The sequence below is a fragment of the Cololabis saira genome, chromosome 2 (genome assembly GCF_033807715.1).
Source record: "Cololabis saira isolate AMF1-May2022 chromosome 2, fColSai1.1, whole genome shotgun sequence".
Lineage (NCBI taxonomy): Eukaryota > Metazoa > Chordata > Actinopteri > Beloniformes > Belonidae > Cololabis > Cololabis saira.
Genome location: NC_084588.1, coordinates 767,729 through 975,504, shown reverse-complemented (window position 1 = coordinate 975,504; position 207,776 = coordinate 767,729). Strand labels below are relative to the sequence as shown.

The 207,776-nt window shown below is 43.5% G+C and overlaps 1 protein-coding gene across 7 annotated transcripts; it reads left to right on the top strand.

The window, feature by feature from the left end:
* The first annotated feature begins 57,468 nt into the window (after positions 1-57,468).
* Positions 57,469-206,070, top strand: celf1 (cugbp, Elav-like family member 1). Of its 7 annotated transcripts, none has more exons than XM_061735647.1 (16): positions 57,469-57,663; positions 67,091-67,278; positions 77,528-77,590; positions 104,608-104,690; positions 136,347-136,395; positions 138,122-138,256; positions 153,433-153,512; positions 165,018-165,179; positions 165,270-165,339; positions 165,580-165,702; positions 179,405-179,518; positions 187,727-187,912; positions 191,884-192,027; positions 196,032-196,161; positions 196,263-196,363; positions 203,783-206,070. In XM_061735647.1, the coding sequence occupies exons 1-14, from the start codon at positions 57,593-57,595 to the stop codon at positions 196,157-196,159; spliced, it is 1,596 nt and encodes a 531-aa protein (XP_061591631.1). In that variant the 5' UTR covers positions 57,469-57,592; the 3' UTR covers positions 196,160-196,161; positions 196,263-196,363; positions 203,783-206,070. The 7 variants fall into 7 exon arrangements, with proteins under 7 accessions (XP_061591631.1, XP_061591617.1, XP_061591622.1 ...); XM_061735633.1 differs by having other exon boundaries at positions 179,402-179,518; XM_061735638.1 differs by lacking the exon at positions 203,783-206,070 and adding an exon at positions 196,488-197,229 and having other exon boundaries at positions 179,402-179,518.
* The last annotated feature ends 1,706 nt before the right edge of the window (positions 206,071-207,776 follow it).

The window sequence follows — 207,776 nt, the reverse complement described above, 5'->3', positions numbered from 1 at the left end:
TTCAGTCTGTGGGCCATGTCTCTAGTTTTACCACTTCTAACCTCCTTCTCTATGAGGGATTCTGAGGGGGCGGGGCTATTATGAGGCTCTGTGGTGATTGGCTGCTTGAATGACGTGTAGCAGGGGAGGGAACAGGGTCGGCGTCATAGGGGGTCATCCGCGGGCCATGCCCCCCCAAATGAGTTACTGTGCCCCCCTCCACTCGCCCACAAGTAGGCCAAGCCTTTGTGCTAAACTTTGTATTTTATTGATTATTTATCTTATTGAACGTGAAATCATCCTTCGTAAATTACATTTAATTAAAACCCGTGCTTATTAATCACAAAACACAGGTTAAACATCATGACCAAATCCGCTCCGACCCGGTGTGTCAGTATCAGCGCAGAGACTGCAGCTTCGCCTGAATTATGGTTCCGTGTTAAATTGACGGCGTAGGGTCGCAGTACGGTGTGCGTCGTCGCGTACCCTACGCCGTCCGTTCTGCGTTGGTGTGACGCGGAACCATAAATCAGCCAATCAGGGAGCGAGAGGTTGGGGGAGCTGGGTTGATGTTTATCCGCGGACCAAACTTGTTAAGGAGCATCAAACTCACTCTTATCTACGCGGAAATAAAGCTAAAATATAAAGAAGGCTTCCCAAAGTGTGATCTATGGTGAAATAGGAAAATTAAGATGTGCAACTCTTCTAAAGGTGAGACATGCATTTAATTGACTTCATGGCGCCAGCCTTGGCGTTTATTATTACGCAAATGTGGAATGTTTGGGTCTGTCTAATTTCATCAAATTAAATTTGGAGATTCACCGTTCACATTTTTATGTGTATGCGTTGTATGAGAGAGAGATGGAGAGGGCGAGGGAGGGAAGGAGAGACGTGGCCTGTACGTCGTTGTTTTTTGTTTTTTTGCAGTTTGGGTGCACAATACACTTGTGTGTGTGTGTGTATTAAAAAGAGATTTTGCAGTATGTTGTGTAATTGAAACTGGTTTGCTGTGATCGTTGATCGGTTTGCCACTCCAGCGGTACTGTCCCCTTCCTCCATGCAATGTCGCAGAGGCGTGTCAACCAAGACATCCCTACGACATCCAGAGACTTGAGGTACTCAGGGCGAATCTCATCCACCCCCGGTGCCACTGAGGAGCTTATGAACTACCTCAGCGACCTCGGCTTGGGTGATGGATGAGCACGCCCCAGAGTCCCCACCCTCTGCTTCCTCAGTGGAAGGCATGTCAGTCGGGTTGAGGAGATCCTCGAAGTATTCCTTCCACCGTCCGACAATGTCCCCAGTCGAGGTCAACAGCTCCCCACCCACACCGTAAACGGTGCCGGCAGAGTACTGCTTCCCCCTTCTGAGGCGCCGAACGGTCCACCAGAATTTCCTTGAGGCCGACCGAAAGTCTTCCTCCATGGCCTCCCCGAACTCCTCCCAGACCCGGGTTTTTGCCTCCAGAACGGCCCGAGCCGCGGCCTGCTTGGTCTGCCGGTACCCATCTACTGCGTCAGGAGTCCCACAGGCTAACATAGCCCGGTAGGACTCCTTCTTCAGTCTGACGGCATCCTGTACTTCCGGTGTCCACCACCGGGTTCTAGGATTGCCGCCACGACAGGCACCGGAGACCTTGCGTCCACAACTTCGAACCTCTAGGATTGCCGCCACGACAGGCACCGGAGTAAGTAAGTAAGTAAGTAAACTTTATTTATACAGCGCCCTTCACAGACCATGGTCACAGAGCGCTTCACAATTAAAATAAAAACACAGTTAAGAGATACATACACATTTAAGATTAAAAGGCCAAGACAACACATTTACAATCATAACAGCCCCAAGACAAATAAAAAGGTCTTTAGTTGCCTTTTGAAGGAGTCAACAGACTCCATGGAACGCAGAGAGAGCGGAAGATCGTTCCAAAGCCTGGGAGCAACGGCCTGGAAGGATCGGTCTCCTCTGGTCCGGAAGCGAGTACGAGGAACCATCAGCAGATTCTGATCCACAGACCTCAGAGCCCGAGCTGGGGTGTAGGGCTGGATCAGATCGCTGATGTAAGGTGGAGCCTGACCATGCAAAGCTCTGAAAGTTAAAACCAGAATTTTAAAATTGATCCTAAAGGAAACTGGCAGCCAATGAAGAGCTTTGAGAATGGGGGTTATGTGTGACCTCCTATTAGAGCGGGTCAGAATTCTTGCTGCGGAATTTTGCACTATCTGCAGGCGAGACAGCTCCTTTTTGTTTAGACAAGAGAACAAACTGTTACAGTAGTCCAAACGCGAAGACACAAATGCTTGAATGACCAGCTCCAAATCATTTTTCGACAACATTTTCCTGAGTTTAGAAATATTCCTCAGATGAAAGAAGCAGTTCCTTGTCAGCTGTTTGCAGTGTTGCACTAATGACATGTCTTTGTCAAACACAACACCCAGGTTTCTTAGGCTCGGTTTAACAGACTGGCCCAAGTCACCCAAATACTGGTTAATCCCAGGAATGGAGTCATCAGGGGCAATAACCAGGGTTTCAGTTTTGTCCATGTTTAGCTGCAAGGTGTTCACACTTAGCCATTGATTAATCTCCACCAAGCAATGAACTAAGGAATTTAGCCTCTGAAGCTCAGTAGGCTTAAAAGAGCAGTACAGCTGAATATCATCCGCAAACAAGTGGTAGGAGACATCAGGAAATCTCTGGATGATTTTTCCCAAGGGGATCAAATACAACAAAAATAATAAAGAACCCAAAACAGAACCTTGGGGGACTCCACACAACAGATCTGCTGACCCAGACCTTATTTGGTTAGCTGTGACACTAAAGCTACGCCCAGAGAGGTATGACGAGAACCAATGAAGAACTGAACCTGACAGTCCTACTTCATCCCTCAGCCTTCTCAACAGGATTTGGTGGTCGACGGTGTCAAAGGCTGAGGAAAGATCTAAGACAACTAGAACAGTGCGTTTTCCCGAATCAGCAGACATCATAATGTCACTGGACACTTTCAGCAAGGCTGTCTCTGTAGAGTGATGTTTGCGGAAACCAGACTGAAATGTCTCATGGATGTTGTTTTGATCCAGGAATAATGACAGCTGCTCAAAGACCACCTTCTCTAGGATCTTGGACTAGATTGGTAGCTTAGAGATCGGCCTGAAATTACTGAGGACAGTCGGGTCTAAGCCTGTCTTTTTGAGTAAAGGCTCCACTATAGCATGCTTAAATGCATTGGGAAACACACCGGAGGACAGAGAGAAGTTAACCATTTTGGTAACCCAGGGGCCAATTACCTGAAACACTTTCACAAAAAGCCTACACGGAAGGACATCCGATGAGCAAGAGGAGAGTTTCATCTTGGTCACAAGTGCTGAGGTATCAGCAAGAGTCACAGACCTAAATGAGGACCACAAGCTGGAGACAGGCTCAACGACAGCAGGGGTTTCACACAAAAGGGGAGGGATTTTCTCCTTGATCAACTTAATTTTGTCAGTAAAAAATCTCAATAATGTATTGCTGTCCACTTCACAAAAAACTGGAGTAACTGGTGAAGCAGGACATACAAGAGAATTGATTGTGTTAAACAGCACTTTGGGATTTTTCTTATTAGCTGTTACCAGTTGACGAATAAAGTCTGGCATTTTCCACCACCTCATTGTATGAGGCCACAAGATCCCTGAGATGGAGTCTGTGCACCTCAAGGTTAGTGGATTTCCACAGATGTTCAGTCTTACGACAAAGTCTCCTTAGACTCATGGTGTCTTCATTTATCCAAGGGCACACTTTTTTCTGAACAGACCAGCTTGATTTAACAGGTGCCACCTGATCCAGAATTTTGACACAATGATTGGTATAACACTGAGTAAAATGTTCCACATCAAGGCAGTCCATAAACAAAAGAGGGTCAAACATAGCAGAGAAACTGTCTGCAGTATTAGCAGAGATAACACGCCTCTGAGACCTAGCTTCTATGGGCTTAGGCTCAGGGCTGAAGTGGAGATCAAACTGAACAAGACAATGATCACTGAGCTGGACGTCCTGTACAGACACATTTGAAATGTCTAATCCAAGGGTAAAAACTAAGTCTAAAATGTGGCTTTCTGGTGTGTGGGCTCAGAAACATGTTGCTCAAAATTAAAAGCTTCAGTCAATGATAAAAGTTCCTTTGCGGAGCAAGATGAGCCGTCATCAACATGAAGGTTAAAATCTCCAAGGATAAGAACAGATTCCAACTTTATTATGGAGGATAAAAATGTGAGGTTAATCAACTCTTTTGAATTAAGATTGTCATTATGAAAATAAAAAACTATCAGAATAGGAACAGAAGTCACCAGACAGGCCATTCCCTGAAGGAATTTAGGGGGGGGTTGTCTGCTTTGTTAACAGCTGACCAGTGTCTTTAGACACATCTGTGCAAAGCCTCACAGATTTCATGTTTGTCCAGAAGGAGCTCATTTATTGACCCTTCATGTTGTTTCAAGACGTTAAGCTGACTTAAAGGTTAGCTAGGTTTAGTTGGACCATCTGATAGCACGAGACCCCCATGAAGTTTGGCCTGGTGACTTCTGGTTTGTAAATAACCCAGTGTTTTTAAAAACCATCTGTTCAAACCTCCAACAAGAGGTCCTGTTTTAGTTGACCTCTTGACTCTTTGTGTTTTAAGGATGTCTGTTTGTTTCTTCATACTAAGCCTCTTCAACTGAAAAGTCAGGTGTGTGACCATCTGTTTTTGTCAATTGTCCATCCACTGTCTACCATTGGTTGTCTTAACATAGCCAACGCCTGTCAGTTTTTCAATAAATACCTCCTGCAAAGAAGGACCCAGCAAGCATTCCGTCGAGAGCCACAGAGAGAGAGCCGTGTTGCTCGACAGGGCTCCGACTTTGCTTCACTTCTGCGCAGAAGGCCTTAAAAATCATTTCTGACAGTTTCCGGTGTCTTTTTCTAAGTTATTAATATTTTGATGACTTTTTAACCTAACATTTTGGTGCCGAAACCCGGGAGTCTCTCGAGCTGTGACGATTGGGGTGGCGTAAGATTCAACAGGCGATCTAAATCTGTCGACAGCCGTTCCCGACTTCAGGGACGGGGCCAGGTTGATCTTGCGCTGTTCCAGAGTCCAGACGACGAGATTTCCCAGCCAGGGGAAGGCACTAGGAGACTAGGTGAGAGACCTCTTTTGAGTGAAATTTCTGTGTATACTAACAAGAGGTTAGCGAAAACGGTGTTTGGCGGTGGGTCGGGGACCTGAGACCATGAGGCATAGGGGCCTCTAAAAATACTGCCTAAAGAGCAGTGCGTAAGACCAACATCTAACTCGGTCGGGGACCGGCTTTTGAAGTCAGGGGACTTTAAAAGTACAGAATTACGAGAAGGGGTTTCTATTTGGAAATGATTTTTAATGGTTGTGTCTAATGTTTGTCTAATGTTTGTCTAATGTTTGTCTGATGTTTATGTCTGTTCAATGTTTGGGGTTTTCAAAATTGAGAGGAAAAATTTAAGTTGTTCACTAAATATCAGGCTAAAACCAAACTGTTAAAAAAAGGAAACTTGTGTCCTGAGAGAAACTTAAGAAAGAAAATAACTGACGAAAAATAGCAGAGGCGTGATTAAGCTGAAAACTTATGCTTAAAGAATCTCAAAAGATGCTTAATTGATGGGGAGACGTCCTCAAACTTAAGAAAATGGAGACAAATCTTGCAAAATAATAATATAGGGAACTTAAAAAGAAGTAAATGGACTAATTTAAGACTAGAAGAAAAGACAAGAAAATTGCGAACTTGTGAGGAGAGGATGGATTTTGGGAGAAGTGGGGGCTGCTGCAGGCTGCAGCATGAGGGAGTCTGTGTCTGTGTGTGACTCTCTGTGTCTCTGTGTGTGTGTATGTGAGAGACACTGTTAGTGTGTGTGTGTATTAATGACACGTTGTAAACAGCTGAAAGTTTCTGTCATTTTAAGAGAAAAAGAAATATGATTCTATTGACATAGTTGTGCGTTAAAATGAAAAATTGAATAAAGACAGAAAGGTGAGATACGTAAAAGTCCTCATTCAGATCGTGATCTGCTTGAGCAGATTTTATGGTGCTTGGAGATGCAGCCTGTTCCTCCAATAAGAGAGAGGAGGGGCTGTTTGGGTCTGCCTGTAGCACAAAATATTAGTTAGGGGTTGAATAGAAGAAACATGTTAGAATATGTTTGGATATTATAAGATAATATGTTAAGAGGTAAAAAGTTTAAATTCGTATGAGCTTCTCTGTCGAAGGTTTTGTTAAAATAATACAAACGGCTGAAGCTGTGTGTCTGTGTGTGTGTGAAAGCATGCTCCGGTTTACGAGCGGCTGTAAGGCTCTGTGTCTGAGGGAGAACTTTTTGTGTTTGTTGGGAAGAAGGGGGGTGTTCAGCTCTCCTCTTGGAAAAAACATAGAAAAATGGAGAAATATAGTTAGTTCTATCATTCTAAGCCCTGAATGAGGGCATAGAATCATAGAATGTTTAAATTGGGTTAATTCACCATTTAATTTGCAGATTACTTTTGTAATACTGTATTTGACTCGGATTGTATGCAGGAGTAACAAACCCGTTGTACAATCTTTTTAGAAAAGAAAAACTCTGAGTGCATACTAGCCTATTCACACTGAAAATGTGTACATTTGTGATCAGTGTTGCTATCATTTAGTTTGGGAGTTCATCTGAAATGCACCAATTGAGTTTGGTTAGTGTAGGTTGAGGAGAAGTAATTTACACATTTGCAGTGATACACAAACCCACATGCAGATGATCTGAAGTTGTGTTTAATGTTAGTGGGTTTTTGTCTATGTGTAGTTTACGCATGGGAATTTATCCCACAATTTTCTTAAGACTTCTATGAGTCTTCATAGAAAGCATGCATTTGCGTTGCAGCATGCAAACAGAAGATTAGGAATCTCCTGAAGACTATATGATTTATCTGGAGACAATTTTTCTGACAATTTTATGACAATTTTCTGGCATTTCTTTTGATTTGGGGAAAATATAGCTCAACAACAGTTGAGAAGGCATTATTTGATAGGATGCTTCCTTTCAGTCCGACGTTTTGTGACAATGACGTATTGTTTATATATATATATATATATATATAAGTTCACTGAAGACTACTGTTTACGTTGCAGGAGAGTTGCTGCACTGACAGTTTTTGTGTGGTGTTACTTTAATAAGACCATAACCCACTTGGGTTGAAATAAGAACATTTTTCAATGAGAAATTCTGTAGTCTAATCTACGGTGGGAGACAGAGTTTAAAAGGTTTTTGCCCCATCTAATCTAGTGATGGGAGGGGGGGATCTCTGAGGGACATAGATATCCGACCCTAGAGGATCATTAAGTCAGACCTGCCGACCTGCCAGGATGCAGAGGTCAAGAAGTGGGAGGGCCACTTATCTGGGGAGCCTGACTCTGGCAGCCTGACTCTTCCAGGGAGAAGTCAACAAGGAGGGGGTCTAATGACAACAAAACCCCCACCCCTGTCGGCATGCAAAATAATGCTGTGAAGCAGACCAGTGCTTCCAAGGAAGTTGTTCCCCCTGGTGGCTAAGTTGAGCCATAGGGAGTTTCTATGGCTCAACAGGAGGGAGTGGGAGTATGTAGGGGTACATATGATACATCATGAGGATTAAATACTAAATACCCTTTAAAATTTTTTTTTAGTAGGAGTTTTCCGACATGTTGCAGATACAACATGAAAGGACCTATCCATTTGAAGTTGTTCATATGGATTTCATTCTTGGAGTGAACTAATGGCCTGTTAAGTTAAGGCTCAAGAAAGCCATGGCCTGAATGACGGCCATTAGTCGAACTGTACATGAGAATCGTCTTCTTGTACGCTGCTGTTTTCTTCCTCTCCCCCTCTCCTAAAGCAGGAACTGCTGAAACTGGGTAACCGGATCCTGAGTTGAGTGGTGAAACGTCATCACTCCGTCAGGACGGGCCCTTTTTGCTGTCCAGATCAGGACACCGGCAGCAGTAAAGGCTGCTGGATGATCTACTGCGTTCACCAGTTGCAGTGAAAGCTAGCGGAGAAACGTGCCAGGCTCGAGTAGTGCGGGAAGTCGGGCGGTACTCGAACCTTTGCCCGCCGAAGAATTCAACTGATGCCTATCTCGCCAGCCACAGCCTGAAGATGACTAGCCAAACTGACTTGCGACAACAAACTAGGAGAGGAGTCCGAGGAATGGAAGAGACTTTTTCACTACTGAGTCATGCTGACATAATGACTGAGATTACGATTCCGATTCCGACTATTACTGTCTTTGTACTGTTCTGTGTTTTCATTACCTGTATGTTTACGATGACACTGGAGTGTTTTATTTTGGGTGCTGTGAAGTTTCAAAATGACAAGAGTAGGGAAATGTGAGGTTAATCAACTCTTTTGAATTAAGATTGTCATTATGAAAATAAAAAACTATCAGAATAGGAACAGAAGTCACCAGACAGGCCATTCCCTGAAGGAATTTAGGGGGGGGTTGTCTGCTTTGTTAACAGCTGACCAGTGTCTTTAGACACATCTGTGCAAAGCCTCACAGATTTCATGTTTGTCCAGAAGGAGCTCATTTATTGACCCTTCATGTTGTTTCAAGACGTTAAGCTGACTTAAAGGTTAGCTAGGTTTAGTTGGACCATCTGATAACACGAGACCCCCATGAAGTTTGGCCTGGTGACTTCTGGTTTGTAAATAACCCAGTGTTTTTAAAAACCATCTGTTCAAACCTCCAACAAGAGGTCCTGTTTTAGTTGACCTCTTGACTCTTTGTGTTTTAAGGATGTCTGTTTGTTTCTTCATACTAAGCCTCTTCAACTGAAAAGTCAGGTGTGTGACCATCTGTTTTTGTCAATTGTCCATCCACTGTCTACCATTGGTTGTCTTAACATAGCCAACGCCTGTCAGTTTTTCAATAAATACCTCCTGCAAAGAAGGACCCAGCAAGCATTCCGTCGAGAGCCACAGAGAGAGAGCCGTGTTGCTCGACAGGGCTCCGACTTTGCTTCACTTCTGCGCAGAAGGCCTTAAAAATCATTTCTGACAGTTTCCGGTGTCTTTTTCTAAGTTATTAATATTTTGATGGCTTTTTAACCTAACAAAAAAGTCACTAAAATCCTTCAGAAACACAGCAGCAGGTCCAGGGGGAGGGTAGATTGACACACAGCAGAATGGATTTGAAGATCCCACCATGACCATTTGGGACTCAAATGAAGTGAAATCCTGGGTCTGAGTCATTTTGCATGTGCAACTGTCCTTGTATATAACGGCCAGACCCCCCCCACGACGGCAGGGGCGGTGTTTCCCGACCACAGAGCAGCCAACTGGACAGAGTTCATTAAGATGAATAAACTCTTCCTCTCTCTGCCATGTCTCCGAAAGACACATTAAATCCAGCTTTTCTCTTGTGAAAAGATCGTTCAGAGAGAAGGAGTTATTTGCAATAGACCGGGCATTCAACAGGCCGATATGCAGGGTCGATGACGTCAGGGAGGCAGTGTCCGCGGAGCGCATCGGGATTGGTCGAAGGCACGTCCAGCGGTCACGTGGCCTCCAGCTGGACCTTGCGGGAGCCGGTGTAAACACGGAAGAGCGTGGAGGCGATGAGGACCATTGACCACTACTCCAGCGCTGTGTAGGCTCCAAGACTGTCATTGTGGTCCAAGCAGACGAAAGCATGAATGTGCTGTCGCACACATTGAGGAGAGGGACCCGGCGCAGACACCTTACACGTAGGGTTGCCACCTTTCAGAAATAGAAATAAGGAACGTCCCGATTTCAGCGATTTTCGCGAGCATTAAAAAAAAGGGACATTCCCAAAACGTCTAAAATGCATAGAAATGTATATATTTTATATAAAAAAACGAAATGCTATAATAGAATTGAACTTTCATGACTGTACAGACAGCCTGAACCTGCGCATGCTCATCGTAAATTAAACAAAGTCTGCCTGCATTGGGCAGTTAAACAGAACCGCACCTAAATTAAATGACAAAACGACAAAAGACAAGCAGCTCCTTGTCTTTCAGAACTGTGGTATATTGTATTGTATTGTATACTGTATATTATGACCAATAAATAAGAGCATAATATATGTCCCATATCACACCATATCAAGCTCAGCGGATGTTTCAGGTATGAAGAACTGTGCAACAGATGCCTGGCTCCTCTGTGACTTTATATTACGTTTGTGGAGGGTCCTGCAGCCCCCGATTATTGGCTTTGTTACCTAGTGGGGGCGGGGGGGTGGTGATCTCGTAGCCTTTGGGGTTGGGGGTCGGCTTGGGGGGTCTGGGGTGCGGGCCTCTGGTGGCCCCTGGGGGGCGGTGGGGGGGGCGGTGGGGCCCTGTCCCTGGCCGGTGGGGGCCTTGGGGGCCTATGGGGGGGGGGTGGCTGGGGGGAGCTCGGGCGGGGTGGTGGTGGCTTGGGCATCTCCGGTTTTCCTGGGAGGGGCTGGGCCGTGGGCGTGGGGGTCCCGCTCGGAGGGCCCGGCCCTGCCTGGGTGGGGGGTGGCTGTCTGCGCTGGGGGGGGCATTGCTGCCTTGGTCCTCCGTCGCTGGGCGGAGGCCGAGTGCCCCTGCGGATGTGGGGACTCCGTGACCCTTGGGGTGTCCGCCGGGGTGGCCCCGGGGGGGGGTGGGGCCGGGTCCGGAGATCGGGCCTCCCCTGACCGGGGGGTGCACGGGCGGTGGGCTGGCACCATTCCCAGGTGTCTATGTCTTATGTTGTCAGTATGAATGGGGGGATGTTGGACCGTTTCCCCCTCCGTCTGGGGGCTCCGGCGGCGCTGGGTACGCTCGTGGAGGTACGGTGGGGCCCTGGCCCGGCTCGGAGGGCCGGCCCCCGTCTACTGGATGGCCGGTGGGGGAGCGCGGGTGTCTTACCAGGGCCGGCTTTGCTGGTCCTGCTTCCTGGCTTCGGCCTCCGCTCCCCCTCCTTCCCCCCCTACACGATTCATACGCACATAGGCTAAGGGGGGGGGGGGGTCGGGTCGTGGGGGGCATTGTCCCGCGTGGCCCGGCACTCCCCGCCTCACGGTTTTAACAGCACTGTAGACACTGCACATTCAACATTTAATAAATACATTTGACAAGGACACGTAGTTCGGGAGGGGAGGGGTCGGTGTCAAATCGATACTTGGCCCTCCCCCTCCCTGTTTTTATGGCATTAATCACATGCACTCAACACCAGGGGCGGGAGGGGGTCCCACATCACCCGCGTTCCCTCGCCGGCCTGGGATAGGTGGGTCGGGATACCCGGGCCTGGCGGGGCTCGCCGTGCAGCCTGGGGTGCCTTCTGGCGGTGCTGGACCCCCCCGGGGAGGGGGAAACGGTGCGTGATTGTGTGTCTGTGTCGGTGAGAATGCGGTGTGGAAGGGTCCTGCCATGGAGGATTTGAGCCTCCATTGGCAGGACAACAAAACTTAATAATTTATCAATATTATATTATACAAAGATGGTTATTATTAGGGCCCGAGCACCTTCAGTGCGAAGGCCCTATTGTATCTGTAGGAATTTTTCTTTTTTCTTTTTTCTTTCTTTCTTCTGACGAAAGGAGGGCCTTTTTGCCCCCCTAAACGTGCCCAAAAAGTCACCAAATTTTGCACCCAAGCCAGGCCTGGCGAAAAATTTGATATTTAATGGTTTGCATTAATGGGCGTGGCAAAATGGCTCAACAGCGCCCCCTTGAAAACTTTGTGCCTCAAGCCCCACGATACGGTTTGACGTACATGCAAGAAAACCGGTACACACCTGTATCATGGGACAACTTAAAGAAAAGTCTCTTGGCGTCATGCCCGAAACCGAACAGGAAGTCGGCCATTTTGAATTAATCGTGTCACTTTGGCACAATTTATGCCATTCCTTCGGCAGTTAATTCAGCCCAAACCGTAACGTGCACCCAAGTGTGTTATACATCAAAATGTGCGTCTCTCTCCTGCGACCAGACGCATTACTTTTCTCTTTCAAAAGCGTTACCGTGGCGACGCTAGACGCCAAAAAGCGCGCCCACCCTTCATCTGGTTGGTTCAGACAGAAAAAACTTTGCACATCAAGTCCCATAATACGGTTTGACGTACATGAACGAAAATTGGTACACACCTGTATCATGTCGCAACTAAAAGAAAAGTCTCTTGGTGCCATGGCCGAAACCGAACAGGAAGTCGGCCATTTTGAACATTCTGAATTAATTGCGTAATTTTGGAGCAGTATATGCCATGCCTTCGAGAGTTAATTCAGCCCGAACCGTATCGTGAACCCAGATGTGTTATACATCAAAATGTGCGTCTCCATCCTGCGACTACACGCATTACTTTTCTCTTTCAAAAGTGTTACCGTGGCGACGCTAGACGCCAACAAGCGCACCCCCCCTTCATCTGATTGGTCCATATTTGATAGTTCCCCAAAAGGCACCAAATTTGGCATGCAAGCCAGGCCTGGCGATAAATTTGATATTTCATGGTTTGCATTAATGGGCGTGGCAAAATGGCTGAACAGCGCCCCCCGGAAAACTTTGTGCCTCAAGCCCCACAATACGGTTTGACGTACATGCACGAAAATTGCTACACACCTGTATCATGGCACAACTTAAAGAAAAGTCTCTTGGAGCCATGGCCGAAACCGAACAGGAAGTCGGCCATTTTGAATAAATCGTGTCATTTTTGCGAAATTTATGCCATTCCTTCGGCAGTTAATTCAGCCCGAACCGTAACGTGTCCCCAAGTGTGTTATACATCAAAATGTGCGTCTCCATCCTGCGACTACACGCATTACTTTTCTCTTTCAAAAGTGTTACCGTGGCGACGCTAGACGTGAAAAAGCGCACGTCCCCTTCATCTGATTGGTCCATATTTGATAGTTCTCCAAAACTCACCAAATTTTGCATGGAAGCCAGGCTTGGCGATAAATTTGATATTTCATGGTTTGCATTAATGGGCGTGGCCTAACGGCTCAACAGCGCCCCCTAGAATACTTTTCTCTGCTATAACTTTTGAATGGTTTGACATAGAGAGTCGTGGGTGGTGTCATGGGACTCTGTAATGAGTCCTTAAGCTTCGTTGGCCTTAATTAGCCCCGCCCCTTCTTCTGATTGGTTGTCCCGATTTTCTGCTATAACTTTGGAATGGTTTGACATAGAGAGTCGTGGGTGGTGTCATCAGATTCTTTATGGAGTCCTTGACCTTGCCCGGAATTAGCCCCGCCCCTTCTTCTGATTGGTTGTCCCTTTTTTCTGCTATAACTTTTTAATGGTTTGACATAGGAAGTCGTGGGTGGTGTCATGGGACTCTGTAATGAGTTCTTAAGCTTCGTTGGCCTTAATTAGCCCCGCCCCTTCTTCTGATTGGTTGTCCCGATTTTCTGCTATAACTCTGGAATGGTTTGACATAGAGAGTCGTGGGTGGTGTCATCAGATTCTGTATGGAGTCCTTGACCTTCATTGGCCTGAATTAGCCCCTTCCCTTCTTCTTATTGGTTGTCCCTTTTTTCTGCTATAACTTTTGAATTGTTTGACATAGGAAGTCGTTGGTGTTGTCATTTCTGATATGCTTATGGGGGGCGGTGGCCGTGAGTGCGAGGGCCCGTTCATCGCTGCTTGCAGCTTTAATTATTATTATTATTAGTATTATTATTATTAGTAGTATTATTTTTAGTATTATTATTATGTATAGCATATCTTATTATTAGTATAGGTATCGGATAGGTGAATGGATGAATGAATGGGATGCCTGGGTCTGGGGCCCTCCGTTGTCGGGCCTGTGCGGGTGTCGCCCTGTTGGGGGGTTCCCTCTCTCCGAGCCCGTCTCCGGTCCCCCCCGCTGCCTCCGCGGCGGGGCGTCCCTCTGGTCTTGGAGGGCCACTTTCGTGGGGGCGGGTGCACCTGCCCGCGTCGGCGGCCGGGGCGGCTCTGTCTCTCCGGGCAGGCTGGCCGCCTGCCGGGTGGGGGTCGTTGGCCTGAAGGGTGAGGGCCTCTTGGCCACGTGTCCGGCCCGGACCGGGTGGCCGGGGATTGCCTGGGTCACGGTCCGCCGCCGCGGGATCCCTGGCTGCTTCTTCCCGTGCCGTGGGGGCCCCGCCCACGGGCCCCCTCCCCCACTATAGATTTGGTTTATTACACACACACACACACACACACACACACACACACACACACACACACACACACACACACACACACACACACACACACACAGCCACTCAGTCACATACATATACACACACATACACAGCCACACAAACATATACACATCCGTGCTGGTTTCGTGTTTTGTTGCAGATTTCCAGTGCTTGACGTGTGTCTCCGTGTGTTCCTGCTTCCTGGATTGGCAGTGGATGTCCAATCCCCCCCCAAAAAAATCAAAAAAATCACTGGGTTTGTATGTATATATTTATGTATGTGTATGCATATGTATGCGTATATATATGTATATATATTAAATATAGTAATAATGCACATATATATACCTTTGGTTTCTACCTTCATGGTATCAATCATTAATATGTATGCAGACAAGGTAAAAAAACAAAAAAAAAAACAAAGTCTGCCTGCATTGGGCAGTCAAACAGAACCGCACCTAAATTAAATGACAAAACGACAAAAGACAAGCAGCTCCTTGTCTTTCACAACTGTGGTATATTGTATTGTATTGTATACTGTATATTATGACCAATAAATAAGAGCATAATATATCACACCATATCAAGCTCAGCGGATGTTTCAGGTATGAAGAACTGTGCAACAGATGCCTGGCTCCTCTGTGACTTTATATTACGTTTGTGGAGGGTCCTGCAGCATGCTGTCTTACACACCTCCGGGAGACCTCTGTTTCCTCTTTTAGGACGAGGTGGGGTGTCTGTTTCCTCTTTTAGGACGAGGTGGGGTGTTTGGAGCCTCTGGAGACATCTTGACTTGACTTTTTTTTTTTTTGTTTAAAGCCGCGCGTGTCGGTGCAGTGAGAGGTACAGGCTGATTTATGGTTCCGGGTTAGACCAACGCAGAGCCTACGGCGCTGTACGTTGCGCGTCGCTGCGTACCCTACGGCGTAGACTCTGCGTCGATTTAACGCGGAACCATAATTTAGGCTTAACTAAGCAACGGAGCGCAAAGCGAGCCGTCTGCAGGGCAGGCAGAGAACGCACCAACACATGTTGCTGTCTTTAATATATCCTGTCCTTTATTTTGTTCATTATTGTTAGTTCGTTGTTCATGTGTGTGCGAGTGTGTGTGCGTGTGTGACAGACGTGCATGGGATAATTGTAAAATACACGTTCCGTATTGGTTCAATACGGAACGCAACTTTTAATTCCCAATTACGTAACAATTCCGTATTTCAAGGGACGGGTGGCAAGCCTACTTACACGTTGTCCATGGCCGACGACGGCAGAACCCAGGCGTGCTGCAGCGCGTCGTCGCTTCACCTGGACACCAGAGCGCGAGCCTCTTCTCCTTGATTTCTTACGGACTGGGCCCGGAGCCCGACAAAGCAGCCAGAACTCAGGTGAGTCGGGGTTGATGAAAAAGGGAGGAGGAAACGCTTGTTTGTACCTTCCCCCGTGTATCAAACATGCCCTCCATAGACTCTTTTATACGAAACAGAGCGTCCCGATCATAGATCCGTAAAGCTGAGACACATCCATATGAAATACGGGCTGATATGATCACATATGTGGAGAAAATGACCATTAGAAAGCTATACAGCAGGAGACGAGCCGTGGCACTGCCAGTCACAGGCGCCATGACAGCTGACCTCTCGTCAGCTATGGCCAAAGAGGAGACCTTGCGACCACAACTTTGAGCCGCCGCGTCGACAATGGAGACTGAGAACATGGTCCACTCGGACTCAATGCCGCCCGCCTCCCCCGGGATCTGAGAGAAGTTCTCTCGGAGGTGAGAGTTGAAGATGTCCCTGACAGAGGGCTCAGCCAGACGTTCCCAACAGAGAGCAAAATAAGAATATTTGTCCTATTTCCAGTTAAAATGTCTCATTTTAGTAAAAAAAATCTTATTACACTTAAAACAAGACTCGTGTAATCTTCTCAAAACAAGATCTTTTTGCTTGTAATTAGAAGATAAATCTTGTTCCACTGGCAGATTTTTCTACTTATTTCAAGTGAGAATGTACTTGAAACAGATGAAAATGGTCAAATAGTGTTATTTTTTATGGTGTTATTTTTCTGGCGATGACTCTAAATGTTGAAATAGCAGTAAAACCACATTCATTGATGAAATGACATAAGGGATGGAAAGGAGGGATGGCAGTTTTACAGGGGGGGGTGATTTGGACCGTTTTTATTTCAGGGGGGATGATTTGGACCGTTTTTATTTCAGGGGGGGATGATTTGGACCGTTTATATTTCAGGGGGGGATGATTTGGACCGTTTATATTTCAGGGGGGGATGATTTGGACCGTTTTTATTTCAGGGGGGGATGATTTGGACCGTTTTTATTTCAGGGGGGGATGATTTGGACCGTTTTTATTTCAGGGGGGATGATTTGGACCGTTTTTATTTAAGGGGGGGATGATTTGGACCGTTTTTATTTCAGGGGGGGTGCCATCCCCCCTCATCCCCCCTCAACTCCGGTACTGCATACAAGTGGTTCTCAAACTTTTTACACCAGGTAGGCTACCACCATAATGACCAACACTAAAATACAGTTGCGTAGTAGGTCAAAGTATTCATCTAAAACAAGGCAGAGGTTTTATTCTGAAGAAGTACAGTATATTTAATATTGTCAGCCACTGTAACATTTTACACAGTTTGAACAGTAACACTACACTCAAATATAGGAAAATAAAAAACTGTGCTTAAATAATGATTCAATGAAAATGCATTGCACATAAAAGTTAAATAAACATTGTACTTAAATAAATGTAAAAAAAAAAAACAGCCCTAAAAGATTAAATCAAACTGTACTGTACTTAAGTGTGAAGTAAAAAATGTACTGTACTTGATAATAAAAAAAAAATGAAAACAGGCTATGCATAGCTGCAAGGAACAGTTTTTGCTGTGTCAACTTCACACACTGTTGTATGGCTGCTTTCTGAAACAGAGACACACACACACACACACACACACACACACACACACACACACACACACACACACACACACACACACACACACACACACACACACACACACACAGAGGAAGGACAATACGATTAAGAATAAAACAAACGAGGAAATACATAAAGAGTAACAGCTGTAATTAAACATACACAGACTACTGATGACAACTTACGTACATATCTATATTACAGTACAGTAACTTGCATTACAGTAACATTTGAATGTCTTTCAATTTAACTTTAAAAGAGGGATCTAAGGGATCTTAAAAAAGGCATTTCAAAATTCATGTAAAACCCAGTATTTTGCCATGTTGAAAATGTTTTTGTTTTTTGTTTTGCACGCCATGATCCAATGCATCTGTTGAAAAAAAAAAAAGTGATTTGCAAGTTTGCAGATGTCCCGATTATTTTGTTCAACAAGTTTCATATTGTGCATTTAGGGTTACTGAAACATTTATTCATTTTCTTGTAATTGTTTGTTGCTTTCTTAGCACCAGAACAAAACTATGCCTTAGGACGTATGTCAAAAGAAAAAAAACTACACAATTCATTTGGAAAAAGCTAAACTGAAAATATATAATCTTGAATGAATTGGGCAAAACAGTCTTGTGACATAATATATTTATTGGTACCCCTCCATAAAACAAGGTGTTGGAGCCAAAATACTTTGATTTATTGTTTTATTTATTTAGCTGAATATGAGTTGTCATACCCCCTTTTTGTTACGTCATGATTAGCCTGTCAATCAGCCAGGTGGGTGGTTGTCGTGGTAACCATTATAAGCCACCTGGGTGGTGATTGCACTCAGGTGCGACAGGGGGAAGACAAACAGTTTTTGACCGTGCAAGGCGTGCAACCGTGCAAGACGTGCAAGACAGAGAGTGGCGTTCTGTCATAAGTTTATGTTTAGTTTAAATCGTGGAATTACTTTTGCTTTGACTACTGTTGATTACGAAATAAATGGATTGGCATATCCGACCCGGATCCTAAGTCTGACCGTTTGCATCAATTTGAAGCACGCGTCCAAACAAAACCAACCCTGTTGCCCTGAGTATAGCCTATTGGTACAGGCTCTACATTGTCAAAAACTATACTAGTTTGGAACGGACTATTGTCAAAGAAACTTTAGTCTTCGTTTGGAACGGACTATAGTTGAAAGCAAAACCTGCATTGGAAGTGGATCTAAGTGTGCAGGACAACGCCACAGCCGCTGCTGAGACGCGGCGTTCGGAGGACAACAGCGCAGCGCAGCGCACCGCCCCGCCCCGGCTGCCGGCGGCACCGCGGAGGGACTACACGCTGCGCGGAGCAGAGCCTGGAGCAGAGCCTGGCTGGATCACCGCCTCTACCCGGCGGCACCGCGATTGGATTACGTGCTGCTCGGAGCGGAGCCTGGATCACCGCCTCTATACGGCGGCACCGCGGTTGGATTACGTGCTGCTCGGAGCGGAGCCTGGATCACCGCCTCTACCCGGCGGCAAGCGGGGGGATTACACGCTGTTCGGAGGAGTTGGAGGATCACCTCAGCATCCTGGTGCTTGATCGTGGCATTGGCAGCCTCTACCAGCTCAAAGTGGACCGGTCTGAAGAAATGCATACACATCAAGGTATGTAGCGCGCTACCAGCTCGTTATATGGCCATATAGTAAAACACTGTGTGCACACAAAGGGTACTTTGAAAAAAAAAAAAGGAAAAAAAAAAAGAGGTTCAAAAACGAGCGCTCTGGTAAAAATCCAATGCATTGGTGGTTTTATGGTTTCAAGGACTTGGATTTAATAAGCTGGTTTTAACTGTGATGAACAACTGTGGGTTTTACTTAAGAGCAAAGGTACTGTTTTACCTTTTACACTGTTGGTTGGTTTAGTGTATTGCAAGATGTACTCGGATAATGGTGTTCTGGGTCCAAATGAACCAAATGAGTCAGATAATGGTGTTCTGGTTCAAACTGAGCCAAACGTCTATGGAGAGCCCTCTGTGGCTGACGCGCACGTTATGCGCTCTAGTGGTAATGCAATGCAAATAATGGTTGAACCTTCAGAGGTTGAAAAACAGTCCGATGTGACCACAGCAGGTCGCAGTGCTCACAGTGAACATGAATCACAGATTGGATCATAGGTTGTCACAAAACGCAAGATAAAATTAACACCCAAGGCCTTAATGGAGAAAATTGACTCACTGCAAAAGGAGAGAAAATCAAAGTTCACCAAAGCATCCCACTTGCAGAAAACAATTGGAGACTTAATGCAAAGAGGAAGAGGATGCAAACAAGAAGTTTAAGAGGAATTCAGGAAATATCTCAACCTGTGCAAGGATGCAAGAGGTGCACAGAATGCTCTGTTGCCACTAATCCCTCCTGAGGAACAGAGCAAACATGATATATGCTTCCAAGCAGAAATGATAAACATCAATGAATTCATTGAGGAGGTGAATGAATGGACCAAAAGCAGCGAAACTGTGCAGCAAAGTGATGAGGATGAAATCCGTCCCAATGACAGCATTTCAAATGTTGAAAGCACAAAATCCACTCATCAAACTCACACCAAGTCTGCAACAAGCAGGTCCAGCACCTCATCAGCTCGCAGGCAGGCAGAGGCAGAGAGAGCTGCCCTAGCCATACGTGCTGCAGCACTACAAGAAAGGCATGCCATTGAGGAAGAGGAGGAAAGGCTGCACAGGGAAATGTCACAAATGTCACAAAAAAGAGAAACGTTAAGAAAGAAAAAGGAGAAAATGGAAATGGATGCACAACTGGCAGCTGCAAATGCCAAAATAGCAGTTCTACAATCTCCTAGTCCAACCCCTTCACGGACACACTCTGATGGAATGGACTCGTACTATAGGAAAGGAGCCAGACCAAAAGAACCTTCAGTCTCATTCAACCCCCTAGCCAGAGAGTATGTACCATCCGTACAACCATCTATCCAAACACCTACTCCAACTCAAATAGAACCACTGCAGCAGCAAGCCTGCATACAAACGCAACAGCCACCTCGACAAGAACAACCACCACCATCCAATAATACATCTGACCAACAATACTTGCCCTGGAATGCAGCACCGGCCAATAAACCCACTACTTACCTGAACCATGATGTGACAAAGCCTCAAATTTTTTCTCAACCCAATGAAACATCAACTGTATGTGACCTTTTGCAAAAGCAAAATGAAATCACAGCCATGCTAATGGAACAGCAAACTTCTCATTTACTGCCACCAAGGGAGATTCCATGTTTTGATGGGGATCCATTACAGTTCAAAACCTTTGTCAGGGCCTTCATACACTGCGTGGAAAGAAACACAACCAACAAAGGTGATTGTCTGTACTATTTAGAAAGGTACACCAAGGGCCAGCCCAATGAACTTGTACGCAGCTGTCAACTCATGCCACCAGACAGAGGCTATGACATGGCCAGACTGCTCCTTGAGCAACACTTTGGAGATGCTTATAAGATCACAGCAGCATACCTGGATAAGGTGCTCCAGTGGCCAGTGTTGAAATCTGAAGATCCTAAATCCCTTCAAGCTTACTCACTTTTCCTTCGTCAGTGTTGTAATGCCATGGAAACAATACAATATATGAGAGAACTTGACATGCCCACCAACATGAAAACGGTGATTTCAAAACTTCCTTATAAGCTCAGAGATATCTGGAGAGTGTCTGCATGTGGCATAATGGAAAGATTCCACCGCCGACCCCAATTCACAGATATTGTGAGTTTCATTGAGCGCCAGGCCAAAATCCAGTCGGATCCAGTCTTTGGTGACATCCAAAATACCTCACAAAGCACAGTAAGGCCGGTCAAAGGAATGAAGTCACAAGGCAAGCCCATGTACTAGGGAGACAGTTTTGCCACTACTATTGAAACCTCTCAACCTGAAGTTAAAGACCAAACCGGATCTCCACAAAGTCCCAAGCAAAGTAATACATCTGCTCACACCACCACCGCTTGTGTATGCTGCTCAAAAAATCACACTCTGGATAAATGTCCACAGATGGAGAAGAAATCCCACAGGGACAAAGTGTCCTTTATAAAACAAAAAGGAATCTGTTTTGGCTGCCTTTGTGGTGGACACATGAGCAAATATTGTGACAAACGTTTGACTTGCAAAATGTGCAATAAAACACATCCCAGTCTTCTTCATATTGACTTTAAAGAGAGAGCAAGCAACACAAACCAGCCAAAGAAACCATCAGTGAGCAACACACAAGTCTCTTGTGGACAAACAGGGGCCGGTGACAGCAATGGCATTCTGTCCATCCTACCTGTACAAGTGAAGTCCAGCATGGGGGACAAAATAATTAAAACTTATTCATTCCTTGATCCCGGCAGCACAGACACATTTTGTTCTGAAACGCTAATGAAAAAATTGAATTTGAGTGGGAGGAAAGCAAAAATCAGCCTTCTCACCATGGGCCCAAAGGCATCTGTCTCCAGCTACATCCTGACAGACTTGGAAATCTCCAGAAACCAGAAACATGATTAATGAAGAGGAGCTGGCTAAGTGGCCATATTTGAATGGGGTTGTTCTCCCACGCATTCAAGCTGACGTTGAGCTATTGATTGGTACCAATGCCTCTAAACTACTTGAACCGTGGGAAGTTGTGAACAGTCGTGGCAGTGGGCCATACGCCATTAAGACCCTATTGGGGTGGGTCGTTAACGGTCCCCTTTCCAGCTACAGTGAGAAGCATGAAAGTGTTAGTGTCAACAGGACCTCCATAACACACCTGAAGGAGTTGCTACAGAATCAGTACAACCATGACTTTAATAATAAGTCATCAGAGGACACCAAAGAGGAGGCAGATGAGATGAATGACGGTGATGATGAAGAAGAGGATGGCGATCCTGTTCAGCCACCGGATAGTGTCTATGAGAGCAGTGACAGAGAAACCATCTCAAAGACTAAACCTGCCGCTGATAAGAAGCAGAGCAAAGTGAAGAAAACTGCCAAACAGGAGACGGAGCGGACGACAGGTTTAACAGTGAAGCTCAGAGGAGTCCCGTTCAGTGTTAAAGAGCAACAAATCAGAGAATTCATGACCCCGCTGAAGCCTATAGCAGTCAGGATTGGCAAGAATGAAAGTGGGAATAGAACAGGTTACGTCTATGTGGATTTACGCTCTGAAGAAGAAGTGGGAAAGAAGAAGAATAAAGATTACATAGGGGGTCGTTACACTGATGATGATGATGATCTTGACTTTGATCAAATAATGTCTTCCACAAAGAAAAACACGGTAAAGAGCTCCAAAGAGCTCGCATACCATGACTTCTTTGATCCAGTGGACAGCGGACCAGTTAAAGCAGATGAGCAGTCAGATGGAGAAGATCATGGCACGGATGTGAGCCAGGAAGAAGAAACTGATGATGAAGCCGGTGATCATGATGGTGAAGAGGATGATGATGACATGGACATTTTCTGAAGAAAAGCACCAACCACAGACAAGCCTGAAGTAAAGTCTTCATTTGAGAAGCGGCAAGAAAAGATGTGGCATAAAATGGAGGAGCTGGAGAAAGCAGCTCTCAGAAGATCGAGGAGCTGGAGAAAGCAGCTCTAACACAGAAGCCGTGGCAGCTGTCGGGAGAGGTGACGGCGCAGACCCGTCCTGGGAACAGCAGGCTTGAGGAAGATTTGGAGTTTGAGCAGACAGCAAGGATGGCTCCCGCCATCACTGAAGAAACTACACTACAACTTGAAGACATCAAACAGAGAATTAAAGACCAGAACCAGTAACTGGTCAGACCAGGAACCAAGCTCTGCTTGATTCAAGAAGCAGACACTTAAACCTCTACGAGAGGATTGTTTTGTTTTGAGTTTTCTTTATGAATATTGGCTCCATTGTGTAAATATTGAATTGAATTGTTCACGTCTTCCTGCAGTTCTCAGTTAGGGGCCGGTGTGTTGGAGCCAAAATACTTTGATTTATTGTTTTATTTATTTAGCTGAATATGAGTTGTCATACCCCCTTTTTGTTACGTCATGATTAGCCTGTCAATCAGCCAGGTGGGTGGTTGTCGTGGTAACCATTATAAGCCACCTGGGTGGTGATTGCACTCAGGTGCGACAGGGGGAAGACAAACAGTTTTTGACCGTGCAAGGCGTGCAACCGTGCAAGACGTGCAAGACAGAGAGTGGCGTTCTGTCATAAGTTTATGTTTAGTTTAAATCGTGGAATTACTTTTGCTTTGACTACTGCTGATTACGAAATAAATAGATTGGCATATCCGACCCGGATCCTAAGTCTGAGCGTTTGCATCAATTTGAAGCACGCGTCCAAACAAAACCAACCCTGTTGCCCTGAGTATAGCCTATTGGTACAGGCTCTACACAAGGAATACCTACAATGCTCACTGAAATCAAATACAGATTAGACGACACCTTTGAATTGTTGTTCAATAGAAACATAAAAAAACACAATGAATGGATAAATGAATAGGTCCCTCTCCAAAGGATTGTAACTAATTTGACCGTAGTGACATTGTAAGAGCTGGGAGTTCTTTTGTCTGCTGCACCATAAGGAAACCAGAGAACAAAATCAAATGTGAATACAAGCTTTATTATCTCCACGACATCGCTGTCGGTCTGTTCCTTTGGTCTTTTTGTTGTCAAAAACCTGTCCATTTTGACCTAGCTAGGAGCAGCAACCTGATAACCGGCAGGTCTAACATGCTGAACTTGAGCTGCTCCAGTTGTCTAAGAACCCCCGATGGAAGAGAGTAGGCGACGTCCTCACCACGTTAGTCGGCTTCCAACTGCACCAACTCTTAAAACATAGACGCCTCCAAAATAGCTCATTTGTGAGAATCTACAATTGTATAAAATTAGAAAATCACAAACCCATGTCAACTATTCTCCCTGAGAACACCAGCCAATTTTGGTGATAATGATTAATAAACATTATTATCGATGACAACAGCTTGCTGCTTTTTACCATAGAAACTTAACACACACACACTTAACTCTCACAGTGTTAGGCAGAATCCGCCTTTGAAAGGATACCGAACAAATGATAAATATATTTATTGAGAAAAGGGGGAATGTTTTTAAGACAATATTCTTTACAGGGTAGCTAAAATATATCTGCCTACACGGATCATTCTGGGCTGCTGGAGGGGGGACGGCACAGAAACCAAGGTGAAGGTGGACTTGGTAGAATACAGGGATCGATTTACTGGCGATCTTTGGGCAGTGAATTTCACATGGGACAATGACTAGATGTGTAACAGTGTGGTGTTTGTCTCCTGGTAACTGGACTGGTAAAATGACACGTCTTGGACTTCTTACGTACTTATTTTATGTTATTGTATTTATTTTTAAGCTTTATTCTCATAATAAGATTGTGTATCTTACTTTTGACTTATTTTTTAATGGTTTTTAGTTTGGTCTTGTAAAAAACTTTAAAAATTCAATAAAAGTTGAATCATAACAGAAAAGAGTCACGTGGAGCTCATTCTGTTGGAGTGAAAAGCATCAGTTGTACCTGCCAGATTAAAATAATGATAAAGAAAAAAGAAAAAAATGTGGGTTACTTGGTAGAATCAATATACAACGTTGTGCCGAATGGTTGAATGCATCTTCTTGATATGTCATGATAGTATGATGATGTTGATGGTACTCTAAAAGCACTTATTCTTTAGAGTAAAGATGCCTTATCCTTGTACAAAAAACTGTAGGATGTCACTGCTCTGTTCCTCTGCCTGCTGGCATGTTAAAGATGTGTCCATACACTGAACTAGAGCGCCTCCTGCTGGTTGATGAAGCTTTCAGCTCCTGCTGTCCCCAGATCTCTCCCCAAGTCCCTACAGACACCAATCATTGATCGTTGAGCAGAGTTGGGGCTCAACCCACCAATCATTGAGCGAGCTTCTTTGTCATCGGGCCAATCAGCGTAATGAAATGAAACATTTGATTTATAGAAAAACATTGTATAATTTAACTCTGAAATATAGCGAGTAGATTTCAAACAATCTCCCGTTGGTCCTGGACTATATTTGCAGAGCCAGCCCAAGATCATATAGTTTGAAACGTCTTTAAATATCCCAATAATTGAATCGGATTTTCTGCAGATAATCCAGAGGTGTTGTTGACACGTATAATTTGAATATCTAGGAATTAACTGGGTTTCTTTAGTAACTGCAATCAGAAGGGATCTGATTTTTATCACAAGACACAATAACAGAAAAAGAATGTAATAAATCTGAAAACACAAATATGGTTAGGTGAAATAGAAAAGAAACATTCCCCAGCTGAGACTGCAGATGGATGTTTGGATCTTCACCAGGCTGTTAGTTAGCAGTGGGTAGAGGTGATGCTTCAGGTGGAAACTAATGGGAGACAGTAAATGTAATTCCACTTCATGTATTTACAGAACTCTGTTAGCAGATGCTGCACATGAGAGTTGGTGACAGGCCAGAGGTGGAGGCTGACGGATGTTCTCTTCATGTTTGACCAGAGGTGGAGGCTGACGGATGTTCTCTTCATGTTTGACCAGAGGTGGAGGCTGACGGATGTTCTCTTCATGTTTGACCAGAGGTGGAGGCTGACGGATGTTCTCTTCATGTTTGACCAGAGGTGGAGGCTGACGGAGGTTCTCTTCATGTTTGACCAGAGGTGGAGGCTGACGGATGTTCTCTTCATGTTTGACCAGAGGTGGAGGCTGACGGAGGTTCTCTTCATGTTTGACCAGAGGTGGAGGCTGACGGATGTTCTCTTCATGTTTGACCAGAGGTGGAGGCTGACGGATGTTCTCTTCATGTTTGACCAGAGGTGGAGGCTGACGGATGTTCTCTTCATGTTTGACCAGAGGTGGAGGCTGACGGATTTTCTCTTCATGTTTGACCTGAGGTGGAGGCTGACGGATTTTCTCTTCATGTTTGACCAGAGGTGGAGGCTGACGGATGTTCTCTTCATGTTTGACCAGAGGTGGAGGCTGACGGATGTTCTCTTCATGTTTGACCAGAGGTGGAGGCTGACGGAGGTTCTCTTCATGTTTGACCAGAGGTGGAGGCTGACGGATGTTCTCTTCATGTTTGACCAGAGGTGGAGGCTGACGGATGTTCTCTTCATGTTTGACCAGAGGTGGAGGCTGACGGATGTTCTCTTCATGTTTGACCAGAGGTGGAGGCTGACGGATTTTCTCTTCATGTTTGACCTGAGGTGGAGGCTGACGGATTTTCTCTTCATGTTTGACCAGAGGTGGAGGCTGACGGATGTTCTCTTCATGTTTGACCAGAGGTGGAGGCTGACGGATGTTCTCTTCATGTTTGACTAGAGGTGGAGGCTGACGGATGTTCTCTTCATGTTTGACCAGAGGTGGAGGCTGACGGATGTTCTCTTCATGTTTGACCAGAGGTGGAGGCTGACGGATGTTCTCTTCATGTTTGACGCTAAGTGTGGGAGAGTATATTGAAAGAAGGTTCAAGGTGGAGCTTATTTCTGCAGGTGAGTGGACTATTAAATCCACAGGGTTGTGCAGACGGGGATGGGACACCGGTTTGTTGATGCACATGAGAGGTTTAAGTTTTAAAAGGGTCTTCGTAGATCTGCTGCTTCTCTTGTGTTGATGGACTGAGGGCCGTCTTTGTTCAGTGGAGGATTTCTGACGCCAATGAAAAGGGTTGGATTGCAGGTAGGCAAGGCAAGTTTATTTATATAGCACAATTCAACACAAGGTCATTCAAAGTGCTTTACATCAACATTAAAAGCGGCAAGACATAATTAGACAGTAAATAACAAATAAAATGAAATAAAATTATGAGAAAAGAAGGTAAAATAATAAAAAGCACAAGTTGCTGAAACTAAGGGCAGTAGAGTACTCACTCATCCACATATATTTTGGTGTCCTCCATTAAATCTCGATCTGTGCCCTTTTGACCTTGGTTCTGACTGACAGGAGCATTTGAGAGAGTGTCTGCTGTGAGCAGGGCTTTGCCAGGTGTGTGTGTAATGGAATCAAATCCGCTGGATTCTGGGAGGGAGTTGTGTTAGTGCCTGGTGACCTAGTAGGCTAACAAGTGGCTTATGGTCAGTTTCCAGGGAGAAATGTCTGCCGATGAGAAAATCTCTAAACCGCTCACACCCCCATGTCAATCCTAGTGCCTCCTTCTCCACCTGAGCATCCCTTTGTTCTGTCTCTGTCATCGACCGCGACGCGTATGCTACCGGTCTCCACAGATCTCTTTGTTTGGGTCATAGAGAGTGAGCACCGGAGGTGACGTACGATCCATTTTAGCTGGTCAAAGGCTTTTTGTTGCGCACAGCCCCAAACCCAGTGATTTTTCTTTGAGAGGAGGTCCCTCAGTGGCTTATCCTTCTCTGCTAGACCTGGAATGAATTTGATTTATTTTGATTTATTTATTTTGATTTATTTATTCAGCACAGTATAAAAAACAGAACAAGTAACAAATTACAAATTTAAAAAAGAAATTGGTAATGTGCTAGGCAAAAAGCCCAGGCTTATACAAGGCCTCTACCTATGTAAAATATAGCAAAAGATTGTACAAAGATTTAAAATATGCAGAATACATGATTGCAGTCTAAAAACAAAGACAAAGCAAATAAACAGCAGCATGAATAGAATACGTGGTATCTACATGATTAAAGCAGCACTATGTAACTTTTCCAGCTTAATCAAATATTTCATCATCATCATCATTGTGATGGTACATCAACTTCCAACAGGTTTAATGAACCTCTGTCATGGTCTGAGGGGTCTGTATCGCCTTCACTGCCACTATGTAACTTTGAGGAGCATGGTAGGAACCCTGCCACACTAAAAAACTACACATTTTTACGGCTTTGACTGCTTTACGGCATACGTCACTTCCCCCTCCTTCCTGATTCGTAGTGGAGACGAAAATGGGCGGGGCGCGGAGCGCAGCTCCGTAGAAGCTGGTAACCCGTTGCTGCAGCAGCTCCACACAACAGACGTGGGGAAAAGATCGCTAATGGTTTAACTTTTCACCGCTTTCCTGCTCGGAGGAAGAACCACGGAAACCAAGTATCTGAGATAACAGAGTAAAAGAGTGAAAGAGTCACTCACACAGACCGGGGTCGGATCATTCACACGGGTTTTATTCCCCACTTCTCCAGCTAAACGCAGTTGCTGGCCAGCCCTCTGCGGTGCGATTAACCCCAATCTTCAGATAAAACTAGTTTGTTGAGGAAAAAATATTAACTATATTTGTAGCTGCAGAGGAAAAAAATAATCTCACGAGGAAAACAAAAATATTGCTCACGCCTCGGAGCCTCTTCAGCATAATATAGCAGTCAAAAAAGAAAAAAGAGAAGTAAGAGTGATACAAAACATGTACTGTATGTTGTACTATTATACAAATTTATTGAAACACATGGCAAGTCAAACATTTACCAAAGCAGCTGCCAAACACTCCTAAACAAGGTAGCCTAAGACATGGGTTGTGCAGAACTTTAGTAGGGATTTCATATGGATCCAGACCGTTAATAATCATTATTTTCTCCATATACTGCTCCTTGGCTTCCTTGTTTAAGGTATCGCTGTAAATTCCAGTTCCTTTCCAGCAGTTTAACATCTTTTTTTTGCGTTCCATCTGTTCACTTGGTGAAACAGAAAAGTAGTTTTGAAAGTCCGTCCCGTCTAAATTCGCGATCAAAACAAATGCACGCGACGGGACAGGAGTTTTCCGGCAGTACGCGCTGGTGCTCATGGGAAATGTAGTGTTCTTTCTGGTAAAGCACTACCGCTTTGGTCCAAAGGAGCCGCCAAACTCAACAAAAGCTGAAAGTTACACTGTGCTGCTTTAAAGAAAAAATAACAAATCTAGAAATTCATTAGGTAATCTGATCAATTAAATGTGTCCTGAGCTTATGTTTAAAATGATTGAATGAAGTAGAGGTAGACAAGATTGCTCTATGTGTTCCATAACTGTATCTGATGGAGAACTGACACAAACCAGTACGGAACTTGGGGAGATTTAAATGATTAGCCTGTCTTGTATTAAAATGGTGCATCACTGTTGAACTGAAAAAATCTTTACATGGCAAAGAAAATGAAACTGGCAGGAACAATACAAGAAATAAAATTGCAGGTTTGATAGGTATTTAATGACAATTTTCATTCACGAAACTACGGAATTTGCCAATAATACCAATAGATTTAGATATTTTTTTACAGACATGGTTGATGTGGTTTTTCCAGCTTAAACTTTCATAGATAATTACACCAAGGAAGGTTGTTGATGTAACCTTATTCTCCTATAGACAGACCGCTGTTAGATTTACAATATATTTTATTTTTTGATGTAAATATAATAAATTATATTTTATTATATTCAGTGATAGTTTAAGTTTAAACATTTTGAAATGTTTTCTAAATCATGGTTAGCCTTTCCCATTAGAGATGAAAAATGATTATGTGAAATAAATAAGTTTGTATCATCGGCAAAAAGTACAGGAAACAAGGACGACAATGCTGCGACGACAAAATAACAGGGGCCCTAGTATAGACCCCTGGGGGACCCCGCATTTTAAGGCGGCCCTCTCTGATGATTTACCATCAATGACACATTAATAACAAATTGCTGACGGTTATGAATATAATTGAAAAGCCACACATGAGTGATTCCAGCAAATCCATAGTGTAATAATTTTTGAAGAAGAATATCAAAATTAACTGTGTCAAACGCTTTGAATAAATCAAGAAAGATTCCCGAAGCGTATTCATTATTATTGATTGCAGTGTGAATTTTATCAACCGATTGAGTATAGCCATTTCTGTAGAATTATTTTTCCTAAATCCATATTGGTGTTTATACAGTATATTACAGTCCTGCAAATGTTTCATCATTCTGTTATAGACCAATTTCTCCAGGATCTTTGAGAAACATGGGAGAACAGAAATGGGCCGGTAGTTACTAAATACACTATCGTCTCCAGATTTGTAAACAGGGACTACTTTGGCAATTTTGAGGTCATTGGGTACTATTCCAGTTTCTAGAGATTTGATGAAAATATGGGTCAAAGGCTTAGCAATTGAATGTCTAGTTTTCATAATGAAGTTAGATCTGACCTCATCATGACCAGCAACTGAGTCTTTCAGGCACATAATTATGTCCAAGATTTCCTTCTCTGTAGGAGGCTTGAAGCTCTGAATAGAAGGACGGGAACCCGTCAGAAACTCAGATGGAGACCCGGCTATAGGAGTTATCCTTTCTGAAAGAACTGTACCAATATTAACAAAATAATTGTTAAAAACATATACAATGTCAGCTGGGTCTGAGTAGACTCGATTTTCATCAACAAATTGAGATGGAAGACTGGCTGTAGACTTATTCATATTTAGAAGCTGGTTGATGACTCCCCAGGTAGTTTTCATGTTATTAGAAGCCTCATTGAATTTGTCGGGAAAAGTACTTTTTCTTGGCAGTTATAGCAAGATGATTATAATTGTTACGAAATGTCTTATAATTTGCTATATTAATTGGGAATGGATTACTGATGAATTTCTTAAGCCTTTTTCACATAGAACGCGGCAACACCGCCGGGGTGGCACAGACTCGGCGCAGAGTCGGCGCAGGTGGAGCAGAGTCGGGGCAGAGCAGGGCGCGCATACGCGCATGGGTCTCCAACTCCGGTCCTGGAGAGCACCTATTCAGCATGTTTTAGATGTTTCCCTGCTTCAGCACACCATGATACAAGGAGCTGTGTCAGCAACAGAACTGTCCAGACCTTGATGACAAGTTAATGACAACCATTGATTAGAATCAGGTGTGTTCATGCAGGGAGACACCTAAAACCTGCTGGATAGGTCTCTCCAGGACCGGAGTTGGAGAACCCTGGCGTACATATTTGTTGCAAGTTGCTCTGCGACCCAAAAATAGTTTCATAACCATATATTGATAAATGATTCAATTGATCCTGATATGAGGCATGGAAATGCTATATTTTATTTTAAATTAACATTTTATTGTTAAAAGAGCAAAAGAATATCACATTTCTACCACTTTTAAACACACCAGGTATGTCCAAATTCTGGGAGATTTCTCTCCACTTTTGTCCCTTTTTATTGAGGTCCCGATAGGCCTGCAGTCTCGTATCCCACAGGTCCTCACACAGACTCACAGGCAAGATCATTCTTTCTTCCATCTTGATCGTCTCTGATCTTCAACTTTTCTTTTCTCCCTCCACCACCTTCTCTCCTATTGGACACCGCCGAGATGCCATTACAGGGCGCACGGTGAAATTAAAACATTTTCCATTTGCGGCAGTAGCTTGGGGCGTCTTGCGCGGCAACCCGGCGGTGTGCGTCCACTTGCGCCCTTTGCCGACGCGCAAACTCAACAACAGGGCGCACGCCGCTGACCTCAGCGGCAGACCCTGTGCCCTTGTGCGGAGGCAGCACATACAGAATGAATGGGAAAGCCGGCGGTGGCTGCCGCTGTGCGCCCTCTATGTGAAAATGGCTTTATACAATCTATTCTTAGCTTTCAGAGACTTATGGAGATCTGGTGTAAACCAGGGTTTTCAATTCAATTCAATTCAATTTTATTTATATAGGGTCTAATACAACAGAGTTGTCTCTAGACGCTTTACAGAGACCCATACCCAGAACATGACCCCCGAGCAGTTATTACATAAACAATGGCAGGTAAAAACTCCCCTAGTGGGAGAAAAACCTTAAGCCAAACAGTGGCAAGGAAAAACTCCCCTTTAGGAGGGAAGAAACCTTGAGCAGGACCAGGCTCATCAGGGGGGACCCTCCTGCCGAGGGCCAGACTGGTGGGTCAGGGACGGCAACAGCACAGCAGGCAGGTGGAAGCAGCAACGGGATGACCGGGGGTGGGGACCGCAGGCCAGCACACAGCTCCCGAAGCTCCGGCCCAATCAGCAAGTCCCAGGTTGGGGTGCAGGGTCAGGAAAAGACTTGTGCTCCGTAATGCAAGCTACAAGCCACCCACGGCCACCTGCAGGACAAAAGAGAGAAAAGGGAGGAGAAGGGGGGGCCAGCAACGGGATGACCAGGGGTGGGGACCGCAGGCCAGCACGCAGCTCCTGAAGCTCCGGCCCAATCATCAAGTCCCAGGTTGGGGTGCAGGGTCGGGGAAAGGTTGAGAAGGGGCAGGGCCAGGGAGAGGAGTCTTGAGGGACGAACATTCTCCCCCGCCCAAAAGGGGCCGTTACCCTGCCCCCCTCACTCCCACACTGCAGGTTCCGGTGTCCGGCAAAGGATGCTGCAACATGGACAAAAGAGAGAAAAGGGAGGAGAAGGGGGGGCCAGCACAAGAAACCACAGGAGCGACTCTGACACACTAAAGTTTACACTACCTAGAGATTTACCAACACCAGCTAGAGGTTTACTAAACACTAACTATAGGCTTTACTAAACAGAAATGTTTTAAGTTTAGTTTTAAAGGTGGAGGTGGTGTCAGCCCCCTTAACCCAGATTGGAAGTTGGTTCCATAGTAGTGGCGCCTGATAGCAGAACGCCCGCCCTCCAAATCTACATTTAGATACTCTAGGAACTACGAGTAAACCTGCACTCTGAGAACGGAGAGCTCTGACAGGAACATAAGGCACTATCAGGTCTTGCAAATAATGCGGAGCTAAGCCGTTTTGGGCTTTATACGCAAGTAATAAAATTTTAAATTGGATTCTGAATTTTACGGGTAACCAATGGAGCGACGCTAACACTGGAGAGACGTGGTCTCTCCTGCTAATTCCTGTCAGTACTCGTGCTGCTGCATTTTGGATCAGCTGGAGCCTATTCAGAAAATTACTTGGACATCCTGCTAACAACACATTACAGTAATCTAGTCTAGAAGATACAAACGCATGAACTAGTTTTTCTGCATCACTCTGTGAGAGGATTTTCCTAATCTTTGCAATATTATGGAGATGGAAAAAGGCTATTTTACAAACCTGATTGACATATGGTTTAAACGACAAATCCTGATCGAAAATAACACCAAGATTTCTCACAGTTGCACTGGAAGCCATCGCAACACCATCTAATCCCTTCCTAAGATGCTCTGGACCAAGAATGATAACCTCTGTTTTATCTGAATTTAGAAGCAGGAAATTTCTGGACATCCAGTCCTTGATGTCCCTAAGACATGCCTGAAGTTTAACTAACGGTTCTGTTTCATCCGGCTTCATAGACAAATAGAGCTGCGTATCATCAGCATAACAATGAAATTGTATGCCGTGATTCTGGATTATACTTCCCAACGGCTGCATGTATAAACTGAACAAGATTGGCCCTAGCACTGAACCCTGCGGAACACCATAACAGACCCTTGACTGTTCTGAAGAAACCTCATGTACATGAACAAACTGGAACCTGTCAGATAGGTATGATTTAAACCAACATAGAGCTGTCCCTTTAATCCCAACAACATGCTCTAACCTGTGCAGTAAAATGCCATGATCTATAGTGTCAAAAGCAGCACTGAGGTCCAGTAGAACCAGTATGGACACTAATCCCTTATCTGAGGCCATAAGGAGGTCATTCGTGACTCGAACAAGTGCTGTCTCTGTGCTATGATGCATTCTGAACCCTGACTGAAAGACTTCAAACAGATCATTTCTATACAAATAGTCACATAACTGGCTTGAAACTGCCTTTTCCAGAATTTTAGACACAAATGGAAGGTTGGAAATTGGTCTATAATTAGCTAAGGTGTCTGGGTCAAGAGAAGGTTTTTTAAGTAAAGGTTTAATTACTGCGACTTTGAAAACCTGTGGTACATATCCTAAACTTAGGGATAAGTTAATTTGGTCCAGTATTGTCGTACCAATAAGAGAAAAAATATGTTTGAATAGTCGAGTCGGGATGGGGTCTAACATACATGTGGTTGACTTAGCTCTATTAACGAGTGAAGTCAGTTTTCTAAATGCATAGACCTTGTTTGCTTTTTTTGCTGACAAGAGGAAAGCACCTGTTGAATACAGAGTTGAAAGACTTGAAAAATGACTGATATGCTTGTTCAACATCATCATGGGTGTATACATCATCCCATAGGATGTCATCAACCTGCTTCTCAAACCGGTCAACATTTCTTTTGTTATACACTCTATACCAGGGGTGGGCAATCCTGGTCCTCGAGGGCCGGTGTCCTGCATGTTTTAGAGTTTTCTCTGCTTTAACACACCTGATTCTAATTAATCATCGTCATCAGCTTGTCATGAAGGTCTGCACAATTCTCTTAATGACACAGTCACTTTTATCACGGTGCAATGAAGCAGCGAAACATGTAAAACATGCAGGGACACTGGCCCTCGAGGACCAGGATTGGTGACCCCTGCTCTATACCTTAGAACTTTGTCTGCCTCCTGGTGGTTAACTGAGGTTTTTGTTGAGAAGTGAAACACAGGATAATGATCAGATATATCAGCATGAAAGACACCAGATTTCCACACATTATTAAGAGAGTTAGTAAATATGTTGTCAATAAGGGTCGCAGATGAGGAAGACACTCGAGTAGGTTTAGTGATGAAGGGGTACAAGGAATTTGCATACAGGGTATACAAAAGTTCTGCAGTAAGTGAAGAGAACTCACTGTTAAATAGATTTATATTGTAATCACCCAAGAGGAAACACACTTTATCTTCTCGGTTAATTTTGTCCAAGACACATGCAAAACTAGAATTTAAATGTTCGTGTATGCAGCCTATGACAACATGCTTACCATCAAAAATGTCATAAGAGGGTATTTCAAGAAACAGTGCTTCAACATCATGACTCTCAAGGTGGAGCGCAAGATCATCTCTATGTTTAAATTGATATTTATTGTGTAGGTATAACGATACACCTCCACCGGATTTAGCCATTCTACAATAGTGTAGAGCATTATAGTTTGGAATGTCAAAGACAGATGTCAACTCATCAGTCAACCAGGTTTCTGAAAATGCTAAGACTGAAAATTCATGATTTAATAATGACAAGAAACGTAAAAGTGCCTCATGATTTTTATGGAGACTACGGATGTTTAAATTAAAAGTAGAGAACTGTTTGGTTTGGGGCTTTGGAATATCAAGTATTAGACTATGAAATTGATCAATACTAAAGTATTCACAGGATAGTGACTCAGGAGCTAAAGAAGTTTGAATCAGGATCAAGAGAGTCCATAAATTTAAAGTCACTACGTAGGCTTAGATCAAAGGGAACAAAACAGTTTATATCAAGGTCAGAATTATAAGGAATGTTCGATGCCACGGTGACCAGTTAGGAAAAAAAGTTATGTTAAAAAAGAAAACAAAATTATACTGGGATACGCTGATTCAGACTGTTTTGTGTGGTTTGAAGACCAGCCGATCATAATTGATAACGGCATAGTTTCCCGCATCCCTGGTCCTTTTCATTGCAGGAAGGAGGTCTGCTCTCTTCTTTCTTAGCAGATCAGAGAAGTCCTCATTTACATAAAATGGAGTGTTCTTGAGATGGGCCCTCGCTTTAGTCATTATAAGATCTTTATCCTTATATCTAAGGAATTTCACAACAATTGGACGGGGTTGGTCAGGGTTCTGTTTCACAGGACCAATGCGATGGGCTCTTTCAATTTCAATGGACTTGGATTCAATTTTCAGTTCATTTTTAAGGAACCTTCTAATCTTCAGTTCGGTGTCTGACCAAGCCTTGTAGTTGTCCTGTTTCAGACCGTCAATAATGACATTGTTTCGATGACTCTGGTTTTCTAAATAGTCAATTTTTGAAATGACATCTTTATTCTCCGTGGAAAAATGCTGAGAGGGCAGAGACTGCAGTTGAGGTTCAATTGACACAACTTTCTTCCCCAGCTCTCTCAGGTCATCGATTTGTGTCTGGGAGAACTGAAGGCTGGTTTTAATCTCCTGTACCTCTTTCAAGAGGCCGTTGATTCTGGTGATAGTAGATTCCAGGATCATTTTGGTGAAGTTCATGAAGTTAGATTCCTGTCTGTTAAGCAATTCCACATAGAACACCTTTTGCTGTTCCATTACTCTTTCATGGACTCCATAGTGACAAAATCATCAACAGTGACGTTCTTCTTGAGGGGCATCCTTACCCACAATTAGGGGTATATGATTGTCTTCATGTCGAAGAGTGAAGTAACCCAAGATGATTAACCATGCCGAGGAAGCTGCATACCTCACCTGTGTTACATGGTTCTTTCATCATCTTGACCGCTTTTGTCTTTTCTGGGTCTGGCTGTAGTCCATCTGCTGACAGAATATGTTCTTGCTTCCTGGTTTAGCAACGGATGTATATATGTATATATATTTAGGGCCCGAGCACTGAAAGTGTGAGGACCCTATTGTATCTGTGATGTTTATTAGGGCCCGAGCACTGAAAGTGCGAGGACCCTATTGTATCTGTGATGTTTATTAGGGCCCGAGCACTGAAAGTGCGAGGACCCTATTGTATCTGTGATGTTTATTATTAGGGCCCGAGCACTTGCAGTGCGAAGGCCCTATTGTATTTGCAGGAATTCTTCTTCTTTTTCTTCTTCTTCTTCTTCTTCTTCTTCTGACAAAAGGAAGGCCTTTTTGCCCCCCTAAACGTGCCCAAAAAGTCACCAAATTTTGCACCCAAGCCAGGCCTGGCGAAAAATTTGATATTTAATGGTTTGCATTAATGGGCGTGGCAAAATGGCTCAACAGCGCCCCCTTGAAAACGTTGTGCCTCAAGCCCCACGATACGGTTTGACGTACATGCACGAAAATCGGTACACACCTGTATCATGGCCCAACTTAAAGAAAAGTCTCTTGCCGTCATGCCCGAAACCGAACAGGATGTCGGCCATTCTGAATTAATCGTGTCATTTTGGCGAAATTTATGCCATTCCTTCGAGAATCAATTCAGCCCGAACCGTATCGTGAAGCCAGATGTGTTATACATCAAAATGTGCGTCTCCATCCTGCGACACCACGCATTACTTTTCTCTTTCAAAAGCGTTACCGTGGCGACGCTAGACGCCAAAAAGCGCGCCAACCCTTCATCTGATTGGTTCAGACCGAAAAAACTTTGTGCCTCAAGCCCCATAATACGGTTTGACGTACATGAACGAAAATCGGTACACACCTGTATCATGTCGCAACTAAAAGAAAAGTCTCTTGGCGCCATGGCCGAAACCGAACAGGAAGTCGGCCATTTTGAACATTCTGAATTAATCGCGTAATTTCGGAGCAATATATGCCATTCCTTCGAGAGTCAATTCAGCCCGAACCGTATCGTGAACCCATATGTGTTATACATCAAAATGTGCGTCTCCATCCTGCGACTACACGCATTACTTTTCTCTTTCAAAAGTGTTACCGTGGCGACGCTAGACGCCAACAAGCGCACCCCCCCTTCATCTGATTGGTCCATATTTGATAGTTCCCCAAAAGGCACCAAATTTTGCACGCATACCAGGCCTGGCGAAAAATTTGATATTTAATGGTTTGCATTAATGGGCGTGGCAAAATGGCTCAACAGCGCCCCCTTGAAAACTTTGTGCCTCAAGCCCCACAATATGGTTAGACGTACATGCACGGAAATCGGTAAACACCTGTATCATGGCGCAACTTAAAGAAAAGTCTCTTGCCGTCATGCCCGAAACCGAACAGGATGTCGGCCATTTTGAATTAATCGTGTCATTTTGGCGAAATTTATGCCATTCCTTCGGCAGTTAATTCAGCCCGAACCGCAACGTGCCCCCAAGTGTGTTATACATCAAAATGTGCGTCTCCATCCTGCGACTACACGCATTACTTTTCTCTTTCAAAAGTGTTACCGTGGCGACGATAGATGCAAAAAAGTGCGCCCCCCTTCATCTGATTGGTCCATATTTGATAGTTCCCCAAAAGTCACCAAATTTTGCATGGAAGGCAGGCCTGGCGATAAATTTGATATTTCATGGTTTGTATTAATGGGTGTGGCCTAACGGCTCAACAGCGCCCCCTAGAATACTTTTCTCTGCCATAACTTTTGAAAGGTTTGACATAAAGAGTCCTGGGTGGTGTCATGGGACTCGATATTGAGTCCTTGACCATAATTGGTGAAAATTAGCCCCGCCCCTTCTTCTGATTGGTTGTCCCTATTTTCTGCTATAACTTTTGATTGTTTTGACATAGGAAGTCGTGGGTGGTGTCATGGGACTCTGTAATGAGTCCTTAAGCTTCGTTGGCCTTAATTAGCCCCGCCCCTTCTTCTGATTGGTTGTCCCGATTTTCTGCTATAACTTTGGAATGGTTTGACATAGAGAGTCGTGGGTGGTGTCATCAGATTCTGTATGGAGTCCTTGACCTTCATTGGCCTGAATTAGCCCCGCCCCTTCTTCCGATTGGTTGTCCCTTTTTTATAATAAAATCGCCACGAGCCGCCAGTCGCTCTCGCGCTGACTCCCGCTTCCTGATTCAAACGTCTGCCGGCCCCGCCCCCCGACCAATCAGTGGCGCGGAGGGTGATGACGACCCCGCCCCCTGACCAATCAGTGGCGCGGAGGGTGGTGACGGCCCCGCCCCCCGACCAATCAGTGGCGAGTAGGGTGATGACGGCCCTGCCCCCCGACCAATCAGTGGCGCGGAGGGTGGTGACGGCCCCGCCCCCCGACCAATCAGCTCCCTGTAATGTGGTGACATCAGAAATATTCCCGGCTCAGCCCGGTTACAACCTTGGCAGAATGGTTACAGAAAAAGTAATAATTAAAATAGTAGGGTTTTACTAATATTTATAACTTACAAATATTTAAAAAAATTAGAAAAAAACAGTTCGAGACTTACATCACTAAATATCGATATGTTGGTCTGTCCTAACCCAGTAGGTCAAATAGAAATAAGTAGCTGAGTCTTAGCTCAGCCAGAGCGTTCCTGTCTTTAGAGTCAGAGATCCAGAGTTTGATTCCCGCAGTATTCAAACATTTTTGTCAGCAATTTCTTTTTTTTTTTTTCTACATCAAAATGTGCGTCCCTGTCCTGCAACGACGCACATTACTTTTCTCATTTAAAAGCGTTACCGTGGCAACGCTAGACACCAAAAAGTGCGCCCACCCTTCATCTAATTGGTTCAGACGGAAAAAACTTTGTGCCTCAAGGCCCATAATACGGTTTGACGTACATGAACGAAAATCGGTACACACCTGTATCATGTCGCAACTAAAAGAAAAGTCTCTTGGCGCCATGGCCGAAACCGAACAGGAAGTTGGCCATTTTGAACATTCTGAATTAATCGCGTAATTTCGGAGCAATATATGCCATTCCTTCGAGAGTCAATTCAGCCCGAACCGTATCGTGAACCCAGATGTGTTATACATCAAAATGTGCGTCTCCATCTTGCGACTACGCGCATTACTTTTCTCTTTCAAAAGTGTTACCGTGGCGATGCTAGACGCCAAAAACCGTGCCCCCTTCATCTGATTGGTCCATATTTGATAGTTCTCCAAAAGTCACCAAATTTTGCATGCAAGCCAACCTGGCGATAAATTCGATATTTCATGGTTTGCATTAATGGGCGTGGCAAAATGGCTCAACAGCGCCCCCCGGAAAACTTTTCTCTGCCATAACTTTTGAATGGTTTGACATAAAGAGTCGTGGGTGGTGTCATGGGAATCGGTATTGAGTCCTTGACCATAATTGGTGAAAATTAGCCCCGCCCCTTCTTTTGATTGGTTGTCCCTATTTCCTGCTATAACTTTTGAATGGTTTGACATGGAGAGTCGTGGGTGGTCTCATCAGACTCTGTATGGAGTCCTTGACCTTCATTGGCCTGAATTAGCCCCGGCCCTTCTTCTGATTGGTTGTCCCTTTTTTCTGCTGTAACTTTTGAATGGTTTGACATAGGAAGTCGTTGGTGTTGTCATTTCTGATATGCTTATGGGGGGCGGTGGCCGTGAGTGCGAGGGCCCGTTCATCGCTGCTTGCAGCTTTAATTAGGGCCCGAGCACTTGCAGTGCGAAGGCCCTATTGTATCTGTAGGAATTCTTCTTCTTCTTCTTCTTCTTCTTATTGTTCTGACAAAAGGAAGGCCTTTTTGCCCCCCTAAACGTGCCCAAAAAGTCACCAAATTTTGCACGCAAGCCAGGCCTGGTGAAAAATTTGATATTTAATGGTTTGGATTAATGGGCGTGGCAAAATGGCTCAACAGCGCCCCCTTGAAAACTTTGTGCCTCAAGCCCCACAATGCGGTTTGTCGTACATGCACGAAAATCGGTACACACCTGTATCATGGCACAACTTAAAGAAAAGTCTCCGGGCGTCATGTCGAGAAACCGAACAGGAAGTCGGCCATTTTGAATTAATGGCGTCATTTTGGCGAAATTTATGCCTTCCTTCGGCAGTTAATACGGCCCAAACCGTAACGTGCACCCAGGTGTGTTATACATCAAAATGTGCGTCTCTAGCCTGCGACTACGCGCATTACTCTTCTCTTTCAAAAGCATTACCCAGGCGACGCTAGACGCCAAAAAGTGTGCCCACCCTTTATCTGATTGGTTCAGTCAGAAAAAACTTTGTGCCTCAAGCCCCACAATACGGTTTGACGTACATGAACGAAAATCGGTACACACCTGTATCATGTCGCAACTTAAAGAAAAGTCTCTTGGCACCATGGCCGAAGCCGAACAGGAAGTCGGCCATTTTGAACATTCTGAATTAATCGCGTAATTTTGGAGCAATATATGCCATTCCTTCGAGAATTAATACGGCCCGAACCGTATCGTGAACCCAGATGTGTTATACATCAAAATGTGCGTCTCGATCCTGTGACTATGCGCATTACTTTTCTCTTTCAAAAGTGTTACCGTGGCGACGCTAGACGCCAAAAGGCGCGGCCCCCCTTCATCTGATTGGTCCATATTTGATAGTTCCCCAAAAGTCACCACATTTTGCATGCAAGGCAGGCCTGGCGATAAATTTTATATTTCATGGTTTGTATTAATGGGCGTGGCAAAATGGCTCAACAGCACCCCCCGGAAAACTTTGTGCCTCAAGCCCCACAATACGGTTTGACGTACATGCACGAAAATCGGTACACACCTGTATCATGTCACAACTTAAAGAAAAGTCTCTTGGCACCATGGCCGAAACCGAACAGGAAGTCGGCCATTTTGAATTAATTGTGTAATTTTGGCGCAATTTCTGCCATTCCTTCTGCAATTAATACGGCCCGAACCGTATCGTGAACCCAGATGTGTTATACATCAAAATGTGCGTCTCCATCTTTACTTTACATTACTTTTTCTTTCAAAAGTGTTACCGTGTTGACGCTAGACGCCAAAAAGCGTGCCTCACCTTCATCTGATTGGTCCATATTTGATAGTTCTCCAAAAGTCACCAAATTTGGCATGCAAGCCAGGCCTGGCTATACATTTGATATTTCATGGTTTGCATTAATGGGCGTGGCCTAACGGCTCAACAGCGCCCCCTAGAATACTTTTCTCTGCCATAACTTTTGAATGGTTTGACATAGAGAGTTGTGGGTGGTGTCATGGGACTCGATATTGAGTCCTTGACCATAATTGGTGAAAATTAGGTCCGCCCCTTCTTCTGATTGGTTGTCCATATTTCTTGCCATAAATTTTGAATGTTTTGACATAGAGAGTTGTGGGTGATGTCACCTGAATTGGTATTGAGTCCTTGAGCTTCATTGGCCTGGATTAGCCCCGCCCCTTCTTCTGATTGGTTGTCCCGATTTTCTACTATAACTTTTGAATGGTTTGACATAGAGAGTCCTGGGTGGTGTCGTCAGATTATGTATGGATTCCTTGACCTTCATTGGCCTGAATTAGCCCCGCCCCTTCTTGTGATTGGTTGTCCCGATTTTCTGCTATAACTTTCTAATGGTTTGACATAGACAGTCGTGGGTGGTGTCATCAGATTCTGTATGGAGTCCTTGACCTTCATTGGCCTCAATTAGCCCCGCCCCTTCTTCTGATTGGTTGTCCCTTTTTTCTGCTATAACTTTTGAATGGTTTGACATAGGAAGTCGTGGGTGGTGTCATTTCTGATATGCTTATGGGGGGCGGTGGCCGTGAGTGCGAGGGCCCGTTCATCGCTGCTTGCAGCTTTAATAAATATAGTAACAATGCACATATATATGCCCTAGCTTTTATTATTTTTATTATATTATTATATTTATTATATTTATTAACCATTAATATGTGTGCAGACAAGGGAAAAAAAAAAAAAAGAATATGACCAAGAAACTTCACTTCACGCCTGTTTAGCTCACACTTCTCCAAGTTTAGTGTGACACCTGCGTTCTGGAGCTTTTGCTTAGCAACCAGATGCCTCTTCAGTCACGATAATGGAGAAGGCCGACCCATAGCTAGTAGCTCTTCATGCTAAAATAGGATCTGTGGCCTTTCAATAAATCAATCAATCAATCAATCAATCAATCAACTTTATTGTCACATCATATTACTCAGTAACATGGGTAAAAAACTTGTTTGTGCAGGCTCATCATCATTTGCAGTTAAAAGATAGACATGCAAACAAAGTGCATAGTGCATGAATAAAAGCATACAAACAGTATGTGGAATAAGAGGATAGAAAAACAGATAAATAGTCTTGGGCTTCTATATGTGATATAAAAAAATCTTCAGTTCAGTCTTTCACAAGAACTAAGTCTTGTTCAGTAATCTGTTTGCTGACAGATAAAAACTGTTCAGAAATCTGGTGGTGCTGCTTTTTATGCACCGGTACCGTTTGCCCGGCCGTGGGTGCGGCAGTGGCTGGAACAGGCTATGGCTGGGGTGATGGATGTCCCGGATAATGTTGTGGGCCTTAGCCACACAACGTCTCACGTGAAGTTCTTGGAGAGGTGGAAGCTCCCCTCCCACGATGCGCTGTGCTGTTCGCACCACCCTCTGCAGTGCTTTCTTTTCTGCGGCGGTGCAGTTTCCGAACCAGGCCGTGGTGCCGCTCATCAGGATCCTCTCGATGGTGCTTGTATAGAAAGCCCTGAGGATGCGGGGGCTCACTTTAAAATTCCTGAGACGCCTCAGGCAGTAGAGCCGTTGTTGGGCCTTTTTCACCACTTTTGTGGTGTGTGTAGCCCACTTCAGGTCCCTCGATATATAGATTCCGAGGAACTTGAAGTCTTTGACCTGCTCCACAGCTTTTCCACTTTTCCTAGCTCACAGAGAACTCCATGGGACCGTGGACAGGTCCGAGGTAGGAGCGACCCTGGGAGCAAGAGAGGAGGAAAACAGAAAAGAGAAAGAGGAAGAGAGAGGGGGGAGCTTGCTCTTTATAGCGGACCCAGGTTGCGACTGCGCCCCCCCCTGCGGTTTGTGGTCCATGCCCAATGAGAGGGCTATTCCTTATCACTGAAGGGCTGTAAATGCAAATCCTTCTCGGGCTTTGAGTCATTATGGAGGTTTCTTTCTTTCAACCATGTGGTCAGCTGTAAGAAAATCAAGGCTGGTCTCAGAGTTAGGCCTCAGAGCTGGGCCTTAAAGTTCAAATTAAGGCTTCCCATGTTCACATAGGACTGTGGCCCAACACTATTTTTTTGTGTAGAGAGGTCATAAGCAGGTGGAGAATATCCAGATTGACAATGACAAATAATTTGTCGATACAACAGTGAAGTCATAAATTGGTATTGTACAAAGTCTAGGATAAGGACATGTCTTCAAAGTTTTATTTCACTTAATTTTTTCTCAATACAAGATACTGGTTGGTGTTCACTTTTCTTTCTTCTCAGTACGATATTGGGGGAGGCTGATGATTCATGGATCCGATCAATTTAAAAGGACTCAAATATGCAAACATGGACTTTCAGTATCGTTATTGAATCCTCACATGACATCTACACTGATGGTTGATGCTGCAAATGCCGGCACAGGCCATCCAAGTGAGCACCAAGTTGAAAACAGTCCTCCTCTATGATAACCACCCACTCCACAATATATTTAAGGATCTTAAAAGCTCCTTCAGTGAGCGGTTAGTGATGCCTCGGTGTTCTACTGAACGACTCAGACGCTCCTTTGTTCCTGCAGCAGTCAGATATTTTAACCACATATAGCGGCTGTCTATTGTTGTTGTTGTTGTTGTTGTTTTTTTAATCTTCTGGAGGTGTATATTTTCTTATATTTATTTATTTATTTATTTATCCTTGCCTATATTCATATCAATTTAAATCACTTGCTTTGAGCAGCCTACTCTGTTGTATGAAGTATCCAATCATGTTGATAAGCTTTGTGCAATGGTATGGAAATGTTTGTATTGTTTGTTAAGTGGATGTTTGTGTTTTTATTGCGTGGCAAAGCAGTTTCCCCTTGGGGATCAATAAAGTTTTCTAATAATCTAATAATCTAACCTCGGCCTTCATGGCGCGGCTCCAACCTGGTAGCTGTGTTAGGAGGGGTAATACGGGGGCAGCCATGGAAGGGGTTGAATAATGAAGGGAGCTGTATTTATCATTACGTGCGTGCGTGCGTGCGTGCGTGCGTGCGTGTGTGTATGTTGTGAGTGATAAGTCTGTGAATTATGCCCCAGATCTACTCTTCATTCATGGTCCTTGATGTTATCAGATGGCTCGGAATAGTTCTGATACAGTTCCACAGGTGTCATGAGGGGAAGGGGACGGCTAGTGGGAGCAGAGCGTCTTGTTTTAGTTCCACCAGGGATATTGTGACTGGAGGGGCCTGCCAAGCCACTCTGTCAAGGTCAGATTGTAGAATAAACAATTGCATTTGGATCAGGCAGACCGCAGTCATTTTCCATCTGCCTTAAATCTCTGGTTCATCAATGGCGACTCCAATCAGACGAATTTGTGGTCAATTCCTGCCAAGCCGAGCTTCCAACTTCTCCCAGGTCTTTTCCATCCTGCCATTGAGTCCCAAAACTGCAGCTAGCTTGCGATTTTGCTCCCCCAACATTTGAGTCTGAGTGTTGGTCCCACAGCTGATCCCTTCATCCATGTCAGGCAGCTCTGAAAGGGCCAGAATAGCTCTGAACATTTTCCGAATTTGTTGATATGCCAGGTAACCGCCAGCTCCATAAAGCAGAAATCCGTCGAGAAAATTTGGTCAATTGCACTGAGAGACCAGCTAACCAATTCCATGATTTTAGAAGGTTTTGGAAGATACGAAAAGAGAGTCTCCAATAGAGTGACAAGACAGCACAAGACAGAGAGCAGCAGCAGGGCAAATAGGGAGGGAGCGGGAGAAGTAAAGCGCCCACCTTCACCGAGAGTAGGAAGTCAGGCAAAAGGCTTTTATGTCAGATTCGATGGGATAGGTCCTCTGCTTTGAATTTTTTCATGATTTTTTGGGGTTCTGCTTTGTATTTACTCACCATGTGATTTTATATATATGCATTTTGCTCACTTCCTCCTTTGATTGGCTGTGGATTGCTGTACAGTGGTGAGGATGCCGTGGAAAATGTTGCTGTGTTGACGGTTGTAAAGGAGAGCTCCTTCATTACTATAGTGATAAAGGTTTGTCGTATTAAAGTAGCATAAGGAGACACTGCAACTCAGCTCTTGTAGCACCTTAGGTATTTAGCACTTAAAAACAGGGATAGAGTTGCACAGACACATTTCTACAGGTTTTGATGAATGAATGTTTATCAAGTATTGTAATAATTACATGTGGTTTTATATTCCAGAGTTTGTATGGCAGGTTGAGTGAGCCAACAGCTGCCCGTAAGAAACAGAAATGTTAGTGTTTGTGATTAGTTAGGAGCGGATGGAAGTATTGGAGTGTGATTTACTCGCATGAACCATAGTTATTTAAGGTTCCAGGAGAGTCTGAGGGCGGGGAAACCTGGGGGAAGTTAATTAGTGGGTATGATAGAAGTTGTAAGAGCAGATTACAAGGTGCTGATTGGCTGCAGTGTAATGGCAAAACCTATTTAGTCCATGAACCTTTGATGGCTCGACAGGTGTGTTTCCGACTGGCAGGAGGAAACAGTTTTCGACCGCACGCACGCATGTACGCACGGATTGACATGCAATACCAGGCTGATGTTTGTATGTAACTGGAAAACTGAACTACGTGAGTGTAAAATAAATCAATATTGTGCATCGCAAAGAGAGTTGAAATGGACATTCATTCATCATGCACCTGGCATATTTAAAGTAAGCACGTCAAAAAGGTTCTTCCGTCGAAATACACCTCAGTGGCCTAAAGCGTTGGCTTAGCTTCTACAATTAAAGTCGAAAACTGTTTGAATAATCGACAAAGTGGAGTCTCAAGTTGGACTTTTGTCGCGTTTTGGTGGTGGACACCAGAGGATAGAGCCGTGCGGAGGTTCTGAGCGAGGAGCGGCTGATCAGCTGATTGTCATCTGCTCACCTGGCGACTGGAGACGCGGGTGAAGGATCTACGCTGCTGAGAACCTGCTGGAGGATCATCTACGCTGCTGAGACGCTGCTAAAAGATCTGCGCTGCTGGAGCGCCGTTGGAGGGATCTGCGCTGCTGAGAACCTGCTCGGGGATCTGCGCTGCTGGAGCGCCGTTGGAGGGATCTGCGCTGCTGAGAACCTGCTCGGGGATCTGCGCTGCTGGAGCGCCGCTGGGGGGATCTACGCTGCTGGAGCGCCGCTGGGGGGATCTACGCTGCTGGAGCGCCGCTGGGGGGGATCTACGCTGCTGAGAACCTGCTGGAGCATACGCTGCTGAGAACCTGCTGGAGCATCTAAGCTGCTGGAGGATCTATGCTGTTGAAACGCCGCTGGGGCATCTGCGCTGCTGGTGAAGGAGCGACGCTGAAGGAGCAACGCTGCTGAGACGCCGAGGAGCTTCGCGTGGACGCAGCTTCAAAGAGATCCTCAGTAATAGGTATGTGTTGCTACACTTACAAACATGGCCATCTAAAAAGAAAAGTGTGCACACATAAAAGCGTAATTCCAATGATTTGGTTGCCGAAGTAAAACATTTGACTGTTGGGGGAAATCAGTGACAGCTGTCGGACTTTTAAATGGAGGACAAAACGTTGAATGTTGGCACATTGTCGGGTGTCAGTGTGCCAGCTGCTGCTGGCAAATCCGACTCTGTGGCCGGCTGCAGTGACACACGGAGAAGCCAACGTGTGGTCAAACTCACTGTTAAAGGACTCGCTGAAAAGATCGATAGACTGCAAAAGGATAGAAAAGCCAAACTAAACAGAGCAAGCGCTTTAAGGGAAACGATACGAGCTTCAATGCAAAGTACTAATACATCTAAAGGTACAAAAATGTCTTGATGGGTTTATTGAACTGTGTGATGAAATAAGATGCATGCATGATTCTTTAATGATTTTGTTACCACATGAAGAAAAGGAAAGGCATGAAATCTGGTTCAAAGCTAAAATGATGCACAATGATGAATTTATTGACAATTTTGGTAAATGGATGAGTTATGATGAAAATCATGCGTCAGAAATTGAAAATGATGGTAATAATGATGTTGAACATGATGATATTGAACCCAATGACAGCGTTTCAAATGTGAGTAAACATTTAATCAAAAGTGTAACGAGTAGCAGGTCAAGTACTACTTCCTCTGTAAAAATAAGAGCAGCAGCAGAAAGAGCTGCAGTCATGGCCCGTATGGCAGCCTTAAAGGAAAAACATGCACTGGATGAACAGGAGCAACAAATAAGAAGGAAACGGGAACAGCTCGAGCTGGCAACTGAGCTTGCTGCGTCAGATGCTAAGTTGGCAACGTTAGAGGCTATGGATGGACAGGGGCTCCCTCAGGCACCAACAGACGGTATGAGCTCTTATTTTGAAAGAGAAAAGAAGAAACCGGCGCAAGACACACTCAACCCCATGGCAAAGGAATATGTGCCTGCAGCCTGTGAAGCACAGAAGCAAAAGGATTGGTCAATGCCACAAAATAAACATCAAGCAATGGACACGAAAATAAAACACAAAAACACACACAATTTAGCATCTGTGGAAATGTCAAGTGTTTTGCAGCCTGAACAAACAACTGCATGGGTGACACAGAATAGGAGGCAACACATAGATCGTGGTCAAAATGATCAGATTTCATTTGGTGATGTCGTCAGTATAATGTGCAAGCAAAATGAAATCACAGCTTCTTTAGTTAACCAACAACGCCTGCTTTCTCTGCCTCCACGAGACATTCCTGTGTTTGAGGGAGATCCATTTCAATATGGAGCTTTTATTAAAGCATTTGAACAAGGTGTGGAGGACAAAGCAAGTAAGGCTGACTGTTTGTACTACCTGGAACAGTTCACCAGAGGCCAGCCAAAGGAAATAGTGCGAAGTTGTCAACATATGGACCCTGAACGTGGCTTCATTGTAGCTAAAGCTCTCCTTCAAGAACATTTCGGCAACGAATATAAAATTGCCATAGCATACACTGAAAAGGCTTTAGCTTGGCCAACAATAAAGTCAGATGATGTTGAATCTTTGCAAACCTATGCTTTGTTCCTACGTGGATGCTGTAATGTGATGGAAGAGCTTCCTCATATGCAGGAACTGGACATGCCAAGCAATATGAAAACAGTTGTTTCCAAGTTGTCATATAAACTCCGTGAAAAATGGAGATCGATTGCTCATGACATTATGGAAAAATACAACCATAGGGCTCATTTTAGTGATGTTGTTGCATTTTTGGAGAAAAATGTGAGGATACTTTCTGATCCAATTTTTGGAAATATTGCGACACATGTGTCACAGAACGTATCTGTTGTAAAGCCCTGTAATAATTTCAAAATGCAAGCAAAGACGTTCAGAGGGAAAGGAAGTAGTTTTGCCAATACAGTGATATCTACTACATCTGAAAATACAAACGATGTTAAGAAACAGGAACTTTTGTATTGTCCCTGCTGTTCACGTTCCCACCTTTTGGAGAAATGCCAGCAGTTCCAATGTAAAAAACACAGGGAGAAAATCCGATTCGTAAAAGAAAAGGGAATATGTTTTGGATGCTTAAGAGTTGGACACATGAGCCGTGACTGCCACAAACGCTTGGTTTGTGAGGTTTGTGATCAACAGCATCCTACTGTACTTCATATAACAAAGGTCAATGCTGAGTCACAACAGGCAGGTGAGCCAGCAGGAGTGAATCCAGCTACTTCTTCCCATACATGTGGACGCACAGGGGTCGGAATTGATTGTTGTAGTCTCTCCATTGTCCCAGTGCAGGTCAAGTCCACAAAGGGAACTGAAATAATTCAGACGTACGCATTTCTTGATCCTGGTAGCACCGCTACATTTTGCTCTGAAAACCTCATGCAGCGATTAAACATCACAGGAAAAAGAACTTGCTTTCTCTTAAAAACGATGGGATAGGAAAAGGTTGTTCCCACTTGTGTTTTGTTTGGAATGGAGATTTCAGGTCTTGAAGGAAATAACTTTTATCCCTTGCCTGAAGTTCTCACGCAGAGGGAGATGCCAGTCACTCCAGACAACATTGTCACTGCTGCTGATCTGAAAAGGTGGCCTTATTTGTCCAAGGTTCACATTTCCCCTATAAAGGCCAATGTCGACCTATTGATAGGAACCAATGCGCCCTGGTTATTGGAACCATGGGAGGTGGTGAACAGTTGTGGATCCGGTCCATACGCTATAAGAACAGTGTTGGGCTGGGTCATCAATGGGCCTTTGAGTGGAATTGGCAGCACTAGTGAAAGGAAGCTCTCCCCCGTAATGGTAAATAACATTTCTGTCTCTAACTTGGAAGTCATGCTGAACAATCAGTATAATCATGACTTTAATGAACGGCCCTTAGAGGACAAAGGGATGTCTCAAGAAGATGTGAGGTTTATGGACATTATGGAATCCTCTGCAACTCTACAGGATGGGAGATATTGCATGAAGTTACCCTTTAAGAAACCAGATGTTCATTTGCCAAATAGCTTTAAGGTGGCAAAGCAAAGGATACTTGGACTGAAGAAAAGGTTTATGGGCAACCCAGGGTTTTATAATGAGTATTCAAGTTGTTTAAACAACGTCATTGAAAAGGGGCATGCAGAAAAGGTGCCTCCAGAGCAGTTGCAAGGCAGACCAGGAAAAGTATGGTACATACCCCACCACGGTGTTTATCATCCTAAAAAAGGCTCTCTTCGTGTGGTTTTTGATTGTGGAGCCACGTATCAAGGCACGTCATTGAACAGTGAACTTTTACAAGGGCCAAATCTTACCAGTTCACTGCTTGGAGTCCTCACTCGGTTTAGGCAGGAGCCGTTAGCAAGTATGGGTGACATCCAGGCTATGTTTTACCAGGTGAAGGTTGCAGAACAAGACAGGGATTTTCTGTGCTTTCTCTGGTGGCCGGATGGAGACCTCAGAAAAGAACTAGAAGAGTATAGAATGACAGTGCACCTGTTTGGGGCAGTCTCCTCTCCTAGCTGTGCTAGTTATACGCTCAGAAAAACTGCTGACGACAATAGCTCTGACTTTTCCACAGAAACGGTTCAAGCTGTTAAGAAAAACTTTTATGTGGATGACTGTTTGTTGAGTTTGAGCTCTGAGGAGGCAGCAGCACAACAAATCAAAGAGCTCAGTGCTCTTTGCAAGAGAGGTGGCTTTGTTTTGGAGAAATGGGTGAGCAACAGTCGTTCAGTGCTGCAGACCATCGCTGAAGATCAGTTGGCAAAGGGCGTTAAAGAGCTTGATCTGGACAGAGATAAACTCCCCATTGAGAGAGCTTTAGGTCTGCTCTGGTGCATCGAGTCAGACTCATTTAAGTTTAAGTAAAACAGCATTCTTTAACTCGGCGTGGAATGTTGTCTACAACCAGCTCTGTGTATGATCCTCTGGGATTTCTGTCACCAGTAACTCTGTCTGCTAAGATGCTTCAGCAAGAGCTCTGTAGGAGAAGTTGTGGGTGGGACGATGCTATACCACCAGACATCTTGTATCATTGGGAAGTGTGGCTACAGGAGGTTAAGCTACTGTCATCATTTAAGGCTGAACGGTGCTTAAAACCGAGAGGCTTTGGTGACCCCATATGCAGCCAACTGCATCATTTTGCAGATGCCAGCAAAGATGGCTATGGGACAGTTAGCTACATCAGGCTGAAGAACTCAAAAGATGAGGTTCATGTTACATTTCTTTTGGGTAAAGCTAGAGTCACCCCTCTAAAGGCTGTAACAATTCCACGATTGGAACTGACTGCTGCTGTCCTGGCAGCCAGAGTGGATGTTATGTTAAGGACAGAGCTGCAGATCCAGCTGAATGAGTCTGTGTTTTGGACCGATAGTACGTCAGTTTTGAAGTACATCAATAATGAAGACAAGTGGTTCCATACATTCGTGGCAAACAGGGTCTCAGCCATAAGAGAGGTCTCAAGCCCTTCTCAATGGAGGCACATTGGCTCCAAAGACAATCCAGCTGATGTTGCATCCAGGGGGATGAGGGCGGCAGATTTTCTAAAAGATCAAAGGTGGTTGGAGGGACCCAGATTTCTCTGGAAATCTGAGATAGATTGGCCAGCAAATCATCATGGTGCCAAGGTGGATTCTGAGGATCCTGAAGTTAAAAAGGATGCCTATGTGAACGCCACTGTTATTGATGCACTGAACGCCACTTACCACCTCATGAGCTACTTTTCAGATTGGAGAAAGAGTGTCAGTAGCTTGGTTTCTGAGACTGAAAAATCATCTGTTGGAGCTCAGTCATCAGAGAAAGGATTTCAATGCTGCTAAATCACAAACTGGTCAAACAGAAGGAGAAAGGGCCGCTGTTAAGCTGAAGAGTAGCATGTTGACACCAAAAGATTTGGCAGAAGCTGAATTGGCTATCATTCGCTACTGTCAGCATCAAAGATTTGCAAATGAGATTTCCTCTCTGTTATCTGAGAGAGGTACAGTAAGCAGACAAAGTTCCATCTACAAGCTTGATCCCATTTTATAAAATGGACTCTTAAGAGTTGGAGGGAGGTTAAGCAAAGGAGCAATGCCTTCGGAGGAAAAACATCCCCTCATCCTTTCCAAGGATCAGCATATCGCCATGCTTATTCTCAGAAAACATTCAACAATGTTTGGGACACAGTGGGCGAAACCACACATTATCTACACTCAGGAGGAAATATTGGATTACCAACGCCAATGCAGCTGTGAGGAAGATTATATCTCAGTGCAGTTATTGCAGACGCCTCAATGGCAGAGCCATGGAACAAAAGATGGCGGATCTTCCAAAGGAGAGAATTGTTCCAGACTTACCTCCATTCACAAATGTTGGAGTTGATTATTTCGGACCTGTGGAGATAAAAAGAGGCAGAACAACCTGCAAACGATATGGTGTGTTATTTACCTGTATGGCTAGTCGAGCAGTTCATCTGGATGTGGCAGTGTCACTGGAAACTGATGCCTGCATAAATGCAATACGACGCTTTATCAGCAGGAGAGGTCAAGTTGTCCATATTAGGTCAGATAATGGAACAAATTTTATTGGAGCTGAGAGAGAGCCGAGACAAGCTCTTAACGAATTAAATCATGAGCGCATTCAAGGAGCTTTGATGTCAGCTGGAGTTGAATGGAGCTTTAATCCTCCAGCCGGGTCTCATCATGGTGGAGTTTGGGAGCGTATGATACGCATAGTAAGGCGCGTTCTTAATTCTGTTTTACACCAGCAGACGCTTGATGATGATGGGCTCCACACTGTTATGTGTGAGGTAGAAGCCATTCTCAATGACCGTCCACTCACACAGCTATCTGACGATCCAACTGATTTGGAAGCGCTCACTCCCAACCATCTCCTTCTTTTGAAAGGAAAACCAGCTTTGTCACCTGGAGTTTTCAGATCCTCTGACATGTATGTGAAACGTCGCTGGAGACAAGTTCAGGTTATTTCAGACTTGTTTTGGAAACGATGGATTCGCGAATATCTGCCACTGTTGCAAGAAAGACAAAAGTGAAATCAAAGAAAACAGAGTTTGGCTGTTGGAGATGATGTTGTCGTCATGGATACCTCAGCGCCTCGTGGTTCCTGGCTTCTTGGAAAGGTGTTGGAGATTTTTCCTGATGCAAAGGGCATGGTGCGTTCTGTGAAACTACAGACTAAAAACAGTGTTATTGAGAGACCTGTGACTAAACTTTGTCTGGTACAAGAAGTGTAAATTGGGCCATTATTAATGCATTTTTCATGTATGTTAATACCTTGCTCTTATTATCGTCTGTATTAAATTGTCATGTCTGCCGGCCATGCCAATTAGGGGTCGGTGTGTAAGAGCAGATTACAAGGTGCTGATTGGCTGCAGTGTAATGGCAAAACCTATTTAGTCCATGAACCTTTGATGGCTCGACAGGTGTGTTTCCGACTGGCAGGAGGAAACAGTTTTCGACCGCACGCACGCATGTACGCACGGATTGACATGCAATACCAGGCTGATGTTTGTATGTAACTGGAAAACTGAACTACGTGAGTGTAAAATAAATCAATATTGTGCATCGCAAAGAGAGTTGAAATGGACATTCATTCATCATGCACCTGGCATATTTAAAGTAAGCGCGTCAAAAAGGTTCTTCCGTCGAAATACACCTCAGTGGCTTAAAGCGTTGGCTTGGCTTCTACAGAAGTTTTGATGAAAATGGTAAATAGGGATGGAAATTTGGGGGAATTAGGGTTGATAGGTTTAACTTGTATAACTGCTGTGTATTATTTTAATGGAATGTGGACATCCCTTATTAGGAGGGGACGGTTTGGGCAGATCATTATGTGGCAGGTATAAAGCCACCTGTGATTTAAGTATGGGTGTGATCTTGAGTGCTGCTATGACTAAAGCCGGGCATACACTGTGCGATTATCGGCTCGTTTTGAGCCGATTTTCCAGTCGTGCGACTTTTTTTTGATCAGGCCCGATTTTGACCCAATCGTTGCTCGTGCCTCGTGCAGTGTACGTGGGGTAACGACGAGAGATTAACACCTCACGACGAGCTCCCGATCACAAATCGTGAGGTCGCAAGAAAATCAAGCATGTTTGAAATCCTGGTCGCTCCTCGTGAAGGCATCACAGTTGAAGCCGTGCTGCGACCCGATTTACCTCATCCTTTCGCAGAGAGCATGCGCAATCTCTGATGCCACGTCAAAAACTATTATTTGCAGTTTAAGTGTTGCAAATTCACACTACAAATCATGTTTTAATAGCAAAAAAAGACCGCATTTCCACGTATGGTGCGGGTCGCCGCGTACCCTGCGCCGTAGGCTCTGCGTTGGTTTACCGCAGAACCATAAATCAGCCTTACGGCGTACCCTGCGCCGTAGGCTCTGCGTTGGTGTAACACGGAACCATAAATCAGCCTTACGGCGTACCCTGCGCCGTAGGCTCTGCATTGGTGTAACGCGGAACCATAAATCAGCCTTACGGCGTACCCTGCGCCGTAGGCTCTGCGTTGGTGTAACGCGGAACCATAAATCAGCCTTTAGGGTGTGCGCTGTCTGCTGCTCGGAACAACTCTTTTTTTCTCTTCTCATTTTGCTGGGACGCTGGGTTCCTCCGCCGAGACACAACTTTTGCGGTATGCGTTCTTTGTTGTGTCAAAAAATTATGCGCAGTGCACACACCCAATCAGAAACGGTACAGATATTTTGGGATTTTTTAAATATATATATATATATATATATATATATATAAAATTATAAAAAAATAAAGGATCCCATAACCTTTGATCAGGTGGGCAGGACGCACGTTTGGGTTGGAACACCCTACCCGTGCCCCAAAACCCGCCTCGAGTTCCAGTACACAGAGGTCCGACGGGAGGATTATGATCGTATAGTGTGAGCAGACCGGTCGCATCCGAGCATCAGCTCGTACAGTGTGAGACCATAAATCGTGGGCTCTGAACTTTTGAACTCCGCGATCTATTCGTGCAGTGTGAGATGGGGCAGTCTCATACGATTTAAAATATCGCACAGTGTATGCCCAGCTTAAGACGGCATGATTTTGGGTCCTACGTGTGTAGAATGAAGACTAGATTGATTCCTTCCTCATCCTGCCTAGTCATTCTTACTGCTCTCCAGCCATTCAATGGCCAGTGGCCGGTGACAATGGTATTGATGGTTAATTTGAAAGTTGTTTCTCCCGGCAGTTTTTGCACCCACACTCCAATTTGTTGTTTGGGAGGATATGTATTTTTGTTGTGTTTTATAACCATGCATTGCTGCCTTTTCAAGATTCTATAAGGTCTCAAATGGGGAAATATGTTGTGTCTGGTCTCTTTTTATTAAAATGAACAATTTCTTTTTAGGAACTGGGGTCTCCCTGGACTTTCTTGAGAAGTGAAATGTTGACCTTTGATCTGTGCTTCTCCGTACTCATCAGTTTCACTGCAGGTAAAACTGTCATGATGGATAACAGGTGTTGGGCAAGGTTTCTTTCATCTGCCTCCTTTAAAAGCTTGCAGTCTGCTTATATGACTTTTTCCACACCCATTGACAAGCGACAGACAGAGAACAACCCAGATTCACCAAACTGATATACATGTTTTGACATTACATGGCATTTCAATATATGAAAAATGTGAATAGATAGTAAACATTATAACCATGGTGGAATTAGTAACAAATGCTGTTGTGTGCTATAAAATTACCATTACAATGAAAAGAAAAACTGTTGAGCAGCATTACTGGGGGGTAGGTGGCTCAGTTGGTAGAGCGTTCACCCATGAACCTGAAGGTCAGTGGTTCGAGTCCTAGTTCCTCCTTTGTCCTTGGGCAAGACACTGAATCCCCAGTTGCTCCCGGTTGTCAGGCGAGCGCCGTTGTGTGGCAGCTCCGCAGACAACCGGTGTGTGGGTGAACGTCTACAGTGTAAATTGTTTGGGGCTGTATGAGTACAATTGGAAAGCACTATATAATGGTGCTTTTCCACTAGTACCTACTCAGCCCGACTCGACTCGCCCCTGTTTTGATCTTCTCCACTAGGGGTGGAGGCGGGTGGAGCCGTGCTGAGTAGATACTTTCCTGTAACTATTCTGCCGAGGATCTAAGCTGTTGAGTCGGCTGTATCTGACATCATCACACTACAGGCCACTGATTGGTCGGGGGGTTGGAGTCAGACGTCTGAGTCAGGAGGAGGAAATCAGAGAAAGAGACTCTGACGGATTCTTGTTCATTTTATTCAACAGGCAATGGCAGCAAAAGTCTGTTTCATGATCTGAGGTGCAGATGTTCATAAACCTGGTGCTGAGGAGAGAATTAAAAAGGGATCTAGACGGAGATGAGGAACGACCAGATCTACCAGGAGCTCTGTCTCTTCATAGCTGCTCACGGCTCCAGCTGACTTTTCAGTAGCACCGAGACAAACTAAAAATAATTAAAAAGCGTCGCCGCTTGAAGCTTCTCTAACTCTCATTTTTTAACTTGATATGGAACACAAGCCACAGACCCAGCAGCACATCTATCATCTCTTCCAGGTTCTACATCTTTAGTGTTGTTGTCTTCTCCATTTAGATACACAATCAAATACGTCACAGCAGCTTCACTCCAACCTCCTACTGCTGATCTGGGTGTTGAAAAGAAATGAGGGCAAGGCGAGTGGAGGTGAGTGGAGGCGAGTGGAGGCGAGTGGAGTCGCGCTGAGTAGGTACTATTATAAAAGCACCATAAGTGTAAGCCATTTATAAGTGTAAGCCATTTGCTGACACACAACACTTTCACAACTTCAGACACACGTGCTGTTCATTGTATTTTCATTTCTTTTTAAGTCCTGGCCTTGTATATTTCACTGACTGTGTTAATCTCTATATTTCACAGCAGTCAGCATGGTGTTGTTCTGCCTTTGAGTATCAGAAGTAAAACATACTTCCAAACTTGCAAGTTCTCTCAGGTTTTTTTGTTTGTTTCTATATCCCCTCTAATGACCTGTCCAGGTTATAAAGCTGGATGGATGGCTAAAATTCCAACATTTTCTCATCCTCATGTCCACTTTCTATTTATTTATTCATTAATTTGTTTATTTGTATGTGAGTTTGACAATGACATTCCAGAGCTAATGACATTTCCTAACTGTTGTTTTTACTCGCACAAATATCACAAAAACCAGTGCAGCATCATCAGACATCCGAGCAAACACAGGCCGGAACATAATTGTTAGTCCCTGGTGTGGTTCATCCAGGGATTAGCTACTCTGTTAGGGGTTAGTATCGCTCCCCCCTTTCATTCCCTCTGCCTAACAGACCTTATCAACATCAATCTGACACCATGTTTATCTGACACTGCAGCCAGATTTGCTGCTCTTGTAAAATGTACACAAAGACTGTAGTTCATCAGCATTTTGATTGTGGTGGTCCAAATGGACAATACTCACTCTGGTCCCAGCACACCTCTTTCTCAATCATTTCCATGCAGTGTTTAGTTCAAGTCCTAGAAGCTGAAACGCTAACCTGAGGCCATGCCACATTGTGTCTCTCATATGTGTGCTTCTTAAATATTAAACAAAAGTGTTTACTTAGTTATAGTTATATGTGTTCCAGTGGTTGAACTTTCCATATTGATTATTTATTGCAATGAACAGTTCTTTTTTTTTTTTTTGCTGCAGTCCCCAACCCCACCCACCCACTCCCAGCCCACCCTCACATCCCTTATTATACCAGTCACTAGGGACTTACCAGCAAACTAAAATCTGGACTTTACCATTGACATCCAGTTACTCACTGTTTCAGTTTAACTCCACTGTATTAAAAAAGACAAAAAATAAACAGATTTTGCCATAATGGCATCCTTTAAACTGGATTTTCTCCCAGAGATGATGGTGGACCATTGTTCTTTGAATTCTAGCCCAGTGTAAGTAATTATGCTTATCTATCTATCTATCTATCTATCTATCTATCTATCATTGCTGTGCTTGTGTTTTTGCTCATGAGAACAGAATTTTGAAGGAGAATTTATTGTATAAAAGAGTCATGTGGGTAAATGATACAATTAGGATCTAATGACTTTTTTGGATTAAATGACGTGTAGATGCATAAACATACCAGTAAAATACGTTGGTCTACACTTAATATGTTTTTTATTATTACATAATACCGCATGGGTGTTCAGGCTTTATTGCAGGGGTCCATTAATCTAGTCTGTAATTACCTCTTAATTGTCTCTTTTCTTTTGTAGTTTCACTTTTAATATTGAAATGCATTATGAACCACAATAAAACTTGATACACTAAATCCTGCAAGACCATTCAAAATTCACTTTTCATTCCTTTAAATGTGAAAAAATAGGTATTTTGTAGTTTCAGCAGTTCTTTAACCCAAAACTGAATCGAGCTCAGAAAAGATTGAATTTAAGCATAGAAAGAAAATCCATGATCCTTCATCAGGTTAGCAGGTAGGTGATGAAGTGCTGAGATACATTTCATAGTCAGAAATGGCTTTCTGTAAGTCCCTTTCACACATGGACTGGTTTCACTTATCCAGCAACAACAGAATCAGGGGCTGAACAACTTTAACTCAAACAACGTAATATTTCAAGCCTAGAGCAAGCTTCCCTTGTCATCACATTCAGATATTGCTCCTCTCAATAGAAACTCCAGCTTCCACAGATATATAAATATACTTTTCCTCTATCTCAAAACTGTTTCAATTCAATTCACTTTATTTATCCCCTAGGGGCAATTTAAAAGGCATGACAGCAGCTTCTGAACTCAGATTCACTGTTGTCTGTTGAAAGTCTTATGCTTCGTCTGTGTGGTTAATGAGCTTTTCATCTCTGCTTTCTCCTTTTTACTCTTGGAATACTGCATCAAAACCCTTCAGAATGCTACTGGGGTACTGGGGTGCCAGATACTGTATAACAATGATGCACCATTGTGGTCTGCTTGTTAGATTTAACAGCATCTCCTCCAGAGCGTTTCTGATTAACATACCTTAGCAGATCATTTGCCAACATGAACTGCCCTTAATCAATCATTTGTTACTTGCATCTTCATAATGGTGCTAGAAGGTCAAGAAGATGTGCAGAATTGACTTCACTGGTTAGACTGACCAACTCCAAACAAAACATCATACGTCAATCTCGAACATGCAAGTGAGTAAATACAAATAAGAATACAGAAATTAAAAAAGAATACAAGTTATGGTATTAAAAGGGGTATTAAGACATTTAAATAGGTTGGCTATAGACTTAATTCAGATTCAAAATACATTCAAAATAAAGAAGGAATGGCTACCAGGGCTTTACATCATTTTGGGTTGACCCACTAACACTGGAAATAACCTCATCAACCCAACGCTTAAACGATGGTGGGGCGGTTTTCTTCCTGCTAAACAATATCAAGTGTCTTGAAGTAGCGTGATGAAAGCAAGTGCATCAGCCTGATGAGGTGTCACTGAAATATCTGCAGGAACAACTCCAAACAAAGGCGTAATGGGACTCAGTCCAATGATCTTTTTATATATAAATTAAATTATTTTGAATATTCGCTCCCAGAATTAATTTAGTTGGGGACAAAACCAAAGCCTAAGACTCAGGTCTGCAGGGCCGTGAGAACACCTCACACAGGATGGATCAGCACCGGGGTCCAGTCTGACTATTTCACCTGGTGATGGATGCAACCTGAGCACCACCTTACATTGTAATAAACCATGTCTTATGCCGGTAGAGGATGAGTTCTTGTAATTCCTGTTTGCCAGGTGTTACTCTTGGAATAACACCTGGCAAACTGTGAAATTTTCAGCCCAATTCTTCTTCCCATTGAATTTTTAAAAGATTCAATAATGGATATGCAGCACTTTGGATCCTGATGTAAATAACACCAAGCCTTTATCAAGTGGATCTAGGTACCTGAAGGTGTGATTGTGGGATGTCAAAGGCCTTCTTTAGCTGTTTAAAGCGACACTACGTAACTTTTCCACCTTGATATCATATTTCCAGAGTCATTGTGATGGTACATCAACTTCCAACAGGTTTAATGACACCTCTGTCATGGTCTGGGGGGGTCTGTATCACCTTCACTGGCACTATGTAACTTTGAGGAGCATGGTAGGAACCCTGCCACACTAAAAAACTACAAATTTGCTTTGACTGCTTTACGGCATACGTCACTTCCCCCTCCTTCCCGATTTGTAGTCGAGATGAAAATGGGCGGGGCTTGGAGCGCAGCTCTGCAGGAGCTGGTAACCCGTTGCTGCGTTGTGGCTGCAGCAGCTCCACACAACAGACGTGGGGAAAAGGTCGCTAATGGTTTAACTTTTCAGCGCTTTCCTGCTCGGAGGCAGAAACACGGAGGCTGGCCAATTATCTGAGATAACAAATTAAAAGAGTAAAAGAGTCGTCGGCTTGGATCGCGGCTGTAACGAGTCCGACCAAACATAACGTTCCTCAGTAAACAAACAAACACGCACACAGACGGGCGTCAGATCAAAACACGGGTTTATTAAACCACAAACAAACACTCACAGACCGGGGTCGGATCATTCAAACGGGTTTTATTCCCCACTTCTCCAGCTAAACGCAGTTGCTGGCCAGCTCTCTGTGGTGCGATTAATTTTGTTGAGGAAAAAATATTAACTATTTGATTTGTAGCTGCAGAGGAAAAAAAATAATCTCACGAGGAAAAAAAAATATTGCTCACGCCTCGGAGCCTCTTCAAAGCAGTCAAAAAAAAAGAAAAGAAAAGTAAGAGTAATACAAAACATGTACTGTATGTTGTACTATTATACTAATTTATTGAAACACATGGCGAGTCAAACATTTACCAAAGCAGCTGCCAAACACTCCTAAACAAGGGAGCCTAAGACGTGGGTTGTGCAGAACTGCGGCAGTAAATCCTTCTAAAGAGTGGCGCTCCGACGAGGAGCTTCATTCTTTAGTAGGGATTTCATATGGATCCAGACCGTTAATAATCATTATTTTCTCCATATACCGCTATTCCTTGTTTAAGGTATTCCGGTAAATTCCAGTTCCTTTCCAGCAGTTTAACATCTTTTTTTTTTGCGTTCCGTCTGTTCACTTGGTGAAACAGAAAAACGTCCCGTCTTCTCTCAAAACAAATGCAGCGACGGGACAGGATCTTTCCGGCAGTACGCGCTGGTGCTCATGGGAAACGTAGTGTTCTTTCTGGTAAAGCACTACCGCTTTTGTCCAAAAGATGCCGCCAAACTCAGAAAAGCTGAAAGTTACGTTGTGCTGCTTTAAATGGGATAAATGTATTATCTTTGAAAAGATCCTTGATGAAACTTAAGACTCAATCTTTTCTTGTGCCATGCTGAAAGGACGGGTTAATCAGAGATTGGGCAAAAATGTATATAACAGTGAATAGGTGCTGCATTTAGAGAATGTTTTAATTTAAAATGGGTTCTAAGTATTCACCATGTACTAGCCTAAAAAAAAATTACAAAAAAACAGAGACTGGAAGTTTAGACCTACCCAACTTCCAGTACTACTTAGTTACATAAGTGTAGTATATAATAGTATATCTTAAAATGAGGCAAAAATCACTCACTAAATAGTCAATTCAAGTGTTTTGCAATGATTTGGAAATCTCAGATTTACCATTTATCAGTCAAAATATTAAAAGGAGCATGAGGCAGGATTGAGGCAGGATTTATGAAAAAAATTCGTATACGTTTTAAGTTTTCTAGTAATAATGTCAGATGAATGAGCCCTCTAGTGTATCTCTCCGTTGCCTAGAACAGGCTGTGTGCTGCAAAATGTGCTGCAATTCGGAGGCCGAATGTCCCGCGCTGTCCTGCGGATGTGACGTCACATGACGCTGCATGCGCGTTCTCCCCGTTCTCCCGTGCCGGCTTCGCTGTTGGCTGCAGTACCCCCGACGGCCGTCGTGTCAAAGGGTGGTGCTAATGAGTCTCATTTCTTAAAAGGAGCCTCATGCTCCTTTAAACATCATAAATGCTTTAAAAGTATTAATATTAGCTCCTCTCTGACAGCCTGTTGGGACTTCCTTAAAATAGCCAAAGTCTCACTTTTTCCATGTGATCGCACAACCATCTGGAACAACCCAGACATCCTGAAAAATGATAAAATCCTGAAAAATGATAAAACCCACTGCGCTCGGTGGCGCAGTGGGTTAAGCGGCGGCTCGTATACTGAGGCTACAGTCCTCCTCCTCCTGCAGCGGGTTCGAATCCAGCCCGCGCACCTTTGCTGCGTGTCTTCCCCGTTCTCTCTCTCTACCCCTTTCCAGTCTGCATCTCAATAAAGGGCCACTAGAGCCCAAAAAAATCTTTAAAAAAAAAGAAAAAAAAAAGACTGTAAACTTCACCCAGTGGAGAGACCAAGGAATAAACAATTTAGAACATATAATCATAAGCAGAAATTTTGTACATTTTAACACACTCACTGTTCAATATGGGTTAGCAGTAACATATTTTTAGAATACCAACAACTCAAGTCCATAATAAGTCAAAAATATAAACTCAACCAACTGGATCTGCAACTTCCCGTTAAGATAAAAGAGTTACTTAGGGAGTTTTCACACCTGTGGCCCGTTTGTTTTGTTCCGATTCAGGGGCTAAATCGATACAGTTGTTCCGTTTCTCGTTTGTGTTCACAAGGCAAGCGTCTGTAGCGGTTCAAAGCTGATAACAAATGCCATGCACGAACCAACTGTTCTCTGATTGGTCAGAAATGAACGTAGGAGGAGTTTCCTCTTCCGCACCCCGGGATAAACAACACGCCCCTTTCATAGAGAGGACGCAAAGCGCAGCCTGCCGCCGGTGATCCCGTTCATTTATGTGCTACCGGCGCAGAGCGAACCTCACTGCGGGCGAGAGGCCGCCTGCCACGGCGTTTGCGCAAACCCTGCCCAAATTGAACATTTTTTAATTTCACTGTGCCGCGCTGGGACGACATCTCTGCATGTCCAATAGGAAAGAAGGGGGTGGAGGCTGCACCGACTCTTCTCCTTGCGCCGCAGTCGCACATACACAATGAATGGAGTTGTGTCGGTTGCTGTGTCGATTATGTTCTCACTACAAATAAAAAAAATGAACCGCTTCAGGTCTCGAATGGAATCGAGCCGAGACCACCTCTACTAGGAGATCTCGGCTCGCTTGTTTTGTCCCGCATCCGAGTGCGATTGCTGTGTTCACATGTACCAAACGATCCGATCTTTAGGGGGAAACGCTCCCTGTTCCGGAACAACTGCTCCAAACGGGACAGGTGTGAAAGCACCCTAAATCTAAACACCCAAAAATGACTATAAAAACTATACAGATTAATGTCAAAAATAGATAACTCAGTCTCTTTTCCGATCTAAAAATGGGAGGCTGACTTATCTCTTAGCATTAATCAAATCTCTTGTTCACAAATATGTTTAAATACTTTCACTATGACCAAGAATCCAAACTTGCAACTTATACAATACAAAGCTCTTTACAGAACACATTATACAGGAAAAGGGATGTTCCAGATGGGTTTTTTTCCAGATGGGACCTCTAATATCTGCTCACAGTGCACAGAGAACACTTGGGAAGCTCTGTCCCTGACCCGGAGGGAATTTGGTGGTCTATGGGGTCGGGTTACCTCGTGGCGGCAGGTGGGGTGGTTGGGGAGGGCCCGGACCATTCCGGTGTGGGCCTGGAGCAACCGCATCGGGGGCCTCTGCCTGGTGGGGGGTGGCTGCCTGCGCTGGGGGGCACCTTCCCCGGCATCTGTGGGGACTCTGGGGCTTTTGGGGTGTCTGCTGTGTGGGGGCAGGGTGCTTGGATGGGCGTGGCAGCTGGGGGACTCTTTCTCAGGTTTCTATTTTCTTTGTCGTGGGTGTGAATGGAGGTTTGTAACATCTCCTGCTCCACACTGGGGGCTCAGTGTGGTTGTACCAGTACCACTGGGCCTTCCTCCTGTCCTCATGCTTTTCTCCTCTTCCTGCTCCTCTACATGACTCACCCACACATTGATTAGGTCCGAGGGGTTGGGGGGGTCCGGGGCGTGGGGGACACTGTCTTACATACCTGCTCCTCAGTTTTTAATAAAATCTTAGACATCTCTACACTCAACAGATGTACACATCACAAGATCACTTGCACATATGGTCTCTGGAGGGGGGGCACTGCCAAATGTGGCTACTGGCATAGCCACATGGTGGCCTGACCTCCCCCTCCCTGTTTAACCATATTAGACACACCCACACACAGTCATTACCCGGGGGCGGGAGTGAGGTCTTCCTCCACCCATGTTTCCCACATTCGGCCTGGGGCGGGGGGACCATGGTGGCCGGACCCGGGTATGGGCTTACCTGCTGGGAGGGGGCGGGTCTTGCTGGTGGGGGGTTTCCTCCCGCCCTCTTCTTGTCCTCCATTGGGCTGCTGGTGGCCTGGGTTCGGGTTTCTTCCTTGTCGACTCCTGGGGCCTCGTTTTATCAACCGTGCGTATGCTCAGATGTGTGCGTAATGTGTGCGTAGGAACATTCCCACGCAAAGTATGGAATTTATCAACTTGTGCTTAAATTTCCTACGCACCAGTACAACTCTGACCATGTGTACACACAAAATCCAGTGGTAGAAGAGTGAAACTACAAATAGAACCCATAAAAAGAGTCACAGTGTTCAGCGATCTCAAACTTCACACATGTTACCCGTTTCCTCTAATTAATAAAAATTCTCCATTAGTAATTTAGCAGAGATTTTGAATAATTGGTGTGACAAACTATAAAAGACAGCTGTGGCAGGACGACCTGTAAGGAAAATACAAGTACCATGGCTTATCTTGCACTGTTGGAGGATTTAGAGAACCTGCGCTCCGAGGGAGCGCGTTTTCAAAGAGCGTGCTGATCTGTTCAGTGAGACCCAACTTACATCCAGTTCCCATACACCAGGGGTAGGCAATTCCGGTCCTCGAGGGCCGGTGTCCTGCATGTTTTAGATGTTTCCCTGCTTTAACACACCTGATTCTAATTAATCATCGTCATCAGCTTGTCATCCAGGGCTGCACAATCCTGTTAATGACACAGATACTTTTATCACGGTGTGCTGAAGCAGGGTAACATCTAAGACATGCAGGACACCGGCCCTCGAGGACCGGAATTGCCTACCCCTGCCATACACACTTCACCAACAAGCCGAAATCAAACGAGGATTTCGCGCCATCGCCGGATTCCCAAACATAATTGGAGCTATAGATTGCACCCACATCACAATAAAATCACCATCACACAATGAATTCAGTTACGTGAACAGGAAAGGATTTCATTCAATCAATGCACAAATAATCTGCGATGCAACTATGTCTCTGTCAAACGTTGTTGCCCGGTGGCCTAAACGCACGGCTCATTTATTCTGCAGAACAGCTCTGTTGGTGTTTGCACCTCCAAGCAGGAGCTGTTGTTGCTCCATATATGGTCAATTGGAGGCGTTTCTGAATGCAATTGACCCTAACCATGCACGAGCACGGCAGTTAAGAACAGGTGGGATTTATCATCACTGACTACTTACTTAGTGTGCGTACGACCGGTGTCCGCACGTTTGATAATTACAGTAATAATTATTATTACAATTATAATTATTTTTTTGTACTTACAAACATTCTAAATTTCATTCCTACGACAGAATTTAGAACCTTTTCTACGCACGGTTGATAAATGAGGCCCCTGGTCTCTTGGGTGGTGTGGTTGTGCCCTCCCTCCTCCAATGTAGTTGCAGTTCAGGTAAAACCTTGTTTTCACTTTGCACACACAGTTACACAGACATACACACCTGCTAACTCACCTACATACTCACCCCACAGTTTTGGGGGACAGATAATCGCAGTAGCCTAGTACTGATTTAGTTTTAGAGACCTGAAATGGTTGCTGTTTGGGTCTCTGCCTGTTCCCTTTTCCGTTTGCTTGAGTGCCCGTTGTGTGTTACCCCCCATCCCCCTCATATATATATATATATTTTTTTTTTTTTTTTTTTTTTTTAAAAGCTTCATACAATGTTGAGAAAACTGGCTTTTAGGCTTCTGGCCTGTTATTGCTGGGTATTAAAAAAAAAAAAAAGGTTCTAAGTCGAGACCATATTTTTTAAAGCGCCCTGGATGACTACATTGTCCACAGGCGTTTACTCAGATGTAGTGGGATACACAAAAGAGAGCCAAGAGAGCAGTTTATGAATGTTTCTTGGCCAGGAGTAATATAAAAAGTTTGGTGGGGGACAAACCGCCGTCCTCCTTCCTTCTAAGAACTCTTCTGATTTGAGGGATGTTTTTATTCCTGACGAACATAGACATGCTCCTGCTGAATTTCTTTAAAAAAAAAGGCTTTAGAGATGAGGCACAGCCTGAAACAGGTATACAAGTCTAGGCGTGATAATTTGTATTGAATTTACCTTTCCAGCAAGTGACAGGGAGTTTTGAATACCTATCCATAGCCTGTTTAGTCAACAGAGCATATTCCCTCATCTTAATAGCCAGGGGTTCAATAGTAACACTAAATAGAAGGGATCAGCGGGCAACCTGCCTCGCCCATTGAGCAAGAGGAAAAAAGCTAGACACAAACGTATTCATTCTGATTGATGCTTGGAGTGCTGTATACAAAATACTGACCCAGGAACAAATAGTTTTTTTTTTAAGGTTTCACAGAATGTAAAATAACTTAACTCAGGGGATTCATTCAGCTCCAGGTGTCAGGAATGGTTTTAGTGAGGACCCAGATGCAGGAGGCAGGAGTTCCAAAAAACTGAGATTTATTCACAAAAAACTTAACCAAAAACGCTGCTGAGCAGGATCAAAAAATGGAACATGAAGAAGAAAACTAGGAAAACCTGACGAGAAGAACATGGAGGGAGCAAACAGTAAGGACCAGCAAGGAGCAGGAGAAAGACAAGACTAGATATACACAAAGGATAACGAGACACAGGTGCAGACGATCAGGGCAGATGGAAACAGGAAGGTCAAACCAGAACTTAAACACCAGGACAGGGCTTCAAAATAAAACCGGAACGGGGGAAACCCTGACACCAGGACAAAAATAAACCTTTGGTTAAAAACAGGGTTAGGTTTAGATGTAACAAAATGTATTGTTGTCAACATTGCTATTATGTCATCTAGCCTTGCCTTACACTAAACATTAATCTGGGGATACACTGGCATGACATACTCTGCAACCGTGGTCTGCAACACTATGCTGCTATGTAGTTGGTATGTGGAGGAATGTCTATTAAATGTCTCCTGGTAAGAGTGCACTGATTATTCTTAAATTAATCAGTGAAATTTGTGTTCTTCAATGAAAAGGTTTTCACACTTGCTTCTATCTAAAGCCCTCATGTTTTCTTTGTAGAGGAAAAAAGATGAATGGAACCCTGGACCATCCAGATCAACCAGATGTTGATGCCATTAAGATGTTTGTGGGCCAGATTCCACGGTCTTGGTCTGAAGAGCAGCTTCGTGAACTTTTTGAACCTTATGGAGCAGTCTACGAGATTAATATCCTCCGAGACCGTAGCCAAAATCCGCCACAGAGTAAAGGTCAGTATTTAGTAACATACAAGCACACACACACACCACACACACACACACACACACACACACACACACACACACACACACACACACACACACACACACACACACACACACACACACACACTCTGAAGTGTCTTATATGTGACAAAACCTGAAAAGCCCCATGTCCCATGAGTGTTACAACAGAGACACACAGACATGTGGCATTATATGGCTGGGGACAACGTGGGGTAACAGGGACTAAATAACAATTCATTCATTAATTATGAATTTAATATGAATATTGTCTTGACACTCCAGCTCCTCCATAGAGACAAAGCGGACATAACATGACAAAACTTTCCTGTGGACAGACAAATTCCACTTTTTCCTATTTAGGGTCCAGGAATCTGCAGGAGCCTGTGTCAGTTCTCTTTGGGCAAAAGACAGGGGTATACCCTGCATAGATCTCCGGTCCATCACATGACCACATTTAGACAAACAACCACTATACAAGCAGTCCTGTAGACAATTTACAATAAGCAATTACTCTGAGTACATGTATTTGGACGGTGGGAGGAAGCCAAACCCCCCACCATAACCACAAGGAGAATATGCAAACTTCACACAGGGTTTGAACCAAGAACCCCCTTAAATTGCAGTTACTGTGTTAAATTGTTTCTTTTTTGTATCAGCTTGAGATTCCTTTTCTGAGCTTTCATATGCTGATTTTTGAAAAATGTTCCTACATTGCTTTGGATGTTGTTTTGTTCTACCTGAATGGTTTCTGTTGGTCATTTTGGAACTTTATACCATTAGTTAGATTAAGTTAGTTAGATGAGTAGTATGATGACAGAAGGCTCTTTACATGTGGAATCAGTTGATTGAGCTTTCCACAGACCAGCTAACTAGGGCTGGATGATTAATTGTATTTGCGATAATATCGCAATATAATTAAATGCAATTTTTTATTGCAACGTGAGCGCCTACAAGTTTGTCATGTGACATGAGAGTGAGCAGAGCACTGGACTGCATCAACTTTTCACACAGCACTTTAATTTGTTTAATCTGTTTACAACTGTTATTTACTATTAGTCTGATTTTGAATCAGATTCAGCAGAGTAATTGATCCATAATTGACCTGGTGTTTTGTCACGTTTTATTTATTTTATCCTCATTTTCTCTTTCACTCAGACACGCCTCCTTAGCCCCAAGGCAAACCCGTTCTTGTAGCATATGATCATTTTATTGGAAATACGATTGTTGGGTTTGGGTATCTGGGCAAAACAGTCAGAAGCTGGATCAACTGAAACTTTATTTTCAAGCAGGAATAGCCCCTCAACAGTGTGGGATTATTTGGGATATTTTTATTTAATTTTATTTTTTTAAGAAGCTGCCATTTAAAAAAAAAAAATGAAGCTGCCATGCAACATCAGGTGTGCAACACATGCCGTGCTAACATTGCTACTTCAATTCAATTCAATTCAATCTATTTTATTTATATAGCGTCTATTACACTACAAGTTGTATCTAGTGGCGCTTTGCAGAGACCTGGGGCCTCATTCATAAAAGAGTGCGTAGGATTCATACTAAAAGTGTTCGTGTGCTCAAAAGCCGAAAATGGCGTGCGCACATAAAAATCCTGATTTATAAAACCGTGTGCACGCACATCTGCACGCAATGTTCTCTTTATAAATCACAGTCCAGCTGGAAGGTTGCGCACATGAATTCGCCTCATATCCCGCCCTTTACACGCCCACCTTTTACCATGAATGGTCAATGCAAACTACTTCATGACTGTATTTGCATATGAATTAACCTGCTGAGCATGCGCAGCGCCACCTGCAGTCTGTTTCTGCTTCAGGATGAATGAGACGTGTCGAGCCACCGTGCCACTAAATTTCACGGAGACTGAGATGGAGATGTTGTGGATGAGGTGGAGGCAGGAAAACCACATTATTTGGTGGTCACAGTAATGGCATCACTAAGATCGACAACATTGTTGCTGCGCTAAATGCCATGAGTGCCACGGACAGATCTGTGGCAGAAATAAAAAAGAAGTGGTGCGATCTGAAGGTGGAGGCCAAGAGGAAAGTGGCCCAGCACTTATTTGTTCTGTCCTCAGTCACTCTCCAGTTGTCGCGTGGGTGACGAGGAGGTTCCCGGCCCGGTGTGTCCTGCACCGCGGCTGCAGCACCAGCAGCACCAGAGCGTCCCAAGCGCATGGTGCAGCTGGAAGTGACCGCGTCCTGTCTGACGCTGAGCTTCACACACAGAGGGACACGATCAGCGCTATTATATTATAAGTCTGATATGTGATGACATTAAATGTATGACATGAATCTGGCTTCATTTCACCACCTCACCATCTACGTTGGCAGTTTTTCCCGTTAGTTTCTTTTTTTTAAATCCCAACCTTTGCGTAGAAGGTGGCGTGTGCATCTTTCAAGCCCTGTTTTGTGCGCACGCAAGCTTTATAAATGAGGCCCCAGAACATGACCACCGAGCAATTATTACATAAACAATGGCAGATGAAAACTCCCCTAGTGGGAGAAAAACCTTAAAGGGAAAGTTCGTTTTTTTACAACCTGGACCTTATTTCTGGCATTTTTTATGGTCGTATACTCAACCAGGCAAGTTTGGTGTCATTTGGAGTCCTTCGGAAGATATTAGGGTTTTTTTTGCGAGCCGCTTCTCCATATAACGGTAGTGAACGGGGCACAGTGGGACACAGACGATGCAGCGTCTAAATAACACATGATTGCCGCGAAACTCGTTCATTTCTTTATGAATCACTAGATCTGCTTCTGTGCATCTTCCAGGACCTGTTGTCTACATCCGGGGCTGTGTGTGTAACAAATAAATCAGTTTGTAAACGAGACCTCTGACCTGCATGACGTCATCTCTGTGCGCGCACTCTGTCCTCCGTTCAGTGAGCTCTTCAGCCGTATACTCTGGCTCAAAACGGTAAGGACGTCCATCATATTCAAAGTCGTCGTCCACAACCTCAGAATTTGACAAATATTCAGACATGTTTCAAATAACTAACAGTAAACTAACAGTAGCGAACTCCAGCTGTACACAGAGTTGTGTCTGGGATGCGCGCACAGAGATGACGTCATGAGTTCAGAGGTCTTGTTTACAAACTGATTTATTTGTTACACACACAGCCCCGGGTGTAGACAACAGGTCCTGGAAGATGCACAGAAGCAGATCTAGTGATTCATAAAAGAAATGAACGAGATTCGCGGCAATCATGTGTTATTTAGACGCTGCATCGTCTGTGTCCCGCTGTGCCCCGTTCACTACCATTATATGGAGAAGCGGCTCGCAAAAAAACCCCTAATATCTTCTGAAGGACTCCAAATGACACCAAATTTGCCTGGGTGAGTATACGACCATAAAAAATGCCAGAAATAAGGTCCAGGTTGTAAAAAAAACGAACTTTCCCTTTAAGCCAAACAAAGAATACTCACCTTTGGGAAGGAAGAAACCTGGATCAGGACCTGGCTCACAAGGGGCCAGGTCATATTTCACGGAGTAAAACTACAACCTTCTTCCAGCACTTTAAAAAAAACCCATACGAGCACTAGTGCATCAGACAAGCCAAAAAGTCAAACACAGGGGTCGTAGCCCAAATTGTTTTAAAGTGTCACTCAACACTACTGGAATTTAACTTGCTCAATAACCAAGTTCTTTGCTAAAGATATGGTGCCAGCGCTGTGACCAAGCGTGAGTTCACAACATTCATAAACAGTGCAGCAGTTAATTTGTCCGGGGTAGGCACATAAGCCATTGCTGCATCATAAGACACCCATCTTAAGCAGCAAACATTTCCTGTGATTTTTGGTTTTAAACAATACTTTCAACTGTTAAGCCAATGAATCTCCTTGGTGATCATTTTCTCATGGTGGGATATTGGATACTAAGAACTATTTGCCTATCATAGCTCTATCAATATTCTTGAACGTGATGCCGATTTACCTAATTTTTTCCTTTTGAATTGCTTCAAATGAGTCAGAGATGTCCCAGCGGGTTTTGCAGTTTATACCCCTTCGTGGAGGTTAGTGTGAAAGTGAGTGCGGACGATGCATTGGTTAATGACCCCGATTTACAGCAGGGCCCCCCGGCTGACGTTAAGAGCGTTGTTCAGTGGCTTCCCGAATCTCATCCTCTTTTCTCTCAGAGCGCACATGTGAAGTTAGTTCCACATTTTGATGTCTCTGTGTGGGAAACATCAGAAGAGCTTGGTTTTCTGGTGGTGAGAAGTTATTCTAGTGTTTTAGGTTTTACCCCTCACACACATGCACACTCTTATCTTGGCCATAAAGCCTCCGAGTTCTTTTGTTCTCACTGGATGAGATTAAATCTCGCCCGCCATTTTGAATCACGCAAGACTCAGTCACCATGTGACTTTGTCAGCCACCTGTCTTTCTTTTCACGTGGATGAACAGCCATCATGGCACACACACATGATGACTGATGGTTGTGGTTCTGTCTGGGGTGCTTCTGGTTGTGTTTGTGGTGGTTCTGGATTTTTCTGGGGTCAATTCTGGTTTGGGATGATTCCAGTTGTGTGTGAGGTTGATCTGGTTGTGTTGGGGATGATTCTGGTTCTGGTTCTGCGTGGGGTGGTTCTAGTTGTGTTCAGAGTGGTTCTGGATCTGTTCGGATTGGTGCTGGTTCTGTCTGGGGTGGTTCTGGTTGTGTTTGGCACTGTTCTGGTTGTGCATGGGGTGGTTCTGGTCTCATTCAGGGTTGTTCTGGTTCTGTCAGGGGTGGTTCTGGTTCTGTTCAGATTGGTTTTCTCTGACAGGTTTTAGTTGGTTCTGGTTCTGTGTGGGGTGCTCATAGGCGCGTTTCCACTAGCAGGAGTTCCTGGTAGATTTTTCTAGGCCCGGCTGTGTTTCACTAACGAGGGACAGCCCTGTAATGTGGGCCTGTAGTAGGAGAGGGCCGTTCTCCAGCCCAGAGGGGCTACCTGGTGGGCTATCTGGTGGGCTACCTGGTGGGCTACCAGGTGGGCTATCTGGTGGGCTACCAGGTGGGCTACCAGGTGGGCTATCTGGTGGGCTACCTGGTGGGCTACCTGGTGGGCTACCAGGTGGGCTACCAGGTGGGCTATCTGGTGGGCTACCTGGTGGGCTACCTGGTGGGCTACCTGGTGGGCTATCTGGTGGGCTACCTGGTGGGCTATCTGGTGGGCTATCTGGTGGGCTATCTGGTGGGCTACCTGGTGGGTGGTCTCTGCTGATTGGGTATTCTAAAGACAGGAAATTACATTCAACATCATGGTTCTGTCTGGGGTGGTTCTGTTTGTGTTTGAGGTGGTTCTGATTCTGTGTGGAGTGGTTCTGGCTGTGGTCAGTGTGGTTCTGGTTGTGTTCGGGGTGGTTCTGGTTGTGTTTGAGGTGGTTCTGTTTGTTTGTGGTTGTTCTGGTATTGTTCAGGGTGGTTCTGATTCTGTATGCTGTCCTTCTGGTTGGTCTGGGGTGCTTCTAGTTGTGTTTGAGGTGGTTTTGTTGTGTTTGAAGTGGTTCTGGTTGTGTTTAAGGTGGTTCTGGTCTTGTTTGGGGTGGTTTTGGTTCTGTCTAGGGTGGTTCTAGTTCTGTCTGGGGTTGTTCTGATTGGGTTCAGGGGTGGTTCTGGTTCTATCTGGAGTTATTCTGGTTCAGTCTGGGGTGGTTGTGTTTCTGTTCCTATTGTTGCTGGTTCTGTCTGGGCCGGTTCTGGTTGTGTTTGTGATTGTTCTGGTTTTATTCAGGGTAGTTCGTGTTATGTATGGGGTGCTTGTGCTTCTGTTTGTGTCTTAGCCGTCTTTTTGTTCTGTCTAAGGTAGTTCTAGTTTTGTTCGTGTTGGTTCTGGTTGTGTTCAGGATGGTTTTGGTTCTGTCTGGTTTTGTTCTAGTTCAATTCAATTCAATTCAATTTTATTTATATAGCATTTACAGTTTTTGCCCATTGCTTGAACACTATAGACCCATGCTTAAACTAAAGTAACACAACTTGAAACTTTTGTTACCATACCTCAAAAACATGTATCCATACCTTAAACCAAAGCGCTGCTTTGCACTCTAGTTGCAATTCTGCAACACACTTAGTCCTTTATGCAACACACTTGGTCCTGCATACCAGACTCTATTTCATACATAAGACACTTCGTTCACAAATGAAATCTCAGGGTGCCATTTGGAAAACACATGTTTCCAAAATACAAAACACATCGGTTAATTGCAACCATTCAAATACACACCTGAAGGCACTAGCTTGCTAAACGTAACACCAATCCGCCAGCTACAAAAAGGCCTCAGTTTGGCCATTTCAAGAACTTTGCAAGCATGGATGGAGGGATAGCAAGAGGCAGAGGTCGAAGAGGCAATGCACGGACCTCCATATCTGACGATATAAGGGCAACTTTGGTGGATCATGTTATAGATCATGGCCTGACAATGAGGGAAGCTGGGCAGAGAGTCCACCCGCACCTCAGCCGCTTCACAGTGGCAACTATAATACTGTAAGAAAATTCAGACTGGAAAACAGGTATGTCTTCCCCTCTCTACCTTCTACTCAGATGGTATTTACAGCACTCTACAGTATATCACATTACCACATCACATGTACAGGGTAGTGCAGGGTTCAGTACAGTGGATGATACAGTATATACAGTGAAGTACTGTAAGAAAAAGAATCAAACTGATGACAATTTGTGGTTGTATTTCTCTAGAATGACTAGAAAACCTTCTGGGGGAGGACGCCAACGCCTGTTCACACAACCGTGAGCCCACGTGCATTATGCACAATTATGAGTTTACAATATAGTGTTTTTTCTATTTTTTTTTTTTTTAGTTCACGTTACTATGTACAACATTGAGTAGGCCTATTTGGTTTGGTTTTTTTGGTTGCTTGAAAATGTGCCTGCTGAATAAACAAAAATAAAAAAACAAAATCAAAGACTGCAGTGTTTTATAAAGTAGACTAGTGTGTTCTCCCTCATCTGAAAGTGTATGCATATGATACAAGTGTGTGTCATTTTGTCATCAGAGTTACATTTTGACCAAGTATTTTTAGCTTTTGATAGCAGAGTTTAGGCAGTGATAGTAGAGTTTCAATTTGACACAGATGTGAATGGTATATTTCCCAGTGTTGTGTCATGCTTACTTGTGTGTAGAGTTTTGGCACAATGAGCGAAATTTTGCAAAATGTGTTCAAGCAACAGGCAAAAACTGTAATACAACAAAAGTTGTCTCCAGACGCTTTCCAGAGACCCAGAACATGAACATAAACCCCCGAGCAATTATTACATAAACAATGGCAGGTAAAAACTCCCCTAGTGGGAGAAAAACCTTAAGCCAAACAGTGGCAAGAAAAACTCTTTAAGAGGGAAGAAACCTGGACCAGGACCTGGATCATAAGGGGGGACCCTCCTGCCGAGGGCCAGACTGGGGGGCTCGAATTGTGTTCTGGGTCGTTCGGATTCTGTCTGGGGTGGATTCTATTTGTGTTTGAGGTGGTTCTGATTCTGTGTGGAGTGGTTCTGGTTGTGTTCAAGGTGGTGCTGGTTGTGTTCAAGGTGGTGCTGGTTGTGTTCAGGGTGGTTCTGGTTGTGTTCAGGGTGGTGCTGGTTGTGTTCAGGGTGGTGCTGGTTGTGTTCAGGGTGGTTCTGGTTGTGTTCAGGGTGGTTCTGGTTGTGTTCAGGGTGGTGCTGGTTGTGTTCAGGGTGGTGCTGGTTGTGTTCAGGGTGGTTCTGGTTGTGTTCAGGGTGGTTCTGGTTGTGTTCAAGGTGGTGCTGGTTGTGTTCAGGGTGGTTCTGGTTGTGTTCAGGGTGGTTCTGGTTGTGTTCAAGGTGGTGCTGGTTGTGTTCAGGGTGGTTCTGGTTGTGTTCAGTGTGGTTCTGGTTGTGTTCAGGGTGGTTCTGGTTGTGTTCAGGGTGTTTCTGGTTGTGTTCAAGGTGGTGCTGGTTGTGTTCAGGGTGGTTCTGGTTGTGTTCAGGGTGGTTCTGGTTGTGTCCAGGGTGGTTCTGGTTGTGTTCAAGGTGGTGCTGGTTGTGTTCAGTGTGGTTCTGGTTGTGTTCAGGGTGGTGCTGGTTGTGTTCAGGGTGGTTCTGGTTGTGTTCAAGGTGGTGCTGGTTGTGTTCAGTGTGGTTCTGGTTGTGTTCAGGGTGGTTCTGGTTGTGTTCAGGGTGTTTCTGGTTGTGTTCAAGGTGGTGCTGGTTGTGTTCAGTGTGGTTCTGGTTGTGTTCAGGGTGGTGCTGGTTGTGTTCAGGGTGGTTCTGGTTGTGTTCAAGGTGGTGCTGGTTGTGTTCAGGGTGGTGCTGGTTGTGTTCAGGGTGGTGCTGGTTGTGTTCAGGGTGGTGCTGGTTGTGTTCAGGGTGGTTCTGGTTGTGTTCAGTGTGGTTCTGGTTGTGTTCAAGGTGGTGCTGGTTGTGTTCAGGGTGGTTCTGGTTGTGTTCAGGGTGGTGCTGGTTGTGTTCAGGGTGGTGCTGGTTGTGTTCAGGGTGGTTCTGGTTGTGTTCAGGGTGGTTCTGGTTGTGTTCAGTGTGGTTCTGGTTGTGTTCAGGGTGGTTCTGGTTGTGTTCAGGGTGGTTCTGGTTGTGTCCAGGGTGGTTCTGGTTGTGTTCAGGGTGTTTCTGGTTGTGTTCAAGGTGGTGCTGGTTGTGTTCAGGGTGGTTCTGGTTGTGTTCAGTGTGGTTCTGGTTGTGTTCAGGGTGGTTCTGGTTGTGTTCAGGGTGGTTCTGGTTGTGTTCAGGGTGGTTCTGGTTGTGTTCAGGGTGGTTCTGGTTGTGTTCAGGGTGGTTCTGGTTGTGTTCAGGGTGGTTCTACTATTGTCTGGTGTTATTCTGGTTGTGTTCAGGGTGGGTGTGGTTATGTTCGGGGTGGCTCTCGTTCTATATGGGGTGCGTCTGGTTCTATCCGCCTGGGATTCTTTGGTTCTGACTGGGTTGCTTCTGGTTGTGTTTAAGGTGGTTCTGTTTTTTTTTAGGTGGAACTTGTTCTTTTCGGTGTGATTCTGGTTTTTCATCCCTCACTGAAGTATTGTGCTCTCAAAGACAACAAAGTTTTTCAAGGATGCCTGAAGGCTCCACGTTTGAAACTTTTTAAGTTTTGTTACTAGTTTAAAGTTTGAATGGTGTTCCTTTCTGAAAGTATGCTGAAGTAATGAGGTCTGAAATTCACTCCAAAGTGAATGAAGGTTTTCAAGGGATTTGAAGATTTCCCCAATTATATTCTAATGGGCCTTGGAAATTCTGGAATATCTTAAAAAGTTTAAGGATTTGAACGACTAAAAGTCATAGCAGCGACAACTTGAAAGAGCTGAACAATTTGATATCTGAATTGTTTGCAATAGCTCAAAAAATGTGACCCAAGTTACTACTACTACTGTCATTTAGCAGACGCTTTTATCCAAAGCGACTTACATCTGAGACACACACACCATGGAGCAATTAGGGTTAAGGCCTTGCTCAGGGGCCCAAGGTGGTTCATCTTTGTTGCCATTCCAGGGGTTAGAACCTGGGTCCTCCAGACCCAATGCTGACTCAGCATTCAACCAATAATTGCACTACAGTTCAGAAACAATCCGAGCATCCTCCTTTACTGCTCCCGGCCAAACAGACCTCCCATCCTCCCTTGACCCACAGCTTCCCTGTCACAATTTAGTCATCTCATCTTCCACCTCAGCCAGGGATCTTGCTGCTGATCACTGTCCCCTACCACATCAGTAGATGGTGGGCCCCTCCCCCTCCCACTTCTCTGCCTCTACCAGGCAGGTGAATAGATGACTGGAGAGACTGAACAGCACCAAGCTGGATGGCGTCAGCCCCAGAGTTCTAAAAGCTTGTTCGGACCAGCTGTGTGGGATTCTGCAGCACCTGCCGACACCCTGCCTTGTTCCAGTACCCAAACAATCTCATCCATCTTATAAGAATGACTATAGACCTGTAGTCCTAACTTCTCAAATCATGAGAGTCCTGGAGCGTTTTATTGGTCCACCTGAATAAGCGAACAAGCTCCTCCCCGGGCCCTCTGCAGTTTGCATGGTGTCATGTGGTTGGAGTTGCAGACCCCATCACACACCTGATTCATCGAATCCACAGAGATCTGAACAAAGTAGGCAGCACTGTAAGGATCATGGTCTTCAATTTCTCCAGTGCAGTTGACACCATCCAGCCAGCAAGACAACAGGTCCAAGGTGAGGAGCCAGACAAAGCACAGCTCAAAAAAACGCATATGATGAAACAAAACACTGATCCTCGTTTTCCCTTGCCCGGATGCAGGACACCGGGGCCCCCATCTGGAGCCAGGCCTGGAGATGGGGCTCGCTGGCAAGGCAAGGCAAGGCAAGTTTATTTGTATAGCACATTTCAGCAACAAGGCAATTTGAGGCAATTTGATTTGATGAGTTCCAATACCGTGGAATAATAAAGAAACGTTTTTAACCTTGATTTAAAAGAACTGAGGGTTTCAGCATTCCTTCAATTTTCTGGAAGTTTGTTTCAGGGCTGTGGAGCATAAAAGCTTTTTCATGTTTTATTCTGATTCTGGGGACACAACAGACCTTAACCAGAATACCTGGGAACTCTGGATGGTTTCTATAGCAAGAACAAGTCTCTGATATATTTTGGTCTTATCCATTCAGTGATTTATAAACTAACAGAAGGATTTTAAAGTCTATTCTCTGAGGCAGCAGCCTTCTGGATCAGCTGCAGCTGCTTGATTGACCTATAAGGCAGATCTGTGAAGACTCTTGACATAATCAAGTCCACTGAAGACAAACTGATGGATGGGTTTTTCAAAATCCTGCTGAGACATTGGTCCTTTATTCTGGAGATGTTCTTCAGGAGATAGAAGGCCGACTTTCTAATTGTCTTAATGTGTCTCTGAAGGTTCAGGTCGGAATCCATGGTTACACCCAGATTTCAGGCCTTATTAGTGTTTTGTAGCTATAGTAATTGAAGCTTTGTGCTGACTCTAAAAGGCCCTTCTTCTGGTCCAAAAACAACTATTTCGGTTTTAGTTTTTTTCAGTTTTTGTTCAACTGAAGAATATGATGGTAAATACACTCATTGATTTGTTTACTGCGTCTACTCAATGCTTGTATGGGCTCTTTGGGGTGGGGGCGATGAATAGCAGAGAAGAAAGGTGAGAATGGAGGAGCATGTGAAAGTTGTCGGTCCAGTGAATGGGGAATTTACATTTCTAAAATGCCCCGACAGCACCTTAGAGGGTGATAGAGGTAGAGTGATATGTGTTCTTTGTGGAAAGGACTTGCCACCGAAGCAACTCAACTCAAGCCTACCACATAAATACAAAGCACCCCGCGCATGTGCACGTCTGCGACCGAGAGGCTGGCAAATGTTCTTGCCAAGTGGATGTAAATGGCTAGGACTGCCTCTGTTCAAGTCTGTTAAAAAATAAATAAATGACTTTATAAAGCCACTTTTCTTTTGTTATACAGTATATCAATCATTTATTCTTCCACAATAATGAAATTAATTTAAAGGAAAACACCTCAAATTGAGGGCTTTTCTCAGCAATCTTTAGGTGAGATTAAAAAAGCGATTAATTAGATTAATTAATTAAAGATATCAATTAATTAATAGCTACATTTTTTAATCGCTTGACAGCACTAAATAAAACACAATATACATTATAAACAAATATAAATAAATAAATAAATAAATAAATAAATAAATATTGCACATCCTTTGGCCTCATGGAGCATTGTTCAGGAGTTTAGTGGAGGTTGGCATAAATGAGTTCTTAAAGCGGGGGCGCCAGCGTTGGCTGTCAGGGTGGCCCTGTCTCTCCATGCAGGCTGGCCTTTCGCCCAGGTGGGGGTCATGGGCCAGGAGGGCGTGGACCTCTTGGCCATGTAATTGGCCTATGTTGGGTGGCTGGTGCTCGGCTGGGTGCTGGTCCGTCGCCATGGGTTTCCTGTCTGCATCTTCCCGTGGTCATGGGGGCAGTTTTTCGCCTGCTGGGAGGGGGCAGGGCTTGCTGGTGGGGGGTTTCCTCCCGCCCTCTTCTAGTCCTCCGTGGGGCGGCTGGTGGCCTGGGTTTGGGTTTCTTCCTTGTCAACTTCTGGTCCCTCGGGTGGCGGGGTTGTGCCCTCCCTCCTCCACTATAGTTGCAGTTCAGGTAAAATCTTGTTTTCACTTTGCACACACACACAGACATACACACCTGCTAGCTCACCTACATGTTCACCCCACAGTTTCGGGGGCAGATAATTGCAGTAGCTTAGTACTGATTTAGTTTTAAAGACCTGGGGCCTCATGTACAAAACGTGCGGCACATCGACTGCCAATCCAGGAAGCAGGAACACACTGGAAATCTGCAACAAAAAACCACAAACAGAACACGAAACCGGCATGGAGCCAACCAAAACATGAACAGCAATCGACCCAAATCTTGAGATCTGATCGCAGTCTGAGCTAAGCTACCGCTACCTAACCCCAAAAACTAGAGAGCCAGCATGCAGGTGAACAAGCCAGTGTGTATGTCTATGTGTGTGTGTGTGTATATGTATGTGACTAAGTGGCTATGTGTGTGTGTGTGTGTGTGTGTGTGTGTGTGTGTGTGTGTGTGTGTGTGTGTGTGTGTGTGTGTGTGTGTGTGTGTGTGTGTGTGTAATAAACCAAACAAAGCTCTACCTGAAGTGTATCTATAGTGGGGGAGGGGGGGGGGAGCAACCCCGCCACCCCGCCACCCACGAGACCAGAGGCCGACACGGAAGAGCCCGGAACCCAGGCCACCGGCAACCCCACAGAGGGGAGAAGCAGGAGGGAGGCAACCCACCGCCTGCGAGCCCCCCCCCCCCCCCACGGCGCGGGAAGAAGCAGCCAGGTATCTTTCGGCGGCGGACCGCAACCCAGGCAATCCCCGGCCACCCGGTCCGGGCCGGACACGCGGCCAGGAGGCCCTCACACTTCAGGCCAACGACCCCCACCTGGCAGGGGGCCAGCCTGCGCACCCGCCCCCCACGAAAGTGGCCCTCCAAGACCAGAGGGGCGCCCCTCCGCAGAGGCAGCGGGGGGGACCGGAGACGGGCCCGGAGAGAGGGAACCCCCCAACAAGGCGACACCCGTGCAGGCCCGACAACGGAGGGCCCCAGACCCAGGCATCCCATTCATTCATCCATTCAACTATCCGATATCTATACTAATAATAATATGATATACTATACATAATAATAATAATAATAATAATAATAATAATAATAATAGTAACCATCTTTGTATAATATAATATTGATAAATTATTAAGTTTTGTTGTCCTGCCAATGGAGGCCCAAATCCTCCATGGCAGGACCCTTCCATACCGCATTCTCACCGACACAAACACACAATCACGCACCGTTTCCCCCTCCCCGGGGGGGTCCAGCACAGCCAGAAGGCACCCCAGGCTGCACGGCGAGCCCCGCCAGGCCCGGGTATCCCGATTAAGTGTTGAATGTGCAGTGTCTATTTTGCTGTTAAAACTGTGAGGTGGGGAGTGCCGGGCCACGCGGGACAATGCCCCCCACGACCCGGACCCCCCGCCCTTCGCCTATGTGCGTATGAATCGTGTAGGGGGGGAAGGAGGGGGAGCGGAGGCCAAAGCCAGGAGGCAGGACCAGCAAAGCCGGCCCTGATAAGACACCCGCGCCCCCCCACCGGCCATCCAGTAGACGGGGGCCGGCCCTCCGAGCCGGGCCAGGGCCCCACCGTACCTCCACGGGCGCCCCCGGCGCCGCCGGAGCCCCCAGACGGAGGGGGAAATGGTCCAACACCCCCACATTCATACTGACAACATAAGACATAGACACCTGGGAATGGTGCCACCTCGCCGCCGCGCCCGCCCGTGCACCCCCCGGTCAGGGGAGGCCCGATCCCCGGACCCGGCAGCCCCCCCCCCCCCGAGGCCACCCCGGCGGACACCCCAAGGGTCACGGAGTCCCCACATCTGCAGGGGCACTCGGCCCCTGCCCAGCGACGGAGGACCAAGGCAGCAATGCTCCCCCAGCGCAGACAGCCACCCCCCACCCAGGCAGGGCCGGGCCCTCCGAGTGGGACCCCCACGTCCACGGCCCAGCCCCCCCCGGGAGACCCGGAGACGCCCTAGCCACTACCCCCCGCCGGGGCCCCCCCAGCCACCCCCCCCACTGCCATGAGGCAACCCCCCCCATAGGCCCCCCAGGGGCCACCAGAGGCCCGCGCCCCAGACCCCCCAAGCCGACCCCCAACCCCAAGGGCTACGAGATCACCACCCCCCCGCCCCCACTAGGTAACGAAGCCAATAATCTGGGACCAGAGAGAGTGCAATTCAGCCAAATGTTGTTCAGTGGAGGCAGACATTATCTCACTACTAATATGATCTGATAAAAGATTCCTAAAATGATTGATACATAAACTGGATTTTTGTTTCCAATTTACTAGAATGGTTTTCTTTTCTTTTTCTTTTCTTTGCGATACACAAGGCAGTAAGGACCCGGTGTGTCCAATTAGGTTCTATTTCAATGTCTCCCAGGTGACCTAATATACATACCGTGGGGCACACTAGGATTCTGTAGTTGATCCATGTGGATAAATCCTCACAAATCTCCTTCCAGAACCTCTGTACCGGTGTGCAGAACCATAAAGCATGCATATAATTATCAGGAGTGTTCTCTGTGCACTGTGAACAGATATTAGAGGTGACAAAGCCCATCAGGAACATCCTTTGTCCAGTATAATGTATTCTATGAAGAATTTTGTACTGTATAAGTTGTAAGTTTGGGTTTTTAGTCATAGTAAACGTATTTAAGCATATTTGTGACCAAGAAAACTGGTCGGTATTCAGAGAGAGATCTGCCTCCCACTTGGAAATCGGGAGAGAGACTGAATCGTCCAGTTTAGACACTAACCTGTAGAGTTTTGATAACAACTTTAAAGTGCTTAGATTCAATAAATCTATTATCTTAGCGGGAAGTTGTAAGTTTAATTGACTAATTTTGTATGTTTTATTTATTATGGCCTTAAGTTGTTGATACTCTAAAAATGTATTCCTGCTAACTCCGTATTGAACAATAAGTGTATTGAAAGGTACAAACTGTCCTCCTACAATTACGTGCTGTAAGTACCGTATTCCTTGATCTCTCCATTGAACGAAATTAACCATCTTTTTATCATTTTTCACGATGTCTGGGTTGTTCCATATGGGTATACGGTCACATGGAAAAGGTGAAATTTTAGCTACTTTAAGAAATTCCCACCAAGCTGATAAAGTTGTGCTAATATTAATGCTTTTGAAACATTGATGACGTTTGATACTTTGACTAATAAATGGTAACTCTGAGATTTCTAGTTCGTTGCAAAACACTTGCTCTGAGTCCAGCCATTGACTATCTAAAGGATGATTTTTTGACCATTTTACAATATACTGTAATTTATTGGCAAGGAAGTAATACTGACAATTAGGTAGCTCTAAACCTCCATATTCTTTAGATTTTTGCAATGTCTTTAAACTAATACGTGGAGTTTTATTTTTCCACAGAAATTTTGAAACACATGAGTCCAACAATTTAAACCAGGAAAGAGGGGGTTTGCATGGTATCATTGAGAAAAAAGAATTTACTTTTGGTAAAACCATCATTTTAATGAGTGAAATGGGGAGATAGCTCCATCTGGAAAGATTATCTTCTATTTTCTTTATAAGCTGAACATAATTTAATTTTATTAACTCTGACAGCCTAGGGGAGATGTTTATGCCTAAATATCTAATGTTCCCTGATTGTAATTGAGTATTGGTTATATTCCTAAAATTGCAGTTAACACACAAAACAGTGGATTTAGACCAATTAATAGAATAATCAGACAGAGATGAAAATCCCTCTATAAGTGCAATTGTCTGTGATAGTGAAGATCGTGAGTTCTGGAGGAAGAGGAGTACGTCATCCACATAAAGACTTATTTTGTGCTCTACTATTTTGCATTGTATACCTTTAATATTTTGATTTTGTCTAATAGCTGCTGCTAAAGATTCGATAAATATTGCAAATAATGAGGGAGATAGAGGGCAACCCTGTCTAGTGCCTCTTTGCAAGGTAAAACTTGTAGAGATTTGATCATTTGTCCTTACACGTGCCTTGGGAGAGCTGTATAATATTTTTATCCAGTCAATGAAAGATTCACCAAATCCAAATTTATGTAAGGTTGCCAATAGAAACTTCCAATTTACCTTATCAAATGCTTTTTCCACGTCTAAGGATATAATAGTAGTTTCCTGTTTATTGATACTGGAATAGTCTATAATATTTAATAATCTGCGAATATTAGTAGACGAATGTCTACCTTTAATGAAGCCTGTTTGATCCGGATGTACGATAGAAGGGGTGACTCTTTTCAGACGTTCAGTAAGGGCCTTGCTAATTATTTTAAGGTCTACATTTATCAATGAAATTAGGCGGTAGCTCGATGGGAGCAAGGGATCTTTGTCCGGTTTTAATAAAAGACTAATATTAGCAGAGTTCATATTTAAGGGTAAGCTTTTATTCTCCCTAATATTTAAAATCATTTTAGAAAATGTTGGTGCTAATATGCTCCAGAATTCCTTATAAAATTCAGCTGGGAAACCATCTGGGCCCGGAGCTTTATTATTGGGCATATGTTGAAGAGCTTCATAAAGTTCTCCTATTGAGAGCTGTGAGTCTAAATTCGTAACCTGTTCCTGATGTAACTTTGGCAGGTTAATTTCTCCAAGAAACTCATTAATGGATTGATCAGATGGTTCAATTTGTGTATAGAGTATAATTTATAGTAAAAGTCTCTAAAGACTGAATTTATTAAACAGGGATCATGTGTAACTTCCCCTGACTGGTCCTTAATGGATGTTATGGTTGTTTTTTCTTTGTTTATTTTTAATTGATTGGCTAAATATTTTCCCGATCTGTTAGCATGTGCAAAGTTTTCCAGGCGAAGCCTTTGTACTAGAAACTGCGTTTTTGCGTCAATTATTTTATTTTATTCTATTTTAGTTTTCCTTATTTTGTTAAGGATACGTTCATCTGCAGAGGTCTGAAAGGCCTCCTCTAGCGTCTTTATTTCACCTTCTAATTCTTTTGTTTTTAAGTTGTCTTTTCTTTTCTTTTTTGAGGAAAAGGAAATTATTTTGCCTCGCATTACTGCTTTCCCTGCTTCCCATAGAACGCTCGCTGATATTTCCGGCTGGTCGTTATTTTGCAAAAAAATATCCCATTCTTTCTTAAAAAAGTTAGTAAAGTCGGGGTCTTTGAGCAATGATGTATTAAATCTCCAAACTTTGGAGGATGATACGATCCCCCTCTTCCCCAGAGTGAAAGAAACAGGTGCGTGATCGCTGATATTGATTGGGTGTATTTGTGATTCTGAGATATCTCTCATCAGAGAGCTACTGACTAGAAAATAATCTAACCTAGAGTATGAGTGATGAACAGCTGAGAAAAAAGTGTAGTTCCTAAGGGTTGGGTGTAAAGAGCGCCATGTATCGCAAAGACCCAGATCATTCATGTATTGCTTAACAATACTTGCTGACTGCCAACTCCCCTGTCCGCCTGCATTACTGAGTCTGTCCACTCCAGGGTCCAGAACCATGTTGAGCTCTCCTCCGATGATGACTGTGTTGTCTAGGTGAGCAGAAAGTGAGGTGAAAAAAGAGTGAAAAAACGAAGAGTCATCAACATTTGGACCATATACATTAGAAATACATAAATTCAAGCTTTGAATTTGCAAGACTAAAATTAAATATCTACCCTCTGAGTCAATGTGTGTGTCCTTTACAGTGAAATGTATTCTTAATCACCAAGTGTTTATGAAGCTATCTCTAATCTAATTACCAAATGTTTACAAAGCTATATCTAATCTAATCACCATTTAGTGAGAGAGAAAGAGAAAAGAAAAAAGGCAAATTTGTACTCATCTCTCAGAAGAGCCAAGGCGTGATGTTGGGGTTCCGGTACAATTCTCCGTTCACGTACAGCCGGTCGACGGTGATGACAGCCCGAGCTCCCTCCGAAATGAGCCTCCTCCGGACCGGGAAGAGGACTCGGCGACGGTCCAGGATCTCCCGGGGGAACTGGTCGTTCACGGAGAACGGCAATCCACGTAGCTGTGGCCCCCGTCTTTTCACAAGCTCTTTTTGCTTATAATGTTTGAATTTGGCAACAATGGGTCTGGGTCTCTGGGCTTCCGATCTTCTTCCTCCAAGGCGATGGACGCGGTGAAACGTGATGGAATTCGCCATGTCTTCCGGAAGCTTCAGGTTGTTGCGGATGAAATCCTGAGCAGTTTCCTCAGGATCCTCATCAGCTTTTTCGGGGATCCCAGAGAATACTAAATTGTCCCGCATGCTTCTACTTTGAAGGTCTAAATGTGCCTCTTTCATGGTCTTATTCTCCCTTTTAAGCTGGCTCATCCCATCTGAGTTTTTACCGACTCCTTTAAATCCCGGTTTTCAGCCGCGAGCGATTCCACCTGCCGTTGGCTGTATTCCAGGGAGGCCTGCAGCGCTTGTATCTCCCTGTGCAGGACCTCCAGGAGGGACAGACGGTTCTCAAAGCCACTTAGCCGGGCGTCGATGGACAGCAGGGCGTCTGGGGGTGAGATGGCTCCAGGTGATTTTTCGTCCCGGCATCTTTTTGACGATGAGGCGTTCGGGGTAGCTGCGTCTTTTTTACCCATGACAATCCTATTGTAATTTTCTTCCATATACTCCAGCAGGGACTCTATGGTTTCTTTCTGATCCAGATTATTTATACCTATGTAACCTCTCTGTTGAATAAATTTTCTCTTAATGTACAATTACTATTTGTTTAATAACCAAAAGTATATTTTTCAGCTCGACATTGAATGCTGCTGCTGTCTCTGTGCTCCTCGTGCTCCTACCACATCTCGCGAGAACTCACGGGACCTCCTTAGCCACGGGACCTCCTTAGGACAGACAAACATTAAAATACAATTTGCAGCGAAGAACCGGTTCTGTAAAATTGTCTTTAAAATATAACTAAGTTGTCACGGAAAGGTTGGTTGGTACGAACTGATGTGATTCAGCAATGAATGAATGAAGTCGAATGAATAAAGTCGGCTGCAGGTGCTGCAGGACTCCAGAAAGTGTTTCTAGGATGAGTGGTTTTTAATGGATAATTATCCTTATTATCATATTCAAATATATCTACTTGAGGGAGGAGACAGGGCGGAGTGGTGTGCTCCTGCATATATGCTCAAAGAAAAGTGCGTGGATTTGGGCGTACGCACACTTTTAAAATGTGTTACTAATTTTCTTTGCCCAGACACAAACAGCCTCTTACGTGAATGTTTGTAAGTTGAAGAAAAAGGTGGTTTGGTCTGGCCGGTCGGCGTTATTTGTCGAACAAAGGGGGTTACGCTCAGCAGGGGATCCTGATAAGGAGCGGCTCTCTCTCTCATTCCTGTTCCTTACTGTGGATGAGGGGGCAACTTGGCACAGCAGCTGGGCCTCCTTCAGCTTCAGGTCGGTCCAAAGGCGTTCACGTCGAGGCATGCAGGGTCCCTGGTTCGGCTTTCTGGGGCTTGGAACCTCGTGGGTTACTCGCTGCAGCGCTGCAAAACGGATGCTTCTTCGGTCAACGATACTGGAGGGGAGGCCGGTCGTGGCTAGTCGCTCACAGGGAAGGTGCAGAGGTCCTGTAGGGCAGAGAGCAAAAGAGAGCGAGAGAGGGGGGCATTGCCCTTTATAGCTGCGCCCAGGAAGTCGATGCGGCCCTTCCTGCAGTTTGGGGTTGGTGTCCAATCATCTAAAGAAATGCCCTGTTCCTTCACTAATTGATTAATATAGCATCTAAAAGAAAAGCTATTGTCCAATGTTATGCCAAGGTATTTATAAGTGGCCACAGACCCAGTATGGGTACCCTGAGCAGACATAATACAGGGTAAAGCAGCAGGCACCTTCTTTTTATTTGTGCCTGAATGGTGTCAAAAGCAGACTGCAGATCTTTGAACACCTGGGCAACAGAAGATGTGCAACAATAGACCACAGAGAACCAGCCAAACGCATTGTCTGACATTCCAATGGTAGAAAGTCGCTGACATAAAATACTCAACTGTATCAAATACCTTTTTGAAAGATCAATAAAAAGGGCAGCGCAGTATTTCTTGGCATCCATGGATTCCACAATATCATTTATCACCTTAATGGCAGCAGTTGCTGTACTATACTGCTTCCTAAAACCTGACTGATTAAATATTGTTCAAGCTCAGGTAGTCCTTGACCCGGTCATTCACCAGCTTTTCAAGAACTTTTGCTAAAATCCATAGCTTGGAGATGGGTCTATGATTATTCAATAAAGTGGGGTCAGCCCCTTTCAGGAGGGAGGACAGGGGCAGTTTTCCACACATCAGGAATGACGTTGCTCTGGATAGAAAGATTAAAAACATGAGATACAGGCTGAGCTATAATTAATTAAATACGGTCCCAGTTAAAATCGGAGAGATCATGAAGGAAAGTTTGTTCGACACAGTGCTTAAGACTTCTTTTATGAACAATACGATGATTAGTGTGAGGGATTTGAATGTCTCTAACTGAACCAATCACACAATGATCACTCAGAACATTAGCAAAAACTGCTGTGGCAGAATATTATTTTAAATTTTAAATTTGAGCTAAAAGCAGCATTGGCTTAGTGGTCACATACAGCACTTATTAGCTCTTATGTCCACAATGGTGTTCACTGCTGAATAGGGGCCATTATGGACACGTACGTGGACACTTGCACTGCCATCTGGTGGTGTCAGAAGAGTCTAACATGCTAAAGTAAAAATTCAACATGGCGGCCAACACTAGGGAATATTCAAGTGGCAGCTCCATACACAAACATCGACCAGGTAAGAAGTCCGCTCTTATTTTATGGCTTATTCTTATTTAAATATTTATAGAAGTGTTGGACACTTGTCATGACACGCAAATTTAAAAAAAAGTCTGAAAATAAGAGCTTAGTAAGTCGTTAATTAAGAAGTACACGTATATGTACTTATGGACTGATGCTCCTCGAAAAAGCTAATATGCTAGTAAACATGCACACATGTAAAATGTTAAAAGTTAACATTTTACATGGTAGTAATAGTAGTAGTAGTAGTAGTAGTAGTAGTAGTAGTAGTAGTAGTGGTAATAGTAGTAGTGGTAGTAGTAGTATTGGTAATAGTAGTTGTAATGATAGTAGTAGTAGTGGTAATAGTAGTGATGGTGGTAGTTATACTAGTAGTATTGGTAATAGTAGTAGTAGTAGTGGTGGTAGTAATATTAGTGGTAATAGTAGTAGTAGTGGTAGTAGTAGTAATAGTAGTACTAGTGGTAGTAGTAGTAGTGGTGGTGGTAGTAGTATTAATAGTAGTAGTAGTAGTACTAGTGGTAGTAGTAGTGGTGGTAGTAGTCTGTTCTAAAGTGATGACAGCTGGCCGTTCGTGGTGACTCGACCAGAGTTGAGAGGTTTTCAGGAAGAACCGAGTTATGTTTTCAAATGAAAACGCTTCAATATGCTCATCATGATGAAGGCAACCTGGTTTCAGTTGTGACAGATCCTAGGCTCAGGTGGCTCATGTATATCAGGTTCTCAGTTGTGACGGATCCTGGTTTCGAGTGTCTCAGGTATATCAGGGTTCTCAGGTGTCTCAGGTGTAACAGATCCTGGTTTCAGGTGTCTCAGGTGTAACAGATCCTGGTTTCACGTTTCTCAGGTGTAACAGATCCTGGTTTCACGTTTCTCAGGTGTAACAGATCCTGGTTTCAGGTGTCTCAGGTGTAACAGATCCTGGTTTCACGTTTCTCAGGTGTAACAGATCCTGGTTTCACGTTTCTCAGGTGTAACAGATCCTGGTTTCAGGTGTCTCAGGTGTAACAGATCCTGGTTTCACGTTTCTCAGGTGTAACAGATCCTGGTTTCAGGTGTCTCAGGTGTAACAGATCCTGGTTTCAGGTGTCTCAGGTGTAACAGATCCTGGTTTCAAGTGTCTCAGGTGTAACAGATCCTGGTTTCATATATCTCAGGTATATCAGATGTCTCAGGTGTAACAGATCCTGGTTTCAGGTGTCTCAGGTGTAACAGATCCTGGTTTCACGTTTCTCAGGTGTAACAGATCCTGGTTTCACGTTTCTCAGGTGTAACAGATCCTGGTTTCATATATCTCAGGTATATCAGATGTATCAGGTGTAACAGATCCTGGTTTCACGTTTCTCAGGTGTAACAGATCCTGGTTTCACGTTTCTCAGGTGTAACAGATCCTGGTTTCAAGTGTCTCAGGTGTAACAGATCCTGGTTTCAGATATCTCAGGTATATCAGATGTCTCAGGTGTAACAGATCCTGGTTTCACGTTTCTCAGGTGTAACAGATCCTAGTTTCAAGTGTCTCAGGTGTAACAGATCATGGTTTCAAGTGTCTCAGGTGTAACAGATCCTGGTTTCAGGTGTCTCAGGTGTAACAGATCATGGTTTCAAGTGTCTCAGGTGTAACAGATCCTGGTTTCAGGTGTCTCAGGTGTAACAGATCCTGGTTTCACGTTTCTCAGGTGTAACAGATCCTGGTTTCATATATCTCAGGTATATCAGATGTATCAGGTGTAACAGATCCTGGTTTCACGTTTCTCAGGTGTAACAGATCCTGGTTTCACGTTTCTCAGGTGTAACAGATCCTGGTTTCAAGTGTCTCAGGTGTAACAGATCCTGGTTTCAAGTGTCTCAGGTGTAACAGATCCTGGTTTCAGATATCTCAGGTATATCAGATGTCTCAGGTGTAACAGATCCTGGTTTCAGGTGTCTCAGGTGTAACAGATCCTGGTTTCACGTTTCTCAGGTGTAACAGATCCTGGTTTCAGGTGTCTCAGGTGTAACAGAGTAGTAGTAGTAGTAGTGCTGATAGTGGTGGTAGTAGTAGTAGTAGTGGTAGTAGTAGTATTGGTAGTAGTAGTGGTGGTAGTAGTGGTGGTAGTGGTAGTAGTAGCAGCAGTGGTAGTAGTAATGGTGGTAGTAGTGGTGGTGGTAGAAGTGGTGGTAGTAGTGGCGGTAGTGGTGGTGGTAGTAGTAGTGGTGGTGGTAGTGGTGGTGGTAGAAGTGGTGGTAGTAGTATTGGTAGTAGTAGTAGTAGTGGTGGTAGTAGTGGTGGTAGTAGTGGTGGTAGTGGTGGTGGTAGTAGTGGCGGTAGTGGTGGTGGTAGTAGTGGCGGTAGTGGTGGTGGTAGTAGTGGCGGTAGTGGTGGTGGTAGTAGTGGTGGTAGTGGTGGTGGTAGTAGTGGTGGTAGTGGTGGTGGTAGTAGGGGTGGTAGTAGGGGTGGTGGTAGAAGTGGTGGTAGTAGTGGCGGTAGTGGTGGTGGTAGTAGTGGCGGTAGTGGTGGTGGTAGTAGGGGTGGTAGTGGTGGTGGTGGTAGAAGTGGTGGTAGTAGTGGCGGTAGTGGTGGTGGTAGTAGTGGCGGTAGTGGTGGTGGTAGTAGTGGTGGTAGTGGTGGTGGTAGTAGGGGTGGTAGTAGTGGTGGTGGTAGAAGTGGTGGTAGTAGTGGCGGTAGTGGTGGTGGTAGTAGTGGCGGTAGTGGTGGTGGTAGTAGTGGCGGTAGTGGTGGTGGTAGTAGGGGTGGTAGTGGTGGTGGTAGTAGTGGCGGTAGTGGTGGTGGTAGTAGGGGTGGTAGTGGTGGTGGTAGTAGTGGCGGTAGTGGTGGTGGTAGTAGGGGTGGTAGTGGTGGTGGTAGTAGGGGTGGTAGTGGTGGTGGTAGGGGTGGTAGTGGTGGTGGTAGTAGGGGTGGTAGTGGTGGTGGTAGTAGTAGTGGTAGTAGTAGTGGTGGTGGTAGTAGTGGCGGTAGTGGTGGTGGTAGTAGGGGTGGTAGTGGTGGTGGTAGTAGGGGTGGTAGTGGTGGTGGTAGTAGTAGTGGTAGTGGTGGTGGTAGTAGTGGCGGTAGTGTGGTGGTAGTAGGGGTGGTAGTGGTGGTGGTAGTAGGGGGTGGTAGTGGTGGTGGTAGTAGGGGTTGGTAGTGGTGGTGGTAGGGGTGGTAGTGGTGTGGTAGTAGGGGTGGTAGTGGTGGTGGTAGTAGTGGGTGGTAGTGGTGGTGGTAGTAGGGGGTGGTAGTGGTGGTGGTAGTAGGGGGTGGTAGTGGTAGGTGGTAGTAGGGGTGGTAGTGGTGGTGGTAGTAAGTAGTGGTAGTGGTGGTGGTAGTAGGGGTGGTAGTGGTGGTGGTAGTAGTAGTGGTAGTAGTAGTGGTGGTGGTAGTAGTGGCGGGTAGTGGTGGTGGTAGTAGGGGGTGGTAGTGGTGGTGGTAGTAGTAGTGGTAGTAGTAGTATTGGTAATAGTAGTAGTAGTAGTAGTGGTGGTAGTAATAGTAGTGGTATTAGTAGTAATGGTAGTAGTAGTAGTAGCAATACGTAGTAGTAATGGTGGTAGTAGTAGTGGTGGTAGTAGTAGTAGTAATAGTAATTGTAGTAATTGTGTTTTATGGAATTTCAGACAAGAATCCACATATGTGGACATCATTTTTCTCCTAAAAGTACATAATATCAAAGATGATGCTTAGTTTTTATTCTAATTAGGTTCCAATAAGCCCAAATAGCAAAGAGAAATAAAAAATACCATGTAAAAAAAACAGCTTGGGCCTCTGGATAATCCCTCTGCATTAGCAGAAGGAGACCTATTGCAACCAACAATAGTTAGGTTTTGACCACCAGACCAAGACAATACTTAAAGCTAAGAATTCAAACTGTTTAGCATGAGACTTGGAAAGCAAGACCCATGTGGCAAGACTGGATCTGACATAGATTGCCATGCCACCGGCCAATTGCCTCATTCTTCCACCATTTTGCACAAATTTATTAAGTCATCACAATCAAATCTGGATGTTAATGCAGGAGGACATCATGTTCATAGCAGCCCACTAGAATGTTCTGTTGTTTCTGGTTGATGATCAAATTACATCCAAACAGTACGTATGCACAAACGGGGACCTCCCAGTGTGAATGACAGAAGCTTTTCTTAACTTTCACTAGATGGGATGGACTTGTTTTTAACATGCTCAGCTGGATGGATGAATGAATGGTTTGTGAATGAATTAATGGTCCACTGTTGGATGAGGTTCCCAGTTATTAATGACACGTTACAAGTATGTTTACTTGAAAACGGTATATGAGTAATTGTTATGGTTCTGGCTGGTAAAATGGAGCGCTAAATAACCATAAGGTCTCCCCGTTACCTATGGATCAATTGGCCGCCCTGTACACCTGTGCCTAAATACCACTAATTGTGCCAATCATGATGTGGACCCAAATCACCACTTGATCTGCACTGCCACCCAGTGACAACTAGAGAATACACAAACAAACTGAAATAAGTGGACAAATAATGGCTCCTGCACTGTATCTGGGCGTTGGGGGTCCTCTCTAATGGCAATCTTGACATCTTTTGTGATGATGCTGTCTTCCTCACTTGGAGCCATGGATTGTAGAATCCTTGTTTACAGAGGGCATGATCATGAACACAGATGGTTCAGTTTCAGTGCTCAATAGAGTTATAACCATTTTGAAGGGTTTTAGCATTATCTGTGGTATATTCGTTTTGTGTCTCTATCTTCTACTTTGCCACTGCTTTTATCAGTACCTGCCAGATTTGTGCCTGTGTGAATCTCTTAGAAAGGTGGTGTAAGAAGCCCTGCAGCACGGGCTTCTCATCTCCCACTTTGCGGCAATGTAGTGAGCAGTCATAGGTTGCATAGCTTTCCGTTACCCTAGAGGTTAACCTGTGGTGTAGAGTTATTGTGGTTGGTTGTGAGTTTATGTACTTACATTATGTTTGGTTATTTAGTTTTTGAGCTGGTGTTTGACCTTGTTTCCTGTTTTAATTTGCAAGTCTGTTACCTTGTTTTTAATTTGAGTTTGACTTCCCTGGCTCTCATCTGTCCTGATTGTTTTTTGTCTGTATCTATTTAGCCCCAGTCTGTATTGTCTGTCTTGTCTTTCCTTCTTCCCTGCTAATCCACTGGTCTATTTGCCCCCCTGATTTTGGTTTGTTCCTGGTTCTGCCAAGTTCTTGCTTTTTATTTTGTAGTGCTTTTTGTTTTATTTGGATTCCTGCCTAAGCTGCGCCTTTTGTTTAATTAAACACTCTTGTTCGGAACTCCTGCCACCTCAGTCTCCTGCACTTGGATCCTGCTCCTTTCAACACATAACCACCTGTCTGTGGTGAGTGCAACAGAGAATGCCTTGGATATTTCAGCAACAACTTTTGCCTTATGCTGCTCATAAAAACTTGGCTAGATGCGGCGTGAATGTGTCAGAACTCTGATCAACAAGCAGAGCTCACCAGATGATTCTTTTGTCACCATAAAAACGGTACGTCCTTACTTACTCAGGCTATCCACTACAAAATTTCAGTTTAATCAGTTCGTTTTAAAAAGAAAGCCTAACCGCGTTGCATCGTTTAGCCCAAAACGTTCTAACCGGTAATCCAGTCTTCTCTTCAAGCGTTCAATTAGCACCACCTGCGACACGTGTAGAGTGTATTTTCATACACTTCATTAGTTACACTAATGAATAAAAGAAGATGCAATGGAGTGTGAGTTGTAATAATAATGATAATACAGTGTTTCCTACAATTGTACAGGCTTGGCAGGGCGCCAGGCCAATGGGAGCCCCCGCCAGGCCAGAAAAGAAAAAAATTATATGCAAAAAATAAGCGATGTATCTATCCATTCATTCAGAAATCAATAATCATTTCCATTTGGGAGCCTCTGTGCGGCGCTGAATATGCAATGCGGTGTTTTGCGGTGTGCTTCTCATTGAAATGAGTAGGCTCTGCTTTGGTGTAACGTGGGACCAAAAATCAGCCTTAAGTCCCTTTAGGCTAATACTGTGAGAAATAACCTCTCATAATAGCGGTACTACAGTTAATAAATGTAATAAATGCTCCTACTGCCGTTTCTGCTGGCTACTGAGTCCCGTAAGTGGCGAGTGTTACTTAATTACTAACCAGCGTCAGAGTCACGCACAGTAAACAAATTGTGATGTTAGAGAGCCACCTTTTGGTCAATTTAAGCAACAGCATCGCCAGCTGCTTGACAGTGGCTCAACTCATTAGTTTACTGTTTTGTTGTTAATAATGTCATTGCAATTTTATCTATGCAATTGTGAAAAAAATGGCAAAATAAATGAAAAACTGTAAACAACCGCATTCCGTAGGCTATTTGGCACTCAGTATTCAGCCAAGTCTTTAAATTTTATTCCGCTTTATTATTATTATTATTACTACTACATTTAAGACCAGTGTATACAATCGTGGCTATGACGTGACCACCACCAACAAGCCCCCCCCCCCCCCCCCTGGCTGGCTACTTATTTAGTATGGCTGGCTAGTCTATGCCTTAGTGCAGTGATTCTTAACCATAGGGCCGCGGCCCACACTTGGGCCGCGAGCGCCATCTAGTGGGCCGCCAAAAAAAAATTCAGTTTGTACGTGTGGGCCGCGGGGGCCGCGGGACTGCATAGCAACTCCCGACCAAATGAGGAAGAAGACACTCAGCTAGCTGTACGTGTAATAGTAAGAGAAATGGTGTGTATTTACAGAGAAAATCCTTCATTTTGCACAGAGTACGTTTAGATCCGCCAGGATCAGGGATCGATTAATTGGGTCTGCGCCCAGAGCGAGCGAGCGCGGCGTGCTCATTTATCCCGGCGCGTCCCCGCGGCCGGGGAGGTCGGCTGAGGCTGCCGCTCGGGCGGTGGCTCCGTCGTTACTGCTGAAGGATGGTAGATGTAGATGCGTGGGCTGTCGTGTCTGCTGGACTGGACTGTTCGGGCTTTCGAAAAAGGCATCGGAAAGTAACTGCTGCAGCGCGACCAGAGAGCTGCGGTGCGGGCTGTGCCCGTCGCAGCTGATCAGGCTCGGATGAACCCGACACACTGAAGTCCTGACAACTTATTAATGTAAATAACTTAAAGTAAATCAAACTAAGTTTTGTCCTCGCTGTATTTTTAAATATGCAACCCGGAATGGACAAATTCATCCTGTTCAGTCTTCCCACTGGGACAAAACCAGTGTCTCATACGTTCAGAGACCGTGGCGTTCAAAGTGCGAATGTGAAAAGCCACTGAAACAAAACACAAAGTTTTTCATCAAACATATTCCACTCAGTCTGAACTGAAGTCACAGAAAATAAACTGACCTTTTAAAACATCCTGCACATGTCTGGGTCCAGATACAGCTGTGAAGCAGCTTTCTCCACAATGAACATAATTAAAACTAAATATTGTTTCAGGCTCAACAATGAGCACCTCCACATGCATATGAGAACCTGACACCATCCAGCCCAGATTTAAAGTCCTGACAGAAGAAATTAGAGCTCAGTTCTCTCACTGAACAACAGAAAGTGATAAGATTATAAGAGGGGAAGAAAGAAAAACTGCAAAACTGTTAAATTGTTAAGATGTGTTTATATTAATTTAGTATAAAAAATGTGTTGAGACAATTAACAAAGAAAAGGGGAAATTCAAACTGCTGGTAGAGAAATAAAATAAGATAGCATTTGAAAAATAAAATAAAATCTACTTTATTTTTAAGAGAAAAAAATATGTTTAATTCAAGTTAAACATGTTAATTGGCAAATATGTACTTTTTTTAATATAACAGTCAGATGCAGATGTTGATACAACTATGAGGCTACTTGAATATATACACACACACACACACACACACACACACACATATATATAATATATATATATATATATATATATATATATATATATATATTATGATGTTCTGGACCTTCGCTTGAGTAAATTTTCTCTAAATGGACCTCTTAAAGTTTTAGTTGAATACCCCTGCTATAGAGTGTTTATATTTAATGGGCCCCGGGCCACTCTGTACTGAAAAAATTGGGCCCCAAGGTCAGAAAGGTTATGAACCCCTGCCTTAGTGGAAAGCCCCGAGATCGACCCTCTGACCCGTCTACTACGTCCCGAGACCGACCCTCTGCCTGTCTGCTAAGTCACGAGAACAGCCCTCCGGCCCGTCTGCTCAGTCACGAGAACGGCTCTCCAGCCCGTCGCCAGGCCCCGAGGCTCTTCGTCCCTGTTGTGGGAAATAAAGCAAACCAGACAAGCTACTGCCGTGTGCTCTGTGTGCTGCATTTGGGTCCAAAACCTCACTCCGTTACAGTTGGTGCTTGCGTTCTCGTCCGTTCGCATGCACCGCCAACTGCAACATCGCTCGCGTAGTACACGAGGAGAGCACGTAAGTAAGCAGAGCAATATAAAAGTGATTAAATATTTAGTAGTAGTGGGTAGTAGCAGCGGTAGTATGCAGTATCAGATTAGAAACAACGAACAAGTTAACATTACAACATTGGATGAAGAGGAGATTATAACATTGCTTTGGTTGCGATCTCAGCAAAGGAAACGGCGCCAGCGACCTCCGCGTCGTCACTTGTGGCCAGCTGGTATCTGACTGGAACCACTCGCGGCCAGAGCGAGAACTGCAGGTCGCGTACGCGTTCAGTGTCTTTTTTGAGAAACGTGCATGTCGACGCGTGCATGTCGCGCGGCCATGATGCGTACGCGTTCTGAACTGCAAGTATATCTGGGCTCTTACAGTATCCGCTGCAGAGAGGTGTCACATTGTGTTGCTTTAAGGGTTGAATATAGGCTTGTGCTGATTACATTGTTTCACCTATGAGAGTAGTGGCTATGGTAACACCCTCTGTGTGTTGTAAGACGCAAGATACAAGTCTATTTGGCCATTTCTTTCATTTTAGAATATATACTATAATTAAACTGGAACCAGGAGGGCCATTGTTCGTTCCACCACCTTCAGTTATGGTGATGATTCTTAAAACACAAACATGAAAAAGAGTGTAATGATACACTAACCTGAACATAATAATTCACAAACCCATACGAACACAATAAACCTACAACTTTTCATGAAATGCAACACAAAACAAGGAATGACATCCATAATGCAATGTGGTCAACACAACCACAGCACGCTAAAGTTTTCTTTTACGGCTTATATCGGAGGGAATGTCACCAAATAAATAATTCTTCATACAGTTGAACTTCAGATTCAAAGAAGAGCTAATAGCTAGCCGTCCATTATCATGCCTAAAGACTTCTAGTTGCCTTGAATGCAACCAGCAGTCTCCCTTATCATGCCTAAAGAAGCATAGTGCCTTGAAGACACCAGAGTCTGATGAGAGAGAGTAGAGAGAGAGAGAGAGAGAGAGAGAGAGAGAGAGAGAGAGAGAGAGAGAGAGAGAGAGAGAGAGAGAGGAGAGAGAGAGAGAGAGAGGAGGGAGAGAGAAGAGAGGAGGAGAGAGAGAGAGAGGAGAGAGAGAGAGGAGAGAGAGAGAGAGAGAGAGAGAGAGAGAGAGAGAGAGAGAGAGAGAGAGAGAGAGAGAGAGAGAGAGAGAGAGAGAGAGAGAGAGAGAGAGATTTTGACAGAAAAAAACATTAATACATCGTGCTAAATGCACTCAAAACATTCAATCACATACGTACAGAAATTACCTCAATTCATGTGCAAAAACCAAAGCTCCCTCTGTTAGAGAGCATAATACTCCCTGATAACCCCAAACCGATTTAAAAAGCTCTAGTTCTTGTGTGGCTCTGTAGAAACTGAATTCCACCAAAAGTCTGGATTTAACCATCTGTACAAAAACATGGAACAACTTCAATGGTCAATCCCTCCTCAACCTTTCTCCTCCTAGTCATGTATACCGCCATCTTTGCCTGTCCCAAAATAAAATTTAGTAACTGGCATTTGAACTTCTGACTGTGTGTATACTTGAACCCACAAATAAAAACCTGTTTCGTGAAAGCCTCTCCGCATTTGTTAAACATGGTCCCCAACAGAACAAACATATTCGCCAAACGAAAACAGTCCAAAAAACTGTGAAAAACAGTCTCTTTTTCAACACAAAAGGGGCAGTTTTCTTGAACAGCAGCATTAATAATGGAAACAAAAGCATTCACTGCAATAATTCCATGAAGAATTCTCCACTGTAAATCAGCGTGTCTTTTTGTCAACGGAGGTTTGTACAGTGCACCCCATGCTGGTCTACAACCTGGATCTAAGTCCAACTTACTCCTCCATGGGGTGTCACCCCGCCCATTCAGTTTCCTTTTATTTAAAGTTTTGACCATCAACTTATATAAAGTCTTTCCCGATGTGTCCTCCAAAGAGACTCCTGTTACATCAGTAGGCTCAAGGAGAGGCCCCAAGCAGTCCTTGAGGTCAGGAAACAGTCTGATAGCAGGAAAAGCGTCCTTACAATCTGGCGTTATCACACCTTCACAAAAGTCAATTAAAAGATGGTGTTCATGTCCTGTCAGTCTCTGTCTCCAGTGTTCCAACAATTTCTTAATGACCCGAAGGGATCTCACTCCCAATCGAGCAACTAGCCCAACCGGATCATCCATTCGGGGTCCAGCCAGCTCCACCACCTGCCCCAGAGTAGAAACTCCCACATTGTGAAGCAGCCTGATTAGTCAACCAGGACAGTCCAAACGGCCTCCAAACACCACAGGTTCCTGCAGGAGCCAGTACAGAGATCCACCCTGCTCCGGCCTCTGCTTCTTCAGCAGCATCCACACCGAGAACACGCTCCTATAGAAACCCGGCAGTGACGACGCACCGAGACTCTTGGAGTCCATCAGGAACATAGGCAGGCCCAGTCCCAGACCCCCAAAACGCTGTAGGATGCAGCACGACAGAGGCCTCCACACCAAGTCCACAGGAAAGCAGCCTTTGTATAAACTGCAGGCGGAAGGCAGCACCTCTACTGGCCAGATGGACCAGACCCTGCCCACCCTCCTCCTTGGGAAGGAACAGGACACTCTGGGGTATCCAGTGCAACTTGTCCCAAAGAAAATCCACTAAGACCCTTTGAACTTGAGACAAAAGAGAAGCTGGGGGATCAACACAGGCCAACCGGTGCCAGAGAGCAGAAGAAACCAGATTATTAATAACAAGAACACGGCCTCTATAGGACATTTTAGGTTTAGGTTAGTCAGTCTATGTTCCCTCTTTGACCTACAGCTGTGGGTAATGACAGAAAGAACAAGATCTCGGACAAAAGCTTTGGCGGAAATTGGTTTAGTCCACAGGGTGTCCAGGCTCTCCCGTAGCTGCATGGAAGCTGCATGGAAGCTGCATGGTCTAGGGGTTTCTTTTGTGTTTTGAGTTTCTTTTTCTTGAGTTTTACTTGGTTCTTTAGATTTGATCTTGTGTTTATGACTTGTTTTCCATTTAATTTTGAAAAGCTGTGTCTACTTCTTGTTTGAATTCTCTTGTTTAATTCTTCAATCACACTTGCCTCTGGGCAGCCCTTGTCATTCCCTTAGTCCCTGGTGTCTCTGTTTAACATTCCTTTATTTATACTGTATATCCTGGCTTTTTTGTATCCTGCTTCCTGTTTTGCATTTTCTTTTTGATTTCACACTTTTCTTGATTCCTGCCCAAGCAAGGCTTTGGTTTATATTAAATTACATTGTTTGCAGACATCGTAAAACTCCTGGTTGCAGACTCTTTGTCAAGCATTTTTAGATTGGAACCTGCTGTTATTGCTGGATGGTGAATGCATGTTTAATTGGGTAATATAAATGCAATGAATGTGTCAGGTTTGGGTACCGTGCAGAATGATCACAGGTAGACAGCAGCTGAATCCTAGTACTTTTATTTAGTAGCACTTTCCAGTGCAGAACAACACAGACTCCTATACAAAGGCTGCTCCTCTGGGCCCTCTCCCCTCTACAACTGTGCCATCACAAAAACAGAGGGAGAGAGTGATCGTTAATGCAGCCCAGATGTGGTCCTTTGTCCCTAATTGGTGCTGCTCCCAGAGCCACTGACTCACCTCTCTGCAGCTAAACTGAACAACAACCCACTGTCACAGCGTGTAATTTGCCACCTTGTACCTGAAGTCGAGAGGCGTTTTCCGCATAACATATGGTTAGTTGTGTGCGCATGTAGAATGACGTATTATCCCTACATCAGCGAGATTCATATGCCGTCAGACCGGTGTAATTTTCAAAACAAGGATGGATGAACATCGGGATTAGCGTCTTCTGCCTGGGTTTGTCATTTTTATGCTGGGTTAATAGCGTTCTCGGATCTGAGGCTGAGTGACCTTGAAGGGTCTCTGCAGCCATAAGGCAATTGGTAAAGTTGGGAAGATCTTTTTGTACATGGGGTCATGACGAAGACTTTTGTTATTCCAGGAAAAGTTAAATTTTAAATTCAGTGTCATTATTGCTTTCAGTTAAAAATAGTTTTTAACGGGTTCGTCTTAGTTTTCATTGCTCTGTATCTTTTGCCTGATAGCAGAACATGGAAGTGATAGTGACCTGGGTACCATGGGTCCTGTGTGATGTCTATTGTTTTTCATGTTTTTTTTTTGCAACAGTGGGAGATGTAGATTTGTTAAAAGGAACCCTGGCTATTAAGACATGTAGGTCTTAAAAGATAAATGTTGGTATCAATTATAACAATGTGATATAAAAAACCTTTTTGATGTCTTCGTTTTTATAAAATTTGAAAATATAATTTAACTAGTAGGTCGCCATTGTTGTTTACATTCTGGGTAGTGACGTCAGACGGTGGCTCCTGCTAACCCCAGTCCACTGTTTTGACACCCAGAAACAGATGAAAACACAGCTAAACAGGTGACGGCGCACCAGAAACACAGATCTATAAAGAACTATAAAAACACCATAAAACTCAGATAACTAACAGACCACACGTTTCAACTTGCAGATAGCCGATGCTACAATAAAAACCCCAGCCAGATCTGGCGTCATTAAATTAAATAAAGATGTTCTTGCCTATTTGACGCGAAGTCTGCGCCTCCCGTTTCGTCAAAGTCCCGGGCCAGTCCCCTCAGCCTCTGGTCTGTCATCACCCAGCACCGAAGCCGGTTTTAGGGGGGGAGAGGGGTGGGCTATGCCCACTCAAACGTGCATATTGCCCACCGGCGTCTCCATCCCGGCGGCGGCGACAGCGGAGAGCGGATGGCGGTGCGCTGCAGGCTCTAAAGCCCCGGCTACGCCGTCTACGCCGTAGGCTACGCAGGCTACGGCGTAGCCTACGCCGTTTACGCAGGAGCCTACGCCGTCTACGCAGGAGCCTACGCCGTCTACGCAGGAGCCTAATGCACTGGTAAGATGCGCACGACTTTGATCATTTTTGCAGATCTCCCGTGCATCACAGAACTTTGATCCAGTTTGCCTGAACCGAGACGTCTTATGGGCTCCCTCGTCAGCCTCCACGGCCGGGAGAGTGCTGCTCATCTATGTTTTGGATACCTGTCCCAGTTAAACTAACGGGGCTTATCTTCCCAGAGCCACCGAACTACGTCATCGCCCCCAGAATGCATTGCGCAGGTAAAACATGGCGCCTCCCGCAGGTCAAAATATGTGATAAACATTGTAGATTTTTAAAGCAATTAGATTATTTTATGTGTTTCTAACAACATATTTTAGTATAAGAGAACAATTGTGGCTAATTAGGGACTACATGTCTTAATAGCCAGGGTTCCTTTTAACACAAAAATACATGCATGTTCAAGTCCCCTGCTATGACTTAACGGTCAAAATCAGTGCACACAAATGAAAATAAATTAGTAAAATGATCAATACAACAATTCCATTGTGGTTTGTAAATGGTGATATAAATATTAAAAATATTGTTTAATCTCCATTTTGAATGACACATACTCAAATGACAAAAAAAACACAACTAAATGACAGTTTGTGGGTGAGTATATTGTCACGGAATGTGTCACAAACACCCCCACCTCTGGTTTTGTTGTGATTCTGACACAAAATTGAAATGAGATGGAGTAAACTCAATCAGGACTGCTTTAGATCTGTTTTTTTCTAGACATGTTTCAGTTATTTCAGTTTGAGAGGAAAAAAACCTATTAATTAAGAATCATTTGTTTGTTAAAGATCTGACATTGAGTACTGCCTGCTTGAGATTAGCTAGAGTTGAACTGGATACTGTGTTCTTAAAAGGGATATGGATAAGATTTCTTTGACCGGACCTATCTAATCTATGTGGTTTGACAATAGTCATTATTTTAGCAGAGAACATTCCCTCCCTGGGCCTCTGGTTAATATGGGGTTTAACAACACAGAGACTGGTGTCTAGTGACCTGGACCTGGATTTCTGCTTTTTGGAGCTGGCGGTTACCTGGCATATCGACTAATTTGTAAGTTGTCAACAGCTGTTCTGGCCCTCTCAGAGCTGCCGGACGTGGCTAAAGAGATAAGCTGTGCGACCAACCCCCCCCCCCCACTTTCCCACCCGCCATACCCATGCACTTTTTCTTTGTGATGTTGTTTTGCTGTTTGTATGTTGCTTTTCTGTGCTGAGGTGTTTTTTGCACCTTGACACTGTGTATTTAATACACAGTGTGAAGATGCCTTTTTTTCCCTCATCCATACCAGTGTCATCCTTCCTCCAAGAAATGGTGTCCGTAGTAACAAATTGTGCCAGTGGTGTTAACAAGTTCTCTTGTCTGACTATGTCTGACTTGGCAATAAAGTTTTATTCTGATTCTGAAGATTATTGACATTGTTGGAGATAACAGCTTTGGCTGGTGGAGTACGCCGAGGAGGGAGGGGGCTGCAACTCTTCTTTGATGATAGAATCTTTGATCTTCGGATGTCTGGCGTGAGGGGTACCCTTTTCATTCCTGATTTCACAAAGCTTTCAAGATGATCAGGAAGTCTTAAGAGTGACAATGGAGATGAAAATGACAGTGAAGTGCCTCTGGAGGGTGTAGATGCAGAAGGTGGGTCCCAAGGCCTGCGGTAAGGGGCGTGGTGGAGTTGATGGAGTAACTGCTGCCTGTGAGGTGCTGCTGTGAAAAAGTCTGAGTTTACTTGAATACAATCATACCCAAGACAGTAGACGGTACGAAAAAGTAGAAGGCTTTAAAATAATAATTTTTAAGCAAATAAAGCAGTAAACAACAGGAGCAAGCAGAAACACGTCTGCACTCTACAAGCCAGGGAGTAAGAGGTTTGATCTGCTGAATTCAGTCACAAAATAGGCCCTAAGTGTTGTATTTATAATATCATCCCTTTTTCATATTAAAGTGTCTTTTGGCCTTCAACGTACAGTGGGTATGGAAAGTATTCAGATGTCTTCAAATTTTCCCCACTTTGTTTCATTGCAGCCATTTTCTAACATCAAAAAAGTTATTTTTATTTCTCATTAATGTAGACTCAGCACCCCATCTTGACAGAAAAAACAGAAATGTAGAAATGTTTTGCAAATTTATTAAAAAAGAAAAACTGAAATATCACATGGTAATAAATATTCAGACCCTTTGCTGTGACGCTGATATTTAACTCACATGCTTTCCATTTCTTCTGATCCTCCTTGAGATGGTTCTGCTCCTTCATTAGAGTCCAGATGGATTTAATTAAACTGATTGCACTTGATTAGGAAAGGCACACACCTGTCTATATAAGACCTTACAGCTCACAGTGCATGTCAGAGCAAATGAGAATCATGAGGTTGAAGGAACTGCCCAAGGAGCTCAGAGACAGAATTGTGGAAAGGCACAGATCTGGCCAAGGTTACAAAATAATTTCTGCACCACTCAAGGTTCCTAAGAGCACAGTGGCCTCAATAATCCTTAAAAAAAGAAAGAAAGAAGTTTGGGATGACCAGAACTCTTCCTAGACCTGGCTGTCCAGACAAACTGAGTAATCGTGGGAGAAGAAGGAAAGGAAAGATATCCTGGCAGAAAACCTCTTCCAGAGTAAACGGGATTTCGGACTGGGCTGTAGGTTTACCTTCCAAAAAGACAATGACCCTAAGCACACAGCTAAAATAACAAAAGGGTGGCTTCGGAACAACTCTGTGACCATTCTTGACTGGCCCAGCCAGAGCCCTGACCTAAACCCAATTGAGCATCTCTGAACAGATTTGAAAATGACTGTCCAACAACATTCAGCATCCAACCTGACAGAACTGGAGAGGATCTACAAGAAAGAATGGCAGAGGATCCCCAAATCCAGGTGTAAAAAACTTTTTGCATCATGCCTAAGAAGACTCATGGCTGTACTAGCTCAAAAGGGTGCTTCTAAGCAACACTGAGCAAAGGATCTGAATACTTATGACCATGTGATATTTCAGTTTGTTTTTTTAAATAAATTTGCACAAATTTCTACATTTCTGTTTTTTCTGTCAAGATGGGGTGCTGAATGTACATTAATGAGAAATAAAATGAAATTATATGATTTTAGCAAACGGCTGCAATAAAACAAATAGGAAAAATTGAAAGAGGTATTGAATACAAATCTAATCAAATCTGCTGTGTTAAGACTTCACTTTGTTTTCATTCCTTGGCAGGCTGCTGTTTTGTAACATACTATACTCGCAAATCCGCCTTAGAAGCACAGAATGCTCTGCACAACATGAAGATTCTGCCTGGGGTAGGTGACATTCTTTATCTGTTCTCTTAATGCTTTCTTATGGAGGCTATGACGTCTTTGTTATGGTTAAAACTTAGGGTTTTCCCCTTCTGCATTAAGCTTCTTTGAATTTTGAGTGTGAACATAAGAAAAGTCACAATCAAAGGTATCATTTAGTAACACATTCTGTTGTTTAAGATTATATATATCTGTGAGCCCGCTATATGAGTTTATAATGCCACCTCAGGGGGTCACAAGCCAGTGTCTTTTTGAACCAGTTCCAAGCTGGGATACATTCAGAGGGTTGCGCCAGAAAGGGCCTCCTGCATAGAATTTAGGCCAAACTAAACATCCAAATCTCAAGACCCATGGACCACATACGGAATCAGTCATGATTGGGACTAACAATGACCACCATTGGCGCTGTTGACCTGTCAATTTAAATTGGGCTACTGTTAGTTCAAGAACGAGAGGAGGAAGGTGTGTCCATAGATGGAGAGAAAGAAGGAAATGCAAGACACTAAGGCTGGGAGTAGGGACTTTAAAATGAAGGGACTATGGCTGGAAAATGTTGGTTAACATGATGCAGAGAAGGGAGGTATATATTCTCTGTGTTTAGAAGACCAAGTGGAAAGGTAGCAAGGCTATAAGCTTAGGGGCAGGATTCAAACTGTTTTATCATGATGTGGATCGGAAGAGAATAGGGCTTGGTCACCAAGGTGCATTCTGGGACGCGGCGGCTGTGTTGGCAGCCTCATGAGTGTAAACAAACAGCAGTGTACTAGCACCAAGTGAACAGACGGAACGCAAAAAAAAGATGTTAAACTGCTGGAAAGGAACTGGAATTTACCGGGATACCTTAAACAAGGAAGCCAAGGACCGGTATAAGGATTATTAATGGTTTGGATCCATATGAAATCCCTACTAAAGAGTGGAGCTCCTCGTCGGAGCTCCACTCTTTAGAAAGGATTTACTGCCGCAGTTCTGCACAACCCACGTCTTCGGCTACCTTGTTTAGGAATGTTTGGCAGCTGCTTTGGTAAATGTTTGACTCGTCATGTGTTTCAATCAATTTGTATAATAGTACAACATACAGTACATGTTTTGTATTACTCTTACTTTTTTCTTTTTTGACTGCTATATTATGCGGAAGAGGCTCCGAGGCGTGAGCAATACTTTTGTTTTCCTCGTGGGATTATTTTTTTCCTCTGCAGCTACAAATAGAGTTAATATTTTTTCCTCAACAAACTAGTTTTATCTGAAGATTGGGGTTAATCGCACCGCAGAGAGCTGGCCAGCAACTGCGTTTAGCTGGAGAAGTGGGAATAAAACCCGTGTGAATGATCCGACCCCGGTCTGTGTGAGTGTTTGTTTGTGGTTTACTGTGGAAGGTTATGCTTGGTCGTCTTACAGCCGCGATCCAACCGAGCCGACGACTCTTTTACTCTGTTATCTCAGATACTTGTCTCCGTGGTTCTGACTCCGAGCAGGAAAGCGGTGAAAAGTTAAACCATTAGCAATCTTAGCAATGTGTGGAGCTGCTGCAGCTACAACACGGCAACGGGTTACCATGGTTTACAGAATAAGGTAAAGTAACGATTACAAGTACCGGTAGGCTAAGACAAAACGAAGAGGGAGCACGTCTGTACACAGTGCGCAGTGGTCCGAAGAGCAGCTAAGGTAGCATCCAGTATGACGGCTCCGCCAGGTGATGGCGTCAAGACGACCAAGCCCTATTGGAGTAAGCGTTATCTTGAAGGGGAGCTTGTTAATGAGTGTTCTGGAGGTGAAAAGTGTAGTGTATTGGGAATGATTTATAACTTAGGGCTGCCATCTACTGGCCAATGTTGGTTGTATGTGTTGTGTTTCCACTGGGACCTTTATGTTTGTAACACAGTAAATGCCCCTCTAGCCTTCATTTCAGCAGGTTCTGTATGGATTTGCATTGTGCATCGTGTTCTGCATTCTAAACAGTCTCCCCACTTCTTCACTTCCTGTATCAATAACGTTGGTTGCTTAGCAACAAGCTGAGAACGGCCAATGAGCATCAGCAGCAGCTGAAGAACAGGAGCCTTTGATGAATGAATCGTTCATTACAGTCTCAGATATAATAACCAATGGTGGCATGTCGGTTTATAAGAATCTTTTTGCCCAGAAGAAAGAAGAGCGAAGACAACGACCCATAACTATTTTCTTCTCTTAAAAAAACACACCTGCACCGCGGGGTTTAGGATAAAAAGACGCTACAGCGCGAGTCGGGATGCAGCGGCTCAGAAGAGCAGTGGAATACGTGCTAACATGGAAAACAATACATTTCCTCATTATTCTCTCTTACCAAGACTACTTTTTATTTAGTTGCAGTCTTGTTTTCATCATGAAAAAGGGTCGTTGAATTATATTTATCATCTTATTATCTTATATCTTATTTTTTCATTATAACGCACAGGCAGCAGGGAATAAGTGCGTCAGGTAGCAGTGCTGCGTGTGAAAATGCGCTGATAGTGATCGGTGATCGATTTGCCTGGCATCGATTGATTTGGTTTCAGAACCGGACAGCTCCTCCAAAGAGCTTCTGAAAGAGCGAAACTAAAGGACGGTGTTAAGAAGTCATCTGGGAAACACCCGTATCTTAGGGTACCTTCTTAGTTGAAACCTTCTTTGAACCTCTCTTAAATCCTTAAGAGAGGTTGGATCTGGGAAACCCGGCCCTTGTTGGTCTCCGTTTATTTGATTATTTCCACTACAAGATATTACATTTTGGCGAAGAGGATGGGATTACAGAGAAGAAATAAGGAGATATAATCCCTGTAGACGGGCGACATAAATGTTGCAACTGGCAGATCACAGGAACGGACATTTGTAGCACTTTTTGAGTGGCTAACAAAATGAGGTAAAACGCTAACGTGACTGCTAAGCTAACAACAAAGAGAAGCAATGTTCCAGATTGGCAGTATATCTGAGTACAAGGAGGGTAAGGAAGATTTTGAATCCTACCTGGAGAGACTGGAACAATGGATGATTGCAAATGATGTGGAGACAGAAAAGATGGTCAGTGTGTTCCTTACGGTTATCGGAGCGGATGCCTACAGACTTTTGAAAAATATAGTCACGCCAGCTAAACCAATTGAGAAAAATTATGCAGAGCTGACAAAGGCACTCAGAAGAGTAGTGGAATAAGCGCCAGTCACAATCTGTCCTACTGTAGTTATTGTATTTCCCTGAATGAATTAATGACTGTATTTATTTTGGTGGTTTTTTTCAATATTGTTTACATGTGTCCTACTAACAAAAAAATAATTATAATAATAATAAATGGGTCAACTGAAAGCCTGAGCTTATTTTGTCTCCTTCTACATTAATAAGATGATGAGATAAAAGAAGAAAAAAAAATGAGAAAGAAGTAAAATAGATATAATAGTAATAATAATAAATATAACAGTAAAAGCAACAACTAAATATCTAAATATCTAAATATAGTGTTTTGGCTCCCTGCTGCTGTCGGCTATGAGCGGTATCCTCCTGCTCACAGATGCCCCCTGGTGGTTGTTTGGCTACACTGCAGCCTCTGATGACCCCCCCCCCCCCCTCCCCCCTCGAACAAGAGACGTGATTCACACGTGAGATCACGTGAGAATGATATATTGATAGATAGATAGATGTACTTTATTAATCCTGAAGGAAATTCAGAGTGGTCAACTGCTCACAGAATCAGTCACACACACAAATAGTATGATAAAACATACATATCTAAAATAAATAAAAACTAATGACAGGAGGGAGAACCGATTTGGGGACAAAGGCAAGGACAGGTAAAACAACACACCACAACAGAAACAGCGACAATGAGGACAGAAGTGTTCCAGCACTTCTGCCTTGGAGAGATTCCCCCCACACCCGCTTGACTCCTGCTACTCCTACTCCCCCTCCCGCCTCTTCCTCCCACTCAGGGTGTTGTGCAGCCTGATGGCTCGGGGGACAAACGACTTTGTATGTCTTGTTGTTGAGGAGTTCAGTGATCGTAGTCTGTTGCTGATGGTGCTCCTCTGCTGGTTGAAGACATAGCTCAGTGGATGGGTAGCATTGTTCATAATTGCCTTGAGTCTGGTGAGTGACCTCTGCTCCGTTACCTCCTCAACAGAGTCCAGCTTCAGGCCCACCACTGAGCCTGCCTTCTTGATGAGCTTGTTCAGCCTCTGGATGTTTCTTTTGCTGCCACTGCCACCCCAGCAAGACACAGCATAAGACAGCACACTAGCCACTACAGAGTTGTAAAACATCTGTAGGAGCTTGGTGCAGATGTTAAATGATGCCAGCCTCCGCAAGAAGTAAAGCCTGCTCTGGCCCTTCTTGTAGGGGTGATCAATGTTCTGAGTCCAGTCCAGTTTATTATCCAGTATGAGTCCAAGGTATTTGTGGAAGGGCACAATCTCGACCTCCTCACCCTTGATGCAGACAGGGAGTGGGGCAGGGGGCTGGCGCCTGAAGTCCATCACAATCTCCTTTGTTTTGGAGGTGTTCAGGAGCAGCTGGTTCTCCTGGCACCACCCCACAAAGTCGCTCACTAGCTCCCTGTATTCCCCCTCCTCGTTCTTCCTGATACATGCTACAACTGCTGTGTCGTCCGGGAACTTCTGAATGTGGCAGAGTTCCGAGTTGTGTTGGAGGGAGGACAGCACGGTCCCCTGCGGAGCTCCGGTGCTGCTGGTGATGGTGCTGGGGATACTGCTACCGATCCTTACAAATTGTGGTCTGTCGGTCAGGTAGTCAGAGATTCAGGAGATGAGGAGGGGGTCCACCTGCATGGTAGACAGTTTTTCCTGCAGTCGTGGGGGCTGAATGGTGTTAAATGCGCTTGAGAAGTCGAAAAAAAGAATCCTCACAGCGCAGCCTCCCGAATCGAGGTAGGAGTGTGTTCGATGGAGAACGTAGAGGACAGCATCCTCCACTCCTATCCTCTCCTTGTAGGCGAACTGGAGTGGATCCTGGGTCTGCTGCACCTGTGACCTCAGGCGGTGCAATACCAGTCCTCTCAAGGTGTCCACCTCCTGACAATGCGTGTGGCTGCCTCCTCACCAATGGTGTGTACCTGGGCTGCAGATGGATGAGGTTGTGGTCGGACTTCCCGAGGGGAGGGAGGGGCGTGGCCGAGTAGGCATCCCTCACATTGGCGAAGAGCAGGTCAATGGTCCTGTTCTTCCGGGTGGGACAGTCCACGCATGGCCGGCAGAGTGGAGTCCAGGGTGACGTGATTGAAGTCCCCTGAGATGATGACCAGAGTCTCTGGGTGTTGCGTCTGTAACCCTGCGGTGGTGCAGTGTACTGCTTCAAGCGCCGCCTCCACGTCGGCCCTCGGAGGAATGTAAACACAGACCACGATCACCTGCGTGAACTCCCTCGGTAAGTAGTATGGTCTTAGGCTAACGGCTAGCAGCTCACAGTCACGACAGCATATGACAGATTTAACACTGCAGTGTCCAGGGTTACTCCATCTGTTGTTTACATACAACACCAGGCCCCCTCCTTTACTCTTACCGCAGGTGACGGAGTCTCGGTCTGCCTTCACCGTAGTGAAGACGGGTAGATCCACGTTAGCATCAGGTGTATGGGCAGTTACCCAAGTCTCTGTTAGAATTATTAAGCAGCTCTCTCGGTATTAAGTCCGTTGGTTCTTGATAAGTGCCGTTAACTCGTCCATTTTGTTTGGCAGAGCGTTTACGTTCCCCACCAGTACCGTCGGAATCGGTGGCTTGTAGCGTTGTTGTTGTTTCCTCGCTGTTGCTTTAGCCCTACGCTTCGCCCCGGCACCCCGGTATCTCCTCCTCAACTCTCCGGGTATAACGTGGCGAAAGTCCGTTTTAGTCCTCCTCAGAGCTAAAAGACTCCCTCTAGAGTAGACTATTTTCTTCTGGTAATCAGATCTGCCAGCACAGCGACCACAACATACATTCTCATTCACACGCAGAGCAGCGGACCGGCAGCCGGCTCGTACTAGCGCCATGACAGGAATACCAATCAGTGCCAGCAAGCAACAGCGACGCGTGAGTGGCGTCGCATGAAACTCCGACCATCTGTATACACACACACACACACACACACACACACACACACACACACACACACACACACACATAGCCACACAGACATTGGGGGTTAGTTAATCGCGGTAGCTTAGCTTAGTTGCGATTGGGTCTCGGAGCTGGGACAGTTGCTGCTCATGTTTCTGCCGGTTCCGTGCCTGTTTCGTGTGTGTTCTGTTTTTTTTTTTCTGCAGATTTCCAGTGCTTGACATGCGCCTCCATGTGTGTTCTCACATCCTGGATTAGCATAGGATGTCACCCCCCCGCCCCCCAAAAAAAAAAATGTGTATATGTATTGTGTATGCGTATGTATGCGTATATATGTATATATATTAATAAGATAATTATATGTGTCATATTAAAAAAAAAAATATCATATGTATTTTATATTAACAATGCACATATATATGCCTTAGGTTCTTACCAGCATGGTATTAATCATTATGTGTGCAGACAAAAAAAAACAAAACATGATTTACAGTGTCAAAAGCAGCACTGAGGTCCAGTAGAACCAGTATGGACACTAGTCCCTTATCTGAGGTCCAGTAGAACCAGTATGGACACTAGTCCCTTATCTGAGGTCCAGTAGAACCAGTATGGACACTAGTCCCTTATCTGATGTCCAGTAGAACCAGTATGGACACTAATCCCTTATCTGAGGCCATAAGAAGGTCATTTGTGACTCGAACCAGGGCTGTCTCTGTGCTATGATGCATTCTGAACCCTGACTGAAAGACTTCAAACAGATCATTTCTATACAAATAGTCACATAATTGGCTTGAAACTGCCTTTTCCAGAATTTTAGATACAAATGGAAGGTTGGAAATTGGTCTATAATTAGCTAAGGTGTCTGGGTCAAGAGAAGGTTTTTTTAAGTAAAGGTTTAATTACTGCAACTTTGAAAACCTGTGGTACATATCCTAAGTTTAGGGATAAGTTGATCTGGTCCAGTATTGTCCCACCAATAAGAGAAAAAACATTTTTGAATAGTGGAGTCGGGATGGGGTCTAACATACATGTGGTTGACTTAGCTCTATTGACGAGTGAAGTCAGCTCAGGGAGGTCTATAGCAGGGGTTCTTAACCTTTCTGACCTTGGGGCCCAATTTTTTCAGTACAGAGTGGCCCGGGGCCCATTAAATATAAACACTCTATAGCAGGGGTATTCAACTAAAACTTTAAGAGGTCCATTTAGAGAAAATTTACTCAAGCGAAGGTCCAGAACATCATAATATATATATATATATATATATGTGTGTGTGTGTGTGTGTGTGTGTGTGTGTGTGTGTGTGTGTGTGTGTGTGTGTGTATATATATTCAAGTAGCCTCATAGTTGTATCAACATCTGCATCTGACTGTTATATTAAAAAAAGTACATATTTGCCAATTAACATGTTTAACTTGAATTAAACATATTTTTTTCTCTTAAAAATAAAGTAGATTTTATTTTATTTTTCAAATGCTATCTTATTTTATTTCTCTACCAGCAGTTTGAATTTCCCCTTTTCTTTATTAATTGTCTCAACACATTTTTATACTAAATTAATATAAACACATCTTAACAATTTAACAGTTTTGCAGTTTTTCTTTCTTCCCCTCTTATAATCTTATGCCCCCACTTTCTGTCGTTCAGTGAGAGAACTGAGCTCTAATTTCTTCTGTCAGGACTTTAAATCTGGGCTGGATGGTGTCAGGTTCTCATATGCATGTGGAGGTGCTCATTGATGAGCCTGAAACGATATTTAGTTTTAATTATGTTCACTGTGGAGAAAGCTGCTTCACAGCTGTATCTGGACCCAAACATGGGCAGGATGTTTTAAGATGGTCAGTTTATTTTTCTGTGACTTCAGTTCAGACTTGAGTGGATATGTTTGATGAAAAACTTTGTGTTTTGTTTCAGTGGCCTTTCACTTTCGCACTTTGAACGCCACGGTCTCTGAACGTATGAGACACTGGTTTTGTCCCAGTGGGAAGACTGAACAGGATGAATTTGTCCATTCCGGGTTGCATATTTAAAAATACAGCGAGGACAAAACTTAGTTTGATTTTACTTTAAGTTATTTACATTAATAAGTTGTCAGGACTCAGTGTGTCGGGTTCATCCGAGCCTGATCAGCTGCGACGGGCACAGCCCGCACCGCAGCTCTCTGGTCGAGAAGTTACTTTCCGATGCTTTTTCGAAAGCCCGAACAGTCCAGTCCAGCAGACACGACAGCCCACGCATCTACATCTACCATCCTTCAGCAGTAACGACGGAACCCACCGCCCGAGCGGCAGCCTCAGCCGACCTCCCCGGCCGCGGATAAATGATCACGCCGCGCTCGCTCGCTCTGGGCGCAGACCCAATTAATCGATCCCTAATCTTGGCGGATCTAAACCTAATCTGTGCAAAATGAAGGATTTTCTCTGTAAATACACACCATTTCTCTTACTATTACACGTACAGCTAGCTGAGTGTCTTCTTCTCCTCATTTGGTTGGGAGTTGCTATGCAGTCCCGCGGCCCTCGCGGCCCACACGTACAAAACTGAATTTTTTTGGCGGCCCACTAGATGGCGCTCGCGGCCCAAGTGTGGGCCGCGGCCCTATGGTTAAGAATCACTGGTCTGTAGGATCAAAACAGTCTAGAGTCAAGTCAGAGCCTAGGGAAGTCTCTAAAGCTGAAGAAACGCCCAGAACCGGCTGGTTGATTTCTTCTCTTAATTCTCATGATTTTATTGTTAAAGAAGCTCATAAAGTCCTCACTACTGAGAGCTGCAGGAATGCACGGCTCCACAGAGTTGTGACTCTTTGTCAGCCTGGCTACAGTGCTGAACAGAAAACGTGGGTTACTTTTGTTATCCTCTATCAAAGATGAATCATAAGCTGTTCTGGCTTTGCAAATGGCTTTTTTATATACTATTAGAATATCTTTCCATTCACGATAGGAGTCTACAGACTTACAAGAGAACCAATTCCTTTCCATTTTACGCACGTTTTGTTTCAACATGCAGATATCTGAATTATACCAGGGAGTTAAGCTCCTATGGTTGGAAACCCTCTTTTTCAAAGGAGCAAGTTCATCTAAAGCTGAATGCAACAAATCAGCAGTGTTACTAGCAAGGAAATCAACATCTGCAGAGGTAGAACCCAGGTCACTGGCCTCTACTGCTTCACTATTTTCCACTGTCGTAAGATGAGCAATGGCCTCCCTAAATTTAGCAATAGCTTTATTGGACAGACATCTGCTAAAATAATACCTCCTATTTTGCGCTTCAACATCAACAATATTAAATTCAAATGTTATTAAGTAGTGGTCGGATAAAAGGGAGTTTACAGGTGACACCAACGGATCATCAGTTTCAACACCGTAGGTGAGAACGAGATCCAGGGTATGATTAAAACAGTGCGTCATTTTGTGAGATACCCATCGATTCTAGAAGAGAATTTAAAGCTAAATTAAGATTATCGCTTTTGTTGTAGTCTCCACACAAATAGTATTAAATAATATGGCTAAAAAAATGGAAACCTCAACATAAGGAAGGACATCAACAAAGAGCACAAGTTTTAACAGCTTTTATTAAGGCAACCTCCCAAAATAGATAACACTAAGCATAAATCATAATACTCACTATAAAGCAAAGGGGGACCTGGAGACGGCGGCTTGACTAAGGAGGATGAGGGGGGCACAGCCCACCCCTTTATAGGCACGTCGAAGCTGGACCCCCCTCCCTAACTCAAAACCCAACTAACTAAAAACAAATAAGCAAACAACCTAAAATAAGGACTACCGGCCATCTCCAGGTCCAAACTAAAACTAACTAAACTAAGGATCAAACTAAACAAAAGCTAACAGAAGAGCATCTGAGTTTGGTGTTGCTTGGTCTGTGTCTGCCGGCACACTGAGCAGAGAGGGGTTGTATAGGCAGATGGGAGTCAAGTTGATTAGTTCAGATGTGCCGGGTGTGGTACTCTGAGATGGGAGGAGACAAGATTTATTAGATGATTGGCAATAGTGTGTGTTGTGAGAGAGAGAGTGTCATGGCTACACAATTAAAACAGTCCGTCATTTTGTGAGATAGCCATCGATTCTAGAAGAGAATTGAAAGCTAATTTAAGATTATCGTTTCAACATCCATATGAATATTAAAGTCACCCACTATGATGAATTTATCTGTACTGATCAATAAACCATATAGAACATCTGAAAATTCAGACAGAAACTCTAGATAAGCACCAGCAGGGGGCCGGTACACTAGCACTAACAAAACTGACTTCTCTGATTTCCAGCTCGGGAATTTCAGACTAAGCTTAAGGCTTTCAAATGTATTATAATCACACTTAGGTTCAGTTTTTGTTTGAAGACTGGAGTTATAAATTGCTGCGACTTCTCCGCTTGGCCCGTGCTTCTAGGAATATGATGATTAAAGTAGCCGGGCGGAGTCGACTCATTCAAACTAACATACTCTTCCTCCTGTAGCCACGTTTCTGTTAAACAGAAAATATCGCTCCTACTCTCTGTAATTAGATCATTTACTAACAGAGACTTGGAGCTTAACGATTGTATATTTAATTTTTCGGTCTCTAATTGGTGCCAAATGCGCATTGGTTTTAATTTTTACAAGGGTATTTTGATTACCTCCTCTATAACGCCGCACCTGGTGAATTTTTGGAGGGCGGGGAACTGCAACCACTTCTATTTTGCTAGGCACCTGGTTAGAGTCGCCAATTACATAATGCAATCCTACAGTTTTAGAGTCGCCAATTACCTAATGCAATCCTACAGTTTTATTGGCAGGTGTTGGTCCTCGGGAAGCAGCAGAGAAGTGTGTAAGACTGCAGCTCTGTTTCTGTCCCTGCAGTACTTGCAACCTTGAAGTCATTCAGTTTCAGGATATAAACTTAACTCCGGTAAAAGTGAACTATTTCCTCTAAACGAAACTGCACGTATGTATCCTTTACACAATTTCACATTTAAAATATCTTTGCATAGTTTTACATATCTTGGAATTCGAGTCACAAGTGAATTCAAAAATCTTTTTAAAGCCAATTTTAGACCCTGTGTGGAATGTGGAAACAGGACTTTGAACGCTGGACACTGCTCCCATTAAATTTAGCTGCAAGGATTAATGCTGTAAAAATGAATTATTTTCCAAAGTTGTCCTATCTATTTCAGTGTATACCGATTTTCCTCCCCCAGGTGTTCTTTCGTGAAATTGATAGCCTTATTCTGGAGTTTATTCGGGATAAAAAAAAAAACAGACTACGGAAGGACTATTTACAAAGACCAAAACCTCTTGGAGGAATGGCCTTACCAAACTTAAGGTTTTGTTACTGGGCCACTAACATCAGAATTTTACAGTACTGGTTTAGGTCTGATACTTTTTCACCCCCCTCCTGCCTGGTTGTCAATGGAGTCTTTTTCCTCCAAACCTGGGTCTCTAACAGCTCTTGTACACTCCCCCAGTAATTGCCCCATCTCTTCCTATGTCAAAAATATAATTGTTAAAACCTCCTTAAGGATTTGGAACCAGTTCAGGCGTCACTTTGGCTTACAAACCTTTTATATCCTGTATATCATGTATATTACATGCCGGGGGGCGGCAGTAGCTCAGGTGGTAGAGCGGGTCGTCCAATGATCGGAAGGTCAGCGGTTCGAATCCCGCTCTGTCCCAGTTTGCTGTCGTAGTGTCCTTGGGCAAGACAACTTACCCACCTTGCCCCGTGTGAATGTGTGTGAATGTGTATGAATGTTGGTGGTGGTCGGAGGGGCCGTTATGGCAGCCACGCTTCCGTCAGTCTGCCCCAAGGCAGCTGTGGCTACAAATGTAGCTTACCAGAAAATTTAGTGAAATGTGGGGACCTTTCTATGCCTATGCAGAGAAAGTCACCTTCCCAGTTACACCTGAATAAGATTCCACTTTATTTTTATTTACCTTTTGTCGTTTATTTATTTATTTCTATTTTAACCTGAAAAGTGAGGTTATTGTCACTGTAATATGTGATTTGTGTGTGTGTGTGTGTTATGTGTTTTTTTTGTTTTTTGGATTTTATGTTACTGTCATTTACATGCACTTTATCGTTGACAATCTGTGTATTCAAAATCAATAAAAAAAAGTTTATAAAAAAAAAAAAGACTGCAGCTCTGCATCCTGGCCTGGACCCTGGATTGTCAAGGGGAGTGTCTAATAATATTGGCCAGATTACTAGAAATAAGAGCTGCACCATCCCGGGTGGGATGAATGCCGTCTCTTCTAATCAGACCGGGCTTTCCCCAAAACGTCTTCCATTTGTCAATAAAGGCCACGTTGTTTTCTGAACACCACCGGGAGAACCAGCGGCGGAGCGAGAGCATGCGGCTAAACATGTCATCTCTGGTCAGATTGGGGAGGGGACCAGAGAAACCTACGGAGTCCGACATGGTTTTGGCATAGTTACACACAAACACAATATTAACTTTAGTGACTTCCGACTGGCGTAGACGGGAGTCATTAGCGCCGACATGTATGATAACTTTACCAATTGGTTGATGATTGGTCCACATGTCAATGTACCTGTTGAAGAAGGCAACAGAGGTGATAAGGAAGTGATAAGCAGGTTTGGTATCCAAGATAGGAACTGTGAAGTACAGATGATCGTTGACTTCGCACAAAGGATGGACATTGCTGTTGTGAAAACCTTTTTCCAGAAGAAGCAGGGATATAAGTTGACATAGGAATGGAGATAGGAAATGGAGTACATCTTGTGTAGATAATGAAACCTGAAGGAGATCAGTGACTAGGGATGCATCGATACCATTTTTCACACCGAGTACAAGTATTTTAATTTGTGTACTCGCGGAGAAAAAAAAACAAAAAAAACACAAGGGTTTATTCCATAAAGGGTAAAAACAAAAGCACTGCTTGGCAGGAACAAGATTAACGCACGTACACAAGGATCGAAAACCAGGAGCACATGGAGGGAACAAACAGTACAGACCGACAGGCAACAGAGGAATGACAAGACCAGATATACACTAGGGTTGTGAATCTCAGCTTTCAGGACGATCCGATACGCATCTCGATGCACTGCCAGCGATCCGATACTTTAGCGATAATCTGAATTTTCGGGCGATACGATGCGATACGATTCTCCCTCTTCCCGATGCGATTATATACGATAACCTTTTAGTTCAAATCAATGCGATACGATGCGATATGATGTGATTGATTGCGATACGATGCGATTCAACATGATACGAAAAAGCAAAGGTATTTACATTTTTTAAAAAAAAGATTCGATGCAGTATGTTACTCCAAAAAGAATTTGGTTTATTCCTTCAAAAACAGACTACTCTCACTGAGTGTCATATGCAATGTTCATAAAACAAAATAATACAATGAAATAAAATGTAAACAATATAGCAGTCACAGACTCACTGCTGCCGTAGTGTAAAGAGACTACTCTCCCTGAGTGTCATATGCAATGTTCATAAAACAAAATAATACAATGAAATAAAATTTAAACAATATAGCAGTCACAGACTTACTGCTGCCGTAGTGTAAAGAGACTACTCTCACTGAGTGTCTTGTATGCAATGTTCATAAAACAAAAAATAAAAAATACAATTATCTTTCTGTAAATGCTACTCTCACTACATCAACACCTCAATTTGTGATTTATTTCATATGGCTTTTCTTAAGGTTTTTTTTCCAGGAAGATTAGTTGGTCCACATGTTCAGGGAGAAGCTGACTGCGCTCTGCTGTTATAATGTCCCCTGCTGTGCTGAACACTCGTTCAGAGGGGACACTTGTTGCAGGGATGGACAAATAGCTCCTGGCCAATTTTGAAAGCAGTGGAAGATCCACTTGGTCTTTCCACCACTGCAACACATCACCATTGACATCTAACCCATCCCTCCCCCTGTATTTTGATATTTCCTCCTTAACTCTCTCTCTGATGGTCTTCTCTGGTGCTCTAGGAGTGAGGAACGTTCCAAGCAACAGGTCCAAGGCTGACTTCTTCTTTGGAGGCTCTGGCTCACCTAGGGTAGACAAGACAAGATAAAAGAGACATGAGTTACACAACATGTCTACAATAATATATACAGTATAACAAAAGAAAACTAAACAATATACTGGTAAAGTATGATACAATAATCGCAATTAAACAATAGCACAGGCTCACAACTCAACTTTTTAATGCTCCAAATATATTTATTCATATGCAGCAGGCTGCGTGAGCCTGTTATTATTATTTTTTTACAATATCACACCCATTTTCAGCATAAGGTCTGCATTACAAGATCATCATCACACCTACTGTATGTTCAAATCAACACAACATTATAAGAAAAAAAACATAACTAGGAGTCCCAAAACAAACCTCTCTCCTCTTCTTTCATCTCCTGCACTTCATTTTCCTCCTCCTCGATCTCCTCCTCGAACTCCTCCTCCGCCTCCGCGTCCTCCTCCCCGTGGCGTCTCCCATCACCTTCTGCGTCTGCTGCCTGGCCATCATCCAGCATACCATCAGCCCTTGCCTGACAATAATCAGCAGAGCAGAGATAAGCTATTATTATTTTAGTACATTGGTGTTGAAAACTAGCACAAGTGCTATATGCCTATATTTTAAGCAATGGATCGGTTATTTGGCAAAGCAGAAATAAATATCATTAGAATACTATAAACTGAAACAGAAACACCTTAAGTGAGACAGAGAAAATAAGAGTGAGACTAACTGCTAAATACTGAGAATACTATATTTCTTACCATATTCTCCACTTCTTCTGCTATCCTCAGGAATATCACGTCCTTTGCAGTGTTGTCCACAAAGTTCAGCTCTTTGAAGCGGGGATCAAGCGCTGAGGCGTTGTCGAGGAAGTCTTGGATGTAGTTGTAACGGGAGTCAAAGTCATTTCTGAACTGGTCATTTCATCTTGCCAATGACTGATAGATCACTGTGCTTTGCTCCAAAGTCTGACCGTAGTTTGGCCAACATTGGGGCAACGATGGAGAGAGTGGGGGTCTTCTCCTCACTGAGGAGCTTAGTTGCCAATTTCAGGGGGGACATCAGTTTGACAATTTCTGGGACAACTTTCATTTCCTCATCTGTGAGGGAAGGCAGTGGTTCTCCCCTTGGCTTGATTTTCCTCAACACCAGTGTCACAGCAGTCTTCTGTTCCCAATAACGCTCCAACATCTCAAGGGAACTATTCCACCTTGTGGAAACATCATGGATTAGCTTGTGTTTGTCGAGGGCCAAGCTGTGCTGCTGGTCACGGAGAGCATCAGATGCTTTGGAGCTTTTGTGAAAGAATGTTACCACCCTCCTTATTTTCACCAGGACAAATTAAGTTTGTCCTGGTGAGGACAAATTTTTTGCAAGGACAAATTAAGTGTGTGTGCTATGCATCGCACATGGGGCTTCATTTCTGCACCTGACCCAGCCAGTATCATGTTGCTTGCATTGTCTGTGACCAACGCAGGCTTCTTGTCGCCAATCTTCCACTCTCGGGTAACTTCACGTAGCACCTCTGCAAGGTTTAATCCTGTGTGAGCCTCACGGAACACTCTAGTCTGGAGAACGACGTTTCTCATCTCCCACTCCATGTCAATGTGGTGTGCCGTCACAGTTATATAGGAGTCAGTAGCACAAGACGTCCATCCATCCACTGTGAGTGCAACTCTTTGGGCACTCGTCAGCGACACAACAATATCTCTTCTCACTTTGTTGTATAGATCGGGGATGTGTGTGTCAGTGAACACAGACCTGTCGGGTATTTGGTACCTCGGTTCCAATACATGCATGAGCTGTCTGAAGCCCTCGTTTTCCACCACACTATAAGGCTGGATGTCTTTGCCTATGAAATATGCGACGGCCTTAGTTATAGCCATAGCGCGGGCAGAGCTTGGTGCAAGAGGACTCGCATAATACGACGTGACACTTTTCTGATCCTGACCTGTTTTGCTTGTACTCGAAGAGTCAGGGGAAGCGGCGGCAGACTTATTGGTGATGTGATGCATTCTTTGTAAGTGGGTCTGCATGTTTGTTGTGCTGCTCGTGTACGGCTTCACAACGCGGCATTCTTTGCAAACGACGTTCATCTTGTCCAGCTTCCCGTCTTTCTTGTAGAATCCGTAGTGTTTCCAAACATACGATTTAAAGTGTGCAGGTGCGCTAAATATAGTCTCTTCGCTGCTTTTTTCGCGGACTTCCATGTTTGTTTTGGGTTGTTTTGTATGCGCCTCACGGCTTCCGTCCGTGTTCAAAAAAAAAAAGCGAAATAATAATGGTGCATTCAATGAGCCTGGGAAACACGAAACAGGCTGAAAGTTAACATGTAAAAAACAACGCTTGTACCGGATTTAGCGCAATTTACTATCGGATTTGACCGATGCAAGCAATCCATCGAGATGCATCTAGATTTCACCCGTCAAATGCACCGACACGCAGTGAATGAGCCGATGCACTCGCATCTTGCACGTAGCCGTCGATGCATCGATGAATATCGGATATCTCCAGCACCCTTAATATACACAGGGGATAACGAGACACGACGAGACACAGGTGCAGACACAATCAGGGCAAATGGGAAACAGGAGGGACAGAACTGAAACTCAAACTGGGGGGAAGTGTCAAACCCTGACAGGTTCAACATATCTTTTACCTTGTATAATATGGCTATCGATTTAGCTAATTTAGATTTGACATGATTAATATGCATCTTCCAATTTAATTTATGGTCCATGATGACACCTAAAAATTTTGTCTCAAACACCCTTTCTATTTCTGTACCTTCTATTCTCAATTTAACTACCTTATCTATTTTACGGTTCCCAAAAATCATAAACTTTGTTTTACTTATATTTAAAGATAACTTATTTACATCAAACCATTTCTTTACAAGTTTCATCTCATTTTCAACAGTAGCTATAATTTCAGTTAACTGGTCCCCAAATAAAAAAAAAAAATTGTATCATCTGCAAAAACAATACAGTTCATACTTTTTGACACTTTACAAAGTTCGTTCAGATACAAAATAAATAATTTTGGCCCCAGCACAGACCCTTGCGGGACCCCGCATGTAACCCTTAATAACACAGAATCAGTTTTATCACAAGATACATATTGCCATCTGTTACTTAGATAAGAGTACAACCAGGAGTAAGCTACCCCTCTGACGCCATACTTATACATCTTTTGCATTAGTAATTCATGATCGATCGTATCAAAGGCCTTTTTAAGGTCAATAAAAATTCCTATCGTGTGTAATTTATTATCAATGGCGGTAGTTATTTCATCCATGAGTTTCATAAGTGCTAATCCAGTAGACTGGTTTGCTCTAAAACCGTACTGATTCTCACTCATGATGTTATGCTTTTCTATAAAACTATCCAATCTTGTGACAAATATTTTCTCCAAAATGTTTGAAAATTGCGGAAGTAAAGACACTGGTAAATATACTAATATGAAGTCATACATGTGCAGCCAAATATACATGCAGTCAGTCATATACACATAAACATATATCCATTTCTGTGTATATACATACAGACTTGTATGAATTATTTTTTTCTTTGCTTTTCCCTTATTTCCTTTTTAAGAAATAACTGTCCACTGGCAGTAATTGTGATGTTGGCAATGCGTCTGATTAATTGAAGGTACACTACCAGTTAGTGTTATAGCAATTATGAATTACTGGTGACAAATTATGCAGACAAAAAAGTGTAAACACGGGGGTCACGTGACCGGCCGGACAAGATGGCAGCTTAGGCTCTTCGCGCTTGCCCTAACCTCCCCGTTTTTACCTAGTTTATCCCTTTAAGTCTATTTTTACCCGGATATTTGTGACGTTTTTAATTGCTTGTGACAAAATGACGGAGGCTGGGAAGAAGAACAGTACAGGTGGAGGCTCTACGAAGTCGAACAAAGGAGCTCGTGTTTCCGAACAGGAAGCTATGGCAGACATGCTAATGGAGAGACAACGTGAATATCTAGAGCCGCGGTTCGTACAACTCAACGAGACGGCTAAATCCACAGAGGACAAGCTGGACACGATTCAATCTGAGCTGACCTCACTATCGGCCAGTATTGGTGTGGTGAAAGCGGATATTTTGACTCTGAAAAGCACCGTCAATGATAACTCGAGGACGGTTGCAAACCACGAGGCGGCGTTGGGCGCACTGGAACTCAAGATGGCGGACATGGAGGACAGGAATAGACGCTGCAACATACGCATCATCGGCTTGAAAGAGGGTGTCGAGGGATCGAACGGCGTGCAATACCTGAACCGCACACTCCCGAAGTGGTTCCCGTCTCTTCAGCCTGGGCAACCGGAGATCATGCGGGCCCACCGCATATACAATGGACGTCCTGCAGGAGACCGGCCCCGCACTCTCATCTTCAACGTACTCCGCTACACGACACGGCAGGATATTCTCCGGGCGGCGAGGAAAGACCCGGTCACCATTGACGGCAGGAGAGTGAGATTTGCCGCCGATTATAGTAATCACACAGTCAAGCGGCGTCAGGCTTTCACCCAGGCGATGGACACCGCGCGCGAGAGAGGGGTTGAATTTTTCCTCCTCTATCCAGCGACCCTCAAAGTCAAGGATGATTCGGATTATCGTGTCTTCAACAACCCCAGAGAAGCGGAGGATTTCCTCAACTCTCAGCCGAGAACGACGCAGGAGAGGTCCCCTCGGGCTCTGGCTGGCGGGGCTGTGAGCCGACACACGCGGGCCGGCGCCGCGCAGGCGGCGGCGGCGGAGGATCCATAGCGTCCCCGTCACATCGCCTGGATGGATGTGGGACTCATCAGCTGATAATATTCCTGAACGATGTATGCCGCAACGGATCACGGTGAATGGACATCTCTTTTTCTTTCACGCTTCATATTCCATTTAACTTTATGCACTTGCTCTAGTGGTGGAACAAGGTAATTCGCATATAAGACTTTATTTCTGCATTTTGAACATTCTTAAAGTGACTGTTTAGTTTAAAGATTGGATTTCTCCAGATGCGGGTTTAATCCCTCTTATATATTTTTTTTTTTTCTACTGCTCTTATTGACAGTCTGAGTTGCTCTAATATTTTAATTTATTTTATTTATTTTTAATTGATTGATTTATTTATTTTTTCTTTCTAAAGTGTCAGTCACTGCTGTCATAGTTATAAGTTGGCGTCGTATATGCTCAGCATTTTGAACTTTCTTGAAGGGACTGTTTAGCTTCAAGGCTGGACATTTTTTTTTTTTTTTTTTTTAATTGATTTATTTATTTATTTATTTATTTTTTTAATTGATTTATTAATTTTTTCTTTCTAAAATGTCACTCACTGCTGTCATAGTTATAAGTTGGCGACGTATATGCTCAGCATTTTGAACTTTCTTGAAGGGACTGTTTAGCTTCAAGGCTGGACATTTTTTATTTATTTTTATTTTATTTTTTTTTTTTAAATTGATTGATTTATTTATTTATTATTTTTTTTTTTTTTAATTAATTTATTTTTTTTTTCTTTCTAAAATGTCAGTCACTGCTGTCATAGTTATAAGTTGGCGACGTATATGCTCAACATTTTGAACATTCTTAAAGTGACTGTTTAGTTTAAAGATTGGATTTCTCCAGATGCGGGTTTAATCCCTTTTATAAGGCGAAAATCCCCCTTTTTTTATTTCTACTGCTCTTATTAACAGTCTGAGTTGTTCTAATATTTTAATTTATTTTATTTATTTATTTATTTTTAATTGATTTATTTATTTATTTTTTCTTTCTAAAGTGTCAGTCACTGCTGTCATAGTTATAAGTTGGCGTCGTATATGCTCAGCATTTTGAACTTTCTTGAAGGGACTGTTTAGCTTCAAGGCTGGACATTTTTTTTTTTTTTTTTTTTTTTTTTTTTTTTAATTGATTTATTTATTTATTTATTTATTTTTTTTAATTGATTTATTAATTTTTTCTTTCTAAAATGTCACTCACTGCTGTCATAGTTATAAGTTGGCGACGTATATGCTCAACATTTTGAACTTCTTAAAGTGACTGTTTAGCTTCAAGACTGGATAGATTTTTTTTTTTTTTTCTCTTTCTCTCTCTTCTAATAATATCAGTCACTGCTGTCATGGTTATGTGCAATGTCAACAACTTTGATCTTCATGAGTGTTATAAGTTACCGTTGTCACCACAGAATTCCTGCTGGATTTGATTTATCTTTAGTTTTATGGTATATTGCAGCCTTAGCAGAGGGGCATTTCTGTTTTTACACGCTCAAGAGATTTTCTCACATCAGGGGGTAGATCTCAGTTTTGCCCTTGGTGTAGCCAACACTTTAATGGTAAGGCAGCTACCTCAGTCTTATAGTTTTAATTATGGCTATTGTGTTGTATCTCATGCATCATAAATAGGTCGGTACATTTTTACACGCAGCTCCTTGTGCACGGTTCATGCATGTAGTTCTAAGTATTGAAGGGATGACTTCTTTGACATGTTTTTCGTTATTGATACAGTCTGGGAGGGGAGGGGCTGGCTGCTGCTGCCCTACTGCTGCCCTATTTCTGACTATGGTCACGGAATCAAGTATTAGGGAAGGTTTGTTAGTTAGGGCATATTTCTGGCCCTTTTGGGGGGTGGGTTGGGTGGGGGGTGGGTTTAAACGTTTATTTTATTTTTTCACTATTTGTTTTGATGTGGAGCGGCTCACATCGTGGATTTTGTGTTCACATTCTGTTTGTGTGGTGGGAGAGAGGCTTGACTGTTTTAAGTTATACTCACATCTGCTTGGGTTCATCATTTCAGAGGGTCGCAGGGGCTGTTTTCATGTCTCTGTCCGCATCCGCTATAGAGGCTTCATTCTAAATTATGCCTGAACTTAATATTTTGAGCTGGAACGCGGGCGGCCTGAATAGCCCTCACAAGAGGATTAGCACCTTGAGTTTATTTCGCAGAAGGAGAATAGATGTTGCATTGGTACAGGAGACGCATCTCTTGGCTGCTGATGTCAGACGCCTGGCAGATAAACATTATCATGTGATAGCTTCCTCCTCGTCTGGTAAGAAGACCAAGGGTGTGGCGGTTGTTGCCAGACGTAACTTTAAAGTTAAAATCCATGACACATGCTCTGACAAGGAGGGCAGGCTGGCAATTGTGAAGACAGAAATTAGCAGCAGGAAAGTTGCCTTCATATCGGTGTATGCGCCAAACTGTTTTGATAGGGTCTTTTACGAAAACTTGACAAATAGTATGCTGGAACTGAATGATTATTCGTTAGTGGTGGGGGGAGACTTTAACGCTGTTTGGAGTGCAGCCAATGACAGGTCAAGTAAATCCGAGACAAGGGATCAGAAACTAGCGTCCACAGCTTTACAGACGTGGGCTAGCAGCTTGGGGCTCACAGATCTGTGGCGTTCGACTAATCCATCAATCAAAGACTACTCCTTTTTCTCTGCTCGACACAAATCTTGCTCAAGAATTGACTACATATTTGCGTCCCCTAAACTCTTCTCTAATATTCACAGTGTTTCTCTGCTTCCCATGGCCCTCTCCGATCATAAAGGTGTGCTTTGTTCATCGGTGCTCATTAACGCTTCCCCTCGTGCACCAAAATGGCGCCTTAACACGACCCTGTTAAGACAAGAAGAGTTTGGGGCACAATTTACAGAAAAACTTAAGGAATTCTTGGAGTTCAATGTTGGTTCAGTAGACGATCCTAGAATACTTTGGGACTCAATTAAAGGTTTTATCAGGGGTAATGCCACATGGTTTTCCTCCAACCAGCGCAAGATGCAAATTTCTAAATTACATGAATTGGAAAACAAACTTGCAAAACTAGAATCCGCGTTGTCTGCTAATTACTCAGAACAGATAGTCTTGCAGCGTGAGGTGATCAAAAAAGAAATCAATGCCATCCTCAGACGCCGATCAGAATTCTTAATCCACAGGACTAGGCAGCGTTATTATTTTCATGGGTCAAGGCCCAGCCACCTTTTGGCGATGAAGATTAGGTCAAATGAGCAGTTTTCAGATATCTCCTCTATCAAATTACAGTCAGGAGCTATTACCACCGACCCAATGCAGATTAATGACTCTTTTCGCAGTTTTTACTCTGACCTGTATGAATCAGACATACTTTTCGACAAAGATAAATGTGACGATTATTTGGCCCAATTAAAGTTACCTCGTCTTGCGGTGGAGGCGGCAAATGAGTTGGCAAAACCCTTTTCTCTTGAAGAACTTAAGAGGGCTGTGCTCAGTATGCAAAGGGGCAAATCACCGGGTCTCGATGGCATTCCGCCAGAATTTTACGCGGCCTTCTGGGACCTTCTTGGCCCGCTGCTTCTCAGTATGATCCATTTTTCGATGGAGAAGGGCTCTTTTTCTAGGGATGTGAATACAGCTGTAATCACCTTACTACTGAAAAAGGATAAAAACCCGACGGAATGTGGTAATTACAGGCCCCTTAGTCTGTTGAACGCCGACGTAAAAATTTATGCCAAGGCTCTCTCTCGATGTCTGCAACCGCATATCTCGTCACTGGTTCACTGTGACCAGACAGGCTTTATGAAATCGCGTCTAGCCTCTGACAATGTCCGCCGACTGTTGCACGTAATCGACGCCGCAACAGACATCAAACATCCGGCAGCTGTTTTATCCCTTGACGCGATGAAGGCGTTCGATCGCCTTGAGTGGTCCTTTTTGTGGTCGGTGTTGGGGGTGATGGGTTTTGGAGACGATTTTGTGAAAATGGTACAGCTATTATACTCAAACCCCTCTGCAATGGTTCTTACAGGTAACATTTGCTCCACTCTGTTCCCAGTAACTAGATCATCTCGTCAGGGCTGTCCTTTGAGCCCGACGCTGTTTGCTCTGTCTCTTGAACCCCTAGCGCAGATGATCCGATTATCACCGGTTATTAAGCCCATAACTGTTCATAACACACTCCACCACCTGGCGCTTTACGCTGACGATATTTTAATCTTTCTTGGCGACCCGTTACAGTCTGCCCCCCACCTCTTATCAATGTTGGATGAATTTGGCTCGCTATCAGGGTTCAAAATTAATTGGTCGAAGTCGGCTCTGCTGCCATTGAACAAAGTGACTAGGGACTCTGTTTTACCTCCTAATATTCCCTCGGTTCCACATTTCAAATATTTGGGCATTGAGATATTTCCCTCTTTACACCTTATTGTGAAGCACAATTATACTGAGGTACTGAATAAGGTCTTGAGTGATTTGGAGAGATGGTCCAGCCTGCCCAACTCACTTCAGGCTCGCATTTCTATTGTCAAAATGAATGTATTGCCCAGAATAAACTTTGTTAGCTCTATGGTCCCCCTCCCTCCCCCTACTGGATACTGGGGTAAACTGCAGGCGGCTGTTTCAAGATTTATCTGGAATGGCAAGAGACCCCGCCTCAGATCTGCCACTGTCCAGCGCAAGAGATTAGATGGAGGTTTAGCAGTTCCCAACTTCAAATTTTATCATTGGTCTTTCTCTCTCAGACCCCTGGTCACATGGTTTGACTCTCAGACGTCGGTTTCCTGGCGCACGATGGAAGAAAGAATGGTGCACCCTTGGTCTTTGGCAGATGTTTTATTTGCGAATATCTCTGTGAGGCAGTGTCAGCTGCGCTGCGGCCCCATTGTGTCCCATCTGATTCGGGTTTGGCGCTCTGTAGAAAGGATTTGTAATATATCTTGTAGATGGCACCTACAATCACCAATTTTCAATAATAAGGACTTGCTGATCGGGGGAGACCTATCACCTATTCTCAGTGGGAAAGGGGAGGTGTACAGTTTTTGGGTGATATATTCAGCTTAGATGGTTTACGCTCTTTTCAGGACATTAAGAATAACTTCAATTTACCAGGCACTTCCTTTTTTTTTATTTGCAGCTGAGAGCTTCTCTGAAAGCACACGGTGTACCTTGGCAGCACCCGCTACCTACACATCCACTTCACGAGTTGATCATTACTAATAGACCCTCGAGGGGAATGGTATCCACTTTGTATTTGTACATGCTTGAGGCCTCCTACAAAACGCTTCCAGTAGACAGGTTGTGGAGGGGTGATGTCCCCGGACTGGTTCAGGATTTTGACTGGGACGAGGTGTGGGCCAATATCAAACTTGCCTCTCGAAATCCTGACCATCAACAGATCTATCATAATTTTGTGCATAGGACCTACCTGACCCCTCGTAGGCTACATTTTATGAAAGTTATCAGTGATCCCTCATGCACCCTGTGTACATTAAAAACTCCTGGCACTTTTCTCCACATGGTGTGGGAGTGCCCCCCCGTCGCTCGGTTTTGGCAGGGCGTGGCCGCTGAGCTGACGACACTCATATCAGAGACATTACCTGTGACCATACCAGTGTTATTACTGAATGATCTTTACGCACTTCCAGTCCCTGAACGTCAGAAACGGGTCATATTAGCAGGTCTAACAGCTGCTAAGAAAATGATAGCAGTACGTTGGAAGCCCCCTCATACTTTGTCCATCAAACAATGGATCTTGACTTTTCTTGATGTTACTTACATGGAGTTATCGACAGCCCGTATAAATGGGGCCAAAGAGGCGAATGTGAATATGTGGCTCACCACAGCTGAAGCACTGAAGCGCTTGCTTTGATCCTCGTGTCTTTTTTTTTTGTTGTGTATTTGACTTAACTTGCTTAGCACCGTGAGGTTCTATATTCACTGTTTCACAAATCCGCGACTCTCTCTCTCTTTTTTTTTTTTTTTTTTTTTTTGTTGTTGCTTGCTTTAGCCGCCCTGTCTCGATTTTATTTTGATTTCATATACAGACGTCAGATAATTGTCCTGGTCTGTAATAGTTTATTTCATTTTATGTGTGTCCGGGTGGGTAGGGTGGGGGTGGGGGGATTGATGTAACATATTCAGTGCCTGTACATCATTGATTGTTGGTTTTCTGTTTGAGTGAAAATAAAATAAAAATTTGATCAAAAAAAAAAAAAAAAAGTGTAAACACTTACTTGTGAGTACATAGACATTCTAATTGTATGATATATTTAAATAATATACATTGTGTGGTTAATACTAAATAATGATTAATGGTTATCGCACTAGTATAGGTTTATTGATAAATGCGTCATGTATTCAAGGATGAAATAATATATTCCAGATTCTTTCAAAATGGTCAGTTTTTTTAACTGAGCAGATAGTTTTTCCACTGAAATGAATACAATACGTTTTTTCAGAGGTTACTATTAATAGAGTTTTTGGTTATCCAGTTTATGAGGATCGTTTTCTTGGCGATGATTAGGGCAATAGAGAGGATTCTATTGGAGCTGTTATGCAGTGTGATTGTAGTAGTCTCCCAGTAGACAAAATTAAGGTGATAGTGGAATGCGGCACTCCAGAAGTTAAAAGCGAGTTTCTGATGTTGTGCCAGAAAGTTTTGACATTCTGGCCTTCGGCAGGAGGGTCCCCCCTTATGATCCTGGTCCTGCTCAAGGTTTCTTCCCTCCTAAAGGGGAGTTTTTCCTTGCCACTGTTTGGCTTAAGGCTTTTCTCCCACTATGGGAATTTTTTCCTGCCATTGTTTATGTAATAATTGCTCGGGGGTTTATGTTTATGTTTATGTTCATTTTCTGGATCTCTGGAAAGCGTCTAGAATAGACAACATCTGTTGTATTAGACGCTATATAAGTAAAATTGAATTGAATTGAATTGACATGTGTTCCGTCTCATATAGTATTCAAGTAGGTTTCTGTTACATGTGTGTACACTGTGAGGGAATTCTGTCTTTAAGGCTCATTTTTAAAAAAATTCCCCATGGAAATGCACTCTACTTAAACTTTGATATGTTTAAGTAGTCAAAATTGCTTCAGTGGTAAAAAGGAATATATTTTATAGAAATTTGGGGCCAAAAGTCAACATTACAGATAAACTCTTAATCATGTTCCCATTTATTCGTTGGGATGGATATTCTTGGGTTATTAATTGAAATTAATTTGTAAACTTTGGATAAAATTTGATTTAAAATAATTCTGAAATCAATGGAGGAAGGTGGTGGTTAGGTGTTTTGCTGTACAGAACAATACACTACATGGCGGCAATAGCAGTTCTCTTTAGTGGCTGTGAATATGTGTGTGCATGTATGTGGTGTGTGCCTTTGTTCAGGGCAGGGATGGGGGCACAAAAAAAAATATTTGCACTGGGGCCTATCATCATGATGTTACGCCACTGGGAACTCATGTTGTTTTCATAGTTGTGCTTAAGTTGTGTGATGCTGTTGATGATCCATGATGACAAATTGAACCTCCTAAGACCTGGGGCCTGATGTACAAAACGTGCGGCGCACAAAAAACGTGCGTTCGCCACTTTCAACGCTCACGGTCGGATGTACAAAGAATGACTTGAACGTAGAAAGTTGCGGTCCTTCACTCACACATTAAGGCTGGTTCACGCACTTTTCTGAGGTTTTGTGTGTTGGCGACACTCACTGGTGATGCAGGGAAGTGCAGAATATGAGGAAACGTAACGTCAGCAATAAGTTCATGACCACATGAAGGACACCACAGTCCCGACATCACCAGATAAGTTACACAAGAGTGGAACTGCAACAATCTCACAATCAACCACATGATCTGAACATACAACTAAAGACAGGAGCTCAACGATGGAACCAGCAAATCCCGATGAAGTTAGAGGAACCTGCTGATGGCAGGATGAGGAGCGAATCTTCAGGGACCACGTAGACCTGCTGGTCCAGGATGAAGACTGGACCATCAGCTGGTTTAGTCTGGATCTGCTGGTCCAGGACTAAGACTGGACCATCAGCTGGTTTAGTCTGGATCTGCTGGTCCAGGACTTAGACTGGACCATCAGCTGGTTTAGTCTGGACCTGCTGGTCCAGGACTAAGACTGGACCATCAGCTGGTTTAGTCTGGATCTGCTGGTCCAGGACTTAGACTGGACCATCAGCTGGTTTAGTCTGGACCTGCTGGTCCAGGACTAAGACTGGACCATCAGCTGGTTTAGTCTGGATCTGCTGGTCCAGGACTAAGACTGGACCATCAGCTGGTTTAGTCTGGATCTGCTGGTCCAGGACTAAGACTGGACCATCAGCTGGTTTAGTCTGGACCTGCTGGTCCAGGACTAAGACTGGACCATCAGCTGGTTTAGTCTGGATCTGCTGGTCCAGGACTAAGACTGGACCATCAGCTGGTTCAGGTACCAAGAGGATCTTCTGGACCTCTGCCCTGAACTGGACCAGCTGCTCCGGTTCAGACCAACATGATCTTTCAGCTGGAGCTGCTACAGATCGGACATCTCTGTCACCATGACGACCGTATGGGACGATTACTGGAGATTAAAGCTAGATCCTAAAACATCCCATAACTGTGTCTGGACAGAAAAACATTAAAATACATTTTGCAGCGAAAAACCGGTTCTGTAAAGTTGTCTATTAAAATAAAACTAAGATGTCACGGAAAGGTTGGTTGGTACGAACAGATGTGATTCAGCAATGATAAAGTTTTTATTGAATGTTTAGGCAACTTTCAGAGTCTGATATTAGTCGGCTGCAGGAGCTGCAGGTCCAGAAAGTGTTTCTCCGGTGATGGACCGGGACCCAGACCGGTCTCTCCTCCTGCGGATGCAACACCCCGAGTTAAAGCAACTTTGCTCTTTATTTCTCACGTTTGCACTGTTAACCCGAATAAGTTCACAGAACTCAAACATTTTTGTGTAACTGGATGCTTAAATGTTTTAAGTTTCCACAACTTAAAACTTTCAACTCATAGTCTGTGGGAACCTCGATAATCCCGTTTGCACAAATTGTCTTTATTTCTGCAGCGGAGGAATCAGATCATGATGCTTCATGTTTTAAATATAAGTTCATGTTGTTCACATTGTTATACTTATGAGAGAGGTGATCGCGGACATCCACAATGTGTAAAACTCAATACACGTGTACATTGGGCTTAATCCGTTAGTATATAATACGCGTGACAATAAAGCAGATCGAGGGGCCGTTTTTCATCCACCAACTTTCTGGTTCTGGTGTCGGTTCTTAAAATACAAACAGGAAAAGCAGAGTGTAATGATGCACTAACACTGCCCATAAACATTCACGAACCTGTACAATCATAATAAAACCACATCTCTTCATGGAACGCAACGCAAAGCAAAGATCATCCCAATATCATATGCAGCTGAAATCGGAAGAAATGCCCCCAAATAAATTATTTATTCCAGCTCAGAGCCGATGTTCTTTTTAATTTGTTTTACCTGTTATTGCACATTTCCTGTTAGGATGAGCGGTTTTTAATGGATAATTATCTTCGTTATCAAATTCAAACGTATGTATTTGAGGGAGGAGACAGGGCAGAGGGTTGTGCTCCCGCATGTGCGCTCAAATCCACGCTGATTGGTATGTACAGAGCAACCTGCGTAGATTTGGGCGTACCCGCAGTTTTGTACATCTGAATTTTTGCGTTCGTGTAAATTCCACGCACGGTTTCACGTTGAAATCCACGCACTCTTATGTAAACTCATGTAAACACCTAATTCCGAATGAAAATGGCCATTCAGAATTAAACTTAATTCTGAAGTAAGTGGCTGGTTTATTCCTATTTTAAATCCAAATATAATTAAAGCTGCAAGCAGGGATGAACGGGCCCTCGCGCGTGCAATTTTCACCAATAAAGGTCAAGGACTCAAAACTAAGTCCGATGACACCACCCATGACTCTCTATGTCAAACCATTCAAAAGTTATGGCAGAAAGTAGGAACTATCAAATATGGACCAATCAGATGAAGGGGGGGGCGCGCTTTTTGGCGTCTATCGTCACCACGGTAACGCTTTTGACTGAGAAAAGTAATGCGCGTCGTCACAGGATGGAGGCGCAAATTTTGATGTATAGCACACCAGGGTGCACGTTACGGTTCGGGCTCTGAAGCGGCTGAAGAAATGGAATCAATATCGCAAAATGACACGATTAATTCAAAATGGCCGACTTCCTGTTCGGTTTCGGGGATGGCGCCAAGAGACTTTTCTTTAAGTTTCGACATGATACAGGTGTGTACCGATTTTCGTGTATGTACGTAAAACCGTATTGTGGGGCTTGAGACACAAAGTTTTCTAGGGGGCGACGTTGAGCCATTAGGCCACGCCCATTAATGCAAACCATTAAATATGAAATTTGCCTGGCTTGCGTGCAAAATGTGGTGACTTTTGGGGCACGTTTGGGGGGACAAAAAGGCCCACCTTTCGTCAGACCAATCAGAAGAAGAAGCAGGGCTAATTTGCACCAATTAAGGTGAAGGAATCAAAACCGAGTCCGATGACACCACCCACAACTCTGTAAGTTATGGCAGAAAATAGGATCTATCAAATATCGACCAATCAGAAGAAGGGGCGGGGCTAGTTCATGCCAATGAAGGTCAATTACTCAAAATCGAGTCAGATGACACCACCCACGACTCTCTATGCCAAACCATTCAAAAGTTATGCCAGAAAATAGGGACTATCCAATATTGACCAATCAGAAGAAGGGGCGGGCTAATTTGCACCAATTATGTTCAAGGACTCAAACCCAAGTCCGATGACACCACCCACGACTCTTTATCTCAAACCATTCAAAAGTTATGCCAGAAAATAGGGCTATCAAATATTGACCAATCAGAAGAAGGGGCGGGGCTAATTCATGCCAATGAAGGTCAAAAACTCAAAACCGAGTCCGATGACACCACCCACGACTCTTTATGTCAAACCATTCAAAAGTTATGGCAGAAAGTAGGAATATGGACCAATCAGATCAGAAGGGGGGGAGCGCTTTTTGGCGTCTAGCGTCGCCACGGTAATGCTTTTAAAAGAGAAAAGTCATGCACATCGCCGCAGGATGGAGACGAACATTTTGCTGTATAACACACCTGGGTGCACGTTACGGTTCGGGCTCTGAAGCGGCTGAAGTAATGGCATAAATTTCGCCAAAATGACACGATTAATTCAAAATGGCTTACTTCCTGTTTGGTTTCAGCCATGGCGCCAAGAGACTTTTCTTTAAGTTGCGACATGATACAGGTGTGTACCGATTTTCGTGCATGTACGTCAAACCGTATTGTGGGGCTTGAGGCACAATTCAATTCAATTCAATTTTATTTATATAGCGTCTAATAAAACAGATGTTGTCTCTAGACGCTTTCCAGAGACCCAGAACATTCCAACATTGATTTCAGTTCTCTGAACAGTTTTGTTAATGATAATAATATTAATCTTATTTGTAGCCGCCTTTCTAGCAGTCAATGACACCGTACATAAGAAACAACCAATAAAGAATAAGAATAAGAAACTTTATTATCATTGTACAGTATACAACAACATTTTGTTCGGCAGCATCCTCCAGGGACAGCAGCTACATTCACAAGTCGGAGTCCCAAACAGCAAAAATAATAAGTGAAATTATTTACATAAATCAAATACCATACCATACCATAAAATCAAATACCATAAATTGTCGTACCATGCCATAAACAAAGCCATAGTGTACAAGTTGAGAACAATACAAATTTTAGTCAGGGAGGGACAGCAGTCTCAGACGGGTTTTGAGCGTGGATGTAAAGGCCTAAGTAAATTGATATTTCTGAACTTAGATGGTAATGAGATCCAGAGCTTGAGAGCAGAGTGGCTGAAAGCTCTGCACCACATTGTGGTGAGACAGGAAATGGGGACAGTCAAGTGGATGGAAGAGGAAGAACGGAGGACACGGGAGGGAGTAGCAACATGAAGCAGGTCAGACAGATATGGAGGGGAAAGGTTATTTTATTTTAAAGAAGTCTGTAGGGCTATGAATTTACTGTTAACCCTGAGTACCAAAATAATGTTGACTAAAGTTTTTGTGGCTTGGCATGAGGAAAAAAACGCATCAGCAACTGTAACCAGGCACCTGATAACAGAAGGCTATCACAAAGGAAGATATCCTCAGTTTTGTCCTTTATTGTACTCAATCATGTCAGACTGCCCTATTGGGGCAGTACAGAACAGTAATACGAAACAATTCAACAATCCAATGAAAGCCTGGGGTAATTTACACACTATAAAAAACACAGGTCACCCATCCCAGTTTCACTCATCCTGGTGAATGAATTTCAAAACAGACTTCCAAGCCTTTATCCATCCTCCATAATTCATCAGTTGGTTGGTGTTAAATGGGCAACAACTCATACAGTTCTTTAAGTCTTCAAGGCACGAACAAAGTGTCTTGGTTAGCACAATTGTGTTGCGTACACCACTACAACTACTGTAACAAAGGGTCTTTTTACTGATGCTCATGTACACCAGGAAAAAAGACTTTGGTTTTATATCCACAGAGCGAGGTGCTGTGGTTTTGTATCCACAGAGTGAGGTGCTATAGAGTCACAGATTATATTCAACATAAATCTACATGTTGTAACCACAAATCACACACTGTCCCATTTGACCAAAACCTGGCTCATCGCAATCAGAAGCGTTGCATTTTTGTCACTGGGCTATGTTAAATGCTATGTCACTAGCTAACGTCGCCTTGCTGTCAATTGTCTTTTTCCCACATAGGTATATGGATTTTTTTTTGTATTAAAAAGGCTTAGCATATCTTTGTCATTGTATTTTTGAGCACTAATGTGTTAGTTGCTGCCTTTTTTCAGATGCACCACCCAATCCAGATGAAGCCAGCTGATAGTGAGAAAAACAATGGTAAGCAATTTTTAGCATTTCAGTTTACCTTTTTTGCGCCTTCACTATAACCAGATAACTAAACAATTTCTAATGATAACATTAATGTTTTTAATTGCCCAATTGCATGATTTGTCAACACAATTTGGCAAATAGCTGTATATACTTTCTGTCAAATTTAACTTTCAAAACTGCAACCCTGCATGTTAGACTTTTGCATTTGTAAATATTGCCTTCTGGAATTCAACTGTTTCACAACACAGTTCAGATTTTTTGTTGATTTGGTTCATGAATGGCATGAATGATGTAGCATTGCAGCATATAATAATAATAATGACTTGGATTCAAGGTGGGTAAGGTGTCTTGCCCAAGGACACTACGACAGCAAACTGGGACAGAGCGGGATTCGAACCACCGACCTTCCGATCATTGGGCGACCCGCTCTACCACCTGAGCTACTGCCGCCCATGAACAAAATGTGCCAAAATCTGGTGTTCTTACAAAGAATGACATCTTTCATCAACCTTGGATAATTATATCAGAGGCCAATTAATATCTTATTACCACCCTTGGATTGGTAATAGCTAATTATCAGCATGGTCAGTAGACAACACATCCCAAATTTAATCAAAATTAGTTGAATGGCCTGGTCAGACTAAATTTTTTTATCTCACCTTTTTTATAGAACTATGTCTTTAAGAACCACTGGGGGACTAGAAGCATTATTATGAATTAATTTAGTCTGTTAAAATACACTCATCAGCCATTTTATTAGGTACACCTGTCCAACTGCTCTAATCAGCTAATCACATGGCACCAGCCCAATGCTTTTAGGCATGTAGACATGGTCAAGACAATCTGCTGCAGTTCAAACCAGCATCAGAATGGGGAAGAAAGGTGATTTTGAACCATCTTTGGTTCTTTGACTTTGAACGTGGCATGGTTGTTGGTGCTGGACAGGCTGGTCTGTATTTCAGAAACTGCTGATCTACTAGGATTTTCACGCTCAACCATCTCTAGGGCTCTAGAGACTTGTCCAAAAAAGAGAAAATATCCAGTGAACAGTTCTGTGGGCGCAAATGTCTTGTTGATGCCAGAGGTCAGAGGAGAATGGCCAGACTGGTTGGAGCTGATAGAAAGGCAACAGTATCTCAAATAACCACTTGTTACAACTGAAGTATACGGAAGAGCATCTCTGAAGGCACAACACGTCTAACCTTGAGTAGGGTGGGCTACAGCAGCAGAAGACCACACCGGGTGCCTGAGACTACAATTTGCACAGGCTCACCAAAATTGCATAACAGAAGATTGAAAAAACGTTGCCTGATCTGATGAGTCTCGATTTCTTTTTTTTTAAAGGTTTTTGTGCCACTAGTGGCCTTTATTGAAAAAGTAGGTCTGCAGTAGGACATTGCAGTATAGAGCGACAGGCCAGGACTCAAACCTGCGTATGTCTGCACAAGGACTATAGCCTTTACAAATGTCGCCTGCTCAACCCACTGAGCTATCCAGGGCCTCATCTCGATTTCTGCTGCCAAATTCGGATTGTAGGGTCAGAATTTGGCCTAAGCAACATGAAAGCATGGATCCATTGTATCAATGGTTTAGGCTGCTGGTGATGGTGTAATGGTGTGGGGGATATTTTCATAACACTTTGAGCCGATTAGTACCAATTGAGCATTGCGTCAACACCACAGCTACCCCGATATTGTTGCTGACCATGTCCATTTCTTTCTGTACATTTCAGCTGTGGAGGACAGGAAGCTGTTTATTGGAATGATCTCCAAGAAATGCAGTGAGAACGACATCCGATTGATGTTCTCACCATATGGACAGATGGAAGAGTGCCGGATACTTCGAGGTCCTGATGGATTCAGCCGTGGTAGGACATTGTTTATGATCAAACTTCATTATTTTCTTTTCACTGAAACTCTAATAAGATAATACTATTTGGGAAAATTGGGATAAAAATATTAGGAAAAAAAAGTCAAGAGAGAATTATCCATGTATCCATCCTCTACATCTTTTAACTTGTGCAGGACCATGGCGAAGTTGAGCCTATCCCCGCTCCTTGGTAAACTCATACAGAAAAACAAGACAAACATGACAAATTCATGTTCACACTAACCTCGGAATCACCAATAAATTAACTTTGTTGCAGCAGCTCCGTTGATTTGTCGATTCATTTTACTTATTGTCCCATTTTATCTGTTCTGGACTATTTTTTTGGTCCTGTTTTCTGTGGAAACGTGCTTTTTTTTTAACAGGCGGCATCATGTTTTCCAAAACTGTGAGACTGGCCCTATTATTTATATTATTTTTCACCTGGTTCATCACCCCAGCAACCACCGAAGCAACAGGAAGCAGACGCTCCATTGTTTACCACCATGAACAGCTGTTAGCCCTCTGTAGCAGAGGGAAGCTAACCAACTACAAGCCTGACGTTCCCCCCCCGAGCTGAAGAGGAGGAAAAGAGGACGTTGCTTGGGTGCTATGTGCCGGAATAAGAAGAAGCGCTTCAAGCCGACACTCCCCACCATCATCACCGGGAATGTGAGAGCCATCGGCAATAAGATGGATGAGCTAACAGCGCTAGCACGGCACCAAAGGGAATACCGGGAATGCAGCATGCTGCTGTTCACCTGGCTAACGGCGCAGACACCGGACTCTGACGTTACTCTGGACAGATTTCATCTGATAAGGGAAGACAGGACACAGGAGAGCAGTAAGAAAAAAGGAGGTGAGCTTGCCATGTTTGTGAACAATATATGGTGTAACCCTGGGCACATCACTATCAAAGAAGAACTCTGCAGTGCAGACATTGAGCTGCTAGCTGTTAGCATGAGGCCATAGGGAACTCTTGCATGTTATCGCGATAACTGCGTATGTTCCTTCTGCTAATGCCGACGCAGCCCGCTATGTCCTACACTCCGGTGTAAAACTATTCATGCTACCAACACCATAGAAAAGTTTGCAGACGATGGTGGTGGGGCTGATTACAGGTGGAGACGAGTCTGCCTACGGGGATGAAGTCCGAAATCTGTCTGTGTGGTGTCAGGCTCACAACCGGATTCTAAACACCACAGAGATAAAATAGATCATTGGACTTCAGGAGGCACAGATCTGCTCCCCCTCTGCATCAATGGTGAGTGGGTAGAGAGGGTACACAGCTCCAAGCTCCTGGGCACCATCATCTCCGCTGACCTCTCTTGGACTGAGAACACCAGAGCTGTCATCAAGAAGGCCCAGCAGCGCCTGTACTTCCTGAGAGCTCAGGAAGAACACTGTTGGAGAGGAGCTACTGAGAGCCTTCTACACATCCACCATCCAGAGCGTCCTGCTGTACAGCAACACAAGCCCCTTTCACACAGAGATTCCGCAATATTGGTGTAAAGAAGTCCTGCCAATACGCCGCCTTTGTTGGTTCACACAGAACCATACAACGCCGGCATAACGCCGCTCCCGTCTGTAAATTCACACAGCATGCCGGCGTTCCGCAATCAGAGGCGTGACGACAGCGTCAGCGTCTAGTGGCATGCCGGCATGCCGGCTGTGTCATTCACACAGACCCCGTTTCGGCTCTGTGACTACCTCCGCTGCCGGCTTATTGGTGGGGCCACTTGGCCCCCCCATTCCGCCTCCGTGACTTTCACACAGAACAGCGAGGCGGCTTAAAGGCGCAACGTTCCCGCCTCGAACTGGCTGTGTGAAAGGGGCTACAGTGTGATCCTCCCACTGGACTGAGGCAGAGTGGCAGAGGCTCCAGAGGGGGGTGAGGACAGCAGGGGGGATCATCGGCTGCCCCCTCCCCTCCCTGAGGGACATCCACGCCTCCCGTTGTCTGACTCAGGAATAGCATCTTCCCTCAGACAGTCAGCACACTGAACACACACATACACCTCCTCCCCTCCCTGCTCTCCAAATCGATCACACACACACAGCTGAGCCTGAACACCATATCAGGACGTAGCAACTCCAGACCTGCGCTGAACAGGGATCAGGAGTGTGTGAATGACCTGAACAGGATTTTCAAGTTTCTAGTTTGAACAACCAGCCACCCCTCCCCCCACCCAAGCAGCCCTGCTGCAACTTCCCCCGACTGGATCTCCTGCTGCTCCGAGGACTCACACCTCAACCCCCCTTCCTGCTACTCCCCCCCCCCACCCCCGCTTCTCCTCCACAACCCCCCAGCTCCCTACTCCACCAAATCCACCCAGCTCACTCAAAAAAGACATGGTGCAATTTTTTTGCACCATGTCTAAAGGTGGAAATATGGTTCTGCGTCAAAACGGCGCCGTACCTACGGCGTGTGGTTTGGGTCCACGCAGACCACACGCCGTTACCTGCGCCGTCACTGACGTGCACATCCCGAAAATTGTAACTACGCGTCGAGCGACGCAGACCACACGCAGACGGAGAGGGCTGTGATTGGTTTGCTTGGAAGCAACGCATTTCCGGTTTCCGGTTTGAAGCAGTCGTGAACTTTCAGGGCTCTTTTCTTCGTTTATGTTTGGTTTCTTTTATTTAGTTTTTTTGCACAATAGTTGTCCTTATCTCTTTGATTCACTGTGACTGGAAAAAGTCGGATAAACCATTCAGAAAATGATCGCTAACTAGCGGTCGCGGGGGGTACTGCACCGCGCCGAAATGGACAGACGGAGAAGTCCGAAGGGTTCAATACGGCGTCACGGCTGCGGCGTGTGCTCTGCGTTGGTTTGACGGAATTGACGCAGAACCTTAATTCAGCCTTTAGGAGGACAGATTGCATGCAAACAGACCAAACATACTCCTCTGAAGGTTTGAGGAAAATGACACAGTAAAACTGACAGTACAATTTCAACAGAACAAGAATCCTTTAGACTGATATTAAACAGTTCTCATAGCATTTATTTAAGATAAGATGGGATGTACGTGATTGATCCCAGTATTGGGAAATTATTGTGCAGCAGCAGCATAACAACCAAGCAACAGACAGTGACAAGTTAAAAGATATAGCTGCAAGCGGTCAAAAGCAGGCCCTCGCACTATGCAAAGCCATCGGTGCAACGCACACACCCCCTGCCCCTACCTATTCGGTGAATGTAGCCTCTCCTGATATTAATTACAATACTGTGCAAAAGTTTTAGGGACTTGTATTCCATTTTTTTTTAATCAGTTTGAATGAGTAAAATTGATTAATTGTTCGGTGGATGAACATTTTCTAATAATTGGCATAATCTATTATGTGTGTGTGTGTGTGTGTGTGTGTGTGTGTGTGTGTGTGTGTGTGTGTGTGTGTGTGTGTGTGTGTGTGTGTGTGTGTGTGTGTGTGTGTGTGTGTATGTATAAACGTACATACAAACAGAATACAACTACACATTTTTCAGAACAGATTGTCGAAGCAAAAAAGTCAGTGTTTAGTATAACTTCGCTCAGAGTCAGAGACAGATTTGACTCCTAAGAAGAATGTCCCATGTGTGCAATGACGTTAATTATTCCATTGTAGATAAGTGAAAAGGAGCCTCCATTTTTGTGTATGTTACTTGTATCTTAAAGAAATTGGAAAATAAATATTGTTATTAAACTTTAAAAGGAACCCTGGTTATTAAGACTTGTAGTCCCTAATTAGCCATGTTCTACCTGCGCAATGCATTCTGGGGGCGATGACGTAGTCCGGTGGCTCTGGGAAGATAAGCCGCGTTAGTTTAACTGCGACAGGTATCTAAAACATAGATGAGCAGCACCTTCCCGGCCGTGGAGGCTGACGAGGGAGCCCATAAGACGTCTCGGTTGAGGCAAACTGGATCAAAGTTCTCGTGTGCTGTGATGCACGGGAGATCTGCAAAAATGATCAAAGTCGTGCACATCTTACCAGTGCATGAAACTGTATATAATGCAGCGGTGCCAGCCGGAATCCTGTACGCACTGTGCATACCCTTTTTTTGAAGGTTTTATTTTTGGTACGTGCGAGGCCGGTTTTAGAGGGGGGGGGCAGGGGTGGGCTATGCCCACCCAAACGTGCGTCCTGCCCACCGGCGTCTCCATCCCGGCGAGAGTGGAGAGCGGGTGGCGGTGCGGCGTAGGCTACGGCGTAGGCTACGGCGTAGACGGCCTAGGCTACGCCGTAGCCTACGCCGTAGCCTACGCCGTAGCCTACGCCGTAGCCTACGCCGTAGCCTACGCCGTAGCCTACGCCGTAGCCTACGCCGTAGCCTACGCCGTAGCCTACGGCGTAGGCTACGGCGTAGGCTACGCCGTAGCCGTGGCTCTGCTCTCCGCTTTCCGCTCTCCACTCTCACCGGGATGGAGACGCCGGTGGGCAGGGCGCATGTTTGGGTGGGCATAGACCACCCCTGCCCCCCCCTAAATCCGGCCTCGGTGCTGGGTCCACCGTTTGATGACAGACCAGAGGCTGAGGGGACTGGCCCGGGACTTTGACGAAACGGGAGGCGCAGACTTCGCGTCAAATCGGCAAGAACATCTTTATTTAATTTAATGACGCCAGATCTGGCTGGGGTTTTTATTGTAGCATCGGCTATCTGCTAGTTGAAACGTGTGGTCGGTTAGTCTATCTGAGTTTTATGGTGTTTTTATAGTTCATGCTTTATGGTGGTGTACTTTTTTCTGTTGCGCTGTCACCTGTTTAGCTGTGTTTTCATCTGTTTCTGGGTGTCAAAACAGTGTACGGGGACTAGCAGGTGCCACCGCCTGACGTCACTACCCAGAATGCATTGCGGTGTAAACAACAATGGCGACCTAAGAGTTAAATTATATTTTCAAATTTTATAAAAACGAAGACATCAAAAAGGTTTTTTATATCACATTGTTATAATTGATACCAACATTTATCTTTTAAGACCTACATGTCTTAACAGCCAGGGTTCCCTTTAATACCAGAAGTACAGGGATGTGCACAAGGATTTGTGCATTATAGGGACCGAGAAATTAAATTCAGTGAGGTCACTTAAAACGCCATTTGAGAGGATGACGTTTCAGAAGAAGCTTGATGTGAAACACATCTGACCTGAACAGTCAGTCATTGCTATCAATCAGTAGTCCAAAGACAGAGGGAGACGTGCGACGGCCCGGAAGGAGCTGGAGGAGGGCACAGGCCAACACACGGCCAAAGTTCCGGGGGCCGTCCTGGGGACTGGGCAGACCGGCGAGACAGCTCGGGGGGTCGCCCACGAGGCCGGGCAGACCGGCGAGACCGCTCGGGGGGACGTCCCCGAGGCCTAGGCCTGGGAACAGGGATCGGTGCAGCATCCGCAGTTATGCGGTCGATGTACCGGACCGTCGTGGTGAAGAAGGAGCTGAGTCGAAAGCCGAAGCTCTCGATTTACCGGTCAATCTACGCTCCTACCCTCACCTATGGTCATGAACTTTGGGTAGTGACCGAAAGGACAAGATCGCGGATACAAGCGGCCGAGATGAGTTTCCTCCGCAGGGTGGCTGGACACTCCCTTAGAGATAGGGTGAGGGGTTCGGTCACCCGGGAGGAGCTCGGAGTCGAGCCGCTACTCCTCCACATTGAGAGGAGTCAGCTGAGGTGGCTTGGGCATCTATACCGGATGCCTCCTGGACGCTTCCCTAGGGAGGTGTTCCAGACATGTCCCTCCTCCCTAGGGAGGTGTTCCAGGCATGTCCCACCGGGAGGAGACCCCGGGGAAGACCCAGGACACGCTGGAGAGACTATGTCTCTCGGCTGGCCTGGGAACGCCTCGGACTCCCCTCGGAGGAGCTGGAGGAAGTGTCTGCCGGGAACGGATAAGCGGCGGACGATGGATGGATGGATGGATGGAGGAACAGGGATCAAAAATCTGGAGCACATGGAGGGAGGCACAGTACGGTCCGACAGGGAACAAGGGAATGACAAGACCAGATATACTCAGGGGATAACAAGACACGACGAGACACAGGTGCAGACAATCAGGGCAGATGGGACACAGGCGGGGGCAAAACAGAAGAGTTTTTGAAATTGGTGGTGATGTGAGCTATTAGAGCAGGTCAGCAACCTTACTGCAGAATTTTGGATTTGCTGAAGACGAGGCAGTTCCTTCTTGTTTAGGCAAGAAAAAAAACTGTTCCAGTAGTTCAAACCAGATGACACAAAAGCATCATTAGCTCAAAATCATTTTTGAAACAACTGTTCTTAGTTTAGAAATATTCCTTAACTGGTAAAAAACAGTTCTTTGTCAGCTGCGTGGAATGGTGTTCTAATGACATTTCTTTGTCAAAGACGAAACCAAGATTTCTTAGGCTTGACTTAGATGAGAATCTGAAATCACCTAAGAACTGGTTCATAGCTGGAATGACATCATCAAGGCCAATCACCAGCACCTCAGTTTTATATGAGTTCAACTATAGAGAATTTGCTTTGAGCCACTGTTTCATCTGCACAAAGCACTCCATCAAGGAGTTCAATTTCTGAATCTCGGAGGCCTTAAAAGAACAGTACAGCTGCAAATGAATGGTACGAAACATCAGCAAATTCATGGATTTTCTTACCCAACGGGAGAACATATAATAGAAACAAAAATGAACCCAAAACAGAACCCTGAGGTACTCTGCACAGCAAATCAGCAGAGTCAGACAATAACTGGTTTGCTGAAACACTAAAGCTCCTACCTGCCAAATTGCCTTAAAACTCTATAAGAGTAGGCCAAAGGTGCATGCTCTATCGCAAATCTCAGCCTCAGAATACAAATACTTTAAAAGTTATAAAGTTTTGAAAAGTGTCCAAAACATGCACCCTGGGTCCAATGCAAAGGTATACCGCTTGTTGACCTTTGTATTGCATTTGTCAGTGTCCACTTGCAATAAAAATGTATACTGTTTTGGACACTTGTCCAATTGCAATACCTTTGTATTGGACCCAGGGTATAAGAATCAGAATAAGAATCAGGTTTATTGGCCAACTCAGGTCAAACAAGACAGGGAATTTGACTTGGTTATTTTCGCTCACTGTACAGTAAATAGACAAATCCGCCAGCTGCACCGGTGGCTGAAGGGATACTGCTTGGAGGAAGGTATCCCATATGTGGACAATTTTATGGCTTTTTTAAACAGACCCCACCTTTTTAAACAAGACGACCTCCACCCAAACCAGGTGGGGTCACGGCTTTTATCAGTAAACATTGACTTGACAGTCCAGTTCTGCACCACCTCATGACTCACCGTTAACACACAGACACATAGAAGCACCTCTCACTCACCTCCACCCACCACATACACCAACACCACACACACCTTTACAGCACCGCCACCACCCCTGTCACCAGAATCCCTGGACACCCACATTATCAAAACCATAATTTCACACAGAAAAACAAAGCACAGGAATGTTTTTAGATCTAGCTATGTTTTTAATATCCCATTGAAGCACCATGATGAGCGCGCGTTCAGCACAGACATCAAGATGGCTGTGCTGAACGTGCGCTCTCTTTTAAACAAATCCTTTATTATAAATGACTTGATTTTAGACAGGAAACTGGACTGTATTCTCCTTACAGAGACATGGCTTGGCACAGATGCACCTGTTGTTCTCACTGAGGCCTCCCCACCAGATTTTAACTTTCTATTTTCCACCAGGGGTGGCAAGAGAGGGGGCGGAACTGCATCAATAACAAAAACAACTATGTCATCCAATGCAGTTCCTTTTAACAGCTACACATCATTTGAATACCATGCTTTTGTTTTTAGCAACCCCCCGATTCTCCACATAACGGTCTATAGACCCCCCCAGTATTCCACCTGTTTTATCAGCCAATTCTCTGAACTTTTATCCATATTCACACCACCTACAACAAGATCTTAATAACTGGTGATTTTAATCTGCACTTAGACAACATCTCAGACCCAGTATCCAGAGAATTTTTAAACCTTTTAAACTGTCTAGATTTTAAGCAACATGTTACACAGCCGACCAACAGCAGAGGACGCATCCTGGACCTGGTCATAACCTCCGGCCTGTTCCTGGGTGCGTGCTCTGTTGTGGACCTGGCTGTGTATGACCATTTTTGCGTGTCTTTTAACATCACCAGTCTTAACCGTTAATTAACAGTGAAAATTAACAGTTCATCATGAAATTTTTTGCCAACACCTTAAGTATTACAATAACAGTATTAAAAAAGCAAGAACCGCCCATTTCAAAAACCTAATTTTAAATAACAAAAACAATTCCAAATTCCTTTTCTCCACAATAGATTTTTTAACAAATGGAAACCAGAACAGATCCCATAAGACAGCAACAGACCATTACTGTGAGGATTTGGCAGACCACTTCAGGGGGTTAGCACTGTTACCTCACAGCAAGCACCGCCCCTTCTTCTGATTGGTCGATATGTGATAGTTCTTATTTTCTGCCATACCCTTTGAATGGTATGTCATAAAGAGTCGTGGTTGGTGTCATCAGACTTAGTTTTGAGACTTTGACCTTAATTGGTGCAAATTGCACGCGCGAGGGCCCGTTCATTGCTGCTTGCAGCTTTAATTTTTACTTAATATTGACTTGAGTTGTTGGTATTCAAAAAATCTGTTACTGCTAATCCCATATTAAACAGTGAGTGTGTTAAAAGGTACAACATTTCCGCTTATGATTATATGTTCTAAATTATTTATTCCTTGGTCTCTCCACTGAGCGAACTTTACAATTTACGATGTTCCAGATGGTTGTGCGATTACATGGAAAAAGTGAGACTTTGGTTATTTTAAGGAAGTCCCAACAGGCTGTCAGAGAGGAGCTAATATTAATACTTTTAAAGCATTTATGTTGAAATTTTGACTAATAAATGGTAAATCTGAGATTTCTTAATCATTGAAAAACACTTGTTCTGAATCCAGCCATTGATTATCTAGTGAGTGATTTTTGCACCATTGTAAGATATATTGTAATTTTTTGGTTAGGACGTAGTACAGGAAGTTGGGTCAGTCTAAACCCCCGCAGTCTGTTTTTTGTAACGTTTTTAAGCTAATACGTGTTGGTTTGCTTTTTCATAGAAATTTTTATATGTGTGAGTCCAGTGACTTAAACCATAAGGAAAGGGGGTTTGAAGGGTATCATCGAGAAAAGGTTTTTTTTTTGGTAAAACCATCTTGTTTTTTTTTTTTTAACCTTGTCTGCACACATATTAATGGTTAATACCATGCTGGTAAAAACCTAAGGCATATATATGTGCATTGTTACTATATTTAATATATATACATATATATATATATATATACGCATACATACGCATACACATACATATATATACACATACAAACCCAGTTTTTTTGGGGGGGGGGGTGGAAGGAAGCAAGAACACATGGAGGCACATGTCGAGCACTGCACGTGTATATGTATATGTGGCTGTGTGTGTGTGTGTGTGTGTGTGTGTGTGTGTGTGTGTGTGTGTGTGTGTGTGTGTGTGTGTGTGTATAAATCTGTGTGGCTGTGTGTGTGTGTGTGTGTGTGTATAAATCTGTGTGGCTATGTGTATGTATATGTGTGGCTATGTGTGTGTGTGTGTATGCATGCATGTATGTATGTATGTATGCATGTGTGTGTGTGTGTGTGTGTGTGTGTGTGTGTGTGTGTGTGTGTGTATGTATATGTGTGGCTATGTGTGTGTGTGTGTATGCATGTATGTATGTATGTATGTATGTATGCGTGTGTGTGTGTGTGTGTGTGTGTGTGTGTGTGTGTGTGTGTGTGTGTGTGTGTGTGTGTGTGTGTGTGTGTGTGTGTAAGTGTAATAGTCCTGTCAAAGCTCTACCTGAAGTGTATCTATAGTGGGGGAGGCAACCCCGCCGACGAGGAATAACCCGGAACCCAGGCCACCAGCAACCCCACAGAGAGCGAGAAGAGGGCGGGAGGAAACCCACCACCAGCGAGTCCCGCCCCCCCCGCCCCAGCGGCAGCCGAGGAGACCCCACAACAACGGGAAGAGGCAGCCAGGGATCCCGCGGAAGTGGGCCGCGACCCAGGTGAACCCCGGCCACCCGGTCCGGGCCGGACATGCGGCCAGGAGGCCCACACCCCCCAGGCCAACGACCCTCACCCGGCGAGAGGCCAGCCTGCCCGGAGAGACAGGGCACGCCAACGCGGGCAGGCGCACCTGCCCCCACCCAAGCGGCCCTCCAGGACCAGAGGAGCACCCCGCCGCGGAGGCAGCAGGGGGACCGGAGACGGGCCCGGAGAGAGGGAAACCCCCAACAAGGCGACACCCGCGCGGGCCCGACAACGGAGGGCCCCAGACCCAGGCATCCCATTCATCCATCCGATTCCTATGATAATAATAATATAATATACTAACAACAACAATAATAATAATAATAATAATAATAATTAAAGCTGCAAGCAGCGATGAACGGGCCCTCGCACTCACGGCCACCACCCCCATAAGCATATCAGAAATGACACCACCCACGACTTCCTATGTCAAACCATTCAAAAGATATAGCAGAAAAAAGGGACAACCAATCAGAAGAAGGGGCGGGGCTAATTCAGGCCAATGAAGGTCAAGGACTCAATACAGAATCTGATGACACCACCCACGACTCTCTATGTCAAACCATTCAAAAGTTATAGCAGAAAATCGGGACAACCAATCAGAAGAAGGGGCGGGGCTAATTCAGGCCAATGAAGGTCAAGGACTCCATACAGAATCTGATGATACCACCACCGACTCTCTATGTCAAACCATTCAAAAGTTATAGCAGAAAATCGGGACAACCAATCCGAAGAAGGGGCGGGGCTAATTTTCACCAATTATGGTCAAGGACTCAATACCGAGTCCCATGACACCACCCACGACTCTTTATGTCAAACCTTTCAAAAGTTATGGCAGAGAAAATTATTCTAGGGGGCGCTGTTGAGCCGTTAGGCCACGCCCATTAATGCAAACCATGAAATATCAAATTTATCGCCAGGCCTGGCTTGCGTGCAAAATTTGGTGACTTTTGGAGAACTATCAAATATGGACCAATCAGATGAAGGGGGGCACGCTTTTTGGCGTCTAGCATCGCCACGGTAACACTTTTGAAAGAGAAAAGTAATGCGCGTAGTCGCAAGATGAAGACGCACATTTTGATGTATAACACACCTGGGTGCACGTTACGGTTCGGGCCATATTAATTGCCGAAAGAATGGCATAAATTGCACCAAAATTACACAATTAATTCAAAATGGCCGACTTCCTGTTCGGTTTTGGCCATGGCGCCAAGAGACTTTTCTTTAAGTTGCGACATGATACAGGTGTGTACCGATTTTCGTGCATGTACGTCAAACCGTATTGTGGGGCTTGAGGCACAAAGTTTTCCGGGGGGCGCTGTTGAGCCATTTTTCCACGCCCATTAATACAAACCATGAAATATCAAATTTATCGCCAGGCCTGCCTTGCATGCAAAATTTGGTGACTTTTGGGGAACTATCAAATATAGACCAATCAGATGAAGGGGGGGTGCGCTTGTTGGCGTCTAGCGTCGCCACGGTAACACTTTTGAAAGAGAAAAGTAATGCGCGTAGTCGCAGGATGGAGACGCACATTTTGATGTATAACACACCTGGGTGCATGTTACGGTTCGGGCCGTATTAATTCTCGAAGGAATGGCTCATATTGCTCCAAAATTACGCGATTAATTCAGAATGTTCAAAATGGCCGACTTCCTGTTCGGTTTCGGCCATGGCGCCAAGAGACTTTTCTTTAAGTAAAGACATGATACAGGTGTGTACCGATTTTCGTTCATGTACGTCAAACCGTATTATGGGGCTTGAGGCGCAAAGTTTTTTCTGTCTGAACCAACCAGATGACGGGTGGGTGCGCTTTTTGGCGTCTAGCGTCGCCAGGGTAACGCTTTTGAAAGAGAAAAGTAATGCGCATAGTCGCAGGATGGAGACGCACGTTTTGATGTATAACACACCTGGGTGCACGTTACGGTTCGGGCCGTATTAACTGCCGAAGGAATGGCATAAATTGCGCCAAAGTGACACGATTAATTCAAAATGGCTGACTTCCTGTTCGGTTTCGGCCATGTCGCCAAGAGACTTTTCTTTAAGTTGTGTACTGATACAGGTGTGTAGCGATTTTTGTGCATGTACGTCAAACCGTATTGTGGGGCTTGAGGCACAAAGTTTTCCAGGGGGCGCTGTTGAGCCATTTTGCCACGGCCATTAATGTAAACCATTAAATATCAAATTTTTCGCCAGGCCTGACTTGCATGCAAAATTTGGTGACTTTTTGGGCACGTTTAGGGGGGCAAAAAGGCCCTCCTTTCGTCAGAAGAAAAAAGAAAAAAGAAAGAAAGAAAAATTCCTACAGATACAATAGGGCCTTCGCACTGAAGGTGCTCGGGCCCTAATAATAATAATAATAATAATAATAACTAGAAAATTTCTGGAAATTTTGATATGGGCATGCCCTACCGCCCATTCGTCCCCTCTTGCTGCTTTGGTTTGGGGCTGTAGTGGTTGTGTTTAGGGTGGTTCTATGTCAGTTTGAGGTGTTTTTACGCTTGTATTTCATTCATTCCTGTGCTCCCAATAGTTATTAATGGGGCGCGCTTTTTGGCATCTAGCGTTGCCACGGTAACGCTTTTGACTGAGAATAGTAATGCCCATCGAGGCAAGATGGAGACGCATCTAACGATGTATGCCGTGCATGGGTGCATGTTCCCGGTTCAGGCTACATTAATGGATAGGTTTTTTTTTTCACCATGGTACAAAACCCCATCCGAATGAATGGGGCCATTTGGCCTGGATTTTGACATAAAATTTCCTTAAATCCCAGCTTCATGAAATTTGAGTATGTTGAAGTCCACAGCGTGCCGAGTCAGGGGACATTTGTACGATGTCTCTACGATAACCTGTTGCCTAGCAACAAGCGTCCAAATTCAAATAGAAATTAAAAAAAAAATGAAAGGTCAATATCGCGAAAACTGTAGTAATTAGCATAATGAGGTTGTAGGGTCCGTTAGTGCCAATCGGGCCGAGTGTTTGAAAGTTTCAACAATGTCTCTACGATAAAGTTCGGCCGAGCAATAAGCGTCCGAATTTTCGCCTTTTTTTTTGCTTTTTGGCGTCTAGCGTTGCCACGGTAACACTTTTTACTGAGAAAAGTAATGCCCATCGAGGAACGATGGAGACGCATCCAACGATGTATGCCATGTATGGGTGCATGTTCCGGTTCAGGCTATGTTAACGGATAGGTTTTTTTTTCACCATGGCAAAAAACTCCATCCGAATGAATGGGGCCATGTGGCCTGGATTTTGACATAAAATTTCCTTAAATCCCAGCTTCATGAAATTTGAGTATGTTGAAGTCCACAGCGTGCCGAGTCGGGAAACATTTGTACGATGTCTGTACGATAACCTGTTGCCTAGCAACAAGCGTCCAAAGTCAAACGGAAAAAAAAAAAAAAATGAAAGGTCAATATCACAAAAATGTAATACTTGGCATAATGAGCTTGTACGTACCGTTAGGGACAATCGGACCTAGTGTTTGAAAGTTTGAACGATGTCTCTACGATAAAGTTCGGCCGAGCAATAAGCGTTCGAATTTTCGCCTTTTTTTTGCTTTTTGGCACCTAGCGTTGCCACGGTAACCCCTATTACTGAGAAAAGTAATGCCCATCGAGGCACGATGGAGACGCATCCAACGATGTATGCCGTGCATGGGTGCACATTGCGGTTCGGGCCGTATTAACGGACGAAAACATGTGCGGAATAATAATAATAAGGAAGAAAAGGGAAACCTTTTCTGTATACCATTATATCGCCTTCATTTTCATGTTTTTCCTCATTTTTTCGGGCGTGTTTAATTTTTTGGGGATTTGTTTTTTTCCACATCAGAGCGGGGTCATGCTGTACACCCGCTGGTGTGACGTGAGACTTTTGCGACTTTAGCTTGTTAGCAAAATGCTAGCAACATTGCCCTTTGGGCCATTCTGGACGATTGTAATATGGTCATGCCACTACTTGGCATGCCCATAATAATAACCATCTTTGTATAGTAATAATATTAAAAAACGTTAGTAAAACCATAATTTTGATGGTGGCAATTCTCCCCATGAGTGAAATGGGAAGAAAATTCCATTGGGTAAGATCATCTATTTTTTTAATAGCTGAGCATAGTATAGTTTTGTTAACTGACAGCTTAAAAGAGCTCTTGTAAAAGAGATTATTAATCTCAACGAGACTTTCTCCTGGTTAAATAAAGGTTAAATAAAAAAATAAAACACAAAAAACAAAGTCATATGTATACACAGTAAACCAAAGAGAAATGTATTAAAAAAAACACAATTAATGTTCATTTTTTCAATTTTCAAGATTTGTAACGAATCACTTTACTCTTTTGGTGCTAGTATGTACGGGTCGGGGGGAGCTGGCTGGTCTTAGACACAAGTAGGGGGGGGCTCCAAGGAGAAAAGGTTGGGAACCACTGGTGTAAAGCATGAAGTAGTGAAAAATATCACACTTTTAACTGATCAAATATCACAGTAATAAAAAATGCTATCTTTTACTTCACTAGGTAAGAGTTCCATACATTTACTGCTTTTTGTTGTTTGTGAGATGAGAAGCTACATCAATTTGGAAATTTGTTCCACAACTGCATGTGTCGTTTCATGAAATGCAAGTCAAGGTAACAAATGTGTTGCATTGAAAACATTGTTCAAACTCTCTGAACATGACCTCATCTCTGATGTTTGTGACCCATCACTGTGTGTTGAAGTACTGCTGCAGTTCTTATGACTTGGAAGCATCTATGTATATGTCATTATGTTCAAAATTACCTTTCAGAAAATGGTTTGGGAAAGCACTGCATTGTCACTTATTTATGATGCTAACACATCAATTGCTCTGTAATTAAAGGAATACATATGTAATACAGGTCAGAGCTTTAATCTGTGGCTGCAATTTAGATTACGGAGTGAAGTGGAACATTGACATCAAAGATCTTGGATTTTAAATGTCACTTTTAGTACAAAATACCAAACTGACATGAACTAAAGCTGATGATATGTATGCCAGAAACTTTGGACAGACGTGAATGAAAACATCAACATGGATGTAAATTGATTCATTGTGTTTCTCTCTTTCAGGATGTGCATTTGTAACATTCACGACTCGACAAATGGCTCAGTTAGCCATCAAGTCCATGCACCAGTCCCAGACCATGGAGGTGATGTGTTCAATGAAATTTTTAATGATGCCATAGATTTTCAGTCATCCAAGTTTATGAAAAAAATTTGTATAAGTTTTAAGTTTTCTAGTAATAATGTCGGATGAAGCGTTCCAAACCAAAAAGAATGAGCCCTCTAGCGTATCTCTCCGTTGCCTTGAACAGGCTGTGTGCTGCAAAATGTGCTGCAAATTAGGGGCCAAATTTCCAGCGCTGTCCTGCGGATGTGACGTCACATGACGCTGCATGCGCGTTCTCCCCGTTCTCCCGTGCCGGCTTCGCTGTTGGCTGCAGTACCCCCGACGGCCGTCGTGGTGACGGGTGGCGCTAGAGAGTCTCATTTCTTAAAAGGAGCCTCATGCTCCTTTAAAGCGACACTACGTAACTTTTCCACCTTAATATCATATTTCAGAGTCATTGTGATGGTACATCAACTTCCAACAGGTTTAATGAACCTCTGTCATGGTCTGAGGAGGTCTGTATCGCCTTCACTGGCACTATGTAACTTTGAGGAGCATGGTAGGAACCCTGCCACACTAAAAAACTACAAATCTTTACGGCTTTGACTGCTTTACGGCATACGTCACTTCCCCCTCCTTCCCGATTCGCAATCGAGACGAAAATGGGCGGGGCGTGGAGCGCAGCTCCACAGAAGCTGGTAACCCGTTGCTGCACTGTGGCTGCAGCAGCTCCACACACAACAGACGTGGGGAAAAGATCGCTAATGGTTTAACTTTTCACCGGTTTCCTGCTCGGAGGCAGAACCACGCAGGCCAAGTATCTGATATAACAGAGTAAAAGAGTGAAAGAGTCGTCGGCTCGCTTGGATCGCGGCTGTAACGACCAAACCTTCCACACAGTAAAGCCTGAATTATGGTTCTGCGTTAAATCGACGCAGACCTACGGCGTAGGGTACGTGGCGACACGCAACGTAAGGTGCGTGTCGCCGCGTACCCTACGCCGTAGGCTGTGCATCGATTTAACGCAGAACCATAAATGAGCCTTAAACCACAAACACTCACACAGATCGGGTCGGATCAAAACACGGGTTTTATTCCCCACTTCGCCAGCTAAACGCAGTTGCTGGCCAGCTCTCTGCGGTGCAATTAACCCCAATCTTCGGATAAAACTAGCTTGTTGAGGAAAAAATATGAACTCTTATTTGTAGCTGCAGAGGAAAAAAATAATCTCACGGGGAAAACAAAAATATTGCTCACGCCTCGGAGCCTCTTCAACATAATATACTAGTCAAAAAAAAGAAAAGAGAAGTAAGAGGGATACAAAACATGTTCTGTATGTTGTACTATTATACAAATTTATTGAAACACATGGCGAGTCAAACATTTACCAAAGCAGCTGCCAAACACTCCTAAACAAGGTAGCTGGAGACGGTGGTTCTGCAGAACTGCGGCAGTAAATCCTTTCTAAAGAGTGCAGCTCCGACGAGGAGCTCCATTCTTCAGTAGGGATTTCATATTCAGACCGTTAATAATCATTATTTTCTCCATATACCGCTCCCTGGCTTCCTTGTTTAAGGTATCCCGGTAAATTCCAGTTCCTTTCCAGCAGTTTAACATCTTTTTTTTGCGTTCCGTCTGTTCACTTGGTGAAACAGAAAAGCGTCCCGTCTTCTCTCAAAACAAATGCACGCGACGGGACAGGAGTTTTCCGGCAGTACGCGCTGGTGCTCATGGGAAACGTAGTGTTCTTTCTGGTAAAGCACTACCGCCCTTTTGTCCAAAAGTTGCCGCCAAACTCAGAAAAGCTGAAAGTTACGTTGTGCTGCTTTAAGCGGGTATCCTAATTACATTTCACCCCTTGTCCAAAAGGCTTCTTCAGTTTTCACTGTCTGAAGAGTCAGTGGAGAATTCCATATTCATTTCTGGGACATAATGAAGAAAAGGCACTCTTTTGATGACAATAAAGTACATATCCCAGACAGAGAAGGCAGATGGTTTGACGGGTAAAAACAACACTGAGCGGTTCAGAAGGGTTAGAATGGTCCAGCCAATTCAGGTGAGCGTTCCCCCTGGAAGTCAAACTGACACTATATCCTATGGACCTACAACTGAAGGGGGCCCAGAAATGGTGCAGTTTGGTCCAGTTGTATAGGATCCTTTAATAATGGAAACACACACAATAGCATACCCAACCGTTTTTACAGGCAAGGCTGCCTTCCGTTGGATAAGTAAAACCTTTAAGTTGTTTAAAAAAAATTGTTTTAGAAGTTTTAAGTTTCTTTTTCATTGAGCCTCTCTCGGTCTGGGTCGGCCCACACAGAGAGACCGATAGGCTCAGTGACAACCAGTGTTGGGACTAACGCGTTATTTAGTAACGCGTTACAGCAACGCCGTTAGTTTTGCGGTAACTAATACTCTAACGCATTACTTTTTAAACCATTACCAAGCGTTACTCCGTTATTTCTGGCTACAGTGAAGCTTTTTTTCCCCGCACGTGAAGACCGGAGGAAACGTAGTGTGGATGTGCGTGTGCTTTCAAAAACATGACGGTCATGGCGAGACCGCGGTGAAGTTAGTTTTACGTTGGATATTCGTTGGATATTTCACAGAAGTGCCGCCCCCAGAGCGAACGTCTGTCGAATATCCAACATAAAACTAACTTCACTGCGGTCATGGAGAGCCGAGAGACGGCGAGTTTCGCAACGTGGAGATATTGTCATTACAGTAATCCCTCGTTTTTCGCAGCGGTTACGTTCCAAAAAAGAACCTGTGGTGAGTGAAATTCTTTTTACAACTAAAAAGGCTTCAAATTGCGGAGATCAGCACCGCCTCGCACGTATTACACTGCTCTTCTGACTGCGCCGCTGCATCCCGACTCTGTAGCGTCTTTTTCTCCTAAAGCCCGTGTGCAGCTGTGTTTTTTCAAGAGAAGAAAAGAGTTATGGGTCGTTTTGTCGCTGTTTTTTCTTCTGGGCAAAAAGATTCTTATAAACAGACATGCCAACATTAGGGCTGCAACTAACAACTATTTTAATAGTCGACTAGTCACCGACTATTGAAACAATTAGTCGACTAATCGGATAATTAGTAAAAAAAATTTAAATTTAGTATGAGATTGCATTAATTATGTGGCAAATGATAATAAACACAAGAAAGATGGGTACTAGAGTACGGAGCCCTTCTGGTGACATTTGAAAGAAATAAAATAATGCGTGGCCACGCATTAATAACTCGTGGCCACGAGATAATCAGTGCGTGGCCACGAGTTATTAATGCGTGGCCACGCATTATGTATCTCGTGCCCACGCATTATTTTACTCGTGGATGGCATTATAACCTACTGTCTGGACTTCGTGGATGCAACTTCCTTGGTGGGATGGTTATTCATCATCATTAATAACGGTAATTATAGTCTATTTATATTAAAGAGCAAGAGTATTGTCATGTCATGATACATAATGCGTGGCCACAAGATAATCAATGCGTGGCCACGCATTATTTTATTTTTTTCAAATGTCACCAGAGGGGCTCCGTACTAGAGCCCTGCGGGGCTGTTTTCTTCATCCTGCTCCCGCTGAATTTCTGACCATTACCGCCCGCAACGTGTGTGTTACACTCCCGCCCCTCCCGCAAAACTCATGAATTCATGCCCGCACGGCGCACAATAAAGATGCATTGATTTAGTGTCTTCTCCCGTCCCGCAAGAGAAAAGTCCAGACAAATCTATCTGATTTAATGTTAACATGATCATTGTGGAGCTTGATGAATAATTGACAGTTCATAAGCACCTCACTGAAAGTTAGATGCAAATCCATCATTGTCATCAGTGCACAAAACTTTTTTCGCCTTTCGCGCTGCATCAATTATGTGATTGAGGTTATAAAGAGAGTAGCTGTGAGTGGCTCGAATAATACTAATAAAAAACATAAAATAAACAAAGTTTAGAATGAAACAAAGCTTGGCCATTACATTGTTGTGGAGGGAGAGAATGTTGCTGACCGACTGCGGTCCCTTGCGTCTCTCTTCCAAAATGCGCTTCAGACACTAAACGCAGTTTCTCCAAATATCTGACTTAATTTTATACTTTGTCAGGTATAACGTTAAAGCTTTCTTTTAATGCCAAAATACACTTAATATCTTACCAAGGCGAGTCCGTTTCGTTCAGCACTCCGACGTGCTTTCTCTTCAAATGCATTACCGACGTGCTCCCGTGAAAAGCAACGTCGGCTTTGCAAACCTTGCAAGTATCTTTTTATTCACCGTATCGAGGCTAAAATGCTCCCAAACTTTTGAAGTTTTATTACCCGCAGCTGCACTGAGACGCAGTCGTGCATGCGCGACTCGGCAGAGATTGTATTGAAGTGAGACGCCTCACTCCATTGGAGAAACACGTCTGGCGACAATTGTCGACAATGGAATTCATCGTCGACAATTTTGATTATCGATTTTTGTCGACAGCGTCGACGAATCGTTGCAAACCTAGCCACCATTTGTTATATTTGCGACTGTAATGAACGATTCATCAAAGGTCCCGTTCTTGAGCTGCTGCTGAAGCTCATTGACCGTTCTCAGCTTGTTGCTAAGCAACCAACGTTATTGATACAGGAAGTGAAGAAGCGGGGAGACTGTCTTTAGTCAATCAGAATGCAGAACACAAGCCACAATGTAAATCCATACAGTACCTGCTGAAATGAAGGCTAGAGGGGCGTTAATGGGAGCATTTAAAAAAAAAAATGATTTAAAGTAACTCAATAGTTACTTTTCATAGTAACACATTACTTTTTGGTCTAAGTAACTGAGTTACTAACTGAATTACTTTTTTAATGAAGTAACTAGTAACGGTAACTAGTTACTATATTTCAGTAACTAGCACAACACTGGTGACAACGGGGCTTAAAACTTCTAAAAAAAATTTTTTTTTAAAACAACTTAAAGGTTTCATTTATCCAACAGAAAGTAGCCTTGATTTTCTTCCACAAGCAATTTCCCAAACTTTCACACCTCGACTCATGAAACCAAAAAAATGACCACGCTGTCCAGGAAAACAACATACAACATTGACTATAGAACTTAACAACCCACAGGAAAGTTGAGAGAGTCAGTAACACACAAATGACCTCAATGATGTCCTCAAAGTCCATACTGAGATTGAAACTTGCCACTAGTCAGTTAGAACTACTACTACTACTGTCATTTAGCAGAAGCTTTTATCCAAAGCAACTTACATATGAGAGAAGCACAACAATCACATAGTTCAGGTCCAGCTGGATCAGTGCTGGTCAGACTGCTGAGAGTCCAGTTGGACACAGGTGCTGTCACGCCAGTGCTAGAATATCATTTTCTTTTTTTTTATAAATAAGAAAGCTACGTCTAAGAAGACACCATCTTGACGTAAGTGCAAGCATCTTACTAGATGCTGAATTGCTCCTTAAAGAGCTGGCGCCTCATTTATAAAGCTTGCGTGCGCACAAAACAGGGCTTGAAAGATGCGCACGCCACCTTCTACGCAAAGGTTGGGTTTAAAAAAAAAAAATGTAACGGGAAAATGTGCGTATCTCTACCGAAACTTTGATCCTAGCACACAAACATTTTGAAGATATGGGGAACTGGCGATGCAGACGGTGAGGTGGTGAAATGAAGCCGGATTCATGTAATGTCATCACATATCAGACTTATAGATCCATGTACACCCAAGCCGGCAGTGTTATAGATCTATGTGTTCCTTAAGTAAGCCATTACGCAGGTATTTGCAGTAGGTATTACGTTAATATATCATACTTCCATCTTCAAATGGTATGGAGTGCTGAATAGCACCAGATTGATTATTTATCTTGACAAGGTGTGTAACAATCAGTCCAATTGCTGAATAAGAATATACATTTCGTGGTGACAGCGTGCGTAATGCTGCACAATGGATGCGCTGGCACTGCTTGAGGATCACGTAAGGATCACGCAGGATCAGGATGGAGAGAATATTTAGGGACCATGAAGATGACTGGCTAATAAGCCAATTTCGATTCAGAGCAGTGCTCTTGGATCTATGTGCTGAATTGGGTCCAGTGTTAGACAGACCGACCCGCCGGAATTGTGCCATATACACGTGCTGCCACTCACTCGCTTTCTTTTTGTTAGTGATGCCACAACTGTGACCACCAAATAACGTCGTTTTCCTGCCTCCACCTCATCCACAACATCTCGATCTCTGTCTCCGTGAAATTTAGTGGCACGGTGGCTCGACACATGAGTCATTCATCCTGACGCACAGCAGTGTAGGAAACAGACTGCAGGTGGCGCTGCGCATGATCAGCAGGCTCATTCATATGCAAATACAGTCATGAAGTGCTTTGCATTGCCCACTCTTGGTAAAAAGTGGGCGTGTAGAGGGCGGGGTATGAGGCAAATTCACATGCGCAACCTTCCAGCTGGACTGTGATTTATAAAGCGAACATTGCGTGCAAGTGTGCATGCACACCGTTTTATAAATCCGGATTTTTTTGTGCGCACACCATTTTCGGCTTTTGAGCGCACCTACCCTTTTAGTATGAATCCTACGCACTCTTTTATAAATGAGGCCCCTGGTTCTTTAGCTTGCTCTTAAAATTGGGTCCAGACCCTGCTGTTAGGTAGTTAGGTTAGGTAGGTCATTCCACCATCGGGGAACTGAAGAAGTCTTTCAAATAAGAGGTGAAAAGTCTTCAAGAACTAAGAAAAGAAGTTGTGTTTCTATAATTTAAGCACTTTAGATCAACACATATGATGTTTGACCTCTGGGTTCCACCAGTCGTAGAATTGTTCGGGTCTTGCGACACTGTGGGCTCCATTATGAATCATGGCACATCACATTTCAGAATTCCCCTTTGCTCTGCTTTCCTAAAGATACAGGCTAGGTCTATTTTACTGTGAGTAAATTTACAGAATTCCAGTAGTAAACATTTCAGATTTGAAACAGACTTATGTTAGAAGTTGAAGAGCATATTTGATTAGACACCAGGCAACCTTATTATAAGAAAAATAGAAGAAAGGGTAAGACATGGTAAGAGATAGAGAATTTTTAAATGGACCTCATAATTACATTTTTAAATAATCAGATTTCTGTTATTCGCATGCGATCTCAAAACCTTCAGGTAAACTTATAATTTAATGAACCCATCTCAACAAGAAGCACTTACAAGGGGTTCACTAATGAAACACTCCTGGAACGATGTGGGGCCTCAGGTACAAAAGTTCCTGCACACAAAAAAGTTGAGCGCACGCTGGGATGCACCAAATTTAACTGTGCATGGATTTATCCATCCACATTTTTGACCTTTTTCTTAGTGTGTACAATCAGGCAAATTCTGTCTGACATTGCCCAACTAGAAAGTAGTGAAACACAAAATATGTTTCAGATAAGTGCCCTCTGTGTATGTCACCTGAATATGTGAACACACATCAGTGTGATCGGTTACAAAGAGCAAAGACGTCCATCACATAAAATGAAATTAACTCTCATGCTGTCTAATAAGAAAACAGTGTCAGACTATCATAGTAATTAAAAACAAGTCACATAGAATGACAAGACTTGACATTTATATGCATTACCTATACATGGCTGCCGGAAGTTTTCCAAGAAGGTTCCGGGTTCGACTCCCTGAGGTCTTTCTGTGAGGAGTTTGTATGTTCTCCCCGTGCTTGTGTGGGTTCCCTCCGGGTACTCCGGCTTCCTCCCACAGTCCAAAAACATGCTAGTAGTTTAATTGATGATTCTAAATTACCTGTTGGTGTGAGTGACTGTATGTGTGGGCCTGGGATGGACTGGAGACCTGTCCAGTGTGGACTCCTGCCTCTCGCCTGTGATGAGCTGGGATAGGCTCCAGCAGACCCCCATGACCCTGCAAAGGATAAAGCGGGTATAGAAAATGGATGGCTAGTGGGAGGGCTAGTGGGGGCAGAGCATCTTGTTTTCATTCCTCCAGGGAGATTGTGACTGGAGTGGCCTGCCAAGCCGCTCTTCCAAACCTCAGATTATAGAATCAATAATTGTATTTAGGACAGGCAGACTCCAGTAATTTTCTATCTGCCTTACTGTAAGTCTCTGGTTCATCAATGGCGACTCCAATCAGACGAATTTGTGGTCAATTCCCGCCCGCTTCCAACTTCTCCAAGGTCTTTTCCATCTTGCCAATGAGTTCTAAAACCACAGCTAGCTTGCGATTTAACTCCCCCAACGTTAGAGTCTGAGTGTTGGTCGCACAGCTTATCCATTTAGCCACATCCGGCAACTCTGAGAGGGCCAGAACAGCTGTTGATGACTTACGAATTAGTCAATATCCCAACTCCAAAAAGCAGAATTCCTGTTATCATTAATCCAATTATGTAATTCAATTCAATTTTATTTGTATAGATCTTGTCTCTAAACGCTTTCCAGAGACCCAGAACATGACCCCCGAGCAATTATTACATAAACAATGGCAGGAAAAAACTCCCCTAGTGGGAGAAAAGCCTTAAGCCAAACAGTGGCAAGGAAAAACTGGACCAGGACCTGGATCATAAGGGGGGACCCTCCTGCCGAAGTCCAGACTGGGGGGGGGGGACGTCAGCAGCACACAGCAGCAGCGGGATGACCAGAGGGGGGTGGGGGACCGCAGGCAGGTGGAAGCAGAAGCAGTAAACCTGCACTCCCAGAACGGAGAGCTCTGCCAGGAACATAAGGCACTATCAGGTCTTGCAAATAATGCAGAGCTAAGCCGTTTTGGGCTTTATACGCAAGTAGTAAAATTTTTAATTGGATTCTGAATTTTATGGGTAGCCAATGGAGCGACACTAACATGGAGAGACGTGGTCTCTCCTGCTGATTCCTGTCAGCACTCGTGCGGCTGCATTTTGGATCAGCTGGAGCCTATTCAGCAAATTACTTGGACATCCTGCTAATAACACATTACAGTAATCTAGTCTAGAAGATACAAACGCATGAACTAGTTTTTCTGCATCACTCTACAAGAGGATTTTCCTAATCTTTGCAATATTACGGAGATGGAAAAAGGCTATTTTACAAACCTGATTAACATATGGTTTAAACGACAAATCCTGATCGAAAACAACACCAAGGTTTCTCACAGTTGCACTGGAAGCCATTGCAACACCATCTAATCCCTTCCTAAAATGCTCTGGACCGAGAATGATAACCTCTGTTTTATCTGAATTTAGAAGCGAGAAATTTCCGGACATCCAGTCCTTGATGTCCCTAAGACATGCCTGAAGTTTAACTAACGGTTCTGTTTCATCCGGCTTCATAGACAAATAGAGCTGCGTATCATCAGCATAGCAATGAAAGTGTATGCCGTGATTCTGGATTATACTTTCCAATGGCTGCATGTATAAACTGAACAAGATGTGCCCTAGCACTGAACCCTGCAGAACACCATAACAGACCCTCGACTGTTCTGAAGAAACCTCATGTACATGAACAAACTGGAACCTGTCAGATAGATATGACAGTCAAAAAGTGTCAAAAGCAGCACTGAGGTACAGTAGAACTAGTATGGACACTAATCCCTTATCTGAGGCCATAAGGAGGTCATTCTGACTCCAATGTGTATGTAGGCATCTTCAACATCCTCGACCGACAGAATGGACAGACACATGATCCTCCAGTGCTTCCAGGAGTCCATCATGTATCCAGCAAAAAATGTACCATCATGGCAGGAAGACTCCCATGTCCCCTGACTTGTCCCCTGACCAGTTAACCAATTCCATGATTGTAGAGAGTTTCGGAGGATGTGAAAAAGAGAGGCTCTAAGAGTGACAAGACAAAAAGCAGCAGCAGGGCAGATATGGACGGAGCGGGAGCAGAGCAGAAAAGCGTCTGCCTTCACCGAGAGCCGGAAGAAGAGTGTTAGAGTTATATACACACACTATACATACAGCTATGTACACCACACACACACACACACACACACACACACACACACACACACACACACACACACACACACACACACACACACACACACACACACACACACACACACACACACACACACACACACACACACACACACACACACAATATACAGGCTATGTACACTTTACACACACACAATATAAAGGCCATGTACACTATACACACACACAGGCTATGTACATTATACACAAACACACAGACACACACACACACAGACACACACACACACACACACACACACACACACACACACACACACACACACACACACACACACACACACACACACACACACACACACACACACACACACACACACACAATATACAGGCTATGTACACTTTACACACACACAATATAAAGGCCATGTACACTATACACACACACAGGCTATGTACATTATACACAAACACACAGACACACACACACACAGACACACACACACACACACACACACACACACACACACACACACACACACACACACACACACACACACACACACACACACACACACACAATATACAGGCTATGTACACTTTACACACACACAATATAAAGGCCATGTACACTATACACACACACAGGCTATGTACATTATACACAAACACACAGACACACACACACACACACACACACACACACACACACACACACACACACACACACACACACACACACACACACACACACAATATACAGGCTATGTACACTTTACACACACACAATATACAGGCCATGTACACTATACACACACACAGACAAACACACAGGCTATGTACATTATACACACACACACACACACACACACACACACACACACACACACACACACACTGGCTATATATTCTCCGCTCCGAATCTTGCCACATCCAATATGGCGGCGTCGTTGACGTACGGCTCAGCGCTCGATAGCGCGTCTACCTATATGTCTATGCTTGGTGACATCCAGGAGTAATCTGAGTTGAAATAGTTTAAATTTATTTAAGACTTTTTATTTTCAATTCATTTTTAAGGTTTTTTGATTATTTTAGTTTAGCTTTAGTTAGTTTGTGCATCAGTAATTTTAGTTTTAGCTTTGAAAAACTGGTGGTTTTATTATTAGTTTTAGTTTTTTGGGTATTGATTTGGAAAAAGAATCCTGCCAACAATGCCTTACAGAACAAACATCCCTTTTTCTTTTCTTTGAGTAATTATAATTAGAAAAAAGTGCTAAACAAAATTAAAATAAAACCAAAATTAATTTTACCCGTATTTTTTTCAATTAGTTTTGCATTGTTAATTGTAGTTTTTATTTATTTTTCGTTTTATAAAAATAATTCATTTTTATTTTTATTCCAGTTAATGATATTTAGGGGTTAGGGATAACCCTTAACTGTTATTTTCAGGTTTAGCCTTAGTTTTCGTTAACTATAATAATAACTATGGTGGTAATTGATCTTAATTTCAGAATTGGTTGATTTTAATATTACAGATAATTTTGTAAGATAATCCTAATTTAATGTACAGAGCTTCTTGACTTGTGATTTTTGTACTGTAACTTAAGTGAATAAAAAAATAAATAATAAAATCGTGCAAATGTGTTTATTCCTTTGTATTTAGGGCTGTTCATCACCCATTGTGGTAAAGTTTGCAGACACTCAGAAGGACAAGGAACAGAAGCGGCTGGCTCAACAGCTACAGATGCAAATGCATCAACTCAGCGCTGCCTCTGTGTGGGGAAATCTCACTGGATTCAACAATCTGGCACCACAGTACTTAGCGGTTAGTATCTATATGTATTCCAAACGCAATGATAATTTTATTGATTAAGCCATTTAATACGCTTTTTTGTTGTTTTACTTCTATTTTCAGCTCTACTTACAACTGCTTCAGCAGTCAGCCACCACAGGAAATGCACTCAACAATATGCATCCAGTTTCAGGTATGCAGACACATTCTTAAAACTGAAAACTAAATCAAATGAAACGTGTGCATTACATTTTAAGGTTTGACTGTGTGAATTTGCATTGGTGTCTAAACACTCTTTGTTTCCTGGGTTTTTAAATCATCCTTCTGCATTTTAAGGTTCACTACAGCCACATGTTTGTATCTTGTTTTGATGTATAACAGTGATCAGAGGAAGAAATGGTAGTCTTGAACTTGTCTGTGATGTGTCTGTCAGGTCTTAATACCATGCAGAACCTGGCTGCTTTAGCAGCAGCAGCAACTGCTACACAGGGCGCACCTACATGTTCCAGCGCCATGACGACATCTAGTAGCCCACTAAGTGCACAAACAAACTCAGGTAAAAGAAAACATTTTTTTCCTGACTTGGGATGGAGTTGCACAGGTGAAACAGAAGGGAAATTAACTGTGTGTAAGCATGTTGCAAAAATGTGCAGCTCACTCGTGGCAATGATCTAAAGCCAATAAACTTAAACTAGCAGGAGAAACAATAAAAAAATGGACACATTTTAGGGTCAAATTCCGTTCAAAATGCCACAGTTTTTGTAGTCAGTTTCTTCTTTTATTTTGAAACCCCACGTCCTTGTGTACTCTGCACCTTGACACAAAAAAGTTCTTGTCCATATAATACCTATAATACCTTCAATACACGTTGAAAATTGCTACTTAATGGGAGGGGCCAAGGCTGGAGAAACCAGCAGCAAAGAATGTTATATTTTCATCAGATGACACAAATACCCTTCAAAAAGGGAAGTTTTAAGGAGAGGTATAAAAATATCTGAGATGTTGTGCATCTGATCCTGATCGCCCTTTTTCACATAATCATCTGGGGATTGTTAGGACATTTCTTTTACCAGGCCCCAAAAAATCTTACAGTTAAGTACTCCTTACCCTGTGTGCCTCAAGACCATCTAATGGTTTGAAAGTGATCAGTAGGATTTTTTTTTTATTGAATTTTTGGCACGACAAAACATTAACAGCATAAATGCACATATGAATTATAATGCTTAAATAAAGGACATTAACAAAAACAGTCCTAAAAAAAGAAACTAGCACACAAAAAAACAACACATCAACAATACGCCTCGACTAAATTACCTACAGTTCGACAAGATAATACAACGGAATCCTCCTAACCAGACTATTCACCATATAGATGCACATCATGTTACTTACTAGACTGTCTAATCTTCACATCCATCCAGCAGAGTGAAAACAAGTAAAACATACATACATACATAAACATACATACATATAAAGGTAAAGGAAAAAATAAAAAAAATTATAAAAAATACCCGCACACAACTAGGAGAAATAACATCAGTGACTACGTTTACATGCAGTCAAAATTCGGATTATTGCTAATATTCCGGTTACTGAAACATTCGGAATATTCCGTTTACATGCGTGAGCAAACAGGGTTATCCCTATATACATGCTAATTAATCATTCGGGATATCTGGATCAAACCAGCGACGCGCAGAGAACATCATGACACAATTACCGTCATTTCCGCTTTTTCTTCCTGTATCCAAATCCAAAACAAATGCTGCTTCGCGCAACTTTTCACTCACCTTCTTGTAAATCTCACTATCCCGGTACTTTCTACCGTCTACAAATGCAGAAATGTTCATATCCTTCATTACATTTATGAAGTGATTAGTCTCCTCCTGGTCTTGGTTTCTCCGTGTTTATAAGAACTTCCTGGACTCAAAAGACCAGGATTCCTTTTGAACAGAGCATGTGCAGAAAACAAATTCCTGTTCCGTTTGATGGGGATATTCCGTTTGGCGTTTACATGACCCAATATTCGGGTTTTAAAAGGAGTAACCCAGGGCTCATATTCGGGTTTTTAAAAACTGCCTCTGCGGCGGGGCGCCCCTCTGGTCTTGGAGGGCCACTTTCGTGGGGGGCGGGTGCGCCTGCCCGCGTTGGCGGCCGGGGCGGCTCTGTCTCTCCGGGCAGGCTGGCCCCCTGCCGGGTGGGGGTCGTTGGCCTGAAGGGTGAGGGCCTCCTAGCCGCGTGTCCGGCCCGGACCGGGTGGCCGGGGATTGCCTGGGTCGCGGTCCGCCGCAGGGTCCCTGGCTGCTTCTTCCGTGGGCCCCCTCGGCCGCCGCTGGGGGGGGGGTGGGGCCTCGCAGGGGGTGGGTTGCCTCCCTCCTACTTCTCCCCTCTGTGGGGTTGCCGGGGGCCTGGGTTCCGGGCTCTTCCGTGTCGCGGGTGGCGGTGTTGCTCCCCCCCCCCCCTCCCCCACTATAGCTACACTTCAGGTGGAACTTTGTTTGGTTTATTACACACACACACACACACACACACACACACACACACACACACACACACACACACACACACACACACACACACAGTCACTTAGTCACATGCATATACACACACACACACACACACACACACACACACACACACACACACACATGATCATATACATACACACACACACATAGACATACACACTGGCTTGTTCACCTGCATGCTGGCTCTCTAGTTTTTGGGTTTAGGTAGCGGTAGCGATAGCTTAGCTAGGACTGCGATCAGATCTCAAGATTTAGGTCGATTGCTGGTATTGTTTTGGTTGGCTCCGTGCCGGTTTCGTGCCTTGTTTGTGGTTTTTTGTTGCAGATTTCCAGTGCTTGACGTGTGTTTCCGTGTGTTCCTGCTTCCTGGATTGGCAGTGGATGTCGTCACCCCCCCCCCCCCCAAAAAAAAAATCACTGGGTTTGTATGTGTATATTTATGTATGTGTACGCATATGTATGCGTATATATATGTATATATATTAAATATAGTAATAATGCACATATATATACTTTTGGTTTCTACCGTCATGGTATCAATCATTAATATGTGTGCAGACAAGGGAGAAAAAAAAAAAAAAAAAAAAAAGATGAGTTTCTTGGAGAAAGATAACATGGGCTTTCAGTTGTTGAATATGGTGGAGTACCTTACTGCGTTTGACCGGATTATTGATTCCCCTGCGGTTCCAAGTTAGAAAGTTAAGGCCATTCCCTCCTGCTGGGCAGGATGCATCAGGCTGAGTCATGTCGTAGAGGAGGATATATACAAAACACAGTAAAAAATCTTAGTCGACCGTAATAGTGCAAGTTTAAGAGACAACAATACATCACAAGGTGCAAAAAACACACACAAGAGCTTCCGGTTTGGACATGGAGCGGTAGGCTGCGTGTGGCATCGGAACTCTTGATAGTCAAGAGTAAAGACCCCGAAAACTCGAATAAATAGAGCTGGAAATCACACTGACTGTAATGTAAAGGGGGAAAACTTGGAATGGGAAGGAAAACTCGAGTCACTCAGACCGAAAACACGGCGAAAGACGAAATGGAGAAATCGCTAGCTAACCGTGAGGAGGAGGATGGGGACCACGAGGCTGCGCGCATGGCTGGATGCGGGGCGGAGAGATGCGCTGGTCTGGGAACTGTTAGCGAGGAGATACGGGGCTTAAAAACAGAAATGAAAGCTACCTTCCGTGAATTTGGAGAAACATTGAGGAGAGACATGAGACAAGACTTGGAAGCCTTTAAACGGGATATAAACCAACAACTCCTTAAAGTCGCCACTGAACAGCAGTTACAGAGCGGCAGACTCAACGAGGCAGAATCACGGATTGAAAAGCTGGAGCACTGGGCTCAGGAAGCAAATGATGCTCTCGTTATCTCATTAACAGAACAAAAAACTCTCCAGGACAAGCTTACCGATTTGGAATCCAGATCAAGAAGAAACAATCTCCGTATCTACGGAGTTACAGAGGGAGAAGAGGGTGATTCGATGCCTACATTTTTACAAGACCTGTTCAAACGTGAACTTCAGCTCCCGGAGGATTTTAACCTCCAAATTCAGAGAGCGCATCGGTCACTTGCGCAGAAGCCTGCAGACGGAGCCCAGCCGAGACCCATCATTGTGAACTTTCAACACTAACACTGCCAGAACAGCGGCATAAAACAAACAAAATGAAATTAACAGATGCGCTTCCAAAACGCGGAGGATCCTCTCGTCCTCCGGTAATCCGATCCTGTTGGTGGATCTAGGGAATGCCCTCTTATGTAGAGAGGGGCCTAACTTAGTAATGACATTAAGTCCTACAGTAAGGGTTTGTGTCATACTAAATGAGTCCAACATTAACACTGAGAAAAAGAAAAAAAAATGTTACTCGGGCCCCGATAGTAATTTTCTTTTTACTTTGGGGTAATATGTTAATCATATTTAGACAACCAAAAACAGGCTAAATCAAAAAATTCCTACCGAATCTGCGTTGTGTGTTTTCTGTCTTTAATTAGAGGTTCTTTGAAACTCTTGGAGCTTTTCCTTAGCTCGTGTCGCAGCTACTTGACTTTGGTCAATATCTATGTGCCACCCAATTCTGATAGAAAGTTTCTTAAATTGGTGTTTGAAATCATAGCCTTGGAAAATGAAGGAATTTTAATATGTGCAGGGGATTTCAACATGATTCTGAATGCTAAATTGGACACAACTAACAATAAGAGAAATAAGACGCATCTATCAAAGCTTGTCAATACCTCTCTAACTGAACTAGGACTGTTTGATGTTTGGAGGGAACTCCACCCGCTAGACAGGGACTACACTCATTATCCTGCTCCACACTCCGTGTATTCCAGAATAGATTATTTTTTTATGAACACAGTAGACAGATATCGAATAGAAGAATGCAAGATAGGGATAACTGATTTGTCTGATCACAGTATAATTTACCTTAATATCCACCTAAATAGGAGAAGTAAAAATACACTATGGAGACTAAATGTGGGCATGCTGAACAACCAGGAACTTCAAAAAGAAATTAAGAAAGATATTAAAAACTGCATAGAAGAAAACAAAGACAGCCCAGTGGATCTTACTATACTGTGGGACACAGTTAAAGCTGTAATGAGAGGGAGGTTAATAGCAAGGGCAGTTTACCAAAAAAAGATTAGAGAGGAAAATTATAAAAAGTTGACTAAACAATTAAAAATATTAGAACAACAGCATAAAGACAACAAAGAGGAAATAGTTTTACAACAACTAATTAGTGTGAGACGACAGATAGATGTTATTCTAAGTAATGAGGTTGAAAAAAAAATGAAATTCATTCAATTCAATTCAATTTTATTTATATAGCATCTAATACAACAGAGTTGTCTCTAGACGCTTTCCAGAGACCCATACCCAGAACATGACCCCCGAGCAGTTATGGGAAAGACTTGTGCTCCGTAATGCAAGCTACAAGCCACCCACGACCACCTGCAGAGAGAGAAAAGGGAGGAGAAGGGGGACAGCAACGGGATGACCAGGGGTGGGGACCGCAGGCCAGCACGCAGCTCCTGAAGCTCCGGCCCAATCAGCAAGTCCCAGGTTGGGGTGCAGGGTCAGGGAAAGACTTGTGCTCCGTAATGCAAGCTACAAGCCACCCACGACCACCTGCAGGTTCTGGTGTCCGGCAAAGGATGCTGCAACATGGACAAAAGAGAGAAAAGGGAGGAGAAGGGGGGGCCAGCACAAGAAACTACAGGAGCGACTCTGACACACTAAAGTTTACACTACCTAGAGATTTACCAACACCAGCTAGAGGTTTACTAAACACCAGTGGTGGACAGTAACGGAGTAAATTTACTTGAGTACTGTACTTAAGTACATATCCAGGGGATTTGTACTTTACTTGAGTATTAGATTTCTTTGGTACTTATTACTCTTACTTGAATACATTTCCAAGACAAATATTTTTACTTTTACTCGAGTAAATTTCTAGGAAGGCTGAAAAGTACTCGCACTTTCAGGTCTGCTCTTTTTTCTTCTTCCCTAAAATCCTATTGGACACAAGCTGTTTTTGTCAAAGGAGGAGACCTATCACAGTGCACGCTCTCCACTGGGATGTAGTAAAGCGGAAATACGTCAAGCCTCCTCAAAACGATACCGCCAAAGTAGCCTGCGTTTGTCAAGACAGAGCCGCAACAAGTCAAGACATAGCCGAAATTTACTTTTACTCTTACTCTTACTTTTACTTAAAGTAAATTTAAAAGCATTTACTTTTGGATACTTAAGTACCTTTAATAGCAAGTACTTTTCTACTCTTACTCGAGTAATATTTTGACTGAGCTACTTTTACTTGTAACGGAGTAAATTTTGACCAGTAGTATTTGTACGCTTACTCAAGTACTGGGGTCGAGTACTCTGTCCACCTCTGCTAAACACTAACTATAGGCTTTACTAAACAGAAAGGTTTTAAGTTTAGTTTTAAAGGTGGAGGTGGTGTCAGCCTCCTTAACCCAGATTGGAAGTTGGTTCCATAGTAGTGGTGCCTGATAGCAGAACGCCCGCCCTCCAAATCTACATTTAGATACTCTAGGAACTACGAGTAAACCTGCACTCTGAGAACGGAGAGCTCTGACAGGAACATAAGGCACTATCAGGTCTTGCAAATAATGCGGAGCTAAGTCGTTTTGGGCTTTATACGCAAGTAATAAAATTTTAAATTGGATTCTGAATTTTACGGGTAACCAATGGAGCGACGCTAACACTGGAGAGACGTGGTCTCTCCTGCTAATTCCTGTCAGTACTCGTGCTGCTGCATTTTGGATCAGCTGGAGCCTATTCAGCAAATTACTTGGACATCCTGCTAACAACACATTACAGTAATCTAGTCTAGAAGATACAAACGCATGAACTAGTTTTTCTGCATCACTCTGCGAGAGGATTTTCCTAATCTTTGCAATATTACAGAGATGGAAAAAGGCTATTTTACAAACCTGATTGACATATGGTTTAAACGACAAATCCTGATCGAAAATAACACCAAGGTTTCTCACAGTTGCACTGGAAGCCATCGCAACACCATCTAATCCCTTCCTAAGATGCTCTGGACCAAGAATGATAACCTCTGTTTTATCTGAATTTAGAAGCAGGAAATTTCTGGACATCCAGTCCTTGATGTCCCTAAGACATGCCTGAAGTTTAACTAACGGTTCTATTTCATCCGGCTTCATAGACAAGTAGAGCTGCGTATCATCAGCATAACAATGAAAGTGTATTCCGTGATTCTGGATTATACTTCCCAACGACTGCATGTATAAACTGAACAAGATTGGCCCTAGCACTGAACCCTGCGGAACACCATAACAGACCCTTGACTGTTCTGAAGAAACCTCATGTACATGAACAAACTGGAACCTGTCAGATAGGTATGATTTAAACCAACATAGAGCTGTCCCTTTAATCCCAACAACATGCTCTAACCTGTGCAGTAAAATGCCATGATCTATAGTGTCAAAAGCAGCACTGAGGTCCAGTAGAACCAGTATGGACACTAATCCCTTATCTGAGGCCATAAGAAGGTCATTCGTGACTCGAACCAGTGCTGTCTCTGTGCTATGATGCATTCTGAACCCTGACTGAAAGACTTCAAACAGATCATTTCTATACAAATAGTCACATAACTGGCTTGAAACTGCCTTTTCCAGAATTTTAGACACAAATGGAAGGTTGGAAATTGGTCTATAATTAGCTAAGGTGTCTGGGTCAAGAGAAGGTTTTTTAAGTAAAGGTTTAATTACTGCGACTTTGAAAACCTGTGGTACATATCCTAAACTTAGGGATAGGTTAATTTGGTCCAGTATTGTCGTACCAATAAGAGAAAAAATATGTTTGAATAGTTGTCCCTTTTTTCTGCTATAACTTCGGAATGGTTTGACATAGGAAGTCGTGGGTGGTGTCATTTCTGATATGCTTATGGGGGGCGGTGGCTGTGAGGGCGAGGACCTGTTCATCGCTGCTTGCAGCTTTAATTCTTCTTATCCTTCTGACGAAAGGAGGGCCCTTTTGCCCCCCTAAACGTGACCCAAAAGTCACCAAATTTTGCATGCAAGCCAGGCCTGGCGAAAAATTTGATATTTAATGGTTTGCATTAATGGGCGTGGCCAAATGGCTCAACAGCTCAACCCCACAATGCGGTTTGACGTACATACACGAAAATCGGTACACACCTGTATCATGTCGCAACTTAAAGAAAAGTCCCTTGGCGCCATGGCCGAAACGGAACAGAAAGTCGGCCATTTTGAATTCATCGTGTAATTTTGCCGCAATTTATGCCATTTCTTCGGTTGCTTCTTGGCCCGAACCGTAACGTGCACCCAGGTGTGTTATACATCAAAATGTGCGTCTCCATCCTCAGTCAAAAGTGTTACCATGGAAACGCTAGACGCCAAAAAGCGCCCCCCCTTCATCTGATTGGTCCATAAAGAAAAAACTTTGCGCCTCAAGCCCCACAATACGGTTTAACGTACATCCACGATAATCGGCACACATCTGTATCATGTCACAACTTAAAGAAAAGTCTCTTGGTGCCATGGCCGAAACCGAACAGGAAGTTGGCCATTTTGAACATTTTGAATTAATCGCGTAATTTTGTCACAATTTATGCCATTCCTTCGGCAGTTAATACGGCCCGAGCCGCAACGTGCACCCAGGTGTGTTATACATCAAAATGTTCGTCTCCATCCTGCCACGGCGCGCATTACTTTTCTCTTTCAAAAGCATTACCGTGGCGACGCTAGACGCCAAAAAGCATGCCCCCCCTTTATCTGATATAAATGCACAAGAGTGCGAGGGCCCGTTCATCGCTGCTTGCAACTTTAATTGTTTTTACAACATGTGTGGTCATATCAGGCCGATTATCAAATTGTCATGCCTCTGCTGTTTGGAGTTACGACTGTGGCTCTCTTTTTGGCATAAAGGAGTCTATGGAGTCCCTTTTTAGTGACTGTGGAAAGTACAGTCAAACTTCTCCTCCACCTATTGTTTGCTCGACCGACTCACCTGGTTTCCTCTTGCTGTTTCGTGCTCCGGGAAAAAAGAGGAGACAGAGGAAGCGCGGCTCTAGGTCTCTAGGTCTGGCATCAAAGATAAGCGCAGGTGGGTTTCGGGTTTACGGGTCGTCTTCCTGAAGCGTCAGGCCAGAAGCTTGCAGATGGTCCCTCTCCTCGATGTGTGGCTTGGTGCCGGTCCGCCCTCGTCGCCGTCTTCTCTGGTTTTCCCGGCCACTGTTTGGGAACCAGCGCAAAATTGGAATTGGGATTACTGGGATATCTTGCCAGCATGCTTCGCAGTGTTTTCGTCCAACAATCCACATGTGACGTCCTGACCCAGCAAATTCCGCTGTGTCCAGTGGACGCAAAGTCCGTGAAGTCACCCCTGTCTCAGCTTTGTCTATTGAATTCAATTACAAATAAGTCCTTTTTATTAAATTAACTTTTTTATCAGACAAAACTTGGATTTCCTGTTCCTTACGGAGACATGGCAGAGAGAAGGAGAGTTCATTCATTTAAATCAGGGGTCTCGGGCTCCAGTCCTTGAGGGCCGCAGTCCTGCATGTTTCAGATGTCTCCCTGCTTCATTGCACCATGATACAGGGAGCTGTGTCACCAACAGAGCTGTCCAGACCTTGATGACAAGCTGATGATGACTGTTAATTTGAATCAGGTCTGTTGATGCAAAACATGCTGGACGATGGCCCTCAAGGACTGGACTCCGAGACCCCTGATTTAAATGAACTATGTCCTGATGGCTGCTCCATTTTCCTGTTACCAAGTCCTTCTCGCTGTGGCGGAGGACTTACTGTGGTATTCAGGGACACTCAAACTTTCCCATCATTTGAATCCCAGATGTTCATGATTGGTTCTTCAGATTCTTTTTATTGTTTGTTGATTTTTCGCCCACCTGGCCCTGCTGCTGCATTTTTTATGGATTTTAGTGACTTTTTATTTTCAATAATCAAGTTGGAAAAAGTCTTAATAGTTGGTGATTTTAATATTCATGTTGATGACATCAATTCTTGTGCAGGAAGGGAACTTTTAACACTAACTGAAACTTTTAATTTTGAGCAACATGTTTCTGGCTCCACCCACCAAAGAGGCCTTACTCTTGACTTAGTTTTTTTCTCTTGGCATCAACGTTACCAACCTTTGTGTAGAAGATGTCCACATTAGTGATCATTGCTGTGTTTTATTTGACCTGTCCTTTGCTCCCAAACCTACGCCCTCTGAGATGAGGTCAAAGAGGCAGATCATCAGTGAGGATACAGCCGTTCGGTTTTCTGCCTTTTTTGACTCTAAAGTGCTTGAGAAATGTCATGATGTTGGTAGTTTTAACACTCATTGTAAATCTATTTTGGATTGCTCTTGTTAAATCTAATTTAGTGATAAAGAAAACCCCTTGTCCATGGATTAATGTCTGTATTCAGGACATGAAGCGTCTCTGTCGGAAAACAGAGCGTCTATGGAAGTCTACCCAACTTGAGGTACATAGATTGCATCTCAGGGAACTGATGTTGAATGAACTGATAAAAAATGCCAGATCTGACTTCTTTCGTCAGCTGATAGTTTTAAATAAGAAGAAGCCCCAAGTTGTGTTTGACACCATTAGTTCTCTTGTGTGTCCTGTTGCTCATTCTTCACCTGTTTCTTGCAAAGCTGATAGCAATTCATTTTTAAAGTATTTTATCAGCAAAATCCGGGACAATAACGCTAAACTTCCACTCCCCTCGTCTTGTAGTCCTGTTGTTGTTGAGCCTGCACCCCAAAAATTGGTATTCTTTTAATCCGGTAACCCAAGCTGATATCTCAGCTTTGGTAACCAGAATGAAGCCCTCTTTTTGTCTATCTGATGCTTTTCCATGTAAACTCTTTTTAAAAGTGTTAGATGCCATTGGCCCCTGGGTTAATAAGCTGGTAAATACCCAACTGTCTTCTGGTGTTTTCCAGCTCCTTTAAACATGCCTTTGTGAAACCACTTCTCAAAAAACCTAGTCTGGATCCCACCGATCCAAGTAGTTTTTGGCCCATATCAAAGCTCCCATTCCTGTCTAAAGTCTTAGAGGAAGTGGTTTCTGAACAATTAACTTCCTCAAGGTATCTAGTGACATTATGATACCTGCAGACTCTCAGAAATGCACTGTTCTGATCCTGTTGGATCTTTCCTCTGCATCCATTTGTCTCTCTTAAGCTTATTTTTGGGCAGTCTGTAAAACGATAACTCAGATTTCTTGCTAAATCCATGAGTGCAGTCGATCGCACAACAACCTTTCCCATTTTAGATGTTTTTGTGTGCTCTCACTGAAAGTTTACGCTGCCACTCAGTCTTTGTACCACTCAGTGGGCGTAACCCGCTGTGAAGTTCATCTGTGACGTCATGCGCATTCCCTCTATTAGTGCAGTGGTTCCCAAAGTGGGGGCGTGCTTAGACACTGCTAGCATAATTGGAGGCATTGCTTGCTAACTGGCCAGGCAAATGCTTGAGGCCCGAGCCAGAAGGGGGCCCCGAGGGCCAACCAATGTTGATTCGCAACAATTTGTGAGTCCAAGGAGAATTTTCAATGGCGGTGGTAGGCCGATGGAGAACCCCCTAAAGGGGCGGCTCACCTGCATCTGTCACTAGCTGCATCTTAGTAAACAAACCTGAAGAGAGCGGGTCCATCAAAATGAAGAGAAGCTATCCATCTTGCTCTAAGAAATGAAAGACATACAGTAAAACTAAACTGTAGGAGCAAAATAAAGCATCAAGAAAGTAGTGCAGATAATACATTATCTAATTTAGCTCAGAGCAGCTCAGTCTGACCTGCTAATCTGAGTGTCACAGTAAAGACATCTAAAATAGAATTGTTTGCTCAGCAAGAGGTGGAAAATATTTTTAAAAATAGCAAAACTCGTTCTTCAGCTATCAAATCAAAGTTAACTGTCGAGCTAAAAATGTGAATGTTTTCCATTAGTATAAGGTTGATTAGTAAATTAGAAGGCCTCTGAGCATAATGGACAGATTTTTGACGGGTCTTGACTGGTTTGAAGGAGAGTTGTCCATGTTTTTAAACATATTTTGCACAGAGGCATTTTTTGAAAAATGTATTGATAGCAATGTTGAATATTGTTAGACAGTAAAAAAAAGGAAACCTGTTACACTGAACATAATTAGACTGATAGCAAAGAATACAGTTACACAATTATTAAAAAGTTAAACTTGAAATTATTAATTGCACTGTAAATGTGGTTTGTGTTTGTTTTTGTTTTATTGCAAACTGTAAATTTATTGCAGTTTACTTTTTATTTGTTCAGTTGTTCAAAAAAGGTTGGTGAGGTGTGAAATAAACTACAATGGAGTGGGGGGTGGGGGGTGGGGTGCAAACATTTCTTTATAAATGAAAGAGGGGCCAACCAGAAAATGTTTAGGAACCACTGTATTAGTGAGATCATCCTGCATTTAGCTTCTATGCTCCACATCTGGAAAAAAAAGCTCCCAGAAAGCCTCAGATCAGCTGAAACACTAAGCTTATTCAAATCCAGGTTGAAGACTCACCTGTTCTCAGCTGCATTTGAATAAAGTTCCAAATCTGCACTGTTTTACTTTTAAGCTTTAGTTTCAAAACTTTAATATTTTAACTACTGTTTTTATTTATTGTTCTTCTTTTCTTTCTTTTTGTTAACATTTTATGTTGTGCTTTCTTTTTATCCCATGTGACATTTTAATGTGTCTGTAAAGCACATTGAATCACCTTGTTGTTGAATTGTGCTTTACAAATAAACTTGCCCTGCCTATTCTGCATTTTTATTGCTTCTTGTAGAAATTAAAGGATGATAAAAGTGACTTATTTATATACTGATGGAGGAATTCAATCAACAGTGATGCAATAGTGTAGATTAGGGATGTCCCGATACCATTTTTTTCACACCGAGTACGAGTATTTTAATTTGTGTACTCGCCGATACCGAGTAGCGATCCGATACTTCTACCACAAAAATTACTAGGCTAAAAATGCAATGAAAAATGCAATGAATTAGAAGCAACAGAAATTCAATTTTAAACAAAACTCGGCCAGCGGGGCTTTCCTCCGCGCTATAGTCTCATCGCAGGTACATCAACTGAGCATGTGCAGTGCTTCACCTGAAGCCGTCCGTGTGAAACAACATAAACAATCAAATAAAAAATAGGCTAAATGAAATGATGTTACACACTCTTGTACAATAGGTGGCGGTATGCACCTTAAAGTTGCTTGCGATCCGCCAATAAAACAGAAAAGAAGAAGAACATAAACAATCCCATTGTTACAGTCCGGTTAGCCGCTAGTCGGCTAAGCTTAGCGTGGTGGTGGGAGGAGAGTAGTGCCCGTGGGTGAGACTGGCAGCGCCGTTTCAGGCAAGATAGTGACAATTAATGCTAGCGGGATGTCAGCAGTGTGGACATATTTCTTTTTTTTTTTTCTTTTTTTTTCCTTTTTTTTTTTCTTTTTTTTGGACATATTTCAAAATAAAGGACGACGACAGAAGCAAGGCAGACTGCGGGCTGTCGGCGCGGCTAACCAGCTAATCGGCTAACGCGGCTAACCGGAATGTAACAATGGGATTGTTTATGTTGTACTGTGAGTTACGTGGAGTGTTTAATAAAGTTCCCTGTGAGTAAGGGTAATACTCAACCCTCCAGTTTGTATAATTAAGGAAGTAGAATTTACTGAAACATGGAACAGCTGGCTGAGCAGCAGCAGCTCGGCGGCTGCTGCTCAGTCAGGCTGCAGACTGACCCGGGGAGCCGCGGGGCGGCTCAACATCTCCCCCTAGCGGCGCTAACCAGTAACTACAACAACAATGAAGTATCGGTGCGTGGTATAGGAGAATTTTTGCAAGTACGAGTATATGAGGGCAGTATCGGCCCCGATACCGATACCAGTATTGGGGCATCCCTAGTGTAGATGCTTAGTGTCTTCATGCTTAAGATGTGTCCCTGCCAATATCCAGCAACTGCTAATTGTCCCCAACAATAATTGTGGTCATGAAAGAAATTATTTTTAATGTGTAAATGTGGAGGTACACATAGGGACTCAGCTTTTCTGAGTCCCACCTCCATTACTGCTGTTAAGCAGTAATGGACGTCTGCAGAAATTTCTCAACACAGTTGAAAATATGACAAGGCATATCAAAGGTTATGACTGACATTGTCAATTGTGGAACTATTCTTATTACACTATGTTTCCATAGCAGGTTCCCCTCCAAGCACCACCAGCACCTCCTCAGTGAACCCCATAGCTTCTTTAGGGGCCCTTCAGTCTCTGGCTGCTAGTGCTGGAGCCAGCATCAACATGGGCTCCTTGGCAGGTAATAACGCCAAGCTGTTGTTTTGTAAATGATACATTGATGTTACAAAGTATGTGGCTAATAAGGCCAGAAGAGCATCAACACACTTTTAAAACAGCTTTTATTTGCACCGTTATAAAAATCAATCCAATTCCATCATCTTTGAGCTAAAAGACAAGAAAAGGACATACATATTAAAAACTCCTCTCTAAAATCTCTATAAAAAACTCAATACAATTAATAAATTAAAGATTGAGAACCACTGAACCATCTTCCCCCAGAGAACATAAAATCTGTCTAACCCCCCACCGAGTCTTGAAAGAGTACTGATTGCCAGTCAGGGCATAAAACACATGCTCTACTTTCAACCGAGCTGCGACCAACCCCTTAAAACTTTGAACCACATCAGTCTAGACCCGACCTACCATCTGGTTCTTCCAGGGGTCCGTTTCACAAAGCAGGTTCAACAAACTCTGAGTCTAATCCTGAACTCTTAGTTGATCTACTCTGAGATCGGAAACTCTGAGTTTTCGGTTCCAGAACAGCGGTTTAGAGTTAATTTACTCAACTCTAAGTAGTTTCACCTGGAGTTAAGCGCGTGCACAACAACTATAAAAAGCCAGCATCAATGGAGCCCTGATACAACGATTCACCATGGCAACCGGCGACAACAAAAGATCCACACACTTTTTTTTTTTTTTTTAAACTTTATTTAACATTTCAATTCACAAAATCCCTTTGAGGAAACATTGCATCTGAAGATCCACATACTTCACGGCGTGTCCTTTTTCACCCGAATGGAATTAGAGATTTTAATGCGCGCATACGGCGAATTTGAACATGTTTTTCGAAAAAAGAGTAACACCGCAGCACAGAATATAATATAGAACTAGAAAATTTCAGGAAATTTTGATATGGGCATGCCCTACTGCCCATTCGTCCCCTCTCGCTGCTTTGGTTTGGGGCTGTAGTGGTTGTGTTCGGGGTGGTTCTATGTCAGTTTGAGGTGTTTACGGTTGTATTGCATTCATTCCTGTGCTCCCAATAGTTATTAATGGGGTGCGCTTTTTGGCATCTAGCGTCCCTACGGTAACGCTTTTGACTGAAGAAAAAGTATTTCCCATTGAGGCACGATGGAAGACGCAACTAACGATGTATGCCATGCATGGGTGCACGTTGCGGTTCAGGCTATGTTGACGGATAGGTTTTTTTTTTCACCGTGGTAAAAAACCCCATCCGAATGAATGGGGCCATTTGGCATGGATTTTGACATAAACTTTCCTTAAATCACAGCTTCATGAAATTCGAATATGTTGAAGTCCACAGCGTGCCGAGTCTGGGGACATTTTTACTATGTCTCTACGATAATATATTGCCTAGCAACAAGCGTCCAAAGTCAAATGGAAAAAAAAAAAAAAAAAGAAAGATCAATATCGCAAAAACTGTAATAATTGGCATAATAAGGTTGTAGGGTCCGTTAGTGACAATCGGGCCGAGTGTTTGAAAGTTTGAACGATGTCTCTACGATAAAGTCCGGCCGAGCAATAAGCGTCCGAATTTTCGCCATTGTTTTTGCTTTTTGGCATCTAGCGTTGCCACGGTAACCCCTATTACTGAGAAAAGTAATGCCCATCGAGGCACGATGGAGACGCATCCAACGATGTATGCCATGCATGGGTGCACATTCCGGTTCAGCCTACATTAACGGATAGGTCTTTTTTTCACCATGGTAAAAAACCCCATCCGAATGAATGGGGCCATTTGGCATGGATTTTGACAAAAAATTTCCTTAAATCACAGCTTCATGAAATTTGAATATGTTGAAGTCCCCAGCGTGCCGAGTTAGGGAACATTTGTACGATGTCTCTACGATAACCTGTTGCCTAGCAACAAGCTTCCAAAGTTAAACAGAAATAAAAAAAAAACCTGAAAGGTAAATATCGCAAAAACTGTAATACTTGGCATAATGAGGTTGTACGTACTGTTAGGGACAATCGGGCCGAATGTTTGAAAGTTAGAACGATGTCTCTACAATAAAGTTCGGCCGAGCAATAAGTGTTCGAATTTTCGCCTTTTTTTTGTGCTTTTTGGCGTCTAGCGTTGCCACGGTAACCCCTATTACTGAGAAAAGTAATGCCCATCGAGGCACGATGGAGACGCATCCAACGATGTATGCCATGCATGGGTGCACGTTCCGGTTCAGCCTACATTAACGGATAGGTCTTTTTTTCACCATGGTAAAAAAACCCATCCGAATGAATGGGGCCATTTGGCCTGGATTTTGACAAAAAATTTCCTGAAATTACAGCTTCATGAAATTTGAATATGTTGAAGTCCACAGCGTGCCGAGTTAGGGAACATTTGTACGATGTCTCTACGATAACCTGTTGCCTAGCAACAAGCGTCCAAAGTTAAACAGAAATTTAAAAAAACCTGAAAGGTAAATATCGCAAAAACTGTAATACTTGGCATAATGAGGTTGTATGTACTGTTAGGGACAATCGGGCCGAATGTTTGAAAGTTTGAACGATGTCTCTACGATAAAGTTCGGCCGAGCAATAAGTGTTCGAATTTTCGCCTTTTTTTTTGCTTTTTGGCAACTAGCGTTGCCACGGTAACCCCTATTACTGAGAAAGTAATGCCCATTGAGGCACGATGGAGACGCATCCAACGATGTATGCCATGCATGGGTGCACGTTGCGGTTAGGGCCGTATTAACGGACGAAAAAAGAGTGCGGAATAAGAATAAGAAAAGGGAAACCTTTTCTGTATACTAATATATCGCCTTCATTTTCATGTTTTTCCTAATTTTTTCGGGCGTTTTTTATTTTTTGGGGATTTTTTTTCCCACATCAGAGCGGGGTCATGCTGTACACCCGCTGGTGCGCAGTGGGACTTTTGCGACTTTAGCTTGTTAGCAAAATGCTAGCAACATTGCCTTTTGGGCCATTCTGGACGATTGCAATATGGTCATGCCACTACTTGGCATGCCTATAATTAATTGAACAGATCTCTACATCATTCACCTGCAATCCTGTGGAACTCCTCTTTGATGGCTTGGACAGGTTTATGTAGACTTGCCACCGCTCCCTTGAAATACGGAATTGTTCCGTAATTGGGAATTAAAAGTTGCGTTCCGTATTGAACCAATACAGACACATATTATGCTCTTATTTATTTATGCAATAATATACAGGTGAGGTCGGAAAATTTGAATATATTATGAAATCATTAAACAATTCAATCATCAAAATTAGAACAAATAAAGGATTAACATATATTGCTTTGCCTGTAATGAACCTATGTAATATACATGTATTACGCGGTCTGATAACCATCTCCCGACGAATATTTAATTATCTGCGCATTAACGCTGCACCTTCATCAATTGGGTCTTAATCAAAAGGACATGCCATTTTCGTGACAATGGACTTCTAATATATATACTGACTCTGTGTTTAATGACAGACGGCAGAACTTCGCCAAAACTCGCCTGCTGACTGAACGAATGTGCGTGACACATGACACATGACACATTTGGCACATTTGACACAGAGAAACTCGAGGTTCATTGAGATAAACCTGGTCCCGACCAGGTTAGGTTCAGAGAGTCTGTTACTACGGTAACTGACCAGGTTAGGTTCAGAGAGCCTGTTACTACGGTAACTGACCAGGTTAGTTTCACAGAGTCTGTTACTACGGTAACTGACCAGGTTAGGTTCAGAGAGTCTGTTACTACGGTAACTGACCAGGTTAGTTTCAGAGAGTCTGTTACTAGGGTAACTGACCAGGTTAGGTTCAGAGAGTCTGTTACTACGGTAACTGACCAGGTTAGTTTCAGAGAGTCTGTTACTACGGTAACTGACCAGGTTAAGTTCAGAGAGTCTGTTACTACGGTAACTGACCAGGTTAGTTTCAGAGTGTCTGTTACTACGGTAACTGACCAGGTTAGGTTCAGAGAGCCTGTTACTACGGTAACTGACCAGGTTAGTTTCAGAGAGTCTGTTACTACGGTAACTGACCAGGTTAGGTTCAGAGAGTCTGTTACTACGGTAACTGACCAGGTTATGTTCAGAGAGTCTGTTACTAGGGTAACTGACCAGGTTAGGTTCAGAGCGTCTGTTACTACGGTAACTGACCAGGTTATGTTCAGAGAGTCTGTTACTACGGTAACTGACCAGGTTAGGTTCAGAGAGTCTGTTACTACGGTAACTGACCAGGTTAGGTTCAGAGAGCCTGTTACTACGGTAACTGACCAGGTTAGGTTCAGAGAGTCTGTTACTACGGTAACTGACGGAGAGCTTAAGTTACCTCTCTTTGTGAAACAGGCTAGAGTTACCTCTCTTTCTCTGGTTTGAGTTACCTCCCTTTGTGAAATGGAAAACTCAGTTTCCCTCATTTCAGGGTTAACTCTCATTCACGGCACTGGTCATCCCCCCAGCACCGGGAGCACTGGTCACCCCCCCAGCACCGGGAGCACTGGTCAGCCCCCCAGCACCGGGAGCACTGGTCAGCCCCCCAGCACCGGGAGCACTGATCAGCCCCCCAGCACCGGGAGCACTGGTCACCCCCCCAGCACCTGGAGCACTGGTCAGCCCCCCAGCACCGGGAGCACTGGTCACCCCCCCCAGCACCGGGAGCACTGGTCAGCCCCCCAGCACCGGGAGCACTGGTCAGCCCCCCAGTGTACTGCCCGTCTCCCTGTTCCCACTTACCGGAGCCGCCTCCGCGCTGCTCCCCTCTCCGCTGTCAGTCACAACTGACACAGCCGGCCCCGCTGCACTCCCTCTGTGTGGACAAGCGATCCACTTGTGACCCATATCGCCACACTCGAAACATTTCATATTCCCGGAGCTTGCATACACCATGTAAAAACCCTCTTTCACACGGAACGAAACATCCAGCGTCTGTGCGGGGGCGATGTCAAAAACATAAACACTTGTCTCCGCAGAGACCTCATGTGTTTTAACTTGGCGTCCTTACAGCCCAAAGTCACCGTCCGGAACCCCGCTCGCAAATTTCCCAAAGCGCTTCAATTTGTGCTCCTCATTGGGAATAAACGAGGGTGACTCCGGGGGGGGACTCCGGACATGGTGACCCGGACAGAAGGTAATGCCAGCGGTGAAACCTGGATAAACTCATTATTCAGGTGCAACCCACTCCACATAGAGGTTTCACATAGATCACCTGTGTAACGGTGAGGGCGTGGCTCCATTCCACATAGATCACCTGTGTAACGGTGAGGGCGTGGCTCCGTTCCACATAGATCACCTGTGTAAAGGTGAGGGCGTGGCTCCATTCCACATAGATCAACTGTGTAACGGTGAGGGCGTGGCTCCGTTCCACATAGATCACCTGTGTAACGGTGAGGTCGTGGCTCCCCTCTGCACAGATCAACTGTGTAACGGTGAGGGCGTGGCTCCGTTCCACATAGATCACCTGTGTAACGGTGAGGGCGCGGCTCCGTTCCACATAGATCACCTGTGTAACGGTGAGGGCGTGGCTCCGTTCCACATAGATCACCTGTGTAACGGTGAGGGCGTGGCTTCCCTCTGCACAGATCACCTGCGTAACGGTGAGGGCGTGCCTCCGTTCCACATAGATCACCTGTGTAACGGTGAGGGCGTGGCTCCGTTCCACATAGATCACCTGTGTAAAGGTGAGGGTGTGGCTCCAATCTACATAGATCACCTGTGTAACGGTGAGGGCGTGCCTCCGTTCCACATAGATCACCTGTGTAACGGTGAGGGCGTCGCTCCATTCCACATAGATCACCTGTGTAACGGTGAGGGCGTGCCTCCGTTCCACATAGATCACCTGTGTAACGGTGAGGGCGTGGCTCTGTTCCACATAGATCACCTGTGTAACGGTGAGGGCGTCGCTCCGTTCCACATAGATCACCTGTGTAACGGTGAGGGCGTGGCTCTGTTCCACATAGATCACCTGTGTAACGGTGAGGGCGTGGCTCCGTTCCACATAGATCACCTGTGTAAAGGTGAGGGTGTGGCTCCAATCTACACAGATCACCTGTGTAACGGTGAGGGCGTGGCTCTGTTCCACATAGATCACCTGTGTAAAGGTGAGGGCGTGGCTCCACTCTACATAGATCACCTGTGTAACGGTGAGGGCGTGGCTCCGTTCCACATAGATCACCTGTGTAGCGGTGAGGGCGTGGCTCCGCTCTGTGCAGGGCTGAATTTTGGACTCCAGTTGTTTGCACAGGTAGGGGATGGCATCCCCAGAAAAGTAGAAGGTAATTGTCTGGAAAGGCCAATGGGTCGAACCTGTCCCAAAGCACGACATCATCATTTAAAAAGGGGCAGGCCATTGTGAAGGATGACTCATGTTTGGAGCTACTTATATGGCTTGACTTGCTGACAGCACTTTTGTTTCTTTATCAGTAATTTCTTCTTTTAAAGACCTATCTGACAACATGATCGAACAGTAAAAATGCCTGCATGGGTAATTATAAAATTGATAATCATAACCCTCATAATATTAATATAATAATAGTGGTTAGCTGGGCAAAGCGTTGGGTTAGTGGTTACACAGCGAGAAGGTTCTCGGGTTCGGGGGGGCGCAGGCAGGTGGAAGCAGCAATGGGATGACCGGGGGTGGGGGGGCGACCGGGACCACAGGCCAGCACGCAGCTCCCGAAGCTCCGGCCTGCAAACATGCACAAAAGAGAAAAAAGGGGGGCCAGCACAAGAAACTACAGGAGCGATGGACAAAAATGATAGCTATGAGATACTTATAATAAATAAAAATGGAAAAGGAGAAGAGAGGAAGGGAAGAGGAGAGGAGAAGAAGGGTGAGAGGCACCGCCCAGCGGATCATGTCGGTGCCCCCCTGCAGCATAGGCCTATAGCAGCATATCTACCACCAAGCTATATTTGAGACTAACTATTATAGTCTTGTTCTATAGCTGCAACTATGACTACTGACTCTAACACACTAGTTTACTAGAGGTTTACTAACACTAACTAGAGGTTCACTAAACACTAACCATAGGCTTTACTAAACAGAAAGGTTTTAAGTTTGGTTTTAAAGGTCAGGTGGTGTCAGCCTCCTTAACCCAGATTGGAAGTTGGTTCCATAGTAATGGTGCCTGATAGCAGAACGCCCGCCCTCCAAATCTACATTTAGATACTCTAGGAACTACGAGTAAACCTGCACTCTGAGAGCGGAGAGCTCTGCCAGGAAGATAAGGCACTATCAGGTCTTGCAAATAATGCGGAGATAAGCCGTTTTGGGCTTTATACGCAAGTAATAAAATTTTAAATTGGATTCTGAATTTTACAGGTAGCCCAATGGAGCGACGCTAACACTGGAGAGACGTGGTCTCTCCTGCTGATTCCTGTCAATACTCGTGCTGCTGCATTCTGGATCAGCTGGAGCCTATTCAGCAAATTACTTGGACATCCTGCTAACAACACATTACAGTAATCCAGTCTAGAAGATACAAACGCATTATCTAGTTTTTCTGCATCACTCTGCGAGAGGATTTTCCTATTCTTTGCAATATTACGGAGATGGAAAAACGCTATTTTACAAACCTGATTAACATATGGTTTATCGACAAATCCTGATCGAAAACAACACCATGTTTTCACTGGAAGCCATCGCAACACCATCTAACCCCTTCCTAAAATGCTCTGGACCAAGAATGATAATTTCTGTTTTATCTGAATTTAGAAGCAAGAAATGTCCGGCTTAATCAATGACTAATCGGTTCTTATTTCCCAGGAGAATAAAATCTGACATGAACAATGAGACCATGTAAACAGTTTTTTATCTCTTCAAATGATGATACATTTTTTGTGAGTGTAGCACTATATACTTCAACACAATAAACACCTTTTGAATAAACTTGGGCTGTGTCATACCCACACATATGGGGTAGTTTTTTCATTAGGCCAATCACCACCAATAGGAAAAGCGTTCATTCATTCGTTCGTTCGTTCGTTCGTTCGTTCGTTCGTTCGTTCGTTCGTTCGTTCGTTCGTTCGTTCGTTCGTTCGTTCGTTCGTTCGTTCGTTCGTTCGTTCGTTCGTTCGTTCGTTCGTTCGTCCATTCATTCATTCATTCATTCATTCATTCATTCATTCATTCATTCATCCATTCTTTCATTCTTTCATCCATCTTATATCATCTTATTTTAGTTGAACTCAGTATTTCTTTGTTTGTTAAAGGTTTACCTCCTTATATATCATTTTGTATTTGATACAGGTATGGCAGCATTGAATGGTAGCCTTGCTTCTGGAGGTCTGTCTAATGGTTCCGGAAATACAATGGAAGCACTGAGCCAGGCCTACTCAGGTATCCAGCAGTATGCTGCAGCTGCCCTACCCAACTTATACAACCAGAGCCTACTGTCCCAGCAGAATGTCTCAGCTGCAGGCAGCCAAAAGGAAGGTACGTCCTGTTTGCTGGGGTTAGAGGAGTGAAGACTACAAAACATGTGGTACAGTACCACATACATGAATTTAGCTTTTATTGTCATCACAAATGTAAACATACTTATGGAAAAATTGTGTACAGAGATCCAGATGCTGGTCACTTGTAGAAAACTAGAATGGTAGTCTCTGACATTAAACAAATTATTCTTTGTCAGTCCATTTGACCCTTTATAGTAAATGGAAAATTGTTGGACAGTTAGTATGGTGTTCCTTCTTAGAAAGTTACAAATAGGTCACATCAGCTTTCAAAATGTTTCATCTCATCAGTCCAGAGGACATTTTCAGCTAAAGTGTGTGGTTTAGAGTGCCATGGGATGTGTGCCAGTGGCATGACTAAGTGCCCCATATATAGCAACTGTGGGTCTTTGTAGCAGCTGGTGGGGGTTCAACTCCTAGCTAGTAAACCTTTGCAACATCTCATCCCCTTTGCCTGTCTCTTTCTACTGAAAATAACGGCTGTGATGTTACGCTTGTGCCTCTTTATTCGACACAGTATCAATGTTGTGAAGCAGAGGTGTGATGAGACAGTGTTTCCAGCCCTCCTTCAGCGACCTACAATCAACTATTTGCAAAACTATATACAAAAAAAAAGGCATTTTACAGACCTCTAATGGTGCTATTTATTACTGCATCCACTAGAGTTTGTATTTTGTCTGATACTTTTACTTCACCTGATATTTTCAGTATTATTAGCCTGCTCAAGATTAACTTCATTATCTCCCAGGGAGGCGATTTGTGTTCCAGCAATGAGTGCAAAAAAAACAGCATGATCAACATCGATCATACGTACAGGACAGACTAGAACAAAAAGGAAAAAATCCTTAACTCACATTGAACAATAAAGGAGACCCACAGCAACAGGTACAAGTGCGTTCTTGAACCTATTGGTCCTACATCTCAGTACATTATATCTGTATCTGTAGCTGGAAGAAAGCAGCAAAAACTCTTTAAAAAGCGGATGACTTGGATCAGCCAAGATGTAACAGGCTTTCTTCAAAGCTCTGATTGTGTACAGGTCATTCAGATTATCAAATATTGCACCTGCAACCATGTCAAGATTTAACAAGATTAAAAAGCCGTCTTGTTTTTTAAACTAACTAAACTAAACCAAGCAAGCAGTCAAATGCAAAGGTGAGTACCAGATTTGATAGAAGAGTAAAACATAAGAGTTGTCCACCATAAACTTGTGAAGCTTATATGGAAAAAGTACAGACATTTTTGTACGTTTTTGCATGCAGCATCAATCTGTGATCTACACTTCCTAAATATTTATGCCGGCTGACAACTTGACCTGGCTGGTCATCCAAAATCTACAATCGTCTCTTATATTTTTGAAACACTATTAAAAAAGAGGAATTATTCCAGTCTAAATATTCTGTCACAACAGTACCATTGTCGTGACTGCCCACGTTCACTTGTGACTGAATAACAGTCATCAGCAAACTTGATAATGTGATGACCCGGAGGATGACCTTGGCAATACTCTACTAATGCCTGAAGTGAAATTATTATTATTATTTTTTTTTTTTTTTTTAATTAATTATTTATTTAAAAAAAAGAAATTAATTATTTTAGTTGTTTTTGTTGTTGTGGGCAGGAAGGATCTCTTTTAGCGGTCTTTGCTGCAGTGGATCTGAAGAAACCTCTGACTAAAGATGCTTTGTTGCTGAATCACTGTGTTGGGATGAGGGGGCTTAGGTTGTAGATGATCTTCTTCCTTTTAAGAAGTATCCTTTTTCTGCAAAATCAGCTCTACAGGCTCCCGAACAGTCTTTATAACAAACCCCACCTTCGAGTTTGTTCAGTTTATTTATGCCACTGGCTCTGATGGGCTAATAAAAGTTTCTCCAGGGCTTTCATGAAGCGTCATGTCAGAGCAACAAGTGTACAGTCATTAATGGATGAGATTTAGTTTGGTACTAGAGCACGGTTAGAGCACTGCCAGGAGAGGGTTACACAGCACTGGAACCTATGGGTAAAGAGAGGCTGCACCAGAGGATCTAGGGAGTGACTGTGCCGTGCTGTGACGACATCTCGGCGCGTCCAATAGGAGAGAAGGTGGTGGAGGGTGAAAAAAACTTGCGGGTTGTAGATCAGAGACGATCAAGATGGAAGAGAAAATAATTTTGGCTGTGACTCTGTGAAAAAGAGACAAAAGTGGAGAGAAATCTCCCACAATTTGGGAATACCAGGTGTGTTTAAAAGTGGTAGAAAACTTTTGGTAGTGGTAAAGAGCTTTTGCAAACCGAGCTGTAGCTACTGTACGTCCAAACGAGTGGGAAAACGAGCGCCAGACCGGAAAAACTTTTTTGAGGACTTTTTTGGACTTTTTCTGATGAAAGAAACCAGTTCAAACAGCTGCTGACTATTGTAACATTTCTATAGTAAAAGGGCCTGAATTTGTAAGTTGTCCTGTTGTCCAGTGCGTTTTGTTCACATTTCCACCACCGGAGCACCCCCCCCCCCCCCCCCCCCCCCCCCCCCCACCGTGGCTAAGCCCCGGATCTCCTGAAATCCTATATCCGCCCCTGGGCTACACCACAATTCAGGCTCACAAAGGCCTCCAGAACTGGTTGACACTATCAGAATGGAGAGGTGGAGGGGACACCAGCATCTTCTGATGTGGTTGGAGACAACAATGCATCAAGATCCATGACTGATGAAAGATGTGAGATGAAAGAGTTGAGGTGTGACAGGGAAGCTCTGGGTCCAGGAGCGGAGGTCTGTTTGTCTGGGGGCAGGAGAGCAGGATACTTAGCTTGTTTTTGAACTTAACCTTTTGAACAGCATGATTATTGGCTTTGTCCCGGCTTAAGTCTATTTCTCTTTATGCTCGAAGGCTATCATCTTTTTCATAGGTGACCACACATCTTTACGTTGCTTTGATAGGACTTGCTCTCCAACTTTTTCCTGTACATACACTTCCTTCTTTTCACTAATATGTTGGCTTTAAGTTTTTCTTGTTCTGAATTGTTCTGAAAGCACTTGTTTTTCTTGCTGAGATGTTCACTCAGGCCAGTGGTGACAAAAGGTTTATTATTGTAGAAGCACCTCACTGTTCATGATTAAACGTAGTGTTCTTTTATTTAGAGGCAATAGTTAAAAGGGTTTAATTGACAACTTGAAGTATTTTATAGTGATGGGACAAATGAACCGCATGCAATGCATGTGTTGAGCAAAAGTTAGAGGTGGCAGATGAAGTGTTGATTTGAGGCTTGTGTCATGTATGAGGGAGTCATGTGACCGATGACAAACTAGGCTTTGGTTCACCCAGATAACATAATTGGTTCTTCTACATATAGCTTTTTCATAAATACACGTTGAATATGGTGCCAAACCCCGAATAGCAGCGTTTGTAGCGACCTATTAGTTAGTTGATGAGTTAGTGAATAAAAAAATGTAGACGAATAGCCTTATAAGTAAAAGTGGTATTATCCCAGTCATATTATCCCAGTTGTAGGACCTGAATGTGAGATATTATATATGTGCTTCCTTAAAGTAGTTGGGTAAAACTTGTTTTTCAAAACAGACAAACACAAATGCTAAGGCTCTTATTGTTTTTAATGCAACTGTAATTAAGAACAGTCATATGTGTGACTGTATTTCTTTATTGCTACTGCTAACTAATGTTATTCCTGAATTTCAGCACAGATCATCATAATATGTCATTTCTTGTTGTATGTTATGGTGGTAATATTAACTTAATTAGGCCATTTACATTCTAGAAAAACTGCATTTCCTTTAGAAATGCAGGTTTGAATGCAAATATGCTTAATGCTAACTGAACTCTACTGAACGTATGCATGGCTAGATTTGAACTGGTGTCCGCAATTATTTACTCTTTATTGAGTCATTAATTGTCAGCACTTTTACAATCACAATGTCTTTGTTTTTTTCCCCCAATAACTTAAACATACTCTTTGGCAGGTCCAGAGGGTGCAAACTTGTTCATTTACCACCTACCACAGGAGTTTGGAGACCAAGACCTGCTGCAGATGTTTTTACCCTTTGGAAATGTGATCTCTGCAAAAGTCTTCATTGACAAACAGACAAACCTCAGCAAGTGTTTTGGTGAGTTCATGCTAGAGGTGTATTTATCAATAGAATAAAACATTTTGAACATTAACATTTACCGGTAGTCAAAGTACTTGAAATACAAATACAAAGATATCCTAATTTGAAATTTAGCAATATGGAACACTGATTAATTAGCATGTATTGTGGCTGTAGGTCAGCAGGGTTTTTTTTATTATCTTTTATTTATACAGGTAAAATTGAGACCCATGGTGTAATTTCCCCGAGAGACCTGTTTTAGGCAACAGCAAAACAAAAAGTTACAGACTAACTGAATGTACAAGAGACAAAAACAAAACAGGAATATAATATACAGTAATCCCTCGCTATAACGCGGTTCACCTTTCAAGTCTCGCTGCTGCGCGGATTTGCATTGTGCATTCTGCATTCTGATTGGCTAAACAGTCTCCCCGCTTCTTCACTTCCTGTGTCAATAACGTTGATTTCTTAGCAACAAGCTGAGAACGACCAATGAGCTTAAGCAGCAGCTGAAGAACAGGAGCCTTAAGCCGGGCATACACTGTGCGATTATCGGCTCGTTTTGAGTCGATTTTCCAGTCGTGCGACTTTTTTTTGATCAGGCCCGATTTTGACCCAATCGTTGCTCGTGCCTCGTGCAGTGTACGTGGGGTAACGACGAGAGATTAACACCTCACGACGAGCTCCCGATCACAAATCGTGAGGTCGCAAGAAAATCAAGCATGTTTGAAATCCTGGTCGCTCCTCGTGAAGGCATCACAGTTGAAGCCGTGCTGCGACCAGATTTACCTCATCCTTTCACAGAGAGCATGCGCAATCTCTGATGTCACCTCAAAAACTATTATTTGTAGTTTAAGTGTTGCAAATTCACACTACAAATCATGTTTTAATAGCAAAAAAAAGACCGCATTTCCACGTTCGGTGCGTGTCGCCGCGTACCCTGCGCCGTAGGCTCTGCGTTGGTGTAACGCGCAACCATAAATCAGCCTTCAGTGTGTGCGCTGTCTGCTGTAGGCCGTCAGGTCACCCACCTTTTCGTTTCATCTCGTTCCCACCTCCTGCGTGTAAATTCTTTTCACTTAGCACAAAAAGAGCTATTTATGTTAAGCATAGGATAAAAGTTTGAACTCGGATTTTTGGGAAGTATTTTCAAGATCGTTATTTTAATAGCGGGACTATTTCCAGCGGCGCCTGTGTCGAGGAGCGCTTCGGACGCGTCACGTGATCGCGCTGGACCAATAACAGCGGCCCCTGATGTAAACAAACCTGACGTCATACAATGTTGGCGCAACCTCGTCTTCCCAAATATGTAGAAAAATACAATATAATGAGCCAAAAAGTGCACAAAAATGACTAAAACAGTATTATATGATGCCACAATGAAGATGAATTATAAACTAAAGTGAAATAATAAAAATCGCCCATAATGTGATTTCGTTTTTATCATTGTGCTGTACTGTTCGGAACAACTCTTTTTTCTCTTCTCATTTTGCTGGGACGTCGGTTCCTCCGCGAGACACAACTTTTGCGGTATGTGTTCATTGTTATGTCTAAAAATGATGCGCAGTGCCCACCCAATCAGAAACGGTACAGATATTTTGGGATTTTTTAAATATATATATATAAAAAAATAAAATTATAAAAAAATAAAGGATCCCATAACCTTTGATCGGGTGGGCAGGACGCACGTTTGTGTGGGCAGAGCGCACCCCTGCCCCAAAACCGGCCTCGAGTTCCAGTACACAGAGGTCCGACGGGAGGATTATGATCGTATAGTGTGAGCAGATGGGTCGCATCCGAGCATCGGCTCGTACAGTGTGAGACCATAAATCGTGGGCTGTGAACTTTTGAACTCCGCGATCTAGTCGTGCAGTGTGAGATGGGGCAGTCTCATACGATTCAAAATATCGCACAGTGTATTCCCGGCTTTAGATGAATCGTTCATTACAGTCTCAGATACTGTATAATCCATGGTGGCATGTCGGTTTCTTTTTGCCCAGAAGAAAAAAGAGCGACAACAACGACCCATAACTATGTTCTTCTCTGGAAAAAACACCCCTGCACCGCGGCTTTAGCAGAAAAAGACGCTACAGAGCGAGTCAGGATGCAGCAGAATCAGAAGAGCAGGGAAATACGCATCAGTCACAATCGGTCCTACTGTACTTATTGTATTTTTTTTCATAATCATTTTCCATTTTCTCCCCTTCAAATCCAATTAATCGAGTTGCGCTGGGGCGGGCTGATCTCCGCAATTTGAAGCCTTGTATAATAATTGTAGAAAAAAAAAAGGTTGCTACTTGCTACTGCCGATTTCACCACCATTTCATCACAGGTTCTTTTTGGAATGTAACCCCTGTGAAAAACAAGGGATTACTGTAATTAATAATTATAAATTTAAGTAAAAAATGAACTAGTTAAATATAATACGCTTTCCTACAAGTAATTTGAAGTCCCCTAGCAAAATAAAACTGGAAAGCTTCAGCTTCTGTTGGAGCCTGTTCCAGGTTACAGGTGCAGCATAGGAGAACGCCTTTTTGCCAAATTCAGTACGGACTGAGGGGGTAGCAAACGTGATGTAATCCAGGGGCCGGAGGCTATGATCAGAAAAAAAAATTCTAAAGAAAACCCTGGTTTAATTTCTTCAGTAGTTGGTCAATTTGGCATCTAAAAGAAAGGCTATAATCCAATTTTATGCCATGGTGTTTATAAGTGGCCCATTTAGAGTGTTTAGGAATCCGGAGCTAAGACCATCGGACTGCACACACTGCTTGCGGCTGGAAAGGTAGTTAGAGAACCAGCCAACAAGTCTGACATTCCAATGGTGGACAGTCACTGACATAAAATACTTTGATCGACTCTATCAAATGCCTTTGAAAGATCAATAAAAAGGGCAGCGCAGTATTTCTTGGCATCCATGGCTTCCACAATATCATTTATCACCTTAATGGCAGCAGTTGCTGTACTATACTGCTTCCTAAAACCTGACTGAAAGGGAGATTAAATATTGTCCAAACTCAGGTAGTCCTTGACCTGGTCATTCACCAGCTTTTCAAGAACTTTTGCTAAAATTGTGAGCTTGGAGATGGGTGTATAATTATTCAGTAAAGTGGGGTCACCCCCTTTCAGGAGAGGGAAGACAGGGGCAGTTTTCCACACATCAGGAATGACGTTGCTCTGGATAGAAAGATTACAAATGTGAGATATAGGCTGAGCTATAATACGTGCAGCCAAACGTAAAAAGTAAGGGGAAGATTAGAGACATTTTTGGCATATCCATTTTCATGTTAGAAATCAGACATTTACATTTACATTTATATTTGCAACACCCTCTAACAGTTGGCTCAGTCCCTAGGCCTACCAGATATTGAAATACCCCTGGGGAAGACACTAAACCCCCATATACCTAAGTGGAGCTTTATGTTGAACTTTATTAAGATTATAAAGGTGCTGACAGGGCAAGTGCAAAAGGTTTGCCATTGTCAAGTCAAGTAAACTTTATTGTTAAAACTGCCATATGTACAGACAATACAGATAATAGAAATGGTGTTTCCTTCATATCCATGGTGAGAAAAAAACCCAACAAAACAATAAACATGAAATACAAATAAAATTAAAGCTGCAAGCAGCGATGAACGGGCCCTCGCACCTTGTGCACATTCAGGCTGCAGTGGAAGCTTGTATGACTTGCATGTAGATTCTTCAGGCCTGGACATCATTTTTGTGGTTAATTTCCTTTCCTCATATTAATTATATTGTACATATTAATTTCCCTCGTTTAATAGTCACATTACAAACGTTACAAACCAACCCATCAATCCATCCATCCGTCCATGATAGGATAGGATAAGTTTATTGACTTATAAGGTGTGATGACCTTCATTAGTCTTCTAATTTTATCACGTTTTCAGTCATTTTTAGGACCAGGTATGTTGTGGAGATTAATAATTGTTGCCCAGTTTAATTTGTTCTGAGAGGGTTATTATGCATTACCTTAAACTATGCAAATTGTGTGTCTTCCCCAGGCTTTGTGAGCTACGACAACCCAGTGTCATCGCAGGCAGCCATCCAGTCAATGAATGGTTTTCAAATCGGTATGAAAAGGTTGAAGGTCCAATTGAAGCGCTCAAAGAATGACAGCAAGCCCTACTGAAGGTGCTGAGGCTCTTTACATTTGGCTAGACAGGCATTATCATATGTGAAGTATGTAAAGCAATTAAGATAGTCTTCTTTAAAACCTGTTCTGTCCATTACAGGGTAGATGCACTTCCTATCCTGGTCATTTGAACTGTGTTTCCCTCTTAAGAGGTAAGAGAAACAAGTGACCAACGAGTCAAAATGGATTCATTTTGCTGTGGTAGGTAATGCAATACACTTGAGATACTTTTCAAGATAATATATGTTGTGCACAACGCTTTACGGTGCCAAATTAATTTGCTGCTCTTCCTCTCCACTATCCATACATGGTATATGGCCTACAGAAGCAAGTTGGAGCTTGAGAAGACATATTTGTGGTATATTTAACCCTATAATGCCAGATGTATCAGAATCAGAATCAGAATCAGGTTTATTAGGTCAGTTTATAAACTGTTTTTGACTTCGGATACACCGGCGGCGGCACGATGGAATTGTGCGCCTGTTCATGTTTGATACATTAATTTTTAATTTTACAATTAATTGTACAACTCCCATGATCAAAAAAGGGGGAAAAAAGTTCTTTACAAACCCAGGAAAAAAATAAAACTAAATAAAAATTACATAAACGTACCTAATGTATTCATAATGATAGTAAAAATAACTATTACAAAATTGGAAGTGTTTTTGATTCCAATATGGACCTCAAATAAAACGTTTTTCTTTGGGTGTACAATTTAATTTCAGGCATTAAAGGGTTAACTGTGCTTTGTTGTCTTCTAAATATTGCTGTCATTTGAAATCTTCATACAGTAATGTCAAAATGTGACAACTTATGGGAAAAAAGGTTTGAATGACATTTGGAATGGTACAAATATAGACTTCTCAAAAGAATCAGCTCACTCAGCTGATCTTTTTAATCTTAAACCAAAGTTGTTGCAGTTGCAATTTCTCAGATTTGAAATATCTTCTATACAACTGGTTCCTACACTTTTGAAAACCAGAATCAAATCAATTAAACGTCTGGGAAATTGATGTGGTCAGCTAAGTGGCAGAGGGGGTTGATGATCAGTTTCAGCTGCATTTGGTTTAGGGTCAGTGAACAACTTATGTTACCAGCATGTGCACACATGCACAACTCCCAAAACAGGAGTGATTTTACAGCTGGAAGGATGGAAGCCACTGCTATTTTCTTCCGTCCTCATTGTTTTTCTTTTTTTTGACGGTTTTTTACAAGTTTGGCATTTGCCTCAGGCCGCTGTCATTAATGGTATCATGAGGTGATACCTGGACCCAGCAGGTATCACATTTAAAGAAGAATTAAAGAAGGCACATTTATATGTACCATTGCCAGAAGGTTTGCTGTCTCTCAGCACAATCTCAAGAGCATGGAGGAGATTCCAGGAGACAGGTAGTTATTCTAGAAGAGGTGGACTGTGAAGGTCCTTAACCCGTCAGCAGGACCAGGATCTACCCACCCACCCCCCGATATTCTCCACAACACACACCAATCTTCCATGTACAATGTATATAAACTAATATCCCCCGAGTCCATGAATCAATCCTGATTCCCCCAACTTAAATAGTCCAGTCTCAACTGTCCATAACAATCAGAATCAACTTTATTGGCCAAGTTTGAGCATTGTCCAACAAGGAATTTGACTCCGGTAATTTCGCTCACTGTAGCCAGATTTAAAAATAGAAAACAGTAAATCAACAGATGTGGCACTTATTAACATATATACAGTAAAAAACTGAAAGGTGCAGCAGTATGAGGTAGAAAAATGACGGCTCTAAATAAAATAACATATATACAATTTTTTTTAAAGTGAAAGGTGCAGCAGAACGAGGCAGACATGATTGTTGTTGGAAGATGCATTGTTGCAGCACGTGGTAGTGCCATTAAATTACTGTTATTATTGTTATTGCATTGCATTCGAAAAAGAAAAGTAAAAAAAAAAAGGAGCAATCTCACTAGCTTAGTTCTTGCCCAGTCGTAGTATATTCAAAGGGTAAAAAAAAGAAAAACCCAATTGATAATCTCCTCCGGGAAAGGAATATTCCAGTGAAATCTACTTTTTTGGGTGGGGCTCTGAAATATCTGTCTTGTTCCTCAGACTTGGCTCCCCATTGTTGCTCACTCCACCAAACATTTAAAGATTAGAAGGCTTTCGTTTTCCGATGAGCTTTCATCTGCTCCGTCCCCAAAGCCGTCCGTAGTTGGCCTCTTAAAAGCGTATCCGTTTTCTTTCTTCTAATGAGTCTGTGCAATACCTCCTGTTTATTTTTATTTCGGCTATCAATATGTCTTCGTGTCATCCACACGAAGACAAGCTCAGGCCTAAACTCAAAAGTATTTTAGTAAACCAGTGTATCATCCATATGATGCCCGGCCATGTTCCTGAGGGGAAAGATTGGAAGATGCCATTTTCGTGGAACCACTTTTACTGTATCCCTGCAACTTTTCTGAAATGTGAAAGATCAACATGTTTTACACAATTGATACATTTCCATTTATTTCAGAAGATATTCACTCAGCTATGCAAAAAGGGGTGCCAATAATGGTGTAGGAAATGAGATTGTCCTACCCAGCTCTGTGCATCATCTTCATCCTCATCCTCTGAACTTCCATTATCATTTCTCGCATTGGTATACAATTCACTCAATAACTATTAAATATCCAACACTGGTTCCCTAAATGTTACGAAAGGATTATGACTACTGCCTGGATTCATAATGGGACCATCTTCTCCTTCAGAGTATTTGCTCTTGGCCATATTCAAAGTCTTATGTTGAAATAAAATGCAGACTACATAAAACTTTTTTTTAACATCCCAGTTCCATACTGATCACCACTCTGTGGTGAATTCCTAGCCTTTTACGGAGAGAGTGTATAATTGATCAATCTGTTGCTATCACTTGGTTTATTTCCTAGTGTATCTCAATTCAATTAAATTCAATTTTATTTATATAGCGTCTATTACAACAGAAGATGTCTCTAGGCGCTTTCCAGAGACCCAGAACATAAACCCCCGAGCAATTATTTCATAAATATAACATAAACAATGGCAGGTAAAAAACTCCCCTAGTGGTAGAAAAACCTTAAACCAAACCGTGGCAAGAAAAACTCCCCTTTAGTAGGGGAGGGGAAAAAACCTTGAGCAGGACCTGGATCATAAGGGGGGGGTTCCTGCCGGAGGCCAGCAGAGCAAGAAAAGAGAGAACATACAGAGAGAATGAAGAACAGAGAAAGGAGAGACACAGACACAATGGCTAACTGGTGCACTACACATCTTTCTGGAAGTTATCTTACTCCATATGCAACCCGATTACTAAATGTCCGACATAGGTCCGAAGTAGATGGGGTTCAGGTGTTTGCATGCAGTTTAAAAGTCCGAACGATGTCTTATACGATCACAAACCCGATTGAACTGCTGCATGTAAACGTACTGACTGAGTATTGCTACTGTAGCCTGGCGTGAGCCTGTGAGTCCGAGCTCAGGGCAAAGGAAATATTACGGACAAATCGTTTTACACACGGATCTATGGAGCTAGAACAGTCTCATAATTGACAAATGCACAGACCAATTTGCAAATACACACACCGTTTCACAAATACACAGAACAATTCACACGTGCGTAGGGCAAGATACACAAATGTATTTTTGATGCACACACAAATATAACCTGATTTACAAACGTTTTTTGTCTGTGAGCTGCGCTGGATTTGTGTGTGACTTTTGAGACTCCCCTGACGTGACTCAATTCACAAATACGTTTTTTTAACACAGAAGGATCTGCAACCAATCAGATGTCTTCCTTTGTTTAAGCCAATCATAAGAGCGCACTCCACGTGGGGGACGATTTACTCTAAACCAATCAGATTAAAGGGGCGGATACACCTGCTGTTTGAGCTGCGTTAGCGCCGTTCGCTTAGAAAAGTGATAAATATTTGGAGTTGGTGGAGTAAAGATAAATAAACAGCAACAGGAGATAAAAGATAAATAAACAGGATGGAGAGGAGATCACTGTTCTGCTTTTCTTGTGATCCCGGTAAAGAAAACAGCGCGATCAGAGATGGTTTGTCGGGCCGTTCAACCAGAGCCGTCGGGAGAGCTCTTAGTCCTGCCGATGCAGCAACTGATGATGCAAATACACACACCGATATGCACACACAAATAATATTGGAAAAATAATACCCCCATATGTAGACAGCAGACACTGAGGTGGCCAGAGGGCAGTACTGCAGGTCAGGATGTCAGCCGGCTTCTACCAGACATCTATACTGGAACGATGGACAACTATGATGGTTATGAGATATTTATAATTAATAAAAAATGGAAGAGGAGAAGAGAAGGGTGAGAGGCACCGCCCAGTGGATCATGTCGGTGCCCCCCTGCAGCATAGGCCTATAGCAACATATCTACCGCAAAGCTATATTTGAGACTAACTATTATAGTCTTGTTCTATAGCTGCAACTATGACTACTGACTCTAACACACTAGAGTTTACACTACCTAGAGATTTACCAACACCAGCTAGAGGTTTACTAAACACTAACTATAGGCTTTACTAAACAGAAAGGTTTTAAGTTTAGTTTTAAAGGTGGAGGTGGTGTCAGCCTCTTTAACCCAGATTGGAAGTTGGTTCCATAGTAATGGTTCCTGATAGCAGAACGCCCGCCCTCCAAATCTACATTTGGATACTCTAGGACAGGCATGGGCAAACTACGGCCCCCTGGGCCACATACGGCCCGTTAGGCTTTTTAATCCGGCCCGCCAGACTCGTCCAAATTATAGTAAAAACCTTGTTAATTTTCCCCTTTCCCTGCAATGCCCACGTTTCCCCAATAGATGGCGCTTGCGCACTCAAACACATTGACCGTTGTTGGAGTGGCGCGTATTTCATTTCGTTTCATGTCGCCATTCGAGCCCTTCTGTAAAAATCAGCGGATCAAAGAGAAGGAAAGTGGACAGTGACTGCCGAGTATTTAATCCCTGCGGAAAACGGCACAGAAGATGCTGGTGTTGTTTGGCTCAACCTACGTGTGTGAGCAGACTTTCAGCGTCAGGAACTTTAACAAAGCCCGTCACAGATCCCGGTTACTGACAAACACCTCACATCTAACCTGAGCTCTGCCACAACAAAACTCCAGACTTTGATGCACTGGCAAAAAACACTGTTCCCACTGAAATCTACGGATGCGTATTGCATTCACTTGAGAAAAAAAACTGCTCTGTTTTTCTGAATTAACGAGATAATTATCTCAGAATTCTGAGAAAAGTTTTAATTAAAAAAAAAAAGATTTTTTTTCTCATTAAAACTTTTTTCTTCGGACTCTCAAGTGAAAGCAATACGCTTCAATAGAAATTGGTCAGTTTTTCTGCTGTTATGAAAAAATGCATATGGAAATTTCGAATGTGCATCTTTTAATTAAAGTGCATTTACGCACAGCAGCGGTACGGTGGTTTCATTAACACACCGCATATCGCTCTTAATTTCAATTTCTAGTTTCTGCTGCAGGTAGGATATTTACTACAGCCTATGTGTGTGTGCTTAGGGACGGACACGTGTACTGTTTGTGCGTGAAGGTGAGGGCATCCGTGGCGTGGTTCTAGAGCGCGCAGTCAGGATAATCCATCCATGATTTTGCAGGGTTTAACACAATTACACAATTGCGCTTGAGTATTTCATTGAGTAATAGTATGTTTTGAATGTTGAAAGTGATTCCATTCCTTTTTTAATAAATGTTGATTTCTTTAACTTTGTACCTTCGATTGAAACGTATTAAAAACAGAAGTAATCTCCAGGTTTGATAAATCACAGTGCGTATGCTTTTAATCTATTTGCATTTTCTTCCTCAGTATTGTGCAAAATAATTGCATATTCCTTGAGACAAACTTATTAACTAATAAGGGCTATTTTGCATATTTGAAAGACAGTCCTCAGTGCAAATCTGTTAATAAATCGGGTTGTACATTTATTTGCGTGTCATTACTGTGCTATGAGGTTTGCACAAACTACATGCAATGCTTTAGTATATCCAGCCCAAACACTCCATCCAAAAGCTCCTGGTCCGCCCCCTCTGTCAAATTTTAGAACCCATTGTGGCCCGTGAGTCAAAAAGTTTGCCCACCCCTGCTCTAGGAACTACGAGTAAACCTGCACTCCGAGAACGGAGAGCTCTGCCAGGAACATACGGTACAGGTCTTGCAAATTAATGCGGAGCTAAACCGCTTTGGGCTTTATACGCATGAAATACAATTTTGAATTGGATTCTGAATTTTACGGGTAGCCAATGGAGCGACGCTAACACTGGAGAGACGTGGTCTCTCCTGCTGATTCTTGTCAGCACTCGTGCTGCTGCATTTTGGATCAGCTGGAGCCTAGTCAGCAAATTACTTGGACATCCTGCTAATAACACATTACAGTAATCTAGTCTAGAAGATACAAACGCATGAACTAGTTTTTCTGCATCACTCTGCAAGAGGATTTTCCTAATCTTTGCAATATTACAGAGATAGAAAAATGCTATTTTACAAACCTGATTAATATATTGTTTAAATGACACATCCTGATAACAACACCAGTCCTTGATGTCCCTAAGACATGCCTGAAGTTTAACTAACAGTTCTGTTTCATCCGGCTTCATTTTACTGTTAAAGAAGCTCATAAAGTCTTCACTACTGAGAGCTGCAGGAATACACGGCTCAACACAGTTGTGACTCTTTGTCAGCCTGGCTACAGTGCTGAACAGGAAACGTGGGTTACTTTTGTTTTCCTCTATCAACGATGAATAATAATAATATTATTAATAGTTATTAATAGTATCTGTTAATAATTAAAACTAACAACAGATTCCTGCCAATTGTCTCATCGTTTATATTGTTAAACACTACCTACACACACCTATATACAGTATATATATACACAAACCAAAACTCACGATGCATTTATGTGGCAGTGTTACAAGGCAACGACATTAGGTATTAGGACTGCCATCAGGTTTTGGGATACTTGGACTCTGTCAGACGCTGATGCAGTGGGTCCTGGGTTCCTCCTAGTGCATAATAATGCCCAGCCTTGTGAAAGAAAAGAATGCATGCAGTTCCTGGATGATGAAGAGAATGATACCATTGACTACCCTCCACCCACCACTACCAAAACAATACCAAATCCAGATCAAAATAAATATTTTTTCCCCATTGAAATCTCATCTGTTTTACAGTATTCCTTTAATTTTTTGGAGCAGTGTATATATTTACACACACACACACACACACACACACACACACACACACACACACACACACACACACACACACACACACACACACACACACACACACACACACACACACACACAAATGGTGCTCTTTTACACTGGTGCATCTTACCAAGTACTTACAGTAATGGTGGTACAATGGACAGGTACAATAACTGACATCCACTCAAAATTTAAAACAGTTGTCCGATTGTGGTAGGCCAAATTGCAACTGCATATATGGCAAAATGACTTTGTCACAAATGCCACAAAAAGCCACATTAGACCCCCCTCCCCTTTCTTTTGTGTGTCTCTGTCCAACCACAGTTTTTAACCCATGATTGTCTCTTTGTTGTGTTTTTTGTTGTCTTTTTTCAGATCTCTGCCTGTTTGCTGTTACGTAATGATGTGGCTTCATAGTTCATCGTCAAGTCTTTGTGCTCTGCACTGTTTGCGTTTGTTTTTGCATTATCCAGGATTACTTTTTTTTTCTATGCGTTATGCTATTATTTAATAAACATTCAATTTAGAGCCAGTTTAACAAAAGGCATTTGAAGCAAAAAGGAACATATATTTTTCTAGAGTTAACCATCACTTGATATTATACTTTTTGACAGGAGTCGGACCTTTCAGTCAAAAATGAAAAAAAAATCCTTCCAATGCACCTTTCCTCACCTTTTTTTCTGCTGTGAGAAACAAGTTATTTATCTTTATTTGTTGTTGTGTGTGAATGCCGGTGTATATATCTTATTAATGAATAAATGATTGAATATAAACAAACATAATAAATAAAGTATTTCAAGTAAGCTAATGATAATATTTGTTGTTTTTTTTTAATACTTTTCTGGACTGGAAAATGGATGAAACTTAAGCAATAGATTAACAATTCCCAATGTAATGAAATGAAAAGAAGGTAAATTCCTGTAACATTCAGTTTATGTTTTATTTTCTGTGTTCAGTGAAAATCTTTTTGAGTTAACTTATTTCTGCTGTGGTATGATGAGTTAATAACATTATGATCCTTTTGGTTTAACTGCTCTCTTATGACTGTTTCCTTTCAGTCAGCAAAGTTCAACAGACTCATTAAGTTCTACAAGAAGCTTTTGTCTTTTATCTGAAGTCCAATTTACACTTTAAGACTGCATTTGTTTGTTTTAGAAATGCGAATTACAAAAGGATTCCATAATTGTTTTTGTTCACGATTGAGTGCTTCCGGTTTTGTTTTGTTTTTTATATTTTAACTTGATCTGCCATTAATTACAAGAATTGTATTAAATGTTTGAGTTTTGTTAAAAAGAAAAATGTGTGCTGTTATAGAAATTAGTTTTAAAATCTTTTTTTGTTTGTTTGCTTCTACACAGTGAAACAGAAACAAGAGTGGTAATTCCACAATTTTTGTCAGGGTTTGAAACTCCAGAAACCTAACAGACCCACTATTACTGAAGCTGGAATTTTTTTTGTGTTTTTTTTTTTATATATTCATGGACAAATGAAATGAACCCATTTGTTTAATGATATATTTATCTTGAGTGAAACTAAACTAAGCCAATTGTTTCTACAGTTTCCTATGTGGATACAAAAATTCAATTGTATTTTAATAGAACCATACAAACCTGTGTAAGTTGGCACCAATTTTGGGAAATGACACGTTTTATTACATGTAAATTTTATGTTCTTCTAAGGAGAAGAAAAGTGGCCCAAAGAAGGGAAACCGGTGATCTGTTGACAAATCACTGGTGTTCGGTGTTCACTCATTCATATTAAGAGCAGGTTGACCTGTGTGGAATGTAAATATTTCTAACTTTTGTGAACCTAAATGCTAACTGTGGTAGACGGCTGTCACTGAGATGTTTAGACTACAGTGGTCACCAACCCTGGTCCTCCAGATCTACTGTCCTGCAGTTTTTAGATGCACACCGTGATACAAGGAGCTGTGTCCAGACCTTGATGACAGGCTAATGAGGACCGTTAATTAGAATCAGGTGTGCTGAGGCCCAAAAACATCCAAATCATGCGGGACAGTAGATCTTAAAGACCAGGGTTGGTGACCACTGGACTATGAGGAAGCACAAAAATGTTGCAATTGAATATCATTTATTTAACTTATAAAGATTGTGGTACTCTGTTTACCTTTTGAGGTTACGCGACAGACAGGAATCTGTCATGTGATCAGCTGATCTCAGGTGTTGTAACTCAAAATGCTGACTCAGATGTTGTATATGTGACTGATTTCAGATATACAACATACATTTGGACATAATATTTAGTCCTGGTGCAGTTTGGGTGGCAGTGTGTGTTTTTTTTTTGTTCTTTTTTTATAAATATGTATTGTATTTTGGAACCAATAACACCCTCCAAACTGTCTGAAATTGTTAAAAGGTGAAAACTCAACTAGACAGATGCCCATTCCTCTGTATCACTGAACTGACTGCATTTTTTGTAGCTGTTGATGAGTAGTAGATTGTAGTCTAAACAAATATTGCTAGTAGTTAACTGTATTACTTTCAGCCATTTATATATTTATTCATTTTATTTTGTTTAGATATGTTTCTCTAGCCTCTGGGTTGTTTTAAAAAAAAGTGTAGTGCTGTCCAGCTGTCATTTCTTAAATCATTCTGTGTGATCTCAGTGGCCTGGTTGGTTGTGTGCTTTCTGTAAAAATAAAAAAAAAAGCCTTTAAAATTGTAGTCATTCCTGTGTGCATGGTATTGCAGTTTTGAATATATTTACTGACACAATATTCTACATACCACTTTCATCATACTGTGCTGCAACTTAAAAAATACAAACACACTGTTGCTTTGTTTGTGTGAGGCAGTTCAGTAGTTTTACCAATCATCATCAAACAGATTTTATGAATAGTTTTGCAAATTGTCTTTATTTTGAGTTTATGAATATGCATTTACAACATTACACCTTGAACATATATATCTTTGTATGGATCAAAGCGTTGTTTGCATCTAATTGTTTCCATCATAATACATAGACTGAACTATAAATAATATATCAAAATTGATCACATTACTATCATGTCTGTTTACATTACAACTTATACAACAATTATTATTAATTCAAGTTTGGATTGAGGAAATCCTCAAAGTATTCCTTCCACCATCCAACAATGTCCGCAGTCGAGGTCAACAGCTCCCCATCCGCAACGTAAACACTGTTGGCAGAGTACTGTTTTCACATTCTGAAGCGCCGGACGATTTGCCAGAATTTCTTCGAGGCCGACCAATAGTCCTCCTCCATGGCTTCACCGAAGTCCTCCCAGACCCCATTTTTTGCCTCAAGGACTGACCGAGCTGTGGTTTGCTTGGCCTGCGGGACCCCATCGACTGCCTCAGGAGTCCCACAGGCTAACATAGCTCAGTAGGACTTCTTCTTAAGCCTGACAGTATCTTTACTTCCGGTGTTCACCACTGGGTTCGTGAGTTGCTGGCACAACATGCACGAGAGACCTTCCATCCACAACTTCAAGCAGCCGAGTCAAAAATGGAGGCAGAGAAACATGGTCCACTCTGACTAAATGTCCCCCGCCTCCTTCGGAATCTGGGAGAAATTCTCCAGTAAATGGGAGTTGAACACATCCCTGACAGAGGGCTCAGCCAGACATTCCCAAAAGTCCCTCACAATACCCTTTGGGTCTGTCCAACTTCCACTTCTTTTTTTTTTTTTTTATATCTTTTAATTTCACAATAATTTTCACAATTCACATTTCCACATTCATGATTTCTATTCTAACTTCCACTTCTGCTATCTATCCAGCTCACCACCAGGTTGTGATCAGTTGACAGTGACCCTCTCTTTACCAGAGTGTCCAAGACATACAGTCGAAGATCAGATGAAACGACAACAAAGTCGATCAAAAAACCTCTGGCCTCGGGTGTCCCGGTGCCACGTGCACTGATGGACACCCTTATGCTCAAACATGGTGTTTGTTATAGACAAACTGTGACTAGCACAGAAGTCCAATAACAAAGCACCACTCGGGTTCAGATAGGGGAGGCCGTTCCACCCAATCATGCCCCTCCAGGTATCACTGTCATTGCCCACATGAACGTTGAAGTCCCCCAGTAGAACAATGGAGTCCCCAGTCCTCAATTCCACCGACATGGCTTCTACTGAGGAAGCAGAGGCTGCAGACTCTGAGGTATACTCTTCCATCATCCAAAGCAAAGTCACTGAGGTAGTTTGTAAGGTCCTTGGTGGCAAGCGGTGGATGAGATCCACTCCAAATACCTCAAGTGTCTGAATGGTGTAGGGCTGTCTTGGCTGACACGCCTCTGCAGCATTGCATGGAGGTCAGGGACAGTGGAATGGCAAACCGGGGTGATGGTCCCTCTTTTTAAAAAGACGTACTGGAAAATGT

Excerpts from the sequence above, each read along its gene's own strand:
- celf1 (XM_061735633.1), top strand. The coding sequence starts at position 57,593 with ATGGCATCCTTTAAACTGGATTTTCTCCCAGAGATGATGGTGGACCAT. Across the intron at positions 67,279-77,527 it reads AAATCCGCCACAGAGTAAAG|GACACCGGGGCCCCCATCTG; the intron begins GTCAGTATTTAG and ends GCCCGGATGCAG. Across the intron at positions 192,028-196,031 it reads AAACCTCAGCAAGTGTTTTG|GCTTTGTGAGCTACGACAAC; the intron begins GTGAGTTCATGC and ends TGTCTTCCCCAG.